Here is a 282,000-nt window from a genome sequence, read left to right as displayed (position 1 = left end):
TCAACCCTGGGAACCAGCCACATGCTTGCAGGAGAACTTCTGTTTTTCTGCCTGAGAGTTACAGTCTCACTCTGTCAGGTTCCTGATCTACAAATCGAGACAGATTTCTCTCACCTTGGAGGTGACTGGGGAGATGGGAGATGAGAGAGGAGAACGGAGGACCTCCATTTCAACCGGAGTGAGGGATGTGGCTCTCTTTGGGCTCCAGGGGGCGCCATCACATAGACTACACCAAGGTTGGGAGTTGTGAGACACAGTTCTATCGTGCCAGATACTTGGGGACAGAGTGTTTTAGAGATGTCTTTGAGATGGGGCAGCTGGTCTGAAATTGGTTTTTTATGATTCAGGTACAACGAACATTGAGGTGAGTGAACACATTGTAAACATACAGCTCGTAGCCAGCTTCCCTCTCCAGTGAAGATTGAGAATGCCTTGATCCTCCAAGAAGTTTCTCTCAGGGCTGGCGCTGTGGCTTAGAGGGTTAGAGCCACCGCCACAGTGCTGGAATCCCATATGGGTGCCAGTTCGAGTCCCGGATGCTCCACTTCTGATCCAGCTCTCTGCTATGGCCTGGGAAAACAGCAGAAGATGGCCAAGTGCTTGGGCCCCTGCACCCGCATGGGAGACCTGGAAGAAGCTCCTGGCTCCTGGCTTCGGATCGGCGCAGCCCTGGCCATTGTGGCCAGTTGGGGAGTGAACCATTGGATGGAAGACCTCTCTCTCTCTCTCTGCCTTCTTTCTCTGTGTAATTCTGACTTTCAAACAAATGTATAAATCTTTTTTTTTTTTTAAGAAAAAGAAAGTTCTTTGCTGTGGCTTCTCAGTCTGTACATGGCCTCATAACCATGATCTTGTCATCATAGACAGTTTCACCAGTCTTTAACTTGATAAGCATGGGACCATACTGCATGGACTCTGTCTTTGGTTTTCTCTCTTTTTCTCTTCCTTATGCATCCATATATACTTTTTGAAGATTTATTTATTTATTTGAAAGAATTACAGTACAGGGGGAAGAAATAGATCTTCCATCTGCCAGGACTGGGCCAGGCAGAAGCCAAGAGCCAGGTCTTCCATGTAGGTGGCAGGGGCCCAAATATTTGGTCCATCTTCTGCTACTTTTCCTAGGCCTTTAGCAGGGAGTTGGATTGGAAGAGGAGGAGCCAGGACTTGAACTGGTGCCTATATGGGTTGCCAGGGTTGCAGGTGGCAGCTTTACCCACTATGCCATAACACTGGCCCCTGTGCATCTATGTGGGTGCATTTAGCAGTAGTCCATTCTTTATATTTCTGCATAGCATTCCCTTGGAAAGACACTGATTTATTTATCCATTCCCTTGCTGATGGAGATTATAACTAAAGCAGCTATGAAAGTCCTTGCAAACATCTGTTGGTGCTTGTGATTACTCATATATCTAAGGAATAAAATCTGATTGTATTTTTAGATTCTAAAACTTCATTCCTAGATAAGATAGATTAGTTTTTTTTTTTTTAAATCTGAGTGTGTATACAGATATTCTTTAAAAAGAGATCTATTTGCAGCCCACAGAAAATGGATTATTAATTGTGACTGGCTCCAGTCTGGAGAAGGCACACTGTTTATTCCAAAGTCACGCCACGAGCAACATCAACATGTGTGCCACTTAGAGAACCCCTGAGACCGTGATGGGAGTTTGGGGTTACTTTGCTTCATCAGATTAGTTCGTATTTGTTGGTTACAAGAATAGTTGTGGGGGCCAGTGCTGTGGCATAGCAGGTTAAGCCAGCATCCTACATGGGTGCCAGTTTGAGTCCTGGTTGCTCCACTTCCAATCTAGCTCTCTGCTAATGTCCTGGGAAGGCTGTGGCGTATGGCCCATGTGCCTGGGCCCCTGCACCCACATGGAAGACCCTAAAGAAGCTCTTGGCTCTTGGCCTTGGACCGGGCCAACTCTGGCCATTGAGGCTATTTGGGGAGTGAACCAGCAGAAAGATCTCTCTCGCTCTCTCTTTCTCTCTCTCAATCTAACTCTGCCTTTCAAATAAATAAAAACATCCTTTTAAAAAAAGTGAACTTGAACTTTAAGCTTCTCCAAGAGGCATTGAGATTAAGAGGGGTTGGAAGTGAATGGCTCACTGAGAGTCTTGATGATTATAAGGTTTGTAACTATATAAATTATAAAGAGAATGAAACATCTCTTTATTTTGAAGAACAAAAGGAAGAGTAGCCAAGAATCCTCTGTTAAAGAAGAGTGATGGGAGAGGAAGAAACAAGAAATACTTTTTAAGAAATATTTATTTATTTATTCGAAAGTCAGAGTTACAGAGAGAGAGGGACTGACAGAGAGACAGAGAAGAGGGAGAGAGAGAGAGACAGAGAGACAGGGAGAGAAAGAGAGAGAGCTTCCATCTGCTGGTTCACTTCCCAGATGGCTGCAATGGCCAGGGCTAGGTCATGTGGAAGCCAGAAGCCAGGAGCTTCATCCAGTCTCCCAGACACCTGGGTCATCTTCTGTTGCTTTTCTCAGGCCATTAGCATGGAGCTGCATTGGAAGTGGAGTAGCTAGGACTTGAACTGGCACACAGCTTTGCAAGCAGTAGCTTTACCCACTCCATCACTATCCACCAGAAGGGGTCTGATTAATAACTTATGGTTCTTTTACAAAATGGAGAAGTATTCAACTGCAAACATATGTTTATAGATTACTATTACATTAATATTTCTGGGTTTTGGTGACAAATGAGAAAAGCAAGTGGAGGAGAATATATATAAATGGTACACTTAGGCATTTATGGGACACATTTGTATAATAAAGGAGAGAATTGAAGAAACACATTCACATATATTTATTTCTGTAAGCATTTCTAACTTGCTTTTTTTAATGGAAAGATAAACTATAAAGAGTAAAATAGGTTGCTTATGGGGAAAAAAGAGAATAGGGTTGACAAAAAAATTCTTTTTATTTAGTAAATACAAATTTCCAAAGTACAGTTTATGGATTACAATGGATTCCCCCCCATAATTTCCCTCCCACTCGCACCCCTCCTATCTCCCGCTCCCTCTCCCATTCTATTCACATCAAGATTCATTTTCAATTATCTTTATATACAGAAGATCAATTTAGTATATATTAAGTAAAGATTTCATCAGAATACAATCCCAGCAAGGTGGCATGTACCAATGCCATCTCACTAGTCCAAGTGATCAATTTCAGTTCACAATTGATCACACTGATAGGTCTAAGAGTCAAAGGGATCACACAAACAAGACTAATGTCTGCTAATATTAACTGATAGAATCAAAAAGGGAGAGAACGATCCAACATGGGAAACGGGATACACAGCAGACTCATAGAATGTCAGATGTCCTAAATAGCACTCTGGCCTCAGAATCAGCCCTTAAGGCATTAGGACATGGCTGAAGAGCCCATGAGAGTATTTTAGGCATGGAAAGCCAAGACACTCTGGAAAAAAAAAAAAAGAAGACCTAAATGAAAGATCTCTGAGAGTGAGATCCCAGTGGAAAGAACGGGGCCATCAAAGAAAGAGGTACCTTTCTCTGAAGGGAGGAGAGAACTTCCACTTTGACTATGACCCTGTTGGAATAAGATCGAAGTTGGCGAACTCAAAAGGCTTCCATAGCCTTGGCAACTCATGACTAGAGCCTAGGGAGATTACTGACGCCATAAACAAGAGTGTCAAATTGTTAAGTCAACAACAGGAGTCACTGTGTACTTACTTCTCATGTGGGATATCTGTTCTTAATGTGTTGTCCAATGTGAAGGGTGCAAAAAATCTTTTTTTTTAATTTATTTTATTTATTTGAAAGACAGAGTTACAGAGAGAGGTAGAGACAGAGAGAGAGGTCTTCCATCTGCTGGTTCACTCCCCAGTTGGCCACAAGTTGGAGCTGCTCCAATCCAAGGCCAGGAGCCTCCTCCCGCAAGGACCCAGGGACTTGGGCCTCCTTCTACTGCTTTCCCAGGCCATAGTAGAGAGCCGGATCGGAAGTAAAGCAGCCAGGACTTGAACCGGCACCCATATGGGATGCTGGCACTGCAGGCAGCTGCTTTACCCACAGTGCTGGCCCCTAAAATTATATTTTAAAAGGCAGCCCTTGTCCTGTGGCACAGTGGGTCAAACCACTACTTAGGATGCCCACATCCCACATAGGAAAGCTGGTTCGAGTCCCAGTTCCTCTGCTTTGAATACAGCTTCCTGCTCATGCACCTGGGAAGGCAGCAGAGGGTGACTCAAGTACTTGAATCCTTGCCACCCATGTGGGAGAGCCAGATGGAGTTCCTGGCTCCTGATTTCAGCCTGGTCCAGCCCTGGCTGGTTGTGGACATTTGGGAAATGAACCAGCAGAAGGAAAGTCTTTCTCTGTGTATGTGTCTCTTCCTGTCTTTCCATCATTCCGCCTTCCAAATAAATAAATAAATTTTTTAATTTAAAAAGGAAAAAAGCAATCCCTAAAAATGGCAAACAGTGAAACAAATGAATCCAACTGTGTGTTGAGTTGGTGGCATAACCCACAGAGGTGAGGCACTCCAAGGGCACTTAATTCAGTCATCTGAGCACCTATCCATGGCAAGATAGATCCTTTTTTTTTAAAGATTTATTTTATTTATTTGAAAGACAGAGTTACAGAAAGAGGTGGAGACACAGAGAGAGGTCTTCCATCCGCTGGTTCACTCCCCAGATGGCCGCAATGGCGGGAGCTGTGCCAATCTGAAGTCAGGAGTCAGAAGTTTCTTCTGGGTCTCCCACGTGGGTGCAGGGGCCCAAGGACCTACTGCTTTCCCAGGCCATAGCAAAGAGCTGGATGGGAAGAGGAGCAGCCAGGACTAGAACTTGCGCCCATATGGGATGCGGCGCTTCAGGCCAAGGCTTTAACCCGCTGCGCCACAGCGTTGGCCCCAAGAATTAGATCTTTAAGGACAAAAGAACTACTGTAAAGGGGATGGGGGGACCTATTTGCAGTACTCATGTTGTGGGTGACAGTGTTGATGCTATTATTCTCAGACAGTGGTACCTGAATTGTGAGATGAAGCCAAGTAATCACTCATGGTGACGTCATGGAGAACCAGGATTTGGGCATGGGAGAAAGAAGAACGCTTGGGTAAAGGCCATGTGGCCCTTAATCCAATTTTAATGCATTGATGAATAGGTTCATCGTGTATTTCATCTTTGAAAAATGTATTTCTGAATTCTATCCACTGAAAAGCCCTACAAACAATGACTGGAGTATTTATCTCCCAGAGCTCAGGGAGGAATTTAATCCCCAAGGTCTTGTGTTAATTAAGTATGAGGAGGGTGGATACTTTTTTTTTAACAGGCAGAGTGGACAGTGAGAGAGAGAGAGACAGAGAGAAAGGTCTTCCTTTTGCTGTTGGTTCACCCTCCAACGGCTGCCGTGGCCGGCGCGCTGCAGCCGGTGCACCACGCCTATCCGAAGGCAGGAGCCAGGTGCTTCTCCTGGTCTCCCATGGAGTGCAGGGCCCAAGCACTTGGGCCATCCTCCACTGCACTCCCTGGCCACAGCAGAGAGCTGGCCTGGAAGAGGGGCAACCGGGACTAGAACCCGGTGTGCCGGCGCCACTAGGCGGAGGATTAGCCTATTGAGCCTCGGCGCCGGCCCGAGGGTGGATACTTAATCCTACTGTGGTGTCTCGAGGTTGGGCCTCTGGCAGGTGTTTAGGTTAAAGTAGGTCATTGGGATGATGCCCCTGTGACTGTATCCTCATGGCCTTATAGGCAGGGGGAGGGAGACCTCGAACACAGAGACACACAGGTGTTCCACCATGGCCGATGCAGTTGCAGGCCCCTCACCAGAGCCCACACTGAGCTGTTCACAAAATACCAAAAAAAAAAAAAAAAAAAAAAAACACCTCTCTTCTGCATAAGCTACCTGCCTTAGGTATTACGTGTGGCAATGAAAAGCTGACCCTTCCCTAACATGGAGAGCACTCCCGGCAGCCAGATTGTGGCATTTAAATACCATTTCCTGCTAAAAAGAACAGGAGGAGAATTCACTACTCCAGCTTCCTAATCAAATTGTGCCTCACCATAACATCAGGAAGTTTCTTTTTAAAGAAGTAGCACAGCTAATAAATGAGGAAGGAATGATAGAATGTCATAATTTTGCATGGCTTAATTTATGGTTCTAAGCAATGACCACTAAGAAATGCTAACCAAGAGAGAGACACCCCAATGTTATGTTCCTCTTTGCCAAAAACTTCAAGCCTGAATCTGAACAAGCCCTGGATCTAGCCACCAACTTCCAGTAAGTACAGTGGACACAGCAGAGTGTGAACACCCCCTCCCCTCAAGGGTGTGAGTAGCGAAACAAGAATGTGCAAAACTCCAGGTTTCTACAAAAAAAACTGCAAGGAAAATCGATAGACTTTTGATTTTTCTTAAAATACATATTTTCCTTTTATTTAAAAGGCAAGAGACAGAGACAGAAAGCTCTTCTATTTGCTGGTTCACTCCCCAAATGCCTGTCACAACTCAGGCTGGGCCAGGTCTGAGCGAGGAGCCCAGAATTCAATCCAGGACTCCCACGTGGGTGGCAAGGACCCAAAAAATTCAGCCATCATCAGTTGCCTCCCAGAGTGTGTATTAGCAGGAAGTGGAATAAGAAGCAGAGCCAGACTTGAACCCAGGTACATCGGTACGGGATGAAGGCATCGAAAGCAGTTTCTTAACCTCTACGCCACAGGTCTGCCCCCAAGTTTTTCTTGATAGGAGATACACCAAACAATCACAATGTATGGGTCTTTATAGGCTTATGACTAAGACAAACTGTAAACCAATAAGGGACACTCAGGAGAATCTACACACTGGTTGGATATTTCATGATGCATTTTAGAGTGGTGGCAGTGACATGTAGGTGAAGCCGATGGCTTCCTGGCTGATGGCTGTGCGGAAGTCGAGTGATGAGCACACGAGAAACCGTTGTCTGTTTTTGCTTATGTTTGGAATTTTCCGTAATAAACTACTGTTATGGAGAGCCTGCTCCGGATACCAAAAGCTGAACATTATCCTCCTCCTCTTAGCATTCCTGCTCTGGCAACTCTAACCCTCCCGGAGGCTACGGGATGGCCGGAAACCAAACACGAGGGATTGCAATAGAGAAAAGCAGCTGACATCTTTCCAAAAATATTACTTCCATTTCAGGAGATTTATTTTTGATGGAAGATGATAAGTGCCATTTTCCAAGCACTGTATGTGAGCCTCCAAGCTCCAGTAGGAGTTGAAAAGGCAGGGCTTTGGACCAGAAGACACGCCAGGGCTGGTGCTGTGGAAATGGGTGACGTCACCAGTGGACAAGGAGGTAGGTGGGGAAGAAAAGGAGTGGACCTGGGGTAGAGCCTTTTACTTCTCTCCTTCATGTACTCATTCCAGAAAAAGGTGCTAGGGGCTGGCGCTGCGGCATAGCAGGTTAAGCCAAGCATCCCCTATGGGCACAGGTTCACGTCCCGGCTGCTCCACTTCCAATCCAGCTCCCTGCTAATCTTTCCACTTGGAAAGCAACAGAAGATAGGCCAAGTGCTTAGGTCATTGCTGAATGACTAACCAAGCCCTAAAGAGCTTTCCTCTGAACTTCAGGTCAAGTGACCAGCAAACGGCTCACTCTGAGACAATATGGAGTTGAGTCCTCTACTTGCAATGAAAAAGAACCTTCAAGCTGTGGAGTGCCTCTTGCTACCAAACCATGAATTACTGGGAGAAGCGAAATAGCAAAACATTCCAACAGACCTGGCCCGATGTTCAGGAGACCGCTATGCAGACAAAGGGAAATGGGGGTGGGCAGGAGTCTGGCTGTAATGGAGTTGAGCAGGTGGTGTCAGCTTCCAGGGTACTCCCTACCCCCGGCCACTGAGGAAGAGGTTCAAGCCGGGTCCAGCTCAAAGCCACACCCAGGGACTGAGAGGGAAAGATGGGGTGAGATGCACGCCCTGCCTTCTTCCCCGTCCTTTTTCTCCCCACCCACAATGCCTAGTGGCATCACAGTGATGATGGCTCTCCTGGTGCCAACAGGTGCTTCTCTCGCTGGGAAAGTGGAGCAAGCAGCAGGACCAGGGAGGGACTCCTTCTAGGATGGGAAGAGGGGAGCATGTCTGTGGGCTGTAGGAAGGGCAGGCTGACCACTGGGGACCACTGATGGAGCCAAGTTGAAGAGGCCAAAGAGCATCAAGAAAGGGAAGAATGGGGGGCTTTGTGTTGTGAAAGAAACAAAGATAAGAGAACGTAAAAGAGATGTCAAGAGAGAGGAAACACGGAGGATTCTCCCACCACCTGCCTCAGTGTTGCAAGCCTGGCCAGCTCTCCACCTGCTGGGGCCTCTTTTTCCCTGTTTTCAAAACGATGTGCAAAGTAGTACTTAGCGGGCTGTGGGTGGTGGTCAGACCTGATCACTCACTTCAGCCCAGTGCGCAAGGAAACATTCACAATTTTAATGCATTTATTCAAGAAAATTGTTGAACAGTGACCGTATTCCAAGGGCTGCACTGGATCCTTCGGTAAATAAAATGTCAATGGCACGCCTATCTTCATGAGGCTCTTATTCATGCTGCCAAGAGCATAATAAATGCAATGAATAAAAGGTCCCATGTGAGATGCTCCAGCGAGCCCAATCATGGAGGGGCTTAGGAAAAGCATGCTGATTGCACAAAGCCAGAATGACATCTTAAATTTGCATCAAGAAACATAACTTGATACGTGATGGATCAACGTAGACAGCTTTATAAAACAAGATCAGGGCCGGCGCCGCAGCTCACTAGGCTAATCCTCTGCCTGCGGCACCGGCACCCCCGGGTTCTAGTCCTAGTCAGGATGCCGGGTTCTTTCCCCAGTTGCCCCTCTTCCAGTCCAGCTCTCTGCTGTGGTCTGGGAGGGGAGTGGAGGATGGCCCAGGTGCTTGGGCCTGCACCCGCATGGGAGACCAGGAGAAGCACCTGGCTCCTGGCTTCGATCGGCACAGCACGCCGGCCATAGCAGCCACTTGGGGGGTGAACCAACAGAAAAGGAAGACCTTTTTCTCTGTTTCTCTCTCACTGTCTAAATCTGCCTGTCAAAAAAAAAAAAAAAAAAAAAAAAAAAAAAAAAAAAAAAAAAAAAAAGATCAGGGCACTGCTTAGTAATTGCGGCATGGGATACACAGTGTCCCCCAAATTCACATTCACTTCCCATCTCAAGATCCAATCTTAGTTGGCAACAGGGTCTTTGCAGATGCGATTAATTAAATCAAGATGAAGTCGGATTGGAGTAGGGTAAGTACCATAGCCAATGTGTGTGTCCTTATGAGTAGAGGAGAGGGTCTCACATTGGAATGATAGACACCAGGCATAAACAACCTGAAGCTGCTAAAAAATACAGAGGCAAAAGACCCCACCCCAGAGCCTGCACGGGGGACTCCCAGGTTGCCAGCTTGTAGCCCCCAGAACTCTGAGACCCGATTCCTGATGTTTTAAGTCTCCTAGCTTGGAGCAAAGTTACAGCAGCTGCAGGCACAGGGCAGGGAGAGTCTCTTTAGGGCCAATGGCACCACCCGCCACAGCCACTGCCCTGCTCCTGCCAGCCACACTCAGTAGCTCCCCTGCCTGGAGCTGGGCTCTCACTCCCCTTCTGTAGACTTCAGGCTGATGCTAATTTGCTGTCTTTTCCTTACAGAATTCAATGCAATCAATGTGTTTTCTTTCTTTTTGGGAGGCAGAGAAACATAAAGGCAGAGAAAAACAGAGCTTCCATCCAATGGTTCACTCTCCAAATGCCCACAATGGCCGGGGGTGGTGGGAGCCAAAGCTGGGAGTGGGGGGGCCATCCAGGTCTCCCATGTGGGTAGCAAGAACCCCACCTCTTGAGCCCTCACCAATGCTTCCCAGGGTCTGCATTAGAGGGAAGCTGGGGTCCGAAGCGGAGCTAGAACTTGAAGCCAGACCCTCCAGTGTGTCTTAACAGGCCAAACATCCACCCAGCGGGTTTCACCAACCGTCCAACCGTGCATGGCCCAGAGGACTGGTTCTGCAGTCCTTCCCAGGGAAACCTGAATGCTTGCACCTGGAATCTGCTCCATTTCCCAGAGAGCAGGGCTGTCCTGCTGGCATCCTCTGGCACTGCTCACATGTGGTTTAAGCATACACTGGACACTCTTTAAAAAAGGAAGGACTTTAGGTGAGCGAGCATGTGGGTGGGCGAAGTTGGGGATGACTGGACCCGGTGTTCTTGCCTCTGCTGGGTGCAGGCTACTCAGTAAACTCAGCCAAATTCGGGAAAGAAGACAATGACTCTACCGGTACCCCCCTCTTCCTTCTGACCCCTTGTGCCCCATTCTATGGCATTCAGATTTAAAAACAAGTTGCGTTCCCAACAGTGACCTTGCTGGCACTACACTGAGCCACTAGAAGGTTTTAGTTTCTTCTTGCTCATGAGCTTGCAAAAAGCCTGTTTATAAGAATCAGCAATTGACCTTCTATTTGTGAAACAACAGCAAGTGATAAAATAAACACCAACATAGCACGCTTGCAAATAGCAGGACAGAATAAATAGCTGCGAGAGGGAACAAGCCATCTCCTTCCCTGGCCTCAGTCCATCTCCGTCAGAGCACACACTTGCTCCCTTGAGTGACAGCCGAGGTCGGAGTTAATCACGCTTGTGCTGGTCTTCCTTCGGCGGCCTGCCAGCTCCCAGCAGGGGAGCTACATGGTATCAGTGTTTGCACTCGCAGCAAGCCCTCCGTGATGCCTGGGGTTGAGTCTGAGCTATTTCCATGGTACTTGCCTTTGGTATTTAGCTCTGAGCATATACAGTTACACGCAACCTTTGGTTAACTGCTGACACGTGCCATACGCCGAGAACAACTGGATTTTCTCTCCCATGGTCCTCTTAGACATATTCGTGGACAGGAGTCCTCCCTGCCAATTGACTTCTCTGTCCACTGCTGGCTATGACAGCCCAGCTGTCCCTGGAAACACTCAGAGAAGAGAACGTGCAATCTAAGGTATTGCTCCAAATACTTCAGCTCTCACTCAAAGCTAGATTCTGCTTCTAGTCCCACCCACAGGCAGCCTGCTTAGAGGGGAGGGTGGATGGTCCTGCACACAGGGGTTCTCCCTTCTGCGCAGCCCCCACTGGGGCCACAGGGAAGTCGCACGTGGTGCCTCACCCCATCATGCTCCAGGAAGGTGGCCCTCATGGGGCCACCATTCCAATCCCACTGTCACTGCCACCTTAGGTGTTACCCATCACCCATCTGGAGCTGCCAAATGCAAGAAGCTCGCATAAAGTGCTCCTGTTGAAAGACCCTGCCCAGAGCTGGGGGAAAGGAGAATCCAGCTAAGAGGCAGGCTCCAGCCAGGGCCCCAGGCCCCCACCCACCCCTCCTGCCTCCATTCTCCAATCCCTTCAGTATTCTCTACATGACTGAGGGCTTCAAGACTTACAGAACCCACTCTCAACAGTTCCTTCACAGAGTCTGGGCGTGGAGCGCTGCACCATGCTTACTTGGGTACCACTTACCTACTCTATCACCCAGCTAACCGCTGAGTTGCACGCGTGTGAACGTCTTGATCTTTGCAGCAAGCTGAGTTTCTGGGGGTCAAGGACCGGTTGGGTAGGATACGGCATCCACATGGTGCTGTGTGTTGGTGGTGTGGTTCCCGGGTGGCAGCATCGTGATGGTGCTACAGCTTTAAGAGGCAGTGCCTGCACGAAGTTCTCCTGTGAGCATTGTCGTGAGAAAGCAAGCCCCGCCCCTCCTTCTCGCTCTCTCTCTCTCTTTCTCTCTCTCTCTCTCTCTGCTTCCTGTGCCGAGAGCTGACCACTGGCTCCAACACACATCTCTGCCATTCCTCATCCACCCAAGGGCCCTCGCCAGAGCCTGTCTCTTAGCTGGATTCTCTGCCTCCAACTGAGAGCTCAATAAACCTCCTCTTTTCTTCATAAATGCTCTAAGTCAGGTACTTCTCTACAGTGACGAGTCACTGCTAATGCACCTGCCTTGACTTGGCACAGCATGGTGGATACAGTCAGGTGTACTGCAGGTGCCATGGTGACGCATCTGGGCCACCGTAACCCATCTCCACTTGCTGACTTGAGTGTCAGTGCCCTCTTGCCTCGTTATTTCTGAAAGTGAAAAAAAATGGGGCTGTGGCATAGTAGGCTAAGCCTCCACCTGTGATACTGGCATCCACCAGCACCTGTTCATGTCCTGGCTGCTCCTCTTCCAATCCAGCTCTCTGTTGTGGCTTGGGAAAGCAGTAGAAGATGGCCCAAGTGCTTGGGCCCCTATATCCACATGAGAGACCCAGAAGAAGCTCCTGGCTCCTGGCTTCAGATCAGCTCAGCTCCAGCCATTGCAGCTACTTGAGAAGTGAGGCTGCAGATGGAAGACCTCTCTCTGTCTCTTTTTCTCTCTGTCTGTAACTCTGCCTCTCAAATAAATAAACAAAATAAAAAAGAAAATGAAAAAATCAATGGAAGTACATTAATTAGTGTTGCTAGGCGTCAAGTGATTAGGTATCAAAAAAATTTTTTTGTTCTCAAATTCTCCAACAACTGTCCCTCCTGGCTGTTTTATGTTTGCTTGAATTTGCTGTCTTAGGCAGTTTAAGTCAGGAGCGGACAAGGATGATCTCGCCCCCAAGGATCCTCTCAGGAAACTCCCCTGCACCTAAGCACAGATCCGTCAGCTTTGGTTCCCACGCAAGGGTTTCTCACGACAGGCAGGACACGGTGCTTTCTGGGCCAAGCGGCAGAAACAAAACCAGACTGAACTCAAGCAAGGTGAGACCACCCACTCCCGGGATGGGAACACAGGCGTGGACACCGGGACAGGCCAGCGGCCACATGGCCCTTGCTGTCCCTGGGGCTGCTGGTTTCATTCCCTTGGGCTGCTGATGGGGGCGGCTTCCGGTGCCCCCAGAATTCTCTACGACGCCCCAGAGGCAAATGGCCCCCTTGCTCAGGGAACCTCGGGTTAAGGAGGATGCTGATGGCTTCCTTACATTGAGTGTGCAGCTGTGACGGGAGAAGCCAGGCTTGGAGTGACCACTCCAGCACCCACCGGTGTAGGGACTAGGGACTCCACCGTCAGCCGGAGCCGTCGCTGATGGCACCACCTCTTCCGTCCCTGGTTCTGTTCACCTCACCTTGTGAAGGTGAAGCTGGGACACAGACTCGCACAGGGCAGGACCACAGGGACCCAGGAGAAGCCAGCTCCTGGCAAGCCAAGGAGAGAGGTCCCCGCTCTGGAAGTCGGGACCCTTCTGCGGGTTTCTCCTATAGGGGGTCTTGCTTTGCTGTGTAGCCCCGAGGCGACCGCGGTGGACGCAGTGACGTCCTAGGAGAGAGAGAAGTGCAGTCTGCAGGAGCGGAATCAGAGGGTGAATCACGGTTCCTTTTGAGCTGCCACAGAGCCCGGGCGCAGACCTGCTCGGGAGGAGGCCGCGGGGCTGGAGGGAGCTGACTGCCGGGACCCATCTGGCCTCCGGGAGGAAGCGCTGTGCCGTGCAGCCAGTCACGAGGCCAAATCACAGCCCCAGAAGCAGAGCAGATGGCAGCAGAGCGGAGAGCCGGCACCTCATTTCCCCTTCCCCGCCTTCGGGTCGGGGGAGGGGGCAGGCCCTACAGGCTGCACTGGCTGCCGCTCCCGCCCTCCCCGCAGGGCCGGCCAGGACGAGGAGAGGACAAGGAGAGCAGGCATCGCCGAAGGGGTCAAGACAAACAATCCTGCCATGCAATATTTCAAAGGATCCAAATCTGTGCAAGAAACCCACCAGGAGTGAATGCTGCTGCTGCTGGTGCCTGGTGCCTTAGGCTTCCACACGCTGAGCTTCCACCGGTCCTGTCTGCGTTCAAAACGCTCACATTGTGTTCATCACAGGTGTTGTTTTGCAGTCATCTTGCTCTTTAGAATGATTGTAATACAGTATTGTTCCTCTTCAGCTGCATCCAGCTATTCACATACATGTGCACAGATGAGTGCAGGACTGTTTTCTCACCATCAAGCAATGTGGTTCACAAATGAGTTCCTGCTCAAGCCAATTACTGACAATTACAGACATGATTCTAACAGCATCCGAAAAACCTATACTCTTCAAGTAATATCTAAGGTTATCAGTTATTGGATGATGACGATTTTCAAAATATGTGAAATGAGCTTTTTTAAAATAAAGATGAACACAGACTTTCAAAGGGTCTTCTAGTTAACAGTAATGCACTGATGTCCGCTTCCTGGCTTTGAAACTACCATATAGTGTTGATAAGACGTCACTGGGACCAGCCCTGTGGCCCAGTGGATTAAGCCACTGTCTACAACCTGGCATCCTACATCAGCTCTCTGGTTCAAGTCCCTGCTGCTCCACTTACAATCCAGCTCCCTGCTAATGCACCCCAGAAAAGCAGCAGAAGATGGCCCAAGTGCTTGGGCCCCTACTACCCACAAGGGAGACCTAAATGAAGCTCCTGGCTCTGGGCTTCAGCCTAGCCCAGCCTTGGCTATTGCAGCTACCTGGGGAGTGAACCTCTCTCTCTGTTACTGTGTGTGTGTGACTCCGATTTTGAAATAAACAGATAAATATTTTTTAAAACATTTTTAAAAAGAAAAATGCCAGTTCATAAACAGCTTGCGCTCTGGGCTTGCTGAGTTGGAAACCCTGGGTGGGAATGGGCCTGGCGATCTGTGTTGGCGAGGCTCTCCACAGGATGCTGGCGCCTGTAAAGGGTTGAGAAGCAAGGATTCAGAGTGTTCAAAATCGGAGCGCATGGACCCCAGGCTGACTTCGCTGGTCAGAGCAGAGACCTGGAGTCGGGACCGTTTAAGTTCCTCGAGGTAGTAGGATGCTGCACTGTGTGTGGATCAGACCCGGCTCCGTCCCCGGCTGTCCACGTCTCCAGAGAGGCCTTCAGAGGGGCCACAGACTCTCCTTCCACACAGCCCTAGGAGATGGGAAGAAACAGTGTGCACGCAGCAAAATGCCCCCCACCCCGAGGGTCTGCGCCATCTTCTCTGTCCTCTGAGCTCCTGCAGGGTGAGAACCTCGCAGAGCATGCACGCTTCTGCTTGGAGTAACTCGCATGTGCGTCTGTTCCCCTTGACGAGGCGCGGAAGTCACTTTCCCGATGAATCCAGGGAGACGCAGACAGGTCCCGAGAAACAGCCTCCACGCAGGGGCTTTGGATCCGACACACTGACCTCTCTGTATCTGGCCTGACGCTGAGTTAGCGCTGAGACCCGGGAATGTGCCCTGCGCTGTGAGCCTTGACTGCCAGCACGTCTCTTACAGCAACATTATAATCGAGGTTTTCTCTGTGCTCATAATTTACCATCAGAGAAGTTCGTTTTTAAATTTTATTTTGTTTTGTTTTCTTTTGAGAGACACAGGCAGACAAATAGAGATCTCTCGTACCCACTGGTTCACTCCTCAGATGCCCACAACGGACAGGATTGCTCAGGCCAGAGAGGAGCCAAGAACTCAATGCAAGTCTCCCAGGTGGATGACAGGTACACAACACTACTGGTAAAAACAGAATTAGGACCAATTTAGGTGTAGATCTAATTGGCTTTTTTTTAATTTTTAATTTTTATTTTATTTTATTTTTTTTGACAGGCAGAGTGGACAGTGAGAGAGAGAGAGAGAGAAAGGTCTTCCTTTGCCGTTGGTTCACCCTCCAATGGCCGCCACGGCTGGCGCGCTGCAGCTGGCGCATCGCGCTGATCCGATGGCAGGAGCCAGGTGCTTCTCCTGGTCTCCCATGGGGTGCAGGGCCCAAGCACTTGGGCCATCCTCCACTGCACTCCCGGGCCACAGCAGAGAGCTGACCTGGAAGAGGGGCAACTGGGACAGAATCTGGCGCCCCGACCGGGACTAGAACTCAGTGTGCCGGCGCTGCAAGGCGGAGGATTAGTCTTGTGAGCAGCGGCGCTGGCCCCTAATTGGCTTTTATTCAGGATTTGTGAAATGGGCCAGGTCTGTCCTTACTTCCTTCCTTCCTACCTTCCTTCCTTCCTTAAAATTTATTTATTTATTTGAGAGGCAGAGACAGAGAGAGAAAGAGGTCTTCCATCTGCTGGTTCACTCCCCAGATGAGCGCAATGGCCAGAGCTGAGCTGAGCTGAAGCCAGGAGCCAGGAGCTTCTTCCAGGTCTCCCACGTGGGTGCAGGGGCCCCAGTACTTGGGCCATCTTCTACTGCTTTCCCAGGCTCATTAGCAGGGAACTGGCTCAAAAGTGGAGCAGCCAGGACTGGAACCTGTGCCCATATGGGATGTTGGCATCGCAGGTGGTGGCTCAACCCGCTGCTCTCCACAGTGCTGGCCCCTTCTTTTGGAATCAAATCCTACAGTTACGTCTGTGATGCCACGGATGGAGGACGCGTACATGTCCTTTGCATCTGGCTGCTTTCCCTCAGCAGTCACTGAGCTGCGTCTGTGGCCTGCGTGCACCAAAGCTCCATTTCTTCCTCCTGCTGAGTTGTGCTCCACTTGTGCTGCCGCGCCATTACGCGGGCACTGGGGCTGCCCCTGGCTTTTGCGTATTGCACTCCGCTGTCACGTGCTTTATATAATCAGGATTGCGTAGCATTTCTTTTTTTAAAAGATTTGTTTATTTATTTATTTGAAAGTCAGGGTTACCGCAGAAGGAGAAAGAGAGGCAGAGAGAGAGAGAGAGGGAGAGTCTTCCATCCACTGGTTCATTCTCCAATTGGCTGCAACGGCCAGGGCTGTGCCGATCTGAAGCCAGGAGCCAGGAGCTTCTTCCGGGTCTCCCACGTGGGTGCAGGGGCCCAAGGACCTGGGCCATCTTCCACAGCTTTCCCAGGTCATAGCAGAGAGCTGGATCAGAAGTGGAGCAGCCAGGTCTTGAACCGGCACCCATATGGGATGCTGGCACTGCAGGTGGCAGCTTAACCCACTATGCCACAGCGCTGGCCCCTGCAGAGCATTGCAGTTGAAGGAAAATCACCTGATTTCTCAAATGAAAAAGAAAAGAGGACGGAAAGAGAGAGAAAGGCTTTGTGGGGAGAATTCAGGTTCGCCCCGGGTTTGTGATGGGAAGATACTGCTGGAAGTTTCTAGACAAACGGGCTCATCAGACACAGGGCCTGGTGCATGAGAGTCGTGCGGCGGCAGATTGTTCTAGAAAAGGTGGCAGCCCTGTGCTGTGCATTCTAAGGACACCTGCCACCAGGGGCCACCCTGCGAGAGTCACAGGAAAGGGACTCCAGGCAAACCCAAGAGCTTGGAGAGGTCCTGTGCCACCCAAAGACTGCAGCCTGGCGAGAACTCCACCTCCAGGGCAGCACAAATCCCCTTGGGAGCTTGGCTGCTGCTTCTGCTGTGAAGGGGTCGGCCCGGTGCGTCCAGCTCTGACACCTGCATTTGCATGATCCTGATTAATCCGTACTCATTAGGGGCTGGGGACTTGGCTGACCTCCCCAGGCTCCCAGTGCAGTGCCTCTTACCAAAAAAGACACTGGCAGGGTTTGTGAAGCAACAGACAAGAGCTGGGCGGCTGGGAGTGGGGGCTGAGTGTGGTTAGCTCAGAGTCTGACCTGCTGTATTCCAGGTAAAGGTAAGGCATTGCCATCCAGGAGCCCTTCACAAAGTCTGTGGAACATGAATTCAAAGATAAGCTTATTTTGGGGCCGGTGCAGTGGTGCAGCGGGTTAAGCTGCCGCCTGCAGTGCCAGCATCCCATATGGGCATGAGTTCATGTCCCAGCTGCTCCAGCAATGCCAACGGCCCTTATGGGGCACAGCTCCGCTACTTCCGATCCAGCTCCCTGCTAATGTGCCTGGGAAGGCAGTGGAGGATACCCCAAGTACTTGATCCCCTGTACCTACGTGGGAGACCTGGATGGAATTCCAGGCTCTTGCTTCTACGTCCATTTGGGGAGTGAACTAGCGAATGGAAGATCAATCTTTCTCCCTCTCTGCCTTTCAAATAAATAAATAAATAAATCTTAAAACATTTTTTTGACAGGCAGAGCGGACAGTGAGAGAGACAGAGAGAAAGGTCTTCCTTTTCTGTTGGTTCACGCCCCCAAAGGCCCCTGCAGCCAGCAGTGCGCTGCGCCAATCTGAAGCCAGGTGCCAGGTGCTTCTCCTGGTCTCCCATGCGCGTGCAGGGCCCAAGGACTTGGGCCATCCTCTACTGCCTTCCTGGGCCGCAGCAGAGAGCTGGACTGGAAGAGGGGCAACCGGGACAGGATCCAGCACCCTGACCGGGACTAGAACTCAGGGTGCCAGCGCCACAGGCAGAGGATTAGCCTAGTGAGCCGCGGCACCAGCCAAAAATCTATGTCTATGGGAAAGTCTTCAAAATGCACAAGGGAAATGTGCATTATGAAAAAGTATGTGTGGATTTCAAAAATGTTTGCATCAGCATAAATGCACCTTGGCATTCCATTTTCCACGAGAGTTTTTGCTAACCCACGGGTGTTTTTTTGAATGTATCTGGAATCCAACTGGAGGCCCGATGGAGAAGCACAGCTGCAGAGGTGGAGTGCGGTTGGGGATCATGGGCGAAGCAGGTTCCATCCATGTCCATGAGCACTGAGGAGGGCACATATCCATCCTCCATCCGTGGCACCACAGACATTAACTTAGCATCTACTATGTATCAAGCACCACCTTTCGCACCTCGGCAACCCAGGAAGGGAAGGAGAAACAGGCTGGCTTTCAAGCTGCCTCATAGGAGGGTACAAGATGAACACCAACTAGGGTGAGGGAGGCATCAGGGCAGTCAAGGAAGAACAGGGTTTGCTGGGTTGAAATGGGCTGGAGAGGCTTTGCCTGGCAGGGTGGATTCTGTGCCTGCAGAGGGAGGCGTGGCCCCAGCAGTGAGGGTAGAAGCCAGGCGGGTTCAGCTCTACCAAGGGCAGCCGTGGGAATGGGGAGCCCCAGCACAGAGCGTTCAAGGCCGAACAGCTTCCTTGTTGCGGTGCGTTTTAGGAGGGCACCGCCACTGTTTGGGGCAGGTGTGCATGTGTGATGGCCTGAGCGCAGCTTTCCCAGTATTTACTGGGTGAGGTCAGAGCAGGGTAAGGCGGGGGGAGGGCAGAGCGCAGAGAATGAAGATTTGGCCTTCATCTTTTCTTTTCTTTTAAGATTTATTTATTTATTTGAAAGACAGAGTTACAGAGAGAGAGAGAGAGTCTTCCATCCACTGATTCACTCCCCAACTGGCTGCCATGGCTGGAGCTGGGCTGATCTGAAGCCAGGAACCAGGAGCTTCTTGTGGGTCTCCGGAAGAAGGGGTTTGGGCCATCTTCTGCTGTTTTCCCAGGCCACACCAGAGAGCTGGATAAGAGGTAGGGCAGCCGGGACTCGAACTGGCACCCACATGGGACGCCAGCACTGCAGGCGGTGCCTTCACTGGGTATGCCACAGCACCTGCCCCTGGCCTTGATCTTTAGAGAGCCTTGAAGGGACAGGACCACTGGGAAGGTGGAGTAGGTGGAAGCTGCTGATTCCAGGCCCCAAAGCTGCTTTGTGGTGCTCCGGAAGCTTCGAGCTTTGGAAGCCACAACCCCACACATCCTGTGGGGCTGGAAGAGGGCAGGACCACGGGGCAGTGGAAAGAGCTCTGGGTTCAGGGACCCAACTACTCCCCCAGACTCAGTCTTCCACCCTTAAAAATAGGGAGTTTAAGGAGGACGTGGGCGAGTTAACCGAATTCTCCCAGCTGGGTCAGAACAACAGGCTCCCCAGGCGCGTGCAGGCTGCCCCATGCCAAGGGAGGCTGTGTCTCCAGTGTGCTCAGGCCAGAGAAACACAGGGAGCACACCTTCCCTAGAATATGCTCAGGCAGCCACGGGCTTGGAGCTACTTGAAGGGCAAATTTCAGAGTGAAACCAGGGATGTGGGCCCTCCCATCTGTCCCAGTTTTTGAGTCCCCTCATTGAGATGACAGGTGCAAGTCCCCCTGTACCATCCCCCCCACACACACACCTGCACGCACACTAAGTGCTGAGCCAGAGGGAGGTGCAGGTCAGAGGAGCTGGTGTTTGCAAAGGCTTGGGGTGTCTTGCTGGAACACCCTGCACAAGCACAGGATCTTGTTCCCGAGCTGTTGCTTGAAGAAGGGAGAGCCAGGGCGGAGCAGTCCGCTCCCCTGTTCCGGGGCAGCAGCAGAAGGCAGGTCAGGGGGCCGGGAACTGGATCGAGCAGAGCAGTGAGGGGGCCAGGGCGTTGAGGCCGCGCTCAGGGAAGGAGGCTACCTGCCAGACTGTGGCGGAGGCAAGCAAAGCCTCCTTAGCGATGCGGGGACAGCGCTGAAAGTATTTTTTGCCAGTCCATGGTTGGGCTGGAAGGCTTGCAGGAGGTGAGCAGAGGTCTGGCAGGGGCAGTGGCTCCTGCTGGGACTTCCTGGTGACAGAGTCTGCAATCTCTCTCCACAGGCTCCTTAGGGAGATCCAGCACTGTCCCAGGCCGGCTTGGGCATGGAAAGTCCCAGTGCGGCTGGCAAGAACCTGGCTCTGCTGTCTGTGCTGTGCAAATCAAAAGGCAGGGGCCACCTCCCAGAACCCTGCCTCTGCCCTCTGTCCTTTTATCTTTCTTTTTTTTTAAGATTTATTTATTTGAAAGGCAGAGTTACAGAGAGGCAGAGAGAGAGAGGTCTTCCATCTGCTGGTTCATTTCCCAGATGGTCACAACAGCTGGAGTTGCGCCCATCTGAAGCCAGGAACCAGGAGCTTCTTCCAGGTCTCCCACACAAGTACAGGAGCCCAAGGACTTGGGCTATCTTCTACTGCTTCCCCAGGCCACAGCAGGGAGCTGGATCAGAAGTGGAGCAGCTGGGACTCGAACTGGTGCCCGCCCATATGGGATGCCAGCACTGCAGGTGGCGGCTTTACCTGCTATGCCCCAGTGCCAGCCCCGCCCTCTTCTTTCAACCCTTCATGGGGGCAGGGAGAAGCCCTTCGTTCCTCCTGGACCCACCTCGCCCCCTACATCACAGCCCTGGTTGACGCCATACCCTCCCCATCCTCGGTAGAAGTTAAAGGTTTTGCAAATTTAAGTAGAGATGGATCTGTTAGAGCCCGGGCAGTGCAGCCCTCCCTCATCCCATTCTTACAGGGGATACTTTTGAGAAAGTAGATACCTACTAGGCATCTATGCACGTAAAACACCACGCTAATCCCATGGGAAGATACAAAAATGAGGGTGACTTGGGGAGTGTTTACACCCCAGTAACAGAATCAGACACTCCATAGAGAACAAGCATCAGGCTGACAACCGTCAGAGGAGAAGAACGTGGTGGAGAAAAAGGGGTTCTTTTCTTGCTGGGAGGCTCAGCAGGTGGACACTGACTTGGCAGAAAGAACTTCAGCAAGGGACCGCAGCAGGGACACTGCTGGGGCCGGGATCAGAGGAGGGGACTATTGAGATCCAGCCCGAGTATCCCTTACCCCTTAGGTGGGGGTGTTGTAGAGGTGAGGTGGGACTAGCAGCTTTGGATAACAGGCCCAGGATTTTGGAAGCTTTCCTGCTGAAGGAGGGGACCATTCGACTTTTTTTTTTTTGCTCAGTGGGAGTCACAAGGGGCTGTTGTGGTGGTACAATGGCTTAAGCCGCCACTTGGGCCATCAGCATCTCACTCAGGAACACATGCTTGAGTCGCAGCTGCTCCACGCTCTGAGCCAGCTCCCAGCTAATGTGCCTGGGAAAGCAGCGGAAGATGGCCCACTCTGGGTTCCTGCCACCCTCATGGGAAACCCAGACGGAGCTGCTGGCCTCCTGGCCCCATCCCTGGCTGTTGCAGTCACTGGGGGAATGAACCAGTGGATGGAAGGCATCTTTCTCTCTCTCTCCCTCTCAATAAGTAAATAAATCAAAAACATTTGTCTTAAACAGGAGTAGTGACATGGAGATGGAATCAGCAGGGGCCGCGGGCCAGTTAGGAGGCTGGTACCCCAGCTCATGAGCAGGCAGGTGGGGACCCGAGCCGTGGGATCGAACCCCCGGGGTTCCAAGCACCCCTCCTTCCTCGGGCGACTCTTGGGCAGCCAAGGTGTTAAAGCAGAGACGTAGTAGTATCTCTGGGTGTACTGGGAGGATGCTGGGCCCAAGTGCGTGTGTGCTGACTGTGGCGTTTGTCGCAGATGCACCGACACCAGGTCTGTGCTGCAACCCGGGGCCTGCAGTTACGCTTTCCACGAGACAGGAGAGAGAAGGGTCAGGGACCGCAGCCAGACCAGAGGGAGGCGGGCGTGCCACCAACACGCCGCAAGCCAGCTAACTGGTCGTGTGGGCTGACCTTTCCTACCTAAGGAGGGTTTGATGAGCACCTGTTACATGCCACTCCCCCACTCCCACTCCTACCTGCCCGTGTGTGTGCCCAGAAAGCATCCCTGGGCTCCCCTGCACCCTCATCCCCAGCTGGCCTGCACCTGCCTCAGGGGTCACTGATCTTAGCCACACCCCACAAGGGCCCCCTCTGTCTCAGTGCCTCGTCCATCAGCTGCTGCGCCTTCTTGTCAGTGTGCTGGGACCCTCCACGTGTATCATTAGCCCTCATCACGGCCAGAGAGTGTGATTCGTATTGATAGCTAAGGGCCACGAGGCTCAAGAAGGTCAGGGACACAAGGCTCCATCCCCGCTGGTAGCCTATGGGTGACCCAGGATTGTGCACGGGTGAGCTCTCCCTCTGCCAAGGCACTCCTGAGGCCTCGTGTTGGGGTGGAGCTGTGCACACAGCCTGGGCAGCTTGGCCAGCAGGCAGGAGACAGCTTCTTGGGACCCAGAGCCACCCTCGCATGAGCGAAAAACAAACATCTGTGTCCGGCCGGCCGAGGGGCGAGCTCCTCTGCGACCTGTCCTAAGCCCCAGGCTTCTCTAAGGTCACTTCAGCAGCAAATGGCAGAACCAGGATGTAAGCAAGAGACAGGGCAGCTCCACATCCTGTGCTGCGGGGGAGGGATTAATTAGGAGGCGGAAGAGGAAAGCAAACAGCACCGAGAGGCAGAGCAAAGGCAGCTCCCGGAGCGCTTTCTGCTGCGGCCGCTGCCGAGCCCGCTCCCCCGCCCCGCCCCCGCCCCCGCCCCCGCCCCCGCCCCGGCCACAAGTGCAGAGGCACACGCTGTGGGTGCTTCAGGCGTGCCGAGGACTCCATCTGGAGTGAGCTCAGCTCACGTAAGTGTGCGACCAAGTGTATGACATCAAAGCCCCATTATTACCTGGTTCAAACTGCGGCCAGCGGTGACAGGGAAGGGTGTTGGGAAATGGCAAACATAAACACACACGCAAATACATGATACAACGCATATACACATATGTATGCATAACATGCACACACAGGCACACATACACACATGTACACACAGACACCCTTACACATATACATGCACACACATACACACTTACACATACACATGCATAAGCATACATATATACACATACCCATGCACACACATACACACATAAACACAAATACACACACATACACATATACACAAATAAGCATATGTACACATAGACATACCCATATACATGCACACACATGCTTACACATATACATGCATACGCATACACACATAACATACATGTATACACATACCTATGCAAACCACACACAAGCACATACACACACACACAAGCATGCGTACATACACATATATATGAGCACACACTCACATGCATGCACATATATACACATTCACAGTCACACATCTTCTGGGATTTACCTCATTAAATAAACAAACTTCTGCAAGTTGATTTGTGAAACTACTTAATGTGGAAATCAGCCCCCAGGATGTGAGTGTGTGCATGTAAATTTTTTTTTTTTGACAGGCAGAGTGGACAGTGAGAGAGAGACAGAGAGAAAGGTCTTCCTTTTTGCCGTTGGTTCACCCTCCAATGGCCGCCGCGGCTGGTGCGTTGCGACCAACACACCGCACTGATCCAAAGGCAGGAGCCAGGTGCTTTTCCTGGTCTCCCATGGGGTGCAGGGCCCAAGCACTTGGGCCATCCTCCACTGCACTCCCCGGCCACAGCAGAGAGCTGGCCTGGAAGAGGAGCAACCGGGACAGAATCCGGCGCCCCAACCTGGGCTAGAACCCGGGGTGCCGGCACCGCAGGCCGTAAGTAAATTTTAAGATAAGATCTATAGCTGGTACTGTGGCGTAGTGGGCTAAGCCTCTGCCTGCAGTGCCGGCATCCCATATGGGCACTGGTTTGAGTCCCAGCTGCTCCACTTCTGATCCAGCTCTCTGCTATGGCCTGGGAAAGCAGTAGAAGATGGCCCAACTGCTTGGGCCCCTGCACCCACATGGAAGACCTGGAAGAAACTCCTGGCTCCTGGCTTCAGATTGGCCCAGCTTTAGCTTCATGGAAGACCTCTCTCTATATATATATCTGTAACTGTGCCTCTCAAATAAATAAAAATTTAAAAAAAGATCTTTTGCTGAAAACAGAAGAGACAGGAAGAATTATGAAGCGGAAAATACCCAAAACTCTTACCCAGAATTCACCACAGAGAGCGAAGTAATGAAGACCATGGAAGAGGAGAAGACACATGTGATGAGGGTCAGAATGAGGCCGAAATTGCGGTGAACTGGGTTCCGTAAGAGAAAAAAAAGTTACCAGATACTAAGCTACAATAGACATTTCCCAGAGCTGATGGAAGACGGAAATCTTCAGCTCTGGGAATTCAACAGCTGCCCACTCAATAGCAAGACGTGAACCCGAATCATGCCAGTGTCAAGTGAGGTCATCGAAATAGAGTCTGACGGGGAGCCCAGGAGAGATGACCGCTCAGTGGATGCGCAGCGACAGACTTCCACAGACTTCTCTCATTGGCGATAAAGAGACGGAGGCAGAATATTTTTCAAATACGAGGACGGTAACTGTCCACCCAGATGACCTGTTATTCAAGAACGAGGACATCGTAACCTGTTTTCAGGGACAGCCATTTGGTGCAGCGGGTAAGATGTTGCTGAGGATGGCCATATCCCAAGTCACAGTGCGTGGGGTTCAAGTCCCGGCTCTGCTTCGACTCCAGCTTCCTGCTAGTATGCACCTCGGAGGCAGCAGGAGATGGCTCGAGTGCTGGAGTCCCTGCCCTCCTCCTGGGACCTTCCTGGATTCCGCCTGGCCCAGCCCCAGCTGTCTCAGGCATTTGAGGAGTGAATTAGCAGACCTCTGTCTGTGTCCATTTCTGTCTCTCTGCCTTTCCCATAAATAAAGATAAGCAAAAAAAAATTAAGATATTTTCAGTGAAAATACACAGACACGCACGCATATATATACCACAGGGACTTCAAAAAGTAAATGGAAGATGAAATCAAAAGATGTTTATTAAATCCTGTCTTTTGCAACAAAGTGGATGCAACTGGAAATAAGAATAATGACTCAGTGAAATAAGTCAGTCCCAAGAAGACAAATACCATATGTTCTCCCTGATCTCTGCTAACTAACAGAGTCCCTAAAATGTGTTGTACTAGAGTGAAACTGACATTTTAAGATGCATGATTGTTTACAGCACTTGTCTCTACTGTTGAGGAACAGTGTATTTTCTTCATACTGTTTGTTAAACTCTTAGTGTAGAGTTAACCTTATGAGCCTAAAGTAAACTGGAAATGGATCTTTGTAAAAATTAAGAATGGGAATAGGAGAGGGAGGAGGAAGAAGAGGGGGAAGTATCAGTATGTTCCTAAATCTGTATATATGAAATACATGAAATTTGTATACCTTAGATAAAATTTTTTTAAAAAATTTATTTATTTGAAAGGCAGAGTTACAGAGAGGCAGAGGCAGAGAGAGAGAGAGAGAGAGAGAGAGAGAGAGAGGTCTTCCATCCACTGGTTCACTCCCCAGATGGCTACAACAGCTGGAGCTGTGCCGATCTGAAGCCAGGAACCAGGAGCCTCTTCCAGGTCTCCCACACAGGTGCAGAGGCCCAAGGACTTGGGCCATCTTCTACTGCTTTCCCAGGCCATCGCAGAGAGCCTGATTGGAAGTGGAGCAGCTGGGACTCGAACTGGCATCCATATGGGATGCTGGCAATGCAGGCAGCGGCTCTACCCACTACGCCACAGTGCCAGCCCCACCTTAAATAAAATTTTAAAATTGGTGCAAATATTCTGAAACCCATGCATAGCTTTTTCCTAACCCTCAATTCCAAGAATGGTTTGGAGATCCCTCGCTGTGCACACACATACTCTTGCATATGCACAAGTCCATCCTAGCTCAAAGCGAAGGCAGTCCGAGGCATGGCAGTGTTGAGGGGCAGCCTACCGACAGCGCCCAGTCCCTGCTGTGTTGTCCTCCTCTCTGCCTTTCTGGTCAGCAGGTCCGCACCTTGCATTTTACCCAGGCACAGGGGCTGCATTTTCCAGTGCCAACTGGAGCAAGTGAAGGAGGGGCTGGGAGGGAAGGGAGCTGAGATGTGCAGAAGAAGTCGGGGACATGAAGTCCAGGGAGAGGTTTGCTTTCCTTAAAGACGAGAGGGGCAAGAGCGGGCATGTGTGTGTGTGCACATGCGTGTGCACTTCAGATCCACTGGTGAAAGCAATTGCCACAAAACAGCTGCAAAGCTGCCAGGATGAGTGAGGGTGGTGACAGGGCAAGAGGGGCCGAGGCCAGGCATGTGGACAGAGCGGGGATCACTCAGTTATGCGACCCAACAATGGTTTCCCGACACCAATCCCGGCTCAGGAGAGTTGAACAACTCATGTAAGTGTGCTGGGTGTTGAATTCTGTTCCCCAAAGGCAGCAGTGCTGCACTCGTTCTGTTTAGACACACGGACCTGTTGACGAGACTGAGGATTGCAGCCTGAAGGCACCAAGCAGATCCCGGGCAACAGGACAATGTTGAAGGACAGGGTTTCAAGACGGCACCCCAAAACTGTGTATCAAAGCATTTAGCAAACGTGTCCATCTTCACTGGGGTCATTTGTTTCTTCTAGATTTTTCTATCATCTGGAAAAGGGAGCGATCTCTGAACTCGAAAGAGTAAGTAGATAAGGAGGTCCAAAGACAGCTCAGTGCCTCCATGAGGATGTCCTCTGTGGGCCCCCTGGGGAGACTGGATATAGTGGACAATTCACAGGGCCGGAGTCCGCACACGAGGGCTTGCAGCTCACAGGTGAGGCAAGAGGGGCGTGCAGGCGGCCATTCCAGCGCCGTAGCTTAGCCCAGGAGTTCTGTGGGATTTCCAGCGGAGTGGAGTAGTTCCAGCCGAGGGGCAAGTTCATGGGAAAAAGCCAGGAGGAAGGCGAACGCGCCTCTGACGGGGAAACACACAGTCCGTGGGTGTTCATCAGAGTAAATTGCACGTACAGGGAACAGTTAGAAGAACTTCCTTTCCGCCCTTAATGATTAGGTACCACTGGAACCCATTGTACTGCTCTCGGAGTCTTGGTAAACAGTCAACAGCCTCTGATGCCTGTAATCTAGCGTTTCACTGCCTACACTGATGATTAAATGGAACGGCAACACACATTACCGTAATCCCCAGGAGCTGCATAGCATTTCCCACTGACACTCCGTTCCCCGCTCCTCAGCACAACGCAACGATCCCAGCCAGGCTGGCGGGCAGCGCCGTGGGGCAGCCCGGCTCGGGAAGAAGACCATGTTGCGGGGAGCCGGGAGGCTGGGCAAGCTGGAACCGGCAGCTGCAGCCCACCGAGAGGGGCACAAGGGGCGGGTGCAAAAGAGGCGGGTGAGTGTCGCCACTCTTTGCATCGCCACCCCCGGAACAGCAGCTGAGGGCCCCACGTCTCAGGCCCTGCAGGGACTCAAGGGGGGACAGGTCTGCAACTGGCCTGGCAGGGAGTGACAGTGGGCATTGCAGCCTAGCCTTGGCCATCTTGCGCTTCCTGCTGGGCACCTTTCTCATGTTGCCTTGTGACGATGGGCAAGAACACATCGATGTGCGGGGCTTTGTTTGCAACCTAAGAGCCAGGTGATTCTAAGTCGGCCAAGGGAGCCCCGCCATGTACCCCTGCTTCCTCTCCAGCAAGCCTGGGAGGCCAGGAGAGCAGGTGCAACCATCTGCTTTCGGAAAAGGAGGTGGAGAGGTAAAGGGTGAGTGGCAGAGCCAGGGACAGGCGCCACATCGCCCAAGTCTTCCTCGGGACTTGTTCTATCAAGAGTCAGAATTATAAGCATTGTAATTAGCACATGTGACTTAATGAAGACTTAAGGAAGGGTTCTGGCATTAATTGCTACCTTCTTCATCATGCTTTGGCAGGCTGGGATCCAAGAGTGACGGCTTCATGTAAGCAGTTATAGAAAACAGTCATTTCATGTCCACAGCTTGACGAGCTTAGACCTCAAACTCTATCCAGGTGGTTTTTACGAAAGCCTTTCCCATTGTTTGTGCACAGCCCTGGAAACAGGAGAGTGGTCCTGAACATGTCTTTTTTTAAAAGATTTATTTATTTGAAAGAGCTACAGAGAGGCAGAGAGAGAGAGAAGAGAAAGAGAAAGAGAGAGAGAGAGAGAGAGAGGTCTTCCATCTGCTGGTTCACTCCCCAGATGGCCACAACAGCCAGAGATGCACTGATCCGAAGCCAGGAGCCAGGAGCTTCTTCCGGGTCTCCCACGTGGGTGCAGGGGCCCAAGGACTTGGACCATCTTCTACTGCTTTCCCAGGCGCATGAACAAGGAGATGGATCGGAAGTGGAGCAGCCGGGACTCGAACCAGCACCCATATGGGATGCCAGTTCTGCAAGTGGTGGTTTTACCCAACATGCCACAATGTAGGCCCCAGACAAATTGTTAATGACTTTCTGCTACAGACTTGGGGGGGGGGCCTGAGGGGACACAGAAGCTCCAAGAAGAACTTGTGCAGTATGGACATGGCTGTGGTACAGGCAACTTTGCCAGGGGACAGCAACCCAGGCAGCGCCGTGCGAGGCTGTTCGACAGAAACCACGATAATGGTGACACTGAGGACAAAGGGAGCAGGGGCTCCCACTCCCAGGAGGGCATCGTGGAGACCTTGCCAAGGTGGGAAGGAAGAGCGCTCTGACAGGCTGCCTCTTGCAGGTGGCGATGAATTCCCCCCACGGGCAGGGACCAGGCAGCTGATGGACGGCTCCCGGAGAAGAAGTGGGATGCGATGACCTTGACCTCATTCCAGCCTCATCCCGAAGCAGTCTGGCCTGCCTCGCCCTCCGTTGGTTAGGACAGCGGAATGCAGCGGGCTGGACACAGTGCCCAGTTCACATCCCAAGCAGGCGTGTGCCCTGAACATTTTCCCTGAAGTGCTTTGGTTGAGTTCCCAAAGTCTCTGCTCACTAATGAGTGTGTGAGGGAGACAGAGAGCATTACAGAAGAAAGACAAGCCTGAAGTGACCGAGGCATTTGTGGGGTCTTCAAAAAGTGCGTGGAAAAGTATATATGGGTGGGGGCGGGGCTCTCTGCTACGACCTGGGAAAGCAGTAGAAGATGGCCCAAGTCCTTGGGCCCCTGCACCCACGTGGGAGACCTGGAAGAAGCTCCTGGCTCCTGGCTTCTGATCGGCACAACTCCGGCTGTTGAGGCCAACTGGGGAGTGAACCAGAGGATGGAAGATTTCTCTCTCTCTCTCTCTCTCTCTCTCTCTCTCTGCCTCTCCTTCTCTCTTTGTGTAACTCTTTCAAATAAATAAATAGATCTTAAAAAAAAAAAGTATATTGGGAGGAAACTGCATGGCTTTCAAAGTGTTTTTTTTGTTTGTTTGTTTGTTTGTTTGGCACCAAGGGGCTGGCATTTGACCTAGCAGTGAAGACACCTACATTCCATAACCAGAGGACCTGGGTTTGCATCTCAGCTCCTCTCCTGACTGCAATTTCTGGCTGATGCAGACCCTGGGAGGCAGTGGTGATGGCTCAAGTAGTTGGGTTCTGGCCACCCATGTGTAAGTGGCCAGAGTGGGTTGAGTTTCTGGTTCCTGGCTTCAGATATTGTGGGCATTTGAGGAGTAAATCAATAGATAGAGGATCTCTGTGTGTGTGTGTGTGTATGTTTAATTAATTAATTAAAAAAGCTTGAAGCCGGTGCAGCGGCTCACTAGGCTAATCCTCTGCCTTATGGTGCTGGCACACCGGGTTCTAGTCCCGGTCGGGGCGCCGGATTCTGTCCCGGTTGCCCCTCTTCCAGGCCAGCCCTCTGCTGTGGCCAGGGAGTGCAGTGGAGGATGGTCCAGGTGCTTGGGCCCTGCACCCCATGGGAGACCAGGAGAAGCACCTGGCTCCTGCCATCGGATCAGCGTGGTGCGCCGGCCGCAGCGCGCCGGACCCTGTGGCCATTGGAGGGTGAACCAACGGCAAAGGAAGACCTTTCTCTCTGTCTCTCTCTCTCACTGTCCACTCTGCCTGTCAAAAATAAATAAATAATAAAAAAAAGCTTGAACTCCATGCATAGCTTTTTATAGCAGGCATTTTCCGTGAACCCTCGGAAGCCCCCTCATATGCAGATCCACGTGGAAAGGGTACATTGGGAGCAGGCAGTTTGGTGGATACAACCATGGAATTGGGTGACATCACACGACAGCGTGTGATATGAGCAAGGTACAGAGTGGGCCAACACTTCTGGGGACCAGCGGCGTCTAAAGGGGCTCCTCTCCCCCACAGACCACCTTGCCGTTCTGCTAGGTGAGACCCTCCTTCAAGACTCTGAACCCTGGGCGGGATCGGCCCGTGCTGGTTTCCCTCGTGCTCCAAGGGGAGGAGGAACATGAACAGTAAGTGCAATTACCCAGCCGGCTTATAAACTTTGGTTTCCCAATTGCCCAGACAGCTTCAGAGTCTCGTTTCCCACCACCAGACTCTCCCAGAGGCACCAGATTGCTACTTGCCACCCCGGCCCAGGAGCCAGGAGCCTTTTCATGCGCTGTGAACCTAACATTTGTGGAAAATGTTGTGCAATGCCTAAGGTTTGTGGTCAAGTGGGTTCATCCACAACTTAGTCGTAAGTGCAGACTCTTAAGAACTAGATTACAGCTTACGGGAGCCGTTGACTGTTTATTGAGAACCAGAGGATGGGGTCTTCTTGCCGTGCGTTTGCAGTCCTGTAGGACTGCAGCAGGGGAACAGGGTTTTCTTTGAGTGGACTCTGTGTAATTTATCTGATGAATACCTACAGTGTCTGTGCTTCACATCAAACATGGTCAGACTTTCTTCTCTGGCTTTTTCCCATGAACTTGACCCTCTTGGTAGGACAGAGACAACAGCATTTGCTCAGACCCTTCCCAGATTCTTTTCAGTCCCGTAGATATTTCAGCCTTTTGACGGCAATCACGTGTCCCAGCTGTTGAGTTCTTTAACCCTGGAGTCAGATTACTGGCCCTCGGTGCTGATGGGGGAGATAGTTTAAGCGATGAGCTTTTCCTAAAACATTTTGCTGCATACTGCTATTTTCAAAGTACTTGTAGGTACTTTGTAGGTATGTGAAGGCTTGCTTTTTCTCTAAGCTTCATGTGACCATTAATCTCCTTTCAACTGAGGAGTAGTGCAGGTGTAGGGCTAGAGGTGGGACTTGGCGCTCAGAAGGTTGCATCAGGCCAGTCTAGGCACAGGTGTGACCCCAGGTCATGTCCCACCCCTGGCGTGCCCAGTGTCAAGGATTACTGATTGGAGGAGAGTTTAGTGGTAGCTGGAGTAGAAAGACAAAGAGGTGAGACCAGTGCAGTGTTGGCATCCCATATGGCTGCTGGTTCATGTCCCGGCTACTCCTCTTTCAATCCAGCTCCCTGCTAATGCACCTGGGAAAGCAGTAGAAGATGACCCACGTCCTTGGGCCCCTGTACCTGTGTGGGAGACCTGGAAGAAGCTCCTGGCTCCTGGCTTTGGATCAGCCCGGCTCCGACCATTGCGGCCATTTGGGGAGTGAACCAGCAGATGGAAGACCTCCCTCTCTGTCTCTCTCTCTCTCTCTCTGTCTGTAACTCTACTTCTCAAATAAATAAGTAAATATTTTTTTTAAAAGAAAGACAAAGAGGTTTTGTTTAAGACTGGAGCACCGCATGACAGCGTCAGGCTCGTCTCCTTCTCCGTCCATGCTGGCTCTGTTTATGGTGACTGGGATGTGTTTGGGAGACACAGGTAGGATCTTCTCAAAGAGCCCACACCTTACTCACACAGGTCTGTTGGGACATCGTCACCCCTGTGGTTGACTAGGGGGTTGCAAGCCCTGCAGCTCATCATTAGCGTGGTGGCCACAGCTTGGTCAACGGTCCTAATCCTGCTTCTCTAACCTCAGCGTCTCCACTAATTGGCCCTGTAATGTCCTCCTGAGTAGTTTCTGCTCTCTGGGACTCAATTTTCTTTCTTTATTTTTTTTAAATATTTATATGAAAGACAGAGTGACGAGAAAGTAGGGGGAGAGTCTTCCATCTGCTGAACAGGGTCTCCCACTTCAGCTTTTGCTACCCCCAAGGGTTTGTGTTAGCAGGAAGCTAGAGCCAGGAGCAGGAGTCAGGTATGAGACCCAGGGACCCTGATATGGGATGTGGGCATGTTAATTACTAGGTTAAACACCTGTCTCGATCTTTGTTTTGTCCTAATTTTCATGGGCTATCCAGAAAAGAGTTGAAGAAGTCTCAACCTGTAGTGATATCACACAACCCTTTACAAATGGAGGCAGCTCAGGACAAGGCCCAGGGAATTTGAGTTCTGTCTCTTTTGAATACATACACTCAGCAGTAAAGGCAGGTCAACTGCATGCAGAAACTTTTCTATAGAAGTCATTTCATATTCCTGTTACCAGGAGCAATTTAGTTGAAGCAAAACAACATCATTTGGCAAATTAAATTAATGTTATTAAATTAACGTTTATTGGTTTGGTGGTAATGTTTTGATTGAGTTTGTATATTTGTTTTATTACCGTTCGAGAGCTAGGAGCCTATGGAATCCGTATCTGGAACAATGTTGGTACGGACTTGAGTGGTGCTGTAATAAAAGTAAAGTGGGTGCTCCTGGGGAACAGTAAGCCAAGAACCCGAACATTGGATGGCAAGGGAGTGGATAGCAGTGGCCTTGTGACCTTGTTTTGGTGTACTGGGATTCTGCATAAGATTTTGCTTGGAAAAAGTTTGAAGAATCATTTTACGTTGAGCAGCTAAACTCCATCTGTTGTCGCTGACAACGGGAAGTGTTCAGAGAGCCTTCTGTGGCGCTCACATTGTGGCACAGCGCCACTCCAGCATCCCGCATGGGCACCGGTCAAGTCCTGGCTGCTCCGCTTCCCATCCAGCTCCTTCCTAAAGTGCCTGGGAATGCAGCAGAGGATGGCACAAGTGCTTGGGCCCCTGCCACCCACAGAAACCTGGATGGAACTCTTGGCTCTAGCCTGGCCCAGCCCTGTCCGTGGCAGCCATTTGAGGAGAGAACCAGCAAGGTGGAAGCTCTCTCTCTCTCTCTCTGTCTCTGTAACTGTCTTTCAAATACATGTTTAAAAATCTTCTGCATTCCTGGGCCACATTCTTTTAAAATCTTCTGCATTCCTGGGCCACATTGTTTTAACTTGAAACTGTCTTCAAGTACCCCAAGTAGTTTGGAATGGACTTCCGGTCTGAAGTCCAATGTCCCACATGCACTGTCCCGTACACAGCTCCCATATTCGTATCGCCAACAGGATCAAGTGACTGTGCCACGAGGTGTCCCTGCGAGAATCAAGGCCTCCCCTGTGTGCCGGTGATGAGAGCCTCGGGCATCCTGGCCCGATCCGTCAGTCAGCATCTTGCTCTGTCTGGTCCCTGTGGCGACATCGCGACTGTCTTTACCATCTTCCCCATCACCCTGTCGGCTCGGATGCATCTTTCTCTTTTCTAACCAAGACCTATTTCTAGTAGCAAAAATCTCTCCACCTGCATCACTGAGTTGTTAAGGAGGCTTTCCTTCCATCCCATGCAGCCGAGGCAGAGGGGACGGGCTCCTTCCCAGCCTGGCTGGGAGCGGCTTCTCCCTGCTGGTCGCTGGTGCTGCTCTGCTTCCTCCCCGTGGCTCTACAGGAGGCGGGCTGTCACTACCTCCCGTGGCTTCAGACAACTTTGATCAAAGTGCAGGGCTTGCCTTTGACCCGGTCAGAAGTTCAGCACTTGTTGCGCTGCTCTGCACTGTGTGCTAAATGCCTCTGCTTTAATCCGAGGTCGCTCCTGTATGTAGAGCCTGCACCTTTCTGTGCCGTCTCTCTGTAAAGCCCACCTCTATGTGGCTCTCCGCAGAGCACTTACCTTGCATATTCAATCCCTCAACACCTCCTTTTGCTTAAATACTTGCTTAGTGGGCCACTGTGCCTTGAGAGGCAGTGGATTATGGCTCAAGTACTTGGGTCCCTGTCTCCCATGTGGAAGACCTGGATGGAGTTCCAGGCTCCTGGCTTCAGGCTGACCCATCGCTGGCTGTTGGAGGCATTTGGAGACTTCACTAGTGGATGAAAGGTCTCTCCTCTCTGTCTTTCAAATAAATAAGTAAATATGTTTTTTTAAAAAAATTATGTGAGGAGTTGGCACTGTGGCATAGTGGGTAAAGCTGCCACCTGCTGAACCAATATCCATTATGGGTGCCGGGTCAAGTCCTGGCTGCTCCACTTCCAATACAGCTCCCTACGAATGCACTGGGAAAGCAGTAGAAGATGGGCCAAGTCCTTGGACCTCTGCATCTGCATGGGAGACCTGGAAGAAGCTCCTGGTTGCTGTCTTCATATTGGCGAAGCTCCAGCCATTACAGCCATTTGGGGAGTGAACCAGTGAATAGAAGACTTCTCTCTCTCTCTCTGCCTTTCTCTAACTCTGCCTTTCAAATAGAATAAATAAATCTTTAAAAAAACTTAAGCAAGAAATATATAAATAGCTTATGTGCTGGGCCAGTGCTGGGCATAGCAAGTTAAGCCGCCGTCTGTGGCACTGGCATCCCTTATTGGTGGCACTTTGAGTCCCAGTTTCTCCACTTCCAATTTGTCTCTCTACTAATGCAATTGGGAAAACAGCAAACATGGCCCGAGTCCTTGGGCCCCTGCGCTCAAGTGGGAGACCAAGAATAAGTTCTGGGCTCCTGGCTTTAGTCTGGCCCAACTCTGACCATTATGGCCATTTGGGGAGTGAACTAGTGGATGGAAGACCTCTCTCTCTGCTTCTGCCTCTGCCTCTCTATAACTCTGCCTTTTGGATAAATAAAGAAATCTTTAGCTGGCACCGCAGCTCACTAGGCTAATCCTCCGCCTTGTGGTGCCGGCACACCAGGTTCTAGTCCCGGTCGGGGTACCGGATTCTGTCCCGGTTGCCCCTCTTCCAGGCCAGCTCTCTGCTGTGGCCTGGGAGTGCAGTGGAGGATGGCCCAGGTGCTTGGGCCCTGCACCCCATGGGAGACCAGGAGAAGCACCTGGCTCCTGCCTTTGGATCAGTGCGGTGTGCCGGCCGCGGCGGCCATTGGAGGGTGAACCAACGGCAAAAGGAAGACCTTTCTCTCTGTCTCTCTCTCTCTCACTATCCACTCTGCCTGTCAAAAAAAAAAATCTTTAAAAAAAATTACATGCTATTCCCAAAAAAATAAAGTACTTGAGAGATAATACAGGTGTTAGCCAGTTTGATTGTAGTCATCATTTCACAAGATATATGTACATCATATCATCACGTTGTTCACTTTAAATAAATGCCATTTGATTTGTCAGTTATACTTCAGCAAAGTTGAACAACAGTAAAATACATACATATATATATATGTAAGTAAAATTCTACCACTGTGAATTTCACCATGATTAATAGGTGAAGTACAATGTCATGCTTAAACATCAAGGAAAAGGTACATAAATCAACCTCCTCAAGCGTCAACTGCTAATGGTTTGTCATGGGAGCATTGCAGTGGGCCTTTAGAAAAGCAACAGCAGTGTGAGTGAAGTGGAAGCCACTTTTTCCCTGCCACAGCCTGCTCTACCCAGCTGCACAGAGCTGACTTCCACGCAGGCTGCCGGCTGCGGGCTGCGGGCTGTGGGCTGGAGAGGCGGGTGGAGAGAGAGGAAGGAGAACGCTGATCTTCCCAGAGCCGAGCAGGGCGGTCCCAGAGCTGGGACTCCCACAGGCCTCCTGCTTAGAGGAGCATTTGGCTTTGCTTTGCTTCTATCCTTTTCCCTTGAATGTGGGGTGCAAATCATTTGGGGGGAACAAAAGGGAGATTTGGGGCCAGCCCGGGGACCACCAGGGAGCTCCTGAGCTGGCCAGGACCCTGGCACAAGCATAGCTCTACAGGAACGGTTTCCATGGGCATGAATAGGGCCCCATCAGAGTCCCAGGGCCCAAGGCCAGGACAACAAATAGACAGCGACCTCTGAGTGACTCCCACCAGAAGTCCCTCCTGGCTGGCTTCTTTCCACAAAGGCATGGGGCCTGCGGGGTCCCTGTTGAAGTGGCACAGAGCTGGGAGGTAACACGAGGCCACCGCGTTCACTCTCTGGGCACATCTTGTCTAGTTCTCTGCCTGTGGTGTGGGACAGAGCAGCCGGCCCCGGGCATCGGGGGTGGGAGGTCCGTGTGCAGCCTTGGAGGAGCTCCTGCCGTTAGGAAGACAGAAGTTCTTTCTCAGCTGGCTGCTGGTGTATTATTAATCCACTGGGAATCAGCATGGCCACGTTTCCTGCCACTGAACTTGAACCCAATCCGGTGTCATGGAAAAAGATATCTAAGCTATCAGCCTCTTGGAAGCTTAAGGAAAAAAACCCATGTTATCCCGCCAGGATCATAGGAGATTAATAAAAATCCCTAATGCCTATAGTGTTGCCAGTTCATTCCTTTCCATGTTGGTCTTTTCAAGTGACAAGCGGAGATGTCACATGCAGGGCTGCTGAAACGTCTGCTTCTCATGGGGGCAGCACTAAGGTTGCTTCTAGGACAAACAGTGGGTTTTGTGAGACTCTCTGGACAGCACAGAGCTGTTTTCAAGCTAGAGCTGCATAATCCCAAGGCTGGCGTGGCTCTGCAGCCCGGGCTGCCTGCTTGTCTCTCTGTCCCCATAGAAGCCGCCCCCGCAGCCACCGCGTTCACCTCAGGCTGCCGCGTGCTGCCCGGGACCCGGCCTGCAGTTGCTCTGGTTTCCAGGCATTGCATGGCTCCGAGGTCCCTCCACCCCCCTACAGGGTGTCAGATTGAAGCACACGCAATGGCCTCTTTTTTTGTAAGTAAAAAAAAAAAAAAAAAAGTTTACTGACTGGTGACTTCCTATGGGCTAACGTCCCATTGGGGTCGCATCTCAGAACCGAGTGCCTGAGTTCAAGTCCCAGCTCCTTTGCTTCCTGTTAACATACACCCTGAGAGGCAGCTGGTGATGGTGCAAGGACCTAGGTCCCTGCCACCCATGTGGGAGACCTGGATGGAGGGCTGGGCTCCTGGCTTCAGCTTGCCAGCCCCAGCTGTTGAAGGCATTTGGGGAGTGAACCTGAGGATGGAAGATCTCTCTCGCTGTCTCGTTCTCTCACTGTCTGCCTTTCAAATAAATTTTTTTTGACAGGCAGAGTGGACAGTGAGAGAGAGAGACAGAGAGAAAGGTCTTCCTTTACTGTTGGTTCACCCCGCAATGGCAGCTGCGGCTGGTGCGCTGTGGCCAGCGCACCGCGCTGATCCGAAGCCAGGAGCCAGGTGCTTCTCCTGGTCTCCCATGCGGGTGCAGGGCTCAAGGACTTGGCCATCCTCCACTGCACTTCCGGGCCACAGCAGAGAGCTGGCCTGGAAGAGGAGCAAACGGGACAGAATCCGGCGCCCCGACCGGGACTAGAACCCGGGGTGCCAGCGCCGCAGGTGGAGGGTTAGCCTATTGAGCCGCAGCGCCAGCCCAAATAAATTTTTTTAAAAATTAAAATGTGCTAAGCCATAGGAAATGTACCACTTACCTAACAGAAACTCTAGACACTGGGCAGTGGCAGGCTAGTTAATATCACAGAACAATAATAACATCAGGAGCCAAATGCTCTCCTGTACACTTGCTCACTGGGCCGGTTTTCCTCATGGGCACCAGGTGGCTGCAGCGGTTCCAGGCTTCATGGCTGACAAAAATATCCCAAAAGAAAGAGAGAGCCATGAAAACTCTCCCAGATTCCTCTGCTGACTTTTCACATTTCATTTGGTTAGGGATGTGTCTCATAACCATGATTATGCCAAGGATTTGGCAAAAAGAATGAGATCATCTAGCTTGGGCTAGCAAAATGAAGATTCCCCTCGGGGCTAGAGAGGGCCTTCGTCAGCTTTGAAGGTCAAGGGCATCGAAGAGAAGGAAACAAGACAGGTTCTGGTAGCAGAGGAGGCAGGGAATGGCCGCCAGAGGTGGGTTCTGACTGGGGCTGCAGAACATGAAGCCAACAGTTTGGAACTGGCCAGGGGTGAAGCCAGAGTGGAAACTGGTATAGATTAAACAAGCAAACGTGTAGGCAATTAAACAACCTCGGGTATTCACTACTTGATTTTATTGGCTAGGTAGGTATGGAACACATGGTGTGCCAGGGAATAGATTAGCACAATAGTTTTCAAATGTTTGGTGCGTATTTATTAATTGAAAATAGCAATTGTAGGGGCAGGTGTTGGCACAGCATCAGAGAGCCTGGTTTCACGTTCTAGCCACGCTCCCAACTCAGGCTGCCTGCTAATGTGGACCCCGGGAGGCAGCAGGTACATGGGTCCCTGCCAGCCACATGGAGACCTGGATTGAGTTCCTAGCTCATGGTTTTGCAGATATTTGGGGAGTTAAACTAGTGGAGTGCCTCTCTTTGTCTCTGTCTCTGCCCTACTGATAAATAAACAGAAATTTGCCTAGAACAGTTTTATGAGACTCTTTTTTTTTTTTTTTTTTTTTTTTTTGACAGGCAGAGTGGACAGTGAGAGAGAGAGACAGAGAGAAAGGTCTTCCTTTACCATTGGTTCACCCTCCAATGGCTGCCGCGGCCGGCGCGCTGCAGCCGGCACACCATGCTAATCCGATGGCAGGAGCCAGGTGCTTCTCCTGGTCTCCCATGGGGTGCAGGGCCCAAGCACTTGGGCCATCCTCCACTGCACTCCCTGGCCACAGCAGAGAGCTGGCCTGGAAGAGGGGCAACCGGGACAGAATCTGGCGCCGCTACCGGGACTAGAACCCGGTGTGCCGGCGCCGCAAGGCAGAGGATTAGCCTAGTGAGCCGCGGCGCCAGCTATGAGACTCTTTAAAAATACATAAATAACAATAATAGACCGACCACACACTAACACAGATGGCATCTTTTACATCATATTTAAACAGTATATTCCAAAGCTAAAAGACATCCAGTTAAAGGATAGTCTTGCTTTACATGTCTGTAACGTCTGAGCTGATAGAAGCTACTAGGAAACACCTCTCCCACCTACTCTGCGTTCCCCTGTGGGGTACTGTGTTGGGGCTGAGGAATATGAAGAGAATCCCACCCTACACAGACGGGCACCTGGGGAAGGAGCAGTATTTAACAGCCTTTCCGGAGAACTCTGGACATCCTTTAGTACTACACCAACCCTCGACAAGAGGCAGTAGCTAACGGCAGGTCGCCATGCAGAATCAGAAGCCATTATAATGAACTTTTCGCGCTGTCACATCCATTGGTCTGTTTTGACAGTGTGGAGATTCTGGAGTGTTTCTATAACATCACGCATCTTTCACTTGGAAAACAGTGGTTTGCTGCTGTAACGCAGATCTTCCAGACACCTTTCTATCTCACGCAAGGCCAGAACATATGTTAGCATCACACTTATCCCATAGCAATGTAGAGAGAAGTTGTTAACTCATGATGGTGGGTTTGCAGCTTTACAATATTCGAATTTTCAAGGCCGGCGCTGTGGTATAGCGGGAAAAGCTGCTGCCTGCAGTGCCGGCATCCCATATGGGCGCCAGTTCCAGGATCCAGCTCTCTTCTATGGTCTGGGAAAGCAGTAGAAGGTGGCTCAAGTCCTTGGGCCCCTGCACCTGCGTGGGAGACCTGGAAGAAGCTCCTGGCTCCTGGCTTCAGATCGGCACAGCTCCAGCCATTGCGGCCATCTGGGGAGCAAATCAGCAGATGGAAGACCTCTCTCTCTCTCTCTCTCTCTCTCTCTCTACCTTTGCCTCTCTGTAAATTGCCTTGCAAATAAATAAATAAATCTTTGGGAAAAAATACATACATACAATATTCAATACAAACAATATTTGAATTTTCCATGGAAAGTTCCACTCTTACCATTGGTAAGAAAGGCTATCCATTATTTTCATTAAATGTTCGCTTTGTTCATTTCAACATGTCTGCCAAATGCCCAAGTCTGAATAATCATAGTTCATTTGCTGTTTTTTCAAGCAAAAATGGTTCCAGGACAAAAGCAGCTGGCTTTGGCTTCTCCTGGGGCAAATGTCACACATTCAAATGCAGAAGAAGGGATCCGTGGCACTTTCCATTTGGTCATGCAGAGTGATTAAAAAGAAGTGTATTCAGGCAGTTAGCTCAGCCGTGAAGACACCCCCTCCTCGGAGTGCCTCCAGCTCCTGACTCCAGTTTGGCACTAATGCAGACCCTTGGGAAGCACCAGTTGACCCGTCACCTACATGGGAGGCCTGGATTGAGTTCCCTGCTTTTAGCTTTAGCCTGGGCCAGTCCTGGTTGTTGTAGGCATTTGGGGAGTGAACCAGCAGATGGGCGTTCTCACTCTGTCTTTCAAATTAAAAAAAAAAAGTACATTCAAGGAGTTGAGATTTAATCACATTAACAACTTTTACAGCTTTCATGAAGGGCGTTTCTAAGTGATTTTTTTTTAGCTGCAGCTATGTGGCAGGAAGAACACAATGATTGGTGGTACAACTTAATGCCAGTGCCTTGATTCATGCCGATGGTTCTACTCACCGTGGCTTTTGTGTCATCCATGCAAATGCCAGCAGACCCGTCCCCAGATGAACCAGGAGACACAAAATCAGCTTTTCAACACCTTGCATTTCTTGCAAAGCGATGAGTTCATTGTCAAAAAAAAATTCCAATTATTAGTGTTTATCTTCAAGTGATCCCCATAAAAGATCCACAGTGATTACTGCTCAGAGCTGATCCCAGATGGACACATGCCTAAAAGCAAGCCCAGACTTACCTATCGATTTGTTCCACTGGTGATCAACCATACAATTCTGCAGAAAAGGTACTAATTCAGTTATCCTATTTGTAGCCAAAACTTTAAATCCAAGTTACCATGTCCTTGGAAAGGGTCACTATCATGATTTCTCTTACTGGTTTTCCTTTTCTTTCTTTTTTTTTTAAAAGATTTATTTATTTATTTATTTGAAAGTCAGAGTTACACAGAGAAGGAGAGGCATAGAGAGAGGTCTTCCATCCCCTAGTTCACTCCCCAGTTGGTTGCAATAGCCAGAGCTGGGCCGATCTGAAGCCAGGAACCAGGAGCTTCTTCCAAGTCTCCCATGTGGGTGCAGGGGCCCAAGGACTCGGCCATCTTCCACTGCTTTCCCAGGCCATAGCAGAGAGCTGGACTGGAAATGGAGCAGCTGGGTCTGGAGCCTGTGACCATGTGGGATGCTAGCACTGCAGGTGGCAGCTTTGCCCACTACGCCACAGTGTCGGCCCCCTTACTGGTTTTTCATCCAGTAAACATTCAGCAACATCAACTGCAAAAGGTTTTGTCTTTCAATTACTGTGTATGTTTCTCCAGTCAATATAATAACTTCGTAAGGTGCTTTGGAGGTTGTCTCATTTCTAATAGGAAAAGCTGTGATGAGCAATTTTCAAAACATCAAATTCCTTTCTCTTTAAATTCAGAATGAGTGGTCTCCAAGGGATGCTGCAATTTAACTGGTGCCGCAGTCCTGTCTTTTTAAAATTGAAATCTCATGCTTTAGAGACGTTTTAGGCTCACAGCAATATTGGGAAAAAGTACTGAGAGTTCCCACGTATACCCAGTCCCCCTACAACATAAGCGCTCCCACCATCAACCTCCCTCACCAGCGAGGTGTGTTATCTCCATAATTTTGCCTTTCTCAAGTGTCACATTTGGAATCCTGCGTGCGCTGGCTTTCTCAGACCGGCTCCCTTCACTACTCATGGGCGTTCTGTTTCCTTCACGTCATCTCTTGGCTTAAGTAACTTCCCAGAGTTTGGATGCCACAGTTTAATTTTGCATCCACCTGCTAGAGGGCATCCTCTCTGCCCCCAAGTTTTCACTTATGAATAAAGCTGCTGCGAACATCCGCGCACAGGTGTTTGTGTGGCTGTAACTTTTCAGCTCCTTTGGGTAAATACCAAGGAGTGGCATGGCTGAATCACATGACAGAACATGTTGTTTTATAAGCACCAGCCAAAGTGTCTTCCAAAGCAGCTGAGCCATTTTGCATCTTTGCCAGCAGTAAATGAGAGCTTGTACAACTCCACATAGGATGCTGTCAGCAATCTGGACTTTGTCGCTGTCGTGGACATGCACTGCTATCTCACTGTTCAAATTTATGATTCGTTAATGGCATGATGTTCACCGACTTTTCATGTTGATTTGCCATTTTTGTGAATGTTTTTTGGTGAGGCATCTGTTCAGATCTCTTACCCATTTTTTTGAGTGTTTCATTTTCTCATTTTTGAGTTTTAAGGACTATTTGTTTACATGGATAATAATCCTTTATCAGATATGTGTTTTGCAAGTATTTCTGCATCTTGTCACATTCTCTTGAAATTGTCTTTTGCAGGGCAAAAGTTAACTTGAATGAAATTTCCCTTATTAGGCCTGCATTGTGGCATTGTAGGTAAAGCCGCCACCTGTAGTGCCAGCATCCCATATGGGTGCTGGTTCATGTCCTGGCCGCTCCACTTCCAATCCAGCTCCCTACTCATGGCCTGGGAAAGCAGAAGAAGATGGCCCAAGTGCTTGGACCCCTGTACCCACGTGGGAGACCTAGAAGAAGCTCCTGGCTCCCGGCTTCAGAGCTAGGCCATTGCAGCCATTTGGGAAGTGAATCAGTGGATGGAAGACCTCTCTCTTTCTCTTTCTCTGCCTCTTCCTCTCTGTAACTCTGCCTTTCAAATAAATAAATAAATCTTTTTTAAAAAGTCATCACAATTCCTGTGGCTTTCTAGATTTTCTCTTACGTTCTCTTTGAGGGGATTTATGATTTTGCATTTTGCATTTATATCTGTGATTCATTTTTAGTTATTTTGGGGAGGGTCTGAGGGGGTGCCAACTCTGCTTGTTTGGCATATGGACGTCTAGTTATTCCAGCACCATTTGTAGAAAGGATTATCATTGCTAAATCGCAATACCTCGGCTCTTTTGCCAAATGTGAATTGGCTATATTTGTGTGGTCTGTTTCTGGGCCATCCTGTGTCATTGATCTGTTTGTTACTTCATCGGTGCCACGTGGTTTTGACTACTGTGTTAGCGTTAATCTTGAAGAAAGAGTGTCAGTCTGACTTTGTTCTTCTTCGATGCTGTGTTGGTTACCCTGGGTCTTCCCTCTCCATCTTCACAACCCCTTTGTCAATAGCTACAGAATAACATGCTGGACTACTGACTTGGATGCATTGACTCTACGGATCACGTTGGAAGAACCTGCATCATGACCACATTTAGTCTTTCCATTCAGGAATATGGGATCTCTCACCATTTATATATTGATATCTTTCAACAGAGCTTTGTAGTTTTCTCATAAACATTTTGCACCTATTTGTGGGGAGCAACTGAGACTAGACTAAGTTACTGGAATTAAGATTTATTCTATGCATCTGCTCTCCCACAATATGGCGCTGAGACAGAGACCAAACAACCTCTACGCAGCTGCCTCATCAGTTTGATAAGCTGCAGGAGCTGATCCTGCTCCTGATTGGAGGAGAGCAGCGTGCTCGGCGTGTGGGCAGCAGAGTTGGGATTGGTGGAAGAGGACTATAAAGGAGGAGAGAGACAACATGCACCGGGAACATCTGAAGGAACACCTGAGCAGCCCCTGAGAGAGCCGGCCGGCGGTGTGCCGCTCCTCCGTGGAAGCGGAGAAAGTGGCACCTCCACGGAGGTGGAGGGGTCGGCAGCCAACCCAGGAAGGACCAGCAGCAAACCCGGGAAGGGCTGAGCAGACAAAAGAACAGCCCAGGGTCCTGTGTCGTTCCTCCGCGAATGGGGGAGCGACACCTATTATTATATTTATACCTAAGTATTTCATTGTAGTGGTATTAACATAAATGTACTGTGTTTACCATTTCAAATTTCAGTTGTTCATAGATGGTACATGGGAAAGCAATGGGCTTTTGTACACTTACCTTGTGCTCTGCAAATTTGCTATGATCATTGAATTCTGGGAATTTGTGGTTGATGATTTCAGATTTTCTACATGGGTGATCATGTTGTTGTGAACAAACACAGCCTCAGAACTTCCTCCTCAGAGGGACATTGAAAAGCCACGGGGAGAGGGGTCATCCTCACTTTGCTTCGATTAAGATCAGGAGTTTGTGTTTCTCATGGTTAAGGATGACGTCAGCTGTAGCTTTACTGTAGATACCAATCAAGCTGAGGAATTTCCCCTCTATGCCTGGTGTGCTGAGAGATTTTATCAAGCAGGGGTGCTGGATTTTGTCTTACGCTGCTTCTGCATCTATTGGTATGATCATGTGATTTCTCTAGGTTGATGGATATGAGAGATTACAGTCATTGATTTTTTTTTTTTTTTTGGACAGGCAGAGTGGACAGTGAGAGAGAGACAGAGAGAAAGGTCTTTCTTTTGCCGTTGGTTCACCCTCCAATGGCCGCCACGGCCAGCGCGCTGCGGCCGGCGCACTGTGCTGATCCAAAGGCAGGAGCCAGGTACTTCTCCTGGTCTCCCATGGGTGCAGGGCCCAAGCACTTGGGCCATCCTCCACTGCACTCCCTGGCCACAGCAGAGAGCTGGCCTGGAAGAGGGGCAACAGGGACAGAATCCGGCGCCCCGACCTGGACTAGAACCCGGTGTGCCAGTGCCGCTAGGTGGAGGATTAACCTAGTGAGCCGCAGCGCCGGCCCACAGTCATCGATTTTTAAAAAATGTTCAAGGTGAACAAATTTCATATATTTCATATATACAGATTTAGGGGCACAGTGATACTTCCCACCTGACCTTCCTTCCTACTTCCTCTCTTATTCCCTCTTTTAATTTTTATGATGATCTACTTTCAGTTTATTTTATACTCATAAGATTAACCCTGGGGCTGGTGCTGTGGCATAGTGGGTAAAGCTGCTGCCTGCAGTGCCAGCATCCCACATGTGTGCCAATTCAAGTCCCGGCTGCTCCACTTCCAATCCAGCTCTCTGCTATGGCCTGGGAAAGCAGAGATGACCCAAGTGCCTGCACCCATGTGGGAGACCTGGAAGAAGCTCCTGCTCCTGGCTTCGGATTAGCCCAGCTCCAGCCATTGTGACCATTTGGAGAGTGAACCAGCAGATAGAATCTCTCTCTCTCTCTCTCCCTCTCTCTCCCTCTCACCCTCTCTCTCCCTCTCTCTCCCTCTCTCTCCATCTCTCTTCTTCTCTCTCCCTCTCTCTCCCTCTGCTTCTTTGTAACTCTGTCTTTCAGATAAATAAATAAATCTTTTTTAAAAATTAACACTACACTAAGTAAAGAATTCAACAAATAGCATGAAGGAGAAAAACAGTGTTCCTCAGTAGTTGAGACAAGGGTTGTAAACAATCATTGAATAAGAAAATGTCAATTTAATTCATATACATTACATATTTTGGTATTCTATTAGTTACCACATATCTGGAAAAACAGATGGTATTTGTCTGTTGGGGACTGGCTTATTTCACTAAGTATAATGGTTTCCAGTTGCATCCATTTTGTTGCAAAAGACAGGATTTCATTCTTTTTTACAGCTAGTAGTATTCCATACTATACATATACCACAATTTCTTTATCCTGTCAAGTCACTGATTTTTGAATGCTAAATCAGGCTTGCATACCTGGGCTAAGTCACACTTGATCATGGTATGCAATTCTTTTTATACATTGCTAGATTTGACTTGCTAGTACTTTGTCGAGGATTTTCATATGTATGTTCACGAAAGGTAGTGATCTTGCCATTTTCTTTTCTTTGAATATCTTTATCTGCTTTTGGTATTAGGGCAATGTTGCCCTTATAGAGTAAGTTAGAATGGGGGTCCCTCTGGCTCTCTATTCTGGAAGGGGTTGTGCAGAATTTGTATGATTTCTTCCTAGAAAGCTTGGTAGAATTCACCAGTGAGTCAACCTGGGCCCACTGCGTCCAGTTCTGGAAGGACAGTAGCCATTGCTACTTGGTTTATTCTCTTCGGGCCTGTTCAAGCAATTAATCTCTTTTGTGTGAGTCTTTGGGGGGGGTTGTATGTTTCCAAGGATTAGCCTATTTCATCTAGGTTATCTAATTTATAAGCATAGAATTATTCATAATATTACCGTATGTCCTTTAAATGTCCATGAGATCATAGAAATGTCCCCTCTTCTATTTCTGGCATCAGTAATTTGCATTTCCTCTCTTTTTCCTTAATTAACTTGGCTATACACTTATTGATTTTACCAATCTTGTCAAATAATCGGTTTTCGGTTTTGTGGATTTTCAGGTTTCCTCTTTTCTAATATATGCATTGAGTGCTATAATGGCCTTCTCAGCCCTGTTTTTGCTGTACCCCAAAGCTTTGATAAATTGTATTACATTTTCATTTACTTCAAAATATTTTAAACTTTTTCTCGAGATTCTTTGTTTGACCCAGGCATTACCTAGAAGTGTGGTGTTTAATCCGCATGTGTTTTAGGATTGTCCAGTTTTATTTCTGTGACAAATTTTTCGTTTAAGTCCATTGAGTTATGAGAAAAGCTATTGTATGATTTCTGCTCTTTGAAGTTAGTTAAAATGTGTTTTATGGTGAACATTCCACATGCGCTGGAGACAAAAGTAGAATCTGCTGCTGTCAGATGAGACACTATAGCGGTCAATTCCATCCAGCTGATTGGCATCCCCACGGTCAGGGATGTCCCCCTGCTACTCGGCCTGCTGAATCCGTCCATTTCTGACCCAAAGGTGTTCAACTCTCCAAGCGTAATTCCCCTTCACCTATTTCCTCTTGTGGTTTGACCGGATTTTGCCTCGCGTATTTTCATGCTGCCTGGCATTGGCCCCTTTGTCATTGTGTAATGCCCATTTTTACCCGGATAACTTTCCTTGCTCTGAAGTCTTCTTTGTCCCAAATTAATATGGTTACTCCTGTTTTCTTTTGCTTACTGTTACTATAATATAGCTTTAGCCATCTCTTTACTTTTAATCTATATGTGTGCTTTGCTTGTTTTTTAGTTTGTGAAATTTATTTATTTGAGCAAAAAGAGGGAGAGGAAGAAAGAGAGAGACAGAGAGAAAGAGAGAGAAATCCCATCTGCTAGTTCACTTCCCAAAATGCATGTGTGCCACGGCCGGAGTGGTCTAAGGCTAAAGCTGAGGACCAGAAATGTTCTCCAGGTCTCTGGTGCCAGAGACAACAACCCCAGAAAGCCAGAAGCCGGGGCTGGAACTGAGAACTGAATCCAGGCTCTCACGTGGGACACTAGGCTGAACTCTCAGACCTCTCTTTACTTAAAGTGGATTTGTTGTAGACAACAGAAAATCAGGTCTTGTTTTTGATCCACTTGGACAATGTAAATTTAGACCCTTGTCCAAGTGGGCATCTGTGTAGCTGGGTTAATATCTACCATTCCTGGTCATGTTTTCTACTTGCTGCCCTGTCTTTTGTTTCTGTTTTTGTCCACCACTCTTTCTCTGCCTTTAAACAGAGCACTTGATATGGCTCCATTTTCTCTATGTATCAATCATACCCCCTTCTAAAACTGTTTTTGGAGTTTGTCGGACGTAATCCCAGAAGTTAGAGTTAGGTTCGGTAGTTCCCGCTGAGGAAGGAGAGGCCTGTAGCTCTCATAGATCCCACGAAGGTTCTTTTCCCCGCTTCCCGGCCAAAAGCAAGAGGAGAATTTGCTATTTTGCTATGAGAACTTGGTCAAGCTCCTGGAGGCAAATCACACAAAGCATGGAGGTTGCTAACCTTGGGTTCTGCTCAGCCGGCATGACTTGCTGTACCCTTCTGCCTGTCTCTCTAACTTGGGGGACAGTGGTTGGCTCTGGGACCTCACAACCTGATGGACCTACGAAGAGTCATGATTTTCTCGTTTGTTCAGGCCTTTCCTTATTATCAGGACAGAATGCCAACTGCTAAGCCACTTAGAAGTGAGAGGTTGTCTACCGGAATCCTTTCAGAGCTAACACACCAAGCTAGGTTGTTGACATGCGCACAGCCAGGGGAAAGGAAACGTTTGCCATATTTTTATCTCGTAGGCAAAATCTTACCTTGTTTCTTTGACAAAATGTCCTCCCTTCCGAATCAAAGAAGCATTTTTCCGTGTAGACAGTGAAGCCAGCAATTCACCCTTTTAAAATAAGAGAATTATATTATAAGGAATGTTGCTTTTATTTTACAATAAACCACTACTAAGTTTTAAAAATCAGAAGTTTGGGACAAAAAATTCAAATTTTAGACAAGTTTAACAACTTTATGCAGATTCAAACAACAAAGCGTGCCTACTTATGTTTCCATGTGAGCTCCAAGCAAACTTTCAGAGTTCGAAATAACTATTTATTGGACAACAATGGAGTTGAAAAGAATATAGCAAGCATAACTGAGGGTAGTAAGAGCTCAAAAGAGGAAATGGGGGCAAACTTGGTCGATCTCTGAAAATGGTGTCTTTATAGCCTAACCTTGCCTTCGTGGAGAATTTCAGAAGCCATTCCTTAGCAAGGGAGAGAATATTACTCCTAAAATCCAATTTTGACCTTGCAAATTTCCTGAAAGGGGCCTGTAGTCTCACAGGTAGTCCCTATCTTAGGAAAAATGTACAAGATAGACACAGAGGCCCAGCCCAACTGTGGGACCTGGCCCAGACATGGGCTCTTTCTGTGGTTGACCAGGTGTTTTCCCATTCTGTACTTACAATGGGAACTAACCACTGTTTGGGGAAATGGTCAGCCACTCTAAGTTCAAGGGCAAAGGAGAGTTTACATTAGAAGAGAGAACACTAGCGCTGGCATCGAAGTCTTCTGTTTCCATTCCTTCATCTTTGCCTAAAGGCTTCATGTCTCTCCAACATGGCCATGCTAGTCTTTTAGACCATATACATGATCCTGAAAGTCCCACTGTGTTCTAACCATTTCTAATGAATGTGATGAGAAAATAGTGGGTTCTTTTCTGGTCTCAGCACTGTGGAGTTGTATCAGCTCACAAGAGGGCTCTCAAGGGCTGGTGGTGCGGCACACTGGGTTAGCTGTCGTCTGTGACAACGGCATCACTTACTGGAACACTATTATGAGTCCCACCTGCTCCACTTCCCATCCCGCTCTCTGCTGTGGCCTGGGAAAGCAGCAGAAGGTGGCCCAAGTGCTTGGGCGCCTACACACGTGTGGGAGACCCAGATGGAGTTCCAGGCTCCTGGCTTTGGCCTAGCCCAGTTCTGGCTGTTGCAGTCATTTAGGAAATGAATCAGAGGATAGAAAATCTCTCTCTCTCAACCTCTCTCTCTCTCTCTCTTTCCTTCTCTCTCTGTCACCTTAACTTTCAAATAAATAAATATATAAATCCTTAAAAAAAAAAGAAGAAGAAGAAAATACAGCCATACCGATTTTAACCCTTAGAACAGACACCAACACTGATGGCTGGCATCCTGAGCACGCAGTTTGGAGGTCTGATGATTTCAAACTCCAATTTCAATGAAAAATATCTTTACTATTAGCCTGTAGGGGGAAAAAGCATCAACAAAAACCTTGATTCAACTAAATACCAGCAGAGAGGGACACCATCTGTGACCTTGCTAAGGAATTCTGGAGCTGAGTGGGTACAAGAGAAATTTGCAAAAGAGCTACAGTACTTAATTTACTGTTTGTAAGACTTCGTCAGAAACCTACAGAGGGAAAAAGAGCACCAGTAATGATAGGGTGCTGGGTGGCCAACAGTTCAGTTCAGATGCGTCCACTTACGGATCCAATGGAAAAAATGTGCATTAATCATAGCCAACTGGAAGATATCAAAGAAGAAAAAACCACACCCAGGGTCTCAGCAAAGATCAAATAACCAGAAATAAAACCAGAAATAAGCATGTAGGTTCTATAAAGAAAATTTTATAATTTACTCTTGGACATACAAGAGAAACTGACCAAGTGTAAAGAAATACCATGTTCTTAGCCTGGACAATTCAGTGTTATAAAGACATGGTCTCCTAAGTTGACCTAAAAATTTAATACAGTTCTGATAAAAAATTTGAGATGGGTTTTTAAATTAGAGAAGCAGAGCCTAAATTTTGTATGTGAAAATAAATCAGATTTGTTCATAAGAATAACTGGGCCAGACAGACATTTTCAAATATTAAAACTTTCAATAAATAAAATACTGTATTATACATCAATCAGTAGGAAGGACTAGGAAACCCAGGAAGAGCACCAAATACAGTTAAGAATTTATAAGATAAGATAATTAAGATGGCATTTTAAAATAATGCGGAAACTAAGTATTCAAAATAAGGATCATTAGAACTACTGGATAAACACATAGACAAATTCCACAGGAGCCACACATTTAAATATTTTTAAAAGCTGTAAAAGTATATGAGAAATCACAAAAGAATTTGTTTCATGAAAAGACTTCAAAAAGTTCATGGAAAATGGCATCAAAAGTGAAGTTTATTGGCTTGTGTTGTGGTGCAATGGGTTGAGCCACTGATTGCAATGCCAACATCCCGAATTAGAGTGCTGGTTTGAGTCCTGGCTGCTCCTCTTCCGATCCAGCTCCCAGCTGCTGCCTCTGGGGAGGCAGTGGAGGATACCCCCGCCACTCACCTGAGAGACCCGGATAGACTATTGGGTCCTATGTTCAGGCTGGACCAACCCTGACCATTGCAGTCATTTGGGAAGTCAACCAGTGGATGGATGGAAGATCTCTCTCTTTCTCACTCTCGCTCTCGCTCTCTCGCTCTGTCTCTCTCTGTGTCTCCCTCATTCTGTTACTCTGCGTTTCAAATACATAAATCCTTTGTTAAAAAAGGTAATTTTAGGGGCTGGCATTGTGGTACAGCAGGTTAAGCTGCCGTCTGCTATGCTGGCATCCCGTGTGAGCTCTGGTTTGGATGCCAGCTGCTGAACTTCCAATCCAGCTCCCTGCTAATGCACCTGGGAAAGCAGTGAAAGATGGCCCAAGTGCTCGGGCACCTGCACCCATATGGGAGACCAGGATGGAGCTCCAGGCTCCCGATTTCAGCCTGGCCCAGCCCCACCCATTGCAGCCATTTAGGAAGTGAACCCGAGGATGGAAGATCTCCCTCTTTCTGTCTCTCTCTCCCTCTCAGTAACTCTGCCTTTCAAAGAAAGAAGTGTGTTTTTTTAAAAAAAACATTTCTTTAAAAAATTTTTTTGCCAGACAGAGTTAGACAGTGTGTGAGAGAGAGACAGAGAGAGAGTTACAGACAGTGAGAGAGATACAGACAGAAAGAAAGGTCTTCCTTCCATTGGTTCACTCCCCTAATGGCCACCATGGCCGGCGATGTGCCAATCCGAAGCCAGGAGCCAGGTGCTTCCTCCCAGCCTCCCATGCGGGAGCAGGAACCCAAGCACTTGGGCCATCCTCCGCTGCCCTCCTGAGCCACAGCAGAGAGCTGGACTGGAAGAGGAGCAACCGGGACTAGAACCTGGCGCCCTGACCGGGACTAAAACCCGGGATGCCAGCACTGCAGGCAGAGGATTAGCCAAGTGAGCCACGGTGCCAGCCCAAAGTTGCCCCTCTTCCAGGCCAGCTTTCTGCTGTGGCCCGGAAGTGCAGTGGAGGATGGCCCAAGTGCTTGGGCCCTGCACCCCATGGGAGACCAGGAGAAGTACCTGGCTCCTGCCATCGGATCAGCGTGGTGCGCCGGCCGCAGCGGCCATTGGAGGGTGAACCAACGGCAAAGGAAGACCTTTCTCTCTGTCTGTCTGTCTCTCTCACTGTCCACTCTGCCTGTCAAAAAAAATTTTTTTTAAAAAAAAAGCTTATTTGTGTACCAAAAAACCTTGAAATCTACGTGTAGCTTTTTCACCATATGCATTTCCCGTGCATTTTTGGAAGACCCCTCATATGCATGGATTTCAGAATTTTTTGCATCAAAATAAAATAAACAACTCACCTTCTGATTCCATCTTCCCTGAACATTCTGGAATGAATCGCCCTCCCCCGAGGCTAACGGGCTACTGCTCAGCTGCTGGGCACTCCAGCGAGGGGGCCTGGCAGGTAAGCATCAGCTCTTGAGCTGTAAAAGCCCTGATCGCCTAAGGGTGCAAACCACAGGGCTCCTTCCTCACTTCTGCCCTCCAATCTGCTGTGACACAAAGGTCCCCTGGGGCTGTCCCGACAGGCAGCAGCCTTCAGGCTGATCAAGTTGGGCTTCCAAACTGTCTGCATGGGACAGCATGCAATGGAAGGGTTATTTCCACTGTGGCCTGGTGGTGAGACACTGGTTAGGATGCCTGTGTCCCACATGCAATGCCTTGGTTCCATACTCAGCTCTGGCGCCTGACTCCAGTTTCCTGCTAATGTGTACCTGGACTGAGCTCTCAGCTTCTGGTTGCAGCCTGGCCCAATCCTGGCTGTTGTGAGCATTTGGGGAGTGAACCAAGGAGTGGCTGACCTATTTTTGAAGCTAATTAACCTTCTGAGACAGCAGAAACCATTCAAGAAGTGCATACAAGATATCCTGCACCGCCTTTCTCGGTGCTGGGTGTTACCGGCTCACAGCATCCACGGGACTCGAAGCCGAGTCTTCAGAGGTTTCTCTTCATCCGTGTTCCTTCAAAACCCATGTGCCTCGAGCTCTAGGCACTTATTTTTTCTCACTCCTGGGGCATGCCGTCCACCGCGTAGGTCTGTCACCTGTGCGCTGAACTCGGCCAGAGTCTACCTCCAACCTGGCTACTGTGTGTGTGTGTGTGTGTGTGTGTCTTTCTTGAGTTCCTTCTCAGGGAGGTCCCCACAGCACCAACACATCCACACCAAGTCCCTTCCCCCAAGGCAGCCGCTGGAAGCCCCAGACCTTCCATTCATTCCAAACTCCCTATCTTAATGGAGTTTGCAGTCTGGAGTTTCAGTCTGGCACACAGTAGCCAGGCTGGAGGTAGACTCTGGCCGAGTTCAGCGCATGGGTGACAGACCTACGTGGTGGACGGCACGCCCCAGGAGTGAGAAAAAAAGTGCCTAGAGCTCGAGGCACATGGGTTTTGAAGGAACACGGATGAAGAGAAACCTCTGAAGACTCGGCTTCGAGTCCCGTGGATGCTGTGAGCCGGTAACACCCAGCACCGAGAAAGGCGGTGCAGGATATCTTGTATGCACTTCTTGAATGGTTTCTGCTGTCTCAGAAGGTTAATTCAGTGTTGCTAAAATGGAAGGGTTAATTTCTTTACAAGTACTTTTTTTTATTGTTGCTGGTTTGTTTTTTGCTTTTACTGGATGCTACTGCAAAATCAATAACATTTTGTCTATATTTCCTTCTCTCTCTTGGATGGTTTAATGGAACCTTTTATTTTGTTGAGTTATCTTGGTATGAGGTAGGCATCTGACCAACACCATTTATTGAAAAGAGAAAAATCCATCTTTTTTTCTATTTGCTTGAATACATTTTCTGCAATTTTTTGGTGGTGCATGTAACTCATGAAAATGTCACCCTCCTTCCCTATATTTACATCATTTATATGAAGGGACTTCTAAAATCTTATGGCAAAGTGGAATTCAAAGATACATTTATTTTGATGCAAAAAAAATTGTAATCCATGCATAGTTTTTCTCATCACACGCATTTTCCACAAACGTTCGAAGACCCCCTCACTGTAATCAGAACGTCCGGTTGCAAGCGACAGACATCCAGCTTCATCTGTCTTAAGCAAGCAACGAAAGTGGCGGAACAGACAGAGCAGCCTCAGAAAGGCTGGGTGTGAGGGTGCCCGTGGCTCTGTTTCTTGCTCTGTGGTTCTTACTTTCAGACAGGCAGCTTAGACACAGTGAAAGATGCTGAGTCAGCTGCGGAGCCTCACCTACCAGGCTTCCCCTTCCCGACAACCCGAGTCCTCAGCGCTGCCTGGCAATGTTATTTGGGATCATTTCCTTTGCCCCAAACCCAACACACAGATTACTATCTTGTCCCGCTGGGCCAGGCACCTCTGTACAAATGATGGTTCCAGAGGGTGCCACAGTGGCAAAAGGATGGGGCCTTGTTGTCGGGAAGTTTCTTGAGAGGACAAATGGGCCCAGATCTGCTTCCTTTCCCTCTAAAGCTTCTTGGTCTCAGATTAAGGATGGGGAAAATGGACAGGGCCCATTGCAAACGGGCTTTTCCTTCGCATAACCACCCGGATATGCTGTGCTTCAGCCCAACAGCCAAAGATGTTCCCAAACACCTGTTTAGCCATGTGCATGACCAAGAAGGCAGGGTGCCACACTGCCCCAGCACTGGGGGTTTCCAATAGTTGGGGTTCACATTGCAATTGTCAGACTCCAACTCTTACGGCTGAAACCTCAGCAATAGGGTTGGGAGCAAAGCAGAGAATTCAGTCGTTGTAATTTAGCGCGATTATGAAACCGGTTCTCAGATTTTCAAATATTTGGCTCCGTTTCCTCTGCCTGCAGCCAAGCCACCCTGGCCTGGAACCTGTCATTTTGCTGGTACATTCTACTCAGGGCTTTGATATCTGAGTTACAGACTCAACTCCAGGGAGCTGTGATCCAGTGTGGCTCCCCCCAGAGTCCCCAGGGCCTCCCTTGCTGACATAATGGGTAGCCGTGCCCCTTCCTGCAGCAGGGGGAGTCCTGAGTAGCCCCCAGTTCCACATCTGCCTTGGGACAACCTTTGGGTCTGAAAGCCCAGCAGAGGGTTTGTGCACGCTGTACCGCCTCCAACTTCCCCCAGGGCTGAGCTCTCTCCCCTACCCTCTCCATGAGAGGGTTCTTCGCCCCACTTCCTCACCAGGGGTCAAAGTCCCCTTTGGTTGTGCAGTTCTAGGAGGGAAGGGTAAGGAGGACTAGAGAGAATCTTTAGAAGCTTCCATGGCAAGGCCAGGCAGCAGCAGTGCAAACCTGTGGAAGGGGCCAAGTTTGACTCCCACTTGGCGGCTGGCCGGTGAGGACGTCCGGTTTGCCACGGACACCCCCACCCGACCCTACCCCACCCTGAAGGCAGGCGACTTGAAATTTGGTTGCCACATGGAGAATGGCAGACCATGGGACAAAGCCACAGTGAGATCAGACTGGGAGAGGAAATCTGTAGTGTTTAAACCCAAGATAGACTCCTACTGAGAAGTCACAGAGAAAGAAGAAAAGAAAAGAAAGACAGGAACTCCAACTAAAAGCAAAACAAAGGCAGGTGAACCTGATACAGCACATGTGCTGTTTTTTTTTAAAGATTTATTTATCTGAAAGGCAGAGTTACAGAGAGTCAGAGAGAGAGAGAGAGAATGAGAGAGAGAGCAAGAGAGAGAGGTCTTTCATCTGCTGGTTCACTCCTTAAGTGGGTGCAACGCTGGAGCTGCACCAATCCAAAGTCAGGAGCCAGGAGCTTCTTCCAAGTCTCCCACGTGGGTGCAGGGGCCCAAGGTCCTGGGCCATCTTCCGCTGCTTTCCCAGGCCATAGCAGAGAGCTGGATCGGAAGTGGAGCAGCTGGGTCTCAAATGGACCCCCCCCCCCCAATAGGGGATGCCGGCACTGTAGGCAGCTTTACCCGCTACACCACAGCGCCAGCCCCAGCACATGTGTTAATAGCACATCCACAATAATGATGATGGTTGTACAACACAGGGAAGACACAGAACCAGTGTCGCCGGCGCCACGGCTCAATAGGCTAATCCTCCGCCTTGCGGCGCTGGCACACCAGGTTCTCATCCCGGTCAGGGCACCGGATTCTGTCCCGGTTGCCCCTCTTCCAGGCCAGCTCTCTGCTGTGGCCAGGGAGTGCAGTGGAGGATGGCCCAAGTGCTTGGGCCCTGCACCCCATGGGAGACCAGGAGAAGCACCTGGCTCCTGCCTTCGGATCAGCGCGGTGCGCCGGCTGCAGCGCGCCATCCGTGGCGGCCATTGGAGGGTGAACCAACGGCAAAGGAAGACCTTTCTCTCTGTCTCCTTCTCTCTCACTGTCCACTCTGCCTGTCAAAAATAAAAAAAAAATAAAGAACCAGTGTCTTTTCCATGTTAAAATGTCAATTTATATGTTATGTCTCTCACAGAACACACACAGATAAAACAACAGCAGATGTTTTCCTAAGAACCTGTAAAAGGATACCTAACATCTCAAACACATTAGAATGGTTGCTGATGGAAGTTAGGCCAAAGGGGAGATAAACAGGAGCAAAGTGAATCAAAGGAGAAAGCTCTGAACAGGCCACCGAGAATGAATGGCCAGGGAGGCCCTCGATCCAACATGGCTCCCAGACTTCCTGTTGGAGTCTTTCCCTCACCACTCACCGGGCACTTCCTGGGGAAGGACCAGCCTTCAGAACCCATACTACTTCCCATCCTCCGCCAGCGTGAGGCTGAGTCCTGCTCCACACCAAAAAGCTTCCTTATCCTCTTTTCTTTTTTTATGATTTATTTATTTATTTGAAAGGAAGAGTTACAGAGAGGCAGAGGCAGTGAGAGAGAGAGAGAGAGAGAGAAAGAAAGAAAGTCTTCTATCCATTGGTTCATTCCATAAATGGCTACAATGGGCTGCAGCTGCACTGATCTGAAGCCAGGAGCCAGGAGCTTCTTCTGGGTCTTCCACATGGTGCAGGGGCCTAAGGACTTGGGCCATCTTCTACTGCTTTCCCAGGCCACAGCAGAGAGCTGGATCCGAAGTAGAGCTGCCAGGTCTTGAACTGGTGCCCATATGGGACTCCGGCACTGCAGGCAGCGGCTTTACCCACTACACCACAGCGCCAGCCCCCTCTTTTCTTTTTATAATAGCCCTTGATTCTAGACTAGGAAAAGCCCCAACCATCAAGAAAAAGTGGAGCCATTTGCACCATTCTCCTGGACAAAGAGGCTTTCAGAAACCACAATTCTCTCATCTCTGCTGCCCCGGAGCCAGGCAGGGCAAACGTCCATGCATTCCAGGGGAGCTCTCGCTCCCACAGAGTGGACAAGTCACTTCTAATGGAACGAAAATAAGCCGAGGTCAACTTTACGCCCCAGCAGATTGAACCCTCAAACTTCGCGTAACACAGGAAGGAATCTACTCCAACCACCTTAAGCCAAGGCAGGGCACTTAAAGGGTATCTCTCGGATCTTAAGGTTTGCAAGTACAAGTTAGCAGACCTGGGGAAGAGATTAAAAGCAGGAAGCTGGAAAGCAGCCAGGACCCAAGAAGTGAATCTCTCTCACTCTTCCTTCTCCTCTCCTCCTCCACCCCTCCCGCTCCCCCTCCTCTTCCTCCTCCTCTTCCTTCCCCCTCAAAACCTCAGTGAGAAGTCCTCTCACCCCAGGTAGAATGGCTAGAATCAGGGGCCAACGCTGTGGCACAGAGGGTTAAGCCTTTGCCTGGCAACCCATGTGGACACCGGTTCAAGTTTTGGCTGCTCCACTTACAATCCAGCTCTGTGCTAATGCGCTTGGAAAAGCAGTAGAAGAGGCCCAGGTCCTTGGGCCCCTGCACCCACGTGGCAGACTTGGAAGAAGCTCCTGGCTCCTGGCTTCAGCCTTTGGGAAATGAACCAGTGGTTGAATGATTCTCTCCCTCATCCTCTCCTTCTCTTTCTATATCTCTGCCTTTCAAATAAATAAATAATTTTATTTTTTATTTTTTTAAATTTTTTTTGACATGCAGAGTGGACAATGAGAGAGAGAGACAGAGAGAAAGGTCTTCCTTTTGCCATTGGTTCACCCTCCAATGGCCGGCGCGGCCGGCGCGCTATGGCCGGCGCACCGCGCTGATCCGATGGCAGGAGCCAGGAGCCAGGTGCTTTTCCTGGTCTCCCATGGGGTGCAGGGCCCAAGCACTTGGGTCATCCTCCACTGCACTCCCTGGCCACAGCAGAGAACTGGCCTGGAAGAGGGGCAACTGGGACAGAATCCGGTGCCCCGACTGGGACGAGAACCTGGTGTGCCGGCGCCGCAAGGAGGAGGATTAGCCTAGTGAGCCGCGGGGCCGGCCAAATAAATAATTTTAAATGGCTATTATCAACTTAAATGGCTACATTTGCATGTTTATTGCAGCAGTGCTGACAGTAGCCACGATGCAGAATCAACCATGTCTATCTATAGAGGATGGGTAAAGCAAATGTATTATGTATGTATTCACAGTGGGATATTATTCAGCCATCCAGAAGAATGGAATCCAGACATTTGTGGCAGTGTGCTTGGAGCCAGAGGACATGATGTTAAGTGAAGTAATTCAGGCGCAGAAAGACAAATGCTGCATGTTCTCTCTTAGATTTATGGATGCCAAACCATTGATGGCAAAGAAGAGGGCAGTGGAAGAGTGATTAGGAGAGCCTGGGGGTGGCGGGAGGGTGATTGACAGGAGAGTGGGAGTAGCTGGCATTGCATAGCACCTGCAGGATGACTGGCTGAAAACAGTGAACTGTCAGTAACTTAATATCAAAGGGAAACTTTATATTTTTAAATCTCTTTTTATTTAACCTTTTTTTTTAACCAAGAACACGTTTTTATACTGTGATCTTTTTTTTGTTGATTTTTGATTTACATTGAAATAATCCTTTAAAAATCTTTAAATTAAGACAACATTCTTAAAATAACATACTAAATTTTAACCTTGGATACTTTCGAGCAGTCTTGAATGATTTTTTATTTATGGATTCTTATGAAAACATTTTTGTTAGACACATTTATCTCATTCATCTTTACTCAATTTACATTTAGTAATTACACCTGGGTGATTTAAGATGTTGAGATTATATCATACTTTTACTGAATTAAGGTCAAAAGTACATTTTGAGACCTCCCTGTCTCTGCCTCTCCTCTTTCTGTGTAACTCTGATTTTCAAGCAAATAAATAAATCTTAAAAAAGAGATTGCAATTGATATTAGCTTCATATAGGCCTTAGGTCCGCTTGATCCTATTAACCATGTATTCCCCCTCCCCTTCTTACGGTTTTGCCTTTATAAACCTGTTGCTATGAGCCTCGGGGTGGAGAGTTCTTTAGGGCATGAGCCTGCTCTCCACCACTGGCAATAAAGGACTGTCAAAGCTTATCAATGTGTGGTGCTCCTCTAATTTACTCGAAAAACAAAATCTCACTCAAGAAAAAAAGAATATATAACCAGAATAGTCCCATTTCTGTTGAATAATTTTAATTTGTAGAAAAAAAAAAAACACTCCAAGCCAAATGACTTCACTGGAAAATTCTACCAAACATTTAAGGGAGAAATAATTAATAAGTCTATACAAGCTCTTCCAGAAAATAGAAGAGGACTGAATATTTCCTCATTCTGAAATCAAAATCAGGCAAAGGTATGTTATAAGAACGCTAAGACCGGGGGCCAGCGCTGTGGCATAGTGGATATAGCTGCCACCTGCAGTGCCGGCATCCCATGTGGGCACCGGTTTGAGTCCCGGCTGTTCCACTTCTGATCCAGCTCTCTGCTGTGGCCTGGGAAAGCAGTAGAAGATGGTCCAAGTCCTTGGGCCCCTGCACCCATGTGGGAGACCTGGAGGAAGCTCCTGGCTCCTGGCTTCAGATTGGCCGAGCTCCAGCTGGCCAATTGGGGAGTGAACCAGTGGATTGAAGACCTCTCTCTCTCTCTGTCTGCCTCTCCTTCTCTCTCTGTGTAACTCTGATTTTCAAATAAATAAATAAATCTCTTTTTTTCCAAAAAAAAAAAAGGAAAGCTAAGACCAATATCACTCACTGACACTGGTTACAAAAATTCTCAATAAAATATTAGATGATTCAATCCAGACGTTCATAAAACAGATAATACTTCAGAACCAAGTGGGATTGCATCATGGCCGTGGGTTGAAAGCTGGTTAGGTGTTTTCAGCTCACTTTCATTTGGTTTACAATTAGGAATGAGTCGTCTCAGACCCCTGTTTATTGTTGTCTATCCATCTTAGTATGAGCTTTTCTCTTTGTGGATGTTTTAGTGAAATCTTGAGAGAGACTGCATTTAAGAGGCACTTGGCGGCCATTGGAGGGTGAACCAACGGCAAAGGAAGACCTTTCTCTCTGTCTCTCTCTCTCACTGTCCACTCTGCCTGTCAAAAAAAATAAAAAATAAAAAATAAATAAAATAAAAGAGGCACTTGGCAACAGTTGTTTCAAAGCAGATTTGCACGAATAAAGTTGTGCTTTGAAGGAGTAATAAAAATGCACCTAATGTAAAATCCAAAAGGTGGGAAGGATATCTGTGAAAAATTGCAATCCTAGCTCAGCCCCCAGCTACCCAGCTTCCCTAGCCAGATCAGCTACTCTTGTGACTTTGCTGATTGCATCCAGAAGTGTTCTATACACAAATGGACGTGTGTACACACATGCATACACATGGTTCTCTGCCCCAGGTCTCCTCTGCACATGTGTGACCACGTCTTAAACACCCAAAAAAGATGATCAGACTCATTGTTAAAGCATTAGGACAAGAAAACTCTCAGGAAAATAATGGGGAAACAGGTGCAGGCGTTTAGCTTAGTGGGTAAAACACCCACATCCCATAGCAGAGTGCCTAGGTTCAAGGGCCAGATCCGCTCCTGACCCCAGCTTCCTGCTAAGTGTGCACCCCCGGAGGCAGCAGTGATGACCCGAGTGCTTGGATTTCTGCCCCCAACATGAGAAATGCAGATTGAGTTCCCAGCTGTCAGCTTTGGCTCCTAGCACTGGGCTGTTACGGGCAACTGTGTCTCTGGCTCTCAATCAATAAATTACAGATTAAGATGGAAGGAAGGAAGGAAGGAAGGAAGGAAGGAAGGAAGGAAGGAAGGAAGGAAGGAGTAAAGAAAGAAAGAAAGGAAAAAGGAAAGAGAGAGAGAGAGAGAGAGAGAGAAAGAAAGAAAGAAAGAAAGAAAGAGAGGGAGAAAGGAAGGAAGGAAGGAAGGAAGGAAGGAAGGAAGGAAGGAAGGAAGGAAGGAAGGAAGGAAGGAAGGAAGGAAACAAGAGGTTTGGGGCATCAAAGAAGAAAGCCTGTGAAGGGGGTGGTTCCACATCACTGTGGTCCACAGATTGGTTGATTGACAACTCTATAGCCAATTAAGTTGCTTTCTATGTTTCACTTCTGTTTTCTCATGAACGTTGTCCAATCATGTTGTTAGCTGAAGTACTCAGAACCTTCTCTGGTTCTGGTTCTGCCTGATTCATGAATCATTTTTGTTTTGCTTTGCTCCAATAAACTCTACTAAATTTCACTGATCTAAGGAATTTTCCTTTTAACACTCCTAACAACATTAAAGCTAAACAAATGGAAAAACAATAACTTTTTTTGATCCATGAGAAAAGTGAAGCCATAGGACTCCCAAAACTGGAGACAGATATGTGAATGCCGAGAATCCCAACGTATAGGAGCATAAACTAATGGCTGACAATGCTGTGGGGACCAGCGATGCGGGAGAAAACCCCAAACAGAAGAAAGACATGTCTGAGAGCCAGAAACTGCAGGGAGCCCAGCGCCTTGAGGCGCTGGAGCAGGTTCCCATGGTCAATGCCAGAGGGACGTTCCCTCCTCTCCCAGCAAAGGAGGATGAAAAGAACCCATGTTGAGCTAGACCACAGCACTCTGTTTCCCTTAGCAAAGTCTGCTCTCAGAACTGTTTAACCAGTGTAACCTGCTGGGCTGCTATCAGAGCAGAGCTGACCTGCAGGAAAGAAGAGGCCCAAGTCCAGCCCGCAGTCCTCCTGCCCTATTGCACGAGAGTGGTGACCGGGGAAACTCGAATTCGGGCCACAGCCCAGGGCCACAGCTCACTGGAAGAACAAGACCTAATCACAGGCCAGAAGGTGCGCCTTCATACTTCCACAGCGACTTCTACTCAGCACATCACGTCTGCCTACCAACAAAAAATCACAAGAGGCCAGCGTTGTGGCACAGCGGGTTCAGTCTCTGCCTGCGACGCCAGCATTTTATATCAGAACACTGGTTTCAGTCCTGGCTGCTCTGCTTCTGATCCAGCTCCCAGCTAGTGCACTTGGGAAAGCAGGAGATGATGGCCCAAGTGCTTGGAGACCTTGATGGAGTTCTTAGCTCTCGGCTTTGTTCTGATGCAGCCCTGGCTGTCACGGCCTTTTGGGGAGTGAACCAGCCAATGGAAGATCTCTCTTTCTATCTCTCCCTCTCTCCTTGACACTCTGCCTTTCAAATAAATGAGAAATTTTTTAAAGATTTATTTATTTATTTGAAAGTCAGAGTTATGCAGAGAGAGGAGAAGCAGAGAGAGAGAGAGAGAGAGAGAGAGAGGCCTTCCAGCTGCTGGTTCACTCCCCAGATGACCACAATGGCCAGAGCCACGCCGATCCGAAGCCAGGAGCCAGAAGCTTCTTCCAGGTCTCCCACACGGGTGCAGGGGCCCAAGGACTTGGGCTATCTTCTACTGCTTTCCCAGGCAGAGACCTGGATCAGAAGTGGGGCAGCTGGGACTCGAACTGGCACTCATATGGGATGCCAGCACTGCAGATGGAGACTTTACCTACTACGCCACAGTGCTGGCCTCATAAATAAGAAATTTTTAAAAATATTAACAAAGGAGGCCAGCGCCGTGGCTCAGTTGGCTAATCCTCCACCTGCGGCGCCAGCACCCTGGGTTCTAGTACCGGTTGGAGCACCAGGTACTAGTCCCGGTTGCTCCTCTTCCAGTCCAGCTCTCTGCTGTGGCCCGGGAGGGCAGCGGAGGATGGCCCAAGTCCTTGGGTCCCTGCTCCCGCATGGGAGACTGGGAGGAAGCACCCGGCTCCTGGTTTCAGATTGGCTCAGCACCAGCCGTGGTGGCCATTAGGGGAGTAAACCAACAGAAAGGAAGACCTTTCTCTCTGTCTCTCTCACTGTCTATAACTCTACCTGTCTAATAAAAATTTTAAAAAAATATTAACAAAAGGAAAAAATTACAAGGCATATTAAAAGGCAAAAAATAATTTGAAGAGACTGAGCAAGCATCAGAACCAGACAAAGCAGAGATATTAGAATTATCAAACCAGATATTTACTTATTTATTTAAGATTTATTTACTTCCTTAAGATTTATTTATTTGAAAGGCAGAGTTACAGAGAGAGGATGAGACAAAGAGAGATCCATCATTTGCTGGTCCACTCCCTAAATGTCCTCAATGGCCTGGGTAGGCCAGGCCAAATCCAGGAGCTAAGAACTCCATTGAGGTCTCTGACATGGGTGGCAGGGGCCCAAGTACTTGGACCATCATCTGCTGCTTTCCCTGACGCATTAGCAGGGAGTTAGATTGGAATGGAGCAGCTGGGCTTCAAATCGGCACCTGTGTGGGATGCTGGCACCACAGGCAGCGGCTTAACCTGCTACCCCACAGTGCAGGCCCCTCAGATCGGATATTTAAAGTAACTTAAAATCATGTGCTAAGGACTCTAATGGACCAAGTAGGTAGCATGCAAGAACAGATGAGCAATGTGAATGGAGCAATGGAAAACCTAAATAAAACAAAACAAAAGAACAAAAACAAAGTGAGGGGCTGGCATGGTAGGCTAAGCCTCTGCTTATGGTGCCAGCATCCCATGTGGGTGCCAGTACCCCATGTGGGTGCCAATTCATATCCTGGCTGCTCCACTTCCTATCCAGCTCTCTGCTTTGGCCTGGGAAAGCAGTAGGAGATGGCCCAAGTCCTTGGGCCCCTGCACCCACGTGGGAGACCCAGAAGAAGCTCCTGGCTCCTGAGAGTCAGCAAGTGATGGCTCAAGACATTGGAGCCCTGAAAACCAGATAGGAGACCCAAAGGAAGTTACAGGCTCCTGGCTTCAGCCTGGCCCAACCCTGGCTGCTGAAGGCATTTGGGGGCGTGAACCAGAGGACGCATCAAAGGCCTCTCTCTTTCCCCCTCTCCTTCCCTCTCTATTTTCTGTCTTTTAAGTAAAATGAATGGGCGGAAAATAAATTTCCCATGGACTTCTGTCTAACGTCACTTTTATTGGGCCATTATTCCAGCACAGTAACTGTGTTAGAGACATCGTCCTTCCTGCTTAACTCTCTGGGGGGCTTTTAGAATTGCCTTGATTTCTGGGGTTCTCGAATTTCGTGGTGAAATTTCTAGACACACTACCTCTGGATTTTTTTTTTTTTGCCGAGTTCATTCTGCATTTTCTTAGTTCTCTGTGGAATTCTTGTTAGTTGCTTGTGGAACCTTCTAGACAGTTTTTTGTGTCTTATTTTCTGGATCAGTATTCTGTCATTTTGGTTTACTTTCTGAGAGATTTCTTTGACTCTGTCTTTCCACCTTTGTGTTGAATTTGTAATGTTGGCTCGTTCTCTCTCTCTCTCTTCCTTTATTTCCAAGAGCTTTTCCTAGTTTTCTGGCTTTCTTTCCCAGGGCATTCTATCCTTGTTTTGTGCACATCCTGTTTCTCCCCGTGTCTGTGGCTGTACTAATGATGTGGTTTAGAATGGTACCTTTTACTTCATCCATTAGTTCTATCTCTTCTAGGATCAGTTATCTCTTTCTCTTTGTTATCTTCTTGTTTTTCTTTCAGGTGACAGATTGACCCAAATGTCCGACGAAATTTTGGGTGTTTGCGCTTGAACCTGAAGAGGTTCAGAGATTGACTGCGAGCTCTAGGAATTAGGGTGGGCACACTTTGCCACCCTCTGGGTGGCCAGGTAAGGAGAATACCAAAGAGGAGAGGCATACTTTGGAGCACCAATAGCACGCTGGCTACTCCAGCTCTCCCTGGAAAGTTCTTTAGATTTCTTTAAAAACAATGTTTTTCTCTGTTTAGGAGTTAAAACACCTTGCGGCAAGATGCTGCCTGGGGAAGTGATGAAAACCCTGGGGAGGGCTGATCGTGATGTACACATCTTCATCAAAGCCCCATTCTCAGCCCCACTTCGCCCGCCTGAGCTCTCTCTGCAGCTCCAGTCCCACTGCCAACCCTCAGTCCCATCTGTTAATAGCTTAGGTTTCCTGACAGTACCTCATCCATCACCCCACTTCTGTGCACTTGTCACTTTACAGAATTTGTCCAGTTCTCTTGTTTGATGATACGCTGTCCTGTTCTCTGTAAAGAGAGTTGGAGTTTTAAATCAATGCGGGAACTTCAAAAAAGGTTGTGGAAAATTAAATTGAAAGGCAAGTTTGTTTTATTTCAGAAATTTGAATCCAATCACATTTTCTGTGAACTTTACTTTTTTAATATTGATTTACCTATTAGAGAGAGAGAGAGAGAGAGAGAGAGAGAGAGGCAGAGATTGACAGATGGGCAGGTAGAGCTCCCGCTCTCCAGTTGCCCGCAATGGCAGGGACTGGGCCAAGGAAAGCAAGGAGCAGGAACTCAATCCAAGTCTCCCATGAGAATGTGAACCAGCAGGTAGCTGGAGTCTGGAGCTGAGCCAGGACTTGAACTCAGGCATTCCAGCACGGGATGCAAGCGTTTCAAGCAGTGGCCTAACCACCAGGTCCAATGTCCACTTCTTTATGAGCACTTTTTGAAGGGCTTTCAAATTTTTTTGCACCAAAACAAACTCTTCTTTTAACCCTGTTTTCGACAAACTTTTTTAACTAACCTGTATAATTGATTAATTAGCATTCTAATAGAGAGTTTATAAACTTAGGAGCTCAGTCTGACACCCGAATTTGAAATCTTCCCTTTACTAATCAAGAAATGGGGGTGACCGTTTGGCACATTAGTTAAGGCGTTGCCTGGGAGGCCCTCATTCCATATCAGAGTGCAGGAGTTTGAATCCCAGCTCTACTGTCCATTCCAGCTTCCTGCTGATACAGACCCTGGGAGGCAGCAAGTGATGGCTCACAGAATTGGATTCCTGCTACCCACATGGGAAACCTGAATTGAATTCCTTGTCTCTGACTTCTAGCTGGCCCAGCTCTAGATGTCATAAGCATTTGTGGAGTAAACCAGTAGATAGAAATAGAAGATCGATCGATCTATCTATCTATCTATCTATCTATCTATCTATCTATCTATCTGTCATCTATTACCTATCTACCTTTCAAATCCAGTGTTTGTAAGAAATAAATAATTTCAATGTTGTTGCTCTGAAGAAAAGGAACCCCTTTATCCCATCTTCCTGCTGATGTGCACGCTGGCAGGCAACAGGAATAGGCTCGAACACCGGAGTCTCTGCCACCCACGTGGGAGACCCGGATTGAGTTCCTGGTTCCAAGCTTGGCTTGGCCCAGTCCTGCTGTTGTGGGCATTTGGTGAGTTGACTGGTGGATGGAAGTGCACTCTCTTTCTCACTCTCATGCTCACTCTCTCTCTCTCTGACTTTAAAATATATTTAAAAATTAGCACAAGACAGGGGAAAATAATCTCAATTTGGCAATGACCGGATATGAGGAAACACATAGGTGACGAGAATGTTTTTCTTTTCTTGATCTTCTAAAATGTCCCTTTACTATTGGCTTTCCCCAAACCACTTCAGGGGCCACTTGTTGCTTTTCTTCCCACGTCTATCTCTGCAGGCCTGAATTTGGTGCTGATATTTCCTTTAATGAATGCTTATTACATGTGTGTATAACACACATCATTTTATTTCCTCCTGCTCACCCTACAAATTAGGTGTTATTTTCTCCGTTTTATAGTCAACTAAATGGAGATTCAGTTGTGTTAATGTTAGGTCTACACTCACATAACTAGTAAGTGGCAGGGGAAAGAATTTTAGCCAAGACAGTTTGCACTAAAGCTGGCACTTTCTCACATACATGGAAAAGTATGATAGAGCCCAGCTTGGTCTGGGGTCAGCATTGTGGCTGCTTGTGACGCCGGCATCCCATATGAGCACCGGTTTGAGTCCCAGCCACTCCACTTCTGATCCAGGTCCCTGCTAATGCACCTGAGAAAGCAGCAGCAGATGACACAGTGCTTGGGCCCCTGTCACCATAACAGATTTCCAAGCTCCTGGCTTCAGCCTGGCCCAACTCTGGCTCTTGTGGGGAATGAATCAGCAGAGGGAAGACCTCTGTCTTTCCCTCTCTCTGTAACTCTGCCTTTCAAAAAGGAATCTTTTTAAAGAAATCAAATCTTTCTCAAGCACAGCGTTGCTGGAGAAACACAGGAGGATGTGTACTAGAAGGTTCCATGGACAATCACCGTGGTGTAGTACTTTATAGTTTGCAGGTGCGATGGCACTGAAATAGTTCTAGTTCTACAGATGAAAACGGTAGCTGAGAGTATTTTGATAAACTCCAGCTCAGACTCTGCAGGACCAGAAAAGAAACCCAGCTCTCAACACTGCAAATCCCACCTTGTCCTGCTCCATCCTGTTGCCATCTTAATTATCCAATAATTAAGAATAGAATTCCTTCATGGAGTTTAGCCTTTTAAAATTCTGTCCTTTCTGTGTATGACAGGTGGGGATACTCACCGCTATACTAACGAGGATGTCCTTTCTATTTGTAACTTTGCAGGAGCTCGCCTGCATTAAGTAGAGTGCCGGGGTGTTAACGACTGCTCAGGTGCTACTTCGACACCTCAAACGGTATGCACAGAATGCATAAGGTGATGCTCTCCCCCAGCCCAGTGTCAACTTCTCCTCCTCCCAAATTGTGCTTTTTCAACTATCAAATTGAATCTTGATTTTTCCTTGATACACGATAATTGTACGTGTTTACGGAGTGCACGTGTGTACAATGGGCAGTGATCACACCGGGGTAACTGGTACACTCATTGCCCCGTTTATGATTTCTTCATTTTGGGAACATCCAGAGTCCTCTCTCCTGGCTCTTTTGAAGTAGACAGCAAGGTATTGTTATCTGCAGTCACCCTGCGGTGCTTTAGAACACAGAACTTATCCATCGTATCTACCTGGTTGGTGGTTTGCACCTGCTAACCCATCTCTCCCATCACTTCTACCCGCCTCTTGCTCCCAGCTTCAGCACCCACTGTCCTACTTTCAGCTTCTATGAGATCATCTTTTTTAGTGTGAAACAATTCTTTAAATGTGCTTAGCTTAACAGCACATAGAATCCCTGACAACTGAATTCCACTTCTATATAAAGAAATTTCATTTCTATATAAAGAACTACCCTGCATACTAAGTATTTATTTATTTGAGAGAGAGATTTCCCATCTGCTAGTTGGCTCCCCAAATATCTACAATGGCTGGGACTGGGCCATGCTGAAGCCAGGAGCCCAGAATTCAATCCAGATCTCCCACGTGGGTGGCAGGGACCCAAGTACTCAAGCCATCACCTGCTGCCTCCCATAATCTGCGTTGGCAAGGACCTGGGTCAGAAGCAGAGCTGGGAGTCGAACCCAGGCACTCTGATGTGAGATGCTGGTCTTGTAACAGCTGGACTAATCCCCTGCCCCAGTGTCTACTTTCTTCACATCCCAACTAGTAATACAGTGTCTCTGCAGGGTTCTTGGGCTTTAGTGCTTCATTGCCTGCTGAGCACAAATCCTCCAACCTAAGGTGCTTTACCAAGGGCAGCTGGGAAAGAGCACAGGGACCTGCTGCCCTGACAGCTGGCTGGCTGGACTGTGTCTAGGCCCTGCTCAGTCTAGAAAGGAGGGTCCATGGACAGTCACCGTGGCATAGTACATAGTGTGCGAGTGCGATGGTACTGTGAAATAGTTCCTGTTTGCAGATGAGGGTGTGAGCCTCAACCTTAGGACAAGGGTACGAAAGGGAAGGCACGAGAATGGGGCTCAGAGAGATAGGGAGAGAAGCAGGGGGAGACAGCAGAGTTAGAGAACTGGAGACAAGGAAGCCAAAGGACTTAGTGCAGTCTCAGTGTCGGCTTTGCCCTGAGTGGGGAGGTGCACAGGAAAGAGAATGGGATGTAATTAATATCCAGGTTTCGTAGAGGTCTGTAAGTCTTTGCACGCAGGAAACAGAAGCTACCAGGCACTAGCTGACTGCCCATAGCTCTGTCTGCTGCGCTGGACTGGCAAGCTTCATGGGCTTATAATGACAAGTACTGTGTGGGTGACATCAACACAGAGCATCTGACTTCCTGCGGGCGGGGGGTGGGGCACAGCTGCTCTGCCTCGGTTGGGGCAGCAGTGACGTCATCCACCAGCTGATCATCTGCTTGGCTTCACCAGGGGAACTGGGTTCAGCTTTCAGGTGCAAAGTTCCTTTACATGACTACCTAAGACAAATCCTCAGCTCATCTTAGTCAAAAATCAGAATGTGGTTGGAAAACAGTACATTGCTGGGGGGGCAGTAGCCTTGTTGTATAAGCCACAGAGAATGCAAAACGCATCTTGAAAAATCATCTGTAATTCCATAGTTATGGATACTTTAAGGGTAACCTAAAACTTTCAATTTTCATAATAGTCAAACCGAGAGTAACTCAGAAATCACCAAAGGCAAGACAGCTTCATGTCAGATGGGATCAAAGGATAATGGTTCGACTTTGAAGTGTCTACACACTTCTTCAAAAAAAACCATACTTAATATTAGTCTCCAGGATTCTAAACAGTATTTTGTGCAGTTAAAAAAAATCAAACAACCTGCTGCATAGTGACAAATGGCCCCTATGAATCGTCAATATAACACAAGATTCATGTCTGATCTTTTCAAATGAGCTGTAAAAAGGCTGTGGAAAATGGAATTAAAATAAGTTTATTTGGGAGTAAAATAATTTTGAAATTCATGAACTCTCTGCATCTCAAATAAATAGATAAATAAATAAAAATTTAAAAAGAAAGCAAAAGCAAAACCTTAGGAGGCAGCAGGTGATGGCTCAAGTGGTTGGGTCTCTGCCACCCGCATGGGAGACCCAGATTGAGTTTCTGGCTCCTGGCTTTAGCCAAGCTGGCCTTTCCACCTTGTTGTCCCTCGGGCATGGGGTGCGGTAGGCAGCACTCAACACTGGTGAGATGCCCTCGGGACGGAGTCTCACAGCCCCACCCCTGCTTGGCACAGGCCAACAGGCTGAGTGGCTGGTCTCAGTGGTACGGATCTATTGTGGCTGGGTTTACACACCTCCTCACATGCTAGATGCGTTTGCGTTTCTCCTCTGGTAGATACGGGTTCATAGTGGAGTCTTCACCAATTTTTTTTATTTAGATGTGAATCATCTAAATCTGAAATTAATTTTTTTTGTAATTTTTTTTGACAGGCAGAGTTAGACAATGAGAGAGAGAGACAGCGAGAAAGGTCTTCCTTCCATTGGTTCACCCCCAAATGGCCGCTACGGCCGCCGTGCTGTGCCAATCCGAAGCCAGGAGCCAGGTGCTTCTCCTGGTCTCCCATGGGGTGCAGGGCCCAAGCACTTGGGCCATCCTCCACTGCACTCCCAGGCCACAGCAGAGAGCTGGCCTGGAAGAGGGGCAACCAGGACAGAATCCGGCGCCCCGACCGGGACTAGAACCCGGGGTGCCGGCGCTGCAGGTGGAGGATTAGCCTAGTGAGCCGCAGCGCCTGCCTTCACCATTTTCTTACTGATTTCCATTAGATTCTTACAAGTCTTAGCTATGGTAAAAAGCTCTTGGATCTGTCACTTGTGTTAACTTTACCCATAATGTTTTTTATGGAAGAAGCATTCCTGTGTTGATGTAGTAAATTTTTCCTCCCCTACCCACCTTTTTATTTTATTTTATTTTATTTTATTTTATTTACCCTTATGAACTGGTTTTGTGAGTTTTAATTCTCATTCTTCCAGATTGCTCTGTGAAACCAGTCACCGCCTCCTCTGGGACCCTGAATGTCCGAGTAAAGTGCATCTTGCGCCATTCTGTCTGCTTCCTGCTGTCTGACTTCCTCCGGGGCTGGGCCTGCCTGTGACTCATCCTTGGTCCCCAGCACAGTCCGACTTGGGCTAGAGGAAAGCAGGCTCCCTTTTAGCAGTCATGTCACTGTCTATCCTGAATTCTTGTCAGGTCACTTCCTCTTCCGCCCACAAGGCCTTGGCCAAGGCTCTTCCACTCCCACGGTCTCTTGGGCCCACGGTCATTTGAGCATCAGTAGATACTTGACTCCCGCTGAGAGTGGATCAGAATCTCTCTCCTGAGAGTGGGAATCGGGCTCAGAGCCAGGCAGCTGCACCCGGCGCTGATGCTGAACGGCTGCAGCCTCGGCAGCCACACAGAGGCACCTGTGCTGAGGATCTGGGGTGGAGAAGGCGGCTGCAGAGAGAAGACAGCAAGAGCCCCTGGTGGCAGGGGGAGGGAGACCGGATCCTCCTTGGTTCCCAAAGGGTTTCCGCTTCCCAGTTCGGATTCCTCCAAAAACCTTGGACTCCATAATAAGACACCGCTGTGTTCCTTTAGCTGGAAAATTTTGAGAAGGTTCCTTTTCTTTGTAAGCAAAGTAGCCCTAAGACACTGGTTCCTATATGCCCTGTGTAGTTAGAGTAATTGCAACTTTCCCGTTTTTCACAGGGGATAATACTAACTTGTTCAACACGTACTTACTGCATGCAGCACAGGTGTCAGCTTAGCTTTTTTCGTAGCCACACAGAAGTGGACTGACACATTCAGCCTGTCGTCTACTGGCTTCTTTTTTGACTGTCTGCACCTTTTACACCTTGGTGGGCAGTACCATGGTTTAGGGCTACTTACATCATGAGGCCCCCTTACAGTTTGGTTCATCTTTCAAAATTAAATCTCTCATATCCTTTGCCTTGCGTGCTGCATTGCTTTCTACAGTGAAGTTAATTCTACTGTGTGTTGACCGTCATTGGCATCCAAAAATTTTTACATGAACGTGGAAAACTTAAGTTGACACTTAAGTGCATGGGTGGATGGACCTACAGGAAATTTTCATTTAAGATTTATCATGTTTATGTGCTATTTCTTTTTAAAAATTGTTTTACTTATTGGAAAGGCAGAGTTAGAGAGTGAGAGTGAGAGTGAGAGGGAGAGAGAGATTATCTTCCATCCATTGGTTCATTCCCCAAATGGCCGCAATAGTTGGGACTGGGCCAGATTGAAGCCAGGAGCCTGGTACTCCTTTCTGGTCTTCAATGTTTGTGGCAGGGCTCCAAGCTTTCTGACCATCTTCCTCTGCCTTCCCAGCTGGATTGGAAGAGGGGCAGCCACGACTCCAACAGGTGCCCGTATAGGATGCTGGAGTAGCAGGCGTCGGATTAACTCAATGCACCACAATGCCAGTCCCTATTCAAGTGCCATTTCTAGCTTATGTGTTTTTGAAGTATAATAAAAGCTCACTAAACCAGTCCTTCATGATTTTAACAGGGCTTAGTACTTTTTTTTTAATTGGAAAATAAAATGCAGACACCAAAAGCAACACAGAACAAATCAATGGCTTAATGAGTAAGTATGAGGCAGGCACCTTTGTAATTACCATCCAGGTCAAGAGATAGAGCTTTGCCACTCTAAGTGCCCAGCCAAATCTCAACCTCTCTGAGGCTGATTTTTAATTATATAGATGACACAAGGATTAGGTAAGCAATAATGCAAATAAATTTGCAAAGACAATGCTTCTATGTCTACATCAGACTAATTTGTATCAATGAAATTCATGTTAAGGGGGCGAGTGGGAATGGGGAGATACAGGTCAAGGGGTACAAAGTTGCATTTATCTCAAATAGGCAAGATCTGATGGACGCCATGAAGATCGTAGTTAGCAAGCAATGCAGTGTGTCTTGGAAGTGTGCAAAGGAGTAGAGTTTAGGCACTCAGAGGGAGAGGAAGAGAGAGAAAGAGAAGGCAGGAAAGAGAAGAAAGAGAAGGAAAGGAAAGAGAAAGAGAGAGAAGAGGGAAAGAAGGGAGGAGAGAGGGAGGAAGAAAGGAGGAAGGAAGGGCCTCTGTGAGATGAGGGCTTTGTTAACTTACTTAACTAGGGGACCAGCGCTGTGGTACAGCTCATTAAGGCCCCAGCCTGTAGTGCCAGCATCCCATGTGGGCACCGGTTCAGGTCCTGGCTGCTCCACTTCCCATCCAGCTCCCTGCTAATGTGCCTGGGAAAGCAGTAGAAGATGGCCCAAGTCCTAGGGCCCCTGCACCCATGTGGGAGACCTGGAAGGAGCTCCTGGCTCCTGGGTTCAGATTGGTGCAACTCCGGCCATTGTGGCCATCTGGGGAGTGAACCAGTGGATGGAAGACCTCTCTCTCTCTCTCTCTCTCTCCCTATCTCTGCAACTGTCTTTCAAATAAATAAAACAAATCTTTAAAAAAAATTACTTGACTGGAATAATTATTTCACTATATCCATACAAGCATACTTCAAAAAGTTTGTGGAAAAAAGGAATTAGAAGATAAGTTTATTTTGGTGCAAAAGAATCTTAACATTCATGTATAGTGTTTTCGTTATATGCAATTTCCACGAACTTTTTGAAAACGCTCCTCGTATGATTGGATTTCAAAATTGTTTGTACTGAAAATTTACCTTTTACCATATGGGCGCTGGTTCAAGTCTTGGCTGCTCCACTTCTGATCCAGCTCTCTGCTATGGCCTGGGAAAGCAGTGGAAGATGGCCCAAGTGCTTGGGCCCCTGCACCCAAGTGGGAGACCCAGGTGAAGCTCTTGGCTCCTGGCTTTGGCTTTGCCAAATCCTAGCTGTTGTAGCCATTTGGAGAGTGAACCAGTGGATAGAAGATCTCTCTCTCTCTCTCTCTCTGTAATTCTACCTTTCAAATAAATAAATCAATCTTTATTTTAAAAGAAGCCTATTCATAGACAAAAATGTATTAAAATACTAGAATGGTCGTCATTCAGTATGAGCAAACCTCAAATTCCATCCGTGCTCCTTTAGCTATGTCTCTTGGCTTTCTTCCCCCGATTTTTCATGTGGTAGGGTAGCGCTTTAGAGGAAAACGCGACTTCGTCCAAGCGTCAGTGGTGAGCCTGGGGGCCGCGGACTCCATGACTCACAGAAGGAACACACAGGAGAAAGAAAGGTGCTGCGGCTGCGGCCACACACACTCAGGCCTGCATGGGTGCCGCGGAACATCACAGCGTCACGGCACAGCGACAACGAAGGGACACCTTCTCCGCTTAGGTCGGAAGCTATTCTGAATTCAGGTTGTGCAGCAGTTCTTGTAAACCTGCCTGTCGCTGCCAAGGGCTTGTATTCTTTTGTTTCCAAAGTCATAATTTCAATGACAACCAAGCATGTGAAGTGGCTTTTGTGAACTCGATACAATCTTGGCATGCCCAGACTTGCCTGGTACAAAGTGTTCAAAACAGGCCTATGATTTATAAACTATGGGGTAATCAAAGGAACACAAAGAGGAAGAAAGGATCCCTTGTGTCTCAGTGTTTGGGAATGATACTGTAAAAACATCCTTAGGATAACTGAACAGCCGCCCTTTCCCGGGCTTTTATCTCGAAGGAGGACTTGAGTCAGGCCACTTTGCTGGTTCTGCTGCCACCTCACTCCCCAGAAAACCATCTCGCTGCTGGGAGCAGTCCTTGAAATGCCACTGCTTTGTTTCTGCGTGAGAAACACACGGCGGAAAAGATTCCCGGAGAGAACTTCAGTCTGGCTTTAAACCCGGGCCTCTCCCCTAACTTCTTTTTTTTTTTTTTTAAAGACTTATTTATTTATTTGAAAGGCAGAGCTACAGAGAGGCAAAGGCAGAGAGAGAGAGAGAGAGAGAGAGAGAGAGAGGTCTTCCGTCCGCTGGTTGCCTCCCCAGTTGGCCGCAATGGCCAGAGCTGGGCTGATCTGAAGCCAGGAACTGGGAGCCAGGAGCTTCTTCCGGTCTCCCACGCGGGTGCAGGGGCCCAAGGACCTGGGCCATCCTACTGCTTTCCCAGGCCATAGCAGAGAGCTGGATCAGAAGTGGAGCAGCAGAGACTCGGACCTTTGCCCTTATGGGACGCCAGCACTGCAGGCAGCGGCTTTACCCACTATGTCACAGCGCTGATCCCTCCCCTAACTTCTTTGTGCACCTGTGCCCTTCTGAAAAAAAAAATATATATATAGGAATATCATCACATCTTGAAGATGATACAGATGACCAAGCATTGTTCTTTTTTAATTAATGAATGAATGAATTTCAAAAGCAAGATGAGAGAGAGAGAGATCTTTCATCTACTGGATCACTCTCCAAATGCCCGGAACAGCCAGGTCTGGGCCAGGCGAAAACCAGAAGCCCAGAACTCATCCGGATCTTCCACATGGGTGGCAGGGACCCAAGTTTTCGGACATTATCTGGTGTTCTCAGGATGCCGTAGCAGGGAGCTGGAGCAGGAGCAGAGCAGCCGGTAATCAAACTGGTGCTCTGCTGCGAAGTGCTGGTGTTGCAAGCAGCGGCTTAACCTGCCAAGCCACAACACCGCGAGACCGCTAAGGGAGTGAGACCTCCTAGATGACGGTTTTGCTCAGATGGTTTGATTCGTGAGCTTTTAAAGTTTTCATGAGTCGGCCTTTTTCCTCGGGACCGCAGAGAGAGCTCCAGAATTCACGCTCTGGTGGAACCTGAGACTCCCTCTGTGCCTGATTTTGCTCTTTCGAACTCTTTCTGTCAGCAGGGGATATTCTAGGGTAACGGCCGTCTTATTCCCCTTTAACAGATAAGCAAATTGAGGCCCAATGAGGTTACCGATCTGCTGAAATTCAAACAGATCTGGCAAGGATTGAAATTCAGGTTTCTGGTTCCACGTTCTGTGAGCTAAACATTGACCAAGTTTCTTTCCCATCTCTACCGGTGCCTTCAGAACTGTCCTACCACATTCACAAACGCAGACTCCCTGTGACTTCCTGAAATTTTAATTTCCCAGGAGAAAAACGAGCTGGCTGCTCCGGCCAGTGGTGACAAGCCATGCACAGTGCAGCAGCAGGAGGAGTACTCAGACCTCAGGTGGCTTCCTTCGGCTCAGAGCTCCTTCAAGCTAAACGCACGCCCAGCAGCTCGAGTTAAAGCTGTCAGCTGGTGCTCCAGTGTCTGCGTTTGTCACATGTTGCTTAATAACCTCCATCTCAAATTGCCCCACAGCTATAACCAAGCACTAGTGCTTCTGAAAATTCATAATCTTTATGAAGCTTGGTCTATTTGCCAGGAAAATTTTTTCAGAAACAAAGAAAGAGTATATTTGACAAGCATTAAGGTAGAGAAGGTAGAATGGTTATTAATTCTGTTTCACCATGGCTACAGGACACAGGCCCTTAAGTAAGCCATCTGGGAAGGAGCCAGCAATGCTCAGAACCTTAAGTAAAGCTAGAATGCAACTGAATAAGCTCATTTTGAATAATTAAGTTCCCAGCCTCTTTTATGCAGTTATAAATTTTTAAAAAGATTTCCTTATTTCATTTGAAAGGCAGAGAGAGCAAAGAGAAAGAAATAGAGATATTTCTTCTGCAGGTTCGCTTCCCAAATGGCTGCAACAGGCTGGGTTGATCCAGGCTGAAGCCAGGAGCCAGGAACTCCATCTGTGTCTCCCACGTAGGTGCAGGGCCCCAGGTACTCAGGCCATCCTCTGCTGCCTCCCATGTGTGTTAGCAGGGAGCCGGATGGGAAATGGAGCAGCTGGGACTCGAACCAGCACTCTGAAATGGGATGCCAGCACTGCGGGTGGTGGCTTAACCCACTGTCCTACTACTCTGGCCCCAATTCCTTTATAATTTGTAAAGAAATGAAAATCTGTCCTCAGAATAAAATCCACTCTGCAGTCGCCTGTGGAAAACGCCACAGGTGTGGGAGACAAAAAGAGGGGCTAAGTTTGATGACTTTCAAGAAAGAGAAGGGGCAATTCCTTCCAGCTCAAAAAAAAAGGTGCAAGCAGCCGGGCCAGTGAGGCTGCAGTGCCTTGGGCTGTAGCAAGCTTCCAATCAATGATGGGGGGTTGGTTGATGTGCTCCTGATATCCAAAGCAGTAATGGCTTATTAGACTTGGCTGAAGCACGGTCAATTGTGGAGAATGGTGATTGGACAAGCTTCAGAATGTGCTGTTCTGGGGCTGGTGCTGTGGTGCAGCGGGTTAACACCCTGGCCTGAAGCGCTGGCATCCCACATGGGCGCCTGTTTGAGACCTGGCTGCTCCACTTCCGATCCAGCTCTCTGTGTGGCTGGAAAAGCAGTGGAAGATGGCCCAAGTCCTTGGGCCCTGTACCTGTGTGGGAGACCCGGAAGAAGCTCCTGGCTCCTGGCTTTGGATCAGCGCAGCTCCGGCCATTGCGGCCAACTGGAGAGTGAACCAGGGGATGGAAGTCCTCTCTCTCTCTCTCTCTCTCTCTGCCTCTCCTCTCTCTAACTCTGACTTTCAAATAAATAAATAAATCTTTAATAAAAAAGAAAGAATGTGCTTTTCTATGGCTTGGCCTCTCGTGGTAGTTTGCTCAATCTGAATATGAACCTTGGAGAGATTGATTTGTAGAAAGAATCACCTGCACCACGATTATTCTTCAGATATAATTGGTCTGCTCGAGAATACACAGGCCCGCTGGCAACTCCCTTATGGCTCCATCCCCGTGGAAGTCTAGCAGCCTTGGGTTTGCCATCTGTTGTCATTGGTTGTAAGAGCATGGAGACCGGAAACTAATTAAAATACGGGTTGTAGCACACCTACCGGAAAGGCAAACATATCACCTGGATTGTTTGCTCTTCTAGATTTTCCACACAGCCATGCTCATTAGTATAAAACAGATCAAGAGTTAATTGCTGGAGCCAGTGCTGTGGCATAATGGGTAGAGCCACCACCTGCAGTGCCGGCATCCCACATGGGTGCCAGTTCAAGTCCCGGCTGCTTCCAATCCAGCTCTCTGCTATGGCCTGGGAAAGCAGTGCAGGATGGCCCAAGTGCTTGGGCCCCTGCACCCACACAGGAGGCCCGAAGAAGCTCCTGGCTCCTGGCTTCAAATCAGCGCAGCTCCAGCCATTGTGGCCATCTCGGGAGTGAACCAGCAGATGGAAGACCTCTCTCTCTTCCTCTGCCTCTCTGTAACTCTGTCTTTCAAATAAAATAAATAAATCTTAAAAAAAGTTAATTGCTAGATGCTTTTGAAGAATAATCCTATATATTTTAAAAAAGTATACCTCCTTAAAAATCAATTACAATTACTGTGCTCTGAAAAATTTTGGGGGGGAAAATCTTCCCTCCCTTTTTTGTGTGTTCTGGAGGGTGTCATGTATGTGGTTGGGACAGAACTACTTTTACAAAGTGTACTGCTGTGCCACCAAAAAGCAGAAAGAATGATAGAATGCTGTTGCTCTTTTTTGTGTTGGAAAAAAATTAAAAATTATTAGAATGTGGTTAATTCATAGGGTGTGTTTTGCTGGATAGCAGTAACACTGGATTCAAACCAATTAAATTAAGTAAATATTTGTTAAGCCTCTACTATATGCAAGGTACTACAATGGGTCAAAAAAAAAAAAAAAAAAGAACTTGACACCAGAGGAAAGGGAGTCAATTTTTTAAATTACTATCTGTGTGAGGTTTTTATTTTTTATTTTATTTTTTAAAGCTTCATTTGTTTGAAAGGCAGAGTAAGAGAGAGAGATGGAGAAACAGAGAGAGACATCTTCCATCTGCTGGTTCACTCCCCAAATGGCCACAACAGCTGGGGCTGGGCCGGGCTGAAGCCAGGAGTGAGGAGCTCCACAGGGTCTCTCAAGTGGGTGCGGGGGCGCAGCACTTGCGTCATCTTCCACTGCTTTCCCAAGCTATCAGCAGGGAGCAGCCAGGACAGGAACCGGGGTCCGCAGGGGATCCCGGCATCAAGCGGCAGCTTCACCCGCTACACCTCAGCGCTGGCTCCAGCTTCTGCTCTTTCGCGTCCGACAGCTTCACATGCAGTTGAAGGTGTTCTCGGTTGAAATGTTCCAGACATCCATCATTCACGGCTTTGAGCTGGCGTGGTTCCGAGCCCCTTTTGGAAGATCCAGCTTTCTGCTAATGTGCCTGGGAAAGCAGTGGAGGATGGATGGCCTAGGTGTGTGGGTCCCTGCACCCACATGGGAGACCCGGAAGGAGCTCCTGGCTTCAGCCTGCCCAGCCCCGGTCATTTCAACCATTTGGGCAGTGAAACCAGTGGATAGAAGATTCTCTCCCTGTATCTCTCTCTCTCTCTCTCTCTCTCTCTCTCTCTCTCCCCTCCTTCAACTCTGTGTTTCAAATGAGTAAATAAATTCTTTAAAAAAACAGTTTTGCTGAAGTATGACACAAAAATAAGATCTGGTTTACTAAAAAATTGATTTATCAACATGCTTTCTATGACTGAAAAACAAAAATGCTCAAGCTTATAGAAAAGTTGCAATAATACAAAACAGCCCTGTATGCTTTTTATTCCCACTTGATAAAAGCGCCCGCTTGCTCTATCTGCCTCTCCCAACCTGTTCATTCATTAGACCCACAGTTTGCTTAAATCTGAGTTCCTGGGGATTGGCATTGTAGTACAACAGGTTAGGGCACTGCTTGGGACAGCAACATCACCGGCTGCTCTGCTTGTGATCCAGCTCCCTGCTAAGGTGCCTGGGAAGCAGTGGAAGATGTGTTTGGGCCCCTGTACCCACAAGGCAGACCTGGGAGTCCCTAGCTGTTGGAGCCATTCTGGGAGAGAACCAGCAGATGCGAGACAGGTGCTAAAGCTAGGGATTAACCCAGGCACTCCCACTTGGGATGCGAGTGTCTTAGCCGCTGAGCTGAACACCCACCTCCTACAAGCATTCTTAAAAACACGAAAATTAATCCGTCGATTCTATAAACGGTTACAAGTAAGTTACCAAGTATTTAATGAGCATTTACTTTGGGCTGGTTACTGTGCTGAAAGCAGGAGAGTTCTATTAAATTGCAGCCAGCTCACACAGGCCTGGATTTTTAAACCTCAAAATAAAACTGTTATTCAGAGACATTACCACCCTCTCTTTCCCTACCCTCACCCACAAAAGAATAAAGCATATACTTATTTGCTGTCTTGTAAATACCCGACATTTCTGTGGCACACTTTCTCAAGAATTTCGGATTTCTGTGGCCAGAACCGTTTGCACACGAGTGTAACCCCACCGAGCTGCTTGCAGTTCGAAATCCCCAACTTTCTTCAGCTAGTCTGCAGTCGGTCAAAACACATTTTTATAAAGATCCCAGCGATGAAACCACTCTTTCGTAACAATGAGACCTCTTCCATTTTTCTGAAACTGGAGCTACAAACATCAGGGCACAAAGCAATGCTCCTTTGGCATCAAATCTGGGGCTGAACAACCCCCTGCCCCTTCCCTGAATCTAGCCAGTCAATGGCCTCCCTTTGTCACATGGGCACATTTAGTTTCTCACTACAGCTAAGTTAAAAAAACAAAAAAACAAAAGTAGGGACTACTTTAGCCTAGAATCCAACACAAAATACCACTCCTTTATTTGGGGTTAGAGGTCACGTGTGCAACAGAAGGGCGGGGTCTGTTGGTCTCACTGCTGTAGTGCTAAGCACTGCCCTTGACTCCTCCTCCTGCACCTGTGCCTCCCACAGTCTTTAGAGGATGAACAGGAACAACACCAAGGAGAGGGAGGACACTGGCTTTGCCTTATAGCAGAGCGGCTGGGACTAGACCCTCCACTCCTGCAGGATGCCCGTGTCCAGCTGTCAGCTTCGCCTGCTGCGCCTCCACACAGGCCCCAACAACCTGTTTGTTGAATGAGTTGCTCGGGTCCCTTCTCTCTTTACTTAGGTTTTCTAGGTAAATCTATTCTTATATCATTTTAATACCTGAAACTACTTCTTATCACCACCACTACCTTCTCTCATCTCTGCTTCACACCCAGGCAACTTCTGATGTGACAGCAATCTCACCACGGTGCCTGCGTCTCATTTTCCAACGAATCACTTGGCCTGCCACAGCGTGCGGCCAAAAGCAAACACCTGGCTCCGTGCGGCTGGGGCCGGCATCCGCAAAAGCAGCGCAGTACTCCACACGCTCAAGTCTCAGGCATAGGAAAGGAGCCCACGAGTGTTCACCACCAGCTCATCAGCCACTCCACGTTGCCTCCTAAGGAAAACAGGGCTACTGACTCCACGGTGGCCAGCCTGCCTGTAGCAATTTGAGGGCTGGCTACAGGGCTTTCTTTTCCGGCTCGGCAGCTGAAGCCAGGGAGAGATGGGGGTCCCAGCCAGTGTAGGTGTGCGTGGTTCCCCTGGGTCAACTTTAGAGAAGAAGGCGTCGTGCCTCACTTGCTCACCAAATGCCTGCCAGCTTTTACTGAGGGCTGTCTCGTTCCAGTGGATGCAAATAAGACAATTAGTTTCACTGTGATGGGCGTTTATTGGCATGCACTGTTTTTAGAAACCGGCCTGTGTTTTCGCACCAGGTGCAGGGTGTGTGGCATGCCAGTGACAAGTGAACCACTCCGCTCCTGATTCACTTCTCTGCCCACACAGTATGCAGTGCTCCTCCTCCTGAGCAGAGCTGGAGAGCTGGAGAGACTGCCCCCTTGTAGCCCTGCAGCCTCCAGCCCACAATTACAGCAGTTTACCTCCCTGCAGTCAGTGTTTAACTCCAGGTGTAGGTGGTGCCTTCAAACTCATTTGTGTTAGCACACTTGGGCAGCAATGCACCTTGCGCAGTTAAGAGGAGGTTTCAGAAAGTTGGTGGGAATATGGAATTCAAAGCTAGGTTTTGGTGCCAGAAAATGTTGAAATGTACACACAGTTTTTTCCTAACACACATTTCCATGAACTTCTGGAAGCACTTATATATACTATACACATTTTTCAATTATATAAACTTCATTTTTTTTAATTTATCTGACTGAGTTAGGGAGAAACAGAGAGAGAATCTTCCATCAGCAGGTTCACTACCCAGATGACCATAATGACCAGGGCTAGGGCAAGCCAAAGCCAGGAGTCAGGAGCTTCATCTGGGTCTTCCCCATTTGGGTGGCAATGGCCCAAACACGTGGGCTATCCTCTGCTGCTTTCCCCAGGCCATTAGCAGGGAGCTAGATTGGAAGAGGACCAGCTGAGATACAAACCAGCTCCCATCTGGCATGCTAGATCACAGGCAGTGGCTTTATCCACTACACCACAATGCCAGCCCCAAATTATATACATTTTAAAAGTAAATTCAAATTCCTTGAATAATTTTATTTGGCCTAAACCTTAATTTTCATTTAAAATTTATATTCTTCGATTTCACAGTAATAAAGAGAAAAGCAAATAATACTTGAAATGATTAACTTTTAGAATTAAGAATAGTTTTACTTGAAAAACTGATTGACAGTTGAACTTCCTACAAGTATCTCTAGTCACTTTTATTTAAATTAAAAAAATCATTTTTTGTATAGCACAAAATGGGACAAGACCTGAAAATCTTCAGAAAAGCTTATCATGTTAAAGGCGTAGCAGTAACCAGATAGTAACATTAAACAATGATGATACATTGACCGAAAAGCAAGTTGCCAACACCAATACAGGAGTGTCCACTTCTGAAGAAGATCCATCTGGCAGAAATTAAACTAAGGGATTAAAAAACAAAACAGAAACTCCCAGGATCACATTTACAGAAGGAAAAAATCCAGTTACAGAGGGCTTCTAAAATGAGCAGAGGGGGTGCTCTGTGATGTAGGAAGACAGTGCGCGTGCGCGTTCTGAGGATCACGGATACAATCAGAGTCATCACCAGCAGCAGTGAGAACACAAATCAGTCTGCTACGGATACAGTTATCACAGAACAGAATCTCAGAAGTTATTCCGATGGCTGGACTTGCGTTTTTTTTTAATTTTATAAAATATATTCTAATCTAAGTGGCATAAGCTCCAGGATTCTTGCATCCAAAGATGCTTCTATTACGGATCGACTATGCTGTAGAGTCTGAGGGTGCTTCCGCCGCGGGCTCTGCGTGTGGCTGCTGCATCTTCCTGGCCATGTGTGGCTCCCAGTGTTCAGGCCCTCTGAGCCAGCTGTATTTGTCTAACAGATGGCTGGCAGATGCAAATCTGAAACAGTAAAACTGAGCACACACACACACACACACCCCCCAAACACATGGGCAGTCTCAAGTGAAATGATTTTACGCAGGCAGATGCAAGTTCTTACAATGCTGCTCATGGCTTAGTAGAGGGAGTTGAAGCTCCCTGCCATGCTGTTTAACAACTCCCCGTTGCTGCTCCAAGGCCTCATTCCAACACAAGCTGCACGCTGTCAGCCTGGCTCTGTGGCTGCTGATATTCATACTTCCTTGCTATCAAAAACACAACGGGGAGAAGAAGAGAGCACATTAGTAAAAGGCAAAAGCAATCACTAGCCAACACTACTGAAGCACCGTCAGGCCATGAGCCTTAGGACGGAAGTGGTTTAGAATTACTTTATTTCTATAGAGGGAATTTATGGCACTTTATGATCCTCTTATTTGTCCACACTGCTGATACCCATTTTCTATGTTTGCTTTATCATTATTATTTGTCTATCAGGATTATTCAGAGCTGTAAAATACACGGTAAACATTAATCAAGCTTTTAAAATGAATGCTTTGTGATGTTCTTCTTTCTACTCCCTTTTCTTACCTTGAGTGAGGAACAATGTACTTCTTTTTGTACTTCTAAAAAACGTTTATTGACAAAAAAAATCTTAACCTGAAACTAAAAAAGTAAAAAACAACACGGGTCTAAAAATCCTTGTGAATGTTACTGGCTGCTTTGCTTGAAAACTTCAGTTTCAACTTTTACATTTTCACTTGCCAAGAAAGGGATACTATTGTGGCTGCTGCTCAGGGTGGATCTGGGTCTTCGTGCCTTAAGCTTGGGAGTCCTCTTTAAGAAACAAGAATTCTGTTTGGAATTCTCTCTTCAACGGCCAGACTCTGCCAGACAGGACATGTCACAAGTACTAAGAAAGATCCACTATGCTGGGATTCATTAAATGTGTGGATCCATCACACCTGTTCCTAAGAATAATGGCCCCCCACTTGATGGCCACATGCCAATCCCCACAACCTGGGAACACCCTAGCTGACAAGGCAAAGGGACTTCGAAGATGTGATTAAGGTAAAGCCCTTGAGATGGGGAGATTACTCAGGATTACCTGGCTCAGCTGAATCACACGGGCCTTAGTCAGACAAGCTTTCCTCACTAGGTTCCCAGAGGCAGGGAGACAGTCAGAGAAGCGCAATGCAGCTGGCTCTGAAGACAGGGGAGGGGACCAGGAGCCGAGGAACACGGGGCCCTCTGGGAGCAGGAAGTGCACACGGGGCCCTCTGGGAGTGAGAAGGGCACACGGGGCCCTCTGGGAGCGGGAAGGGCAAAGCAGCTGTTCCTCCCCGGAGGCTCCAGAGAGAGGGAACTCGGGCACTGCGCCTTACCCTGGGGGCACTGCTCGGGATGTCCAACCCACACAACTGCAGGATGATGCTTTGTTACTTAACTTTTATTTATCAATTTTTATCTTATTTGAAAGGCAGAGAGAGAGAGAGAGAGAGAGAATGAGAGAGAGAGAGAGGTAGAGAGATCTTCCATCTGCTGGTTCACTTGCCAAATACCTACAACAGGTGTGGCTAAGCCAGACTGAACCCAGAAGCCCAGAATTCCACCCAGGTCTCCCGTGTGGGGGCAGAACCCAAGTACCTGAGTCACGCCTCTGAGAATGCATATTAGCAGGAAGCTGGATCAAAAGCACAGGAGCCAGGCCTTGGACCAGGCACTCTGATATGGGATGGGGGAGTCCCAAGCAGAGTTTTAAGTTTTAAGTTTGGGTTAAATTTAACCAAATGCTGGCCCTATAACTATTTTTGGTGACCTTTTGCTAAATGGAGTCAGTATCAGAATATTGATTGTAAACATGCTTGTGTATACAATTCAGCACATAATATACTTACAAATGGAATACATCTCTAGTTGTTGTCTTAAACGGATTTTGCTGATTGTGTCATAAAAGTTGGGCTCTGATGAAGCTTCTTCTGTAGGAGGCACGCTGAATATCCTCATTATTTTTCTTTTATTCCTAAAACACAAAATCAGTGCAGGAGAGATTTGTATCAATGTCTGTATGATTAGAATATTTTATGAACCACAATCAGGAGCTCCATGACAAGGCAAGGACTTAAATGACAATAAGACTCTTTTATTTTCTATTTTGTCTCTGTGAGATACTTCCTTGGCCCAAGTACTCCTTTCACTAAAATGTATGGGTTGGGGGATAGCACTGTGGTTTAGCAGCTTTGCTGCTTGCAGCGCTGGCATCCCAAATGGGTTTGAGTCCCGGCTGTTCCACTTCTAATCCGCTCTCTGCTTGGCCTGGGAAGGCAGTGGAAGATGGCCCAAGTCTTTGGGCCCCTGAGCCCAGGTGGGAGACCTGGTCCTGCCTCCTGGCTTCGGATCGGCTCAGCTCCAGCCATTGCGGCCATCTGGGGAGTGAATCAGACCTCTCTCTCCCTCTGCCTCTAAAACCGCCTTTCAAATAAATAAATAAATACTTTTTTATTTTTTTTTATTTTTGAAAGGCAGAGTAGACAGTGAGAGAGAGAGAGAGAAAGGTCTTCCTTTTTGCTGTTGGTTCACCCTCCAATGGCCGCCGCGGCTGGTGCGCTGCAGCTGGCGTATTGCGCTGATCCGAAGCCAGGAGCCAGGTGCTTTTCCTGGTCTCCCATGGGGTGCAGGGCCCAAGCACTTGGGCCATCCTCCACTGCACTCCCTGGCCACAGCAGAGAGCTGGCCTGGAAGAGGGGCAACCTCTTCCAGGCCAGCTGGTGCCCCGACCGGGACTAGAACCCGGTGTGCCGGCGCCGCAAGGCGGAGGATTAGCCTAGTGAGCCGCGGCGCTGGCGAATAAATAAATATTTTAAAAATAAAAAATAAAACATGAGGGGAATGCGTATTCAGTACAGCATTTAATTTGCCACTTTTGACATCCACATCCCAAACTGGAACACCTGGGTTGGCGTTCAGGCTCCGCTAATTTAAGTTTCTTGCAGGTGGTGGCTGAAGTACTTAGGTCCTTGCCACTCAAGTGGGAGACTCGGATCGAGTTGGGGACGACTGGCTTGGGCCTGGCCTGTCCCTGGCTGTTGCGGCCATTTGGAGGCGTGAACCAGCAGATGGGAGATCCCTTTCTGTATGTCTGTCTCTCTGCCTTTCTGATAAAGAGAAAAATACTTTAAAAACAATGCTGAGGCTCCATGTATACAGCCAAAGGGCCATAAGTGGCTGAACATATCCATTTCCCACAACAAAAGGAGGTGCGTCCACCCTGGCTTTCCCAAACCTCCTCATAGGCAGATACTGCGCAGCAAGACGTGCAACTGAGAGAACATCTCATGTCTCTTCCATCCCGTGTCATCTAAGGGAAGCTGAAGTACTAGGGTGCGAGAACAAACCGAGTGTGAGCAGCCCTTCACTTTTGAAAATAATGAATATATCTTAACTACAACAGACTGGCATTACAGGTGCACCCTGTTACGATTAAGGGAGCAGGTGTTTGCCCTGGTAGTTAGGGTGTGAGTTAAGACACCAGCACTCACAATGAGGTGTCTGGAATCGACTCCCAGCTCTATGCCTAACTGCAGCTTCCTGCTAACACAGACCCTAGGAGGCAGTGGCGATAGCGCAAGTGGCTGGGTTCCTTGCCACTTTTATGGGAGATCTGGATTGAGTTCTCGGCCCTGGTCCCTTGCAAGCATTTGGGGAATGAAAAACTAGTGGATGTGAGCGCTCTGTCTCTCAAGTAAATAAATAAAAATTCAAAAGAACAGCGTGCCTCTGCTTATAACAGACAAGAGGGGAGGAGGCAGCAGCTGTGCTGTGAAGAAAGCTGTTCTGTGCAAGTGGCTCGGTGATGATGTTCAGGGTTTCTCTCACCATCACCCTCCCGAGTCCCAGGGGCCAAGGGCCAGGAAAGACACCACCCCCAGGCCAAATCTAAATTCGGTCTGGATTACTCATTGTTTTGAACTACAGTGGACATCATAAAGTACATAGTTGTAAGCAGAAACAAGTCAGTCCAACTAATACTGCTTTTCTCTATAAAATACTCTTTATTAAAAAAATTATATGTATGAGAAGGGAGGCAGGGAGCACGGAAGAGAAAGTTGGGATGAATTATGCTACAATGTCTGGAAGGGCACAATTATTGAGGATTTATGCACATGGCACACCCAGGGCACAAAGGTGAAAGACAAGGTCCTTGTTCTGAAGTGCCAAGAGTTTCCGTGGGACAGACAGACAAGTGATCAGATAAGACTAATACGGTTTAATAAGCGCTGTGGTAACGTCCTGCGCGCGAAACAGGAAGAGCTTAAGCTGGGCAGAGAGATATGCTGGATACATAAGTTAGTATCTCTAATTTCTGCATCTCAGGGACTTGGGCCAAAAAAAAAAAAAAAATTGTGCTCATCATAGGGTGACAGTGAGAATGGGCCGGGAACTGGGCTACAGTAGAAATGAGATTCGGGAGTTTGGAGTAGCTGGCCCAGGTGCCAAGAGCTGTACTCACATCCTCCTCTCCTAATGCAATGGGATTTTTCTTCTTCTTTTTTTCCAAAGGTTGACTTACTTATATGAAAAGCAAAGTTACAGAGGAAAATCTTCCATTTGCCAGTTCACCCTCCAAATGGCCACAATGGTCTGGACTGGACCAAGCTGACACTGGGAGCCTAGAACTCCACCTGGTCCCCCACATGGGTGTAGGGGTTCAAGCACTTGGTTCATCTTCTACTGCCTTCCCAGGTGCTGCATCAGCAGGGAGCTGGATTGCAAGTGGAGCAGCTGGGACTCGAACTGGCACTCACAGGGGATGCCAGCATCACAGGTGGTAGCTTAACCTGCTGGATTGCAACGCCAACAATGGGGTTTTCAAAGGCCTACCTCAGCCACCTGGGCTTGAAGAGAGACTAGCAGAGACAGCGCAGACAGAGCACAACAAAAATTCTGATAAAGGAATTTTATGCATTCTGTTCAGATTCCAAAAAGTTTCCTACTGAATTTTTCAGGACTGAAAAACCTACCTCTTGGCATACATGAAGAGACCAAAGCTGACCAAGATCACTATCAAGTAGACGTTGGTGGCTTCGTTCCAGGCCTCATGTACCGTGTAATCAATAGAGCCGTCGTCACCCATCACTCCGAAACTGGCAGCCATGGGCTAAGAGAGAGACAGGGAGTCAGGGTGACAGTGTGACCATCTGAAGAGGGCTGGCAATTAGAGGACCTGCTGGCCAGATCCAGACACCACAGCTCGTCTCCAGTAATCCAGAGACAGTTTTACATTGGTCCACCTTCAATGGTTGTAACTACCTAATATATAGCCCCAAAGCATCAAATTGTTTTCAATCTGGCCCATAAAGATGCACATAACACATTCCCCCTCATTATTCACTGTGAAATGTCACAGGTCCCACATGAAGGTAGGAGAAGAAACCACAGTCTACCTAAGGGACACAGGTCAAAATGTAACATTGCTGTTTCCAAGTTAGAACTGTCACCCAGATAAAAGCCCCAGAATACTTTACAACGTGAACTGGAACAATTGGCTGTGATGCAGGGAGAGCAAGGTTGGCCGGGAGTGGCCCAGAGGAGCAAGGATGGGGCCACAATCCTCTTCCCCAGAACCCTCCACTGGCTGCTCTGAGGGCCTTATCTAGTGCAGTCTGCTCCAAGGAGGCCATGGGATAAAAAGCTACTTTTTGCTATTTACACAGCTGCGCTCTCTCTTAAAGGAAATGCATTCTTGGGACATTCCCACAGACAACTAAGAGTGGTAATATCAAATGCTGTCAAAGAACAGATAGGAGAGTAAGGATGTCTTATTTACGTTTCAGAAGTGAATGGAATTTTCCTTCATGAGAAAGTACAGGATATAGCAGATAAGTTGGACCTTAAAGGTAAGTCGAGGTAAAATGACCTAAGAGGCGAAAGAAATGCGTGAAATGTGGCTTTCATTCTATAAAAAGAAAAAAATCTGAACAAATGATAGGTGATAACTGTACTGTGTTATCTAAGAATGAGACAGTCATTTCCTAGTACCGAGGAAAAAAAAAGTCTCTGCAAAGTCCAAGAAGTTATTCTGCAAGCTTCTAGGCCATTCACAATAGTGAAGGCCCTGCAGATCAAGCGGTGCATCCAGTGAGACCCCAGGACTCTTGTGCACATAGCTTCGGCTGTGAGTCCAACTGGACGGTTGCGGAACTTGCTTTCTTCTGGCCTGAGAACAGCGACACTGCAGGAAAGGCCGGGGGCTAAGCCACGTGGTACGTTCTCTCTGTACTGGCAGCTGAGGTCCCACAGGTGCCCTGTGTTCATTTACAGAGAGTGCTGGCAAAAGTGTTTAACTTAAACTCCTGACACGGAGAGAAGGAGCGTTCTCTCTAAAACACCTACTGGTGTCTGATAGGAATACAAAGACAGGTCTCACGAAATTAGCAAGGGAACATAAACTTTTACAAGTTACAGATCCATGATCTACATATTTAAACACTACTCAAATCCTAGATTTTTGGACAAGCTATGGGTTTCTTAGCTTTTTTCAGAGCGGGAGGCACAGGGACATGAAGTCTAACCACAGTTTCAGTTCTTACTCCTGGTCCAACTGCATTCATCAGCCTACTTTAGAAGACGGCTACTTGTGGAAGGGCAGACCGTACATCCAGCTGCAAGTTACAGGATCTCCAACTCGGCAGGTGTCAAATGTACATGCAGGAACAATGGCCAGATTTGGCTTTAAAAAAATTGGTCTTCCAGTATCTGCTTTGAAATACTTCCGAAGGTCCAGGATCATTATGGGGCAGGGATGAGACTTTCAGCACAGCATTTGGGTGTAACAGTGGACAAGACAGCTCTGGTCTCAGACACTTCGCAGGTGCCACTCATCTGACAAATCACAGAAGTCTTCCCTATTCTCTAATGTCTGAATGGATAGGAACCGGGCTACTTTCTTGCTCATACGCCACTCAGTGAGTGGTATATGCTCATCCCCTGAGCTGCACTTCCTCCTGCCGCAAACACGCCAGTCTTTAATTCTATTTGGAAAAGGATGTCTAATTCCTGCTGATCCAGAACCGTGATGTTTTCACTTGAACTATACAACGCACTATTATACAACGTGACTGGTATGCGATGACACTACTTTTATTCCAGGGACATGCGCTAGAGTTATTTTTAGCAGCGTGGTTGTGAAAGATTTGCACCCAGGATAGGCCTCTCCTGCGCAGTCCACAACCATGCACGACTCCGGGGCATGACTGTTCCAAGGCTGCCAAGAATGAGGACCGGTTTAGTCCGGAGCCCTAGTCCAGACCTGTGGCCCACTTGCGGCCTGAACTTTGGTCCAGCATGTGCGCACACACACCTACGCCCGGTGACCACACCGCATACCACCAAGGCCCTCCTGTGGTGTCCCAGGCTTAGCCCAGGGGTGTCACCACGGTCACTCCTGTCAGGTTAATGTTTCAGCAGCAGGATCGCCAGCACAGCCGGTCACGCGCTGGGGAGTGTCACTTGCAGCTCTTTCGAGAAAACTGACCTTTTCCCACTTTTTAATTTTTTTTGGTTTCCTGTCAAGCCAGGAGATGCCAGGATGACCTGTGTTACGCCCCCGAGTAAACTGGACGCTCTGGGGAGATGTCAAAGCGTTGGCCACCGGGGCTGGGTTTCGGCCTGAGGGCCGCGCTTTTCGGGGGTGGGGGACCCCGGGGTTCCACCCTCAGCAGCTGGGGGCTCCTGGACCCGTTATCTGTGAGCAGCCTCCATTTGGTCTCCCATCGAGAACCTTCTTTTCTGACAGAAACTCGGGCTGGAGCCACCTGTGCCGTCTTTATATAAAACCCGCTCTGGAAAAACCCGGCAGTCCGTCCCTCTCCACCCCCGCCCTGAGGAGAACGCAGCCCGCCCGGCCCGGGCGCCCGGCATGGCGGCGCTGACGTCACTGGCGCGGGCACCCCCGGGCGCGCGCGCGCGCGCACGCACACCTGACGCCCACACCTGCCCTCCTCCGGCCGCGCGGCCCCGGCCCGGGGGACCCGCGCCTGCGGGGCGGGCGCGTATAAAGCGCGGCCCTCCGCCGCCGCCCGCGGCCCCGGCCGCGCAGCCTCGCTCCCGCCGCGGCCGGGCCCGGTGCCGGCGCCCGGGCCAGCCCCTCCCCCGCGGGTGCGGGCGGGCCGGGGCGGGGCCGCGGTGACGCCGCCGCCGGCACCGGGCGGCGCGGGGGCCGCGGCCACTCACGCTGCTCGCTCCGGACGCGGCCCGCGGCCCGCGCTGCTCCGCTCGGGCGCGCTTTTCCCCGCAGTCGCGGCCGAGCGCGCGGGGACCGGTTGCCGAGCGGACCCGGACGACCTCTGCCTTTCGTCATTTCCTGCCGGCCCGTCGGTTTCCGGATGAAACGAGGAGCCAGGTCTTTTTTTTTTTTTTTTTTCTCCTTTTCTTCTCCCCTCCCCTCCCCTCCCGCTTCCCCACCCTTTTCAGTTTTTAAACGCGAGCGACGCAGCGACGGCCCCGGTGCCGCCCCCGGGCGCGTGAGTGGAGCCGGGCTCCTTTCCCTCCCCCGCGGCGCCGCCCCGCCCCGGCCGACCCCCGCGTCCCGGGCCCGCGGGCGGGCGGGCGTCCCGGGGCGCCGGGGGTGCACGTGGATGCGGCCCGCGTGCGCGCGCGCGCGGCGCCTCCGCCGGGGCCGGGCGGGAAGTGGCGCGGCCTGGGCGGTCCCGGGAGGGGGCGCCTCGTCCCGCCCCCGCCGTGCGGCGGGGTCCCGCCGTGCGGGGGTTGCCCCGCGCTCGGGTTCGCCCGGAGTGGCTAGCTGTCCGTCCCGCGGGCGCACGGGTGCTGGGTTTGCGTGGTCGCTGTGGTGCACGCACGCTCTCCGTGTTTCCTCGTGAACGGTGCGTGGCCGAGGCCGTGGAAGCATTGTAGAGACCGGAGGTTGTGAGGGTGCTGTTGCGTTGTCAGTTTAAGTGACCTTGGCTCTTTTTTTTTTTTTTTTTTTAAGTTTGGTGTAGTGTCTTGGGGACAGAACAAACAAAAATTGTGCACCCCAGCGTCAGGCGGGTGAGGAGCTGGTGTGGGGTGTCAGCGTCAGTGCAGGCCAGTGGTCCACTCGCTCCGGTCGGTTCTGTCCGTTCCTGCAAGTTCTGCAGGACCCGCTGACCGTGTCTAGGTCGCCTGCTGGATTGCTAGGCGATGAGAGTGCACCCCTTGGCAGGTTTGCTCTGCCATGTGCCCCCTTGCTTGCTGCCCACTGGTGTGCATGTGTAACCCGTAATCACCTACAGAATCTTAATGCCATGGATTTGGACGCTACAGTTGGAAAATTAGGAACAGTGCCAGGACCTGTGCCACGTGGTCACTACTCCATATCTCATGTAACCTTCGGGGATAACTTTCCCTTAAAGCCCAGGTGCTCAAAAACTGTTTGAAATGCAGGAATTTGATTTGAATGCATCCACGTGTGGGGTCTGTCTGTGCAGTACCGGATTCCACTTTGGTAAAATCGGGTGTTGGCAGTACAAAATGACTCATAGGGAAAATCAGTATGTTTTTCAAGTTGAGAGGACGGCTTCGAAAATCCATAGAACTGCAATTAGTCCCTTGATTGAGGTATTCAGTAGTTTCCCAAATGCCCAGAGAACAAGTTGTGCCAGGACATTGGAAAAAAACGGTAAATGCTGGCAAAGCCTTCATGGCTGTTTTTTTAAAAACAGGTCCCTCTTTCCATATTTCGTTTCTAAGAGACATTCCTGACTAAAGGTAAACAAATGACACGATGGAATACAAAGACCAATTTTTCAGTGTTGATGAGTCCTGCCTGATATTATTGGGCATTAATGTCGTGAATGTCAGTGCCACATTATCTCCATGGTAGGCAGTTGTGAAAGATTTGTGTGCCTAGTTTGTTTCAGTTTGCCTTTAAATGTCTTAAACACATGTTTACTGTGGAGTCTAGTACTTTGAACATTAAGAAATTAAGTTCTGATCCGACTTAATCACGTAGTTTTGGCTTTCTTAATCGATTAAGGATTTGCATAGGCATAGCCATTGCAGTTAACATCGCTTCTGAGAATGATGGTGGCGTCAGCCAGTTTGCATCTTGAGAGAACAGAAGCCCTTGAGGGGACTGGGGAGAGTGAGGAAGGTGCCTGGAGCTGTGTCTGAGTGCTTGGAGCGGTGTCTGATTGTGGTTCAAGCATGTTGGAGTCTAACCTGTCAGCTGGTACGGGTGGCCCATCTTGGAAAGAGGAAGACTGAGAATTCTGCCTTGGTTCCTGTGGCTACAGACAGGGGAGGGGATGGGTTGAGTTGTCATCATAGGAAGGAATCAAAGAAGAGGAAGATGCGCACCTTCCCTTGGAGTTAGTTCGTCCTTCCTCTCGCTGATCCTAGTCACCACGGACATCCTCGGGCTCTTGTGCAGCTCTGGTGCTTGTGGGCAGTCACAGGTGGAGAGAGGGGAGGGGAGGGGCAGAGCAGAAGGGTGTTCAGACAGGGCATTGTTAGCCTTCCGCTTAGGAAGGATTGACTGTGTTTAAAAATCTCTTACATGTTACTTGTATCAAGAAATGGGGAGAATATCCCCGTATTGTGCTTTATAAACAGGGAAACCAATTTAGAATGTCGCGTATTACAGGACATGAAAAATGACTGCCACTATTTCTTTGTGTTTGGAAAGCCACAGTGACAGCACCGGCTCCTGTCCCGCCCCCGTCCCCCAATTCCTCACTTCAAAACTTGGCCCCTGTGGAGCCCTTGGGGCTGCCAGAATGCAGAGACTTGTGTCTCATTGCCCTTTCCCCAGGCCTGCCTGGAGCCTGGCACAGGGAAGTTTTCGGGGCACTCCGCAGATTGGACTCCTCTTGCCCCTCTGCTGTAGTGCAGAGCCCTGCGGTCTGCAGCCCACAGTGCGCTCTCTGAATGCAGACGGTTTCTACCACACTCTGGCGTTTGCTTCATTTTTTAGAGTAGTTTTTTTAAATTAATCCTTAAAAATCTATTTATTTATTTAGAAGGTAAGGAAATAGAGAGGCTGACAGAGCTACCTAAATGGGCCAGGCTGGGGGCCGGAAGCTCGCTCCGGGTCTCGCGTGGATGGCAGGAACCCAACGACTGTGACATCGGGGTGCACGTCAGCAGGAAGCTGGAAACATAAGCAGAGCTGGGTGGGAGACCCAGGAGTTCCGTTAGGGGGTGGTCCTAACCATGAGGCCCAACACCTGTCACCTCTTTGGCACTTAACCTTTTTATAACCTTACAGTGTTTCACAGGTTGTTTCCCACCCAAGATCCCAGCTCCTCAGGGCCAGGGAGCATACATTTCTCTTTTTGAGTGGGTCTTGGTATCCAGGATATTAATGCAGAGTAGGTTTGTTTGTACCTGTTGAGCAAACATGAGGTCCATGAGGGAACATCAGACGCCATTGAGGGTGGTGGGTGATATGTAGGACCAAGCTGTGGGGCCCATTTGAGAGTACAAGAATGTGGAGCTAAATAGAGTAATAATTGACGTTTGGACAGTTCTCGGATTGTGCCTGACACTGTAGCACGTGGATTTATTTGAATCTCACAAGGATCCTTTGAAGTGGATGGAGTTATTAACCGCTTTTCAAATGGACGCACAGCAGATTTAAGTTTCTTGCTCAAGGTTCATGATGCAGTAGTAATAGGCAGTCTGGCTGCAGAGTCAGGAGGTCTCCGTGGGGGACTTTTACCTGTCCTTTGAAGGGAGACCCAGAGTTGACACTTTTTTTTTTGCAGCTATAAAAGATGCTCTTTTTTAAAAAAAGGTCAAAGGCGTGTGAAAGATTGCAGGAACTCCAGGCTACAGGAGCGATGCTGACTTTTCAAGATAGAAGAAGCTTGATAATGAAATGGTCCAGAGGACACTGTCTATTGAAAGGACAAGCAAGAGGAGAGAGACTGGATTTTGAATCTCAAAGCTGAGTGTGAGGATTCTGATTCTTTGTACCTGTTGAATTCCAGGCCAGTGATTCACCAGGACACAGGGCACTGAAAGTTACGAATGTAGTGGCAGAAACCTAGTGACAAAGTGACACTGCGCCATGCTCTGTAGCATGCTGCCTTTCTTTTTTGCACACTTCCTAGAAGTAAAACCCTCATGGTAATAACTTGCCAGGCCCGGGCGTCACAGAAGGTGTCCTGCACACTTCTGTTTGCTTGCCCTTCTGTGGAATCCTGATCCACTTTTTCAGCTTGTGTTGAGCAGTAGAGCATACTGTTGCAGTCAGGAAGCCTCAGCAAACCAACTACCTTTTTTTTGGTGGAAAAGAAAAATGTAAAGCTGTGTTATGGATTTTGATGACAGATCTGGAATAAAGTCAGTTTGAAGCCATCTGGACTTAGACAAGGGCCTGCAAAGCAAATCCAGCAAGATGAAGAAAGCCGTGATTCCCTGAGAACCCAGTTATGTGTCCCTCTTGTCAGGAGCTGACCTTAGTGTTGTGGGGGCATCGGGCGTCCACAGAGTCACTGAATCTGAATGATGCCGCAGACAGGGGACTGTATACCTCGCCACTCGGCTGCTGTGCAGGAAGTCAGAGGAGGAAGTGCCCCTGAACGAAGCCTGGTCAGCAGCCAGGGAGGACACGCACTCTGCAGGTATGGCATTCTGTGTCTCAGACCCGTTCCCCCGGGAAGGAAGGCCTGCCTTTTTTGTCTTGGGGGTGGGGGTAGAAGCTTCACGTATTCTGGGCTGGCCTGCATAGAGGCAAGTTACAAAGTGTGAATGTTGCCCTGTAACTTGTGATCCACTCAGATATCTGGGAAGTGACTTGCAGAATTTGAATGGACACAATCTGTACTGCAGTGTGCATCCAGTTGTGTTTGTTAGCCTTCATCTTAGTTTCAAGCTCCTCCCCAAACAGGGAGCTTTTAGAGGCAAGAGAAAAGAGATGATGTGCTGATTGGTTCATTTTAAGCCTGTCAAGCTGGGATGCCTTAGTGAGATCTCTGCCACCCCAAGCAGGTATTGTGTGGCTGCAGAGCCGGATCCCGACAGGAGACAGTTCTTCAGCCAGGAGCCTACGCAGAACGACCCAGGGTTTTGTTAGAATAAAGTGCCATGTCTTCACCTAACCTCAGAGAGGTGGATTGCGTAGCCCTGGAGCAGGGCCTGGGCATCTGTGTTTTAAACCATGCTCAAGCCATTGTGCTGCCCCTTTGCCTCGTTAAGAATTCTGTAGATAAGAAAATCAGGCAGAGCGAACTGGCGCCCAGAACTGGTTCGGTGGCACCAAGTTTTTTATCACCAGGTGAAACACAGTTTCAGAATTCTGTGGCTGGGAGTTTTCCAACTGACCGAGCCAGGCACTGATTTTACAGCCATGCAGCTTCGTACTGTTTCCAAGCAAGATACAAATGCAAGTCTGTGTGCTATTCTGGCCATGGTAGAACATTGAAAAGCCAGTCGCCAGGTTCTCTGGATAATTTTAACAGGTGCTGTTTCTGAATTTCAGAAACTATTGATGACTTGCCATATTTTGATGTATAGTCTGTGAGGGATTTCTTTGTAGTTTTGGAAAGCATCTATTTAAAGCTAAAATGAAACATTAAAATTTCTCATTGAATTACTTTTCAGTCTTAGCTAAAAGATTGTGTGAGAATTTGTACTGCATTGTTAGAGCTGTTTTTTTTTTTTAAATCTGGTTGATTTTGACTTTTTTTGTTTTTTAAGGTGCCTTACCTTGAAACAGCCCGGCTGGCCTGCATCACTTGCCATCGAATGAGAGAGACGACGCCAGTATCTGCCTGTGCTCGCCGGAGAGCAGCAGCCCAGGCTTACTCATTCCAGAAGTCTAGAGAGCCTGCGAGGGCAGCCGTTGCAGATGTCCACGGGGCTGTCCGGGCCTGCCAGCGGACCGTGCGGCCAGATGACTCAGCAGGAAGTCCGTGGAAGGGTGGTGGAGACCGAGGAAAAGGCCCATCACAAGGAGGACCTGCGAGTGGATGAGACTGTAGCGCCTTTCTTTATGTGCTCCCTACGTGACCCTTGGGAACTGGCCCGCTTCTGTCTGTGTGGGGTGTTTTTGCAGTACTGCCCTGGCTGCTGACCTGCTCCGTGGAGAGAGAGGTGGTAGACAGAGGTGGAGGAGACGGTGGGGCCCCAGACTTGGACTTCCGATGAGTCCCTGCTTGGGGACGTGACGGCTGGGGAACGCGCTGGTGCCTGTTCACGTCCACTGCCTTGCCAGCGCTTGTTCTCCTTGGCCGCTCCCAACCTCCACATGGCTTTTGTCTTGAATGGCTTTTGTTGTTGTTTTTGTTTTCTTTTGGCACTGAAAGCTAATTACCCTATTTTTTTCCGTTGAAAAATAGAATTACAGGCAGGCGCTGTGGCTCACTAGGCTAATCCTCCGCCTGCGGCACCAGCACCCCGGGTTCTAGTCCTGGTTGGGGCGCCGGATTCTGTCCCGGTTGCCCCTCTTCCAGGCCAGCTCTCTGCTGTGGCCAGGGAGTGCAGTGGAGGATGGCCCAAGTGCTTGGGCCCTGCACCCCATGGGAGACCAGGAGAAGTATCTGGCTCCTGGCTTCGGATCAGCGCAGTGTGCCGGCCGTGGCAGCCATTTGGGGGTGAACCAACGGAAGGAAGACCTTTCTCTCTGTCTCTCTCTCTCATTGTCTAACTCTGCCTGTCAAAAAAAAAAAAAAAAAAAAAAGAATTATGTCTTCACAAACGGACCTGTGGTACAGTTGCTGTTCGGCCCTGGGTTATTTTCCAGGACCAAGAATGGGACAGTTTCCTTGCTTTCTGGCCTTGCTCCTCTCTGCTGTGCCTATGTTCTTGTTCAGTACTTGTTGCTGCTGCGTTTCCCTTTTGTTGTCGTTGCTCTCTTTTTGGGGCTCTTTTATTGTTTTGTTGTCAGTTACCTGGGGTAGCATGGGTAGACGAAAGGTATGGAAGACGCGCAGCATCTTTGAACTTCTGTGTTCGCAGTGTTGACGTGCACGCTGCCTTCTCCCCTTTCCCTTCTCGACAGGCAGTGAGAAGCAGGATCGCCCACGTGCTGGGCAGACAGACGTGGGTGAGGCTCGAAGTGCCGAGGTCCCCCGGGCGGGCCTGCACGTCTCCAGCGCTTGCTGGTTAGCGTGAGGGAACGTGTGACATAGGTGAATTCACTGTCCAGCTCGTTTTTTGTCTTACGTGTTCCGAGTCCGCTGACCTCACAGGTGACTTTTCTTGTGTAAATTGAGGCGTTTCCTCTTGTGAGTCGAGTTTTACTCAACAAGGAGAAACAACAGGGAAAGGTACAGATGTCCGTGAGCCGTTTGGATGCCTTCATGCTTCCCTCCCCACCAGGCCTGTTTTCCTCCGCTTCCTGCTCCCTCACCTTCCGCCCGCCCCAGACGTCTCCCTGTGACCTGGGCCCACGTTTACATCTTTTTCTCACCTGTCCAGAAGTTCTTGTTTGCTGTCTTTGTACTTTGCCAACTCCCTGCCTTTTCCGTGATTCACCCTCTTCTCTTTTTTAAGGTTGATTTATTGGGGGGGGGAGGGGCTGGGGATTGACCTTCCATCCATTGGTTCACTTCCCAGATGGCTGCAGCTGCACCGCTGGACCAGGAGCCAGGTTTCCCACATGAGTAGCAGGGGCCCAGGCACTTGAGCTGTCCTCTGCTGCTTTCCCAGGCGCATGTGCAGGGAGCTGGATTGGAAGCGGAGCAGCCGGGGCTTGAATGGGTGTTGAGAAGGGGGGGATGCCAGCAAGGCAGCAGCATGACCAGCTGTACCATAACACCACCCCAGCCTCCTGTGTTAAGTTCCTTGATCTCCACCTGCTGTGGGCTTGGGTGTGCCTCTGCCCGCTCAGTCCTTTGTTGTCCTTGTCGCTTCTACTCAGCACCTGGCCTCTCTGACCCGTCCTGTCCATCGTCATGGACAGCAGCAGCTGTCCACTGCCTCGCACCACCTGGCCTCCTCCTGTCTGTGTAGCTCTGACCTGTGGTTCCGTCCAGCCCCGTCCAGGTTCATGTTGGGTTCTTCCCACACTCTAGCCATTGTGCAGAGCTCCTTGAGCTCTCGCTGGTCTCCTTGTCCCCGGGTGATTAGGCGTTACCAGATGGATCTGCTGTAGAGCACAGAACCTTGCAGTGTATTTCCTGGGTAGCCAGGATGAATCGGTTATTATTAGCTCTTCTTGGAACATTGAACTTCCTGTGTTTTCTGCTTCTAAGAATCAGACTGGTATTCCAGAAGACCAGCCTCACTTTACATAGAATCCAGATAACCCTATGGTGCTGTCATCCTTTTTTTTTATTTGAAAGGCAGAGGCAGAGAGTTACAGAGAGAGAGAGAGAGAGGTCTTCCATGCACTGGCTCACTCCCCAAATGGCCACAATGGCTGGAGCTGTGCCAATCCGAAGCCAGGAGCCAGGAGGTTCTTCCCGGTCTCCCACGCGGGTGCAGGGGCCCAAGGACTTGGACCATCTTCTGCTTTCCCAGACCACAACAGAGAGCTAGATTGAAGTGGAGCAGCTGGGACTTAAACCCATGCCCATAAGGGATGCCGGCACCACAGGCGGCGACTTTACCCGCTACACCACAGCACTGGCCCCAGTGCTGTCATTCTGACTCTGCTCTGAAGAGCTGTGCCGTTCACACTCCCATGTCTTGGAAGATTAAGAAACATCCAAAGCAGGTTTGGGTGGAGGTGGGGGAGAAGGGCAGGAATAAAAAGGTGAGACCAGGAAAGGACCAAAACCGGACACTTTACTGTTCATAAGATAAACAGCCTCCCTAAAAGAATAAAAAGTGTAAGTCGTTCTGTGAACCTAGATCAACGTTGCATCATTTGTGTTTTTACATTTCCCTCTAAGCTCAGAGACCTTTAATGTTGAACAAAGCAGAGACTGGATCTTGTAAATATTCATTTTTTTTTGAGAGACTTGATGTCTCCTTAAATATTAACCTGTATCATTTTGTAATTATACTGCACCATTCTCAAAATTCTTGTGTGGGAAAGCACATCAGTTGTGTGGTCTTACCCCTCCGGACTCTGTAATTGTAATGGAAAGGCAGCTTTTGGCAAGACTTTATCTTGTGCTGCTGATTTACATTTTCTCTTAGGTTTTTTCCTTTATTCTTTTATGTGCGTGAAAGTGAAGCTATCCTGTAATTTAGTTTTATTAATGTTCCTAATGTGTATGAACTGCTGGAGCTAGGTAGACTGATGTGAGTGCAGTTCTGAAACTTAAAAGAGGAAAACCCACACACCACATATTGTGGCATTAAGACAGTCAGAATAGAGACCAGCATTGTGTTGTAGCAGGTTAAGCCACAGCCTGCAACACTGGCTTCCCATGGCGTCGCTGGTTTGTGTGCTCGCTGTGCCACTTCCAGTCCAGCTCCCTGCTAGGGGCCTGGGAAAAGCAGCAAAAGATGGCCCAGGTGCTTTTTGGGCCCCTGCCACCCACATGGGAGACCTGGAAGAAGCTGCTGGCTTACGGTAGGCTTAGCCCTGGCCGTTGTGGCCATCTGGGGAGTAAACCAGTGGATGAAAGATCTCTGTATCTCCCTTTCTCTGTTACTCTCTCTCTCTTTTTTTTTTTTTTAAATAAATAACCCTTCAAAACAAAACAAAAAAAGCTGTGTTCTTACAAACCATTACCATTTACAAAAAGGAAAGGGATAGTAAGAGCAGCCCTGCAAATGCGCTTCCTGTCTGATCTTCCCTTAGGTACAGTGCCATGTGGAAGCTGGGTATCTTGGAGCTGTAGGAACAGTGGTCCGGTCATGTTGCTGTGATATTCACCCACCAGTAGCTAGTGAAAAAAAAAAAAACAAATGGTCTCAAAGCCACAGCTTTAAGGCTACTTACGGGCAATTTAGCAGATGTGCTGTGCAGGCCTGACTTCTGGAACTATTGAGATAAACAAGGGAAGGCCACCCTGGAAGCTCCTGATCGAGCAGCTAATGTTGATAAAGTGGTTGATTGCAGTGCATGGTGGCAAATGCTACAATAGACACATGGAGCAGCTGTTATAGAAACAGACTAATAAGAAGCGCCAGCACAGTGAGAAACCTAAAAAGATCAGATATGTAATAATGTATAGATACATTAGGTGTGTGTGTGTGTGTGTGAATCCTGACATAAACCTGTCTGTCCCGTGTTACTTGTGTGAGTTGAGCAAGTGACCAAGTATTCAGCCTCAGTTTGTCCATCTGTGAACTGTTGACATTTAGTAGTGTTGATCTATGGGTAAGTGAGATAGCCGACGTGAGATGCCAGTGTGATCTCTTACTCAAGTGTTTAGAATTTGGAGAGCAAAGCAGCTGGTGGAAAACACAGGAAAAAATGCCTTCCGGGAGCTGTATTCGTTGCAGACGTGATATGGCTGCTCAGAATGTTTGGAATTCCCACATTAAATTTCCTTTTTATTTATTTATTTATTTTTAAAGATCTACTTATTTGAAAGGCAGAGTTACAGAGAGAGAGAGGGAAGACAAAGAGAGGACGAGAGAGAAAGGTCTTCTGCTGGTTCACTCCCCAAATGGCCGCAGCGGCCAGGGTTGGGCCAGGCCGAAGCCAGGAGCCAGGAGCTTCATCCAGGTCTCCCCATGGGTGGCAGACATCCAAGCACTTGGGCCACCCTCTGCTGCTTTTCCAGGCTCATTAGCAGGGAGCTGGATCAGAAGTGGAGCAGCCGGGACACAAATCAGTGCCCATATAGGATGCTGGTGTGGAAGGTGGCAGCTTTACCCCCTATGCCACAGCAACAGTCCCATTTTTATGGTTTTTAAGAAAACCACCCATATTATGCGATAGTTTCTCTCTCTTTCTTTTCAGTCAAAAGTTTATTTAGCTGAATCTGCTTACCAGATGTCTTTCTCAGTGAGTCTGTGTCTTCCCGTAAATCAGATCCATTCTCAAAGAACTTAAATGTTTGAAACAATTCAGCGTATTTGAGAAAAATGTACCACAGACTGTCAGTCTTTTCAGTAAGAAGAATGTCATCTCTCCTGACCACTTTCAGGAAAATTAGAGTAACTTTTGGATAATATTAGAAAATCTGTCAGTCTGAATGGTTGTCATCGCAAACTGAGTTATATATACTGACCTGAGGATATTTCCTGTATTATATGTATGTGAGACTTGAGCCAAGTTAGCTTTTTTGGTTGTTATTTTAAAAGATGCTGTTTAGATGAACCTCCCTTAACAGAATCAATCGGAATAATCTGCATTTTAAGAAATTTATTTGAGGGGGCCAGCACTATGGCGTAGTAGGCTAAGCCTCCTCCTGCAGTGCCGTCATCCCATATGGGTGCCGGTTCTAGTCCCGGCTGCTCTTCCAATCCAGCTCTCTGCTATGGCCTAGAATAGCAGTAGAAGATGGCCCAAGTGCTTGGGCCCCTGTACCTCTGTGGGAGACCTGGAAGAAGCTCCTGGCTCCAGGCTTTGTGTTGGCACAACCCTGACCATTGTAGCCATCTGGGGAATGAATCAGTGGATGGAAGACCTTTCTCTCTGTCTCTCCCTCTCTGTCTATAACAGAAATAGAGTGTTCATCTTCTGATCTAGTCCTCAGATGTCCACAACGGACTGGACCGCGGCCAAAACCAGGACCCAGGAATTCAGTTGTGTCTCCCATCACTGCCACCTCTGAGAGTCCCCATTAGCAAAACGCTGGGATCAGAAGCTGCAGCCTGGTATTGGACCCAGGTACTCCAGTGTAGTGAGCAGTGCGCCTCCCAGCAGTCTGCCCTTTTGGGGTGGAAATGGGCACAGCGATCCACTGTGACTTTGCCTCTGGTCGATTGCCTTCCTCTGTTCCCACAGCTTTGAAATACGGGCCTTAGACCTAGTCAGTGGGATAAAATCAAGTGGGATGAATTTTTCACTTGGAACAAACTCCTTCTGACCTGCATTGTTTGGCTTTGTGAGAAGTCACCAATTCCTCATGTGATCAGACTTGTCTGTTATATTGTGATTCTCTGTGGTAGAAGCATTGTAACTGGGTAATTCTAAAATCCTAGTATAATTGGCCCTCCGTATCAACCAGCCTCAGTCAAAAGTATTGAAAAATAAAATTGGGTCTGTACTAAATATCTACAGACTGTTTTTTCTTGTCATTACCTCCTAGACAATACAGTGCACCAACGATTTACCTTGTACGAGTAGCCTAGAGATTATCCAAAGTGGAAGTGTGTGTGTGTGCGCACGTGTGTGAGTGTGTGCTACACGAACCCTACCCCATCTGCATCTGAGAACTGCGGTACCCTCGGGCACCCTGGAACCCATCTCCTGTGGGTGCCAAGGGACAATACTGTTGAGCCAGAGCTTCCGGCCCAAGAGTTTGATAAAGTTCGGAATCTGTGTCTTGTCTTTTCAAAAAGGCATTGGTTTTTTGTTTGTTCGTTCGTTCGTTCGTTTTTTTTTTTTTTTTTTTTTTTGTAATCAAGAGATTTGAGTCAGTCGAGTGTGTTTTAGGGCCGGGGTAATTCTGCACTGACATTCATGATAGGGCAACTGTATTCCCGTAGAAAGGAAGTGCGAGGCATTCATATTCCGGGGCACAGTGTACACTGGTCATGGCTGGGGAAGTGGCTTCCTTTGGTGCTCTCCGCAGACTCTCGGTGTTCTGAGGCCTGTGAACAGCAGTGTGGGTGATCGCCACGGTGAGCGTCCCGTTGGCAGAAGTGTTCGGGAAACTGCCGTGTGAGTGTCGCCGAACGGGCAGAGGGGCAGGTCTTACGTCCTCCATTGCTCCATCGCGTTCCTTGAGAAGCTAAGGTTTTCCTGATTCCTTCTTTTCTGGGAATTCTGTTGATATTGTTAACAGAAGTGATTGTGACAGAATCTCAGTAGGTCCAAGTCTTGACATGACTAATTTTTTGTTAAGGGAAAGTACAAATTGTTTTATTTTAATATCATTCTTATTTATTTACTTAAAAGAGCAAAAGAGTGAGGGAGAGACGGACGTCATCTGTCCACTGATTCATTCCCCCAGTGGCTACACACAGCCAGGGATGGGCCACGTTGAAGTCAGAGGCCGGAGCTCCATCCGGGTCTCACGCACAATGGCGAAGGGCGGTCATCCGCCACCTTTCCAGGCGCCTTCCCAGGAAGCTGTAAAGGAAGCAGAGCAGCTGGGACAGAACTGGAGGTCTGCACAGGATGTTGGCTTCTCAGGGGGCGGCTTCACCTGCCACGCCACGGTGCGGGCCCCTAGTCGTCGTCGTAGTTCAGTGTGATGAAGCGTATCTTAGGTAATACGCATTCGTGCAATATGTGTTTTCACAGGTAAAAGTAGAAGAGTTCTGCAGATTAATAGGTTTGTTGTATTACATTTTTAGAATGAGATCGAGGGAGGTAGGCGGCTGCAAAGAGCCATGCAATAGTAAGCCGTGACACTAGGATTTTAGTTCAAGCCTGATTCAGTCCCATGCTTGCTGCAACTATTTTCAGTATTGCCTTTTAAAATATTTCCCACTAAAAAGGTAAAATTCTCCTGTTTTGTAAGTGCAGGGCATTTTCAACTAAGAAAAATATTATATCCATCCTATGCTGTACACTTATTTTCCCCCAAAATAAAATAACTTTGTTCCTGGTTATAGAATTAATGAGGCTCAGCGTCAACAGTAATCGATGCTTAGTGAGAAACAAAGTCAGATGATTTATAAAAGTATAAAGAAGAGAGGTAAAAATCACAAGTAATTCTACAACCTGGAAGATAACATTTTGGAAACTATGTTTTCCTGACTCTTTGGTTTATAAGAACATTTACATTTATTTTAATTTCAGCAATTTCACTGTATTTGAAAGGCAGACAGAAATCTCTCCTTCCCAGGTTCCCTCCCAAATGCCTGTCAAAGCTGGGTCTGGGCCAGGCGGAAGCCAGGAGCCCAGAACTCGGCCTAGGTCTTCCACGTTGGTGGCAGAGACCCACGTGCTGGCAGTCGTCTGATGTACAAGATGGCGTGTACATTAGCAGGAAAGTGGAAATGCAGCTGGGACTCGAACCCAGGCACTCCGATGTGGGATACAGGTGTCCCAAGTAGTATATTCACCATTGCAACCCAACACCCAGCCCACATTTAAAAAAAAATAAGCCTTTAGGTGAGTTTTGGATTTGCAGAAAAGTTGCAAAGACAGTATTGAGCTCCTGTATCAGTACATCCAGCACCCGCATTGTGAACGTTTCCCTTCAGTGGCCCACATGTGTTCAGCTGAATGCGCCGGCACTGAGGTGTCATAGAACCTGGACTTTGCTCTGGTCCCCTGAGTCTTTACCCACGTCCTCCTCTGTGCCGGAATGCCATCCGGGACAGCACCCTGTGGTGAGCCGCCGGGTCTCCTTCAGCCCCTGTTGGCTGTGATGGCTTCTTCCACGTCCCTTCGTTTTCTGTGGCCTTGCAGTTTTGAGGTGTACCAGTCAGGTCTTTTGTAGACTGTTCCTCGACTGAAACTTGGCTGTGTTTTCTCACGGTCAGCCTGTGGGGTTAGGAGCGTGGGGCAGCGAGATGGCAGCGGTGGCGCACCATCTCGCCGCGTTGTTTCAAAGGCACGCGCTGTCCCCATGATTTAGCACGGTTGACGGTGACCTTGGTCCCCTGGCCGGGTGGTGTCTGTCAGGCTTCCCGTGGCTGTGCACTTGTAGGGAGAGGGGACTTGCACTCCACCTCCTGGAAGGCAGTGTCTTGTTCATTCCTGGGAATTCAGCACAGGAGATTTGTCTGTCTGCCCCCCGAGTTATTCATCGGGTCATTTGTATCAGTGTGGACTAATGGATAGCTGTATTTGAGTTACAGTCCACTGCTGCTTTAATTAATGCTCAGTGTGCTCCAGCAATGGCCCTTGGGATTTCTCAGCTGCGGTGCTCCTATCCCTGTGGGTTTGTATCTCTGTTTTTTAAAACAGCTGCCTGGTGTTCCCCTATAAAAGTGTGCCATAATGGACTTAACCAAGCCCTCGCTGGTGGTAACTTTGGTACCAGATCTTTTTTTCTTGCTTTCTTGCTTTCTTGCTTTTCACTGCTGGAAACAGTACTGTGATAATCCATGCTCAGAAGATGTGTTTACTAAAATCTAGGACAGTTTTCTGCACAGAAAGTTCTGCTCGTGGTCCCTTTTATGTGACTGGTGACTGAAAGATCCTTAGCAGGTGAGTGAGCAGTGAGTGCTGTCACTTTCCCGTGGGACGTAAGGGTGTTTCCGTCCTCCCCCCGCCCCCCCAGGTGCTTCCCTTGCTGTTTCTCTACCCTGATCAGGGTGGTCTCCCCGCGAGCTGCTGAGATCACGGCTCACTGAGACACCTGTGCCAGCTCAGCGTAGGAAATGCACAAGAAGACGAATTTAAACTCGGTTCCAAAAAGACAAGACAGTGGATTTGGAATACAAGCGGCAGACCCGGAAGTGACTAGAAAAGTCGGGATGCCGTTGAGAAGTAGGAAGTGGCTGCTGCAGCTGGGGTGAACCTGCCGGCTGAGTGCCGGGAGCTTGGTGCCATGGGTGCGTTTCAGAGCCTGCACGAGGGTGTGACACACAGCTGTTTATGTGGGGAAACTTCAAACATGAGACTACTTCAGAAGTTTATTTGGGTGCAGGAAGATTTTGAGATCCCTGTATTTTCTTTTTTTTTTTTTTTTTTTTTTTTTTTTTTTTTTTTGACAGGCAGAGTGGACAGTGAGAGAGAGAGACAGAGAGAGAAAGGTCTTCCTTTGCCGTTGGTTCACCCTCCAATGGCCGCCGCTGCAGCCGGCGCACCGCGCTGATCCTGGCAGGAGCCAGGAGCCAGGTGCTTTTCCTGGTCTCCCATGGGGTGCAGGGCCCAAGCACCTGGGCCATCCTCCACTGCACTCCCTGGCCATAGCAGAGAGCTGGCCTGGAAGAGGGGCAACCGGGACAGAATCCGGCGCCCCAACCGGGACTAGAACCCGGTGTGCCGGCGCCGCAAGGTGGAGGATTAGCCTATTGAGCCACGGCGCCGGCTAGATCCCTGTATTTTCATAATACAGCTTTCATGAACTTGTTGAAGACTCCCCATATGCATAGATGTCAGAATTTTTTTGCACCAAAATAAAGTGACCTTTCAGTTCCATTTTCCCCAGACTTGCCGAAGTCCCCTCATTGCACGGAATTCGAATGAGCCCTTGTGTCCTTGTCACCCAGCTGTGTCTCAGCCTGTGACCAGTCTTACCTAACACTCCCACACCCTCCCCACCACGCTCCCCAGCCAGGATTGTGAAGCGAACCCCAGATTCACAGTCTCTCCACCGGAAACCATACCAGTGTATTCCAGAAGGAAAACATTTTTCAGAGCTTGACCACGTTACCGTTAGCATACCTCAAAAACACTTCTCTTCGAAGGATATCTAGTTATGGAAACTTCCCAAACTTGTATTCACCGTGGTTAGAATCTGGTTTTACTGAAGATAACAGTTCCTTGGGCAGAATCCTCCCAGGGTTAAAGAGTCTTTCCACCAGACAGAATGGCCCGGCTCACGGCTTCCATCAAAATTTGCTGTCTGAAGCTCTTAAATTATCCTCGTAAGCAAGCTCCTGAAAGGCAAGAGAGATTCACAAATAACGTATGATGGATGTCTCCTAGCTACTTATTTGCCCCCCCCCCCCCGCCCTTAACAGATCAAGGAAGAAGTCCCATGAACATACAGAGGGGAATCCTTGAAGATTTTACTGTACTGGCCAAAGCCAGGCACACGGTGGTGTGGTCCCTGCACCCCACGTCTTGGGTGCTGTTTCCGGAGCTGGGACCTCCTGGAGCTCCCGAGAGAACCAGCACTGAGTTTCCCTGCTATCGTGGTGTTCTTTGAAGGTTGGCTCTGGATGTTTTTCTAGCATACTTCTATTCAGTGTACACCCTTTGAAGAAGAATCAGTGTTAATTTTTTATCTCGTTTCTGAGCAAAAGTTGAACAGTTAGCCATGGTTTTAACTACATCTCTGGTCAAGCATGTGCAGTCATCCTCGGCTGATGCCTATGAGGGGGTCTTCAGAAAGTTCTGGTAGAGTGCCTGTTATGAAGACTGTGTACGTGTGGATTCCAAAATTGTTTGCACCAAGATCAGCTTGACCTTTGCACTCCATTTTCCCACCAGCTTCTGGACGTAGCCTTGTAGTACGGCTGTTAGATTTGTGAAGTGCTGTGAGTGTGGAATTTAGGTCTGCCTACCCTGCCTCTCTTAAGATGCTTTGAAAACCCCTTCTTGACACAATACGACTTTCTTAAAATCAAGATCTTTTCTGCTTTCAAGTCGTCTTGCTTTTCTTAAATGAATCTGACCTTCAGTCAGATTGAGAACAGTGGTTACAGATTCACAGGGAGCAGGACAGGTAGTTCAGAGCGCCCACGTCCCCTTCAGTGAGTCTCCCAGACGTGGCTGTAGTGGGAGATGGAAGCTAGAGGCCACAGAGTGTGTTTGGGTGTCCTGGGTGTGAGGTGCACTCGGTGGGGTAGCCTTTTGCACAGTTCTGTGCAGTTTGGTCGTGGTGTAGACCTGTGTGTGTCTGCCGCCACCGTCCAGAGGCAGGACTGGTCCTTGCAACCCCTTTCTCGCCGCTGCCGCCACCCTCTGACTGCCACCGGCGCGTGCTTCCTCTGTGACGTCATCTGCAGATGGAGTCATGCCAGGCCCAGCCTTTTGAGATGGGCGTTCTCAGCTCCGCGCAACGCCCTGTGGTCCGTTCAGGTTGTCAGGTGTCTTAGGAGTTTGTTCCCGCCGACCGCTGGGTAGCGTTCCTCGATGCCGGGTGTCCCACAGGCTGGCCGTGTGTCCACTGAAGGACATTTGGCTTGGCTCCGCTTTGGGGCTCTTACAAATGAAATCGCTGTAAACATTTGTGTTGCGGTTTCTGTGTTAGACCTAAGTTTTCATTTCTATGAGATAAACAAGAGCGTAATTCTAGATCAGAAATGAACCATTGTTAGGCCTCTTTGAAAAAATGTGCTTGTAATACAGCCAGTTAGCACTTGTGGATAAATAAAGGCAGCAATCTCTGAATGTCAACCATTATAAATAACAGACGGTGCCCTTGGTTTTGAAATATCTTACAGTATAATCTGCAGCGTGAATCCAAAGCGTAGAGTCCTGGCTTTTGTGCGCTGAACTGACGTATACTAAATAAACATTATTTCATTTTATTAATCCCTTTTCACATTTTGTTCACCTTTTTCTCAAATACTGAATTTAAGTGGGGGAAATAGTGCAAGTAATGGCTTCCCTTTTATCAGATTCTTGAGCAACGTGGTAGATGGTGAGTATTTTGAATGCTTGCAAAGATTAGTCCAAAGGATCAACAAGTCGCTGAATTTACTTACGTTCAGCAACATTTCCCCTGATAGGAAGATCAGCGTTGGCACTTTTGTTGGCCTACGTGATATTTGGGGTCCTGAGATGGTCTTTATATTTTTATTTATTTAAAGATTGGTTTATTTGAAAGGCACAGTTACAGAGACGCAGAGGCAGAGAGAGAGAGAAAGGTCTTCCATCCACTGGTTCACTCCCCAAGTGGTAGCAACGGCTGGAGCTGGGTCAGTCTGAAGCCAGGAGATTCTTCCTGGTCTCCCACTGGGTGCAGGGGCCCAAGGACTTGGGCCATCCTCCACTGCTTTCCCAGGCCACAGCAGAGAGCTGGATCGGAAGTAGATCAGCCAGGATTCGAACCGGTGCCCACATGGGATTCCAGCACTGCAGGCGGTGGCTGTACCAACTACACTGTGGTGCTAGCCATATCTTATAAAATCACTGTCTCCTGGGCTAATAATAAATGATAGATCATTATTACAGTGAGGCTACAGATTATGGGGGTTTTTCAGAAAGTTTATGGGAGGGGTTGGCGCTGTGGCATAGCTGGTTAAGCCTCTGCCCTCGGTGCCAGCATCCCACAGGGGTGGCTCTGGTTTGAGTCTCAGCTGCTCCACTTCCAATCCAGCTCCCTGCTAATGCACCTGGAAAAGCAGCGGAAGATGGCCCAAGTGCTTGGCCCCCACGCTCACATGGGAGACCCTGAGGGAACTCTGGGCTCCTGGCTTTGGATCAGCACAGCCCCGGCCATTGTTAGGGAGTGGACCAGCTGATGAAAGATCTCTCTTTGTCTCTCTCCCTTTCTCCCTCTCTCTCTCTAACTCTGCCTTTGCAGTAAATAAATAAATCTTAAAAAAATCTGTGGGAGAATGGACTTAAAAGAATTTTATTTTTGTGCAATACTAATTTGAAATCTGTCCATATCTTTTCACAATTTATATCTCCACAAACTTTTTTTTTTTTTTTTTTTTTTTTGACAGGCAGAGTGGACAGAGAGACAGAAGGGTCTTCCTTTGCCATTGGTTCACCCTCCAATGGCCGCTGCGGCCGGCGCACCGCGCTGATCCGATGGCAGGAGCCAGGTGCTTCTCCTAGTCTCCCATGAGGTGCAGGGCCCAAGCACTTGGGCCATCCTCCACTGCACTCCCGGGCCACAGCAGAGAGCTGGCCTGGAAGAGGGGCAACCAGGACAGAATCCGGCGCCCCGACCGGGACTAGAACCCGGTGTGCCGGCGCCACAAGGCGGAGGATTAGCCTAGTGAGCCGCGGTGCTGGCTACACAAACTTCTTAAAGGCCCCTCATGCTCTTTTTTAAAAAAAAAAATTTTTTTTATTTATTTATTTGAGAGGCAGAGGCAGAGAGAGAGAGGTCTTCCATCCAATGGTTCACTCCCCAGATGGCTGCAGCAGACAGAGCTGGGCCGATCCGAAGCCAGGAGCCAGGAATGGGTGCAAGGGCCCAAGGACTGGGACCATCCTCTGCTGCTTTCCCAGGCCACAGCAGAGAGCTGGATCAGAAGTGCAGCAGCTGGGACTCAAACCAGCGCCCAAATGGGATGCTGGCCCTGCAGGTGGCAGCTTTACCTGCTATGCCATAGCCTCAGCCCTCCCTCCTGCCCTTTTGACCTGTGAAGGAGTCCTAACCCTAAGAGCCAGAATTGTAAATAATTTTCTTTGTTTTGTTAATATGGGAGGCAGGTATCTTCCATTACACCCCAAATGTCCACAGCGGGCAGGGCCGGACCAGGTAACTGGCCAGCTGGTAGCAGGAGGAACTGCATCCAGGTCTCCCCTGTGGGTGGCCGGCACCCAGGTACTTGAGCCATCTCTGCTGCTGCCCAGAGTCGGGTCTGCATTAGTCAGAGGCTGGGGTCAGGATCTGGAGCCGGGATTGGAACCCCCGGCACTCTGACGTAGGACACGGCAGTCTTAGCCGCTTGGACTAACAAACACCTGCTCCCTGCTGGTGGTTTGGAGGCTGCGTCCGTCCTGCCAGCAGTGCCTTGTGCAGCGGCCTCCGTGCTCACCTCCCCGCCCTGGAGTCTGCGGCATGCTCCTGTCCCCGTGGATTGATTAGCCCGGGGCTCCACACAGCTTCTGTTTATGGCTCTGTGGAGACGAGGGCTTTCCAGAGGGAGAGGAGTCACGCCTGCAAGTGGTGGGCACATTTGAACTATGAAACCCTAGGCTGGGACATGTGACAGGAAGGGGCCCACGATCATGGGCACAGGCACCCACACAGCGCAAACTCAAAGCTGTGGAAAAGCCGAAACGGGAATTGGGCTCCAGCTAGGACATTCCAGGGTCGGGGGCTTTCTGTGAAGTGGAGCATTTAGAAAACCTACTTGGAATGTGGGAGTGAAAGACTGGGGTACTGACAGGGCCTGTTGTCAGCCTCATTGTGCTGTTCTTTTTTTTTTTTTAACTTTTTATTTTGCAAAGTGTCAATATTTACTCGTAACAAGTGAAAGCATGCACCTCCGAATAAAAAAATAAGAACTGCTCGCCCAGGTTCGTGCCTTTTCCTGCGCTTGTGAGCGTACTCCGCTGCTTACTGTGCCATCTGCTGTTCCTGCCATCACCATCTCCAGTGCAGCAGACGCAGATGCAGCTCCTGCTAGCCGTTGTGAATGATATTAGTGAGCTAGAACTCCTCCTCTTGCTGTGAGTCAACATGCGGGATGCCATCTATTTTTATTTTATTAGGCTTTTTGCCACTATAAACAATGATGTGGCACATTTTTGTAAGGATAACCTTAGGTACTTACGCTTTCGTTTCTTAAGTACTTCTTAGAATCCATGGTTTGGTTTTGGCCAGAATTTTTTTTTTTTTAACTTGACAGGTAGTTATAGACAGTGAGAGAGAGAGACAGAGAGAAAGGTCTTCCTTCTGTTGGTTCACTCCCCAAATGGCCGCCACAACCAGCACTGCACTGATCCAAAGCCAGGAGCCAGGTGCTTCTTCCTGGTCTCCCATGCAGGTGCAGGGCCCAAGCACTTGGGCCATCCTCCACTGCCTTCCTGGGCCACAGCAGAGAGCTGGACTGGAAGAGGAGCAACCGGGACTAGAACCTGGCACCCATATGGGATGCTGGTGCCGCAGGCAGAGGATTAACCAAGTGAGCCATGGTGCCGGCCCCTTGGCCAGATTTTTTAATTTCTAGGTGTTTTCCATCAGTGAGAATGAATGGCCATTGATGTCCAGTCAACTGAGTCCTTCTGAGTATCGGACTGGGCACGAGGAGAATCTCTGTGTTAGAACAAGTGGGGCACCGGGGAGTGTTTTTCTTAGGGCTCAGAATCCCTAGGGTCGGTCTCCCAGAAGAGGGCCTGGAGCTGCAGGACTGCGTGCCAGGTTGTGTGCAGAGGCACATTTTGTGGCTCAAGAGAAAGTCAAAGCCCAATAATGCGCGTACTAAACCCAGAGAACCTGCGAAACACTTCTCTGAGTTCCTGTTGATAGCGTGTTTTTCAGTCACGATGTCCTCCCTCTGTAGGGACTGGAGCTGGTTAAGTCCATCTAATGTCCATGTGTCACAAAGCCCCCAGATTCAGAATAACCGGAATAGGTTGTAATAATGTTCTAAAATTAGCGAGATGAAATGCACTAAGGATGAGCCATCTGCACGAACTGAAAAATAGCTACAGGTTTATTTGATCGCAGGCTTCTGTGAGCCATCTCTGTGCTGTGGTGCTAAAAACAGGAACGAGCTCGGGTTACGTCGGTGCGTGCCTAGATGGCGTGGAGTGTGTCTCCCTGATTTGTGGGCGAGTCGGACCCCATTCGACTCAACTGTGTGTGAGTCCACGGACTGCCTTGAAGGTGAGACGCTGGCAAAGGAGAGTGGGCGAGGGCAGGGATGGACTTGGACACGGAGCCGCATGAGGAATTGCTGGGAGGGGGACAGGGAAGAAGGAACCATGGGCACAGCCCCAGTACACGAGGAGCAGGGTGGGGCCAGAGGGTGGGTGGATGGAAACGGCCAGGTGTAGCCCTTGGCGGGGTTCCAGGTCTTCAGCAGTGGGGTGGGCCACCCTGGAAGTCAGGACTCCCAGGCAGTAGAGCCCTGGATGGCCGGCCGGGGGCTGGCGGGATGAGGCTGCAGGTGCAGCTGCTGCCCAGAGGGAGAGGTTGGGACACGGGACTCTGCATTGGGACTTTGTGTGTCTTCTCTCAAGCACATTAATCCCCGTACGGGAGAAAACTGTAGGGCGATACTGTCATCCTTTTTTTTTTTTTTTTTTTTTTTTTGACAGGCAGAGTAGACAGACAGAAAGGTCTTCCTTTGCCGTTGGTTCACCCACAATGGCCTCTGCGGCCGGCACACCACGCTAATCTGAAACCAAGAGCCAGGTGCTTCTCCTGGTCTCGCATGCGGGTGCAGGGCCCAAGCACCTGGACCATCCTCCACTGCACTCCCAGGCCACAGCAGAGAGCTGGCCTGGAAGAGGAGCAACCGGGACAGAATTCGGCGCCCCGACCGGGACTAGAACCCGGTGTGCCGGCACCGCAGGCAGAGTATTAGCCTATTGAGCCGCGGCACCAGCGATACTGTCATCCTTTATGGATGCAGTGCTTCCGACTCCGAGGCCACGTGATTGTCAGTACCTACATTTTGGAAGGGCTGAGAGGATTGCAGTGGAGCAGGTTCTCGGCCGAAAACCCAGTGCATGAGTAGCTTGGCTCTTGACCCTGAAGTCCCCAGTCTAGAGTCACAGAACGGTGTGGTTTGAAGACTTCCCTTTTGCTGTTTTTTTTTTTTTTTTTTTTTTTTTTTTTTTTTTTTTTTTTAGAGAAAAGTCACAGTCTTTTCAAGCTACAAAAATGGGCAAAAAAAAAAAAAAAGGAATTTTCACTATTTCCTGTCCTTGTTGTAGCTTCAGGAAAGCAGGCGCCCTGTCTCTGGTGTTCTGGATTCTGACCTGGATAATGACACTGTGGAATGCGGATCCCAGGTTACGTTTACATAGACTTGCACTCAGGTCTGCGTACTCATCGCGTAAATGGGTCTCTAATGTTTAAGTTGAGTGAGACTGAAATCTCCCTCTTATTATTCCTCATGTAAAGATACTTTAGGTTTTGGAAATGGGTAAAAAGTTTTCTTAAAGATTTATTCATTTAATTGAAAGGCAGAGATACGGGGCGGGGTGGGGGGACCTTCCATCTGCTCGGTCACTCCCTAATGTCCACAGCTGAGGCTAGGCCAGGCCCAAGCCAGGGGCCCAGAACTCCATCCGGCCATGCTTGGCTGCCTTCCCAGGTGCGTCCGCAGGGAGCTGGGTTGGAAGTAGAGGCATCCGGGACTGAAACAGTGGCTCAGATGAGGTGGTAGCTTGACCCGCTGTGCCACCGTGCCGACCTCGCCACTCCTTTTATGGTGCCAGGCGGGTCAGAGGCTTAGCGCTTTGGAAGACGGGCTCGGGTTCAGATTCTGGTGGAACCCCCATCTCCTGTGTCTGTTTTCTCGCTTGCAGTGGACGGATGGTGGTGGTCTTTGCCTCATGGTGAGAAAGCACAGGGAGGGGGGCTCAGTGCCTGTTCCACCATGTCTTGATCTCTTTTCAACTTTTTTTTTTCTGGTTTAATGGATACCATCCTCTGTTATGTATTGTACTATGTTGATCACTCCATGTCTAAAAGTACATTTTTTTAGATTTATTTTATGTGTTTAAAAGGGGCAGTTACAGAGAGGGAGGGAGAGACAAAGGGGAAGAGAGAGAGATCTTCCATCCACTTGTTCACTCCCCAAATGGTCAAAACAATTGGGGCTAGGCAGGCTGAAGCCAGGAGGAGGAGCTTCTTCTGGTCTCCCACGCAGGTGCAGGGGCCCAAGGACTTGGACCATCTTCTAGTGCTGTCCCATGCGCATTAGCAGGGAGGTGGATCGGAAGTGGAGCAGCTGGGACTCGAACTGGGGCCCATCCGGCAATGGCTTAACCCACTATGCCACAACGCCGGCCTAAAAGTACTTTTTTTTTTATATCTTCCACCTCAGCGTTGCTCATCCCAAACCCACTCCTGCTGCCTCCTCTCTCGGTGGTGCCGTTCATCAGAGGCAGTGTGGGCAGAGGTTAGCGCCAAGCTCTGGAGTCGCAGCCGGCGGGGATTGAGTTCCTCCGTGAGACGGGAATGAGCTCCAACAGCCCATTCTGCATTTCTCCACCTGTGACACAGATGGGACAGTCAGTGGGACGCAGCCTGTTAGCTCTGTGGGTGGGTCGTCTAATGCTCGGTGAGCGCCTAATCCATGTGTCCGATTTCTTGTTTTGTTTTGTTTTTTCAATATGTATTTATTTCTTTGAGAGGTATAGTTAGAGAGAGGCGGTGGCAGCTGCCTGTTTTGTCTGTGGCTCATCCCACTTTAGTTGCTGATATAAAGATACCCTTATATGGACGGCTCTGTAGGCATTCTATGTTTCTAATTTTGCCTTCGCGTTGTAGCGCTTGGCTGTTTTGAATACTGCTTTTCCTCCCTGTGTCTCAGAATTGTCACATGAAGGCGATTCTTCTTCCGGTGTTGTCAGTGGCCTGCCTGAAACTCTTGGGATAAGACACAGAGTGCTCAAAGCCAAGACTACCAAGTCTGATGTTATCGTCTGGGTATATGTAGTTTCGGAGGTGTTGCGTGCAAACACTCTGTTGTTGCTTCAGTAATCCCAAGGAAGAAGACCAAGACACTTTTAAAATTAAAATGTTGGTTGGAGTTGATGAACCTGCTACCTTTTAATGTTTCCATTCATCTTATTTAAAAAGAGCTTTTTTTTTAAGCCTTAAGGAAATCTGATAAGAGTTTTTCCTTTCACCATGGTTTACATGAAAGATTCTCAATTTGGGAAAATAAATGTGATAATTTTCCATCACTTAAATTACTAATTATTTACCTTGTCATTATTAATGAGTAATTATTTATTTACTTGTTTATTTGAGAGGCAGAGGGATAGATAAACAGAGTTTAGTTACCACTCCTCAGACTCCCACAGTGCCTGGTGCTGGGCCAGGACAAAGCTGAGACCCAGGAACTCAATCCAAGCCTCCCAGGTGGGTGGCGGGAACCCAACTACTTGACGCGTGACTGCTGCCTCCCAGGGTGTGCACGTACAGGAAGCTGGAGTCCGGAGCCAGAGGCAGGTATTGAACCCACGTATTCCCAAATGGGATGCAGGCGTCTTAACTGCTAGACCAAACACCTGCCTCTCATTTAAAAAAATAGCTTTAACACACACACACAAGCAAAGAAGGAAATGAACCCTCTGCTGGCATCTGGGGAGAAAAAAATGTCATGTCTCAGCCTGGCGCTGTGGCGTAGCAGGTTAAGCTGCCACCTGCAGCACCGGCATCCCATGTCGGCGCCGGTTTGAGTCCTGGCTGCTCCACTTCTGATCCCACTCTCTGCTAATGGGCTTGGGAAAGCAGCGGAGGATGGCTCAAATGCCTGGGCCCCTGCCACCCATGTGGGAGACCTGGAGGCAGCTGCTTGCTCCTGGCTTCAGACCAGCGTGGCTCCGGCTGTTGCAGCCCTTTGGGGAGTGAACCAGTGGATGGAAGATCGATCTCTCTCTGTCACTCTACCTTTCAAATAAATAAAACATAAATCTCAGAGGATGTAATGTCAAGAAAAAGAAGAAACCTTATAATGAAAGCACTGAAGTCTAAAAGGGGCGAGTGTTATTTTGCAGCCTGCAGTCCACCACAGCCAGCCGGCACTGTCTGGCCGCTCCTTTTTTTTTTTTTTTTTTTTTTTTTGACAGGCAGAGTGGACAGTGAGAGAGAGACAGAAAGGTCTTCCTTTTGCTGTTGGTTCACCCTCCAATGGCTGCCATGGCCGGCGCGCTGCGGCCGGCGCATCGCGCTGATCCGATGGCAGGAGCCAGGTGCTTCTCCTGGTCTCCCATGGGGTGCAGGGCCCAAGCACTTGGGCCATCCTCCACTGCACTCCCAGGCCACAGCAGAGAGCTGGCCTGGAAGAGGGGCAACCGGGACAGAATCCGGCGCCCCAACCGGGACTAGAACCCGGTGTCAAGGAGCAGCTCTGCGGGGCTTGTCCCATCATTGTAGTTATTTTGTTCCCAGTTTTATTTATTTTGCTTATAGCTGCTGCTCTGAAAAATGAGCAGTCACTGGAGAACTTCAGACTGTACTGTAGCTGTTCTCCCACTTACCATGCAGTCACCACCTGGGATACTGCTTCTCCTCTCCTCCGAAGCCCTGGGCCACACACACCCTGTCTGCCCGTGGAGTTTCCGGCGCAGCGCCCAACAGCAGCAAGGGCAGAGCTGCTGCCCCAGAGAAGGAAGAAGGCGGCCTCTGTTCCTTAACTGAGTGGAGGCCGGGGCTGGGGCACCTGAGAACCTGCCTTTCCCAACGTGCACTCCACACGAGAGAGGAAGAGGAAAATGCATCCTGCTGTTGGTGATAAGGCCATGTTTGTCTATGTACAGTCGTTTACATCTGTCTGTATCTGTCTGCCTTGCTGGGTGTGCATAAGCCTCTGAGTTTACTTAGCAACATGTCTGAGGCATGTGTAATTACCACCCCATTTTAAAGATGATGAGACCATGCATAGGGGGAGCAAGCAGTTGCCCATCACCAACAGCTGGGGAGCCATGAGCTGGGATCTGAATCAGGCAGCCCTGCTGCAGGCTCCGCCTCACCCCGGGACTTTGTCACCTGGAGTAGGAGGAGTTCAGTAACTGAGCAGTAGGTAAAACAGCTGTTAAATGATGGAGCTGGACTCCGAATCCCAGCTGTGCCCCAGATGACCTTGGAGCTCTCCTTTCTACTTCCTTGTGTCTTTGCTTCTGTGTAATGTTCTTCCCACCCCTCTTCCTGTTGAGAATCTATCAGAAGATTCAGTTCAAACGTCACTTCCTCCAATGCGCCTCTCTTGAGGGACTGTATGGGAAGCTTCGTCTTCTCTCTCCAGATTCCTGATGGAATCCTTTGCGCTGCTTATCAGTGTCTTATCAGATTCTAGGCCTCTGCAAAGTCATGGCCATCCCACCATCCTACAAATCTTGCAAAAGCCCAGGAGTTTCGTAACGGCTGGAATCCACTGTTTAACAAATGTGTGTTAGTGGATGAATGTTAGGAATGAAATTCCCAGTAGAATTCGAATGCACTCTTTTTTTTTTTTTTTTTTTTGACAGGCAGAGTGGACAGTGAGAGAGAGACAGACAGAGAGAAAGGTCTTCCTTTTGCCGTTGGTTCACCCTCCAATGGCCGCCGCAGCTGGCACACCGCGCTGATCCAATGGCAGGAACCAGGTGCTTCTCCTGGTCTCCCATGGGGTGCAGGGCCCAAGCACTTGGGCCATCCTCCACTGCACTCCCGGGCCACAGCAGAGAGCTGGCCTGGAAGGGGGGCAACCGGGACAGAATCCGGCACCCCGACCGGGACTAGAACCTGGTGTACTGGCGCCGCAAGGCGGAGATTAGCCTAGTTAGCCGCGGCGCCGGCTTCGAATGCGCTCTTAAAAGCAGCATGTCTGGTAGAAATAGTACTCAAGCAGCAGCAGGGGCCGGCGTTCGGAGCAGCTTGAGACGCCTGTGTTCTGCGTCGCAGTGCCTCAGTGTGGGCTCCAACTCCATTCCCTGTTCCAGCTTCCTGCCGATGTGCACCCTGCGAGACCTGGACTATATTTTGGGCTCTTGGCTTTGACCTAGCCAAGCCCTGGGCTGGTGAGGTCATTTGGGAAGTAAACTAGCAGATGGAAGATCTCTCTGTCTCTTTCTCTTTTTCTCTTTCACAATGTCTTTCAAGTAGATGAAAATAAATATTAAAAAACCCAGCAGCAGCAATAAAATAGCCTTTACTTTCAAAATCTTGATATAAATTATGCTGAATTGGCTAATTATGAAAGCTTTAAAAAGAGCCGTCTTGAGTTTGCTACTACACGGGTCTTCTCGTAGCTTACAGAAGGGAGTGCCTGGGACTGGTGTCGTGGCACAGCCTGCAATGCCAGCCCTCCGTATGAGTGCCAGTTTGAGTCCTAGCTGCTGGAGCTCCTGGGTCCTGCCTTGGGCCTGGCCCGGCCCCTGCCATTGCAGCCATTTGGGGACTGAACTGAATGAAGATGGAGGATCTCTCTCAGTAACTCTGCCTTTCAAATCAATCAGTTAATTGGTCCTTCTTTAGAAAAGTCGAATAAAACTCTAAACAAGAAAAAGGAAAGAAGGAATTTGCTGGGGGAAGCAGACTACGCTTTCTCGGGTCGGAGCTGGGTGGCGCCGTGGGTGTAAGCCCACCGGGTTGCGGGGTGCAGGGCTTAGGCCAAGTGGAGAGCTTGGGTGGGATGCGGGAGGCACATGTGCACTGGCTGGGCCTTGGGAAGCGCGTGTGGCCGCGTAATGAAAACCAACACAGAGCAGCTTCAGCACAGTGCCCCCGGGTGTGGCGGTCACAGTCCCAGGGATGCAGGTTGGGCCAGCCGGCGGGCCCTGGCAGTTAGCCTGTGGCCTGGGTAGGCCAGCAGGCCGCCGTGCGCTGCCTTCAGAGCCCGGCTTCTCTGAAGCACTTTCCAGTGGTCAGCAGCTCCTCTCAGCACCTCACACCTGTGAGAGCAGGCCTGCCCAGGCTTCAGCCCAAGCCGTGGATGGCACGGGACGAGCCCAGCCTCCCCAGTCCCCTAGGTCAGCAGTGCCTGCCCTGCATTCTGAAGCCAGGTCTTTCTGACTGCAGCTGCAATCCAGAGAGCTTCCTCCCTAAGGGAAGGAGGAAAATAAGCATTTTTTCAGCATTCATTCTTTGTTGAAAGCTTCGCGTATTTCCATGTCCCCCTTGGAACAACTGGGAACCATAAGGAAACCTGACTCCCTTCCCCCTTCCCCTGTGACCTGCTGTAGTTGACCCAAGCGAGTGATCTCATTGGAAGATGGTGGATAATGCAGATGCGGGCCCGGGTTTGGCGCACTGGGTTAAGTCCCAACATGCAGTGCCATGCTGATTGGAGTCTCAGCTGCTCCATTTCCAGTCCAGCTCCTGCTATGGCCTGGGAAAGCAGTGGAAGGTAGAACAAGTCCTTGGGCCCCTGCACCCACGTGGGATGTTCAGATGGAACTCCTGGCTCCTAGCTCCTGGCTCCAGCCTGGCTCAGCCCTGACTGTTGGAGCCATCTGGGGAGTGAACCAGTGGATGGGAAATTGATCTCTCCTTATCTCTCTCTTCTCTGTCTCCTCCCCTCTTTCTGTCACTCTGCCTTTCATATAAATATTTTTTAAAAAAAGAAGTTCAGAATGGAAACTGTACTGCTTTTTCCAGTTGTAATTTTTAGATATTTTGAAATATTCGACCTCTCCATGATTTTTTTAAAAAAGATTTATTTGTTTACTTATTTGAAAGGCAGAACTATAGAGTGAGGGAGAGACACAAAGAGGAAGAGAAATCTTCCCTCCCAAAATGGCTGTAAAAGCCAGGTCTGGGCTACGCTGAAACCAGGAGCCTAGAACTCCATCCAGGTCTCCCAGTTGGGTGGCAGGGGCCCCAGGACATGGGGGATCCGTGTCCTAGGTGAATTAGCAGGGAGCTGGGTCAGAAGCAGAGCAGCAGGGACTCAAAACAGGTACTCCACACTGCACCATGCCCTCTTCTCATCCATGATTCTTTTAAGATCTAAAAATAAAATTGAGAATCCTGAATTATCCCAGAACTTCCATGAGGGTGCTTCTGAAGTCCATGGAAAATGGAATTTAAAAAGGGCCGGCATTGTGGCATAGCTGGTTTAGCGCCACCTTCGACGCCAGCTTCCTATATCAGCTGCCGCTTGCAGTGCGGGCTGCTCCACTTCCATCCAGCTCCCTGCTAATCTGCCTGAGAAAGCAGCAGAAGATGGTCCAAGTATTTAGGCCCCCGCTATCCCATGGAAGACCTGGATGGAGCTTGAGACCTCTGGCTTTGGCCTGGCTCAGCTCCTGCTCTTGTGGCCACCTGGGAAGTGAACCAGCAAATGGGAGATCTCTCTCTGTCTCTGTCTCTGTCTCTCCCTCTCTGTGTAACTCTGCCTTTCAAGTAAATAAATTAATATAAAAATGGCATTGAAAGGTGAGCGAATGTTGGTACAGAAGAACTTTGACATCTGTGCACACGTGGAGTCTTCAAAAAGTTCACGGAGATGACATGTGTTGAAAAAACCATGTGTGCACTGAGACGTTTCTGCACCAAAATACACGTGTCTTCACATCCCACTTCCGACTGTTTTAATTAACGTGTGCATTGAATGAATGAGCCGGTGAAGGGCACTTCCAGGCATTCAGCCCGTTGTCCTTGTGCACCTGTTACGAGCCCCTCCTGCCCTCCTGCCCTCCTCCTGGGGAAGTTGTCCCTCACCGAGTCCTTCCTTGCCCAGCAGCCAGGTTCTAACTTCTCAGCCCAAGCGCCTGAGCACTGAGGAACACCCTCACTGACAGCTTTCACCCTCACGTTCCAGAACGCAGCCGGGAGATGAGTTTTGTGCTTTTCGGTGCTGTGCCACCCTGCTTAAAACAGGGAAGCTGCTTCTATTTTAGCGCAGCCCTCCTGTGTACTCACCACCCTATTAATATCCTCAGCGGCTCCTTCGGCACCATATGCCTTGCCACAGAAAACATCTTTCCCCCACTGAGATGCACGAGTGTTCTTCCGAAAGTTCACAGAAACGGAACGCAAAGCTAAGTTTATTTTTCCAAAGAAATTTTTTTTGAAATCCACACATAGGCAGGGTCTTCACGCAGTTCATGGAAAACGTGTGTTATGAACAAACTCGGCAAAGACCTCAGTGGTTTTGTTGTTGTTGTTGTGTTTTGCACCCAAATAAGCTTATCTCTTAAATCCGCTTTCCACAAACCTTCTGAAGTGTTCTGGTATTCAGCATGTCTATTTTTTTTTAAGATTTTATTTATTTATTTAAGAGGTAGAGTTACAGACAGTGAGAGGGAGAGACAGAGAGAGAGGTCTTCCATCCACAGGTTCACTCCCCAGATGGCCGCAACGGCCAGAGCTATGCCGATCCAAAGCCAGGAGCCAGCTGCTTCTTCCCAGCCTCCCACACAGGTGCAGGGACCCAAGGACTTGGGCCATCTTCTACTGCTTTCTCAGGCCATAGCAGAGAGCTGGATTTGAAGAGGGGCAGCCGGGCCTAGAACCAGCATCCATATGGGATGCCAGTGCTGCAGGTGGAGGATTAACCTACTGTGCCATGGCACCAGCCCCCTATTGTTTATTTTTTTAAAATATTTATTTATTTATTTGAAAGGCAGAGTTAGAGAAGGAGAGGCAGAGAGAGACACGCAGAGAGGCAGAGGTCTTCCATCCACTGGTTCACTCCCCAGTTGGCTGCAACAGCTGGAAATGTGCTGATCCAAAGCCAGGATCCAGGAGCTTCCTTCCAGTCTCCCACGCAGGTGCAGGGGCCCAAGGACTTGGGCCATCTTCTGCTATCCCAGGCCACAGCAGAGAGCTGGGTCAGAAGTGGAGCAGCCAGGAGCTGGCGCTTTGGCATAGCAGGCAAAGCTGCCGCTTGTAGTACTGGCATCCTATATGGGTGCCAGTTCAAGTCCTGGCTGCTCCACTTTTGATCCAGCTCTCTGCTATGGCCTGGGGAAAGCAGTGGAAGATGGCCCAAGCCCTTGGGCCCCTGCACCCCCATGAGAGATCTGGAAGAAACTCCTGGCTTCTGGCTTCGGATCAGCACAGCTCCAGCCGTTGCTGCCAATTGTGGAGTGAACCAGCAGATGGAAGACCAGCTCCCCCCGCCTTCTCTCTGTCTCTCTCTCTTTGTGCCTCTGCCTCTATGTAACTCTGCCTTTCAAATAAATAAATTAAAAAAAAAAAAAAAGAAGAAGAAGAAGAAGTGGAGTAGCCGGGACTCGAACCGGCACTGCAGGCAACAGCTTTACCCACTATGCCACAGCACCGGCCCCAGTATTCAGAATGTCATCAACCCACAGACCCTGCTGCCTGTCTCTCCTCCCTACCACCCAACATCCACGCGAACCAAGGGGAAGAAATGACCTCCCTTTGAGATGGTCCTCTGCTGTCTGGCACAGAAGTTTGCTTTGACTCAAGTAATGTTCGCTAGCGAGAAGGAAGCAGTAGAGTGACTCGTGACCTTCAGGGTACTCTGTTCTTTGGCATGTTCTGGAACACGTGTGGCCGCTGCTCGGAGCGGCAGCAGACCTGTGCTGCGCGTGTGTGACATAGGAGGAGTGGGAAAATCGCTCGGGTCCCCCGCCTTCCGGGTGCTGGATGTGGAACCCTTCACACGTCAGCTCCTGCTTCTCCAGTGCAGAATCCAGCGCCAACGTGGACCTCACATATCTACTTTCTGATCCTGTCTGGATTAGGACGGGAATAATGTTTTGGCTTACCCAACTTTTCAAAACCATGACATAACAGGATAAGAATAATTGTGCCAAAAATAGCCTCCCACTCTCCCCTTTTGGCATCGAGAATTCCAGAATGAGTTTGCTGTGGAGTGCTGGAAGTAATGCTGTAGTCAGATGTCAGCCATCTTGGGTTAGCACTAACGCCCGTCCTCTCGGCATGGGATGGAAAATGCCCTCGTCTAGCGCTTTGGGTCCGGGAGATGGTGCATGCCATCTTGGAGAGCTGGAGCAAGGGCTGGCCACGGCGCCCAAGGTCAGGCAGCAGGGGTGGACTCCCAGGCTAGCAGCCAGCTGTGTTTGGACAGAACAGGAGAGGGACTTTACTGGTAGTACCAGCTCATGACAGTGAAAATCAACCTGCTTGCTGCTTTAGGCTTGCATGAGCCAGCCGGACCATTGTGTTTAAAGACATGTGTGGCAGAATACCTTCTTAAAATAAGTTATTCATTTATTTATTTCAAAGGCAGAGTAATAGGGCCAGGGCAATGGGGGCGGGGGGAGGGAATCTTCTCTCCCCTGGTTCACTCCCCAAATGCCCCCATCAGCTGGGTCTAGGCCTGTCCGAAGCCAGGAGCCAGGAACTCCGTCCAGGTGTCCCACATGGGGCACGGGGTCCCAAGCGCCTGGGCTGTCTCCCACTGCCTCCTGGGTGCATTCGCAGGAAGCTGGAGCGGAAGCATGGAGTAGCCAGGGCTCCAGCCAGGCAGGCACTCAGCCTGCTGAGTCCCAGCGCCCTCCCTGGGGGCGCTGCTTAAGCCCCTGGAGCTCAGATTCCCTGGGATTTGGGGAGTTAAGTAGAGTCAATCTCCTGAGGTCTAAACTCTCGTTGCATGGTTGAGTCAGGAAAGCAAACGTCTCTGAAGAGACCTAAGAGTACAGCTGAGTGGTGAACACGGACGACGTGCTACAGAGGGCTTCGGAGGGGCCCGGAGTGACCTGGTGGTGACCAAGTTGTTGAGCAGCCCTGTGCCTGTTAACAGCGAGGGGGGGGTGGTTGGGGATCGACGTGTCCCAGCGATGCCTGGAGATTTGACTGACATTTGTCAACTGCTCTGATAGCATTCGTAAAGCAGCCTGTAAGAGCCAGATCCGTCATCAGCAGAGCTGTTGAAAGCAAACCCAGCTGCACCTTCGAGAGCGGACGCCACCGCTGCGCTTACAAAGCAGGTCCCGTGATCTGGGTCTCCCGGGCTTCAGGGTGCCGTGGCGGTGGCCAGCCGCCCGTGGAGGACAGTCCCCTCCAGATGCAGCCAGCCACGCGGCTCAGTGCACCTCCAGAGGCTCCTTGCCAGGGACAGTCGCCCTGTGCAAGCGCGTGAGCTGTTTGTTCTCAGTGATTTACGACTGAACCTGTGTCCTCACCGCAGCTCCTGGGGACTCAGGAAGGAAGGGGCCAGCATCAGTTCATGACTTTCAGGGTCCCCACCACCGACTGAGGTGCCTGTGTGCCCCAGGCCGTTTGAATGCCACATAGATCGCAGCTGATACGGCATGGCCCTGGACGGCCGGCTCTGCTTCCCCTTGTGAAAGGCACGCAGCACTGCCACCTTGTTGCCAAAGCTTTGTCCGTATTCGAATGCGCTCTGAAGAAATCAAGTGAAAGCTCTTACTCTTTTTGTCAGTACTTGCAAAAAAAAAAAAAAAAAACTTGAAAGAAGTTAGCATTATTGGACCGGGTTCAATAATTAGCATAACCACGATGCCCCGTATTGTTCGCCAGGGCCCGCCCCTTGGCCACATTTCCCATTAAGAGGACACCGATGTTGTCCTGGTGAATAAATCCCGGCACACATGATTCAAATCGGCGTGTTCCTGCCTGCTGCTCGGCTGCCGTTCGGTTTAGCCAGGGTTCGCTCTCTGAGTTGTAGAAGTGTTTACCCAAGTGGAAGTGAGTAGGCTGGCCCGTGCCTTCGCGGCCTCGTGCGATAGGGTATCTGTTTTAGACGTCCCGAGTGTTTGTGATCGGCAGAGCACTTCTGAAGCACCCTGGCTCGCATTCCCTCTGAGGCTGCTTGTAAGTAACCCCGGGGGGAGTTCTGAAGACCTGCCTTTGTTCTTTGCTCCGGAAATCTTCTGAATGTTCCTATCATAGTCTCTCTTTTTTTTTTTTTTTTTTTTTTTAAGCTCTTGGGAAAATTTGGAGTCTCTGGGGTTGGTACTTCAGAGAAATGTAGGAATGAGAGCCAAAGCTTTCCTCCTCAAACGTATGCTACTGCAAGAAACCTGTCTTACTCGGTTTTCTCAGGGAAAGACAGTGTCTGATTCTTAGTTTTATTTTTTGCAAAAGCCGCCTGCAGGTTGTTACTGATTTCACCTGTCAAAGTATTTGATTATTAGCATAGAGTCCTGTAAATACAGCTACGGTGCCTTGTCCCATTGAGCTTTCTTTTTCTATGGTAACCTGCCCTTGAGGGGAAATGTTCAAAGTGGACTCCCTCGCCACTGCGCGGCCCTTCAGGTTTATGCTGCAGAAGTAACGGGAGTGTCAGACGCAGTGGTGTTGCAGGTGTGGATGCACGGCGTTCAGTTCTTCAAGGACAAGTTTCTGCTTAAGAATCGACCCACATACTCCTGGAGAGAAGTGCTTGAATTGAGACGGGAGTTTTAGAGGGTGATTTAAAGCAGCCCCTGGAAAATCGAGTTACCACAATTAGCCACAGGCCCTGAAACTCCCTGATTTTAACTCTTCTTCACCCGACATCTGGGCCACAGAACATTGAACACAGTTACGTGTGAGTGTCCGAAGCGTGTTTTAACGACTGCGTGCAGACACCTTGCTTGTGACACAGAGCCAGGCAGGAGTTTCTCCAGCACTCAAGTGCCGACGAGCTGAGCCCTGGGACGCTGATCTTGGTGAGAGGGTCCTAGCAGGCAGGGTGGGCGCTGTCCCCAGACAGCCCCTCCCCCTAGGCACTGCGAGTGCCCTTCTCCTATTTGAACAGCTTTATTTAAAGACTTCTTTGTTGTTCGGTGTTGTCGGATTTTAACTGCACATGACATAAGATAGCAACAATGAAAGGAAACGTTTCAGTGGTGGGCTCAGTAGGAAAAGAATGTAAGAAAGGAAAACAGGATTGAGTTCTTCGGCTATTTTTAGAAAGAAGCTTTTCGTAGAACTTTTTTTTTTGTGGCGCAGAAATTTGCAGTCCAGATCAATTTAAAATCACGGCAGAAACAAGCCTCTGACACTGTCCTCAGCTGTGAAAGAGTTCTTGTTGCAGAGTGTGCTTCGTGACACATTCTTCTGCCCAAGACGCCGGCGTGCTTGCTGTTTTAATTGTTGAGAATCCCAGTGGAGTGCTTCTTGTAGGAGAAGTAGGTCATTGTACATTGGTTTTCCAGCGAATTCATCAATTGTCAATTTTTCAGTCTTGCAAATAAGAAGTGGATTAGCATTGATCCTGTTTTTTTGTTGTTTAATTTAAACAGGAGTTTGCGTAGGTTTTGCTGCTACTTGGAAGCATGCATTTTAAGGATGAGTTGCTAAAATGCTTGTAAACACGCCTAGAGTGTTGGTTTTACTGATTTATGTGCTGTGAGAGAGACAGATCCAAGGGAATGAAAGAGGAGCTAGCCCAACCACGTGGGCCCGGTCGGGATCCTGCGGGTGCTGGTGTGTGCCTGCCTCCCTCCCTCTGCGTCCCCTCCCGGGTGCCTGGTGAGGTGACACTGGCTGCAGCTCCCTCAGCGCACAGGCTCTCTGCCAACTGGCCGTGACCTTGGGTGAGACACATCACAGTGAGCGCAACCCCAGTGGTCACACAGTGGGGTCCAGGTGCCGAGAGACACGCGCAGCTTTGGGACCTGTGGAAAGAGCCCAGGAGCCTGTGCTGGGCACCTGCCCCCACCCCGCAGCCGCCGTGGCCTCCGATTCCTGCAGAGCGGCGCCCATTGGCCGCTGCCCTCTCGTCCTAGTCCCCCTGCTGCTGAAACACAAGCCAAGAGGTCCTGATGGAATGGCCACTGGTGGCAGAGGTTTATTTTACTGGCTTTCTGCTCAGAGAAGCAGAGAAATCTTTCCCCTGGTCCTTCTGTATCCACGCGAGGTTTTTCTGTTTGTTGTGTTCTCTTTGTTTATCTAACAGAGAGGTAGACCGAGCTCCCACCTGCCTGTCCGCTCCTCAACTGCCAGGAGCTGAGGTCAGGAGGCAGAAACGGGCGTCGACAGGCACTGGACCCACGTCCTAGGAGGCAGGCATTTTAACCAGCTCACAAGAGTTTGTTTTTGGTGGTGGTGGTGTTTTAATTTGGAAGGCAGAGAGAGGAGAGAGGAGAGAGAGAGAGAGAGATCACTAGTTCACTGCCCACATGTCTGCAGTAGCCAGAGCTGAGAGAGAGGAGAGAGAGAGAGAGAGAGCACTAGTTCACTGCCCACATGTCTGCAGTAGCCAGAGCTGGGCCAGGCCAAAGCCACGAAGCAGGGATCAGTTCAGGTCTCCAGTGTGAGTGGCAGCAACCGACTCACTTGAGCCTGCCAGGCTGGGCATTAGCAGGAAGCTGGCCTTGGGAGCAAGGCTGAAACCCAGGCATTCCGAAATGGGGTCGGGATCCCAAGCAGCAGCTTAGCCCCTGCAGTGTACCCACCCCCAACACTGGGCTTTCAATAGGAACTCCCTGATGCAACAGGTTACCTTTCTGATTTGGAGCCAAAATGCTCACTGATCACCTCCTAGGATGTTCTCTTTCAAGCGGGCGTTGCTTAGGAAGAGGCTCTGTGAATAAAATGCCGAGTTTCAACAGCTCTGCCTGCAAGGGAAGGAAGCGTGAACCCCATCAGCTTTGCCCGCCTGTGTGCGCGTGTGCGGTATTGGGATCTGACTCTGCAGGAACGCCGATTTCTCTGGAAAATACGGGGACTGCCGCGGCTGGTGAGCGTGTATTAATCACACCCGGAGCACACACAATGCACAAAGAGGGCACAGTTCCCATTCTGCACAAACCCACGTGCTCACACATTCGGCGGTTCACAGAAACTGGGCCGTGACACCCAGTGCATAAAGCAGCAGGAGAAAGAAGAGAGGAAGACGAGGGAGGGGGACAGGATGGAGGGGCTGGCTGAGGGTCTTCGGCGTGAGCTCCCTCGGGCCCTGGGGAGCTGATGGCTTCCCTTGCAGCAGCAGGGGAGGTGTGGGGAGAGGTGGGAAGGCTGACCCCCAAGCCCTCTGCTCCAGCCCGCTCGCCTCCGTCAGAAGACTCAGTGGCTGTGTCCTGTGGCGGTGGATGGACTTGATGCAAACCTGACCCCTGCGAAGAGCATCTCTCTCTCCCTCTCCGTGGAAAGGATCCTCGGGGAAATCTGAACCCGAGTCCCAGGTTCTCACTGCCCTCCTAAACTGATTTGCAGTTGACCTGGGGTGGGGTACTGAGTCAGCTGGTCAGTGTGCTTGGAGCAGAGCCTCAGGCTTCCAGGAGAGGCGTCCTGAAGCTCTCCTAAGCAGTGCGGCAGAACCTGACTCAGGAGTTGCTAATAAGGCAAGCCCGGCAGAACCTGACTCAGGAGTCGCTAATAAGGCAAGCCCGGGTGTTAGAGATCAATAAATGTGAGTCTGTTGTGTGAATCTGACTCGTGCTTCTCTTTGTAGTCAACCCCAGCCAGTCTCTGACTCAGGCTCTGGATCAAATTCATGGCTCCACAACCGAAAGAAACTTGGAGAAGCCGCAACAAAGAACCTCAAAACAAAAAAAAATAGTAATGATTAAAGGGTTGGACAGTGATACCCATAATAAGAGGTTAGGGAGCCTGGTTAGCTCAGAGGGAAGCTAATGACCAGGGACTCCAGTTGTCATTCAAGTGTGTGTGTGTGTGTGTGTGTGTGTGTGTGCGCGCCATCGCAGGCCCCCTCCCATTGAGAACAGAAGGACCAGGTTCGGGGAGCCTGGGCTGGAGCTGTGGTTCTCACGGTGTGCCCCAGGCCAGCCCCACGGGACTGAGTGAGTGGAGCTGCTGGTGCACACACTCACATGGGGAAGTTGGATGCTGAGTTGTGTTTTTTTCCGGAAGTCATCCCACACGGCTCTATGTGCTCGTGGTGTCTTTGACGTCACCTCTGAATCCAGAAGGCAAACAGCCCCTCCGAGTGCCCTCCAGCCCCGTTCTGCGCTGGGATTTCCCTTTGTCACCTGGAGGAGATGAATAGTAGCCAGGAGAATCCTGCCTCCATTCTCAGTCCTTCAGCCGGTGCCCGTTTCACAAGGGCCCTAAGCAGACACGGGGAGAGCGGTGGTGCTGTCTCCAGACCAGACCAGTGTACCCTACTCCGTTGCCAGTGTTAGCGGGGGCTCCCCTCCTCCTGGCTCCGGGGAGCTGTCTTCCTGAGGCCGTTTCAGAAGGGAGGAGGCTGTAGGGTGTCACTCTGCCCCCAACTGGGTAGGGAGGAGGGCTGGTGCCCACCCCAGGAGTGCCGTGGGGTTCCACCAAGCCCTAACCTTAGGAGGACCTGTGAGGACTGCAGGCACGGAGTGATGGCTCCTCAGCTTGCTGTGGCTCCACTGGGGCGGAGGACAGAGACCTGTCTGTCCTGATAACCCTACGGTACACATAGGAGGTGCCGAATACAAATACAGTCCTAAGTAGTAAGCCAAAGTGCCCAGGGCCACAGGCCACAGCAGCTCTGCCCCGTGCCGTGCTGTGCCGTGGTGAACCACCGGGGTCTGGAGGGTGGCTCTTCTCACCCTTGCCGGCTCCCTTCCCTGTCTGGCCTCTTGCCTCCCCCTTGCTCCCATCTCTTTTTGCACATCATACGAATGGGTCTTCATTTACTTAGGTCTTTGCCCTGCCATCTGTTGTGCCTCACGCTCTGGCTCGAGAGAATCCCTGGGTTGAGTGTGGGTCTGTCATACACTCTGGTGTGGCCTCCAGTACACTGCAGACTTGCTGTGCCCCGAATGAAGAGCCAGTTCTCTGAGCACATGTCTCATTAGGGACAAGGAACAGACCCTACCTCAGCCAGGGCGCCGTGACTCCTGGCTATTTTAGCTCTCCCCGGTGGGGTGGGGTGGGGTAGGGGCGGGTGGACTCCTCGGGCTCTATGGCTGTAATTAATAACTTGTTTGCAAGGCATTAGACGTTCCTTGAAGTGAGAAAAGACAAGCGAGGGCACTCTGGCTGAGCTCCAGCGGGCCGTGCTGTCACAGCACAGATGCCGCGGGCCCTGGGCCTGTTCCTCCCCACAGCCAGGTCCATCTTCAGAGTATGTGCAACTCAAGATAAAAATGTCCCAATGTCCAGAGGACAGAGAGAGCTGAATCTTAACACACACACACACACACACACACACACCCCAGGAATGAGTCTACAAATAGAGTTTCTTTAAAATTCATGGACTCTTACTATATAAGTAGTCTTCAAAACAGTCCATGGAAATTGTGTATTATAAAAAAACTGTACAGGAGTTTCAAAAATTTTTGCACCAAAAAAAACTTTTTCATCAATTTTCCTGTGAAACTTTTTTAGAAGTATTCTCATATATCCAATAGGAAGAATTCCAAGTCTCTGGTCTATTTGGTTCTTAATGCTGTCAGTCAAAAGGCCTTTTTTATTTCTTTACAAAGAAATTACTAAATAATCATTCTTTTGTGGCATTTCTTCTTTGGAATAATAATGTTATTTCTAAAATCAATCTGTCCATAAAGTTAGCTCACATATGTGGCAGTGAAAACAAGAGGGTTAAATGGTTTGGGATAAACTTTGTCCTGTTATATAGTTGTTTAGTCAAAAAAAATTTGAAGACAAAGGCAGGAAAAACCCCTTTTACTTATTACTCTGCAACAGTTACTGGCAGTAATTCAATAAAATATCCCGAGAAGCAGCCTCTTAAGGTACTGATTAAATGATTTATGGTGTTGCCATATATTGCAACACGATGCAGCATTGAACACACTGATGCTATGGGCGGGCACTGGGCACATGTCCACTTGGGACATGGGCGTCCCGTATTGGAGTCCCTGGGTTCTGTCTTGGCTCTTACTCCCATCCAGATGATGGCTCAACTGCTTGGGTCCCTGCCACCCAGGTGGGAGACCTGAATTGACCTCCTGGCTTTGGCCTGGCTCAGCCCCAGCTGTTCTAGGCATTCAGGGAGTAAGCTACCAGATGGAAGATCTCTGTCCTTGTCTCTCTGCCTTGCATATAAAGTAAATAAATGATACATAAATAAATGTTTAAATGATGTTATTTTGCAGCAATGGGTCAGCAGGATTTTTCTTTTATTATCTACTTTTCTGCAAATTTTTTATGAGTACATGTTATTTTGATAATGGGAAACTGACTTTTCTTAAAAGATTTATTTATTTGTGTTTGAAACAGTTGGAGAGAGGGAAAGACACACACACACACAGAGAGAGAGAGAGAGAGAGAGAGAGAGAGAGAGAGCGCTTCTATCTGCTGGTTCACCCTCCAAATAGCCTCAGTGGTTGGGACTGGTCCAGGCTGAAGCTAGGAACCTGGAACTCCGTCCAGGTCTCCTACATGGTTGAAGGGCCCCAAGCACTTGGGCCATTTTCCACTGCTTCCCCAGCCTGGAAGTGGAGCAGCCGGGACTTGAATCAGCACTCATGTGGAATGCCGGCTTATTTTTAAGGCAGGTACTTGGAATCTTGGCTCTTGGGAGCAGCCTCCCCACACTGCTGTGTAGGGTCAGTTAACAGATTAAGTCTTGATGAGGTTACCCAGTTATGTTGGGTGCGGGACCCTCGGCACAGCAGTCCTAAGGGACAGAGATGAGGGTGACAGGGAGGAGGAGTCACATGACCAGTGTTGGGGAAGGCAATGGTGCTTTAAGAGTCCTGGCTCCCTCGGTGATTGCTGCCAGGGTGTCCTCGTGGCCTTCATCGGAGGCTATTTCAGGTAACTCAGCACTGGTGACAGTTGCTTTAATAAAATCTTGAACAAAAACAGTAGGATACTTGCCCCGCCCCTAACAGCCCCCCTCTAAGCTTGTTTGTATGAAGACACATGGGAAGAAGTGCTTTTACTGTTTATTTAGGGTCTCTCTTTCTGAACTACACTCCTAAGCCTGCACCTTGAAGGCAGTGGGATCTGCCCCAGGTTTAATTGGGGCACAGGGGTTTAGATGGAGACCAAACTGAATGCACCTAAAGTCATTTAAAGGCAGTGTCTTAAGAAACTAGAAGGAAATTAGCATCAGGTGCTAGCATGGGTTGGCCCCGCCTCCGCCTGCCACTCCCAGCCTTACCTGGACTCCCTGGGACTCAGAGCCTGTTTTGCAGCTGGCTTCCTCCCTCTTTTTTTTTTTTTTTTTTTAATTTTTTTTTTTGACAGGCAGTCAGACAATGAGAGAGAGAGAGACAGAAAAGGTCTTCCTTCCGCTGGTTCACCCCCCAAATGGCCGCTGCACGGATCAGAAGCCAGGTGCTTCCTCCTGGTCTCCCATGGGGGTGCAGGGCCCAAGCACTTGGGCCGTCCTCCACTGCCTTCCCGGGCCACAGCAGAGAGCTGGACAGGAAGAGGAGCAACCGGGATGGAATCCGGCGCCCCAACCCGGGGTGCCGGTGCCGTAGGCGAAGGATTAGCCTAGTGAGCCACAGCGCCGGCCAAGCTTCTCCCCATTCTTGGCCCTAAGGAGGAGTGCTCTTCCCAACCCCACCTTTCTTTCCCTCCACTCTTGCCTCCTTCTGATCTCACCGCCGGATGGGGTGCTGTTCCCTGTGAGGACTGACGCAGGACACTGCGACGCGGGCCAGGCAGGTCCCCAGGTCACGCTGGGTCCCCAGCTCTCCCGCGTACCACACAAGCACAGGTGTGTGACACACCTTAACCAACACGGCGTAAACACATAGGGGTTAAACCTCGGTGAACAGAATCTCCTTGCAGATTGAGTGGCTCAAAGACAAGGCAGAAAACGTATCGAGGGAAAGCGGAGGCCTTTGAGAAGGGAGAGGAGAATGGACCTCAGTTTAGGAATTTGGACCGCGTTCCTTGTTCCTGTTTGTTTGTTTGTCCATTCATCTGTTTTCTTTGTGTTTGGCTTCTGTCCCAAAGACAAGCAAAAGCAGGAGAGAGCACGGAGGGGTCGCTGGGAATTATAAATGAGCCCATCTCTCCTAGAGGTTTCAGGCAAACCGTGATTGCTGTAGATCTGCGTGGAAATTAAAGTGGCAGCTGGAACAGGAAGAGAGAATGTCTGGAATGTTCTGTCCCTTTCTGCCCCTGCCCGCTGTGCAGACAGTTCAGTGTCCCCCGGGGACGCATGGGGCCAGCACCCGGCCACGCACCTCTTGCTGTCAGGCCTGATTCTCGCCATCTCCGCTTTTGTTTACATCTGCTTAGTTTTCCTCTGATCTTCAAGTCAAAGTGTCTTCAGGCTCTGTGAGACGTGTCAGTAATAATTAAGTAAGGCCGGACTCGGCGCTTGGAGAGAAAAGCGTCAGAAGCAGCTTCTCTTCCCCCGTTACAGAAGCCTGACCATCAGACTACTAAGTGCTGGAATGGCGCTTTGTTCAGGTTGCACGCTGTCCTGAGGAGAAAGGTCCTCGCGAGGCAGTTTGCCGAGAACGCTTCCATTTGTGTCTCTGCACTAGATAGGAGGTAGGGAGCGTGCAGCGGCTCCAGTGATCAGGGTGGACCCGGCTCTGCCAGAGCAGTAAGATCCTGGCCACCTTAACAGAAGCCATATATCTGGAAAAATCACTTTTCCTGGCACATGGGTCTGAGTTTCTCCACACACACACGATTCCTGAGGGTACCGCCACAGACAGGACACAGACTCCCAGAGCTGCAGAGGGGGCTTGCGCACGACCTCCGGCCAATAAGTGGCTCGTGCTATCCCCCAGCTGACCCTGTACAAGCTAGATTGAAATAGAAAAACAAGGGAAAAAACCCGGAGCAGGGCTATCAGCAGCTGCACACCGCGGGAGAAGTGGACTTGGCGGATCAGTTCAGCCAAATACACAACCCCTGTGGAGTAGGGGGTGAGGGAAAGAAATCAGTGTCCAACTCCGCTACAGCGACTTCTCTGAAAGACCCAGTTTTCAGGGAATCATGAGACAGAGAGAGAAGCTGGATATTGTGGTCCACACACAGGGGTGAAGGAGACAGGTAACAGAGACCGCTTTTGAGGGTGCCCAGTACTGAACTTAGCAATGACATTGTAAATGTTATAACAGCCCTGTAAATAGGACCAATGACGGAAGGAAATCACTGTGGTATTAAAAGAAGGTATGGTGGTAATCCATCAGAGAATATTTTTAAAGAGATAAAAGTTATTTTTAAAAAAATGGAGATAGGACACTCAAAGCACAGGTACCCAAAGTGAAAATTTGGTCTACAGCACAGTTAAAACTAGTGAGAGAAAATATTTGCAAGTCATGTTCCTGTGTCTGATAAGGGGTCAGTCTCCAAAATACATAAAGAATGCATATGACCCAACAGCAACAAACAAACACTAATTTGGTTTTCAAATGGGCAAAGTACTTGAATAGGTATTTCTCTGAAGAACATGTTCAAATGGCCAACAAGTACGTGACAAGATGCTCTGCATCACTGCTCAGCCGTGAAAATCAGGGGCAGGCGTTTCGCGCGGTGCTCAAGATTCCACATCCTGCATGGCAGAGCCTGGCTTCTCCACTTGACCCAGCTTCCTGCTGATGCGCACTGAGGGAGGCAGGCGGCAGGTGGTGATCTACATAACTGGGAGTCCCAGGCGGAGTTCCCGCCTCCTGGCTTTGGCCTGGCCCAGCCTTGGCTGTTGCAGGCATTTAGGGAGTGAGCCAGCAGATGGGAGATCTGCCTCTCTGCCTTTCAAAAAGTGAAGTTGTTTTTTTTTTTTTTTTTTTTAAGTATAGGGAAGGGAATGTCTGTCTCAAAAAAGAAGAAAGAAAAGATAGTCAAGTGACAGGGAGGTATCACCTCACACTTGTTGAAGGAGATCAACAGGAAATCCAAGTGCTGGCAAGGGAGTGGAGAGATGGAGATCCCGGACACCGTTTGTGGTGCTGTGGAACGGTTAGGCTGCTGTGGAAAACAGCACAGCGGTTTCTCAAAAAGCTAAAAACAGAGTCACCTTATGATGCAGCATTTCCACACCTGGGGATGGCGCCAAAGGAATCGAAAGCAGGGTCCAAAGGGCTATGTGCATGCGCATTGTAACAGCAGTGTCGTTCCTAACAGCCAGGAAGTGGGAGCAGCCCAGATGTTCACAGGTGGTAGACAAAATGCAGTCTGTCTGCGGTGGGATATCATTTAGCCTTGAAAAGGAAGGGAATTCTGACACCTGCTGGAACAGATGAGCCCAGAAGACATTATGCTAAGTGAAATAAGCCAGTGACAAGAGGGCAAATACTGCCGAATTCCACCTGTGGACAGAACACTGCCAGAGGCTGGGGTGGAGGAGGCAGTGAGGAGCTGTGGTTCCGTGCGTTCAGAGTTTCACTTGGAGAGTAGGCAGAGGTCCTGGAGAGGAGTGCCGGTGATGGCTGCACAGCCGCGTAAACCTGCGAAACACCGCTGAACTGGGCTCTTGGAAATGGTTGCCATGGCAAATTTTACGTTATCTGATTCTTGCTACAATTGGAAAAAAAATCTTTTTCAGAAAATTCTGGCGTTGAAAAGTACAATAACCAAAAATGAAAAACAATAGAGAGGCTTAACAATCAATTGAGTTGGCAGAAGATTTCCGTGAACTTGAAGATGGAAGAATAGAGATTGTGGGCCGGTGCCGTCGCTCACTTGGTTAATCCTCTGCCTGCGGCGCCGGCATCCCATATGGGCGCCAGGTCTAGTCCCGGTTGCTCCTCTTCCATCCAGCTCTCTGCTGTGGCCCAGGAAGGCAGTGGAGGATGGCCCAAGTGCTTGGGCGCCTGCACCCACGTGGGAGACCAGGAAGAAGCACCTGGCTCCTAGCTTTGGATCAGTGTAGCTCTGGCCATTGTGGCCATTTGGGGGGTGAGCCAGCGGAAGGAAGACCTTTCTCTCTCTCTCTCTCTATCTCTCTCACTGTCTATAACTCTACCTGTCAAATTGTGGGGAGCAACTGGGAGCAACTCGGACTAGACTAAGTTACTGGAATTAAGACTTATTCTATGCATCTGCTCTCTCACAATATGGCGCTGGGAGAGGAGGAAACAGCTTCTACACAGCTGCCTCCAATTCAACCAATAAACAGCAGGACTTGCTCCTGATTGGAGGAGAGCAGCATACTCGGCGTGTGGGTAGCAGAGTTGGGATTGGCGGAAGAGGACTATAAAGGAGGAGAGAGACAACATGCACCAGGAACATCTATCTGAAGGAACACCTGTGCAGCCCCCGAGAGAGCCGGCCGGCGGTGTGCCGCTTCCCTGCGGAAGTGGGGAAAGTGGCAGGGGGCCCGCCCCTCCACGGAGGTGGAGGGACGGTAGCCAACCCGGGGAGGGCTGAGCAGACAAAAGAACAGCGCAGGGTCCTGTGTCGTTCCTCCGCGAAGAGGGGGAGCGACAATAAAAAAAAAAAAAAAAGAGATTCCAGGCCAAAGATAGGAAAAAAGGATGATGAGAAGTGAACAGAGCCACAGAGAATTGTGAGACACCCTTATGTGTACTGGAGGGGTACCAGAAGTAGAGAGAAAGGGGCAGAAAAAATATTTAGGTATTTTCAACTAATTAACAATAGTTTTATATTTTTGAAAAATGTTCTAAGTTTCCAAATTTGATTGAAACAAACAAAAACCAGCATTCTACACATCCAAGAAGCTCAGCAAACTGCTGTTGGGATATCCATGCAGATGCATTACAGTCAGAAAGTGGAGACAGAAAATCCTGAAAGCAGCCAGAGGAGAGACTGCCACGTGCAGTGGAACTCTGCTAGAGTAGCAGCTGACTTAGCTGAAGGCTGCAGGACAGCAAAGCAGAGTGCTCCAAGGGCCTTCCAGAGTGGAGGCAGAGAGTCCGTTGCTAGTAGACCTGCCTTACAAGGCATACTAAAGGAGAGTCTGCAAGCTGAAAGATGCTAGACAGTGACTTAAACACACACACAAGTAGTTAAGGAGGCGATGGCAAAAGACAGCATAGCTGTGTGTTTCTTTGTCTTCATTTGCCTAATTGACTTAACATTTCATGACGCAGCCCCTAATGGGGCTGCCTTCTAGTTCTTTGTAAGGAAGCCCACTGGATTTGCATCCCAGCATCCTGCCTCATCCAGGTTGTCTGGAGGAAGAACTGGAGCGAGGCAGCTAATGACCTGCTCAAGATGGCTGTGCGCCTGCTTCAGGAGTGAAGTGCCAGAAGCAGCCAGCCGAAGGGAGGCAGGGCTTTCAAGAAATCCTAGAAACTCTCTTATGCCTCTCTCTCTTTAAAAAAGATTTATTTATTTATTTATTTATTTGAGAGGTAGGAGTTACAGAGAGAGGGAGACACAGAGAGAGAGGTCTTCCATCCACTGGTTCACTCCCCAGATGGCCAGAGCTGAGCTGATCTGAAACCAGGAGCCAGGTGCTTCTTCCTGGTCCCCCACGTGGGTGCAGGGCCCAAGCACTTGGGCATCTTCTACTGCCTTCCCAGGCCACGGCAGGGAGCTGGACTGGAAGAAGAGTGGCCAGGACCCAAACCAGCACCCTTCTGCGATGCTGGCACTGTAGGCAGGAGACTTGACCCACTTTGCCACAGCCCTGGGCCCAGCCCCCTGTTTTATGTTTTTAAAGGGCTATTTCCATGATTATGGTTTCCGATTTAGTAAACAGATCTCAGTGTTATGAACATAGGGCCGGCCTCTCCCCACCGCCCCGACCGCCCCTGGTGGCCAGTGCCAGAGCAAGCTGGGTCCTGCTCACCGCCTGATGTCTGTGTCCCTGACACGCTGGTGCTAAGGCAGGTTGACAGCAAGGCGGGGAGGATTTCCGTTTCAGCCATTCCCCCGTGGGAGACCTGCCAAATGCCTACCTGACTCCACTCCCGTAAACACTTCTGTGCTCTTGTTGCCTTGTGTGGCCCCTTTACACCACTGCTTTAGCAAATGATCGGTGGGATTGAACCAAGCGCCAGCCCTCTGATGAAGCACTCCAGAAACCTGAACACACACTGCTCTGCGGAGGGAGACGCACATCAGCCTTGTGATTACTCGTCTGTAATTATTTGCCTAGGAGCAGGTGTTCAGCCTAGAGAGGTCAAGACTCCAGAATCCCACTCCGACTCCTGACCCCAGCTTCCTGCTAAAACAGACTCTGGGAGGCACAGGGACGGCTCCAGTCTTTGGGTTCCTGCCGCCTGGACCACGTTCCAGCTCCTGACTCTGGCCTGGCACAGACCTGGCGCAGCCGCAGCCACTGCAGGCGCTGGGGGAGGGAAGCTGTGGATGAAAGCACCGTTTCGAGCGCTCTCCTACTGCCTCTTAAATAAACACAGTTTTGGTGTTTTCGTTTTTTAAATCTCCTGGAATGACTACAAGAAGTGTGGGGTTGTAAATTGAGCAGGGAAAATAGTTAAGATTCTAATCTTGACCTGTCAGCTCCGCTGTTTATATTGATACTGCATTAATAGAAGGAACAAATGGTAATAGCAAGGGTGGGGTTTACAGGTGCCACCCATATTTTCAGAGTCTCCAGTAGAATCAGACTAAAAATAGCAGATAGGTCTGTAAGGACCATGATATCTGTTGACATCCGAGCTCCATTTAAACTGGTGGAAAATATTTCCCTATTATCACTCCCGGAACCGAGCCAAACTGTGCCACCCTCGAGGGCACAGAACTGGAAGGAGTGATCCTAGGCTGCAGACATTCCCTGAGTGATCTACTCACAGAAATTAATCTATGTTTGGTGTCAGTGGGGAATAAAAACTTAAGACTTTCTGGGGGAATCCATGGGTAGTATATACAGAATGGGGAAATGTTTAGAAGACTTACCTATCTTACTTTTTTTTGAATATTTATTTACCAATCTTAGGGTAGGAATAAGCGTGTGAAATGCAGCTGTTCTGGTCCCGTGCTGTTCCTGAGACAAGCTAGCAAGATGGGGATTGACTGGAAATCTCTACTGCAATAATGCCACACTTCCAGCCAGAGCACATGTCAGCGAGCAGTAGCCCATTCAGTTAGAAATTTTTTCTTCCTCATTTTTTTTAAACAGCAGGGTTACAGATACAGAGGGAGAGACACAGAGAGCTTCCATCTGCTGGTTTGCTCCCCAAACCACTGCAACGGCTGGGGATGGACCACAATGCAGCCAGGAGCCGGGAACTCCATCTGGGTCTCCCACATGGTGGCAAGGGCCTAAATCCATGGGCCATCTTACGCTGCTCTCTGAGGCACATTAGCAGGGGTCTGGATGGGAAGTGGAGCAGCTAGGACTCAAACTGGTGCTCTGTGGGACACTGGTGTCTCAGGTGGTGGCTTAATCTGCTGTACCACAGCGCTGGCCCCAGTTACTGTCACGAGCGCAGGAACGGCGCCGAGGCTGTGCTGGTTCCTGTAAGGATTTTCTTGTGCTGTGGGGAAGTCACACAGCACGCTGGGCAAACAGACCTCTCCAGGTTCCTAGAGAACCTCCGGTGCTCCTCATGGTGCGTCGTTAGCCGCCGAGGGCAGAGTCGCACAGCATCCGCACAGGTGGTGCTTCTGAGCCGAAGAACGCAGGTCTCGAAGGGCGAGCAAGCTGCAGCGTCGGCGAGCTCAGAGCCTCGGCACTGGGCCAGCTCAGGGCTGGCTGGGAGAACTCTGTGGCCAGAGGTCAGCTCGGAGCTTTCGCTCTGCAGCTCTCAGGAGAGTCTGTTCAGAGACTCTCTCTGGGCCTCCTCAGTCTGCAGTTTATATACACTTTGGGGGTCAGTGTAGGGCTGATAAGGTCCCGAGGAGGGTGTGTGCGGGCCATGGCTGGTTCTTATCAAGTCCATACAGATCTGCGGTCAGCTTAGCACTTGCTTATTTCTTGTTAATATTATGGTGAAACTGTTTAATTTCTGCTTCTTACTTTTAATTTTTTTTATTTTTTTGACAGGCAGAGTGGACAGTGAGAGAGAGAGATAGAGAGAAAGGTCTTCCTTTGCCGTTGGTTCACCCTCCAATGGCCGCCGCGGCCGGTGCGCTGCTGCCAGCACAACATGCTGATCCAAAGCCAGGAGCCAGGTGCTTCTCCTGGTCTCCCATGGGGTGCAGGGCCCAAGCACCTGGGCCATCCTCCACTGCACTCCCGGGCCACAGCAGAGAGCTGGCCTGGAAGAGGGGCAATCGGGACAGAATCCGGCTCCCCGACCGGGACTAGAACCCTGTGTGCTGGTGCCGCAAGGCGGAGGATTAGCCTAGTGAGCCGCGGCGCCGGCCTCTGCTCCTTAAAATTATAAATTCTTCTCCTGTCCAAATGCTATGACATGGAAGACGTTCTTTGCGCTACATCCTCAAATTAAGTCAGAATAGATGGTACATGTCGTAGCTTTTTCATGGACTCATTGTACTGCTTATTTACTTACTTATTTATTTAATTTTGAAAGGCAGAGAGATGGACAAAGATCTCCTGTCTGCCGGTTCGCTCCCCAAATGCCTGCAACAGGCAGGGCTAGGTCAGGGTGAAGCCAGGAACCTGGAACTCAATCCGGGCCTCCCGTGTGGGTGGCAGGGACCCAGGTACTCGAGCCGTCACTGCTGCCTCGCAGTGTGTGTGAGCAGGAAGCTGGAATGCCGGGCGCAGCAGGGGCTCTGATGTAATGTGGGTATCCAGAGTGGAGCTTAGCTGTGGGGGAGGGCGATTTAATGTAAAACAGCAAGTGTGAATGAAAGCTTCCTTACAGTAACCTGAAGGCAGATTCAGAGTCACACCTCCTGAGGTGGTCTTGCAGTTTCCACAAGCTGTCCAGAGCTCCCTAATTCCTTGTCTTTTACCTCATTTTAGTTATTTTTGCTGTTTATTTCTTTATGCTTTAAAAATGTATTTAACTCAGCAGGTTTATATAACACCTTCCCAGAGAGCAAAAGGCTACAGAGAAAATATCGAAACAGCACAAAAGCTTTTACGAGCTGGAAGGAGACTTAGAAGTCAGAGTGGAGAAGCATGCAGGCAGGAGGGTGGGTGTGGCGGGAGTGAGGCCCCGGCGTGGAGTGGAGAAGGGCTTGGGAGGGCCCAGCCTTCGGGGTCCAACACGGAAACGTGAGACGGAGGCCAGGACCGAAATAAATCTGTGACGCGCGGGCTGCTGATTGCATGCTCAGGAAAGGGTCAGAAGTTTCCACCCTCTCGCCGCAGCACCGGCAGTGAGCTGCCTCTTCGCCATCCTGCGCTCTCTGCTTGATGCAGGATAACAGAGCTGGGCAAGGCTGCCCTTGAGCGTCCTTGAGGACAAAGGTGCTGCAGCATTCTCCCGCTCCCCATCCTCTTCCCGCCCCCAGCCCCAGCCAGGGCCGCCAGGGGTCGCACACCGTAACAAGGCCTGAGGGGCTGCCTTCCTGGTTTCTTCACTCTGCTCTGTTGAGTGCCTCCTCCTGGGCTGTGGACCAGCTACAACTGGAGCACGCACTTAGCTACTCATTACCTAAGCTCATTCTCAGTCATGACAATCACGCCTTTAACCAAAACCCAACCAGTCCTTTCCATGCATCTCGGATGCTGTGAACCAAAATAGTGATAATAGTAATTAGAGGTTGCTTCTTGTAAGCATTGACGTCAAATGCAAAGTACTTGGCACCATCAGGACATTTTTAAATTATTATTATTATTAGTTCAGTCCTGGTAGCCAAACCTTAAGAGAAGCAGAAGGAGGACTCTCATAGGACAAGGAGACAAGGAAGAATGTTCAGAATCCCACACACTGGGGCAGAACAGGCGACTGCAGAGCTGTGCCGAGGCCCCTCTGCCCAGTGCTCGGCTCCCAGAGCACGGGGGTGTCCTTGGAAGTGAAGACACAAGCAGGAGTAGGAGGTATCTTCATGTCTGTGCTGCAGGCAGTAAGCCCCAGGCGGAGAGCAGGGGTACCTTCATGGCGAACCCCTTTTCTTTTCAAAGACAAGCATATTTGGGTAGTGAATTTTTTTAAAGATTTTATTTATTTGAAAGGCAGATTTACAGAGAGGGAGAGGGAGGAAAGAGAGAGAGAGGTCTTCTATCCACTGGTTTATTCCCCAGGTGGCCGCAGTGGCCAGAGCTGGGCCAATCTGAAGCCAGGAGACAAGAGTTTCTTCTTGGTCTCTCACGCAGGTACAGAGGCCCAACAACTTGGTCATCTTCTGCTGTTTTCCCAGTTACATTAGCAGGGAGCTGGATTGGAAGAGGAGCAGCCGGGGTCTTGAACCATATGGGATGCCAGCACTGCAGGCAGTGGCTTTACCCACTATGCCACAGCGCCAGTCAAAGTTTTGTTGTTTATTTTTTGTTTTCTGTTTTTTTGTTTTGTTTTTTGTTTTGTTTTTTGTTTTTGCCAGGCAGAGTTAGACAGTCAGAGAGAGAGACAGAGAGAGAGTTATAGACAGTGAGAGAGACAGAGAGAAAGGTCTTCCTTTTTCCGTTGGTTCACTCCCCCTAATGGCTGCTATGGCCGGCACGCTGCACCAGTCCGAAGCCAGGAGCCGGGTACTTCCTTCCAGTCTCCAATGCGGGTGCAGGGACCCAAGCACTTGGGCCATCCTCCACTGCCTTCCCGGGCCACAGCAGAGAGCTGGACTGGAAGAGGAGCAACCGGGACTAGTACCCGGCACCTCAACCAGGACTAGAAACCGGGATGCCGGTGCCACAGGTGGAAGATTAGCCACGCAAGCCACGGCGCCGGCCCGTATTCTTTTTTAAAGTGTACTTTCCTCTGCAGTGTTTCAAAGGGTCTTCTTATGATTAAAAAAAAAATGGTAAATGCTCATGGTAGAACATTTTGGATGCTTTCAAAAAAGAGCAGTTGGCACGCGTCACTTTGTGCACTGATTTTTCACTTGGCATCACTGTGTCCCAGAGCCATGAGAAGCTCTGAATTTATGTGATTTTCAGTGACCACCTAGCAGTTCAACTTTGGAAGTTCTTCGTTCGTTGTTTTTTTAAAAAGATTTTATTTTTATTTATTTGAAACGCAGAGTTACAGAGGGGGAGAGAGTGAGATCTTCCATTTGCTGGTTCACGCTCCAAAAATGCCACATTGGCTGGGGCTGGGCCAGGCCAAAGCCAGGAGCCAGCAACTCCATCCGGTTCTCCAGCTTGGGTGGGAGGGGCCCAGGGTGGGAGAGGCCCAAGCACTTGGGCCATCTTCTGCTGCTTTCCCTGGCCATAGCAGGGAGCTGGATCAGAAGCGGAGCAGCCAGGACTTGAACTGGCGCCCATATGGGATGCCGGTGCTGCTGATGGAGGACTAACCTACTACGCCACTGTTTTAAACCTGCCGTGGCAGCCGTCCCCGAGCCTTGCTGGACTGGCTGGACTGCCCAGTGTCACTTCAGTGTCTCGTTCTTTCCCTTTTTTTTCAATTATATAGTTTAATTATGTCCTAGGGGCTGGGGGCGTGGCTCGCAGTAAAGGGAAGGAAGACCACCAGAAGTGAACATCAGCTTTTTTTTTTTTTTTTTTTTGACAGGCAGAGTGGACAGTGAGAGAGAGAGACAGAGAGAAAGGTCTTCCTTTGCCGTTGGTTCACCCTCCAATGGCCGCTGCGGCCAGCGCACTGCGGCCAGCGCACCGCGCTGATCCGAAGGCAGGAGCCAGGTGCTTCTCCTGGTCTCCCATGGGGTGCAGGGCCCAAGCACTTGGGGCATCCTCCACTGCACTCCCTGGCCACAGCAGAGAGCTGGCCTGGAAGAGGGACAACCGGGACAGAATCCGGTGCCCCGACCGGGACTAGAACCCGGTGTGCCGGCGCCGCAAGGCGGAGGATTAGCCTAGTGAGCCGCGGTGCCGGCCATGAACATCACCTTTTACGTGTGGTTTTTGGCTTCTGTCGGTCTTGCTGAGCCCCAGCCGTAAGCTCAGGTGTCAGTGCAGTCCTGTCAGCACTTCCATCCTGGAACCGCAGGACGGAGGCTTCCTGTGTAAAAGGGGGCAGGCGGGGGCCTGGCGGGGAGAGGGAGGAGCAGCCTGCTGGGAGGGTTCTGGGACCTCAGCCGCCTGTGGCTGTGGTGACAGCAGGGACTTGCACATCGCTTGAGGCCCACCACAGCTTCGTGAGCACTGGCACCTTTAGCTGTGGTCCTCACGGTAACTCCTGGAGGGGCGTGTGTCCTGAGGCTCACTTCTTACCGAAGGTGTCCCAGGGGTTACCCAAGGTCGCCTGCACGCTGGCTAGCAGCAGAAGTGGGATTGGGCTCAGGTTCCCCACCGCCCCCACGCAGGGACTCTGTTTATGCGTGGCCCGTGGTGATATACCTCTGCCATACACCTCCATGCGGTGGCGGTGCGGGTGAGTCAGCCAGGCGCCCAGGGCCTCTGACAGCAGGGCCCTTGTGCCTTCGCCTTCCTCGTGCTGGGCTGGAGGAGCAGGCAGCCGTGCCAGAGCCGCCCCTGCAGCCTGGGGCTTCCCTCTGCGCCCGCGCTCCCCTCGGATGCCCCGCGCCCTTTCTTGGGCTCAGCGCTCCTGCTCTTTGTTCCCCTTGAGGGAACTTCCGATTTCAGTGTCCCCCGAGCCCTAAGTCTGATCTGTCTTGCCTTTGCTCTGCCAATGGCCTCGCCTGCTCTCCCTCCCTCCGCCCCTCCTTCATCCCCTCTGCCCCTGCCACTCCTCCTCCTTCCCCGTGCCTCCTTCCTGTCCATCAAAGCGCCGTCAGCCTCTCCCCAGGCCCAGTAAGGTTCAGTAGATGTCACACATGCGAAAGTAGGAAACTCAATATTTTCTATGACAAATACGCTACTAGGTTTTCAATGATATTTAGAAATTTTCAAGCGGAAAGTGTATATGTATAAATGTATACGCATATATGCACATATTTACTTAATTTTTTCAAAGAGTTAGGGAGAGACAGATCTTCCATCCGCTGGTTCACTCCCCAGGTGGCCACAGCCCTTGAAATCTCCGGTTTAAAAACACCCCCATGGACCTTGCAATGGAAAGGAGTCTGGCTGTGGACGGTCCCTTGAAGCTGCCAGGGCCCCAGCCAGAAGTCGGGACTTAAGGCACAGCCAACAGCAGACCTCGTGTGGGGCTGGACAAGCCAGGTGCAAAAGTGATTGACCTGTGAGACTGAGACCAGAGCAGATTTCCCTCCACACGATCAGGCCTGGAAAGGCCAAGGCCACGCTGGATCATTTTATTTTTTAGTTTACTGGGGAGGCAGAGAGATGGAGACAGAGAGGGGAGAGGATCTTTCTTCCATTGGTTCATTCCCCTGAATGCCTGCAGTAACCATGGCTGGCCAGGCTGGAACTGGGAGCTGGGAGTCCAGTCTGGGTCCTCGCTCCGGGGTCTGTGTTAGCAGGAAGCTGGAGTCAGGAGCCAGTGCCAGGTGTCAAACCCAGCCACTCGGATGGGGGTCGCAGGCAGGGAGGATGCTGGGCCGAATGCCTGCTCCTGCTTTCTGCGTAGATGTAATAAGTGCCATTCAGTGTTATTTCCCAGGATTGAGCCGTGCACAGATCTGTCCAGAGATGGCTCTGAGAATGTCTGAGCCGGCGCTCAGAAAGGAGATGGGAAGAGAAGGTGACTGACCCATGAGAGAGAGAGGAGACCTGAGCACACGTGGACTCGGCGCAGGCAGGCCTGGAGAGGTGGCAGTCGTCCTGGGTGTCCCCTCCGATGGCATTCCAGAGCAGATCTTACCTTGGAAGTCCTGCCTGTGGCCTCACCGGGCCTGGTTCAGGGTTGAGGATCGGAGTGGTGGGAGGCAGAGCAGGAAGCTGCACATCTTGCTTAGAAGGCACTGAAGGAGCGGTGAGAAGCCGTGAGGGTCTCGCTAGTACGTTGCACGTGAGGGAGGAGGAACTTGCCCAGTGGCTCAGAACCTCTAAGTCTCCATTCCTCAAGTGCAGGGGGTGGGCAGCATTTGAAGACTGAGGAATATCTCGTAGCCTTCAGTCCTGCAAGTCCCAGCCACGCAGGGAGCTTTTGTAGTGGGGGAGGAGTTAAGAAGCTTGCTCCAACCCTCCTTCATGATTTTCTCAACTCTCTTTCCAAGACTGACTTTATTTATTTGAAAGGCAGAGTTGTGGAGAGAGAGGGAGAGACAGAGAAAGAGAGAAAGCTTCCATCTGCTGGTTCACTTCTCAGGTGGCCACAATGGCCAGGACTGGGACAGACTGAAGCCAGGAGCCTGGAGCTTCCTCTGGGTCTCCCATGTGGGTACAGGGACCCAAGCATTTGGGCCATCTTCTGCTTTTCCAGCACATCAGCAGGGAGCTGGATTGGAAGTGGAGCAGCCAGGACTCAAACTGGGGCCCATATGGGATAGTGGTGCTGCAGGCAGCAGCTTAACCCGCTACGCCACAGTGCTGCTCCCCTTCATGCTTTGATACGGTAGTATTAGCCTGTTTGAGAAAAACCCTTACAAGGAGCATTAGAAAAAACTGAGACGTTGGCTGGAAATTCTAAATAGCACTGAACGGTAGCGTTTCCACGTGCTGCCCGTGAGACCTCACTGTCTGCGTGGTTTTCACACTCATGAAGTCACATCTAGACTTCTCCAGTGGGTGTTTACCTGGTGCTTTCTCGTCTTCTTCACGTCTCCATTTCCTTACATTTAAATATTCTGGCGTGAGGTAGGGATCTGACTTCCCTATTTCTTCCGAAGTCAGCAAGTTATCCTGACCTTACAGCCCCCTAAGTCAGTGTTTCCCCACTTTGACATCCAGCTTTCAAACAGCCGGTGCCAGGTACCTTACCTGCCCAGACCTCCACCACTCAGCAGTTGGGCCTTCTGGATTCTTGGCAAGGCCACATCTGGGCCTTTGCCTGGTGGTCCCCTGGCCTGCCAGTGGCCTGGTTTGCACAGAAGATCTTGTAGCCATTTGAGCACTTTGTCTTACTGTGTCATGGCTGCTGAAAATTCATGGAAAAGGAGGAAAAGCAAGGCATTAGTGCTTGTAGTAAAACACAAGTGTAAATATAGCACAGTTGAGACAGGGAGCTTGTTCCGGTCTCCTAGAAGTGGCAAGCTTTTCTGCTTAGGGTGTGACTCTGCAGGAGAGAAACCCACACGCTGAGAGGGGCCTGGACAAAGTGCCCCTGTGGTCTCAGACCTCAGGTCTGCCTCTGCCACCCCTCCCCGGGACAAGATCCTGCCCAGATCTGTGCTGCCATGTCGCTGTGGCTCCTACCTGTGTGGCGCGATTACCAGGGACCATGGTCACATGTCTGGATGCCTGCTTCCTGCCGTGGGCTCTGAGCCCCACAGGTGGCCAGACCATACCCTTTTATCTCACAGTCGTGTGTCTAGGGACAGGCATAAAGGAAGCCGTCTGTAGATAACGGCTGATCTTTGTTCCTGTTTGCCCTGCCGGCAACCAAGGCTTCATCTATATTTGTTCATTGTTTAAGGCAGATAATATTGGCCCCAAATATGCTTTATCTTGGCTTCCATGTATAGACATAATGTGCCCAACATAGAAATAAGATACCCCTGGGGCCAGCGTCGTGGCATGCAGTGTTAAACTGCTGCCTGTGATGCCAACATCCCTTGTGGGCACCGGTTCAAGTCCCAGTTGCTCCACTTCCCCCGATCCAGCTCCCCGATAATGTCCTGTGGATGCAGAGGAGGGTGACCCAGGTGCTTGAGCCCCTGCACCCATATGTGTGGGAGACCTGGAGGAAGCAGGCCAGTAGGGCATCTTTTGGAGTTGGGGTCTACACGCCCCTTGTTCTTGGTTGGTTTAGAGCTGGAACCAGGGCCTTGGCTGAGTGCGTCCTGCGGCTGCCCTGGCTCAGGTCTGTCCATGCACACTTTCTGTGTCATTGTATGCGGACAGCAGTGCATACACATGCAAAGGTATCTGTTTGTTGATTTGTTTGTTATGTTTTGTTTTCATTTGAAAAACATATGAGGACACTTTAAAAAGTTTGTGGAGAAATAGAATTAAAGGTAAGTTTGGGGGCTGGCGCTGTGGTATAGTGGGTAAAACTCCGGCCTGCAGTGCTGGCATCCCATATGGGTGCCAGTTCAAGTCCCAGCTGCTCCTCTTCCGATCCAGCTCCCTGCTAATGGCCTGGGAAAGCAGCAGAGGATGGCCCAGGTACTTGTGTTCCTGTCAGCCACGTGGGAGACCTGAGTGGAGTTCCAGGCTCCTGGCTTCAGCCTGGCTCCTCCCTGGCTGTTAAGGCCATTTGGAGAGTGAACCAGTAAATGGAAGATCGATCTCTATCTTTCTGTCACTCTGTTTTTTGTATGAATGAATGATTTGATTAAGTCTTTTTAAAAGTTTATTTTGGTGCAAAAAAATCTTGAAATCCATGTACAGGGACTGGTGCTGTGGAGGTAGGCTAAGCCTCCTCCTGCGGTGCTGGCATCCCATGTGGGTGCCGGTTCGAGTCCTGGCTGCTCCTCTTCCAATCCAACTCTCTGCTATGGCCTGGGAAAGCAGTGGAAGATGGGCCAAGTGCTTGGGTCCCTGCACCCACATGGTCTTCCGGCCATTTAGGGAGTGAACCAGTGGATGGAAGACCTCTCTCTCTCTCTGCCTCTGCCTCTGTCTATCTATAACTCTGCATCTCAAGTAAATTTAAAAAAAAAAAATCCAATCCATGTGTAGTTTTTTTTTTTTTTAGATTTATTTTATTTATTTGAAAGAGTTACAGAGAGAGGAAGAGACAGAGAGAGAAATCTTCCATCCTCTGGTTCACTCCCCAGTTGGCCACAACTGCCAGAGCTGGGCTGATTTAAAGCCAGGAGCCAGGAGCCTCTTCCGGGTCTCCCACGTGGGTGCAGGGGCCCAAGGACTTGGGCCACCCTCTACTGCTTTCCCAGGCCAGAGCAGAGAGCTGGATTGGAAGTGGAGCAGCTGGGGCTAGAACTGGCACCTGTATGGGATGCCAGCGCTTCAGGCCAGGGCTTTAACCCGCTGCACCACAGTGCCGGCCCCCCTTTTTTTTTAATGTAATTTTTTCATAATACATGTTTTGCATGACCTTTTCTTTGCAAGATTCCTCTATGCAAGGATTTAAAAAAAAATTTGCACCAAAATAAACTTTGAATCCCATTTTCCATGAACTTTTTGAAGCACCATCCTGCAGTTTGGGAGGAAATGTGCAGTCCGTAGCCCTTCTGCTCCGTATCTGCCTCTGTTGTAATGTCAGGGTGTCATCTTGTGATTTGTGTATGTGCATTTTTTTAAGATTTATGTATTTATTTGAAAGTCAGGGCTAGAGAGAGTTCTTCGATCTGCTGGTTCACTCCCCAAATGGCCATAACAGCCAGAGCTGGGCCAATCTGAAGCCAGGAGCCTGGAACTGCATCCTAGTCTCCCACGTGGATGGCAGGGGTGCAAGCACCCGGGCTATCTTCCACTGCTTTCCCAGGCCACAGCAGAAAGCTGGGTCAGAAGTGGAGCAGCTGGGACGTGAACCAGTGCCCATATGGGATGCCGGCACTGTAGGCAGCAGCTTTACCCGTGTGGCTTAGCGCTGGACCCTGCATGTGCATTGCTGACATTGACTTTTGTGTCCTGCTTTGTTCCCCCTAGATAACCTTACTGTTGGTTGACTAAAATACTGTACATGGGTAGCGAGCCTGCTCTGTTCAGTTCAATTCAAGAAGCGTTTAGGAAGGAACACCAGGGCTGGGCAGGTGTGCCTCCTGACACCGTGCAGAGAGCACCGGGTCCGCAGTTGTGAAGCTCTTGGTGGAATCTGTGGCCTCTCTCCCCGTCTCAGCAAGAGGAGTCAGGAAGACTGTCCAGTTATTGACTAGCTTGCGGCTTCGTTTATGCAGCAAACCTGTAAAGGCGTCTACCTGCCACGCGCTGTTCCGTGTGCTGCTGGAGGTCCCTCTGCGGACCAGAATGAACGAATGCAGGGGCTGCTCTGGTGATGGGTGACGACGGCCCGGGCGAGGGGCCGCTCCTTGACAGGGTCAGTGACATTTGAGGCGTGAGCGGTGCAGCTGTCAGGGGAAAAGTTTTCCCTGGCAAAGGGATCCTCAGCTGCAGAAGCCCCAAGGCTAGAGTGTGCTTGGTGTTTTCAAGGAATAGCAAAGAGCCAATGCAACAGGAGGTGTGCAGGGTGAGGGCAGGGTGGGCAGGGGAGAGGACGTGGAGGGTCTCCCTGGTCACGCCGGGGTAGGAGTGAGGGCAGGGTGGGCAGGGGAGAGGACGTGGAGGGTCTCCCTGGTCACGCCAGGGTAGGAGTGAGGGCAGGGTGGGCAGGGGAGAGGACGTGGAGGGTCTCCCTGGTCACGCTGGGGTAGGGGTGAGGTGGAGGGGACGGCGTTCCCGGAGCAAGCTGGGCACCGAGGAGCAGCACTGAGGGTCTGACTTGGGCTTTGCTCCTGCCTCCTCTCCCTCCTCTGGTTCCCACCTTTGCCGCCCTCGGTGAGTGACAGAGAAGTGTCCCAGAGGCTGGAACGTCCCCCAGGCAGCACGTGTGCCGACGTGCTCACTCCCCGTGTGTGAATGTGGAGCCACAGAACCCGCAGCCGAGGAGCGGCCCACCAAGGACTTCCCTGTTCTTCCAGCTCGTTAGAGGCGGCTGCTCCTCTCTGAAAAGAATGACCAAATAGGTTTTCAAATTGCATGAAAAAAAAAAATACACTATCCACTGGCCGTGGCTAACCTAGTTCGAGTTACCCAGTCTGTTAACATTCAGCCTGCTTCAACTTCTGACAGCATAGAAGGCAGATTTTTGGGGGGCCGTTATGGTGGTAATGGTCTTTCGAGGCATGGCAGGGGATTGGGTTTGGGGAGGGGGGATAACCTAATTATAATCTTCCTTGAATTGCTTTAGGGTTAGATCTGTCACATGCTGAAGTTAGATCCCATTAGCAGGCTTAAAACATTCGTTTCTGAAAGAACAAACTGTTACAGGTTGCTGGGGCTAATTGATGTCTTTTGTTTCCTTTCTGTCGCAGGAGGAGACATCCCAGCTCTCCCAGATCGGGAGGGAAAATATGGAATGCATTTTCCCGCTGACTGAACACAACCCAATGAGCTGGACTGACAGCCGCTTGAAAACCAGCAGTTAGCAGTTTGTTTGGGCTCCAACGTGGCCCAGCACGTTCCAGAGCACACGCGCTGTTTACGGGGACTCTCGGCCTTAACCACGTTTGTCACCTGCAGCTTTGTGTAAAATAACTCCTGCAAGAGAGAAGGAGTGCCCGGAGCCCACTGTGTCAGCATGGCCATGGAGGAGTACCTGTGGATGGTGATCTTGGGTTTTATCATAGCTTTCATCCTGGCGTTCTCTGTTGGGGCGAATGACGTTGCCAATTCGTTCGGCACAGCCGTGGGATCCGGCGTGGTGACCTTGAGGCAGGCATGCATCTTGGCTTCGATCTTTGAAACCACCGGCTCCATGTTGTTGGGAGCCAAAGTGGGCGAGACCATCCGCAAAGGCATCATTGATGTGAACCTGTACAACGAGACCGTAGAGACGCTTATGGCCGGAGAAGTCAGCGCCATGGTTGGTGAGTAGCCGCCTCCTGGGCTCCCGGCGGGAGGCGTGCCCTGCCCCGGCCTTCCTCCACTACCTGTGCCTTATCCATCAGTGTGATCTCTGCTTTCCTGTTCATCAAGAGTGAGTTTGATGTTTCAGACTCGCCGTCTTATATAGTTGCATTCTGATTTTTATTTGATTTAAAAAAAAGTGTTCAAAAACCAAGCAAACATTTTATTTTCCCAGGTTGTTGGCAGACCCACCTACCAAGATGGATTTTGGCTAAGTGAACACTTTTCATAAAGTACAAAAAGAAGGGGTTGTTGGATAGCCTGCAGTTGCTCTAGACTTCTTTCAGAGTTATTCAGGAAATAATTTGTCTAAGTGATTGCGCTCTAAAGGCTTACGTGTGAATTGCCTTGAAGGTTGATTTCTATTTTTTTCCAGGATTTCTCTGAATTAGGATGCAGTGTTTTGAAAATTTGAGGTCAGAAAACAGTATTTACTAATTTAGTTTGTATTCTCGGTGTAAGTTGTACAGCTGTCACCAAATGAGACTTAATTAGATGCTTGTGTTTCAAGAAATTCTGGCCTTCAGCATCTGTAATCCCTTCCTTGGCTTTTGCTTTGATTTTTTTTAATCCCTGCCTCTGGGAGCTCCACTTGGTGTGTTTGTTTTATTTCCAGCCAAAAGGTAGTCTGTTGGTCACCTGTCTGTCTGGCCTGTGATTGGTAGTTGCAAGTTGTCTACATATTGAGGTGAGTGAACCATGCTGATAAGCAGATTGGTCAGCCAGGCTGATGTCTCCCTCACCAAGGGGACCCAGAGGACCGCCGATTGAAGCTCAGTGGAGGTGTTTCCCTTCCTGCCCTGGAGCGAGCTGCAGAGAAAAACTCCAGGCAGGGGCAGATAGTGGTAGAATGGGCACCTCTGTGGCATAGCGGGCTAAGCCACTGCCTGCAGTGCCGGCATCCCATGTGGGCGCTGGTTCGAGTCCCAGCTGCTCCTCTTCCGATCCAGCTCTCTGCTGGAAGATGACCCAAGTCCTTGGGCCCCTGTACCCGTGTGGGAGACCCAGAAGAAGCTCCTGGCTCCTGGCTTCAGCAAGGCCCAGTCCTGGCCATTGCAGCCATGTGGGGAGTGAACCAGCAGATGGAAGCTCTCTCCATCTGCTCTCTCTGTCTCTCTCTAATTCTTTCAAATAAATAAATCTTAAACAGAAATTCCAGGCAGGAAGACGGGAGTACAGCTGACGTCATGTCCATCAGGCAACCTTGTCAGCTCTCAGCAGGCTCCTCCCTTTGTAGGCAGAGTCCTGCCCCGCAGGTAAGATGCTGTGCCCCAGGGACGCAGCTGCGTGCCACAGGTCTCTGGGTGATTAGGCTGCCAGTGTCGAGACCGTGGGGCCCCTGGCGATCTTGGGCAGCACGTGAGTTTGAGGAGTTGAGGAGCAGGCCAGCGTCCGCGCGGCTGTGTGCTCCCACACGCGGCCGGCTGGCTGCTCCTGTTACCTGGCCGCGTGAAGATGTCAGGAGTGGGGCCGCCGTCTCGATCCCAGCAGCTGTTGAGATCGCTGAGTGTTTTCTGACCTCCTTGGAGGACGTGTTTCTCAGCACGGTCGGCAGCACTGAAATCACCCTTAGAAGACAGCTTCGTTTGTCACGCTCACCCTCGATGGTCGTGCTGGACACCTGCGATTCCAGCTGAAATTCACCTTGTTCCAGTAAAGATGGTGTAGGCAAGGTGTGTGCGGGAATTTCAGAGGTCCAGCCTTGACAGAAGTCCTTTCCATTGGGGGGTGGTGGCTGTACTCCGCAGAGTGATGGCGTAAGACACAGAACGCTTTGGGGTCAGAGTTCACGGGCGCTGCTGAGGTCCGATGAGGACAGCCAACGGCTCATCTGCTTTCCCCGTCCCGGCACCTGCGTGCCGGCTCTCTCCAAGAGACACAAAGACGCTGACCAGCTGGGGTTGGGGTTTAACCAAAGCAGTTTGGGGTTTTGCTCGAATAACTGTGGTGTTGTTTGCTTTGGTTTCTTTCTGGCGTGTGGCTAGGTGATTCCCAAAGCCCACCTTGTCCAGGATTTGTGTGCACTTCCCAGGTGTCCTTGCGAAGGGGAGCTGTGCAGGTTGAGGATGGTGGTGTCACAATGATTGGCCCAAGCCAGCACACGCTCTGTTCACGCACCCGACTCCTCCCGGTCTTTCTCTCGAAATCCAGCCTCCGAGTTCTCCTGCCCCTTGTCTCTCCCCACCCTTCTATCCTGTTCTGTTCTCTCCTTGCTCTTCTTCCTCCAGAAACCGCTCCCCGAGCCTGCGGGCCTCTGTGCCTCGCGATGCTGAGAGGTCAGACTGGGTCGGGTGGGAGACTGACCGTCCCCTGAACTGCCGCTCCGGCTCAGCTCCTGAGACGCACGCCTGGCCCGAGGCCAACAGGCGGTCCGCTCCGTGTGGAAGCAGAGCTCCCCTGAGAATTCACAGCCCACACCAGCACACACAGGCCGTCTTCTTGAGCCACTGTGCAAGGCGCACAGCCCTCCAAAGCACCCTCCGCCCCCGCGCATCCTCCACCTTCTCCGCACCTGCCTCTACCTCCCCGTCCCCGCTGCACCTGGCCCTGCCCGTGTCCACACTTCCCTAGCTTAAGTCTCACCCTCACCCCACACCTCATCCCTTTCTTCCATCAGGTGCGATGATCTGCGGTAATCTTTTTATTGTTGTTACAATTTTTATTTATTTGAGAGGCAGAGTTAGAGACAGAGACAGAGAGAGAGAGACAAAGAAGTCTTCCATCCGCTGATTCACGCCTGTAGTGGCCGCAATGGCCGGAGCTGGACCCATCTGAACTCAGGATCTCCCATGCGGGTGGCTGGGAAAGCACCACTGCTTTCCCAGGCCGTAGCAGAGAGCTGGGTCAGAGGCAGAGCAGCCGGTGCCCATGTGGGATGCCGGTGCCGCTGGCAGAGGCTTAACCACAGCGCCGGCCCCAGGGTGCCATGATCTTACATGGAAAACAGCGAGGGAGGCCTCGCTGTTCTTTGACAGTAATTCAGTGCAGAGGTTAAAGAGACGCCCACTGTAGGTCTCCGTGCCCCTCTCCCAGCGGCTGTCTCCCTCCCGCTGCGGCTGTCTCCCTCCTCGCTCTCGCAGGCGGTCCCCACGCCCCCACCTGTCCTCACAGACTCCCTGCTGCAGGACGCGTCCTCTGAAGTCAGCCACACAGAGCATGGAGGCTTTGAGGACGGAAGCAAGTTTATCCCACTCCCTTCCATCCCCAGGCTATTTTAATGTTTGTAAGAATATAAATCACAGAGTGTGGTGTTCAGCTGGCGGCTCGGGGCTCTATTTTTAAAACAGCCGTTCCCCCGGGGCCAGCCGGGCTCAGATGCCGAGCTGAAGGAATTCTCCCCGGGGACTCCTCGGTGCTGCCGCGGAACCTGTTCCCCGGCTGGCAGCACAGGACTGGTGACACCGCTCCACTTCTCCTCCCGGCATGCTTTGCAGCCAGACCCCAGGTCACAGCTGGCCTCAAAGGTCAGCATGCCCACCCCTCGCCCACGCAGCTGTCCCCATAGCCTCACGCACTGGGACCCTCACCACCAACAGTGATCCTTCCCCAACTCAGAAATCTTTGAAGGAAATGGGGGCCGGCTTGCATTTGCGTCCGCAGCCAAGCAACCAGGCTTCCAGAATTAACGTCCGGGATTGATCCACACTCCTGGCTTATCAGCCGGGCCCTTTATTCCCTGCAGTTCCGGGTGAGCCTTTCAACAACTCTCCCTGCAAGTGAGCCCTCCCAGCTGCCGCTCTTCCCACTCCCTGTGCGAGTCCCCGACGTGACCTGGAGCCGGGAGAAAGCCTAAGCCCAGCGGTGGAATTGAGGCGAAGAGACGCAAAGCCGGAACCGAGGGTGCCTCCCAGCAGGCAGAATGGAGCCTGCGAGCAGAGGGCAGGGGCCAGGCCGCAGGGCCAGTCGGGGTCATCGTCACAGTTACTTCTCGGACAAGAAGAAAATCAGGGAGCGGTGTGGTGTTGAACCCTGGCACACAGGCTGCAAGACGCAAGACCTCCTTCCAGGATACCTACTGCCTCCACTCCCTGTAGTCCCTGGAGCCTCCCCTCTCCTGCCTCATTTTGGCCAAACCTCACGACAGAGATTGATTGATTTGAAAAGCAGAGTTACAGAGAGAGAGATATCTTCCATCCACTGGTTCACGCCCCAGATGCTCACAATGGCTGGCACTGGGACTGGTGCAGGCTGAAGCCAGGAGCCTGGAACTCCACCCGGGTCTCCCACACGGGTGCAGGGGCCCAAGCACTTGGGCCATCTGCCGCTGCTGTCCCAGGCCATATCAGGGAGCTGGATTGGAAGTGGAGCAGCTGGGACTCGACCCAGTGCCTGTGTGAGATGCCAGTGTTGCAGGTGGCAGCTTCCGCTGCTGTGCCACAATGCCGGGCCCCTAATTTTGTGCTTTTTATTTATTTATTTTTTGGTCCAGACCTCAGTGCACAGAAAAGCAAATCCCCGGGCGATGCTGGAACGGAGAGCAGCCCCCGACTGCCATCCCCGGGGGCCGGTGTGAGGCTCTGGACTCTGGGGTAACTCTCGCTGCTCTTCCCGTCCGCAGGTTCGGCGGTGTGGCAGCTGATTGCGTCGTTCCTGAGGCTGCCCATCTCTGGCACCCACTGCATCGTAGGCGCCACCATAGGATTCTCGCTCGTCGCCATCGGCACGAAAGGCGTGCAGTGGATGGAGCTCGTCAAGATTGGTAATTGCCATTTTCTTTTACCTGTGAGGAGGAAAGTTTACGTGCTTTAGAGTAAGTTGTATCCAAAGTGATTTTTTCATCGGGTTTCCCCCACTTCAAATGCTAAGCTTTATTTATTTATTTTAATAAGGACATGATCCTGGGTTATAAGCCAGCATACCATATACTAGACTCAACATATTTTTTTTTTTAAGATTTGTTTATTGCCGGCGCCGCGGCTCACTGGGCTAATCCTCCACCTAGCGGCGCCGGCACACCGGGTTCTAGTCCCGGTCGGGGCGCCGGATTCTGTCCCGGTTGCCCCTCTTCCAGGCCAGCTCTCTGCTGTGGCCAGGGAGTGCAGTGGAGGATGCCCCAAGTGCTTGGGCCCTGCACCCCATGGGAGACCAGGAAAAGCACCTGGCTCCTGGCTCCTGCCATCGGATCAGCGCGGTGCGCTGGCCGCAGTGCACTGGCCGCAGCGGCCATTGGAGGGTGAACCAACGGCAAAAAGGAAGACCTTTCTCTCTGTATCTCTCTCTCACTGTCCACTCTGCCTGTCAAAAAAAAAAAAAAAAAAAAAGATTTGTTTATTTATTTGAAATGCAGAGTTATGGAGAGGCAGGGCGGGGGGAGGTGTCTTCCATCCGCTGGTTCACTGCCCAATTGGCCACAATGGCCGGAGCTGAGCTGATCTGAAGGCAGGATCCAGAAGCTTCTTCCAGGTCTCCCATGCGGGTGCAGGGCCTCAAGGACTTGGGCCCTCTTCTGCTGCTTTCCCAGGCCATAGCAGAGAGCTGGATCAGAAGTGAAGCAGTCGGGTCTCAAATTGGCGTCCATATGGGATGCCGGCACTGCAGGCGGTGGCTTTGTCCACTACACCACAGTGCTGGCCCCAGACCCAACTTTTTTTTTTTAAAGATTTATTTATTTATTTATTTGAAAGACAGAGATACAGAGAGAAAAGGGGGGCGGGGGAGAGAGAGAGAGAGAGAAAGATCTTCCACTCTCTGATTCACTCCCTAAATGGTCATAATGGCTGGGACTGGGACTGGGACTGGTCCATACCGAAGCCAAGAGCCTGGAACTCCTTCTGGGTCTCCCACATGGGTGCAGGGGCCCAAGGATTTGGGCCCTCTTCTAATGCTTTCCTGGGCCATTAGCAGGGAGCTGGATCAAAGTGGAACAGCTGGGACTTGAACTGGTGCACACATAGAATGCCGGCACTGCAGACAGCTTAGCCTTCTACGCCACAGTGTTGGCCCCTTCGGATGTTAAGCTTTAGAAGAGCTGGTATGGGGAGTGCATTTTCCCTTTGAAGTCCTGTTAGTGGAGATTGTGAGAGCTGTTATGTGCGGGCGTCTTTAACCTCTGCTCTCATCAGCTTTGAAAACCAGAATCTGTTTGTTCTTCCCAAGCATGAGAGCAGTGAGTTGGACTGAACCCAGTCTGGACGTCATAGAAAGACTGGGCCCCAGGAAGGTCTGAGAGCTCACAGTCAGGGAGGGAGCGTCAAAGGGAGCCAGCGGCACGTCTGCACCTCACTCTGCTCGTGAGGTCCCATCTGCCCCTAGCGGCAGGGAGGCCCCCAGGAAAGTGGCCAGGTCCCAGGCCTCTGGAGGAGTGGTTCTCAGCTCCAGCTGCACTTCCCAATCACCTGGGCACACAATGGAAAAACGCCAGTGTGCCGAGCTCCCTCCAAACCCTTGAGTAGCCCAGAACCCTGGGGGTGGTAAGAGCTTAGCTCCCCAGGGGCCCCCGTGTGCCCCCAGAGTAGGGAACACAGAGGCCGAAGGGAGAGGCAGGAGTGAGAGCACCAGCAGGCCTTGGAGGTGACCTGTGGGACACGCGCTGATGAGGAGGGCCTGCTCCGGGGCTGATCCGGGCGCAGCCGGGCGCTTGGCCGCTGCTCCCATCTGGAGTGCGGCCGCACCGCGTGACGTCAGCCAGGCATTAAGGCCAATGACTGTGGGCACATTCATTAGTGTGTGCTGATTGCTGGTTATCATCGTCTTATGTGAATCTGACCTTGATTACGTATGGATTTTGACATTCATTAGATTTTTCTTCAATTATTCAGTTGCTTCTTGGTTTATATCTCCACTCTTATCTGGTTTCATGTCTGGCGTGCTGTTCATACTGATCAGAATTTTCATCCTTAAAAAGGTAAGTGAGGCGATTTTTGTATTATCATTATTATTATTATTATTATTATTAAACTTTAGAGCTAACGCAGGTCCTACTCAGTAGGAATGAATGGTGGGGGGGTGGGAGGAATAATTGTATTTGTACATCATTGGTTTTGGTTTTTGTTTTGTTTTTTAGAAAGAACCTTTTTTTTTTAAAGATTTATTTATTTATTTGAAAGTCAGAGTTACACAGAGAGAGGAGAGGCAGAGAGAGAGAGAGGTCTTCCATCTGCTGGTTCACTCCCCAGTTGTCTGCAATAGTTGGAGCTGCGTCGATCCCAAGCCAGGATCCAGGAGCTTCTCCGGGTCCCCCATGTGGGTGCAGGGGCCCAAGGACTTGGGCCATCTTCTACTGCTTTCCCAGGCCACGGCAGATAGCTGGATTGGAAGTGGAGCAGCTGAGACTCGAACTGGTGCCCATATGGGATGCCGGCACTGCAGGCGGTGGCTTTACCCCTCTGCCACAGCACCGACCCCTTATTTGTGCATTGTTAAGGCAACAGCACCCTGGCGTGAGTTAGTAGCTAGAAGGTTACTCACCCAGGGACTACTCCAGAAAACAGAGTTACAGACAGTGTTGCTCAGCTTCAAGATTTCGTATTTTTTTCTTTAAGATTTACTATTTATTTGAAACTTACAAAGAGAAGGGGGAGAGGCAGAAAGAGAGAGAGATCTTCCATCTGCTGGTTCACTCTCCAAGTGGCTGCAGTGACCAGGGCAGAACCAGGCTGAAGCCAGGAGCCAGGAGCTTCTTCCGGGTCTCCCACGTGGGTGGCAGGATTGGCTCCAGGATTTAGTTCACCCATCAGCCTTCCCAGGAATGGTGCTGGCTTCAGGAAGGAAAGGTCGCTGTTTTCTGAATGTTAAACGGGTGGAAGGAGGTGGCGTGCAGACTTTGGAACTGACTGGGATTCCAACAACACGGGAGCAAACAGCGCTCTCCCGTCGTCTGAAGAAGGCAAGCTTGAAGCACTGGCTACTTTGAGGAGAGGATAAGAAGGAAGTAGGCTACTGGGCATACTCACCTGAGACGTAAAACAAGACTCAGCACCAGCGAGGCGAGCCCATTTGCCTCTCAGGCCCGTGGCAGAGACGCCTGCCTTAGACTGTCGCACCACACAGCAGCGCCCCTCGCCCGGGATTTGCTCGTCGTAGTTCCAGTTACCCAGTCAGCCACGGTCTGTACGTACTGAGTGGAGAATCCCAGAAGTTCAATGGCACAGCGTTCTGAGTAGCAGGGTGCAGTCTCCCCCATCCCGCTCGGGCCCCAGCCCTGCCAGGACACAAAGCCTCCCACTGACTCAGTGTTTGCGTGCCGTGTGTGCCACCCACCTGCAAGCCGCTCAGGCAGCCAGCCAGTTCTCAGGGTCGGTGTGCCAGTGCTTGTGTCCAGATAGGCCCTGCGTAAGAGCGCGTGCTGTGTCACGGTCACTCGCCTCGCTGGGGGATCTCCACCCCGTGGGGCTTGTCCCGTCGCGCCATCGCAGGGGGAAGGGTGAGTGCAGTGCACGGAGTTCACGTGGCTTCCAGTCCAGAGCGTTGCGAGCACTGGTCCGTAGCATTATTGCTGTGGTTAAGCCTTTGCTGCACCTGACTTCCAAATTAAACTCCACCCCTGGGACGTGTGTACATCTAGGGAAAAGCAGGCAAGCGCACATTTCCGACCTCAGCATGTTTGTACAAAGTGGAATCAAGAGGTAGGGAGTCTGTTTCCGAGCGGGTCCTTCGGAAGTCCACGGGAGCTGTTTTCATAACACGCGCCGCCCAGGGACTCTTGGGAGACCTTTCGAGAAGCAAGGGTTTCAAAACGCATTGCACCAAAACAAGCTTCGTCTTTTACTTCGGTTTTCCACAGACATTTCCAAGGACCCTGGCGTCTCGGGGTGGGGACTCTCTGAGGTTTGAGGCAGCCGGGGGGGGGGGGCCCTTGGGACGCATGCCCCAGGGAGGAGGGGACCGGCTCCGGCGTTCGCTTGCCCGCACTTCGGGGACACACGTGGACAGGCGGCTCCTCGGCCTTAGCCCTGCCCCGTGCCCCACCGAAGGCGTGTTCCCTTGGAGAAGCGCAAGCATGCCCCCGCCGAGTGCTGCCACCCCCTTCCCCTGGGCGCCAGCCACGCTGATATCTGCTTACGTCTTGGAAGCTGCCACCCCGTCTCGCCTGCCAGCCTCTTCATTTCCTCGATGTGGAATCCGTCCTCGCTGGCACACACACGCCTCCCCAGTCTTCAGGTGTGGCTCCCTGGGCCACCTCCTGGTCTCCTGTCCCCGGCGCTTCCTCCTCGTTGTTGGTGGCACCTTGTGGGCGTCTGTTTCTCCACTCGTTGCTGTTCTGTGACCACCTTGGTCACTTCCGTAGTCCGGTGGCCAGCACTGAGCTGGGCACTGGAAAAGACACTCATTAAATGTTTCAGAGAGAGTGATGGGTGCTGGCCTGGGTGGCAGAGGATGGATGCCTGGGAGGGAGGAGAGGGAGAGGAGGCAGCAGAAGGAGAAAGGAGACAGGGCTCCACCAGATGTTTGCTGTTTGAGGGTTTTTTTAAATTAATTTATTTATTTGAAAGAGTTACAAAGAGGCAGAGGCAGAGAGAGAGGTCTTCCATCCGCTGGTTCACTCTCCAAATAGCCACATTTGGAGCTGAGCCGATCTGAAGCCAGGAGCCAGGAGCTTTTTCCAGGTCTCCCACGCGGTACAGGGGCCCAAGCACTTGGGCCGTCTTCTACTGCTTTCCCAGGTCCTAGCAGAGAGCTGGATAGGAAGTAGAACAGCCAGGAATCAAACCAGTGTCCATATAGGATGCCGGCACTGCAGGCTATGGCTTTACCTGCTACACCACAGCACCAGCTCCTGTTTGAGTTTTGAGAATCTATTATTAAAAGACGTAAGGTGATTTTATTACAGGCACAGGCTCAGTACTGTGTACCTTCAGATGTTTACCTAAGTCTTTTATTAGCAATTCTTGCCCCCAAGAAAGCGATGTCTTGGAACCGGTGTCTGGCCTTGCGGCTGGGCCCTTTCCACGTGATGGAGCATGGGTCAGGCTGCTGGCCATGTCCCTCCAAGCCGTGCTGAGCCCAAGATTCGCTGCCCCTGGCCCTGCCTGGCCTGGTCTGGCCATGGCTCTCTCACACGCGCAGCTGGGCCACTGCTGCCCCTGCTCTCGTTGCCCTGATCTTCCGCTGCCATTCGGCTCAGGCCTCGTGACCAGGGCTGCTCAGGACGCCCCAGAATGCGTTCTCCGTGAGCCGTGCTGTCTGCGTACCTGTTCGCACTTGAGATGGCTCTGTGAGACGGACTCTGCTGACTCAGCCAAGCTTCTGTCGCCCACGTCAACTCTAAGAGCGAGTTTTCCTTTTAATTGTGGTAGGCAGCATGCCCATACAAACGTGTGAGGCTGGCTCGCACGGTTAGAAAATCTTGAGCTGTTTGAGTACCCTCTATGCGCTAGCACGGTGTCCAAGAGTTTGTAGCCCGCGTTTTTGCTTTCAACACCTCCGTAGATCTGCTGAGAGCTCTAACAGTTCCAGTAGTTTCTCAGACGTTATTTAACCTAACACGCACGTGGCACCATTCTCGTTACAGCATTTGGTTTAGGGAATGCCATAGAAGAAGCCTATGTTTGTAGATAAATAACATCGTCCCAGACAAAGAGCCCGCCACTCCTGAACTTTTCATAGTTGAAGATTTGGACACTCATAGCACCTGGAAATGCATTTGCTTTATGCATTTCAATATAGTTAAAATGTCTGTGTAATAAGAGTGATGTAGAGAATCCTCAGGGGTTTGAGTCTCAACATTTTTATTTATTTATTTGAAGATTTATTTATTTGCAAATCAGAGTTAGAGAGGGAGGCAGATCTTCCATCTGCTGGTTCAATCTCCAGATGGCTACAATGGCTGGGGCTGGACCAGGCGGGAGCCAGGAGCCAGGATCCTCATCTGGGTCTCCCACATGGGTGGCAGGGGCCCAAGCACTGGGGCCATCTCCCTCTGCTTTCCCATGTGCATTGGTAGGGAGCTGGATAGGAAGTGGGGCAGCCGGGACTTGAACCTGCACCCCTATGGGATGCCAGCCCTGCAGGTAGAGCTTTACCCACTATGCCAGAGCACTGGCCCTTAACGTAGTTGTTGAACGTGGACTTCCAGGGCCAAAGTTGAATCTCGCTAGAGGGCTTCGGCCCCCTGAGCTGACTCACCCTAGCGATTCTTCCTGTTCTAACTCTGACGTCAGCTTGTGGAGCCTGGCCCTGGCCCCTGGGTGCAAGGGGTGGGCCACACCCGTGCTGGAGACGACCTCTTGTGGCCATGTGCTGTGTTGCATGAGTCCTGACCTGCCACTCTGTCCCCTTGTTACACAGGAGGACCCCGTTCCCAACGGCCTCCGGGCGCTTCCCGTGTTCTATGCTGCGACCATAGCAATAAATGTGTTTTCCATCATGTACACAGGAGCACCAGGTAAGGCTCCCTCGGGAGCAGAGCTCGCACGTCCGCAGTAGCGACTCAGTCGGCATCGCTGACCAGCGGCAGGAAAGCGTTTCCTGTGGTCGTGACGGAGTAGCAGAGAGTAGTGAATGCATTTAGCGTGCTAAATGACCAGGAGATGCGGGAGGTGCAACGGGCATCAGAACTTTGGTTTCAAACGAAAGTCAAATCCCCGTTCTGCCGCCTGCCCCGCTGTGTTGCTTTAGAAGCTTAACACAACCTCTCTGCATCTCAGAATGGGAACTGATAGCACGCGCAGGCGGGCTCTGCTGGGCCCGGAGAGAGGTGTAGGTGGCAGGGAGGGTGCAGCAGCCAGGTCTGCCCCCTGCCTCCCCCAAGCCTCCACCCTCCCCCTGGTGAAGGGGGAGGGGGTCAGCGTCCAGAGCCCCTACCGGTCCTCAGAGCAGCCTGCATGCTGGCTTCCCACGTGGCTAAAAGCAAGGGGGCTCTGTTTTTAGCAGTGACTCCCAGGTCCCATTCTGGTTGCTTTGGCTTTTTTTTTTTTTTTTTTAAATAAGGGTCTAGAGTTGCTTTGGTGGCGAGGGGGTGTCAGCTAAAAATGAATTCTTTTCTCTTACATTCTGGCAAAACAAAAGCATGTATAGTATTCCTTTTTCTTTTTCTTTATTAAAAAATTAGTTACCTATTTGAAAGGCAGAGTTACAGAGAGAGGTCTTCCATCCTCTGGTTCACTCCCCCAGTGGCCACAGCAGCCATGCTGGTCCAAGCCAAAGCCAGGATCCTGGAACTCCATCCGGGTCTCCCACGTGGGTAGCAGAGGCCCAACACTTGGGCCATCCTCTTCTGCTTTCGCAGGTGCATTAGCAGAGAGCTGGGTCAGAAGCAGAGCAGCAGGGACTTGAACAGCGCTCCTGTGTGGGCTGCCCGTGTGAGCTCAGAACCACAAGGCCAGCACCTCCAGTGTTCTTAAATGCATACGTTTCAGGGTGGTGAGCTGGCAACTTTCTCTGAAATACTTGGGTGCCTGTCTCGGCAGGCAGGGCTTCTCTGTCTGTGACAGGTGCCTCCGAAACACACCCACCACCACGGACACAGGTGGGGGTCAGCAGATCTGTCTGTGTTGTGCGTCATCTCATTCATGTCCTTGATGGCCACATCGCACAGAGAAGTCTCCCTTCCTCTGACCAAAAGTTAAATCTCTGCTAAACGGCGCGTGATAGTAAAGTTGAAAAGGGTCACCTTCCAATATGAGGGGGTGCCCGGGGGGATCCTTGTGGATTTGCTCAGTGTAATCTTACTCAGATTTTATTTGATATACATAATTATATATTGTCTACATCAGCCATGAAAAATCAGTGTGATACGATGCCCACACAGCCTTTAACTTTGGCACCTGCCCTGAATACTTCTTATCGGGGTTCCTGGCTTCGAGTGATGTTGGGGGGAGGGGGTGCCGGCCTCGCAGCTGCTGTGAGTTACACGGAAGCACAGCCCAAGAGAGGTGGCGTCCCAGCCTCCCAGGACAGCTCCCGTGGTCCCTCTGGGTTCTGTAACTCGTGGGCTAGGAAGTGTGTTTGCTGCAGGCTTTTTTTTTTTTAACGTGTTCTGGGGTCAGTAAAAACACACAGGAGTCAGGAAGGAGGCAGTGCCTTGCCGTGGAGCTCCCTGCACCTCAGAGCGTGGGAGGGGCCTGGGGCGTGGGGCTGCAGGTGCAGGCAGCACAGAGCCGAGCTGTGGACGGCCCCCTACAGGCGAGGTCTCATCCCTCACCTAAGTCAGCTCTTGGATCTCAGGTTAGCCACACACAAAGCAGGGAAGGCCTCAGTACTGCGTATCCCCACCCCCACCCCGGGGTGGTGTCGGATGCCCTGAGCTAATGAGGGCTGTGGATGCCCCCCCCCCCGCCCCTGTGACAACTAAAGATGGTTTCCTGTTGCTTCTGCCTTTTGCTTTTGCCTGCTCTGTGTTCGTCTTGCTCCCTGGCTGGGTGTGTGTCTGCAAGGACTTGGCTTTGTCCGTCCCCGGCTGGGATTTTCCGCCTCTCGTTTTTCTTTTCGTCATCTTTTTGCAGCAGTTTTGTTGCACGTGTGCTAAGAGAATCATCTCCCTGGGAGAGTAGATAGTTGTCGGGGACATGAAACCAGATACGGATGGGGCAACCAAGGATGACACGGACGCTTCCCGGGGTGGCTGAGCTGAGCTTTTCACCAACTCATTCTTCGGGGCCCTGCCTCCCCGGGGACACTGGTACTTGGGCTCTGCCCGCAGTGCAGGTGGGAGACTGTGGGATGACAACACGGAGTCCCAGGGTCTTGGTCGTGACATTGCACTGACACGGGAGACCCCGCAGGTCGACCCCGTAGGTCGACCCCGCTCACATAGCACCTGCCACAGGATGCTAACGACAAAGCTTAACAACCTCCACACGTTCATCATCTCTCTTAACTCTTGTCAAAGGTCTCCCAGTATTCAAAGATACTGCAAAAAAAAAAAAAAGTTTGTGGGCTTGGAGTTAAAAGATAAGCTCATTCTGGTGCCCAGGAAGTGTTGAGACTGCCATACAAGAGGTCGTCACCAAGTGAATAGAATTTTGCAAGCACCATGCGTGGGTTAAAACAAACGGTTTTGTGCAACAATTAACTTAGCTTTTCAGCCCGTCTTTAGAATGTATCTGTTTATTTGAGAGGCAGGGAGATAGATGTATAGTGAGACAGAACTCCCATCTCTGCAAGGGCTGGGCCAGGCTGATGTTGGGAGCTGGGAACTGCATCCACGTCTCCCACGTGGCGGGAGCCCTCACCTGCTGTCTCCCAGGATGTGTACTAGCAGGAACCTGGAATGGGGAGTGAAGCCAGCGCCAGAACCCAGGCTCCAAGCCCCCACCCATGAACCCCATTTCCCCACAAACCTGTGGACGTACCGCCCTATTAGGGAAGCTGCCACGTGAACCGGCCAGCATGGGGGGGGGGGGTTCTTTCTCTTTAGTTAGGAATATTAGAAACCCCTGAACGGGAAGAGCAGCCCCCATCCTGGCGTGGGCACGAGGGGCGGTCGGGGTGTGCCGTGTCCTCGCACGGCCGCGTCTCGTCCTTTGTCATGAAGCACAGGCAGGGAACAGCGTCTCCACCATCAGTCCCCGTTAGCCTCATCCATTTGGTGCTAAGTTTCCAGGAAGTCCCGAATCGTCCCCTCTCTCTGTTTCTCCCCATACATGTTTGGGAGACGTTTGGGGGGTGGGGGGACCTGCCTGGAGCAGCAGCAAGGGGGAGGCAGTCATGACCCTGAAGGCCCCTGGTGCGTTCCTCCGGTCAGTCAGAAGAGGCTTCTGCTAACGCACTGGTTCCCCAGGGGTGTTGCTGGAACACCCGGGAGCTGAGTCCGAGGCCACGGAAGCATTGCAGGGGCTCTCTTGGCCTCACAGCAGACTTGAGTCACGCAGGATTTACTCGCTGGGGCCTCTGCACCTGCCAGCCTGTGCCACAGGGGGGCGCAGGTGGTCAGTGCAGCACCACTCGGTCCAGCCGCTCCTTTCAGCAGAGCTCTGCCTTTGTCGCTATCCTCTCTCCCCCTTGGGACGTTTTCTTTTCTTTTCTTTTCTTTATTTGACAGGCAGAGTTAGTGAGAGAGAGAGACAGAGAGAAAGATCTTCCTTCTGTTGGTTCACCCCCAAAATGGCCTCTACGGCCGGAGCTACACTGATCCAAAGCCAGGAGCCAGGTGCTTTTCCTGGTCTCCCATGGGGTGCAGGGCCCAAGCACTTGGGCCATCCTCCACTGCCCTCCCTGGCCACAGCAGAGAGCTGGACAGGAAGAGGGGCAACCGGGACAGAATCCGGGGCCCACATGGGATGCCGGCACTGCAGGCGGAGGATTAACCTAGTGAGCCACGGCTCTGGCCCTGGGACATTTTCATATAAAGGGCCTTGGTGATGAAAGGAGAAAGGGAAGTTCTCCAGCATCACTCTGCCCGAGTTCAGCTCCCAGAGACCCGGACAAACAGCATCTCTAGGCATGGAATGAACCGGAGAGGTGCTGGGTGTCGAGGTCCAGTGTCGTGTTTGCCTCCCACTCTGAATGGCTCTGAAGCTGTTTATGTCCTCAGCTCGATTTGCAACAGACATGACTTACCTCTCATGAGTCATTCCTGAACTTCAGAGACGGAGCTCGCACTCCGGAAGTCGTCTTTGCGTTTTCGTCCTTAAAAACGAACTTGCCAGACCCAGAATAACTCGGGCAGAAAGTGCTTACTTGGGTTGGATGCAAGCCGGAAGTTTATTTGTAATGCCAGGGTCTTCAGATGTGCAGGGCCAGGCTTTTGTGGAGTGCTTGGACAGCATGAGGTGCAGGCAGGCAGGGCTTGTCAGCCGCAGAGGCCTCTGGGAGGGACATCTGACTTCAGGTGAAGGGGAGCTCCTGGGCCAGTTGCGTCCCAGCTGCGCCAGCAGCAGCACTTGGCGGCTCATCAGTGCAGATTCTTGGGGCGTGCGTTGTGGCACAGTGGGTTAAGCTATGGCCTGCAACGTCGGCATCCCATATGAGCATCGGTTCCAGTCCCAGCTGCTCCACTTCCGATCCAGCTCCCCGCTAATGCACCTGGGAAAGCAGCAGAGAATGACCCAAGTATTCGAGTCCCTGCCACCCATGTGGGAAACTCAGATGGAGTTCCAGGTTTCTGGCTTCCACCTGGCCCAGCCCTGGCCATTGTGGGCATTGTGGGGAGTGAACCAGCAGATGGAAGATGTCTGCCTCTGTAATTACCTTTCAAATAAAGAGATCTATAAAAGGGAAAAAAGATGGCGGATTCTCTGGCCCAACCCTAAGCGCCGTAAATGGGAAATTCTCCAGCCCAGCGGCCTGTGCTCTCCCAGGGAGCTCTGTGGAGATTCTGGTGCACGCTCACCTCCTGTGCCGTCCGCACAGCTGCCTCACTGCAGGGCCTGGGTGTCGGGTGCTCTGAGCAAGTTTGAACAGCGGCCTTTGCTCCCTCTGCTGTCCCTGCAAACGCAGCCTCACATGTGCCCAGGCCTGGCGCTGAGGCACCACTGCCGCTGCTGCCCCTCCTCTTCTCCCCCCTCCCCCCCTTCCGCCCTTTTCTGCACTGAAGTGTTGGAGACCATGAAGCTTGGTTCTGTGTGTTTAGTGCAAGGCTAGGGCATCTGTTCCTCTGCCCAGGGCCGTGTGGAGGTCTATAGCATCATTGCCAGCTGACATGTCAGCCAGCTGTGTAGCTTTATTGGATTCTAAGTCCCGCCTGCGGTGGCCATGGGAGGGCCAGACCAGACGATTTAGCGGGCCTCGTGCAGCCCGTGGGCCAGGCATTCCCCACCCCTGATTTACCAGTGTGTGGAGCCATGCAACGTGACTGACCGAGCTGTCCCCCCCGGGAGCCTGCCACCAGGGCGGCGCCTCCTGCTCTTAAAGCCTGCGTTACTGGCACCTGTTCCTCTTCTCTCTCACAATCCCCGCCCCCAGTTCTCCTGGACTCCCGCCTCTGTTCCTCCACCTGACTGTCTTCCCTCCTGGCAGGTGGTGCAGAGGGCAGGGGATGGTGCGTCTGGCCAGCTAAGCAGGGGACAGAGGCCTGGCCACTGAGCTCAGGTCCTGACTGCCCCTCGCAGTCCTGCCTGGCCCTGGTTGGGGGCAGGGGAGTGTGGTGATCCCCTCTCCCTCTGTCTTGGGCTTTTCCAGCAGGCACAGAAAAAACGGGGCCTGTTAATGAAAACGCCCTTGCATCTTAGAGAGTGCACAGCCCAGAGGGTTCGCCTCGCCCCCGGGGGCAGCCCTCGCCTGTCTTGCTTCAGCAGAGGAATGGGGCAGACTGCGGCCCGCTGCTCCGAAGCGCTCCCCACTCAGGCTGGTGAGAAACACCTGGGGGCAGAACGCAGCGTGAGGACAGAAAGCTGCCGCCTGGGCCCGGGTGGGTCTGAGTGCTCCCGCAGCTCTGGGGCTGTCGCCTGGGCCCGGGTGGGTCTGAGTGCTCCCTGCAGCTCTGGGGCTGCCCCCTGCGCCCGGGTAGGTCTGAGTGCTCCCCCGCAGCTCTGGGGCTGCCGCCTGCGCCCCGGTGGGTCTGAGTGCTCCCCCACAGCTCTGGGGCTGCCCCCTGGGCCCCAATGGGTCTGAGTGCTCCCAGCAGCTCTGGGGCTGCCCCCTGGCACTGAGCCAGGCCATCCCGGGCCTTCTGTTTCTGGTTTGTATCTGCCTGAACTCTGACCTCCCACTTAGAGTAAGTCGCTGCCTCTTGTGTCACCTCTTGTGACCCTCAGTGGTTTCACAGCCCCCTGATGTTGCCACCGTGCACAGATGGGGATGTGTGCATTGGTAACAGTGTAACAAGGCCTGCATCATTAAACATTAGTGGAAGAGCAGGCCTTTTAAAGGGTTCACTGCGTTAAAATTCAGAAGAAATCTTTGGCCATTTACTAAAGTGGCATCTGTGTTGTGCTTTCTTAAAGTTACCAGTGAAAGTATGCATTGTAAGAAGCAAAAATCTCACTTGTTTCCCATCTTCCCCTAGAGGCAGCCATCGTCTTTCTAGAACTTTCCCTGTGTGCACATGTGGAAGGGGGTGGTTGTCTTTTTTAAACATAAATGCTCCCCCCCTCCCCAAGCACTGTGGCACAGCGGGTTAAGCCAGCACCTGAGACACCGTCATCCCATATGAGTGCCAGTCAGAGGCCTGGCTGCTCCACTTCCCATCCAGCTCCCTGCTACTGTGCCTGGGAAGACAGTGGAAGATGGCCCAAGTGCTTAGGCCACTGTCACCCATGGGAGAGACCTGGATGGAGTTCTAGGCTCTTGGCTTCAGCTTGGTCCAGCCCTAGCTACTGTGGCCATTTAGGGAGTGAACCAGCAGATGAGATCTCTCTCTCTCTCTCTCTCTCTCTATTGCTCCCTCTCTCTTTGTCTCTCTCTCTCTCTCTCTCTTACTCCATCTCTCTGAAACTTTGCCTTTCAAATAAATACATCTTAAAAAAAAAAAGGTAAATGGACAGGTGCCGCTGCGCTGTGTCCCGTGCAGACCCAGCTCACCTGTGTCTGGGGACCACAGCAATCCCCCATTCCCGTGACGCGTGTCTTGCTCTGCTGGTCTGCACTGTCGCAGCTGGCGCGGTGGTAGGTGTGCTAGCCTGCGCATTGCCGTGCGGTCACACAGGAGCAGGAGTGCCCACGCTGTGCACCCATGAACGCCTGTGTGGGTGTGCCATGCGGTCACACAGGAGCAGGAGTGCCCATGCCGTGCACCTGTGAACACGTGTGTGGGGCGTGCCTGTTGCAACCAACAGGTGGTGCCGAACATGGGACAGCACCCTGGATCTGATGCTTGCTAACAGAATTGCTACCCAGCGAGCACCACTTGTGCACTAACGAAAAACTCTTCTGTGTTGTAATTCTGCCAGCTGACGCTTGGGAGAGTTCTGTGTGAATGCCAGTGTCCTTTCAAGGACCTCTCATTTCTAAGCTGATTTAGCGAGGTTCGCCCGTGTGCTCAGGGCACTGTGCCCCCTTGTGGCGGGGCTGCTGACGGCTGCTGGGACAGGGAGAAGCCGCTCCCAGGGTGGTGTCTGGCTGTCCCTCAGCACAGAGCAGGGCGGACTCCCAGCTTAGCCAGCCACCTAGACACCCAGATAAGACCTAAGTCAGCGTGCCGTTGTCCCACCCTGGGAAGCCTAGATCCAAAGGCTGTGTTCACAAAGCGCTGAGTATACACACCTCACATACAGCATCGTGGCTTTTTGGCTGCGAGTTGTATGAAATGCAGAACCTGGGTCAATCTTGGACAGAGCTGGGGGAGGAAAAGGCGGTGAGGCAGGGCGTGCCCTTGGGAGAGCCCGCGTAACCCCGCCGCTGTCCCCTCTGCCTCCCCAGTGCTGGGCCTGGTCCTCCCGCTGTGGGCAATCGTCCTCATCTCCTCCGGCGTGGCGCTGCTCTTCGCCCTCTTCGTGTGGCTCTTCGTGTGTCCCTGGATGAGGAGGAAGATCGCAGGTAAGGGCTCCAATGTCCGTCTGACCCACAGAGACGCCCTGGGCCCCGGGCCCGCACCTGTGGTGCACAGGGGCCCTCCACCTTGTGGAGAGCTGCAATGGCACGTGGCCTGTCTCCCCTGTCCAGCAACCTTGTAAATGCTTTTTCTAAAAAAAAAAAAAAAAAAAGAGCTGACTGCTCTGTGGCAGTCAGGATAGCGTTGGAGCCAGGAGAGCAGCCAGGTCCGTGTCGCCGCTGGCACCTGGGAGGGGCCACGCAGTGGAGTTCACCAGTGAGAGTGGCTCCGGGGAGAGAGGCCTGCGCTGTGCTCAGAGCTTTCACGGCGACACGTCAAACGGTCGGAGCGCCTGGGAAATTCGGCCCCCGCAGTCTTCCCAGGGAGTTCCCAGACTGACCCAGGAACTTCACTCCTAGGGATTCGCCCGTGAGATGTGGAAGCAGGTGTTCACAAAGAGCCTCGCGTGAAAACACTCTAGCGATAGCTGACGAAAACTGGCAGCAACCCACAGCCCAGGTGTCCCTGAGCAGGTGACCAGGCGAGCCGGTGGTGGTTTGTCTGCCACCCCGGCCTCACAGGGAGCCGCGGGGCCAGCCGTGAGAGCACGCAGAGCGCGTGACTCCACGGTCCTGTTCAGATTGCATGGGGTTTTCCAGAAGACGAGAGCACACCAGTTACTCTATGGGGACAGAAATCCCTGGCTGCCTGAGCCAGCTGGGGTCTGGGGGACACAGCACAGGGGTGCAAGGGGACTTTTCAGGAGCACTGGGGATGGGGTGATCAGGATGGGGGTCCTCACTTGTCACAGATCATCCCCCCATGTGTACGTTCAACATGTATGGGTTTTATTGGCGTCAGTTTGACCTTATAAAGACACTGCATTAAAAAGGAGAAGGTGGTTTAGGACGTCAGCTGGAGATGTTTTCTTAGCACCAGCCTTCCAAGCCTCCAAGCTTTTGCAAGGCTCCCTCCACAGAGAAAAGACACGCCCACCTTGGGCTGTAGGGGGTGCCTACTGGTGTGTGACCACGTGCATCTGTCTGGATTTGAAAATCCTTGTTTGCGCTCGTGCACTACAAGGCCCAGTACAGCACCGACGTCGGTTCTTCTCAGTGTAAATGCAGATCCCAGCAGGGTGTTGTGTAGATTTCGACAAGCTGCTTTAAAAGTTTTGGAGGGGCGGTATGCTCATGGGTACATGTTGTTAGCCATTTGTCAAAACGCACCGAATGTATCAAGATGAACCCTAATCTAAACTCCGGACTTTGGATACTAATGATGCGTCAGTAATTACAGCGAATAGAGGAGTGTTAATGACTGGGCAGGTACAGGGGCAGAGGCTGTATGGCACTGTCTGTACCTTCCTATCAATTGTGTCATGAACAGAAAACTACACTAAAAATGAAATTTATTCCAAAAAAAATTTTTTTTAAAAATTGCGGGTACTTCAAAGTTCGTGGAAAATTGGATAAAAAGAGCAGTTTATTTTGGTGCAAAAAACATTGGAAATCCATCCATAATTTTTTCCGCATAAGCATTTTCTATGAACTTTTCGAAGAACCCTTATATGTGGAAATTCTAAAGACTAAAATAGCCAAGATAGTTTTGAAAATGGATTCACTTGAAGGGCTCACACCGTCTGATTTTAAGACTTGGAAGACTGATAGAAAGTTGCAGGGCTGTGACGGTGGTGAAAATGTGAATCTGTGCATTACAGCAGAAGAGTCCAGAGGTAGCCCCACACCTGTCAGGTACAAAGGCAGTTCAGTGGAGAAAGGGGTCTTTTCAACATGGTGTCAGATGGATTAGACATTCACGCACCCCCCAAAAAAAAGAAAAAAAAAAGGAAACTTAATCTAAGCCCTCCACCTTATAAAAAAACTAAGATGTGCCATGGATCAGAATGCAAAGTCAGAAAACAGGGAGACTTTCAGGGAGGGAAAAACAGAGGGAAAGCTTTGGGCTCAGAGTTCTCAGATCTAGCATCAAAAACCAATGCACAAAGAAGAGATGAATGAATTGTACTTGATCGAAATCAGGAACTGTTGCTCCATGGGGAACACGACGAAGAGATGGGAAAGACAGTGCACAGACAGGGAGAAAGCAGTTGCAAAGCCCCTGGCTTGCACTCAGAAGAGACAGATTCCAGGAAGCAGACAAGCCCGTTAGAAAGATGTCACCCAAGAAGACACGAGAAGGGCCAGTAAGCCCACCCAACAGGTGCTCAGCACCGAGCCATGCGGGAAACGCAGGCTGAATTCAGAGTGAGCCGTCCCTGCACACCGCCAGAGTGTGCTGGTTACAGGCACGCGCCACCAGCCAGGAGGCCGGGCAGCCGGAGCTCGTGCCCAGGTCAGGCAGCTCTTTAGCAGGGTGACCGTGCACGTTCCCTGAGCAGTGTCCGCGCCACTCTTGCCTATTTCCACATCCGCGCCAATATCTGTCCGAGAGTATCCATGGCACCTTCATTTGCAATCAGTGAAACTGGAACTAACCCCGGTGGTGCACAGAACAAGCTGCGGCACGTCGCCAGGCGGCGAGGAGGGGTGGGAACGGGCTCCGGCTGAGCTAAAGTGGCCTGCCACTGACTTCATCCACTCGACTTCCTGAAACAGGCCGAGTGCAGGTGTTACCGGAGAAATTGCAGGGTTCTTGTCTTCGCGCAAGAAATAATTCAGGCGTGAGACAGAGAGTAGTGGGAGGTAAAATAGCAAGGTTTCTTAGGGCAGGGACATCCGTAAGAACGGATGGGCACCTCTCCAGACAGGGCCTGAGAGACTTGGGGGGGGGGGGGGGTTACATGGTTGAGTGGAGAGATTACACCTGACCAGGCCAGCCGGGCAGCTCAGCAGAGAGGCAGAGGGCTGAGCGCGCAGTCCAGTTGAGGCCGGGGGCTTTTAAGGAGATGGGTCTTGCTTCCCCACCTCTGCTTCTCTTGGAACAAAGGGCTTTTTGGATGTAAATAGAAAAACTTCTATCTGAGTTTTCCCTTGAAGGTATCAGACAGGAGGAAGCCTAGCTGGCACCATCCTGGGTTCAGAGGAAGGGTGAGCAGGACCCCTAGAGAATGGGGATCGGGAGCAGGGTGTTTGAAATGCAGATACTGGGCTGCATCTGGGAGATTGTGGAAGATTTGTCAGGCAGAAGGGGCAGGGACCTCCACCTGGCAGGTTATCAGGTAGAAGAGGGCAGGGCAGGATGTGAATACCGGGCTGCCCCTGAAACATTGTCAGGATGACTGAGATGCAGATGCAGATGCTGGACATAGATGTCTTCTCTTTAGGCCTTTATGTCACACACACACAAGCTCATAACTGACTTCCTACCTAACACAGGGACCACAGCAGCCAGTTCCCTGGGGGTCAAGGCTGGGGCTGGGCAGGGCGGGCGGGTGATGGGCTGTTCTCGTGCCAGTGAGGGTGGCAATGACCCTGACACGAGTCTCGGGTCCCCGGGTCGTCAGTCTGCTGCGTGTTAACTTGACCAGCTAATAATTTGGAAAACCCCATTAACACATCCCCAGGCCTCCTAGGGAGGCCACAGTGCTGGTGGATTAAGAGCAGTTGACGGAGTCTACTTCCTGCTCTGTGCTGCGAATAAGCATGGTCTCTGCCCACGGCGAGCCCCCCACACCTGCCCCAGGCACCCACTGTCCGTCTGACTTACTCAAACAGGAAGGATAAAATGAGCCCCATGCTGCATCCTTAGGGCCTTTCCTTGATAGCTAACCAACCTTCATTTCACATGAGGGGACTTCAAAATGTTTGTGGAAAATGGAATTAAAAGATGAGCTTATTTGAGTGCAAGACAGTTTTGAAATCTATGCTTAGTTTTTGTTTTGTTTTCAAAATGCACATTTTCCGTGAGGCTTTTGAAGATCCTTAGGAGACCTTAAAATCTTTGCTCTCAGCTTTGGCTGTAATACCACAGCAGGAGACCTGCCTGTCCCCGACAGCTGGATTTTCTGGCCAGCATTCTCCAGAAAATTGACGGAATTCCGGATGTTGTTTCCGTGTCTGTAGTTTTGTTTGTTTGTTTCTTGCCCCCGGGTAAGTACCAGCAGATAAAGATGTGAGGGGCCATGGAGGTATTTGTGGAATTTGAAATGAAAAGCTGAGTTTATCTTAGGTACAGACACGAAAACTGAGCAAGCCTCCAAAGAGTTCACGGGAAAAACTGTGCTTGGAGCGTGCAGTCTTTTTGTTTTTTTTTTGGTGCCCAAATCAAGTTGCTTCCATTTTCCGTGACCTGTTCGAATCATCCTGTCCACATCCCTCTTCCGGTCACAGGAATCCCTTTGCAGGTTCTCATTTACGACTGTACCTCTTTAGACAAACTACAGAAAGAAAGCGCTTTGTCGCGAGCATCTGACGAAAGTCTCGGTCAAGTCCAGGAGGCCGAGTCCCCAGCATTCAAGGAGCTCCCGGGCGCCAAGGCCAGTGACGACAGCACCGTCCCTCTGACCGGACCCGCCGGGGAGCCAGCTGCCACTGCCGAGGGTGCCCCAGCCGGACACCACCCCCGGGCCGCCTATGGTAAGCCTGGGCAGCCTGCTGCCAGTGCTCGCAGGTGGAGTCCCATTGTGTAGTTGAGACAGGCCACAGGGGGCTGGGGGCGGGTGCTGGAAAGGGCCCAGAGACCACTCCCTGGGGGAGGCGAGCTGGCTCAGGTGCCTGCCACCCACAGAGCATACCCGCACCCTGCCCTGCAGCCCGTGAGGAGACAGCTCAGCGTGGAGGGGAGGAAGTGGTACCGTCACAGACTCAGAGACCTTAGGAACCCCCTGAACACCCAAGGTTGCCCGTTAGCTGCAGGAGCAGTGGACGGCGACCAGTGAGCTGCAGCCTCTATGCCCAGCACCCTCCAGGTCCTGGCGGGGAGGGGCCCTGGCACCTGCTTGCCACAGGTGCCATCTGGGACTGGCCCAGGAGAGCAGTGTGGCCTGTGACGCTGTAAGAAACGCCTGCAATGGCCGTCTTTACCTGAGCTGAGCTTTGACTCCGGAATGCAATTTCCTGAAATAAGTCCCTTCTAAAGACAGTCTCCGTCGGGCTGTGGCAGTTCCTAGAAGACTTAAGTCACATCATTTTTAAAGATGGTGTTACAGCTTTTACCCTCTTGCTGTAGGCTTCCAGTTGTTTTAATTTAATTCTAAAGCCACTGCGTGTCCTTCATAGTCAACTTAGAAAATGGAGTGGACAGAAAAAACTGCAGGGAGACCTGGATGGAGTTCCCAGCTCCTGGCTTCAGCCTGGTCCAGGCCCGGTCCCAGCCCTTGCAGGCGTTTGGGAAGTAAACCAGTGGGTGGAACTCCCTCTCTGTCCTTCTCTGTCTACCTCTCAAATAAGTAGTCAGTTATGAAAATTTATTTAAGCTTTATTTTATTTATTTGAAAGCAGGGTGACAGGGGCCGGCGCCGTGGCTCACTTGGTTAATCCTCCGCCTGCACCGCTGGCATCCCATGTGGGTGCCGGATTCTGTCCCGGTTGTCCCCTCTTCCAGGCCAGCTCTCTGCTGTGGCCTGGGAGTGCAGTGGAGGATGACCCAAGTGTGTGGGCCCTGCACCCCATGGGAGACCAGGAGGGGGCACCTGGCTCCTGGCTTCGCACCGGCCGTAGCGGCCATTTGGGGGTGAACCAATGGAAGGAAGACCTTTCTCTCTGTCTCTCTCTCTAACTCTGCCTGTCAAAAAAAAAAAAAAAAAAGAAAAAGAAAAAAGAAAAATGTCTTTCAGGAAGGGCCCTTTCCATGACTCACGGCTCTGCAAAGTCCCCCATCTCCAACGGCACGTTCGGCTTTGACGGGCACGCGAGGAGCGACGGGCACGTGTACCACACGGTGCACAAGGACTCAGGGCTGTACAAGGACCTGCTGCACAAGATCCACAGCGACAGGGGCCCGGAGGAGAAGCCCGCCCCGGAGAGCAGCTACCGCCTGCTGCGCCGCAACAACAGCTACACCTGCTACACGGCCGCCATCTGCGGGCTGCCCGTGCACGCCACGTTCAAGGCCGCCGACGCGCCCTCGGCCCCCGAGGACAGCGAGAAGCTGGTGGGCGACGCCGTGTCCTACTCCAAGAAGCGACTGCGCTACGACAGCTACTCGAGCTACTGCAACGCCGTGGCGGAGGCCGAGATCGAGGCCGAGGAGGGCGGCGTGGAGATGAAGCTGGCGTCCGAGCTGGCCGACGCCGCGCCGCCGCACGAGGACCCGGCCGAGGAGGAGAAGGAGGAGAAGGACACGGCTGAGGTCCACCTGCTCTTCCACTTCCTGCAGGTCCTCACCGCCTGCTTCGGATCCTTCGCCCACGGCGGCAACGACGTGAGGTGAGTCGGCGCGGGCAGCGCGCCACCTGCCGTCCCACTGGGAGGAGTGCAAGCAAGGGTCTGGCTCCGCACAGGCAGGCGGAGGTCTGGTGTGACAGTGAAAGAGCCGGGAGCCGCGAGGGACTCAGGCTCAGAGGCCTGGCCAGGAGGGTGCTGCTGGGGGGGTCACCGTGTGGGGCCAGCCCCCGCCATCTCTCGGGATTGGGCTCCTTGGTGAGATGCCGGGGGGCTGCATGCTGGGGACAGAGTCATGTAACTGAGCCTTTCCTCCAGTCCCCGCCAGGAGCGGGTCCAGGCCACCTGTGGGCTCGGCGGGTGTAGACCCGGGCGCCGGGTGTAGCAGTGCAGTAGGCATTCTTCCCCGCCTCACCTGGCGGGGCCCACACCGGGCCTGGCCCTGCAGGAAGCAGAGCCGCCTCCTGGAGTCCAGTGTGGGGAGCAATTCGGACTATACTGTTACTGGAATTAAGACTTATTCTATGCATCTGCTCTCCCACAATATGGCGCTGGGAGAGAAGTAAACAGCTTCTACCCAGCTGCCTCTCACCAACTTGACAAGCTGCAGGAGCTGCTCCTGATTGGAGGAGAGCGGCGTGCTCGGCGTGTGGGCAGCCGAGTTGGGATTGGCGGAGGAGGACTATATAGGAGGAGAGAGACGGCATGGTGGTGTGGGTTGGTTGGAGAGTGCGTTGGAGAGTTCGCGGGGAAGTTCGTTACTTCGTTCTTTCTCATTTCTCTCTACTCATTCTTGCTTTGGGAGTTCGCTGTTTACTTATTCTTACTTTACTATAGAAAGGACTTGTAAAAAAAGGGAACAACAAGCGCCCGGTCCGGTGCGGCTCCTCCGCGTGCGGAGGAGCAGCAAGTGGTGCCGTGACTCGGATATGAAGCCTAGGCAGGGTTTAGTGTCGTTCCTCCACGAAGAGGGGGAGCGACATAATGGTGCCGTGACTCGGATAGGAAACCTAGGACAGATAGGAAACCTAAGAGGGAAGAAACGGGAAGAACTAGGGAAAATATCGGAGAGAGAAACTAGCAAACAGCCTAGGGAAAAGCCGGACGAAAAAGGAGCCGGAAGAAGCTATTGAAAGCCTAGGCATAGACTCGGATACGGACTACGGGGGGAAGCTGGGAGAAATCTCTAAGGTCGAAAGCGAGGGTGAAAGCTAGAACAAACAGACTCGGACGCGGACTGTGGGGAGAGGCCAGGAGAAATGAGGGAGGAGTATTGTTGGAGGAAAGCTTGGGGAAACATACCGGGTAGAGAAAAATGTTAGGGAAATTGAAGCCGTGGGGGGCAGGCCAAGGCGGACACGAAAGCCACTTTGGGGTTCTCAAGTTAGCCCGGGAATAGGGGGCGAAAAGTTGAAACCAGAAGCTGAAACGGAAGCCAAACCGTGGGGCGGAGACGTATGCTGGGTTGAATTCGCCAGGCTAGCCCGGGGAACTTAGATTGAATGCTAGTGGCGGACACGTAAGCTACACGCTGTGTGACTCGCGGAGGCTGCCATGCGCAGAGAGAGCGTGCGGGGCACAAGTAGATAGGGAACGGGGCTGGCGTAGGCCGTGGTGCAGACGCGAAGGGCGTGGAGACCGCGGAGCGCGCGAAGCCAAGCCGCGCAAAGCCGGGAAGCTGCGCAGATGAAAGAGGCGCGGGCTGAAGCAGCTCAGCTGGTAAGCCGCCGAGAAGTAGCCTCGGGGCGGGCAGCGGGAAGCTGCGGGGATAAGAGAAACAGAAGTTTGGAAGTAGAGTGAGAGAAATGGGAATGTTGGCAGATAGAAGTAAAATGGGAGAAATAGGAATGCCCGGAGATAGAGAAATAGAGAAATAGAAAGGCCTCCCTACAACACTGCACTGTGAGAGCTTGGATTCGGTCTGCCTGATTAAGTGAGGCGATGAGCACGATGAGCACCTGCGGTGGCTAGCAGCTTATGCGCCGCAGGTCACCGAAGACAGGCACGAATTAACATCAGTAAGGCTTCCCCACAATACAATTAGGAGGCTTGGATTCGGTCTGCCTGATTTAAGGCGGTAAGCACCAGCAAGCAGCTCGACCAAAGCATGAGCTGCAGGTCACCGAAGATAGGCACAAACCAACACTAATAAGTCTCCCCCACAATACGGCAATGAGAAGGCTTGGATTCGGTTTGCCTGATAGGTTTTGTAAGCCCCTGCGGGCAGAGCAGAGCATGCGCTGCAGGGCACCGAACACAGGCACGCATCAGCGCCTAAAAACCTCCTCACAACATGGCGAAGAGAGGACCCGGATTCGGTTTGCCTGATTGATAGGACTTGTAAGAGCCTGTGGCAACTCTAGCAAGTAGAGCAGAGTGTGTGCTGCAGGGCACCGAAGACAGGCGCGTATCAACGCCAAAAATAAAAAGAAAGGGGGATCTGTGGGGAGCAATCCGGACTGGACTAAGTTACTGGAATTAAGACTTATTCTATGCATCTGCTCTCCCACAATATGGCGCTGGGAGAGAAGTAAACAGCTTCCACACAGCTGCCTCCAGTTCAACCAATAAACTGTAGGACTTGCTCCTGATTGGAGAGCAGCGTACTCGGCGTGTGGGCAGCCGAGTTGGGATTGGCAGAGGAGGACTATAAAGGAGGAGAGAGACGGCATTCACCAGGAACATCTATGGGGAACATCTAGCTGAAGGAACACCTGTGCAGCCCCCGAGAAGAGCCGGCCGGCGGTGTGCCGCTCCCCTGCGGAAGTGGGGAATGCGGCCAGGGGGAACTGCCCTTCCACGGAGGTGGAAGGGATAGTAGCCAACCCGGGAAGAACCAGCAGCAAACCCGGGGAGGGCCGAGCAGACAGAAAGAACAGCGCAGGGTCCTGTGTCGTTCCTCCACGAAGAGGGGGAGCGACATAATGGTGCCGTGACTTGGATATGAAGCCTAGGCAGGGCTTAGTGTCGTTCCTCCACGAAGAGGGGGAGCGACATAATGGTGCCGTGACTCGGATATGAAGCCTAGGCAGGGTTTAGTGTCGTTCCTCCACGAAGAGGGGGAGCGACAGTCCAGCAGCTCCACTTCCCACCTGGGGCCTGGGGCCCTGGAGAAGTCTCTGTCCCCAGATCTTGGTTTCCGTCTGTACCATGGGATTTCCGTGAGGACCCGAGCCAGGCTTTGTCGAACGTGGCTGGGACGGGGCCCCTCGGGTTGTCACTGTCCACATGCTTTCGCTGGTACTGTCAGGGTCTCCGTCACGCAGGACCGGTGTCTCTGCTGTGGTCTTGGTTATCGGGTCACATAGGTAACCATGGGTTTCCACCATCTGCCTGTGTGCACCCGCGTTTCTGTCCTCAGTGAGAGAAGCCTTGTCACCAGACAATCCCCTGGGTCTTAGGTTCTGTCCAGTGTCTTGTGGGCGTGTCCAGGATTTTTTTTTTTTTGAAGGTTTCTTTCTTTATTTATTTGAAAAGTAGAGTTATATAGAGAGAGGTCTCCCACCCGCTGGCTCACTCCCCATATGCCCTCAATGGCCAGGGCTGAAGCCAGGAGCCTGGGACACCATGCGGGTCTCCCATGTGCTTGGGCCATCTTCCACTGTTTTCCCCGGTACCTTTGCAGGCAGCTGGATTGGAAGTGGAGCAGCTGGGAATCAAACCAGCCCAGTGACATCACTAGCCTCTCCGGAGTATTTTATGTGGATGCCCTGTTCTGTCTCATCTTAGCAATGTGTCTCACCACCCTGCTCCAGCCAACCCCACTGGCCAGCCCGCTTCCTCCTCATCACTGATTCTTTTATTTTTAAGATTTATTTTATTTATATGAAAGAGTTGCAGAGAGAAGTAGATCCAGAGAGAGAGAGAGGTCTTCCATCCTCTGGTTCACTCCCCAGTTGGCTGCAACGGCAAGAACTGAGCCAATCCAAAGCCAGGAGCCAGGCGCTTCTTCTGGGTCCCCCACGTGGGTGCAGGGGCCCAAGGACTTGGGCCATCTTCCACTGCTTTCCCAGGCCATAGCAGAGAGCTGGATCGGAAGTGGAGCAGTTGGGACTCGAACTGGCGCCCATATGGGATGCCAGTGCTGCAGGGTGGGGCTTTAACCCGCTATGCCACAGCACTGGCCCCAGTCACCGATTCTTTACAGAGTGCTTGGTGGTGCCTCCCAGGGTGCACACGGGCAGGAAGCTGCACTCAGCACTGGAACTGGGAGTCAGCCCCAGGCGCTCCTAGGTGCATCCTGGCGTCCCAGCTGGTATCTTATCAGCTGCCGTAAACACACACCCCTCCCTGGTGTCGGGGCTCTTGAGCAGGGGTGTCGCCTGAGAGAAGCAAGGTTCTAGCAACAATAGTGTGCACTCAGACTGCGCGCCCACCTCACACCCGGGCCGCCTCTGGCTCACCACATGACCTTGACCTCGACCTCAGTTTCCTGGGCAGTAAAGTGGGGGTGGTGGTGAGCAGAAATGACCAGCAACCAACTGTGGCCCCAGACAGGACCAGTAGCTAATACTGTTAGCGACACTACAGGGTAGCAGTCAAAAGAAATTTGAGAGAAAAAAAGAACTTGCTTATTGTGTCCATTTCTTGTGATTTTTTTTTCCAGTACTTAAAAAAAACCTGAATGAGTCACACACTCATTACAACAGCTAGTATGAAAAAAAGAAACAGACAATAACAAGTGTTGGCAAAGCTATGGGGAAACTGGGACCCAATGCATTTTACCCCAGTAGAAGCAGGCGGTCAGTGTGTGGCCACCAGGTCGTGTGCGTGAGCCACCAGCTGTCCTCGGGCTGAGAAGTCACTGTGGATGGCGCCCCCACGCTTACCGGGGTGATTGACGGGCTCTGTTTTTGTTTTGTTTTGTCCCCCCCCCCCCAGCAACGCCATTGGGCCCCTTGTGGCTCTGTGGCTGATTTACAAACAAGGCGGGGTGATGCAGGAAGCCGCCACTCCCATCTGGCTGCTGTTTTACGGAGGAGTTGGCATCTGCATGGGCCTCTGGGTCTGGGGGAGAAGAGTGATCCAGACCATGGGGAAGGACCTCACTCCTATCACGCCATCCAGGTGAGCCCGTGGGCCGTCCCCTCGGCGTAGCCACCCTGTGGCCCAGTGTCACAGAGAAGACAGGGCCAACATCCGCGCCCTGTCTGGCCGCACTCCCCTGCCCCGTCTCAGCAGCATGGAGCAGGAGGGCCAGAAGGACCGGGGCGGGGGGGGGGGGGGGGCTTGAATCAGCGCAGAGAGCGAAAGAGGGGCCCAGCCTCCGCCCCCCACCAGGTCCCTCAGGTCCAGGGAGCAAGCGGACAGGAGGCTGCAGACTCAACCATGGCCCCAGCCTCGCCACCTGCCCCGACACTGCGCACCCGGCCCCGTGGGGGTGCACCTGCTGCCTGCTGCGTGGGGGTGGGGGGCGGGTACCGTGTGGCCCTGAGATGCTTTGGGACTATAGCCAAAACGTGGAGCTGCACGTCACAGGAGATGCTTCTCTTTTCTAAAAAGCAGCATCCGGAAAGGCGCTGCCTGCTAGCCTTTCAGCTTCCTGCCTCCCCTCCCCCAATCCCTTGAAATTCATTTCAATAAGAGTCTTTGTAAGAAGGCTGACGTGGAGAAGGATGAGTGAGGAGGACGCTCGGGCCGTCTTCCCGCACAGCGGGCGTTTATGACCCAGTTCCAGCCGCGTGGGCCCCCGGGGGCGGGAAACGGGACCGTGGCTCGTGCCAGGGCTGACAAAGGGCCTGTGCTGAGCCCTCTCTGCCCCCGCCCCCCGCAGCGGCTTCACCATCGAGCTGGCCTCGGCCTTCACCGTGGTGATCGCCTCCAACGTGGGACTTCCCGTCAGCACCACGCACTGCAAGGTAGGTGCCTGCCAGCCAGGCGGAGGCCGCCCCCTGGGCGCCCATCTGTGCCGGGCAGCGTCGTGGGGGCCCCTGGGTCCGCGGGCTGTGCTGGCTGGGTGTCTAGGCCGCCGCTAGGCGTGGCCCAGTGCGGCATGTGTGAATGTCAAGTTCTGTGGCCCAGTGCTGCATGTGTGAATGTCAAGTTCTGTGGCCCAGGGCTGCATGTGTGAATGTCAAGTTTTGTGGCCCAGTGCTGCATGTGTGAATGTCAAGTTCTGTGGCCCAGTGCTGCATGTGTGAATGTCAAGTTCTGTTTCGAGAGGACTGTCAGCCGGGGCGCTCTGCAGAGCATGAGGAATGGCCTTGTTGGGAAGAGCTTTTCTGGTTGTTTCTTTCTGCTACAATGTACGGGAGAACCTGCTTTCCCACAAATTTCCGACACATAGAGTGCCAGGCGTGGTGGTCAGTGCTTCGCACCTGCACTGGAAGTCGTTAACCCCCGTGAGAGCAGTGCTCCTCCCCAGTGAGCACAGGAGAAAGCCGAGCCCTGACACGGTCAGTGTGCAAGGGAACCGGGGTCAGACCTGCCCCCCCCCACCGCGGTGCACAGCTGCACCACGGAGCCACCCCAGCTGAACCACGGCACCACGAGCCCTCTGAGTGCCGTCCAGTGCCCTGTGAATGTGAGCTCTTCCCCAGAGCCTCTGCAGGTCTTACAGGTGAGGCAGCTCAGAGAGGTTAAGCCACGTGCCTGAGATCACACAGCGAGGAGAGGCAGAGCTGAGATGCCAGCGCAGGTGCCCAGCCTACTTCACGGGGCACCCCTGCCTTTCATCAAGTGCTAGTGTTCTCCTTCTGGTTGTTTATTTATTTTAAAGACTTGTTCATTTATTTGAAAGGCAGTGTTACAGAGAGAAGGAGAGAGAGATCTTCCATCCACTGGCCCACTCCCCAAATGGCCACACCAGCCAGAGCTGGGGTGATCTGAAGCCAGGAGCCAGGAGCTTCCTCCAGGTCTCCCATGTGAGTGCAGGGGCCCCAAGCCACCTTCCGCTGCTTTCCCAGGCGCATTAGCAGGGAGCTGGATTGGAAGTGGAGCAGCCTGGACTCGAACCAGCGCCCATATGGGATGCCAGTGTTGTGGGTGGCGGCTTTAGCCGCTATGCCCCAGTGCCGGCACCCTCTTCCAGTTATTTAAAAATGATCAAGAAGCCTATGCTCCCCGAAGCCACGGAAACAACCCAGAACCATCCAGAGCACAGCGCCGCCACCGCGCCCTCGCCAGCGGCTCACTGTGGTGGCGCACGGAGCACATGCACGTTAGGAAGACACGCGCTTTCCCGAGGAAGTCGGGTGCTAGCCGTGCTGCGGGCAGCTTGTAAACCAGCACCATGCCCGCCGTCTGTCTAGTGCTGAGCCCGGCACCGCAGCCCCCCAGAGAAGGCACCTGCCAGCCCGCCGGGGGAGAGAGAGGCTGCTCTCCACGTGGTCGGCGTGGGCTTGCCCAGCTGTTTCAGCAGCAGCGCGGCCCCTAACTCACCGACGATCCAGAGTTGGCCAGTGACACTGAATAACCCTAAACTCCAAGAGTACCACTTCTAGAAGCAGACGGGAAGCAGAAAATGCCTTCAAAAATGAACCGTGAACTCCTCGATTGGGTCTTACCATGTCACGCCCCCAGTGTTTCTGTTTCTGCTGCAATAAGGTTGGGGTGACTGAAGGACTTGTGTCCAGTTCGTAGGGGGCCTCAGGCACACGTCACTGTCACACGGTATCTGTGCAGATCCCACGGAGGTGCGTCAGCGCCATCGGTAAACGCGAGAAACAGAGACCAACCCAGGTCCCCACCTGCTTGTCCCATGGTGTTGTCCAGGAACCGCTAGGCCAAGCCCCGGGCAGGGTCCTGGCTCCCAAGACCTTGCGGGCCGGCAGAACAAGTGACACCCAGCAAAGTCCCAACCCTAGAGGTCCTGGGAAGAGCCCGCAGCCACAGCCAGCCGCCACACTTACTCCCTTGCAGCACGTGCGTCCCCGTGGGCAGACGTGGGCAGCAGAAGAGCAGGGCCCGTGGGAGGGAAGTGTGACCTGGGAACCTTCCCAGAGGGTCCACGTCCACTGGGTGCCATTCCTGAATGTACTGGTCCAGGAGCTGTTCTGTGCCTGGTCTTCGAGGTCCTTGCTCAGAGCCAGCCGTTGGACGGGGGTTGGGCACTTGGCAGGGGAAAAGATGCCAACTCTTGTCTTCAGGTGAGCTTTCGAATTCGTGCAGATCTCATCACACTTCCTCCTGTGTGGCCGTAGCTGGGTGCTCGGCTTTGCTGTGGCCGGTTTAAAGCAGTCAGTGATACACACGTTAGCTGAATGGATGATTTGGGAAAGAATAATTCAGAAATGATACTCTCCCATTTGACCCCTGGAGGCATATTTAGGACAGTCTGCGTTTGCTTGTAAATGTTGCTCCGTAGAAGTGTTTCCGTTTCCTGCGTGTCCGTGGTGTGGATTTTGCTCTAGGACTTGATTATTGGATACTTCGCTGGGCTCACGCCGCTGGCTAAGGTCGGAAGCCTTAGTCAAAGACACAGAACCTGGTCTGGAAAACGCAGCTTTCCCAGCCACATTTGACTGCAGCGTGCTAGTCAGTCTTCCCTGCTCTGACTGGGAGCCTGACACAGGACACACGAGTCCACTACCCCGGGCAGAGGTGGCTTGGGAGCCCTGTGGTAGGAAGGAGGGGTGACATTACTGGAAGCGGTAGAGTTCCCCGTGGGGTGGAGGGAGAGTGTGCCCTCGCGGGGACTGCCCATGATGTCAGCCTGCAGCGAGGAGCCGCACAGCCACCCACAGCCCAAGGTCTGGAACAGCAGCATATGGGAAACACTGCTTAAAGATGTTGAGTTGCAGTTTATTGTTTAATATCTAATTCTTGCTTTCTGGTTCCCTTCTCAGTAATTCTGTCAGTATCCAACGGTGGGCCTTACGTAACCTGGAACCATAATTTCTTAAAAGGGAAATTAGAACACAGCAGGGAATGCCAACTTTTATGCATTTTTAATTTTACTTAAAAGCAGAGAGGGGCCGGTGCTGTGGTGTAGCGAGGAAAGCTACTGCCCGCAGTGCTGGCATCCCATATGGGTGCTGGTTCAAGTCCCGGCTGCTCCTCTTCCGATCCAGCTCTCTGCTATGGCCTGGGAAAGCAGTAGAAGATGGCCCAAGTGATTGGGCCCCTGCACCCACATGGGAGACCCACAAGAAGCTCCTGGCTCCTGCTGCCAGCACCTGCTGCCTCCCATGGTGCACAGTAGCAGGAAGCTGGCATTAGGAACAGAGCAGGACTGGAACCCAGGCACTCATTACGGACGCAGGTGTCTCGAGCAGTCTCTTTGTTTTTTAAAGATTTATTTATTTATTTATTTATTTGAAAGTCAGAGTTACACAGAGAGAGGAGAGGCAGAAAGAGAGAGAGAGAGAGAGGTCTTCCATCCTCTGGTTCACTCCCTAATTGGCCGCAATGGCCAAAGCTGCACCCATCCAAAGCCAGAAGCCAGGAGCTTCTTCCAGGTCTCCCACGTGGGTGCAGGGGCCCAAGGACTTGGGCCATCTTCCACTGCTTTCCCAGGCCATCAGCAGGGAGCTGGATCGGTTGTAGAGCGGCCAGGTGTTGAACCAGTGCCCATATGGGATGCCAGCACTTCAGGGTGGGGGGGCTTTAACCCACTACGCCACAGCACCGGCCCCCCAAACAGTATCTTAACCACTGCACCAAATGTCCACCCCAGTGTTGTTACATATCAGCCGAAGATGACATCAACCATGAAAACATACTGTGTCTTTTCTGAGCCAAAGAACATGTAACTGCTGAACTGACAGAGCAAAGCTGTTAGAACTCAGAAATTACTGAAGTTGAGCCTAGGACAAATGAAGGAGGGGCATGCTAAGGAGCGAAAGGAGTGTGAAGCATGCATTGAGAAGAGACTGGTCGGTAAGCATGTACCAGGTGATGATCACACGCCGCCTTACATCACTTTAAAAATTAGTCATAAACGTAGATAGTAAGTGAATAGTTAAGCATTTTGAAGTAAACCGAGATTAAAGTCTCTCTAAAGTTTTTAAAACGGAATTGTGTTAACCAGCACTCTAATCACAAAGAAGTGAAACTGGAAATTGATGTGTTGAAACACAGTATGAAGCATCTTTTTTAAAGATTTATTTATTTACTTGAAAGTCAGAGTTACACAGAGAAAGGAGAGGTAGAGCGAGAGAGAGAGAGGTCTTCTATCCGCTGGTTCACTCCCCAGTTGGCCGCAATGGGCAGAGCTGCGCTGATCTGAAGCCAGGAGTCAGGAGCTTCTCCCTGGTCTCCCACGCGGGTGCAAGGGCCCAAGCACCTGGGCCATCTTCTATTGCTTTCCTAGGCCATAGAAGAGAGCTGGATCGGAAGTGGAGCAGCCAGGACTCGAACCAGCACCCATATGGGATGCCGGCATGGCAGGCAGTGACTTTACCTGCTGTGCCATAATGCCGGCCCCAGCCCTGGAGCATTTTCAATACTCTTTTAAGTGACAGTTGAATAAAGGAGTTTAACAAATATATATGACAGCTTTCTTGGGAAATACTAGGCACCAGCTGTATACACGTGACTGCACAGAGCACCGCCCCGGCAGCCAAGGGTCCTGTGGGATGACAGTCCCCATCTGCAAGTGGTTTAATTGATGCACAGGCAAATACCAAATTGGGATTTCATAAAAAGTCCAGAGCAGTAAAAATCCTGAGGAAATAGAGGATATGAGAAGTTCAAGAGCACAACAGGGGTGGGTGTTTGGTGCAGCGCTTAAGACCCCAGCTGGGACACCCACATCCCGTATCAGTCAGACTGTCTGCGATAGTCCCAGCTCCACATCCAGGCCCAGCTTCCTGTTAGCGCACACCCTGGCAGGAGCGGTGATGGCTCAGGTTGTGGGTTCCGGCTACCCACAGCGGGGACCTGGACCGAGTTCTGGGCTCCTGGCTTCAGCCTGGTCTCCCAGGTTGAGGAATAAACCAGCAGACGATGGACAGTATTTCTGTCTCTCTCACTCTGTTTCTGTGTGTTGTGTGTGTGCCTGTGTGTGCCTCACCGACTCTCTGCCTTTCAGAAAAAAATTAAGTTGACCGTTCAATGTTTAAAAACGTTTTTTAAATAAAAACACAATAAATTAAAAAACAGCGGTGAAGATGAAGAAGGCTAGTGGTTACACATAAAATAATAGCAAACCACATCATGGAAAAGGAGGAAGGGGAATTGAGTTAAAAAGGAGAAAGACGGCCGGCGCCGCGGCTCACTAGGCTAATCCTCCACCTTGCGGCGCCAGCACACCGGGTTCTAGTCCCGGTCGGGGCGCCGGATTCTGTCCCGGTTGCCCCTCTTCCAGGCCAGCTCTCTGCTGTGGCCAGGGAGTGCAGTGGAGGATGGCCCAAGTGCTTGGGCCCTGCACCCCATGGGAGACCAGGAGAAGCACCTGGCTCCTGGCTCCTGCCTTCAGATCAGCGCGGTGCGCCGGCAGCAGTGCGCCAGCCGCAGCGGCCATTGGAGGGTGAACCAACGGCAAAGGAAGACCTTTCTCTCTGTCTCTCTCTCTCACTGTCCACTCTGTCAAAAAAAAAAAAAAAAAAAGAGAAAGACATAATTATAATAACAGAATTGTTTTAATTATGGAAGAAACCACACGGATATATGCTAAGGGCTTGAAAACCTCTGAGAACAGCACAGAAATGTTGGCATATGGAGTAGGAAAACAAGTGTACAGCCCTGAGCAGCACTTTAGGACAAGATTAAGGGAGTCTTCCAAAAACAGTGATTCTCACCCAAAAAAGCAAAAGGGAAGGGGTCACCGCCGGCTGCCCTCGGGGTAGATGCATACATTTCCTCCACCAGAAAGATTAATTCTCACATTAGGGAAACTTTCCCCGCGAAGGAGGGACAATTGCAGACCTGGAAACTCGGGTTCCTTCTACACAGCATACGCCGATATTCCTGATGCCAGAGCCCAGTGTAACGCATCCCGAACTAGAGAAGCCGTAGCCACACTGACGATAAATGACATCAACAGTGTCATCAAGAACAGCGGGGCCACGTTGATAACTTTTTAAAGACATTTATTTATTTTGAAAGGCAGAGTTGGAGAGAGAGAGAGAGATCTTCCATCTGTTGGTTCACTCCCCAGAGGCCCACAAGGACCCAGGGCTTAGAACTCCATGTGGGTCTCCCACATGCGTACAGGGGCCCAAGCACTTGGGCCATCCTCTGCTGCTTTCCCAGGAGCATTGGCAGGGAGCTGGATGGGAAGTGGAACAGCCCGCATTGGAGCAACTTCTACGATTGTTCCAATGTGCTAAAACTCCCGAACTGTGGGTGGTCTCCAGTGACAGCCGCTTACCAGACTGGCAGTTTGTGTTTGTATGTGGACCCCGAAGCATGCTGGGAAAGCTTCCTCCTCAGAGCAGAACCCCTGGTGCTCAGTGGGAAGGGAGGTGCTGGTCACCATTTGCAGCCATCGTGATAAAGGTGGGAGCCGGGAGAGGGAAGTGTGATAAGAACAATATCTGCACGTTAGTAAACGCTTCTAATCGGATTAATGCAAAATGTTAAAAATTGGTGAATTTGAGTTAAAGGGTGATAGTTCTTGATCTTTTACGTTTCAAATGATTTTAAGGTAGACATTTGTTACTTTCAAGTTTGTTTTATCTTTATTTGGAAGGCAGAGGGAGAGGGAGAGGGAGAGAGAGACTGAGAGACTGAGACTCTATCCACTGGTTCAGTCCCTGAATGCCTGCAACAGCCAGGGCAAGGCCAGGCCTGAGACAGGAGCCAGGAACTCAGTACGAGTTTCCCGTGTAGGCAGCAGGGACCCAACTACTTGAGCCATCATCTGCTGCCCCCCCACCCACATGCAGGGAGCTGGATCGGAAGCACCAGGCCCAAGACTGATTGACTGGTAGATAGATTGATTTAGAACAGCAGCTCTTGACTTTACATGAGAGGCAGAGAGAGAGCGAGCGAGCTTCCATCCGCTGGCTCATCCCCCACATAGGCACAGTGGTCCCAGCTGGGGGAGGGGAACTCAGTGTGCGTCTCCCACATGTGTGTCAGGAGCCGCATCCCTTCAGCCATCACTGCCACCCCCCGTTAGCAGGAAGCCGGAGCCTGGCACCAGCCCCAGGCACTCGGGTAGAGGCTGCAGGCCTCTCACCTGGTGCCTGCTACCGCGAAGCTGAACACCTGCCACTCCGGATGCATTTTAAATGCTCCTCTTTAACTAACAGTCTGTTTCAGGAAACATTCGTTTTTTACATCTAAAAACAAATGCGTAAATATCAACATATTCATCATGAGGCTATTTATAATAGAGAGAAAAAGGAGAAGTGAATCGAAATGCTTTAGAATTTTCGAGTACACCCACCTAAAGGGTCAGAAGGGCTGAAGACGGCGCGCTGATGTAGTGCAGTTTCTTGTAAAGAAATGGGATGGAAGTGTACTCTAATATGTCCCAGGGAAGGCATGCTTGCAAAGAAGGTACTGGAAACAGGGGCCGGCGCAGAGTCATAGTGGGTAAAGCTGCCGCCTGCAGCACCGGCATCCCACAGGGGCATTGGTTCCAGTCCTGGCTGCTCCACTTCTGATCCAGCTCCCTGCTGTGGCCTGGGAAAGCAGCAGAAGATGGCCCAAGTCCTTGAGCCCCTTCACCCACATGGGAGACCCGGAAGAAGCTCCCGGCTCCTGGTTTCAGGTTGGCCCAGCCTGGCTGTTGCAACCATTTGGGGAGTGAACCAGCAAATAGAAGAGCATGCTTGTGTGTGTGTGTGTGTGTGTGTGTTTGCCTCTCCCTCTCTATAACTCTTTCAAATAAAATAAATAAGCCCTTTTTAAAGAAAATATTTGAAATACATACATGTAGTAGTGAGCTCCAAGTAACGCCCCACTCCTCCCATTACACAGGCTTGCAATTATACTAGGACTTCAAAAAAGATTCATTTACTTGAAAGGCAGAGTCACAGAGAGGCAGAGAGAGAGAGAGAGGTCTTCCATCCACTGGTTCACTCTCCAAATGCCCACAACAGCTAGCGCTGAACCGATCCAAAGCCAGGAGCTTCTTCCGGCTCCCCCACGTGGGTGCAGAGGCCCAATAACTTGGGCCATCTTCTACTGCTTTCCCAGGCCATGGCAGAGAGCTGGATCAGAAGCGGAGCAGCCAGGACTCAAACTGGCATCCATATGGGATGCCGGCACTGCAGCAGCAGCTTTACCTGCTACGCCACAGCGCCAGCCCCTAGGGCATTACTTTTATGCTTTAAGAAAAGAAAGCATTTAAAGGCAAACAGCTTGAAACGTGCACGCGCGCGCACACACACACACACACACACCCCTCCCCTGCGAGGGAGTCCAGAACAAGGGCAGGGCACTGAAAGGCAAGCCCTGGGAAGGCCCCGGGAGTGACGGGAAGAATCGATCTCGGGCAGTCGCGTTTCTGGATCCGACCATGCGCGGCCTTGTGGTCCAGCGGGCTCTAGGCACCGCTAAGCGGGAGCACCACTTTCTGACACCACACAGGGCCTGGCCCGAGACCTCAGAGCAGCCCGGGCTGACCCTTCCTCGGGCGGGGGCCCTTGTCCTCCCGGCGCTGCGGGCTGAGATGTTGGAGCGGCTGCCTCTCCGTGCGCTGCCGGGGTTCTGTGCTCCGGTTGGCCTTGGTGTAGGAGTTGGTGCTGGATTCCGCATTGCCCCAGCGCCGAGCTGTGTTTGCTGGGTGAACCCCATCGGCCCGCGGGCCAGCTCTTAAAGGACATGAGGGCACATTGCACAAGGATTCTCAAACTACCGTTGGCGTGGGGCACACTGGCCCTGGGGTCGCGTGCGAAGTGAGGTGCCACGGCTTGATTTATGAAATAAATGCGTTCCTAGTGGAACGCATGTTAACTGGGTTAACTTCACTCAGACCGAGCAGACCCGCCCGCTGAAATGAGCCGAGGACAACGACGCCTACAATCTGAGTCATCGTAAAAGCTTCTGACAGGCTCCGGGGACAGGGCGGGTGGATGCCTGGTTCATGCCTGGGACAGCCCGTTTGCTGCAGGTGTCACCGGTGAGGATGTAGGACCTCTGCTGTCAACGCTGAAACGTTTGTCCCCCGCAGGTGGGCTCCGTGGTGGCTGTGGGCTGGATCCGCTCCCGGAAGGCCGTGGACTGGCGCCTCTTCCGGAACATCTTCGTGGCCTGGTTTGTGACGGTCCCCGTGGCCGGGCTGTTCAGTGCTGCGATCATGGCTCTCCTCATGTACGGGATCCTCCCATACGTGTGACCCGTCTCGCTTCCACGGGACCGGGTGGTGTGGGAGTATGTGGCCGCCGCGTGTCCTCATGTCTCACACACACACACCCTGTCCGCCAGGCTGCAAATGCACCTCCCAGAGCTAACTTCACTACTGCACATAACACTACGCATTCAGCCGGTATCATGGTGACAGGATGTGGTGCGGTTCCTTATATATTAAACTGCATATTGTACACATAGAATAGGTAGCATTATTACAAACGTACTCAACTTGGGAGTGGAGATAATTGCCTAGAACTCAGTCCCCGGTCAATCCTGTACATAATGATTTCAATGGCAGATGGCAAGACAGTTCTCAAAGGAAAGCGTGGACTGGAAGGTGATCTCTCGTCCAGGCGACATCTTCCCCTTTGACTACTGTAAGAGAAGTGAGCAGCAGGATACGCACACGGCCGACTCGGGCGGGTGAGGCTGGCAAGGGGCCCACAAGTGCTTTTCACTGCAGACAGCTGTGTACCGGTTCTTGTACAGTAGACCCTCGTGGCTTTTGTAAATACTGAAAAACTGTAATTTTTGTAACGGTGTGTGTTTCCCTTTCACTTTTTCTGATCCGAGATTTTTGGAAAGTACCAAAGAAGCAGGGGTATAGTTTGCCAGTATTATATTTTCATATTGTGCGTCTCCCCTCGTCCTTAACCACTACCGCCCTCCTGGGAGGCGGCCACACCAGCCCGATGCCCACCCGCCCGGGGCACCGTGTGGCTGAGGCCCCAGTCACCCATCGCCAGCAGGTCACACTTTGGATCCCCCACCCACCAGCAGCCCCACCCTCCCCCCACACACACAGACCACTGCCACCATGACCCAGATCCCAGGCAGCCCTGCCGTGGCCGTCACCGTCATCAGCATAGCGCGTGCCAACGTGCCAATGTGTGTGTCCAGTGCAGACTCCCAGCCCTCTCCCTGCGGCCTGTGGAGCGGAGTTCCCACCTCCAGTGTGAAAGGCGTGCGGGCCTTCTCCCGTGCTTTGCCACTCTAGATCCCAGGGGCAGGAAGAGGGAACGTGAGCAAACGCACTGGCCGTGGGGCTCTCTCCGAGGCCTTGACCAAGCTGACCATGCCAATGCTCTACTGTAGCCCCAGCAGATTCTCTTCTTTTTTTGTTGACAGCGGGAGGAAGTGTGACTAATGTCAGAGCCTGAAACTATGGAAATGCTGCTAAAATTTTTATATTGACAAACATTTTCTCGGTACTTCATTGTGATTTTGCATTAATCAACCACATTAAATTTATAATAAAAAAAAGCCCCTCCAAAGTCGGCCTCCGAAGTCTCTCTTCTTCAGTGTTGACATCTGCTTTTCTCCCCAACTTCCCACACAAACAAAAGCTGTATCGTTCGTCCACTCGCGTTTTTCAGCTACCTTTCATTGTCTTTCCCCCTTCTTCTCCTGCTATTCTGTGTTTGTGCGGAAAACACAGAGGAGCAAGAACAGGCAAGAATGTTCTACACCCTGCACTCAGCAGTCCCCACTGTCGACACACAAGGCGCTTCAGCAAGGTCACAGACGGGCTGGCGCTGTGGCACGGCAGGTTAAACCTCCGCCTGAAGCGGGAGGGCTGGGCTGCTCGGAGGGGCCGCGCCTGGCCGCTGTCACACGGAGCTCCCGTTCCTGGACCAGGGTCCCGGGCTTCATTTCCTGCCTTCCCAGAGGGACTGAGCTCAGGCAAATACTAAACATGCTCACGTTCAGCGAGGGTCTTATTTTTTAATGCGTGCTTCCCACCCCACCCCCCACCGCCCCTTCTTAAACAGCCAACCTACTGAACAGAAGTTAAAAGTTTAGAAGATGACACGAACTTGGGACAGCCATGGTTTTTTTAAAAAAGGTTATTTATTTATTTATTTGAAGATCAGAGTTACGCAGAGAGAGAGAGAGAGAGAGGTCTTCCATCCACTGGTTCACTCCCCAATTGGCCGCAACAGCTGGAGCTGCGCCGATCTGAAGCCAGGAGCCAGGAGCTTCTTTCGGGTCTCCCACGCGGGTGCAGGGACCCAAGCCCTTGGGCCCTCTTCTACTGCTTTCCCAGGCCATAGCAGAGAGCCAGATCAGAAGTGGAGCAGCTGGGACCTGAACCGGTGCCCATATGGGATGCCTGTGCTTCAGGCAGCGGCTTTACCCGCTACGCCACAGCGCCGGCCTCTACAGCCATGATTTTAATTCCACAATAAAGCCAGGCCAGAAAAGACACCTTATGAGTTACAAGGCTGCACCCAGCTGCCACTCACCTGCGGGAGAGCAAACCTGCCCCCTCCCTAGCCCAGCAGCTGGAACCTAGCACAGGTAGGGTCACTCCCGGCTCCTGCTCAAGGGCCTGGGGTCACATCTTTGACCCTGTTAGCACCGGCCTCCTTGTCCACTCAGTATGCACCATGACCATCTCAGCCAGCCTGAGGAAGTCGGGGGCCAGCCCGGGGAGGGACTCTCCGTCCCTCGTGGATGAACCTCAGCTTGCTGCTCCGTGGTGCGTGCATGTTCCAAGTCTTGGGCGATGGAGGAGAAACCCCAGTTAGCTGAACAAGAGCCTACAGCCGGGGGCGGAGACGAGACCGGGTCATCCACCTGCTTGATGGAAGACGCGGGAAAGGCCTGCGCGCATGGTTAAGTGAGCGCCACACCAGCCCTTGCTCCTGGATTGTCCTTGGTGCAGGAGCAAAGGAAAGCCCCCCACCCCCTCACAGCCCTTCATTCCCGTGAAACACTGCGGTCCCCATATCTGGTCTCTGAAACACCAGAAGCTGGCCTGGCACTGGGAAACCTTGCACTGAGGCAGCAGCTGGCCTCCTGCCCCTACTCTTCCTATCTAGGGTTCATGGTTAATTCTCGTTCCTAGAAAGGAAGCATCCCGAGGAATTAAACATGATACACAAAATCTGTTTAAGCAACCAAGGGGTTTTGACCAGCGTAACCTGGGCAAAACAAAACCCTGAATTTAGAGATTCCAAACTCTGAGTCTGTAGGGCAAGGGGTCAAGGTCAAAAGGATGATGACTGAGCGACCCTGGCTGCGCTGTCATCGTTGGCAGGCAGCAGCAGCAGCAGCAGCAGCGACACCCAGTGGAGTTAGGATGAATTGCAACTATCTTCAGAGCCTTGAAGTTGCCTCGCTGGGATGTTGGGTGGATGGTGGGCAGGAAGTGATGGGTGCTTCCCTGAGGGCCCCAGGGAACCGCAGGCACTTGAAGGAGAGCCCCCCGCCACGTATGCAGAAATCCCCGCCTGGGAGGCCAAGGCGGGGCACCTGCCTGATGGCTTGGGTCCAGGTCTCCATTCATTCAGCAATTCCTACCTGTGCCTGTTAAGTGCCAAGCACCAGCCAGACCACTGGAGGCAAACAGGTGAGGCTGCCACATTGTGGCTCTCACCCTCGGGGAAGGGCTATAAGGGGCGCAGCGGGTCGGGGAAGTGTTCAGAGAAGAGAAGAATTTGGCAAAGCGGACGCTGGGGGCACAGGGCTACTCTGGATGCCCACCGGCTGTCCCAGGAGACCACAAAGAGGGGAGCTCTTGAGGTTGGGAGGCAGGCGGAAGGGTGGTGTTTGAAGGCAGAGCACGTGGGGACAAGCGAATCCCTTGGGAGGCTGTGTCCAAGCCCACATTCCATTCACCCCCAACACCTCAAGACTGGGACACATCCCTAGATGGACACACCAGCTCTCTGGGAGAAGGTGGGGCTGGCCGGTCGGTGGCTTAAAGGGACAGGATGAAGATGAAGAGGTGTCTTGTTCCCGTGGCTTCCTTCCAGGCAGCCGGACCACACTCAGTGTCTGCACAGGTACATCTGGGAAGGACGGACTAGACGTGATGGACATGGTTCTGGACACAGAGACTGGCCTCAGAGCACCAGAACCCGCTGTGGCCCGCGCTGTCCAGCAGGTGCACCCAGCCCTTTGTAGGGGTCAAGATGGCATCTGAGCACCGACTCCCCGTCCTGATTGACAGTTTGCCTAAAACCTGGCTCAGGAAGGATGGTGCTCCCCTCACATCGCCCTCTCGGAGAGGAGTCCCCGCAGGAAAGGCAGCTGGTCCTCACACCAACAGCGCACATGCACGCACGCTCAGGGCGGAGCGTTAGATCAGGCGGCAGGCAGTGCCTCCGTGCTGATGTCTACACGGACAGCAAGGAAGGGGCACGCAGGGAGCCCGAGGCTGCGGTGTGGCCCAGGACGCGGCCGTCTTCGCCCCGCTGAGCGCCTACACACACAGCACTGAGACAGGCGCAGACAGGCCTCCACGGCCGGACAGCAACCAAATGACACCCAGACACCAACCGTCCTCCTCCACCCCCCGGGGCCGAGATGTTCAGAGGTCAAGACCATGATGTGGTCCGGTCACCTGTTGTGATGTGCAAACCCTAAGCTCTCTTTAGCACAACATTTCCTAAGAATCTGACGCCTCATAGGAAGCGAGTAGGACCAGTGGTGTTTCCTGCCAGGGCCGATGCCAGCTCCCCGGCCGCTCTGTGCTGCCGCCGGCGCCTGCTGCCCTTCTCAATCCTCACTAGAAGGGTTTTTTTCCTCCCCAATTACAAAAATGATAAATATGTTTTTAGAAAACTTGAAAAATAAAGTGCAAAACCAGTGGCAGCTCCTTGAAGTTCCATGTTCCTGCACTAATGCGTGCAGACATGTTGGAGACTTGTCCTGCGTTTGCATGTACCTGTTCAAAAACAAAACTGAAACGTGGCTTTTCACTTGCTTTTAATATTTAATGTTATACTGTGACCACTTCCTGTCTTCTCCAGAAACACGGTTTTTAATGACTGGGTAATATTCTATTCAATGACTATCCCATCATTTATTTAACTACTGCCCTAGGTGACGCATCTGGAGGCTTACTGATTTTTCAGTATTATAAACTCTGCAGTAAGAAACCTAGAACGTAAGTCTCTGTGCGACTCTGATGATTGAGGCCCTTAGATACGTTTCCAGAAATGCAGGCCCTGAATCAGAGCACACACTAATGTTAGCTACACAGGTCCAGGAGCAACACTCATGGGCTGTGGTGAGGGCCAAGGGCAGGCTCGAGAAGACGAAGAACCCCAGCAGTGGCCATGAGTGGCCATGAGAATTCCAAGGAGAATCCAAGGCGAAGGAAGCAGCGAGGGGGAGCAGTGTGGAAGCAGCCGTGAGGAAGCGCCGTGCCCAGGGCGCTCCTGCTTGCCCGGAAGTCACTGGTATGAAACAGCCTGTTCTCTATGACGTGACCGTTATAGCTACCACGCTCCCCTTCCCAGCACAGCTCCCCGACTCCCTCCCTGACGACGTGCTCAGAACCACCAGCCAGCCCCAGGAGTCAGTAAGACGGCCCAAGTTCCTCTCTGGACCGGGGCATCGACACCCGAATCTGTCCTTTCCGCTCTGCAACAGCCGAGCACAGCGCCAGCAGGGACAGGGCGCAACCCCCTTCCCGACAGCATTTCCTCGCACTCTGAGCTGCCCCTGACCCTGAGCCGCCCTGAAGAGAAGCGAACAGGCCCCACAGACACCGCAGCGGCTGCCAACCCCTCCGGCCCACACTGCACAGCGGCCCTGGGCCCCTGCACCAGCCCCTCCACGCTCAGGCTGCAGCCAGCCGCGGTGTGAACCGGCCTCGGTTAACGAGACAGAACTAAGGCGTGGTTTCACCCCTCTCAGCACCTTCCCTTTCTGGGTTACTCTGCCTCTTGCAATGGAGGGTCAGCCTACAGAGAGCATCAGTGAAAACACTGCTGGCGTCATGGGTGGTTTCTAACGTACGTGATGTCCACTCACTGCCCAGTCGACCATATTCGAGTATCGGGTATTGGCAAGTGAAGATACTCTTTGGTGGTGGTAAGAGGAATATCTTGCACTGCAGTTTTTCACAAAGCCAAGGCGACTGCTGTTTGTAAGACAATACATTTGGATTTGCATAGGCAAGTCAGAATGAGACGATGGGGAAGCATCTGAACACTTCCATGTCACTGGCAATTATGGAAATGAAAACCAAAACAAGGCCGTTCCATTTTTCACTTAAAAAACTGGTATAAATGTGGAAGTCTGGTAACATTCAGTGTTACTGAAGATGAGACAGAAATATAAGTGGTGCAGAATTCTTGAAGGGCAAGTTTACACTAATCAAATGCAAAGCCCTACAACTCAGCAATCTCACATCTGGAAATCACTGAGAGCTGCACTGCCCAGTGCAACAGCCAACTGAACATCTGTTGCGTTTCACGAGCTCGAGAGCCCTACGTGGCTTGCACCCCTCCCGTGCACCAGCGCGCACAGAGACCATTTTCACCAGCACAGAAGTTCCCCCGTGCAGTGCTGCTAAGGAAGCATTCACAAAATGAACAGTGACACTGCACCATTTGTAAAGCTAAAACCGGGATATAGCACAAAAAGGGGGCAGGGGGACGTTCAGGGTAGCTAAATGTTTTACGTCCCACTTATACAGAATGTAAAATAAAAAATGCGGCAGACATGGACAGAAAGAGGACCCTGATATGTTAAATTTAAGAGTGTACTACAAAAAGAGATAAGCATTTTAACATTTTATATAATCTCTAAAGACACTAAAAATTGGGGCCAGCACTGTGGCGTGGTGGGTAAAGACACCGCCTATAGCACCCGAATCCCCATAGGGGCACCTGTTCGAGTCCCAGCTGCTCCTCTTCCAATCCAGTTCTCTGCTATGGCCTGGGAAAGCAGTAGAAGACGTCCAAGTCCTTGGACCCCTGCACCTGCATGGGAGATCCAGAAGAAGCTCCTGGCTCCTTATTGGCACAACTCGAGCCGTTGCAGTCAATTGGGGAGTGAACCAGTGGGTGGAAGACCTAGATCTCTGCCTCCCCTTCTATGTGTAACTCTTTCAAATAAATAAATACATCTTAAAAAAAAAAAAACACTAAAAATTATGTAGGGATATGCTTGAAGAAGGAATGGAAAGAAGAATGGGAATTTTTCAGTTTACTTTTTAAAGATGTATTTATTTATTTGAAAGGCAAAGTTAGAGAAGAGACCTTCATCTGCTGGCTCAATCTCCAAATAGCTGCAATGACCAGAGCTTGGCCCAGAGCCAGGAGCTTCTTCCGGGTCTCCCACATGGGTGCAGGAGCCCAAGCACTTGGGCCATCTTCTACTGCTTTCCAGGAGCATTAGCAGAGAGCTGGACCAGGAGTGGAGCAGCCGGGATTCGAACCGCTGCCCATATGGGATTGCTGGTGCTACAGGCTGGGCCTTAACCCACTGTGCCACAGCAGCGGCCTTCAGTTTACTTGTAAACCAGCACGTATTAGTTTTAGAGATTTCCAGGCCGGCGACGCGGCTCACTAGGCTAATCCTCCGCCTTGCAGCGCCGGCACACCGGATTCTGTCCTGGTTGCCCCTCTTCCTGGCCAGCTCTCTGCTATGGCCCGGGAAGGCAGTGGAGGATGGCCCAAGTGCTTGGGCCCTGCACCCCATGGGAGACCAGAAGTACCTGGCTCCTGCCATCGGATCAGCACGGTGCCCCGGCCGCAGCGTGCTGGCCGTGGCGGCCATTGGAGGGTGAACCAACGGCAAAAGGAAGACCTTTCTCTCTGTCTCTCACTGTCCACTCTGCCTGTTCCCCCCCCCCCAAAAAAAAAAAAGAGATTTCCAGGAGTCCCACCAGTGAGCCCTGAGCCCTCCTCTGCTGCTTTTCTGAAGCGGCACCTGCACTCCTGGGCCATCATCAGTTCCAGATCTAGTGATACAAAGCACTTCTCTCGAGCCGGGGAGCCCCGTGCGCGTCCCCTGCGTTGTGGCCCCACCCCATCCGTCTCCTCCCCACCACATTTCCACGGGCTGGCCTCATCCTTTGCTCTGTCTTGTCACCCACTCACACCCTCACTCGTTCTCAGCAGCTTTGCAAAGCGACCAGGATGACTGTGCCCTACCCCACTACCTAGCAGGCAGGTGACAACGTTTGCACATTTCCCCAGCATAACAAAACTCCCCATCTCACCTTCCACCTGACCCGGAGAGCACTCAGGGTGAGAGAGCCAAAGGTGGCTGGGACGAGCAAGAGCCCGGACTGAGACAACAGCACTGGAGACGCAAACCCCACCGAGCAGAGCATGTTTTCAAACCAAATCCCAGCAGATCTAAGAAAACGGACACTAGCCATCAGAAAAGCAGTAATGTTCCAAATGTGATGGGTTTATTTGAGTTTACTCTGATGCAGAACCAGAGATTCCGCTACAGCATGGAGAACAGTTGGGGGGGGGGGGGGCATGCAGGTTGCGATGTACAAACTGGAGGGCTGGGTTGTCTCCTGTAATGTGACAGCAGGCTGCTGCCGAGGGACACGTGAAAACCAACCCCACGGAACGGAACTGAAATGTGGCACAAACACAACTTCCGGGCACGCCTCCCAGAGCCTTCCTGAGCGCGCACCCGCAATCTCCAGACTTCGGTGTGGGGAGGATTACAATTCTTTGGAAGAATAAAAAGTTCACACGTTTGAAACTTCACAGAATTTTAAGGCCAAAACATAGTGGGTTCATTTCTCTTCGCTGCCAGGGACCAATGTGATGCATGACTCAAAGCCACATTAGGCTTCCAGCTCAAATCCCAGCCCAACCTTATGGCCTCCTGCGTTGAAGTTCTTCCCGTCGATTAAAGCGGACAGGGTCAATTTGACTCCTAGGGAGGAGAAAACACCGGTCACTTGTAGCAGGCTTTGCAATCTGAATTCACACACAGAGTGGACGGAGTCAGCGGCGGGATCCCAGCTGGGGACAGGAGTCACAGGCACGCAGACAGGTGTGCGACACGCACAGCAGACTCATGGCAAACTCTACTTGGGGTTCCGAGTTAAGAGCAATGAGAGTGATCAACCAAACTCGGGGGCCACAGTGACCAAATTATAGTTGGAAACACAGAAGCGTTTTCCGAGTGAAAGCACTTCATCTGTCTTACTCCTCAGGAACCAAGTGTCACAAATACGGGCTGCATCAACCCACAGTGCCTGCAGGCTCCCGTCTGATTACTGCCATTACTCCTCTATCTTCTACCCTGACCCCTCTGCTTACCTGGTCGAAGGGTCTGCGTATAACCCAGTCCAATCAGGCTGGCGTTATTTACTTTGGCCTAAGAGTCAGAGACAGGAAAGAAGCAAAAAACAAGTCAATGTCTTAAAGAATCCAACACAACCACTGCTTCAGGCATCAGGTTCCACAGCTAAAGCACCTGACGGCCAGTCTAGAATTAATGACATTAAACATCTCATACATAAAAAGAGAAATCCTTCGGGAAGCCAACAGGGCTGGCAGGGGTGGGGAGCGTTGAGAACGCACGCCCATGGGTCTCGGCAACTCTGCCCACACACGGAGGTGCCGGTGTACGACCTCTCTGGGCCCGGATCCTGGCACTAACACTTACCGCGTGGCCTGGGGTAAGTTACCTGGCCCAGGCCTCGGTCTCCTCATCTGTACAACACGGATGAGGATAACACTACTCGCCACGTAGACCAGGGGTTAGGATAAGAAGGTAAGAAAACTCATGCAAAATCTTGAGCACAGTCCCTGAAACTGGAGAGCTCAGTTAGTGCTACTATTAGTATCAACTGCTAACAGCCACAGGAACGGTAAGCCAGTTCCTGTGAAGCAGAAAAGCTAACATAAACTGAGAAAGTCACAGGGCATTCAAATACAAGAGGACGGGGCAAGCCCCACGCTCCGGTCTCCACATGGTCATCCTCTCACGTCACGAGGAGCCAGCTGTGGACGTGAGGTGCGGACTGCAAGCACACCCCAGTACTCATCTGCAACCGAAGTGAAAACCTAAGAGAAGATCCAGCCCACAGCACATTCTTACAGAGAGAGAAGTTCTACAATCCAGCTTGTATTTAGCTGCGATGCCAAAACGCGTGTTGTTACTGCCAGCCGTCCATGCGAGGTTTATTGACGTTTCAATCTTCTCGTTGACCTTCTGGTAGATGGAGCCTCCGAATTCAGTGCCATCGTTTCTGTTTGCATAGCACAAGCAAAAGTCATAAGTACGTAATCTGTACCACTGTTAGGACAGGAAATAAATTCTAAAGGTCTAAACACGGGTCCCATTTTGCAACTATGGATCTCAGCCAATTTCTAGCACAAATGACTATGAAACCGAACACGGAACTAGGTCCAGTGATACGCTCTATAATCACCTAATTAAGACGTAGTAACATGATTAATTTACTTGGTTCCTCCACATAATGTAAATTTCTTAGACTCAATTCAATTCTGCACCAAGGCAAGAGCCTCAGGGAAATGTAATTTATAGGTCCCTCTTTGATGGTCACTGAACTTAGAAACTTCAGAGCAGAGTGCACTCAAGAGTCTGCAGAGAACACAGAGGCAGAAGTGCAGGAATAAAGTCAGTCCTCGACTTCATTTAAAACAATCTGAAGAGTTAGAAAGCACTTTCCCCCACAATGTCAAGGGTGCACTGTTCCAGAGAAGGACCCAAACTATCACGTCAAAGCGTCCTAGTAATTATCTTTGAGGTGTCATGGTCTTCCTGATAATACCGTGTTACTGGTTTCAGCACCTCAGTCTGTGCCATTGCTTGATTTAAGTCTTAAGTGAACAGCAGACCGAGTGGGGAGCAATCCGCAATACTGCAAAAACCCACAGCTCGCCCGCCCTCTGTGCGTTCTGCCTGGTACAGTGCAGCACCACCCAGCAGGCTAAGACATAAAACACAATTAGAAGTTCACACTGATCAGCCAACAGAGTGCAGTCTAGAACTGCACAAAGGGCTCCGTTAACTTCTGAATGCAACACACTGACTACGTTCCGATCGAGGACGCCTGGAAACCTCCAGAACTACTGAGGATGCTTCAGGGTAGTCCAGTCGCTTTGTGGGCTGTTCCTTGGCGATCCAAACCTGCTACCAGGAGGCATACCAGAGGAAGCAGGAAACATTCCAAAATACCCCGTATGCCGGGAGGTACACCATGATGTGAGCTCTCTCCATCCATGCACTCTGGAGCTTCCTGGAGTTTGAGGAAAAGGCTGAAGCCAGTGACTACCAGCAGCAGCCCGGCACGGTGCGTGAGGTATACGAGTCTCCTGGCAACGTTTCACTCACTAGGAAAACAGTGCACCAACGCTGGTGTCCACTTAGGCCTCGTACCCCGAGGCACCACCACTTTAACTGTTGCAAGATGCTAACAGCAACCCTTTTTCAGCAACTGTGTAAGGAATAAATTATAAACACTCACACATGAGTGTGCAGCTGGAAGTCTGCAGCCTTGTAACCCAGGGCAAAATTATTCTGTGACAGTTTGGATTTGGCTGTGTCAAAACTCATCTGATAGCCAGCAAGCCAACCTTCAAAAGCCAACACAGCCCAGCCATAGATGGTTGGTCCAGAAAAATCTATATCAACATTACTTCCAAGACTAAAACAATCCCGTTTATAGGAGGCCTTCAATTTCCCACTCTTCTTTCTGTAAAGAACAAACAAAAACAATACAATGAAAACACAATGAGTTTCTACTGCTAGGTCGGAACCTTTAGAGTTAAGATCCTGTCTCTCCCTCAGTGGAAGACTTATTTTGGTAGGGGGCATATACCCATAGTAAAAGTGTTTCAAGGGACTTAGTTCTACAAATAGGATGCTGTTAGGATCAGCAATCTACACACTGTTATCTATTCCTCAATATAAGTTCAATTAATGGGATATGTTGTGATTAACTTCACAAAGGGAGGAGTAAGTGCCAAGTTCACAATCTGAAGACACATGTACACAAATCTCTTTAAATGTTTCCAAATGCCAAATGCCACAAGAATACAAAATGCCCAACACACACCAGAACCCTTTCATGGAGAAAAGTGTAGTTTTTTTCAAAGACAATACTGAAAACAGGAAGTTATTTCTTAATAGTCCTTGTCCTATTCCAATTGAGCCTCTTATGGGGATATTAAAGATAACTAAAGCAGGTGGCACAGAGGCCATACCTGCAGAAACACCACTTTGCATTCTCTCTGTCATTCAGGTAACACAGACCCACATCAGGCAGAGGGGAAAATGACACAATTCCCACCTTTTACATAAGAAATTGAGGCCAAGAAGCTGGGGGACTTCCAGAGAGTAACAGACCCAGCAGGCAGCCTAACTGCTCGTTCTGTTGTTCTAGAAGACCAGATACACCTTTTTTTTAAATTTTTTACTATTAATTGGACATATTTATGGAATAGTATGATACATATCTTCAATGTGTGATGATCAAACCAAGTTAATATTTCTACCTCCTACAATTTTCAAAAAAGTAATAATTGTACACACTTATGGGATACAGTGTGGTATTTCAATAAACACATACAACGTGTGCTGATCACATCAGGGTAGTTGACATTTCCCTCTCCTGGTCATTACTTTATGCTTGGAGCCTGAGTCCCTCTCTTCTGTTCATTCATAAACTGTATAATAGGTTACTGTGAACTGCAGCCAGCGCACTGTACTCAGAACACTACAACTTAACTCCTGCTATCTGTGTTGTGCACCCGTTATCAGCCTCCCTCCTGCCCCAACACCCACATTTCTAGATTACAATCTTAAGAAACCGCCTTCTCAGCAGCACACCCACCGATCTTAGAGTAGCTGAAGCTGTATCTGGTCTCAGACCATTCCAGCCCATAAGCCTGTTCTGTGCCATGCTGGTTTGAATTAGATTTATAAAGTTGTGTTCATCAGTTCAATGTTAAAATGGAAATTTTATCCTGCCTCAGGGTGCTTCCTCTACCCTTGCCTCTAGTATTCCAGACAACAACCCCTAAGCTCGTCCTCTACCCTAAACTTCTCATTGCAAATCCCTAATTCTAATGGTCTCCATCCCTTCAGGCTTCAAAAACATTCCAGAAAATAAGATTTAGATAATTACCCTGTGTTTGGTACAAATATGGTGTCAAGAGTCAGTTTCAATCCTTCAGCCAACTGAAAAACAAAGATTTTAAATTAACAATAATTTTCAATTCTTTGAAAAACAATATATATTAGTTTACTTGAAAGGCAGAATGAGAGAGAGAGAGAGAAATAGATCTTCCATCCGCTGGTTCACTTCCCAAATGGCCACGACATCCAGGGCTGGACCAGGCCAAGCCAGGAGACAGAAACTCTATCCAGGTCTCCCACATGAGTGGCAGGGGCCCAAGCACTTGCGCCATCATCCACTGCCTTCCCAGGTGCATTAGCAGAGAGCTGGATTGGGAGTGGGGTAACCGGGATTTGAAATGGCACTGCAACATGGGATGCTAACATCACAAGCAGAGGCTTAACCAGCAGAGCCACAGCACTGGCCCCAATTTCCAATTCTTTATTCAACTCAAGAAAACAATTTTAAAGTTTCCACTAACTTCCCCTTTAACAAAAAAAAGGAAGTCATTAAAGAGAATCGAATATTAAATTATATAGAAATTATATCTCCCCATATTTCTCACCCTTCACCCCATTTTCATTATGGTTCTTTCACCAAAATATGGGTAAAAAATAAATAGACCAAATCCTATGACAGCAAGTAATATAAATTACGATACAAAAATAACAGAACTACAATACAACCAAATAATCTTGATATTCTCTTTGCAATAAAATAATCAGACATTTAAAAAACCAATCTATAAATCTATATGTTTATCTATATATGATAATGAACATATACATGTATCACAAAAAATAGTGCCCTGTACAGTAGCTACTTGAAAACACACAAAATTTTAGAGGCACTTTTCTGTGGCATAAATTTTGCAATGATTAGAAAACCAAATCACCACAAATGGTTTGTCCTACACAGTAGAGATTCAGCTGAATAACAGAATAAAAAAACAGATCAGAACAAAGAGATGACATTCTAAGAGTACACACAAGGCCTTATTTCCCAAAAACCTAAGAAATGGCCAAAAAGGCCACATGCAGAGAAGAATTACAGCTATCAGAAAGGTAACAGGAGCTAGTTCAGACTGTACTTGGGCTTGTTTACTATACAATCCATAAGAGAAATTAAACCTGCTTAAATTGAGTAACTTCTAATGCCTTCCCTTACCTTATTCTCCAGAGAGATTTCTGTCCCCAGAGTGTTGTCTGTGTTCCATTTCTGGGTGAAGGTGAGTCCATAGTTACAGACCTTATATTTGGTCTCTAGGTTGCCTGACGCTTTTCCTGTATCAGTGTAAGCATGACCAGAAGTAGAAAATTCCTGGTAAGCAAGAAAAAAATAATTACTTTAAAATTAGCTCATCGATTAGGAAATATTCACTTCAGAAAGTGTATTCAACGCATCAGAAACCGGAACAATTGACTTGTTACCACAGCCCTGCTCTACACAGCTCACCTCCTGCCTCCTGCCTCTCTGCTCTGAGCATCTGCACCAGTTTCTGGTCTTTGCTCCCCTTCTCTGACACACGTTTCTCGTTCCACAGACTCTGACTCAAAGGAAATCTTAAATTCTCTCCTTTAAAGAGAAATCTCTTCATGGAAAATAAATGCCATTTTTATTTATAGACAAAATATGTGATCTTAAACCTTCTGCTTGTATGGCCTAAAAAAAAAGGTGATCCTTTCTCTGTAATGCCTTTCACGTGATTAGTTAATCTAGAGGTCCTTATCCTCCTTTTAACAGGGTCAACATTTCATTACTTAAATTTATTTTTTATTACTAAGGTAAAATACATTTAACTAATATTTACCATGTTAACAACTTTCAAGTGTATGGTGATATGGTATCAAGTACATTTACCTCATGTAAACCACTGCTTTTCCACAAAACTACATGCAAAACGTTCAGCATAAACAATTTTAATATGTGAACATATCTGACTATTGTTCACAGTAATAGAATGTTCTTTCCCCCTTCTCCACCCTGTGTACCTTTAAGTACCTACTATCAAATGGTTATTATGAATACCTCAACATATACCCTCCTCCCAAGCCAAGCGTCCTTTCAATCACATGACAATAAGCAACTGGAAACAAATCTCCTTCTGGGGGAAGCCATCAGCACCTGTCACTGACAATCATGAGCTGGAAAGGGAGCAGGAGGGGGAGGAAGCATTCTGATTGGCCCTGTTTAAGGAACATTTCTGAAATGCTGCCACCCGCACCGGCTCCACCCCACTGCCTGCAACAGGAATCCTTCGACAACAGCCTGCTCCCAAGCTCTAGCACAGGCAATAAAACCACCAGGAAACTCCGACGTGTTTATCTACACCTCACAGGAAGTTTTCAGAGTGAGTATCATACTGCACATGTAGGGCAAGTCCGTACTAAAAACTGATTAAGTAAGTGTTGGTCATGTTTAACAGTTCACATTAATTCTTCAATGTGACACTCATTTTCTTTCAACAGATCCAACTAACCAGGGTTTCGTTTTTCACATTTATGCTTCACAAACTTGACAAGTGCAACCAATGCAAATCTTAATTTTGGCATCAGAGGGACACTTTATGCACAAAATTAAGGTAAAGGAGTGGTCTGCCTTTCTTCCTCGTTACCATCATCGTTCCTTAGTGCAAACACCAGGTACAGATATCAAAGAGAAGACGAGACTTGTTCTGAGCTCCAGGATCACGATAGCTTCAGCTTTTGTCTAATTTCACACTTAGGTCAAACAGTGCAAAATACATTTATAACATGCACACCACATCTGCTACTCACATTAAAAGCTAGTAAGCAACAAAACAAATAGAAACACTGTGGTTAAACAGATGGTACATGATGCAAACGCCAAGATACAATCTAAAAAATGTGGAACGGTGGATGATATTTTTCCTAAATCAATACTGGAGACCAAAAGCAGCCATAGAAAGCAGGCACAGAAATGAGCTTTTTGTCCTTACCATCTGAATGATCACCACAGCAGCATGAAAGGGAGAAAAAATCTTTGTTGATGATTTTTACAACACAAACGTAACTTGCACAAACTCAGACACCTACTCAAAATGAGCACAATTTTTCTACCCTTACCAGAACCACTTAGACACAATGTGCTCCTCTTAGTTAGGGGGAAGGGGTGCATAAGTATTTATTCACACTAGAGGAGCCCAGGGAAGGAGGGACAACAGCACACCTGGATTTACAAAGTGCAATACAAAGCCTCACAGGGGTGCCACAGGCCTTCTGTCCTTCTAATTAAACATATCCAGGAATACAACCTGCAGGAGTATGAACAGGTAAACTCCAACCAAAGATGAGGCCAGTGAGCACAAATCAGAAAATGAAGCGAATAAAAAGTTCATCTATGTTTACATTTTGCCTCAACTAATCATGAAGACACAGGAGAAAGCTGCTTTTTTTTTTTTTTTAAAAGGCAATAAAACATGAACTCATTATACTGGAAATAAAGTTTTTAGTGCTCATATACATATTCATGTAAGTATACAGATATGGCATGAGCAAAAATATGCATATTTTATATCTTCTGAGAGTAAGATGCAGAACACATTTATTATGGCAAACACTAAGGGTCACCCCCAGAATGCAGCCTGACTGTCTATGTGGGTTTAACTGGCAGAATTAGAAAGCTACCTGAAATCTGAGAGTAGGACAAAGCTGCAGGGAAGAACACACTGCCAAAAGCATGCTGGATCACGTGACTACATAATAATTTTTAAATAGTATCTGCTAAGTTAATTATATTACGTTTGTTAAAATATATTGAGTACTCACCACTCCACTACAAGACTTGGTTCTCAGGTCTATTTTGACCATGCCAAACCCTAGATACACAGGAAAAAATATAGTAATGTATAAAATGTGATATTCACTCTAGTTTTTTCAACTCAGAAATTATTAAATTTCTATATAGAAAATACACAGTATACTTATTAGAGAAGAATTCCACAAGAAAATGAATTATAATAAGTCTAATTTTTTTAAGTTCCTCAAAATAAACAGACAAGTTTTTAAAATATAAATTAAAAAAAATGAATGAAAAAAATATGCACTACTCTAAAAACCAGAATTACTAGATAATAGTATGCTGGTATATACACAAGTCTAAAACATACAATTAACATCATTAGCTAACTAAAAAAAATCCAGTGTGAATAGCAGCAAAAATTTCAAACTTAAAGATTACACTTTAAAACCTAAAAATAGGGGCCAACATTATGGCACAGCAGGTTAAGCCACTGCTTGCAACACCAGCACCAATTTGAGTCCCAGCTGCTCCACTTCTCAAAAGAAGGAAATCTGATAGCTTGTTAATAATTATCAAATTAAAGCTTGTGAATTAGATCAATGTACACGTACTCTTATTTTATGAGCACAGTATCTTGCACAGAGCCAAGTCCACACTAATCCTGACCCAACACTGGAAATCTGTGACGGCACACTTACCGTATCCTTTGTTGAAGACATCCTTGGCAGCCTTTCCTAGGTCACAGTAAGTCGGTGTGTTACACATATCTTATAAAGAAACATGAGGACAAAGGAATAAAAATAACCATTTAGTAATTATTCACCCATCGTTCTTCCAGTGTTTCATCCTGCAAGAAGAGATGTGTGCAGTCCTCCTTTGCACCATTAAGTTCATTACTAATGCAATCAAGATTAAGAGAAAGCACTCTGCTCCTGAGAAAAGTGCCCTACAGAACACTGCCGAGTTCTCCCCTGAGATTCAATGACGTCAATTTTCTGACTGCATTTCAAAGAAAGTTCTCACTTGCTTTGGAGGAAATGCTTTATTAAACTGGAATGCTTAAAAATATATGCAAAATGTATCTTACAAAAACCTTTCTCAAGGCTGTTACACAATGCAATAAGGTAAATTTTAAAAGGAATTCCAAGAATACATATCAAAATCCTCAGGGTTGATATTTTGCTACTTTTAAGTTGTTTTAAAGACAAGAATTATCACACTAATTGAAATGTATTCACATACAATATGCCTTCTCAAAGCTCTTCCGAAAATAGAGTGCTATAATTTTAGCAATTAACCAGAAATAGTATAGAATCAACTGCTTAGCAAAACTGGTGTCAGCTCTCAAGTTAAAGCCTTCAAAAACCCAAGGTGCCTTGACCTCTCACCTTGCCTACTTAGTATTCACCAGCTTTTCTACTGGCAGTGGGACTCGCCCATCAAATCCTGAGAAGCTAGCAACACTGCTGAGCATAGTACTCCTTTGCCCACTCTGTATAATGGTAAATGTCTCCCTGCAGCAGGTTCTGTTGTGTCCCTAGCACCGACTGAGAAGCCATGTCTAACAAAGATACAACCACCTCAAGCAATTTCATTAGCCCAGTTTCTACCAGGAAAAATTCAGTTACCAACTAGCTCTTGCAACTGTTATGCCTGAACTATCTACACAAATATCTATATTTAGCCCAGCTTTTAATCTGGACTTCTGCTAAATTTTTGCCTACATCATCATACCTGAACATATATGTATGATGCAGTTAATCAGGAAGTCATTTAAAATGTGTTCCTTAACCTATCAAATATGACAGACACCAACATATAAAGTTATGAAGAAAGAGTATAGTATAAAAACGAAACAGAAAGAGTGCTATAATTGTACTGCCTTATAACAGAAATTGAAGCTACAGGGTCTCATAGTTCACTTCCAAAGCAGTTATTTTACAATTCAATACTTATATGATTGAGTCCAGACTTCTGACATATTCCCAACTCCTACTTGATTATTAAACAGCTACTGATATTTGTTCAAATACTGCCAGGAGCCTGTAACTTGGGGGGCACCTTCAGAACTCCAGTCTGATTTTTCACAGTAACAAGAGAAGACACAATTAAATGTTCAGAAACACCCAGGATACTTCAAACGGCTCATGAAAAGAGGATTTCATAAGTTTCTTTTGGTGCAGGCCCACACAGTGGCACAGGTTAAGCTGCCACCTGCAGTACCGGGTCATCCCATGTGGATTCAAGTCCCGGGTGCTCCACTTCCAATCCAGCTCCCTGCTAATGCACCTGAGAAAGCAATGGAAGATGTCTCAAGCACTTGGGCCCCTGGATCCATGTAGGAGACCATAAGGAAGCTCCTGGCTTTGGCCTGGCCCAGCCCCAGTCTTTGCAGCCATCTGGGGAGTGAACCAGCGGATGGAAGACCTCTCTCTCTCTCCTCTCTCTCTCTGCCTCTCCCTCTTTGTAACTCTGCCTTTCAAATAAATAAAAAAGTTTCTTTTGGTGCAAAAAAATCCATGCACACAAGAGGTGCATTCGAGGGGTCTTCAAAACATTCATGGAAATGCATATTATGAAAAAACTACACAAGGATTTCAAAAAACAATTTGCATCCAAACTTATCTTTTCACTCCATTTCCCCACAAACTGTTTGAAGTACCTTCCTATATACTTGGCGGGACCAAATAAAATCTTAGCATTCTGCTTGGTTTTTTAGTGCAAAACCAGTACCAGATACTTGTCAACAGTCAGGCAGCGGGCCTGGTTCACGAACGGGTCTCAATTCTGCCTGGCTCCGGCTGACTTTTCCAGGGCCATGACGCCGATGGCAAGTGCACTGCTGGTATGATCCAGCAAAAATCGGGAGAGGCTTCGTGCTTCTCACTTCCATCAGCGCTACAAAATGCACTTGTTCGTGGATGGGTCCGAGGTGCCGCGGTTGCATCAGACGCAGAAGGAAAAAGCGGGGTTTTCACACAATCCCCAACTTGACAGCCTTTTGTTCCTCGTTTCTCCGTCCATTGCACGGACGGCATCCGCCCTCCGGCCACAAGGCGCGAGCCTCGCCCCACGCGGACAGCAGGCAAGGGCAAGGGGGTGGGTCTGGGGCTCAGGGATCCAACTTCCCTAAAAACCGACTTCCTGTCTCGCCTGACCCTGAACATCAAGGCACCTCCCGCGGCGGGCGGCTCGCTGCCCCGCTGCCCCGCACTCGCGGCGCCACCTGCCCTGCCGCGCGGCGGCTCCATCCCCCGAGGCGGCCGGGGCAGCAGGTCCGGGCCGGAGCCGGCGGCCCGCTCGGTCCGCGCCCCGTCAGACTGCGCTCCCCCTCGCCCTCCGTGAGGGCCGCCCCCGTCAGCCCGCGGCCCGCCGCCGCCCGGCCCCTCCGCGGGCCTCCGCGCCGGCGGCCGCCGCTGCCCTCACCTTCGAGCCGAGGGCCGTCCCCGCTCCGCCAGGGCAACGCTGAAGGTCTTCTCCTAACCAACGCCGTCCGCGCCTGCGCGGCCGCACTGCCCCCGCGGCGCCTGCGCGCCCCGCCCCGCACGCGCACGCGCACGCGCACGCGTCTGCGCCGTAGGGGCGCGCCGCGGCCGCGCGGCCGAGTGCGCGCAGGGGGCGGGGCCGAACGCGCACCGCCAACTGCCCGGCGCCGCGGGCGCGCGGGCGCTCGACGGCCCCGCCGCAGGTCGGGCGGCGGGGGTTGGCGGGCGCTCGGGGACCGCACTCTGTCCCTGCGAGGGGCTCGTTCTCGCGAGACGTCCTTGGGTGGCTGGGGGCTGTTCGCGCGGGAGGTGTCGGGGGCGGGCGCGTGGCGGCGGTGCGCGGCTCCCGAGCTGGGGGGAGCCCGGCCTGGCGGGTAGCGCCCGACCGCGTCGTCCTGCGGGGCAGGCCTTGCAGGTGTGAGCGGGGTTTTCCTGTCAGACGGACTGACGGTCGGGAATGTGGTTCTTGGGTTACCGCATCCTGAGGGTGAGAAAACATAGGCCCCTGAAGGGACATTTCGAGGCGAATGCCGCCGAATAAATGAAGAAAGTGCGGAAGTGGGGAGTCAGCGCTTTGGACCTGCCGGGATAATGAGGGCTTTGGGTGCCAGTTCCGCACGGGCGGCGGAGGTAGCCGCAGGGTTTCCAGTCACCGCCTGCGCGACTTCCAGAAGAGATGTCTTCACTTCACAGGCGTCGCCCTGTGACACACAGCCAACGTCGTGTGCCCCGGATGCCATGCACGGGGACGCCCAGGTCATACTCTTGCCGAAAGCATGTGGTTTAGCTTACCCGTGAGGAAACAGAGAAACTTGCCTTCTGCAAGTCCTCAAAAACACCAGTCTCTTGAAAAATTAAGGAAAGACTAAAGGAGACAAGCAAGATAACACTAAAAGCAATGTGTGATCCTAAATGACCAATGAAGGCCATCGTTGAGAAAATTTCTATGTAAACCACGTTCGTGTTGTGAAAAAGTGAATTTCTCAATTTCTTGAGGGCAATGGCATATGCAGAACTGGCCTTGTTTTTAAGAGAAATGTGTTTGGAAGTGAAATATCTTATGTCTGCAACTAACTCTGAAATGATCCAGAAAAAAAGTGACAAAATGTTAACAGCTGGTCATTCTAGCTGAAAGACACATGTGTTCATTGCACTGTTCTTGAACCTTTATGGTAAGTGTTAAATTTTTCAAAGTAAAAATGGAGGAAATCCCACCAAGTCTGCGTTGCTCAACGTACAATGTCAGGCTGTTGCTTGAATCAGTAGATGAGTACCATATGGGCTTGCTGTGTGTAAGTAAAAAAAAATAAGATCAATACCCCAACCTACTTAAAATGTAAGACAAATACCTGAGGAATAAGCAGAATGTGATCAATGTCATAAGCGAAGCAGAATGTAACAATCTGAACAGAGCTGGATTTGTGTCTCAGCTCTGCCAACTCTGCGGTGTTATGCAAGCAACTTAACCTCTCTGTGCCTCAGTTTCCACATCTGTGAAACAACTAAATAATGTCTACCTCAGGGGATTGTAGTGAATATTAAATTGATAATTCCTAGCATATAGTCTACCTGGCATATGGAAAATGTTCATTAGTTAATAACATAGATGAAAATTAGTATACTTCGGATTTGTGGTGGCAGGGTAGATATTTATTCATAACCATATGAATATTTTTTTTGACAGGCAGAATGGACAGTGAGAGAGAGAGAGAGAAAGAAAGGTCTTCCTTTGCCATTGGTTCACCCTCCAATGGCCTCTGCGGCCGGCGCGCTGTGGCCGGCGCGCTGTGGCTGGCACACCGTGCTGATCCAAAGCCAGAAGCCAGGTGCTTCTCCTGGTCTCCCATGTGGGTGCAGGGCCCAAGCACTTGGGCCATCCTCCACTGCCTTCCCGGGCCACAGCAGAGAGCTGGACTGGAAGAGGAGCAACCAGGACAGAATCTGGCGCCCCGACCGGGACTAGAACCCGGTGTGCCGGCACCACAGGCGGAGGATTAGCCTAGTGAGCCGCGGCACCGGACCCATATCCGTATGAATATTAAAACCACAACTGCTGCCTAAACTTTGGCTCAGACCTGGCATTGGTCAGCTGTAGCCGACGATTAAAGGTTGTAAGTAGCCCTTTGGGAATGTGGCAACATTCTTCCTCTGTCTTCTGCTCTCCAAAGTCTTTCTCCTAGAAAGCCTTGACAACACCAAACCTAGGTCATCCAAAGGGACTTTGCTCTCTCTCCCAATACCTAAAACAGCAAGGTGATGAGAGAAACTGCTAAGGAAAACACCTGCTGAGAAGGAATCCCTCCTTTCTTCCCTGTGCCTCCAGCCCTCTCAAGTTAGCTGGATCATGTCCTTAGGAACTGAGCTTTCACCAGCTCAGAATTACAGGCAGTTCTCATTCTTCCACTCACTGAGATCCAAACTGGGGAACTGTACAAAGGATTTTCTCAGTCCAAATTCTGCCAACGTGGCATTCTCTGCTATAAAACCAAGAGAATCACGGAATTTTAGAGCAGGAAAGGAACTTTAAACTCCTCCCTTTGAAAGACATTTACTATGCTTACTAATAGGGAACCACTCTCAGAAACCCAAAAGTGTCAGAGCTGAGTGAGTCCAGAGGCCCATGGAGATGATGTATGGACTAGATTTCCAGGACAGGTCACCTGCTCGTTCAAGTCAAGATAACCTGCTGATCTGCCCATGTTGCCTTTATAAGAGGAAAATCTCAGAGGGTTAGTAGGGTTTTAGTCTCATAAATAAAAAAAAAAAAAAAGAAGAAGAAGAAGACAGAAGCTCCACTGTAAAAATTTGGTAGCTCAGTTACCTTAGATGTAAGAATATTATTAGATTCTGGAGCCAACACTGTGATTTAAGGCCATTTCTTTAAATGACCCACTTATTTTCAAGGACTCCAAAATTGTGCTGAGGCCTGGGGATCCCCTGCTTTGAAGAGGAGGAAGCATAAGCAAATCCCTGGTCCACTCCCAGGAGCAGCAGAGCAGAGACAACAGTGGTGAAAGCATTGAGTTGGACCTGCATGGGGTTTGGAGGCTTCTTGGAAATGATCTTTGGAAAAGTTCAGCTGGACCCACAGGGAATGACTTCCAGAGCAAAGAGGCTTTTGGTGCAGCAGTTGAATTGCCACTTTATGACACCTTCATCCCTCATCCTATGTTGGAGTGCCTGGCTTCCAGCCCCAGCTCTGCCTCTGATTCCAGCTTCCTTCTAATGCACACCCTGGGAGGCAGCAAGATGGCTTAAGTAATTAGGTCCTTGCCACCCATGTGGGAGACCTGGGTTGAGTTCCAGTTTTCTGGCTTTGACATGCCCCAACTCTGGCTGTTATGGGCATTTGAGGAATGAGCCTGCAGATGTGACAGCTTGCTTGCTCTCTTTGGCTGTCTCACATAGAATAAAAAAAATGTTTAAAGAGATCTTTGGAGTAACCTGGACAAATATACTAATTTAAAAAAAAAGAGATGGATTTCATACCCCACAGTTTCATATTTATAGATTTATAGTTTTTATAGATGTATAGTTTTCATAATTATAGATTTCTATTTAATAGCTCGAACAATTTATAATAGCAAAAAATGGAAAGCTACATAAATGGCCAGTATTTAGAGATCATTAAGAGACACACCCTGTTCTGAGTTCTAATACAGCTATGTGTTCTCATAGGTGATGGGAAACAAGAGTCTGTGTAGTGTAGTTCCATGCATGTGTGTGTGCTGTAATGGTACTCTGAGGAGAAGTGAGGGGAGGATAAACATGACATCAGGGTGTGACCTCTGAGGCTGTATTGGACAGAGGAGGTGCACATGTGTACACACTGGCATTAGTAATAGCTCCTTCTGGAGCTGGTGACAGGTTAATTATATTGCGTATTAAATAAGTGCTGCATGCATGTGTGTTTATGTTCCCTCATAGAAAGAAAGCAACAACACTTTAAAAAAAAGTCAACAGTGACTATTTCTGCTGGAACAGTATACAAATGTGACTTCTATTTTCTTCACACGTCCTATATTTTCCATAATTTCTAAAATTTGGAAACACGTATTTCTTTCATAATAGAAAAACCAGGCTCACTTTCATAAGGCAGGGAAGTACCTAGGTTTGTAAGAGAGTGCTGTTTTGTGGGGAGTTTCCAGCAGAAATTGGGAAATATTTCTGGAACCTTGTTACCTGGAATCTACGGCGTGCCTTGTGAGTGCTAACTCATTTCTGACCACAAGGGGAAGCAAGAAGATCGGGTAAAATGAAGCGAAGTCTGGTGGTGGGCCCCAGGTGTTCCCCTCTGAGTCAGGGTGATGATTCTGCCCTCAAGTTCCACACAGCCTCATCCAAGACCTGCATATGGTTACAAACAAAGTCATTAATTAGAATTAGACAGTGTATCAAAATCTAATTTGTTCCAAGGGCAGCAGATGCTTACAAAATGTTTTCATGGGAGGATCAGTTTTCCTAATGTGCCATGTGAAGATTAGGGTATGGCCTGGCTGAGACTACTTTCTTTCTTTCTTTTTTTTTTTTTTTAAGAGTTATTTATTTGGCCGGCGCCGTGGCTCAATAGGCTAATCCTCTGCCTTGCGGCGCCAGCACACTGGGTTCTAGTCCCGGTCGGGGCGCCAGATTCTGTCCCGGTTGCCCCTCTTCCAGGCCAGCTCTCTGCTATGGCCTGGGAGTGCAGTGGAGGATGGCCCAAGTGCTTGGGTCCTGCACCCACATGGGAGACCAGGAGAAGCACCTGGCTTCTGGCTTTGGATCAGCACTATGCGCCGGCCACAGCGCGCCAGCTGCGGCAGCCATTGGAGGGTGAACCAACGGCAAAAAAAAAAAAAAAAAGGAAGATCTTTCTCTCTCTCTCTCTCTCTCTCTCTCTCTCTCACTGTCCACTCTGCCTGTCAAAAAAAAAAAAAAGAGTTATTTATTTATTTGAAAGGCAAAATTACAGAGAGGAAGAGAGAGAGAGAGGTCTTCGATCCACTGGTTCATTCCCAGATGGCTGCAACAGCCGGGACTGCGCTGGTCCAAAGGCCGGAGCCAGGAACCTTCTCTGGGTCTCCCATGTGGATGTAGGGGCCCAAGGACTTGGGCCATCTTCTACTGCTTTCCCACGCCACAGCAGAGAGCTGGATCGGAAGTGGAGCAGCCAGGACTTGAACCGGCGCCCATATGGGATGCTGGCACTGCAGGCAGAGGCCTTATCCTCTATGCCACAGTGCTGGCCCCTACTTTCATGTTAACAGTGAAGCACAGCAACCCCATTTATACAAAGGACTCCTAGGGGGAAGGGTGACATACTGCTAGGGTTTCTTGTAATGCCAAAACAGCCACGTCCCCTGTGACTCTCTTCTTCAGTGAGTATATTAGGGTTTCCAGCAACTTGACAGGTTTGGGGGTGGGCTTCAGTGAGTAAGCAGTACAGTTGGTATAAAGAAAGAACAAACTTTGGTCCCAGAAAACTTACTGGCCTAGTGACTTTGGGCAAATTACTTGACCTCTCTGAGTCTCACTGTCTTCATCTTTAAAATGAAACTTCCCTGGGAGCCAGCATTGTGTAGTAGGTAAAGCCATCGCCTGGGACACCCGCATTCCGTATGTGTGTCAGTTTGTGTCACAGCTGCTCTTCTTCTTCTTCTTTTTTTTGACAGGCAGAGTGGACAGTGAGAGAGACAGAGAGCAAGATCTTCCTTTTCCGTTGGTTCACCCCCTAAATGGCCGCTGCGGCCAGCATACTGCGGCCAGTGCACCCCGCTGATCCAAAGCCAGGAGCCAGGTGCTTCTCCTGGTCTGCCATGCGGGTGCAGGGCCTGCTAATGCTCCTGGGAAAGCAGCAGAGAGTGGCCCAAGTACTTGGGCTCCTGTCACCCACATGGGAAACCCAGACAAAGCTCCTGGCTCACTGCTTTTCCTGGCCCAACCCTGGCCGTTGTGCCCATCTGGGGAATGAACCAGCAGATGGAAGCGTGCTCTCTCATTCTCCCTAACTCTGACTTTCAAATACATAAACAAATCTTTTAAAATGGAATTTCTCAGAGGACAACTCCTGGCTAAATAGGGCCCAGTGTGCCGGCCGCAGCGCGCCGGCCACGGCGGCCATTGGAGGGTGAACCAACGGCAAAGGAAGACCTTTCTCTCTGTCTCTCTCTCTCTCTCACTGTCCACTCTGCCTGTCAAAAAAAAAAAAAGAAAGAAAAGAAAAAGATCTCTCTCCTCTCGCTCTCTCACCTGCCTTATCTCCCCCACCACACCTCTCATCTGTTACCTGTTCTTCTTCCCATTATAAGCCCTCTCTGTATGGCCCTCTGCTTTAGCACCTCTGACAGTCACCTGGGTTCTTACCTCTAACTCTGGCTGTTCTGCCATCTCTCTCTCTCTCTCTCTTTCTCTCTCTCTCTCTCTCTCTCTAAAAAAAATAATAAAATAAAATAAATAAATAGGGCCCAGAGAGAGAGGCTTGGACTATAGCCCACTTTCTTTAGCCAAAGTCTTGGGGTGGCTTGACCCACACCTGGGACAGGAGCTTAGAACAAGGTACCAAAGACCCACCCCATGTGTCAGATGCACCACCACACCTGCCCAAGGAAGTAGAGTAACCCGAGGAGGCTCACCCTGGGGCTGTGATAACCAGGTCCCCAGAAAAGTTCCCCAGGAAATTCCTCACCCACGGTCCCCTTCCTCCAATAGGGGCCTCCAGAGCTCACAAGGCAGCCAAGGGTTTTTTGTATTTATTTTATTTTTATTGTATTTTATTTTATTATTATTTTTCATCTACTTGAAAGGCAGAAAGAGAAGGAGAGATTATCCACTCGCTGGTTCACTCCCTAAATGCCCACAACAACTAGGACTGAGCCAGTCCAAAGCCAAGAGCCTGGAACTCCATCCCAGTCTCCCACAAGGTTGGCAGGGGTCCAAGCACTTGGGCCATCATCTGCCGCCTTCCCAGGTGCATCAGTAGGAAGCTGGATTGGAAATGGAGCAGCTGGGCCTTGGACTGGTGCTTTGTTACAGGATGCCCATGTCACAAGCAGTGGCTTAACCTGCTGCATCACAACACCAGCCCCCTGGTTAGTTTTTTAAATTTCATTCTTCTGCCCTGGGAAGCCATGCAGATTTGCGGTTTTCTAATGTGATAGGACTCACCCTTTATATCTTTGGAAAACAAATCAGACCTAGTGTGGTCTGAGTCTTGGGTCCAGACCACAAAGATGGCAACATCTGTTTTGTTGCTGGGCAACAGGCTGCAGGCCTGGAGGGCTCCTCTCTGCTTACTCCTTCCCTGAGACAGGCTCCCTGGAGGATGTGGGTCACCCAGTAGTGTCGGCCCTCTGTCCCCAGAGTCATACACATACCCTGCCCTCCCTCCACAGCCTTCCAGCCTCCCACTCAGCAGAGATCTCAGATCACATGGATGCATGGGGAGGTGACTGCCCCAGAGATGGCTTCCCAGGGCGGCAGGCTGGCCAGACTGTCAGGCTCCTGAAGTGTCAGAACACCGTCACCTTTGAGAGAACATTTGGGTCAACAGGAAAAAGAATAAGTGGGGTTAGTTATGGGGGTGCTGAGGGAGGCAAAAATAAATTACGGAAATGAGGAGAAATGAACCAAAGAGGAAGGCAAATGGTGGGAAACAGTGAATTTAAGGGAAAAGGACGGGCACGGGCTCCATGCTGCTCGCTGTACAGGAGTCCATCAGCCTTCTAATGCCCTCCACGTGCCTGCATGTTGTTACACCAAAGTCCCAGTCAGCCGAGAGAGAAAGGAAACGAGGTGAGCTCTGTGAGCATGCCTGGCTTTCCAGGTTACTTCACAGGAAGGCCTCCTGTAAACCACAAGGTGAAAAGGCCTCTGGACGTTAGTCCTGAACCACTCTAGAAACATAATTCAGATTTTAAAAAAAGCAGAGGCTGGCATTGTGGCATAACGGGTCAGGCCGCTGGCCAACCATATGGGTGCCAGTTCAAGTCCTGGCTGCTCCACTTCTAATCCAGCTCCCTGCTAATGCGCCTGGGGAAAGCAGCAGAAGATGGCCCAAGTGCGTAGGCCCCTGCACCTACACACGAGACCTGGAAGAAAACTCTGGGCTTTTGGCTTTGGCCTGGCCCAATCCTGGCCATTGCGGCCATTTCGGGAGTGATCCAATGGATGGAAGATTCTCTCTCTCTCTCTCTCTCTCTCTCTCTCTCTCTCTCTCTCTCTCTCTTCCTCTTTCTGTGTCTCTGTAACTCTAAGTAAAACAAATCTTTCAAAAACAAAAGGCAGTTTGTGTTTGTCGGCATGGCTGTGGAACACTGCTGGGACACAGTGGCCGTGATGAGAGGACACATCCTGCTCAGGGGCTGTTTCCCGGCCTGCACCATGGGCAGTGTTTCCTGAGCCGCTGCCTGCTGTGTTTTCTCTTTTCTTGCCTTTTTTTTTTTTCTTGACAGAGTGGACAGTGAGAGAGAGAGACAGAGAGAAAGGTCTTCCTTTTGCCGTTGGTTCACCCTCCAATGGCCGCTGCAGCCGGCGCACCGTGCTGATCCGATGGCAGGAGCCAGGTGCTTCTCCTGGTCTCCCATGGGGTGCAGGGCCCAAGCACTTGGGCCATCCTCCACTGCACTCCCTGGCCACAGCAGAGAGCTGACCTGGAAGAGGGGCAACCGGGACAGAATCTGGCGCCCCGACTGGGACTAGAACACGGTGTGCCATCGCCACAAGGCGGAGGATTAGCCTAGTGAGCCGCGGCGCCGGCCTTTTCTTGCCTATCTTTAGCAGTATTGGTTGTAACACACACGTACACGTATACACACACCCCGGCATTTTGTGTAACACGCAGCCATAGCATGTCACAGTGGAAAATGGGGGACAGTGGGAGGGAGGCACGGCCCACTCCTCAGCCCTCCTCAGGGTTTGCTTTAGCTTCCCACCGCAGGTAGCTGGGCTGCGACGCTGGCCTGTAGCCTTTGTCTGCTCCCAGCGACGGGCCGCGTCTCGTCTCCCGTTTTATTGAACAGTTCCTGTGAGATTCTGCCAAGGCCCTGCTCTTTTCAGTGACTTTGATTCCCTTTTAAGAAAGGGAAAATTTATGGAAATCAAAGTGGTGCTGACACAGGCGCCGGAACGAAATTTCCATGCCCTCAGTGACTATAAATCATCCGTCTGACACCCTGCCTTTGACTGGAGCTGCGGCAGCTGTCGCTGGGGCACAGGTGTCGGCTCGCAAACACAGCCCCCGCAAGCCTCCCGCGGGTCCCAGATCACCCAGGAGTGCAGTCGGCGGCGACCTCGCAGAGCGCGCTCCTCCGGGAGCTTCCGCTCCCTGTGATCTCAGGCGGGATGGCTCCGGCTCAGAACACCGCTGGCCAGGTGTTCACTGCAAAACCAGGAGACTCAGGAACCCATAATCCTTGCCACGGGGGAGGGGCGGGGGGGATCACAATGTCAACGTGTCGGCCAAAAGCGCGCGTGAGGGCGGCCTTTGTTCCGGGCGGGCGGAAGGAGCACCCTGCCGGCGGCCCTTTTTCAAAGAACCGCAGTTCAAGGTGCAGCTTAAGGGGCCCTGGCGGGTGGCTCCTGCAAGCCCGGCTGTTGACATCTGGGTCGCCAGCTTCAGAGGCCTGGCCTGCGAGCAGAGGAACTGATCACCCGCAGACACGTTAAAGCCGAGACTCATTCATTTAAATTATTTATTTTCATCTGATTTCTAAGGCACAAAGAGACCATCTTTATTTTTTAAAAATCATCTATATATTGGAAGTCAGAGTTACAGAGAGAGGAGAGAGAATCTTCCACCAACTGGTTCAACTCCCTAGATGTCCGCTAAGGTCAGGGCTGGGCCAGGCCGAAGCCAGGAGCCAGGAGCTTCTTCTGGGTCTCCCGTGTCAGTGTCAGGGGCTCAAACACTTGGGCCATCTTCTGCCGCTTTTCCCAGGTGCATTAGCAGGGAGCTGGATCAGAACCAGCACCTATAGGCACGCGGCGGCTTTATACACTGCGCCATGATGATGTTGGCCCCAAGAGATTATCTTTCACCCGCTGGTTCACTTCCCAAATTCCTGCAACAGCCAAGGGCTGGGCCCAGCGTGCAACCAGGAGCCCAGATTAAATCCAGGTCTCCCATGTGAGTGGCAGGGACGACCCAAATACCTGCGACATTGCCTGCTGCCTCCCGGGGCATGCATTAGCAGGAAGCAGGAATTGGAAGTGGAGGTGCTGGGACTTCAATCACTAAGTGACAATCTCTGGACCACACAGACACCCCCATGCATATATTGTTATTACTATTGCTTGCTCTCCTGTGCCAGTTCACTCCTCAACAACTTGGTCTGGGCTGGGCTGAAGTCAGGTCCGGACCTTGCCCCAGGTCCCCAACGTGGCAGGAGAGGCGCCGTCTGCTGCCTTCCCAGGGTACGCGTTAGTGGGGAGCTGGAGTCAGGTGCTGGAGCAGGGGTCACGCCCACGTGGGCAGCGGGCTTCTTTACTGCCAGGGCTAGATGCCTGCTCTCTCTCTCTCCCTACTTCTCCTGTCATCGCCTTCCAGCCGAACCCCCCAAGTAAGCGGGAGCCTGCTGGGGGGCATGGTGGCCGAGGAGCACTGCAGCTGTGACCCAGCAAGCATCTCCGCGGATCCCGGGGCGTTTTCGGGGCCTGCTTCCCTCCACGCCACTCGGCCTTTAGAGAGCTAGAGACACTTACGTCTCACTGCACACGAGTGAGAGGGTGAGAGGGGGCTTCCTCAGACGGATTAGCCAGAACAGACATCTGTGGTGAGCCTGCTGTGGCAGGGCTGTCCAAGGTGCCACGCACTGGGGAGCTCCGGCTGCGAAACCAACAAGAGACTTTTTTTGCAGAGTGTTATGGGTGCTGGGTACTGCAGCAGCGCCCCCCCGTGTGTTCCCGATGTCACCGTGGGTCAGCCCCCCCCCGTGTGTTCCCGATGTCACCGTGGGCCAGCCCCCCCGTGTGTTCCCGATGTCACCGTGGGTCAGCCCCCCTGTGTGTTCCCGATGTCACCGTGGGTCAGCCCCCCCGGTGTGTTCCTGATGTCACCGTGGGTCAGCCCCCCCCCATGTGTTCCCGATGTCACCATGGGTCAGCACCCCCCCGTGTGTTCCCGATGTCACTGTGGGTCAGCAGCCCCCCCGTGTGTTCCTGATGTCACCGTGGGTCAGCACCCCCCGTGTGTTCCTGATGTCACTGTGGGTCAGCCCCCCCGTGTGTTCCTGATGTCACCGTGTGTCACCCCTGCCGTGTGTTCCTGATGTCACCGTGTGTCACCCCTGCCGTGTGTTCCTGATGTCACCGTGGGTCAGCCCCCCCGTGTGTTCCCAATGTCACCAGCGCCAGTGGCACAGCCGAGGAGACTGCAGCCTGGGCAGGTGAACCGACTTTGCCCAGGTCACAGTGTTTCTAGAAACCCGTGTTTACCTGTGTGTTCGCCCGTCGGACAGAAGGTTCTGGAGTCTTTCCTACATGCCAAGCATGCGGATATGCAAATGCATCTGCCACAGTCCTGCCCTCTCAGAGGGACAAATACAGTCACAGGTGCCATGACAGGCAGATGGATGGGGGCGGGGCAAGGAACGGGAGACCAGCCTGGGGGTCACATCAGCCTGGCCTGACCCCAAAGTCCACACTCTTCTAATGCTGAGAAGGACAGACAGACGGACAGGGCTGTGCACGCCCTGCCTGTGACCACCTGGTGTCCAGCCTCTGCTTCCTGTCTCCTGCGAGCAAAGCGAGAGTGTGGCACGTGTCGGGCATGGCCGCTGAGCCTGCATCCGTGTCACACAGCCGGCAGATACTTGAGGATCAGGAAAGCCTTGCTCCGCCTCCTCCAGCTCACGTCCCAGCGCCATCAGCCTGCGCGGCCGTGCCGGATTAGAAACGGCAGAATCACCCCGGCTTCCCTCCATCCCTCACACCCCCACAGACGCTGCAGGGGCTGCTGCGGGTCCCCCCCATGCGGGGTTCTCTATCACTGTGTCACCGCCTGTCCCATCGTCACGGAGCAATTACAGCTGGGTTCTAAGTGACACCCCGGCCCCGCTTCACACTGCCAGCAGCGCCTTCTTCCTAACGGCCGATCACACCTGCCCTTGCCAAGCCCCAGCGTCTCCTGTGACTTTGGGTTGCACCAAGAATGAAATCCAGATGTCTCAGTGGTAGTGTGTCAGGTCCTTCACAGTCTAGCCTCACCCTTTCTCCCACTGCCTGAGTCAGCCACACAGAACCTCTCACTAGAGGCTGGATGCACCTCCCGGCCCTTGCACACACTTCAACCCCTGAGCCTGCGGTGGGACCATCCCTAGGAAACTCCTACTCATCCCACAAAGTCCCACTCAGAAAGTCCCTCCTTTGAAAACACCTTTCTTTCATTCCTCCAAGAAGTCTAAATCATGCCTTCCTCTGTATTTGTACCTTTGTGACTTTTTCCAGTCTTGCATCCATGCTTTTATTTTTGCATATTCAAACCATCTCTTTGCGTGTGTGTCTTGTCTCTGGACCCCGGATTCTCAGTTTTCTATTTTATTCCTGACATCTGCATGCAGGGTCTGGGCTGCTACAGGACTTCCCGGGAGTCTGTTTTCCTGTGCATAGCACCCCAGGCTTTTGGTACCAAACTCTTCTCTGTGGTTAGGCAACAGGAAGCAGCAGAAACCACCAGAGCCGGGACCCTGGGGCTGTCTCCTTTATCCTTGGTCCTAATCATCCAACTTCAAAATAAATTCTGTAACACCTCTAGTCACCAGTCTTGTCAGACTATCAAAGCGTGTTTGATGTTGTCAGCTTAAGTGATAAAAAAAAAAAAAAAAAAAGGCTCTTGAGCCGGGGGAGGGGGGGCAGTGGAGGGAGCCTCAGATCACCTGCTGGAAGCTCGCAAATGGCAGCGGGCCTCCCTCAGAACTGAGGGCGCTCTGGGGCCATGGCAATGGAGGAGCATCTGGAGGCCAGGAGCACGGAAGTGCCTCGGATGGCATAAAAAAGGCACGTCTGTAGCTTTACCATTTTAACACGTATTTTTATTTTTTTGAAAGGCAGAGAGAGAGAGAAAAGGCAGAGAGAGGGAGAGAGGAAGGAAAGAGAGAGAGGGAGAGGGGGAGAGAGAGAGAGAAGGAGAGAAGGAGGGAGAGAGAGGGAGAGAGAGGAGGGGGGAGAGAGAGAGGGAGAGAGAGGAGGGAGAGAGAGGAGGGGGGAGAGAGAGAGGGAGAGAGAGGAGGAGAGGGAGAGAGGGGGAGAGAGGGGGAGAAGGGGGGGAGAAATCTTTCAAGCACTGGTTCACTCCTCAAATACCCACAACAGCCAGGACTGGGCCAGGCTGAAGCCAGGAGCCTGGAACTCAATGATCTCCCTCGTGGGAGTGCCAGGGACCCAAGGTTTTGGGCCATCACCTCCGGCCTCCCAGGGTGCATGTTAACAGGAAGCTGGGTGGGAAGAGGGGTAGCTGGAGTTGGAACCAGGCACTCTGCTGTGGGAGGCAGGCACCCCAGGCAGCGACTTAAGCACTGGGCCACACACCAGCCCGTGCACAGTTTTAGATTGTAAACAACTGCTTACCCCTGAGGGTACCCGGGCCCACACTGAGAACAAGGGAAACAACGGAGAGAGTTCTAGATTGTCCTGCAGCACAAGCATACATTAATCGCCTTCTCTAAAGAATCTGGCTGGGGGGAATAAAAAAATTAGACCAAAAAAGAAAGGATAAACCAGAAGATTTTACAAATTCAAACTGGGAACCCTGGAAAGGCGTGGAATCGCACGAGAAATCAGCTGGCGAGTCCGCTGCACCCCAAATGACACCTGCTGCTCCGGACCCTGCGTTAAGTCCCCACGCAAATCTGCACTTCCTCATCCCTTAAAAGAGAACTTTCGGGGGCCAGCGTTGTGGCGTCGTAGGTAAAGCCGCAGCCTGCAGTGCCGGCATCCCATATGGGCACCAGTTTGAGTCCTGGCTGCTCCACTTCCGGTCCAGCTCTCTGCTGTGGCCTGGGAAAGCAGTGGAGGATGGCCCAAGTCTTTGGGCCCCTGCACCCATGTGGGAGACCTGGAGGAAGCTCCTGGCTCCTGGCTTCGGAGTGGCTCAGCTCTGGCTGTTGTGGTCATTTGGGGAATGAACCAGTGGATGGACGATATCTCCTCCGCCCCACTCCTCACCTCTCTGTAAATCTACCTTTAAAATAAATAGATAAATAAATAAATCTTTAAAAATAAACAAATGGGTGCCGGCGCCATGGCTCACTTGGTTAATCCTCTGCCTGAGGCGCCGACATCCCATGTGGGCGCCGGGTACTAGTCCCGGTTGCCCCTCTTCCAGGCCAGCTCTCTGCTGTGGCCCGGGAAGGCAGTGGAGGATGGCCCAGGCCCTTGGGCCGTGCACCCCATGGGAGACCAGGAAGAAGCACCTGGCTCCTGGCTTCAGATCAGCACAGCGCCGGCCGTGGCGGCCACTTAGGGGTGTGAACCAACGGAAGGAAGACTTTTCTCTCTGTCTCTCTCTCTCACTGTCTATAGCTCTACCTGTCAAATAATAAAAATAAATAAATAAATAAACAAACAAAGGAGAATTTTTGCGAAATCCCATGGAACAGCCCTGACTCTTTTGAAGGAGAGCGACTTCCGGCCGGAGGTGGGGCGGGAACAGGTGCGCGTTTGCGGGGCGGGGCGGGGAGGGGGTCCCCACCTGCGCGCCAAGCTGCCCCCGCCGGGGCGCGGCGCTCGGGCGCTCGGGGTCAGCCCTGGCCAGTCGCAAGCCCGGCCTCCGCGGCCCCTCGCCCGTTTCTGGCACCTTTCCTGGCGGGTGGGCTCGGAGCGGCCTGGGGGTGGGGTGGGGTGGGGGGTGCGCGACGCCTTTGATACCGACTCGCGCTCCCGGGCGAGCCCTTTGAACCGCCTTTGATTCGCCGTCGCGAGCGGCGGTTCCACCCCCGAGGACAAAGCCGCGGCCGCGCCGCCACCGAGGCCCGGTTTTGAACTATCGATCAAACAGATTTGGCGGGATCTGTCGAAGCCTGTGGGAGATGGGCAGGAAGCAGGCGGGGGTGCGGTGGGGAGAAGCGAGGAGGGGGGCGCTCCTGGCTATAAACGGTGCGGGCCGGCGCCTGCCGCCAGACCCCGCGCGCCGCGCCGCCCGCTCTGGAGCCCCGGGGCAGGTGCTGCGGGCTGCGGGCTCGGGCTCGGGGTCATGGCCGCGGCCGTGCTGCTGGGGCTCGGCTGGCTCTGCGCGCCGCTGGCAGCGCTGGTGCTGGACTTCAACGACATCCGCAGCTCGGCCGACGGGCAGGGGGCGCGCCAGGTAACGCGGCCGCGGGAGGCTGGGGCGAGGGGCGGGCGAGGAGACCCCCGCGTGACTTCCCCGAGGCTGCACAGCCCACTCGCGGTGGTGGTGGTGGGGGAATCATACTGACTGCAAATGGAGAGGGAGCTTCAGAAATCTCCTGGGAGGCGGAGGCCAAAGAGAAGCTGATGGTGGTGCAAAAGATGTTGGCATCCGTCTCTAGGAGAGGGTCTGGGGAAAGTTCATGCAGAATGCGTAGTCGTTTTTTCTAAGATTTATTTTATTTTATTTATATGAAAGACAGAGTTACAGAGAGAGAGAGAGAGAGAGAGAGAGAGAGGTCTTCCATCCGCTGGCTCACTACCCAGATGGCCACAACAGAGCTGAGCCGATCTGAAGCCAGGAGCCAGGAGCTTCCTCCAGGTCTCCCTCACAGGTGCAGGGGCCCAAGCACCTGGGCCATCCTCCACTGCTTTCCCAGGCCACAGCAGAGATCTGAATCGGAAGAGGAGCAGCTGGGACTCGAACTGGCACCCATATGGGATGCTGGCGCTGCAGGCAGTGGCTTTACCCACTACACCACAGCGCCGGCCCCTGCATAGTATTTTTTTTCAAGCATGGATTTCAGGATCTTTTGGACCACGTTGAACATCTCTCTTTCTCCATATGTATGTGTGTGTGTGTATATATATATATATACAATATATATTTTAATTATTTATCTGAAATGCACCCTGCTGGACCGAGAGGGAGAGACAGAGAAGAGGGAGGGATCTCACCTCTGCTTGTTCACTCCACAAAGCCCCCCAACAGCTGCTGCAGCTGAAGCCAGGAGCCAGGACCTCACGTGGGTCTCGGGAACCCTAGGACTGGGATCTCCACCGACTGCCTGGCCAGGCATAGAAGCAGGAAGCTGGCTGGGAAGCAGAGTAGCTGAGAATCAAGTTAGGCTCTCTACTGAAGATCCAAGTGGCAACTTAACCCGCTGTGCCCCAACACCTGCCCCAAGCGCATCTTTTAACTTCATTATTATCATAGCTATGCTACAAGTGGTCCACAGAATATAACATTGCATGTATTACATACAAAGAAAGCACCACCAGGAGACAGTTGATCTTGTCCTCTGCATCACTAAAAATCAGAAGACAAGAGATTTGGGTAGGGCTCGACTGATGGTGTGATGTACAGGACTCAAAATCGAATGGGAAAGCTACAAGCCCCAGTGTCCTATTTAATTAAACGGTAACAGGGCAGCTGATTTAGCAGATGCACACTGAACAGCCCACCACCCTCTGTAAGACACAGGAGGAGGGTTCCTCCCCTCCCACACAGCAGGGAGGAAAACAAAACTCCGGGTTTGAACAATCAGAAGCCTCTTCAAACACACCCTCTGCAAGTGCCTAGCTCGTTCCACAGGGGATTTCATATCCCCTCCGTGGGGTGATACCAGTGGCCCCGTTTGGTCACGTCCCAAGTGGGTGGCCCGGCCTTGCGACAGCACCTTCCCTCCGCAGGGGCCACAGTGCCTGTCCGACAGAGACTGCAGTCCCAGGAGGTTCTGCCTGCAGCCCCGCGATGAGAAGCCGTTCTGCGCCACGTGCCGAGGGCTCCGGCGGCGGTGCCAGCGCGCCAGCATGTGCTGCCCAGGGGCGCTGTGCCTGAACGGTAAGACCACACGCTGCTCCCTCCAGCCAGCGGTCTTCGGATCCCACCCACCAGAGAGGTCTCTGTGCTGGGCTCCTGGATTCACACGTGGAGCTCGGGAACGCAAGCTGCCTTTTCTTGGGGAAACTGAGGCATTGACTTCCGGGCAGTGGTGCTTTGCCAGTGACTTGGAGATAATGGTCTGCAGGAAAAGATTCGAGTTGGAATCATTTGGGATCACTGAAACACTGCCTTTTGCATTTGGGTTCCGTTAATTCCCCAGCTACCTTCTTGGTGCGTAAATATTGGCACGAGTCCCAGGAATCATGCCAGGTATTTATAAAGGGAAGGCAGGGCTGCCGGCAACCCAGGCGGTGGGCCTGACCCTGAAGTTTTTAACTGTCGCCCGTGGTTGTCCCTTAGATGTCTGTACGTCAGCGGACGAAGTGACCACGCGACTGGAAAGACAAAGCGAGGACCAGGATGCCACAGAATCAAGAGGGTCAACTGAGCACTCGATCGATGAAAACCAACCCCAAAGGAAGCCAAACCCTAAGAGACCACAAGGCGGCAAGGGTGAGTGAGGCATTGTGGGTGTGCTTTATGCCAAAAAACATTTAGAGGCCAGAACAGACTTTATTCCTCTCCAACCCAGAAACACAGGGGATGTGTCCTGTTGGTCATCTCTTTCCTAAGAGCATCATGCAGGGAGCCAGCAGGCCACGAGGACAGAAAGAGCCACCGCACTGGCCTGGTTAGCCGGTAATTCACCATGTAACTCAGCGCTGCACACCTGCTGCAAGCGCGCGCACACACACACACACACACACAGTCAAGACCGCAGTTTAACAAATGGCAGTTTATATAGTACTAGGCCCTGGACATAATAGAGTGGAGACAGACGCAGTGACTCCTCAGCCTTGTATAAAATACAAGCTCACTAGGGCGCAGCTGTTTACCAAAGTGCAATGTCAAATTCCAGCATCTGACGTAACCTCTGACGTAACCTAGCCAGAGTGTCTGAAAGTGGTGAACCGGCCCCTTAATGCAACACTCTCTACGTACTGGAATAAATCCCACTTAGTAAGACATTCGTTTCTCAAGGCTGGGAATCCCCCGTCTGATGACGCTTTAACCGTATAAAACAAGCAGTGCGCTCTCAGGTCGGGCTGGAACTTCCACTTCATCACGGCTTTCAGCGCCAGCGCCCAGCTGAGACCTGCGCACTCCTCCTGTTCCTTGGTGGCGGCCTCGGCCCCGGATCCCGCGCCGCCCCAGCCCCTGCCCACGCCTCGCCCACTCAAGCCCATGTCTCTTGTTCCAGGACAAGAAGGGGAGAGCTGTCTGAGGACTCTGGACTGTGGCCCTGGGCTTTGCTGTGCGCGTCATTTTTGGACGAAGATCTGTAAGCCGGTCCTGCTGGAGGGGCAGGTGTGTTCCAGGAAGGGGCACAAAGACCCCGCTCAGGGTCCGGAGATCTTCCAGCGTTGTGACTGCGGCCCCGGGCTGTCGTGTCGAAGTCAGGCGACCGGCAACCGACAACACGCACGGTTGAGAGTCTGCCAGAAGCACAGATAAAAACCTGCAGACTCCCGAGTGAAGAGGGATGCTCGCGGGGCTCAAGTGGAATCCCGGCCGTTCACTGCCAGACCTCCGCCCGGTATCTCCTGCAGGCCAATCTCCAGGCAACACAGACTGACCCTACTGCCCTTCGAGGAACGGGCGGTGGCTTCTGCCTTTTGGCTGTCTCTCCGGAAGACTGGCGCGGTTCTGCAGCAATTTTGATTCTGATCTAGTGACTCGGTTGGTTCAAATCAATTTTTTGAAAAATTGGAATTGTATATATTTAAGGTACACAGTGTGATACCGTCATACACATGTAGTGAACTGATTACTGGAGTTAAGCTGATTAACATCCGTCTCCAAATAAACCTTTAAAAATTTTCTGGGTAAGGCTGGTACTTGATAGCGTCTTGGGGGGAAATAAATTGATGGTATCTGAAGTACAAGGAAACAGTTTCTTGTATCTTACCAAGGAAAATGATATAGTAAGTACTATGTTTATGCTTAAACACTCTATTATTTCCCCTCATTTCTTGAAAAGATATTTCACTACAAAACAATCTGGTTATTAAAGAAATAAGATTCAAATATAATATCTTAATTTGTATTGTCCATAACAATTACAATGCATTTTCACATATCTTGTTTTCAAAAACTTTATTTACCATCTGATAACTTCTTGAGACATATTTATTTATTTAAAAGACACAGAGAGAGGAGACAGAGAGAGAGATCCTCCCCAGGTGGCCGCAATGGCCAAGGCTGGGCCAAGCCAAAGCCAGGAGCCAGGAACTCCATACTGGTCTCTTATACCCTGGGTGACTGGGCTCCAAGTACTTGGTCCACCATCCACTGCCTTCCCAACCTTCCCAAGTGCATTAGTAGGAAGCTGGATCAGAAGTGGATCAATCAAGACTAAACAAACACTCCAACATGTGACGCCAGCATTGCAAGTAGTGGTCTAACCCACTGAGCCACAATGCCATCCCCCTTGGTAACTGTTTTGGCTTTTTTTTTTTTTAGATTTACTTATTTATTAGGAAGTCAGAGTTTCAGAGAGCGAGAGAGAGCGACTAAGAGAGCAAGCAATATTCCATCCGCTGGCTCACTCCCCAAGTGACCCCGACAGCAGGGGTAGGCCAGGCAGAAGCCAGGAACCTGGAACTCCATCCGGTCTACCATGTGCTGGCAGGGGTCCACTCAGGCCATCATCTGCCGCTTTCCAGGGTACATTGGCAGAGCGGACTCAGAAGTGGAGCAGTCGGGACTCTAACCAGTGCTCACAGGGATGCTGGCATTGCAGGCAGCAACTTAACCCACCACACCACAATGCTGGCGTACATTTTTATATTTGGAAGCTAGGGCTTTTTTCAAGGAGTGTTTCTTTCTACTTTTTTTTTTTAAACAATGTGTACTGAAACATTGCCTTAGAGGGAAACTCAGACAAAAAAATTGCAATTTTTTGGGGGGGCCCAGCACTGTGGTGCAGCAGGTAAAGCTGCCATCCCATATGGGCGCCAGTTCAAGTCTCGGCTGTTCCACTTCTTTTTTTTTGTCTTATTTATTTTTTAATTTTTTTGACAGGCAGAGTGGACAGTGAGAGAGAGAGACAGAGAGAGAGAAAGGTCTTCCTTTTGCCGTTGGTTCACCCTCCAATGGCCACCGCGGCCAGTGCGCTGCAGCCGGTGCACCGCGCTGATCTGAAGGCAGGAGCCAGGTGCTTTTCCTGGTCTCCCATGGGGTGCAGGGCCCAAGCATTTGGGCCATCCTCCACTGCACTCCCAGGCCACAGCAGAGAGCTGGCCTGGAAGAGGGGCAACCGGGACAGAATCCAGCGCCCTGACTGGGACTAGAACCCGGTGTGCTGGCGCCGCTAGGTGGAGGATTAGCCTGTTGAGCCGCGGCGCCGGCCGGCTGTTCCACTTCTGATCCAGCTCTCTGCTGTGGTCTGGGAAAGCAGTAGAAGATGGTCCAAGTGCTTGGGCCCCTGCACCCACGTGGGAGACACTCCTGGATTCGGATTAGCACAGCTCCTGCCATTGTGGCCATCTGGGGAGTGGACCAGTGGATAGAAGACATGTCTCTCTCTCTCTCTCTCTGTAACTCTGCCTTTCAAATAAATAAATAAATCTTTAAAAAGATTGCAATTTTTGTTTGAAATTTAAGAGGCTTGAATTGTGCATATTAGAAGTGGTTTTGCTTAGGGAAGCTCTGTGTAATGGATCACAGCCAAGTGCTACAGATTTCATTTAGGAGATAAACTCTACCCTGTTCTTTAAGTTATGAGTATGGATTACAAGACTATGGGCCAAAGAAAAAATTACATTCACGAAGGTTCCTAGTTTCTAAAACATCTTGAATGATCTTCTAGAAGAGGCCAGACTCTGGTGTGCCTTAACTGGGTGATGTGATTTATACACAGGGCAGAAAATGAGAAAAGAGAAACACCCACTAAAGACTCGCTATGATCTCATCTCATCTTTCTGTCTGCTAAACCCACAGTACATATGTACTGAAGACAGTACATAAACGTAAACCAAATGTACTTGCGGAGAAGATAAAACAACATCCAATGATAGTCAAGACATTTTATTGACTCTAATGCAAGCTAGGCATGAAGAAGAAACAGTCACTTAAAAACACCAAAGACCCTTACATAGCAAAGGTTACGGAATAAATTAAGACGCCTGGCGCTGTGTCCGGCAGAAGGACATGCCTCATTCGCTCCGATCCTTGGGTTCCCGGTACTTCCACTGGATGTAGTCAAAGATGTCTTTCTCGCTATCCACTGGCAGGGGTTCTCCAGCCACTCCTGCAAGTAGAGACAAAAAGAAACGGACCTGAAGAGCCGGTCTTGGAGCTTAGTTATAGAGGGAACAGGATTGAGAGTTCTGTGCAATTTGCTTCCAGAAGAACATGGTAACGAAGCCCCTAGCAAAAAGGTACTGGCTGCCTCCCTCCGCTCGTGTGAGCTTTGTCACATACGTGGCCAGCACTCCCGAAGGCACTGAGGATCCCAAGGACAGCCATGGAAGTGGCCCTCGTTCATAATGTCCCTGTGTGCTGCGTCTCCAGTGTAGCCATCGTGCACGACAAGGTCCCCAAGTGTCCGGTGTGCCTTTGAAATTCAGGATGCGCCACCCCAGTCTACCCAGAGGAAAGCTCTATTTCATACTTTGGGGCACAATGGCAAAAACATCCTTTCCTAGCGGGGAACAGAAAACCACAATGAAATGCTAACAGCCCTAGCACAGAGTCAGCCATCCTTATTCTCTTAACTTGAAACAGCCCAGCGCCAAACTACCCAGTTCTGGGAAGCACTAAAAGCAGTGACACTGAGTTCTTCAGAAGTCTTGGAGATGTATTCTAGTTTTAATTGACAGCTGCAGGTAGAAACCACTGACTCCACCCCAACAGAGCTGCAAAGCATTCTTGCCCTGATGGCCTGCAGTTGAGAACCGTCGGGATCACAGCCCTGTTGGTTCCTGAGGGACTAGCAACACAAAACTACAATTACCTGGCAAAGTCCTACAAGGTTTTTAAAGAAACTAAATTTGCTAAGCCAGAATATCTATAACCTCCTCTTTGTTTTTTTTTTTCCTTTTTTTAAAAAAAAAAGATTTTATTTTTACTTTGTTTGAGAGGTAGAGTTACAGACAGAGGTGCAGAGGCAGAGAGAAAGGTCTCCTATCCCCTGGTTTTCTCCCTAGATGGCCACAATGGCTGGAGCTGAGCTGATCTGAAGTCAGGAGCCGGGAGCTTCCTCTGGGTCTCCCACTCAGGTGCAGGAGCCCAAGCACTTAGGCCATCATCTGCTGCTTTCCCAGGTGCATTAGCAGGGAGCTGAATTGGAAAAGGAGCAGCCAGGACTCGAACCAGGGCCCATATATGCTGGTGCTGCAGGCAGCTTAGTCCACTGCGCCACAGAACCGCCCCACAACCTCCTGCAGGCCCCCGATGCTCACCAGTGACTCCCAGGGGACGAATGGTGTACTCGTTGATTGTGAAGCCCTTTTCCAGGGCGTGGGCTCTCATATTCTTATTGAAAATATCACTCCCAGTGAAATAGAGAACACCACAGTAGTACTGATCTTTGGGTATCAACCTAAAAAACCAACCGTAAATAAACTGTTTAGTTACCCATTCAAATCTGGCAAAAGCACAACTCCTCAAGTTAATCAGGGACAGACAGCTCTCAGTCTATAGGTTCACCTGAAAAGGAGACAGACCCTGCAGATTAGCCCAATTCTGCGGTTTGTTTAGGGTTCAGTGAACTGTCCTGTGTGCGGGAGGCACGCAGGAGTGAGAGCATGAGCACTCTTACAGCTGACTTCGGCAGGAAACACGTCTGAGCCTGGAAGCCACGGTGGGGAGGTACAACATCTAGAGGCGGGGAACAGAGCCGAGGACGGGCGTTTGCTTCCTAGCTCTTCAGACTAACCCTGACGTCTGGGAGCAGCAATCAGCCCTTCAGGATAAAAAGGAGTTCGAGACGTGGATGTGAACTCCAAGGTACTCAGAGGAGGAGGGGGGAGAGGCAGAGGGGGCAGTCAGTGGTGAGCACGAAGTCCCAATACCTGATATCGATTCTTCTGTGTGGGTATTCCTTTTCATCATTCTCAATGGGAAGCTGGCAGACACCCTAAAGTGGACATGTTAAAGAATATTTAAAGATCTTTTAAGCTTGAGGCTTAAACTAGCATTTAAGGCTACTGTGGCTTTTGGTAGACGGCAGTTTGAACTCTGAGCACCTCTAACTTCTCGGTAGCTTCTCTCAACTGTGTATTACCCGCTCCTTCCTATTTCACTTCATGACAGACAAGTACACAGAACAGGAAACAAGGGTTGAAGTGAGCTGGACCCAGCCGGTGTTGGTGTCTACACAAGCAACTAACTTGGGAGAGCACCGACATCAAAGACGGGCCAAACACAGGAAGCAACTTGAAAGGAAACCATGATTATGCAGGCCAGGAACAAGGCTGCTGGTAATGTACCAGCCAACAGGACAATCCATCAGGAGACACGGCAGAATACGCCAGAAAAAGAACCGCCAGGGGCAAGGTTTAATGCAAAATAAAAAGTAGTATAGCAAGGTAGAAGGGCTTGACATTGAGGAAATCTCTCAGAAATCAGGAGAGAGAGAGAGAGAGAAATTAGGACAATTTAAAAGACCAGAACACGAGAGGATTTTTTCTTTCTTTTCCGCAGTGAGTCTTCACATACTTCAGTTTTCAAACAAAAATGATCAAAGTCTGTTTTCTTTTCTCTTTCCAGGCAAATGAGCAAAAATTCTGAATGGGCATCAACTCACACATACGACGAGTGTGTACGCAGAGCTGTCTGTGTCTGCACAGTTCAAAGTGAAGGTGTCCAGCACTGCATCCCAAGGAAAACACACAGCTCACTTCTCAGCAGTCAAGTCAGCTACCCAGGCCACCACCAGCCCTACCTCTCGTCAGCAACACTGAAAACTACAACTTACACTGCCTATTCCTATGGCTCAAAGAGTGATCAAATGTGCGGACCTTCAAAATAGGAAACCTAGCTTCGACGGGCTTGAACCAGTTCCAACTGAACCACCCTGCACCGGCTCGGCAGGGGCTGCCCCGGAAGTACCGTGGGTGCTACCTCGCAGATACGCGTGTCTGGATCCACAGGAAGGATCTCCCTGTTTGTCACATTAGTCACAGGATTTCGTCTCCTGGCTCTGTTCCCTTCCTCAAGGCTAATCTTATTTCCTGCATTTTCTGAAGTGCAAGTTCAAGAACTTCTCCTGCATTGCTGTGAGAATTCTGTGTCAGTGAGCGCATTAGTTATTGTTTTGGCATTTCAGCCCAGCGGCTGCACGGTGAGTGTTTGAAATAACGCCTCTTTCATTTCCGTATCTTCTAGCGTCCCTCGAGTCCTCACTGTGGGCATTTCACAGAAAATCACGCAAGGTCACACCTGCCCAAAAAGACTAAAATTCGGCGCTCATCAGACGCTTTCGTTCGGGAAGAACAGCTCACTGCTCTGGCAGGGGTGGGGAACGTGTCTGCTCTGCAGAGGGCCATTTGTAGATATGCAGCATCATGTGTGGGCTGCACGAGCATTCAGTTTAAGTTAGCCTGCCAGACCTGCTGCATTTTGAGTTCTGCCTTGAGGTTGCTTGGCAGGGCCAGACCCAAGGATTTTCACAGGCCTTTTAGGGCATGCAGGCCAGCTGCTCCCCACCGCTGAGATGGCCTGGAATCACCCTGGCTTTCCTTAGAGTTAGCTACTCTCAGCTTAAGAGTTCCTGTCTGGAGACAACAAACATGCAGAGACAAACCTTTACAACCAGCCAGGGGCAGCCAGAGGTTTTCGACCAAATGCGTACGAAATGAGAATGGTTTCCTCTACTGTGGAAGCTGCCTTCATTCTGTAGCCAATCTCCATCCAGAAGCCTGGAGACTGTATTTTCTTTGGATCCCACTGCTAGCGTTGACTCATGGAGGGTCGCTGCTCTGACTCCTGCCGTCTCTTCCCCCAGGCACCTGCATGGCTACCGCCCTCGCCTCAAGTCTTTCCCTAAGCCTCATTTTCTCCACCGCCCAGTTCAATCCTGCGCCTGCAGTCCCAGCTTTCCCCAAACTCTGACCCCTCCCTTTAATAGCACTTACCATCTTAACCTACCACGCTAGCTAATTAGCTACGCATCTGTTCACGTTAGCCATCAGTCCTTTCCCATAGCACCCACATACAGCGTCTACTTAAGTTCACTGATCCGTCCGAAGCTTCTAGAACAGGGCCTGGGATATGGAAGACACTTGATACCCTTTGTTGAACTGACTGAACACACCGTGTTCTATTAGGACTCTTCTTCCCAGCTGGTTCTCCTTCCAGGGCGCACGCCGTGCCCTCACTGTCTAAGCCTGCTTTTGCTCCGCCTTTCTCTACCGATCTATTTCCACACAGGTGCTATCTTACACTTGTGCAGCAGTCCAGCCCTGGCAAGATTCAGAATCTTCAGGGCTGTACAAGTAAGAAATTGTACAATCAATCAAATATTTGAACAAACCCTTCAAACTCTCCACATGTATTTCTTAACTTGAGCTGTATAACTGTTCTCTGACACAGGACAAATATTGTCATTTTATAGGTGAGAAAGTTTGGGCACAAGAAGTAACTCAAATCACCCAGTGGCACACAATGCACCATAATGGAGGCAGAATAAGATCCTCTATGGCTTCTCCACAACAGGCCGCGTGGTGTGGAACCAGCTGGGGAGACTTCTGAAAGCCACCACCAGCACCAAGGGTGCCCTGAGTGGACTCCGCATCTAACTTCCGGAGCAGCAGTGGAGGGAACACCCAGCCTCCTTAGGGAGAAGAGAACCATGTTCTTCCTTTGTAAAAATGAGTTCGGCACATCACAAGTCTTGCGCCAAGAACTCACCTGCTTCCTCTGCCGGAGCTCCCTAACCGCCCAGTCACCGCAGGCTGTGGGCACAGCTTCTGTAAGCCCCGCCTCTACTGCTCCTGGCAAGAAGCCCAAAGCCCTGCCCAGTGCCCCGTGTGCAGGGAACCAGCACATCAAAGACTTCAGGACCTACAGTTCTGTGAAGATGGCCTCCCTCGCAGAAAGGCCAGTCCCCAGCAGTTCCTGAGCTCTGAGGGGCACAAGCGTGTGGCCCACAAGAAGGCAAAGACATTTGCAGAGAGCCCAAGACCTGATCTGTGTTCTCTGCTGGCTCTCAGGAGTACCAGGCTCACAGACCTGCCCTGTGAAGTGGCTGCTGAGGACCAGAGGAGATGCTGTTAAGGCAAGTAAGGGCTTTACGGGAAAAGATCCAAGACAGCCAGAGGAATCTAAACCATGCGAGGACAACCATCGGTCTGCGGGTGAGCTATGTCCATCAACAGAAAGAGAAACTCAGCGCTGAGTATCTGAGGCTGCGTCCAATTCGCCTTCAGGAACAACAACTTGTAGAGAAACTGGAAAAGGAGTCAGGAGACTTTACAGAAATTGAAGGAAAGTGCAGTCAAAATATTGCAGAAATGTAAAGAATTAACAGACATGTGTGAGGACCTGGTGGAAATGCGCCCTACACCAGACAACGAGTCCTAATAACAAGTGAACCTGCGCAGCTGCAAATGCCCAGCCTGTGAATCTTCAGCTCAAATGAGAGCGGTTCAGCTTCTCCTAAGAGTGTGGATTCTCTTCAATAACGGAGTCCGCAAGCACAACAGCAGGCCATTCTGTGGTATGAGACATTCGAGGAGGTTACAGGGCCTTCAGGACACATTTCTGAATTCGGACACAACTACCTTTTGCTGCCTGGGAAGCTCAGGCCGACGTCTATGGAAAATGTTTCTGGAAGCTGAATGTGCTTGGCTGCTGGTCCTAAGGATTTTTGGATTGGGAAGAAGGTACACTGAGGCTGAGGACGTATTTCTTGCGTGTAAGAAGCGTGTTGGCTCCAGTTTTTACTTTTTATTAATTAATTAATTTATTTGACAAAGTTAGACCGTGAGAGAGAGAAAGGTCTTCCTTCCGTTGGTTCACTCCCCAACTGGCCGCTACGGCCAGCGCTGCACTGATCCGAAGCCAGGAGTCAGGTGCTTCTCCTGGTCTCCCATGGGGTGCAGGGCCCAAGTACTTGGGCCATCCTCCACTGCACTCCCGGGCCACAGCAGAGAGCTGGACAAGAAGAGGAGCAACTGGGACTAGAACCTGGTGCCCATATGGGATGCCGGCACCACAGGCGGAGGATTAACCAAGTGAGCCACGGCCCCTCAGGCTTTTACTTGAAGTGAACACTTGTGGTCATTACCTATAATGTATGTTATGGCCGTTCATCTACTTTGTGATGTGCCAACGTAACCAGAATGTGGGGCTGCGTGATTTCATCTGAAGAGACGACGCAGGGTAATGCCGGCTGCACAGACCTGGTACCCCACCACGCCCGTGTCAGTCTGCAATCCCCCTTTCCTTCCTCTTGATCACCTACTCACTCTGCGGGGAAGAAATCCTCATAAGGATCCTCAGGGATAGGTGGAGCTTTTGTTTATTGGAGCTTAAAGTAGCTGGCTTTTTGTTTTTGTTTGAAAATAAAAAGCTATGAGAACTTAAAAAAAACCCTTCCATCTTGTGTATCCAAATCTATTCCTGACCAATGTAACATAACCATGAAGATGCTCCTTTCCCTGCAACAAGGCACACGTCCCTCCTATTGTCTCCAAAATAAAATGCAGAATGCTTCTCTGCTAACACATAAATAATGCCTAAGAAGGCCAGACCAGCAGGGAACACGGCACTCTTCAAGCTGCAGAGACTGTAAAGCACATATATTGTATCCCAATAGAATAAACCCACTACAATGGATCCCTTGGTTTGAATGAAGGCCTTAGTTGCTTGCTGTTATCATCGGAGTCTTCTATACTTTCAAAACAAACTGCTTTCTTATTTTTTAGCTTCCAGAGATTCTCTTCCTGGCAATACCTGCTGACTTGCCGCCAGGTATACCACTCAAACGTGAAGGCAAGAGAGCGTTTCCTGGCACCCGCTTTCTCTAGTCTTTCACGGACCACGTGAGCAGCAAAGGCCTGCACTGGCCTAACCTCCAGCGGCCGCTGCCACTAGGAGGTGGCTGCTCTCACCCCTGCCAGGCAGTGTCTCCTTCCTCCATGGAGCAGCTACTGGGATGACCCAAGCCCACCCTCGTCAACAACTCTGTGTCACACATGCTTGGCTACCCAACCTTCCACTCAGGTTCCTCCCAGGCCTTGGTGTGGCCTCTCTTGTACTCTTGCTAGCTTCAGTCTTACCGCCTCTGCCGCTCTGTCCCCAGGTCTCCCCCTTTAGCACAGCAGAATGCTATTAAGACTAGGAAGAACACTTCTGCTATCATGATGTGTAGGCACCTGGCCGTCACTAACCCTGAAAACCGCTGGTGCCTTTCACAGAGAGGACTATTAGAGGAAGAGCTTCAGGCCTCAAGGCTCTGCACCTGTCTATTTTGCAAAAATCTAATCATTTCTAGGATTTTATCTGAGTGTTCCTTCAAGGTAAGATTATGCACATTTACTCACAGTGAATTAAATCAATCTACATTTTAAAAGGACGTCTGCGGGGCCATATATAAACCCTATTTTCAAGATCATCTCTAGTGTGTCTACTTTGGGGCACATGCTCATGGATTGGAAGAATCAATATCATCAAAATGTCCATTCTCCCAAAAGCAATTTACAGATTCAATGCAATACCAATCAAGATACCGAAGACCTTCTTCTCAGATCTGGAAAAAATGGTGCTGAAATTTATATGGAGGCACAAGAGACCTCGAATAGCTAAAGCAATCTTGTACAACAAAAACAAAGCCGGAGGCATCACAATACCAGATTTCAGGACATACTACAGGGTAGTTGTAATCAAAACAGCATGGTATTGGTACAGAAACAGATGGATAGACCAATGGAATAGAACTGAAACACCAGAAATCAACCCAAACATCTACAGCCAACTTATATTTGATCAAGGATCTAAAACTAATTCCTGGAGCAAGGACAGTCTATTCAATAAATGGTGCTGGGAAAATTGGATTTCCACGTGCAGAATCATGAAGCAAGACCCCTACCTTACACCTTACACAAAAATCCACTCAACATGGATTAAAGACCTAAATCTACGACCTGACACCATCAAGTTACTGGAGAACATTGGAGAAACCCTTCAAGATATTGGCACAGGCAAAGAGTTTCTGGAAAAGACCCGGGAGGCACAGGCAGTCAAAGCCAAAATCAACTATTGGGATTGCATCAAATTGAGAAGTTTCTGTACTGCAAAAGAAACAGTCAGGAGAGTGAAGAGACAACCGACAGAATGGGAAAAAATATTTGCAAACTATGCAACAGATAAAGGGTTAATAACCAGAATCTACAAAGAGATCAAGAAACTCCACAAAAACAAAACCAACAACCCACTTAAGAGATGGGCCAAGGACCTCAATAGACATTTTTCAAAAGAGGAAACCCAAATGGCCAACAGGCACATGAAAAAATGTTCAAGGTCATTAGCAATCAGGGAAATGCAAATCAAAACCACAATGAAGTTTCACCTCACCCCGGTTAGAATGGCTCACATGCAGAAATCTACCAACAACAGATGCTGGCGAGGATGTGGGGAAAAAGGGACACTAACCCACTGTTGGTGGGAATGCAAACTGGTCAAGCCACTATGGAAATCAGTCTGGAGATTCCTCAGAAACCTGAAGATAACCCTACCGTTCGACCCAGCCATCCCACTCCTTGGAATTTACCCAAAGGAATTTAAATTGGCAAACAAAAAAGAGGTCTGCACCCTAATGTTTATTGCAGCTCAATTCACAATAGCTAAGACCTGGAACCAACCTAAATGCCCATCAACGATAGACTGGATAAAGAAATTATGGGATATGTACTCTTTAGAATACTATACCGCAGTAAGAAACAACGAAATCCAGTCATTTGCAACAAAATGGAGGAATCTGGAACACATCATGCTGAGTAAAATAAGCCAGTCCCAAAGGGACAAATACCATATGTTCTCCCTGATCGGTGACAACTGACTGAACACCAAAAAGGAAACCTCCTGAAGTGAAATGGACACTATGGGAAACGGTGGCTTGATCAGCATAGCCCTGACTGTTAATGAACAACTTAATACATTATCCCTCTTAGTAGTTTTTTTGTCTGTTCTACTTAATATGACTGGTTTAGTTCTGTAATTGATGCACAGTTATTCTTAAGTGTTGAAAATTAACTGAAATGTGATCCCTGTTGAACATGGGAGTGGGAATGGGAGAGGGAAGAGATGTATAATTTGGGACATGCTCAGGCCGACTTGCCCCAAGTAGTGGAGTTGGAAGCATACCAGGGGATTCCAATTCAATCCCATCGAGGTGGCATGTACCAATGCCATCTCACTGTTCCAGGTGATCAGTTTCAGTTCACAGTTGGTCATGGTGGAGGGACTGGGAGTCAAAGGGAGCACATAGACAAGTCTAGTACCTGCTAACGCTAACCAATGGAGTAAATAAAGGGGAGAGTGATCCAACATGGGAAGTGAGATACTCAGCAGACTCATAGAATGGCAGATGTCCTAAATAGCACTCTGGCCTCAGAATCAGCCCTAAAGGCATTCGGATCTGGCTGAAAAACTCATGAGAGTATTTCAGGCATGGAAAGCCAAGACACTCTGGCAAAAGATCTCTGCGAGTGAGATCCCAGTGGAAAGAACAGGTCATCAAAGAAGGAGGTACCTTTCTCTGAAGGGAGGAGAGAACCTCCACTTTGACTATGACCTTGTCTAAACAAGATAAGAGTCGGAGAAATCAGAGGGCTTCCATAGCCTTGGAAACTCATGACTGGAGCATAGGGAGATTACTGATGCCATAGACAGGAGTGTCAATTGGTAAAGTCAACAACAGGAGTCACTGTGCACTTACTCCTCATGTAGGATCTCTATCCTTATTGCGCTGTACATTGAGATTTAATGCTATAACGAGTACTCAAACAATATATTTCACTTTGTGTTTCTATGGGGGTACAAACTGTTGAAATCCTTACTTAATGCATACTAAACTAATCTTCTGTAAAAAAAAAAAAAAAAGAAATTATCAATTTCCAACTTGACTCTCACTGGGATTAAACATGACAATAGGTCTGCTCTGATTTCATCATCATTTAAAAAAATCATCTATTATTTTTCACTTTATGTTTCTATGTGGGAGCAAACTGTTGAAATCCATACTTGATGTATACTAAGCTGATCTTCTGTATATTAAGATAATCGAAAATGAATCTTGATGTGAATGGAAGGGGAGAGGGAGTGGGAAAGGGGAGGGTTGTGGGTGGGAAGGACGGTATGGGGGGGAAGCCATTGTAATGCATAAGTCGTACTTTGGAAATTTATATTCATTAAATAAAAGTTTAAAAAAAAAAAAACACAAAACCCGTCAGATTCAAGAGAATAAATCTTGATTTAATTCCCAAAGACTTTTTTTTAACGTTGGGGAAAAAATAGTTCTTTGGAAAACACTGTTGGAGTGCAACCAACTTAGATAGTACACTTGCACAGTCCATTATGTCACCATGCTGAATTTTTAATATGATTGGGTATGCGCGTGTGTACAGCTAGATGTACAGCACATAAAACATCGGAACCATTTTCAAGTATACAGTTCTGTGGCACTGTGCAACCATCACCATCACCCACACCATTCATCTCGAGGACACTGTCACCTTCCCCACCTTAAACTCCTCACCCATTAGACAGGAACTTCCCAATATCCCTCTTCCCAGGCCCTGGCGGCCACCATTCTACTTTCTGAATGACACGATGCTTTAATTATCTTTCTCAAGCATCTTCTCCTTCTGGCTAACACTCCTGTCAAGTCTATGCACTGACTGTTACTAATTCTGGCTCGCTCACTCTCAAAAGCACAGTTTTCTCCTTTTGGCCATACAAATTGAAAAAAGTGGGACACTGAGGAATAAAGACCCAAATGATGTGTTTTAGTGACCAAGAAAATAGAGGTAAGAAAGAAAAGTTTTTTTGTTTTGTTTTGTTTTGACAGGCAGAGTTAGACAGTGAGAGAGAGAGAGAGAGAGAGAAAGGTCTTCCTTCCATTGGTTCACCCCCAAAATGGCTGCTATGGCTGGCGCACTGCGCCGATCTGAAGGCAGGAGCCAGGAGCTTCTCCTGGTCTCCCATGCAGGTGCAGGGCCCAAGCACCTGGGCCATCCTCCACTGCACTCCTGGGCCACAGCAGAAAGCTTGACTGGAAGAGGAGCAACTGGGACAGAATCTGGCACCCCAACCGGGCCTAGAACCTGGGGTGCCGGTGCCGCAGGCAGAGGATTAGCCAAGTGAGCTGTGGCGCCGGCCAGTTTTTTTTTTTTCCTAAGATTTATTTACTTATTTATTTGAATGGCAATGTGTGTGTGTGTGACAGAGAGAGAGAGAGAGAGAGAGAGAGAAATCTTCCCTCAGTAGCTCACACCCCAAATGGCCACAAACACCAGGGCTGGGTCAGGCTCAAGCCAGGGGCCTGGCTCTCCATCTAGGTCTCCCTCACGATGGCGGGGACCCAAGTACTTGGGCAATCTTCCATTGCCTTCCCAGGAACATTAGCAGGGAGCTGGATTGGAAGCGAAGCAGCTGAGACTCCAATGTCCCTCTGATATGGGACGCTAGCATTGCAGGCAGTGGCTCAAACCCACGATGCCAGCCCAGAAAGAAGAATCTTGATCCTAGATTCTATTTGCTTCCCTGTTGGTTTTTATACAGGCTGTTAATACTTGGTTTTTACTTCATGTGCCTTTGTCTTGAATCTTTACATGTGAGCTCCCTAGGAAGCCTACAGGATTGGCAGGGCTCACCATCACTGAGAAAAAATCGCTCCCCTCACACACTTCACTCCACCCGCCCTCCCCTCCCCTCACACACTTCACTCCACCCGCCCTCCCCTCCCCTCACACACTTCACTCCACCCGCCCTCCCCTCCCCTCACACACTTCACTCCGCCCGCCCTCCCCTCCCCTCACACCTTCACTCCACCCGCCCTCCCCTCCCCTCACACACTTCACTCCACCCCCCCTCCCCTCCCCTCACACACTTCACTCCACCCGCCCTCCCCTCCCCTCACACACTTCACTCCACCCGCCTCACCCTCCCCTCACACACTTCACTCCACCCGCCCTCCCCTCCCCTCCCCTCACACCTTCACTCCACCCGCCCTCCCCTCCCCTCACACACTTCACTCCACCCGCCCTCCCCTCCCCTCACACACTTCACTCCACCCGCCTTACCCTCCCCTCACACACTTCACTCCACCCCCCCTCCCCTCCCCTCACACACTTCACTCCACCCGCCCTCCCCTCCCCTCACACACTTCACTCCACCCGCCTCACCCTCCCCTCACACCTTCACTCCACCCGCCCTCCCCTCCCCTCACACACTTCACTCCACCAGCCCTCCCCTCCCCTCACACACTTCACTCCACCCGCCCTCCCCTCCCCTCACACACTTCACTCCACCAGCCTCACCCTCCCCTCACACACTTCACTCCACCCGTCCTACCCTCCCCTCACACACTTCACTCCACCCACCCTCCCCTCCCCTCACACACTTCACTCCACCCGCCCTCCCCTCCCCTCACACACTTCACTCCACCCGCCCTCCCGTCCCCTCACACACTTCACTCCACCCGCCTTACCCTCCCCTCACACACTTCACTCCACCCGCCTCACCCTCCCAACTTCACTCCACCCGCCTTACCCTCCCCTCACAACTTCACTCCACCCGCCTTACCCTCCCCTCACACACTTCACTCCACCCGCCTTACCCTCCCAACTTCACTCCACCCGCCTTACCCTCCCCTCACACACGCTGCTTTCCTGTCTTGGCAGTGTCATCCATGCTTCGACAGTTCTAACCTCAACTACCACAGACTTCTGAGTCAGCAAAACAGGAGAACCATTTGCTATTTTAGGGAAAAACTTAAAATGTGTCAAGTCATTTTTAAAAAGTGAACTATGTCTAATTACCCATTCCAATGGCATGATTATTTATAAACAGGGAATTTAAAATAAAAGGACTTAACATTTTGAGAGTAGTTATGAGAATGAGACACCCTGCTAACTATTTTTATCTAAGGTCTCATAGATGTCCTATTTGTTGACTGTAATACAAAACTACAATGAAGTCACACACTCAGAATGGTTACTGAACAATTGCCAAGGGTTTTTCAGATGTGTGAACTCAAACAAGTACTTACCATGAACTTTGTTTCACCCTTTGACAGAGTGTCTGTAATAAAATGGACCTTTTGTAACTGCTCCACAACACGGTGTAACAGCTTTGGCTGCAGAATCATAACCAGGGAATAAGAAAAAGAGTAATTACTCTGCTACAGTAAGAAACATTTTTTCAATGTTTATTCATTTTTATTTATTTGAAAGGCAGCGCCACAGAGGGAGAGAAGTGGGGGTGAGGGCAAGAGGGACAAGGAGGGGGAGACAGAGAGAGCAAGAGAGAGGGAGGGAGAGAGAGAAGGAGAGAGATCAATCTCTCATCTGCTGGTTCTTTCCCCAAATGCCTACAACAGGTGGGGCTGGCCCAAGCTGAAGCCAGAAGCCAGGAACTCCATCTGGGTCTCCCACATGGGTGGTAGGTCCCAAGCTCCTGAGCCATCACCCGCTGCTTCCCAGAGTGCATTCCAGGAAGCCGGAATGGAAACCAGTCGGGACTCCAACCCAGGCATGTCAATATGAAAAGCAGGTAGCCCAAGTGTCATCTTAACCACTGTGCCAAAGCCCACTCCACATTCAGCACTTCTGAAATACCTATGACAGACAGTAAAGAATTCTGGAAATATTTTATTAAATTTTACCTCTTTCAAATGTTAGATTTTCTTCCCAAATCCTTAAGGGGAAAACGTGGGAATCTTTCCACAACTTAATTTGTTTTCACAGAATTCAATCAATAGAAAACACTTTAGCTGAATTTTCAGAAAGCATAAAACAAAACTTACACTGAAAATATCTAACTGTCATTTAGAAAGTGACATCTGCTGCTGTGTAAGAATTCTGAGGTACCTGCTTGGCTGATTCCGAGGTAAAGCTTGGATGGGTCAGCAGGACATCCATGTCACCACTGGATTCTGCCCCTGTGAAAACAAAGAACACGTATGGAATGCTCCATGTGAATGCATCAACTAGGCAAATAAAGGCCAAGGTGACAACAGAAGAGTCTTGTCTTACAGCCTGTCTATTTCACTGTTAAAGATTTCAATTTTCTGGGGCCAGCGCCGTGGCGTAGTGGGTAAGGCCGCTCCTTGCAGTGGCGCCAGTTATGGGCACCAGTTCAAGTCCCGGCTGCTCTACTTCTGATTCAGCTGTCTGCTATGGCCTGGGAAAGCAGTGGAAGATGGCCCAAGTCCTTAGGCCCCTGCACCTGCGTGGGAGACCTAGAGGAAGCTCCTGGCTCCTGGCTTTGGATCTGCACAGCTCCAGCCATTGCAGCCAATTAGGGAGTGAACCAGTGGATGGAAGGCCCCTCTCTCCCTCTTTTTCTCCCTCTCTCTCTCTGCCTCTCTTTCTCTCTTTGTATAACTCTTGGCTTTCAAAATAAATAAATAAATCCTAAAAAAATAAAAAAGATTTCCATTTTCAGTGGCCAGCGCTGTGGTGCTATGAGTTAAACCGTGGCCTGCAGCACCAGCATCCCATATGGGCGCTGGTTTGAGTTCCAGCTGCTCCACTTCTGATCCAGCTCCCTGCTAAAGTGCCTGGGAAAGCAGGAGAAGATGGCCCAGTGTTTGGGCCCCTGTCACCCATATGGGAGACCCAGATGAAGCTCCTGGCTCCTAGCTTTGGCCTCACCCAGCCCTAGCTGTTGTAGCCATCTGGGAAATAAACCAGCAGATAGAAGACCTCTCTCTCTGCAACTCTGACTTTCAAATAAATAACTAAATCCTTTTTTTTTTTTCTTAAGAAAAAAAGTAGCTTTAAGGTACATCTACGAACAAACGATATATCATAATCTTCATTTAAACATGCTCTAATTCTGTCAAGGTTAATCAGAAAACTCACTTCAATCCTTATGATTTTACTCATTTAATGAATATTGGTAAAAATGACTATTACATTATCATAGATAAGAACATAAGAGTTTATAATGAGGGGTGGGCGCTGTGGCTCAGCGGGTTAACGTCCTGGCCTGAAGCGCCAGCATCCCATATGGGTACCGGTTCGAGACCCGGCTGCTCCTCTTCCGATCTAGCTCTCTGCTATGGCCTGGAAAAGCAGTGGAAGATGGCCCAAGTTCTTGGGCCGCTGTACCTACATGGGAGACCCAGAAGACGCTCCTGGCTCCTGGCTTTGGATCTGCACAGCTCCAGCCGTTGCAGCAATTGGGGAGTGAACCATCTGATGGAAGACCTCTCTCTCGCTCTCTCTGCGTCTCTTTCTCTCTGTGTAACTTTGTAACTTTGACTTTCAAATAAATAAATAAATAAATCTTTTAAAAAAAGAGTTTATAATGACTTAGATAATCTACAACAACACAACTTCAAGCAAGTAGTATGCAGCTGTTTTAATCTTTCTTTTACTGTATACTGTGGAATTATATCCCCATTTGGATTTTTTTCACTTTGTCTTTATTTTTCAGCATCATAAATGAGGACTCTCCATTCCTCTAGATCTGTTCCCTGATTTGTAAACTGCAAAAGCTATTTCACAGGTTACTGTGCAGCTGAACGAGAACATATGTAAAAGTATTCAGAAAAGTGGTACACAGTTTGTCTAAATAAATAATTTCCCTTTTTTTTCCTCTTGTTAGGAATTACAGGTTCAAAACATACTTTTGGTGATTGAAGATCTTATAGTATTTTTGGATCACCATCCTATATATAAATAATCTTTTTTAACATATTTATTTATTGATTTAAAAGGCAGAAGTAGAAAGACAGAGGGTGAAACAAGAGACATCTTTCACCTGCTGGTTCACTCCCCAGATAGCTACAATGGCCAAGGCCAGGCCAGGTTGAAGCCAGGAGCTTCATCTAGGTCTCCCACTGGGGGTCAGGGGCCCAAGCACCTGGGCCATCTACCACTGCTTTCCCAGGTTCTGATCCAGCAGGGAGCTGGATCAGAAGTGGAGTATCCAGCTGCTGTACTGATAATCTTTAAGCAGATACAACAATCTCTTATTCGCACAGGATATGTTCCAAGACCCCCAGCTGATGCCTGAAACCATGCGCAGTACTGAACTCTATAATTTAATACTTTTTGCATCTTAACTAGGCCCTCACCATACACTATGGTCATAACTTTTGCAATCAGAGCTGTGGCAGTAAAACTAACACAAATTTCTCTTTGTTCACAATTCCATGGATAGATTTTTCTTACTACAGATCTTAGCAAGCCCACCATATGATCTTTTCTCTCTCTCCTTAAATTGAGAATTTTCACCTTTTCACTTAAAAGAAGCACTTGTTGGCTTCTCTTTGGCATATACAAATTGCCAGCATCACCACTGGACTTCAGGGCCATTATTAAGTAAAATAAGGTGACCAGAACACAAGCATTGTGATACTGCCACCAAGACAGTGGATCTGAGACCTGACGCCAACATAGCTACTAAGTGACTGACAGGCAGGGAGCACATACAGTGTGGCTATGCTGGGTGCTCTGAGATTTCATCACACTAACAATGGTGCATAATTTAAAACTCATGAACTGTTTCTGGAACTTTCCATTCAATATTTTCAGACTACGGTTGACTGATGGTAACTGAAACAGCGGAAAGCAAAACCAAGGATGGCTGGGGGTAGGAGGGAGCTACTGTATTTAAATATAAAGAAGATGAGACTGCATGTGTGTTGATCTGAGAACATCCATGAAAGCTGCTTTAAAAAAAAAAGTTAGAAAAAAAAAGAAAGAAAATTCAATTGTCTTCTCTTTTTTTCCCCTACAGGTTACCTACCTATGACTGAAAGACTACCAGCACCTACCTATCACTGAAAATGTTTTACTCTATTTATAAAACAAAACAACTCCAAGCTCTGTTGTTGACAAGGGACTGGGGAAACACAGTATGGCACCCATACAGGCAAGTGCTATGCAATACAGGAAGAATCAAGATGCTCTCTCTATGCTGATACGGACTGGCCTCGCAGGTGTATTTTAAGTGAATAAAGCAGGGTATAGTATTATGTATATATTTTACTACCTTGTGAAGGAAAGGTGCCTGGGGAGGGGGGGAGAAAATCAAGAACATATACTCATATTTGGTTGTATTTTCATGCAGACATGTTGAGAGAGTACACAAGAAAGTGGTTATCAATAGGACTGTGGAGAGAGGAAATGAACAGGGTGAACAGAGCAGAAGTGAGCCTTCTTAGTGTCTTTTTTCTATTAAAGCATGTAACCACACAACATTCTCAAAATAGGAAAACTAAAAATAAGATGGAAAGACATAAACCCAGGAAAGTAGTCACAGTTGGTGGAACGTGAGCCTGGCTTGCCCTGCATCACAACCTACATTTTCAAAATACAGAATCCACGTTCCAGCCTAAGGAGATTCTTACTTAGTGGCCACGTGGCAGAGTTCGACAACTTCCTGCGTGTTCTGACTGACACAGGCGTTCTGGAACTGCTGTGACCTGCAGCCCTCTCCTTTTGCAAATGTGGAAACTAGAATCAGGAGAGACAAAGGTACCTAAACTGTGTCTCATGGGCAGATCTGGCTGCAGGAGCTGGGTCTGCAACCCCAATCCACTCTTCCTTCTACTTGTCAGTAATTATGGGTGTCCTCCTCCTCCCAGCTCCACGTTCTAATCACAGCTGCCTGGAGTACTTCTGACAACCCATCACCTACTTTCTAGGCAAAATCCCATAAGAGGCCAGAGAGTCTGTGTAGGTACATACTTAAAACGTTTCCAAGTTTTCCATCCTAATTTTTATAAGTTAATATTTTAAAATGTAAGTAATCCTTCCCCAATGTTAAGCCAGCAAGAGACCCGGACTGTGTGATTCTCACATGGCTCGCATTCACACGCAGTGGGAGACCTTCTCAAGAACTTGGTTATTGGGAGAACTGGTTTTTGAACTGGTGCCCCTGAGATATTATTCTTAGACCTACCAAAGCTTGGAAAATAAAAAAGTAAACAAAACTATCCATCGCTTCATTGGCATTTAGCCAAAGACAACCATTCTTAGCATTTTATTATACCTAAAGCCATCTTACAAATTTTGTTAAAACTGTCATTAAAATACTATCCTAGGGGTGTATGTTTGTACAGCAGTTAAGCTGCTACTTGGGATGCCTGCATCCCATATTTAGGATGCCTGGGTTCAAGTCCCAGCTCTGCTCCCAGTTCTGGCTTCTTGCTAATGGGTACCCCCTAGAAGGCAGCAGGTAATGGCTCAAGTACTTGGGTCCCTGTCACCCATGTGAGAGACCCAGACTGAGTTTGGGGCTTCTGGCTTCAGCCTGGCCCATTCCCTACTGTTATGACATTTGGGAGTGAACCAGTAGATGGAAGGTCTATCTACTCTCTGCTTCTCAAATAAATAATATAAATAAAAACTTTAAAAAATCATCCTATAATAAAACCAGGATGAATTTCTCTCAGTTATTAATATATATTCCCATCTATAAACAAAAAAATTTAGCTAATACTACAGGATCCTAAAAAATCTATGACGTAACAAAAATTACATCTTTCTAATCCAAGCTTTTCCCATACACGAGGCAATTCTGACATCAAGGCATGAAAACCCAAGATTAGGAAGTGTATTACCTCTCCTGAAACTGCCACAGACAGTAGCAATGTACTCAGAATCCACTTTTTTAACTTCATTTAGTACAATATCCTAATAGAAGAAAAATTTGGTCAGTATTCCAAAAATAGTTTTCCACCAAGTGACATTCTCAGTGCTCATCAAACAATACAATTCAGCACGCTCTTACTTGCATTTGTAGCATCTCTTCCCGAGGAATTCTTTTCTCAAAGTCCTCAAAATATCTATAAAGACAGAGTAAATAGCATTATAAAATTTAAATCTCCTTAAAAATTAAGTCACCTACCGTAACAAATACCCTTATACAAGCATATCACTGTAATCCTCACAAAGCAAAACTGAAATTCATTGAGAAGACTGCAGCAAAATCGGGGGGAGAGAGTGGGAAGCCTTTTTTCCCTTAACTGGATAAAAATCCTTAAGTGTCATGCTTTGAAATATTCTATCCCATCTACAAATATCTGCAAATAAGCTTCGCAGTCACATGACAGGACAGAAATACATTTAATTCAGTATATGCTTTCAAAGCAGACTGCTCTCTACTGGTAAGTCAAGGGGTTACAGTTCACTGCTCTTAAATCCTGCCCAATTATCTGATTTTAAAACAATATGTTAAGTGAAAGGAGCCACTCACAAGACTACGTATTCTATGTGCTCACTCATGTAAGAAATGTCCAGAATAGGAAAATCTGTAAAGAGAAAAATTAATAGGCCTGGGGCAGGGCACCGACAAGACATGGGGAATGACTCCCAAAGAGTATGGGGTTCTTTCTGGGAAATCAAGAATTGAAGTGATTGTAGTAATGGCTGCACCACTCCACGTGTATAATAAAAGTGGGTGAGTTATACGAGATATGTGTTATACCTCCAAGAGGCTGTTAGGAAGACACGGTGTCAGTGCGAAGCAGTGCCTAAGCCCAAGACCAACAAAGATGATGCTCCTGCTCAAAACCAGTTCTCACCACAGCCAGCTTCTTCAAATCTCCATTCTCCACACAAATGCAAGGAAGCGGGACTCAAACGACCCTGGCCTCTTACTGGCTCCAAGTTTTAAAATGATAGTGCAAATTTAAAAATATTATAGTAAGGTGTCAACAGGCAAGTTCAGAAGGTTGTTAGAACTCAATCACCACCAGACTATACAATACAAGAGGAGACACACATGGTGCGTATGGACTGTAACTGTAGACATCAATACCTGCTCCAAAAATAACTATTAATGGTGACATAGAAACATGTCTTGTGGTCACTCTTACACTGTTATTTACATGTTTGGGGCTTTCATCTTTTTTTTTTTTTTTGCTAATTTGGCTTTCCATGTTCATGTAAATTCACATTGACACACTTCATGCTCTTCTCAGGTAGACTATAAACTCCTTAAGAGCTACCCTAAACTTCATTATATTCTTACCCCAGACCTAGTATGGTGCTTAGTACAATGCAGGCATGAAAGAAACATGCACTGTGATGCACTCAATTCTAGGTATTTTAAGAGCAAGTCCCCTGCTAAGGTCAAGAGAATGAGGGAAATCCTCAAAACAAGTAAACAAACTGGAAAGGAGTAACAAAATGTGTGAACATACTCTAAGGCAGTCTGTAACAAATCCAAGCAGTGAGCTAAAAAGTGGTTTTCTTCAGCTAAGTTCAAGGAGTTGTCACGGTATATAAAAGAATGTCTATAAAAATTTTACTTTCATAATCCAAGTATCAAAAAAATTCGCTATCTTACTTTAATCCAATTCGCTGGTGATGGTTCAATTTATCTTCATTTTTCCTGAGATCTGCAAAGATAAATAAAGTGGAGGTGTTAATTTAAACACTTTTTGGAAAAAAAGATACTAAATTCAATGACCTTTTTAAATAAAGAATTCCTGGGGGGAAAATACATTGAAATGACTTTGAAAACACCGTGAGAAAAAAAATTTCTGATATTAGGAACTAAAACTCTAATCAATGTAATAAATCCTAACAGTTGATTTAATGATCCTTTTTACTTACTGTTGAAATTTCCATTAGTTACAAGAGAGATAGACAGATGCACCAGGACCTTACCTGTACTTCACTGGCTATCTTATAAGAACCAACATGGCTTAATTTACTGTTCATAGCAGCAACAGTAACCACAGCTTCTGAATGTCTTATGGCTAACTAGGGTCACTGATGCTGTTCATTTGTTCATTCACACCTTTACACAACTACCATTGAGTATCAGCTTGTGCAGACAACATAGTAAGAACTCTATTGAGAAGAAAAGTATTATCTACATTTTTTCATTTAAAAAAGCTGTCACAATATAGCATCTTGGGTCTAAGTGACTTAGTTTCACTGGGTGTTCTTTTTACTGGGCCTGAGTATAGTAATGAGCCTTGCTAAAGAAACAGCAATATAAGTATACTTCAAAAGTGATTCCCATAATTGCTTTTACATTCTAATATATGTTTCCTTTGGAGGTATAAAATGGAGAAAAGTAAGTATGACAAATGGAGTATATTTCCTATGGTTGTATGCACACAGAAAACACTGAAATATCTGAAAGTTGAGTAGAGATCAAGTTATATTACATGTCTACATATTGTGTAAAACAATACAAAAACCAGAACGGTGGCTCCTTGACAATACCAAGAGATGCAGTTGATTATATTTGAGAAACATATACATTCTTGCCACCCTTAGCCCATCCTTTCCCTCAGATATCAGAGACACTGAGTATGCCACAAACAGAAAAGTACAACCCTCTAGGAGGCACATGGACAGTTCATTTTCCAGCCATGGAACTCACAGGAATCCTTAATGCACTAATATCTCTAACTAATCATGCCTCCTAAAAAAATCAAGTACTGTTTTAAGTATTTACTGTGTGCACCAAGCATCCTGCTAAGTGCTTTGCAAATATTATGTTAAATCACTTGAGACAGAAATATCCATTTTGTAGCAGGAAGCTGAAGCACCATGCTCACTCATTCTGATAAGTGGGGGGAGGAGGGCTCAAGCCCAAGTCAAAAAAACCTCACCACTTAACCATTTGGGTTGCTTATGACAGTTGCACTAAATCCCAAATTCTAGATTCACTGCAGTGAATCCATACATATGGCATATATCTTTGAAAAAGATAAAGGACTCAATTATATTTAAAAGATTGCTATACTAGGCGTAAGGAAAATATTTCTTCAATAAGCATTGGAAATCTTATATAGAATCTTTCTTAAGTATACATGACTTAGCCTTTAGTCTGATGTATAAGATTTAGTTTTCTAAAATTTTACTGAACACAAGAAAATCTAAATCTTTTAAAAATCTGCCAATGATTACTATTTCATTATCTTTAAACCAGGAAGCCTCTTCTTGAATTTTTCCAGAGTTACGAACCTAAATTATTTTTTAATTAATTTACCTATTTGAAAGGCAGAGTGACAGAAAGAGGGGAGAGAGGGAGATAGCGATCTTTCATTCACTGGTTCATTCCCTAAATGGCCACAACAGCCTGGGCTGGGCCAGGCTGAAGCCAAGAAGCCCTGAACTCTGTCCAAGTCTGCCATGTGGGTGGAGAAACCCAAGAACCTGGGCTATCACCCACTGCTTTGGTGCACTGGAAGGAAGCTGGGTCAGAAGTGGAGAAGCCAGGACCTAAACCGCTGCTGTCCAAAGCAGTGGCTTAATCTATTGTGTTACAAACACCCACCCCTCTAAAAATGTTTAAGGTGGTAATATAAATTATACCCTAAACCTACTCTCTACTGAAGTGTAACAAAGAACATATTATTATTTGTGTCCAGGGATTTTAAAGTTTGAGTGTGGCAGATCATTAACAGTTTTTCAGGGCCTCATTTACCCTGGAATTAGTGACCTAATGTTTTACTCACCTTCTAATGTTTTAATTCCTTCATCTACAAACTTCCTTGCAGCAGATGGACTACAACAAAAGAAAAGCACTGTCTTAGTATAAGGTAAAACTCAGGATCCTTGATTCAAATAACCAACTGTATATTCCACTATCAAGCATAAACCGTGGGTACTAAGCTAAACACACAGGCTGAAAAATGTTGCATGATTCCTTGGTACTTTTCAATTTTATCCAAGGCAGGAATTTCTGAAACTCCAATTATTAAGAAAATAACTGCAAAGTAGGACATGAAACACCTAGCTGGCACAGACACACAGACCCTTGGAAACCACTCATTCATTCAACTAAGATTTACTAAGGCCTGTTATGTACCATATATACTTGTAGGTGCTGAAAACATAGCAGGAATAAGACAAGTAAGAGCAATGGTCTTTACACACTTACACTGTAGTGAGCAACAATACATACATATACACAAGAAAACTCGGGTAGATGAATTCAAACTAACATGAGAGGCTGAGTCTGCTTTAGACTGGGTGGTAAGGGAAAGCCTCTGAGATGATGGTTAAGCTGAGATTTTAATGACAAACAGCCAGCTATTTCAGGGATCAGAGGAAAGTGTCTTAGGCAAAGGATACAATTAGTCAAAGGCCCTAAGGCTGCCATGAGCATACCTTGTTCAAGAAAAGAGAAAAACTAGTTTGGCTAGAATGATGTAAGAGACAGTAACAAACAGAACTGAGTGTAGGCAGAGTTCACACTCATACTTTTGAAGTCATGGTGGCTAAGTTTGGGTTTTATTCTGAGTATACTGGGAGGCTATTAGCAGGTACTGGGCAAGGTAGTGACAAACTTTGGTTTAGGCTTATAAAGCTCACTGTGATTGCTGTGTTCATATAAATCAATCAGGACATCAGAATCGACTGAAGATGTTCCTATAAAATAGGAGAGGCTGCAGAAACTTAGGAGAGCGGCCCAGTCTTCTCATTTTATAGGGAACATTGAAGGCTAGAAAGATGAAGTCATTTGCAAAGGTTACAAATCTCGTTGGTGGCAGCACTGGGACCAGTACTCAGACTGCCTGACTCTCTACTGCACAAATGTATCGTATAATAAAGTGGGAACAGGGAACAGAAAGAAATACATGCACATGTGTGCACACACACATACACACACGTGTGCATACACACAGGCACACACACATAGGCGTGCACACACATACACTATGCACGCACACACACAAAAACACAATAGTCTGGGGCCACACAGAGTGTTTTGGGATGAATAAAGCCATATAATCAACAGCAGGTCCAAACATCACACTACAGTGTGGTACAGAAGCCAATACTGATGTTAGGAAGGCACCACGGTAAAGAAGAACCAGCTGAATCTGCAGTCAGGCGACAGGAGTTCTAATCCTGTCACTATTAACCCCCTTTCTCTCTGCAACTTTCAGTTTTCTTTTTTTTTTTTTTTTTTTTTTTTTTTTGACAGGCAGAGTGGACAGTGAGAGAGAGAGACAGAGAGAAAGGTCTTCCTTTGCCATTGGTTCACCCTCCAATGGCCGCCGCGGCCGGCACGCTGCGGCTGGCGCACCATGCTGATCCGATGGCAGGAGCCAGGTACTTCTCCTGGTCTCCCACGGGGTGCAGGGCCCAAGCACTTGGGCCATCCTCCACTGCACTCCCTGGCCACAGCAGAGAGCTGGCCTGGAAGAGGGGCAACGGGGACAGAATCCGGCACCCCGACCGGACTAGAACCCGGTGTGCCGGTGCCGCAAGGCGGAGGATTAGCCTAGTGAGCCATGGCGCCGGCCAACTTTCAGTTTTATTGCCTGGAAAAAGAAGATAATTTGACAAATGTTTTCTAAAACACTTTTTCATGAAAACTTCATAATGGCCTTGTGTTCCCAAGGAATCAAGCTTATTTTCAGCATGCTAGGATTAAAAATTTAATATATTTTAGAATAACTTTTCTTGAAAATGCTGACAGCATTTCAGGGGCAGCAGGGATGGGTATCATGGCCCAGTGGTTAAGTTGCTGCTTGGGTTGCCCACGTCCCATACTGGAGTGCTCAGGTTCGAGTCCTGCCTCCATTTCTGATCCAACTTCCTGTCAGTGTGCATTCTGGGAGGCAGTACTTAATGGCTCAAGTGCTTGGGTCCCTGCCACCCTCACTGAACACCCAAATGGAGTTTGGGGCTCCTAGCTTCAACCTGAGCCCAACCCTGGCTGATGAAGGCCTTTGGGGTATGAATCAATGAATGGAAGATCTTTCTCCTTCTCTCTGTAGTTCTGCCTTTCCAATAAATGAAACAAATAAATAGACCATAATCATGTATCTAAAGGAATGTCTTATACTGTAAAGATGAGAGATAAGTAAAGCATTAGAGCCTTAATTTTCCAATGTCAATGCTTACTTTGTCTAGAGTCAAAAATGACCCCTTTTGCACTAGCTCAAATTCTCTTAAAATTTTTTTGACTATTTATTTTTATTTATTTGAGACAGAGACTATGTGAGTGAGTGATCTCATCCACTGGTTTACTACTCCCCAAATGCCTGCAACAGCCAGGCCTAGGGTCAGGTAGAAGCCAGGTGCTCAGAATCCAATCCGCATCTCCCATGTGGGTGGAAGGGACCCATGTACCTGAGCCATAACCTGTTGCCTCATAGGGAGTACGTCAGCAGAAAGCTAAATTGGAAGTGGAGCCAGGATCTGAACCCCGGAACTCCACATGGGACATGGGTGCCACATTCACTAAACCAAACATCCACCCCTCAAATGTTAAGATGAAGATTCCTTCATTTAAAAAATGCTTGAGTGTTCCAAATTCATAAGGGACTATGGGAAAACGTAAATGCTTAAGATAAAATGCTCAGAGAAGCAAAAAGGCACAATCTGGAGCAGGCAACAAGATATACACAGGGCAAGTGCTGGGGTACGGAGGAAGGACAGATTATTTCTGGCCAGAAAATCAAACTGGGTTCATGAAGGTCAAGGTGACATCTGCCATGGATGGGGCTTAAAAAGTAGTTCTTACCCAATGCCACTAACTCGAGTCAGGAAATTAATAGATGAACTCGTATCATCCTGACGAATCTTTAAGAAAAGAAAAGCCCAACAATGATTGACAAATGCTTTGAGGACTCAAATGATCTTATAGGAAATACACCAATATGCTAAGAAATGTGACGAGACATTTACATTTGCCTGCACAGCACAATTATTTACATTTAACCAAGGCTGTTACAAGTGAATAATGGAGCAGCTGAAAATATCTTATCTCTAATTTATTCAATATTTTAAAAAATTTGGCTGACAGATATAATTATATTTGTTTATCATGTACAATGTAACGTTTAAGTATACACACACTGTGGAATAGTTAAGTCTAGCTAATTAGCAAATGCATTATCTCACAGTCATTTTTGTGGCAAAAACTGGACATCCATTGTCTGCATTTTTCAATTTTCCAACACTTTTAAAAGGGTGAAATAAAACCACAAAAATGCTTGGGAGAATTCACACACAGAAATTCTAAAATGTAACAATCTTTTAGTCAAAGTTTATAATCTCTTCTGAATGTTAGTAAACATGAGAAGGAAACTATTAGAGTTGCTAACAATCTCTCAAATGCCACATAAAACACAGGAACACTTTATAGGAACAACATTTACATTTTTAAAAACAGAATACTCATCTCTTCCTTCTGAGTCTCCCAAGTGTGTCTTCAATCACCCTGCAAGGTTGCTACATGAGAGTTGCCAAAAAGACAGACACTACAGCTAGAAACATACACAAGTAGGTTACAATGTTTACCTTTTCCAGTTTACGCAACTTTCCAGTCGCTAAAAACTCATCAATCTTTTCAGCAATTTTTGTTCCTACTCCAGGCTACAAGGAAATTAAAAATAGAGAAGTTATATAAATACAATGCTTGCTGAGTCATCGAAAGTGAGAAGTGAGAAGTTTTGAAATGAAGTGCACAGAAAAGTGACCCCCGAGGTGTTTGCCTCGTGGCTAACCCATGAGTTAGGATTTCTGCAACCCGTATCAGAGTACCTGTGTTTGTCCTTATTCCATCTTCCTGCTAATGTGCACTCCAGGAGGCAGCAGGTGATGTTGAAGTAGTTGGGCTCCTGCCACCCATATAGGACACCTGGACTGAGTTTCTGGCTCCCAGCTTTGGCCTGGCCCAACCCTGGCTGCTGTGGGCATTTAGGGAGTGAAAAAACAGGTGGGGGTGTGCTCTGTGTGTGTGTGTCTCAAACAAATTTTTTAAAAGACTATTAAAATCACTTGTCAGGGCAGCAGAGGATGGCCCAAGTCCTTGGGCCCTGCACCCATGAGAAGACCCAGAAGAAGCTCGAGGCTCCTGACTTTGGAATGGCTCATCTTTGGCTGTTGCGGCCATTCGGTGAGTGAACCAGCAGATGGAAGACCCCTCTCTTTCAAATAATAAAAACAATCTTTTTAAAAAAACCCTTGCCAATTTCCCTGCCCTGAAACTTAAAATCAACTGTAACCTCATGCCCTAACCATTAGCTGTTCCTGCTTATAAGTAGAATTAGAATTATGTTTATACACAATTTTTCTTAATACATAATGAGCACATTTCCATATCATCAAAGAAATAAAACTGTAGCATCTTTAATGGCTGCATAATATATCATTGTATGAATGCATAATAATTTACTTAGCAAGTACCCTTCAGGTAACAATTATTTGACGTCGTAACAAGGCTGTCAGGTTCCTTCAGAGTCAAGGTTCTCACGCTTTTGCGTTCCTCACTCCCACCCCCAACTTGTTAAAACACAGAATGCCAAGGCCCACCTTCGAGTTTCTGATTTGCTGTATTGGGTGGAGCCAACACGCTGCGTTTCTAAAGTTCCAAGGTAGTAACAGCTACTGCTGCCTGAGGCACCACATTTTGAGAACTAAGGCTCTAAAGCTGCACAGTCCAACATGTACATTAGCCACGTGGGACAACTTAAGTTTAAATGAATTACAACTTAAAACTTAATTCTTCATTTACACTGGCCACATTTCAAGATCTCAGCAGCCAAACAGGGTTTATGCTTGCTGTCCTGGAAGCATTGCTCTAGGACACAAGCCCCCAGACACAGCTTCTCCCTGACGCCTGGCATACTGGTGCTCAAAAATGACCAAGTAATGACTCCCTCACATACATATCTTTGGTTGCCTTAGGACAAATTCCCCAAAGTGAAACTGTTGGGTCAGAGAGATTTTGCCAGCATTCTGCCAAATCATCCTTGCTTCTGAAGTGAAGACAGTAAATGAGTGTCCTTTTATCTCACATCTATGTCCACATTGCATAGTATATTTGATAAATGGAGAGGCACTACAGAGTGTCTTGCTTTAATTTGCAACTTTAATTATTGAAGTTGAACTTTTTTTCACATTCATTGGTGCTTTTTAAACATTCAACAGATGTGCTAATTACTTCCTAATGCCTATCAGCCCTAAGTTATCCTCCTATATTTTTTATTTATTTAATGTTTAATAAATGTCCTCATATTACTAATGCATACTAAAATTCTGAAAATAAATGGATCTCTCTGTCTCTCTCTCTGTAACCTTGCCTTTCAAATAAATTTAAAAAATAATATTTAGGGAGCAAAATATATTAGAAAAGGGAAATGATTTCTTAGTCCTGGTTTCTTATTACCTATAACAGAAGATAAAAAGTAACTATTTTTCCCTCTACAGAGAGTGTTAAGTTTTATTTAGAACTGAAATTTCTATATAAATTTCCCTGATACAGATACCTGAAATCTTTCTCTTATAAATGGGCAGACTATTGGTAAGAAGCAAAAAAGGAAGTTTATGGTGATAAAGGATGGAAAGAGTGGTGCATGAGGTTTACACTGGGTCCATTCACCAAGACAGGAACTGAGAGGATTCAGTCTGCTGTATTTACAATTTTCTTGGCTAGTTTATTTGGAGATGATAGACTAAGAATTGTCTGTGGCACAAAGAACTTAAAACCTATATCTCAAAACATTATTTGTATCTTTAATCACAAATTCAAGATTTAGAGGTGGCATATGATTATTGTGGGTAATTCATCACTCAATAATAAGATGTACAAGATTTATGGTAATGTAACTTTGAAGGATGAAAATATAACAACAGTGTGGTCCACACTTTTAAAGCTTTCATGAGAATTAAAGACAATCAAAGATTAATAGGAGAGTGTTTCAAAAAGCTCATGGAAAATGGAATTAAATTATAAGTTTATTTTGGCGAAAAAAATTTTTGAAATCCATACAAAGCTTTTTTTATTTTATTTTTATTTATTTATTTATTTATTTTTTATTTATTTATTTTTTTTTTGACAGGCAGAGTGGACAGTGAGAGAGAGAGACAGAGAGAAAGGTCTTCCTTTGCCGTTGGTTCACCCTCCAATGGCCGCCGCGGCCGGCGCACCACGCTGATCCGGTGGCAGGAGCCAGGAGCCAGGTGCTTTTCCTGGTCTCCCATGGGGTACAGGGCCCAAGCACCTGGGCCATCCTCCACTGCACTCCCTGGCCACAGCAGAGAGCTGGCCTGGAAGAGGGGCAACTGGGACAGAATCCGGCGCCCCAACCGGGACTAGAACCCGGTGTGCCGGCGCCACTAGGCAGAGGATTAGCCTAGTGAGCTGCGGCGCCGGCCATACAAAGCTTTTTAAAGACTCCTTGCTACATATGGATTTCAAAATCTTTTGTACCAAAATAAATTTATCTTTTAATTCCATAATTTTTCCATTCCTGAGGACTTTGGTGAAACAAAAAACAGATCAAGAACAACAGAAGGAGGTGATAACTATTAGGACTTGGTCTATTCAACAGCTTTGTCAGTTTGGCATCTTGTTCAAGATGCCAACATCTTTAGGTTCGAGGAGCTATGAATCATTTAGTGAGATGCAGGTGAACAATACCCTGAGTGGTATTACTACCAATGACCATGAGATGTGACCTAGGAACTGAGACTACCAGCGTGCAGGGCTTCATGGAAATTCCTTACAGAGAACAGGCTGCACACCGCAATGTGGGAGGGGCTAGTCATGTGTTTATTAGTAGGGAGGGAACTAACACCAACTCATGTGTTTATTAGTAGGGAGGGAACTAACACCAACTCATGTAAGTCCCTACACCTGGACAACAGGGAGACAGCTAGGGGCCAGATTTAGCACCACTCCATTACCATACTCTTCCTAAGAACTAATACTCAGGCTTAAATCCAGAGTGTGAGGATGTACATATAGAAAACTGTTAAGTGTGTATGTGTGTGTGTGTGTGTGTATATATCTAAAAATTTGAATCTATCCTCCCCCAAATCCAGTTTGAGCTTAAAGAGTTTGCTTGAGACAACATATTATTCCAAGAAATCAGGAACAGTGATATCTGCTTGTGTGGGTCAAGGCAGCCTCAGAGGGGTGAGTTTTGTTTTGTGAAAAGCCATCAAAATTGTACATGAGTGAATTCTTCAATCCATTTGTCCACAAAACTTACCAATTTCTTAGCTTCCGCCCCACTCTTGATTTTGTGTGGATACTTGGCTATAACAGATGCTGCTTTTCTATAAGGAAGAAAATAGTAAACCAATTAGAAATTCAGCAAAGCAATATACAAAAAACTGCAATATACAAAAAAGCAAATATCCAGCTCATATTTCTCACCAAGATAGCTAATTTTTCAGTTCTATATAAATCTTAACACTTAGATGAACTAATAGACCACCTACCACATTGCTAACTTTTTAAAGTATCTTGAAAATTCTCACATTTGAGGATAACTTTATTCAGGAGACCAGCATTCTTTCCTTTTTTGGTGGGAACAAGGAGAAAATACCATTGGAACCCTTTTCCCCCTAAATACCTGGTTTTTAGGAATTGTTTGGGGTGGCTCTGTGGCATAGCAGGTAAAGCCTGCAGTACCGGCATCCCATATGGGTGCCAGTTCAAGCCCCGGCTGCTCCACTTCCAATCCAGCTCTCTGCTATGGCTTGGGAAAGCAGTAGAAGGTGGCCCAAGTCCTTGGGCTCCTGCACCCGCATGGGAGACCTGGAAGAAGCTCCTAGCTCCTGGCTTCGGAATGGCACAGCTCCAATTGGGGAATGAACCAGTGGATGGAAGATCTCTCTTTCTCTCTCTCTCTGCCTCTGCCTCTCGAATAAATAAATCTTTAAAAAAAAAAAAAAAAAGGAACTGCTCAACACTGTTTCATAAAAACATGTGTTTGAATTATTAAGATTCCAAATCTCCTCATGGATGATTACTTGAGAATTCATGGTTTTAAACTGTATTCACTGATGTCCTTATACCAGTTCTGTAAAAAAAAAAAAAAAAAAAAAATTTGCTCCCGTTTCAGTTCAGCATAAAAGCAGTGACCTGTTATTTTGCCCACCTCCACACATATCCAACTATCCAACTCAGCAATCTGGTGATGGAGTATACCTCAGGAGCTCACTGACGGCATCCTGTCCATAATTTCAACGGGAAATACGGTTTTGTGTCAATGTTGACAGAAAGGTAAGTCAAGAGCATAAATATTGGGACAGTCTTTGGAACTTTGCATTTTCCTTCTGTTCTAGCACACACAGACCTTTAGGTTTGGAATTCAACTTCTTTATGAACATATAACGATGACGACAGTGGAAAGGACATATTTAAAGGTTAAGGAGTCGTCGGCCAAGGGCAGTGTATGGAGGGGATTACTTCAGAAGAGGCAAGTAGTGCCAGGTACCTGGCATTGTGAGGAAAAGCCTGAAAGGGAGTAAGAACGAGAACATGAAAGGCCTTTTGTGTGCTATGACGTATTTGGATTGTATCAAGGACAAAAGAACATGTCTACATATTTGCAAAATGGGGCAGTGGGGCATCACCTGTTTTACAGAGTTACCTCCCACTCAGACCACACCCCATAAGCAAACTGAATTACTGATGTGATCAGCATATGCCTTGGCACACTTTGCTTCCTTTGCCTAAATTGTTCTTCCTCTCACTTGTCCCCTGATGAACTCCTTCAAGGCTAAACACCTCCACTCTGAAGACTGCTGTGACCCACCCAGAATACAGGGCTGAATACCTCTGATTTCTGTATCATCAAGTGTGTGGACGACAGCACAGTTACATCACATCGGACGTCACAGGAAGTAGTAAGGAAAGCAATGAGCATGATCAGTTTTGAATTATGATAGGAATAGGAAGGGGAGAGCTGAGATAAAAGGACTATGGGACTAAAATCCTGGAGAAAAGCCCAATGAGACACATACGTGGAGTCACTGATGTAAGTTGTATTCAAAGCCAACAACAGAAGGATTGCCAGGGAAAGCGTGAGAGTGAAGAAAGAGGGCTCAGGGGCAGATCTCTGGGAACTATCAGCAATCAAGGCTGAGAGAGAAGAGATGAAGAGACTGTCCTCCTGGAAGCCACGGAAAAGACTTTCATGAACGAGCCAGCGGGGAATGCCGCTGAGAGCCCAACAAGGTGTTGGTGAGAGCATGTCCAGAGAACGGCAGGATGGCGACTACACTCTAACGGGATACGAAATGACTAAGGACTGTGAAGTCCAGAGACCGAATACTGATTATTCAACAAGACTGACGTTAACGCAAGCAAAGAGATAAGGCACTAGCTAGAAGGAAGTTAAGATTGTTTCAGTATTGCTTTTAAGAGCTGAGGGAAGGGCCGGAGCTGTGGCACAGCGGGTTAAAGCCCCGGCCTGCAGTGCCAGCATCCCATATGGGCGCCAAGCTCTAGTCCCGGCTGCTCCTCTTCCGATCCAGCTCTCTGCTATGGCCTGGGAAAGCAGTGGAAGATGGCCCAAGTCCTTGGGCCCCTGCACCCATGTGGGAGACCCGGAAGAAGCTCCTGACTTCTGGCATTGGATCAACACAGCTCCGGCCGTTGTGGCCATCTGGGGAGTGAACCAGTGGATGGAAGACCTCTCTCTCTGTCTCTGCCTCTCTCTGTAACTCTGTCTTTCAAAAAAATAAATCTTAAAAGAAAAAATAAAAGGAGCTGAGGGATGGGATGGGTATTGTGTCACAGCAGGATAAACATATGCTTGGGATGCCCACATCCTGTACTGGATCACTGGTTAGAGTCCTGGATGCTCCATTTCTGATCCAGCTTCCTGTTAATACACCCAGGAAGCAGTAGATGACAGCCAAAGTATTTGAGTCCCCACGACCCACACTGGAGACCAAGATGGAGTTTCTGGCTCCTGGCTTCAGCCTGGCCCTGACCTGTCATTTGTGTACCAGCAGATGCTAGACCTCTTTCTCTCTGTGGTAGGCTGCCTTCCAAATAAATAGAACTTAAAAAGGCAGAGAGCGGAGGGAGTTGGACATGTTTACAGGCTAAGGAGTGGAAGCAGGTGGATGAGGTGACAATGGCTGGGTCCATGTCGAGAGGGACGGGGAGAGAAGCCATGAAGGTAACAGGATCAGTCACGGACCAACCCGATGGAAAGATGTGCCTCTTTGAGCACATCCATTTCACAGCGGAGACCTGTCTCTCGTTACGGCTTACAAACACATCGCATTTCCAGTAATTCCCGTCTGATGACGGGACCAACAACAGGCTCCACTGGTTTTCACTCAGAACTGGGAACTTATCCGAAGGGAGCCCACGGAGCTCTGCCCAAATTCTTCCAGAAGTATTGTGTAAGGAACCACCCTCGCCTTGCCCGCCCCCGCCCCGCCAGCCCCTCGGCCCAGCGTACCGCCGCACTAAACAGGGGCGTCCCCGAGCGCATGCCGTCCCACCTGTAAGCATTGTACTTGTGGACAGCCTGGTTCACGTTCTTCTCAAAGTTAGCGAGTTCTGCAAAGGCAACAAGCAGCCCCGGTGAACGCGAGCGCCGAGCAATCGAGACCCGCGGGGGCTGCGCAGCCTCGACGGACGGCGAGCACCTGCAGCAGCCCCGCGCCTGACGACGCGCTGCAGGGGCCGCCCCCACCGCCCCCACCAGGCTGCCGGGCAGGAGCCGAGGGAGGGAAGGCACCGGGGCGGCAGGAGAGAAGGAAGCCGGCGGGCCCGGCCCGGTACGAACCCGTGAGCATGTCGGTGATTCCGCCGTTCAGGGTCTCCTGCGGCGCCTTCCGTTTGCTCATGGTGACCTGCACCCAAGGGCTCCAGGGTGCGCACAACCGGGGACCGGGCCCCTCTCCCCGCTGGAAGGACAGCCCGCGTCTCGCAAGGTGGACAGGAGGGACCCGGCCCCAGCGAGGCCGGCGCCAGCCGCCGAACAATGGCTGCCTCTGACAGGAGGCGCGGCGCGCGGCGCGCGGCGCGCGTGTGACGTCACGGCGGGCGGGGCCTCTCCGCCGCGGCTGAGGAGACGCTGAGGAGAGCTGGGGGCGCCCGGGGAGGCCGTGGGAAGACGGGCGCCTCAGAGCCCCATCCCGACGGCGTGCTTTCAGGAAGGCCGGCGGAGTTTTGGTTTTGCTTTTAAAGACGTATTTGTTTCTCCGAGAGGCAGAGTTACAGAGAGAGTGCAGAGAGAGCTTCCATCGCGGGTTCATCTCCCCAAATGGCCGTAAGGACCAGGCCGGAGCCAGGAGCCAGGAGCTTCATGTGGGGCCCCCACGTGGGTGCAGGGGCCCAGGGAGTTGGGTTATCCCAGCAGGCGCAGTAGCAGGCAGCTGGATCGGAAGTGCAACAGTCGGGACTCGAACCCTCGGCCACATGGGATGCTGGCAGCGCAAACAGCAGCTTTACCCGCTATGCGACAGTTCTGGCCTCTGTTCCGAACATTTCTTTGGAATTCTTTCCATCGAAGGGGAAAAGCAGAACTTTGGGTCTGACGTATATAAAACAGTGGCGGAAGATGGAGGACCAAGGACTCCCTACTCACGTATAGGAGGGGACTGGGGGCGTCAAAACCTTCATGGAGAAATGGAATGAAAAGATAGTGCCAGTTTTTGACGAACTTTTTGAAGCATCTGCCCATGTGCGCGACAGCAGTCACCAAATAGGCCACGTGGTGTGTATGTGAGGCAACTTAATGCCAGCGCTGTCTGTGGCAACAGTGTGTTCAGCACTGCAAGGCAGCCTTGTGCGGCACAGGGGTCTGGAAAGAAAGCGCGCCACTCTAGGAAGCTTTCCTTGCAAACATCAGGATATTTTATTTCTAATTCCCCTCTCTCTGTGGGAACAAAGTGATGGCAAGACTCTAAGAAAGGGAGGCAAGCCTTGATATAACCATGATGATCCACATCTGGGAAATACACAGTCCGCTTAAGAAATGGGAGTATGACATCAATATTTTATTTCACACACATCATGCCAGGCGATCGCTTTGCACAAAAATAAGATTAAAATCTTCACCCGAAATCACTCCTAGTTGCTGTCAAAAAATCTGAAAAAATGTGGAAAAGGAGAAAAAATATTAAAATCAGTGATACCTCATTGACATGGGGCGGCTGGGTCCAGAATTCGGGGACAAGAGGTAGGTAATGGTCAGCAGAGAAACAAGATTTATTTGCAAGCAAAGTGAAAGTTCACACCCAGCAGGTGCGGGTGTACTCCAGCCAGAGCCGGACCGGAGGAGGTTCAGTCCAGCGGCACAGGAAGTGGTGCCTAGGGAGGTGTCTAATCATGTGGTCATAAGGGGCAGAGTTGGGTGTGGAGCTCTGTACTGCCCATTTCCTTGCACTTTTTTGAAAATCTTGGGAGTGCCATGGTGTCCGATGCATGACGGCAGTAGGAGTGTCAGCCGTGATAATTTCATTATAATCCCAGTATAAGGAACTAAAGATCATTGCAGGGACACACCGGGCAGCCATCTTGGACGTTTTCGGTTGGTGCCAGCTCTGGTAGTTTTGCAGAAGCTGTGGTTTTCTACTGCACAGGAAAGGGGATGTATGGGGGTGCCAGGAAGGGCTCCTTCTTGCTAGCTAACTCCTTCCCTACATCATCACCATCCAGCGTAAAACCACGATTAATATTTTGGGTCATACCTATCTACACTTCAAATCTAGTCCTTTAAAAATTCATTTTCAATAATGGGATAATGTTTTAGATAGTTTCTCTAATTAGCAAGGTTGTGGTTGATTGTGTTTTCTTTTTATTTTCATTTGAAAGAGTTACACAGAGAGAGGAGAGGCAGAGAGAGAGAGAGAGGTCTTCGATGGTTCATCCCCCAACTGGCCACAATAGCCAGAACTGTGCCGATCTGAAGCCAGGAGCCAGGAGCTTCTTCTGGGTCTCCCATGCAGGTGCAGGGGCCCAAGGACTGGCACCATCTACTGCTTTCCCAGGCCATAGCAGAGAGCTGGATTGGAAGAGGAGCAGCCGGGACTCGAACCAGCACCCATATGGGATGCCAGCGCTTCACGCCAGGGTTTTAATCCACTGTGCCATAGCGCCGGCCCCCGATGGTGTTTTCTTTTGCAATATCAGTGCACATCTTAAGTGGTGCTTAATGAACATTTGTATTTCTCTTTAAATTTCCCATTTGTATCCTTTGCTCATTTTTCTAATGGGAGTAGTTTTCTTCTCTTTGTTAGATTTTTAAATATGAATGCTCACTCTTTTTGTATTTTTTCTTCCTTGTCTTTTAACTTTATTCCTGTAGCTTAATTTCCACCTTTTTAAAATAAATAATTTGGGGGGCCGGTGCCGTGGCTCACTTGGTTAACCCTCCGCCTGTGGCACCAGCATCCCATATGGGCGCTGGGTTCTAGTCCCAGTTGCTCCTCTTCCAGCCCAGCTTTCTGCTGTGGCCTGGGAGGGCAGTGGAGGATGGCCCAGGTGTTTTGGCCCCTTTACCCCCACAGGAGACCAGGAAGAAGCACCTGGCTCCTGGCTTCAGATCTGCGCAGCGCTGGCCGTAGCAGCCATTTGGGGAGTGAACCAATGGAAGGAAGACCTTTCTCTCTGTCTCTCTCTCTCATTATCTATAATTCTGTCAAATAAATAAATAAAAATAAATGATTTGCCCTAGTCTTTTTCCTCCATTCATATTTTTCCTATCCAATCTCTAGATATGCTATATTCATATTATTTTGTTCTGAAGAGAGGTTATCTAACTAACATATTTTAGGCACTTCTGAATTTTCAGAAGTACTGATGTAGGTAGCTGCGGATGTATTTATTTGTTTGAAAGGCAGAGTGGCAGAGAGAGAGGGCTACCCACTGCTTCCAAGATGCATTAGCAGGAAGCTGAATCAGATGCGCAGAGGAGCTGTTATCAAACCAGGGCTCCAGCGTGGGATCCCAAGCAATGAGTTAACCTACTGCAACACAGTGCCCTCCCTGGGGCTTTGTTTTATATCAATATTATGACAATTTTTTTTCAAAATCAGTGCCAGGAGCCCAAAGAAAACCATCAATTCTCTCTCTCTTTTTTTTTTTCTTGAAACAACCTTCATTTCATCCACTTAATCACTCTCAAAATAATTTGTTTTCAGTCGGCTTGTATAGTATCAGCCTCTGCGTTTTCCCTCTTTACATTCTGCAGGGCTGTGTGTGTGTGTGTCTGTGTGTGCGTGTGTGTGCTGGACACTCCAACCCTTCTGGGAAATTGCCTCAGGCTTTGATCTCTAACCAGCTTTTCTGCCTTTTCCAGTTTTCCCTTTCAAAATGCAATGCCATGTCTAGCTTGAAGTTGTCTACATTTGTATTTGTAGCCCTGATCTCTCTTAAACTCCTATCTCATACATCAGACCACTATAGGGTAGCCCTAGTTGTCTGTAGTAGGCATCTTGAAGATAAATGTACAAAAGAATTCTTGATTCTTTTTTAAGAAATTTTGAGATAACATATTTTGAGTTTACATTACAAAGACTTACTGCTCCACTAAATAGAAATTTCCACGAATAAAAAGTTAAAAGACCATAGTTCATCAGGAATATAGGCAAGGGCTATCAACAATAATCTGATAAAAAACATGTCAATTTTACTCAAATACAGTAAATTTTAAGTTGATTCTTGCCTCTTTTCCCCATCTGTTAGTGGAATTCATACTAATTCCACTTTTCTATATACTTAATTTTTTCCATTTATTTATTTGAGAGGCACAGAGACAGAGTTCCCATTTGTGGGTTTATTTCCCTATGGCCCATAGGAGCAGGGGTAGGGGCTGGGGCTGGGGCTGGGCTGAGTTGAGGCCAGGAGCCAAAACTCAGTTCGAGTCTCCTATGTGGGCGGCAAGGACCTAATTATTTGAGCCATCACTGCTGCATCCGGGGTCTGCAACAGCCAGAAGTTGCGCTCAGGAGCTGGATCTGGGTATCAAACCCAGGCACTCCAATATGGGACTCCTTACTGCTAGGTAGATGCCTGCACCTGCTTCTCACAGCCCCACACCAATTCCATTATTATGTCTGACTTTCTCTGTAGCACTTAAAACCATTTGAAGCTTTCACATGTGTTACTTGTCTGTTATCCACTGCTTACTTGCCCCTTCTCCCACCAGTACGGAATGGTAAGTTCCATGAGAGCAGGAGTTCATTTTTGTTTACTATGTAAATAAGTAGTATTGAATGAATATCTTCAACTACAGTTTAGTGTCAACATTTCAAATTACAGAGACTATTAACACATGACGATGTAAGCTGACTGATCATCCTGGTGTGGCAAGGACTGAGAGCTTTCTTAGGATACAGACCTTTTAGTGCTAAAACTGAAAAAGTCAGGATGTATTAGTCACCCTAAGATGTGCTGTCACTTTAACAGATCATGGGGTGCTAACAAAACCTAATATAAGAACTAAAGCACTGGGTAGGTGTTGGCACAGCTGGTTAAGCTGCTGCTCAGGATGCCCCAGGACCTGGCTACTCTGCTTCTGATCCAGCTCCCTGCTAATGTACCTGGGAAGGGAGCAGATGACGGCTCAAGCACTTGAGCTCCCACCATACATAATGGTGGAATTCCTGGTTCTTGGCTTTGGCTTGGCCCAACCCCAGCTGTTGCAAACATTTGGGGAGTGAATCAGCAGATGGAAGGTCCCTGCCCTCTGCTGCTGCCACCTTTCAAATAAATAAATAAACCTTTAAAAGAAAAAAAAATGAAATAGGGCCACTTTGTGGTACAGTCAGTTAAGCCACTGCTTGCAATCCTGGCATCCCATATCAGAGTGCTGGTTGGAGTCTTGGCTACTTTGCTTTCCACCGAGCTCCCTGCAAATACACCTGGGAAAGCAACAGAAGATAGTCCAAGTACTTGGGTCCCTAATACCCACATGGGAGATGGATGGAGTTCCTGGCTTCTGGCTTCAGCTAGCCTGACCCAGCCCTGGCTCTCGCAGCCATTTGGAGAGTGAACCAGTGATAAAAGATCTCTCTCTCTCTCTGGCTCTCCTTCTCTCTGTCACTTAAACTGTCAAATAAATAAATAAAATCTTTTTTAAAAAATAAAGAGCTAGAACAATTTAAAAACTTACTGAATGTCTATCACTTTGAGGACAGCAGTGTTAGAGGAGGGAGATAAGTGAAAGCTCCATTGCTTGTTGGAAGAGCTATAAAAAGCCACACACTGCACAGGGGGAAGCCAGTGCTAGCTGGAATGAATCTTGCTTCAAGGTTCCACACAGGAATAGCGCACGGGCTCTTGCAAAAATAAGCGGTCCAGATTTTGGAACCCACAGCCTGTAGACTCTCTTGGGGAAATGAGAATTGGAATTGCCATGGGAGATAATAATTTTGAAAGGTAAACTGTGAATCTTCTCCTCTGCCAATCAATCCAAGCAGGTAATTTTATTGGTTTTGTCTCCTCGGGAGAAAAAAATGGCAGAGCTGACAGTCCCCTGGTCTCTTGTGCCAAGATTCCAAAGAGAAAGTTCCTTTAAAGAGATAGTGCAGGTGTTCTTGAGACAAATGTGATAGAGGACAGTTCTCAAGTTAAAAAAAAAAATCTAGAGCAGTAGAGGAGAGGATGCAGGAGGAAATTATTCAGTCAACAAACCCTTCTCCAATTCCCAGCAAGTGCTGGGCACTGCTCTGTGCTGGGATGCCACAATGAACAACCCCAGTGCAGCTCTGTGGGGATTTCTCAATGCCAGGTGGTGTAAGGGCAGGACAACAAGCCAAAAGAATGGACTTCAAAGGCAGTCTCTGGGAAGTGGGTGGGGTTGGGTCCCAGCACAGAGCAGGTGGCCAGGAAGGGCCCCTCTGATAATGAAGGCTACAGAGGAATAAGAGAAGAGAAAGGGGGCCATAGGCATTTCTTGGGGGGCAATAATCCGGGTAGAAGGAACAGCAAGGGTGGATTCCAAGGTGCGAACTGGAAAATTCTGTACAAAGTAAGACAAACTGTGTCACCACTTTAACAAAGGGTTGTACCAAAGGATCCTAACTTGGATTGAACACCTTTGGATCAAGAATCAGCTGGGGATGGTGTGGGTGGTATAGGGTGAGCAAGCTGAGACTGGCAGACCTCGAGGACCGAGAACAACCAGGGCAGTGGCAGCGGAGAGGAGAAGGTGACGCCAGAGGAGTGCAGGGCCCCAGTTGTGGAGGGCCTTGTAGGCCTCTGTAGCATCACTGGATTTTACTCTAAGTCAGGTGGGAACTTACAGGTTCTGAGCAGAGACGTGACTTGATGTGACCTCATTCTTAAAATAATTATTCTGGCTGATGCAGGGGGCAGGGAACAGCACAAGCAGGAGGTGATGGCTTGGGCCAGGGTGATTCTGAGAAGCTAGTGAGAAGAGTCCAGATTCCGGATGTAGCTTCAAGCTTGAATCAGCAGGATTCACCGACAATCCGGATGAGGGGCTGGAGAAACGAGAGAAGTCGGAGGTGACCCCGTGGTGATGTGACCGCGGAATTGAAGAATGAAGCTGCCTCGTAGGGAAGTGGGGAGACTGAGGAGCAGGCTTTGGTGGGGAAGCCGGAGCTGACTTTGGAATGTGAAACACCTGCTGTGCAATGGCTCTTTCAAAGAGGTCATGGGAAACCTGCATTATGAAAAAAATTATATGTGGATTTCAAAACGTTTTGTACCCAAATATGCTTGTCCTTTAATTCCATTTTCCATGAGCTTCTTAAAGTCCACTTGTACATGGCCGGCGCCGCGGCTCACTAAGCTAATCCTCCACCTTGCAGCACCGGCACACCAGGTTCTAGTCCCGGTCGGGGCGCCCCTCTTCCAGGCCAGCTCTCTGCTGTGGCCCGGAAGTGCAGTGGAGGATGGCCCAAGTACTTGGGCCCTGCACCCCACGGGAGACTAGGAGAAGCACCTGGCTCCTGCCATCGGATCAGCGCAGTGTGCCGGCCCCAGCGTGCTGGCCACGGCGGCCATTGGAGGGTGAACCGACGGCAAAGGAAGACCTTTTTCTCTGTCTCTCTCACTGTCCACTCTGCCTGTCAAAAAAAAAAAAAAAAAAAAATCCATTCAGCCGATTTATATCTCTCAACAGGGGAATTTAACCCATTTACCCTCAAGATTAATACTGGTAGATAAGAAATGACTCCTGTCATTTTGTTAACTAATTACTGATTGTTTCATGTATTCTGTTTCTTCCTGTTTACATTTTGTTAGCTACCTATCATGATAAGGATGGCATCTCCTTTCTTTCTTTTTGGTGTATCTGTTCTGCTACTATATTTACACTGTCTTGAGTTTTCATGATGCTTACTTCTAATTTAGGACTCCTTTTAGGATTTCTTGTAGGGCAGGTCCAGTGGTGATGAATTCTTTCCATTTTTGCTCATCTGGGAAATGCTTCCTTTCTCCTTAACTTTAAAGGATGATTTGCAGATATATTATTCTTGGGAGTCTTCTTCCTTCAAGACCTTGAATATATCATTCCACTCTCTTCTTACCAGTGGGATCTCGGCTGAGAAGTCTGCTCCTATTCTAACAGGCATTCCTTGATATGTAACTTGACCTTTTTCTCTGTCTTTAGGATTCTCTTCTTGTCCCTAACTTTTGACAATTTAATTATAACATGACTTGGAGAATGTTTTTTTAATCTGGTCAGGGTCAGAGCTTCCTATATCTGGATGTCCATATCTCCTTCAAGACTTGGGAAGTTTTCAACTATTACTTCATTCAGTGCGTTCTTGAAGCCGTTTCCTTCTTTTCTCCTTCAGTTATCCTTGCAATATTTCTTCACTTAATGGTATCCCATATGTCTCATGTGCTTCCTTCATTCTTTAGAATTCTTTTCATTTTATTTTTGTCTGGGTTATTTCAAAAGTCTCATCTGCAGGATCAGAAATTCTTTGTTCTGCTTTGTCTATTCTGTTGTTGAAACTCAATTCTATTTGGTTTTGTTTGAAGTTGTCAGCTCCAAACTTTCTTTTTTAAAAAAAATTTATTTATTTTGAAAGTTAGAGTTACATAGCCCAAAGGAAAGACAGAGAGGGATCTACGATCTGCTGGTTCACTCCCCACGTGGTTGCAATAGCCAGGGCTGGGCCAGACCTAATCCAGGAGCCAAGAGCTTCATCTGGGTCTTCCAAGTAGGTGGCAGGGGCCAAACACTTGGGATATCATCTGCTGCTTTCCCAGGCCATAGCAGGGATATGAATCAAAAGTGGAGCAGCTGGGGCCACTGCATTGAAGGCAGTGGCTTTACCCGCCAGGCAACACCAGCCCTCTCCAAAATTTGATTGGTTCTTCCTTAATAATGTCCATCTCCTCAAGGAACTTCTCATTCATGTCATCTATGCTTTCCCTCATTTCTTTAAACTGCGTATTTGTAGTCTCTTGCGTCTCATTGGGTTTCCTTAGGATATTAGTGTGAACTCCTTTCAGGCATTTCACAGATGCCCCTCAAAGCAGGATCTATTTCTGGAGAACTATTTTGTTCTTCCCAAGAGGCCATGCTTCCTTGCTTAGTGTTTCCTGTGTCCCTACATTGGCATCTATGTATCTGGTGTAAAAGTTTCTTCTCTGTTGTAGGCTTTGTTAAAAAACACTTTTAGATGAAACAAAGTGGTGTCAGTGGATAGTTGCTTTGGCTTTGGTTCTAGGTAACCTGGAAGTGTAACCTCTGGTTTCTTCAGCTACAATCAGTGTCAGCAGTGTCTGATTATCACAGCTGTCCAGTTTTCAGCCGCTCTTGGAGGCAGTAGTATGATTTTGGAGTGGACATGGGATTTCAAAGGGGCGTGTCTTCAGTACCCATAGTTGGGTGCCAACCACACTAGCATTTATGATGGCTATAGCCACCTTCTTTGTGCTGTGGGACACAGAGGGGCTGTCCTCTGTCCTCCTGCCCCATTAGGTAAGCCTGAGTGACCCTGGGACATGCAGCACCAACAGCAGTGGCCCTGGAACTGTGCAGTGTGGATGGGCTCCTTCCCAGGTCCTGCTGGGTGAGAATGGCTCGTAGCAAATAGAGCCCGAGTCCCAGGAATGTGAGTGGGGATCTTGCCCCATTCCTACAAGGTGAATTCAGATTTTGCTGGCTATTGTGCCTGGCAGGCTTGGGCTATACAGGTAGGATTTTCCCCAGGCCCCAGAGCATAGGTTTTAGTGACTCTTAGGAATACAGTACTCAGTTACAGTCCCAGAGCTGCAGGGCCAGAAGGCTGCCTTGTCCAGGTCCCACAGGAAAAGTGTAGGCTATGCTGGAGATTGTGCAATGGCAACCACGGGCCTGCAACAGTGCAATGGAGATGGAGCCTTCGCCATGGCCCACAGGGCAAGTGCAGGTGTTCCTGGGACTTAGAGAAAACAGTCAGTCCCAGAGCTGGGGGATCCAGTGGAGACCTTACCAATGGTTATGTTTCACATATTGGATATGCTGGGGATTGTGCCCTGGCAGGTATGGGTCTGGAGCATTGGAATGCAGATAGGGCCCTCCCCCTGCCCCAAGGGAAGAACTCAGGTGACGCCAACAATCCCAGTTTCAGAGTTGCAGGCCTTGGAGGGCACCTTACCAGTGTACCACAAGTTGATCACAGGGTACACTGGGGGTTGTCCACTGGTCTGTGCAAGCCTGGAATCACGGGATGCAGACAGGGCTCTCCCCAAGCCTCATGGCATGCAGAGACCCAGAGCTGCAGCATGCAATGTGGTCTCTCAGGGTGAACACCGGTGACTCTATACAGCCCCAGTCACCACTTTCTCAGAGCTGCAGGACTCAGAGGGTAACTCTCCCAGGTCCCATATGGTAATTTCCTGTTGCGCTGGGGATTGTGCACCAGCAGATGCAACTCTGGAGCAGAAGAGTGCGGATGCAGCCTCCTCAGACCCCGTGGGCCACTGACGTGACTCTGAAACTCACCAAGTCACAGTCCTAGAGGGGCAAGGTGCATAAGGACCTTACCCAGGCCTCGTAGGACAACTGCCAGTTATTCCGGGGATTCTGGACTTGTAGCTGCCAGTCCAAAATAGAGGAACGCAGATGGGGCCCCCAACCCCTCAGGTGAGTGTGTCACTCCAAGACACAGACCCAGAATTACAGGACAGAGGGAACTGTCTCCGGTGACGCTGGGCCTGTGTCCTGACTACCCAGCACCGGGTGCTGAGAGATGCAGAGGGGAACTTCCTCGGGTCTGGGCCTCCGGGCTGGTGTGTGGCCCCAGGAAGCAGAGGGGAACTTCCCTACTTTGCACTGTGTGAGCAGGCATGGCTCTGGGGCTTGTGCCCAGAAATCCCACAGCTGCAGGATGCACAGGCCGGTGATCTGCCCTGCAACGTGCCCTGGCTCTGGGCACTTCTGGTAGTGACGGGGCTGCGTGTGTCCCTCAGGCAGAATGGCATTAAGGAAGGGCTGCACTGCAGGCAGTTCGAGTCCGGCACTTTGGGGGTGGAGAGAGGCAATGCGTGTTGGTTTTTTTTGGAGCAAAGTAGTTGTTTGGCCCCTAGTCAGCCTTCCAGGCTGAATCAACCGCCAGAGGGGACTGCGGAATTATCCTGTTAGGGTTGTGGTTGTGGTCTTTGGTGGTGGCAGATTGTGGCACTTTGCTTTACCTTCTCCTGGCAAAATGGCATCTCCTGAGTCACAGAGGGAGAAAGAGAAGGGGGGGGGGGAGTGGGGGAGGGGGAGAGAGAGGTCTTCCATCCAGTCCCATTTTTTGTTCTGACTGAAGTTTTCTGTCAGTCTCCTGGAAACACGTCCTTCCTTTGTTCTAATTCCCTGTGGCAGAGGTGAGTGCAGGTCCCCTCTGTTCAGCCATCTTGATCTATTGTTCTATTTTAAACTCACTGATCCATCCCCCTCCATTCCATCCACTGAGTTTAGTTATTGTATCTCCTAAAATTTCTTCTTGGTTCTTCTTTACATTTTCTATTTCTGTGCTGAGATTTATTTCTCACTTCAAGCAAGTTCTTAATTGCCATTCGAAACAATTTCATGATGGCCACTCTTTCTTTTCAGGTGATTCTAACATCCGTGTCACGTCAGTGTTTGAGCCTGTTGGTTGTCTTTTCTCGTCCTAGTTGAAGGTTCCTGGTTCCTGGTGTAACTGATTTTAGAATGAAACCTGGACATTAGTTTTATGACTCTGGATCTTACTTAAATCTTTTTGAGCAGGTCTCCTCTGAGCAGTGTTGCAACCACAGTGTCATCTAATTTTCTACCAAGTGGGAGTGGAAGTCCATGTTCTCTGTTCTGCTTCCATGGACACCCGGGGAAGACGTGTCCGTCACTGTTGGATGGCTGTGGGAGTCGGTTCCCAGTGGGCCTCCACTGACTGCGTGGGGGAAGAAGCTCTTGTCTGTCAGAGAGACGTGGGAGCTTAAGGTCCTCCCTCCTCACTAATGCAAGTCTGGCTGGGTAGGAGTATTCAATGAGTCTTGGGATGGGAGTCCCAGCTCCACTCTTTGCTTTCTTTGGAACCATCCCAGTGGGGGGTATGGGAAAAATTATTACAATTTACTAAGTGTGGGAATCAAACTCCTCACTTAATTTTTGCTAGCAGGGTGGGGCTGCAGCTTTTGCTTTGCTGTTCGGCTAGAGCAGTAATTGTTTCAGTTTTCTGTCATTTTAAGCATTACCTTCCCTATCTGGCTAGTATCATGGACTATGTTCACATCTCAAGTCCCAAAACCTGTGAATATTACCTTATATGACAAAATGTGATTAAGGATTTGGGAACAGTTTATCTTGGATTATTCAGATATACCCCAAATCCAGTGGCAAATATCCTCCTAAGAAACACACAGCAGATATATGATAGGGAGCAGGCAGTGTGACTATGCAGACCGAACCGATAGAGACATCTAGTTTGTGGTAATGTATTGCAGCAAACCAGGAAGTAGGAAGGTAACAGACTTTGGTACTGGGAAGTGAGATGCTACTGAAAAACCACCTAAAAATTCATCCTGAATAAAATGTTGACAGAAACACAAATGTCAAAAATCCTTGTCAGCTGGACTCAGAAGAGAATGAGAAACATGTTATTGGGAATTAAGAAAAGGTTATCTTTGTTTTACAGCAGCAAAAATTTTGGCTACATTGTTTTACAGTTGTGTGAAAAGCAGAATTTGTAAGCAATGAACTGAGATTTTCAAGCAAAATACTGAGCGCACATCTTGGTTTCTCCTTGTTGGTTATTGTAAAATGTGAGAGGAGCAAAATAAACTGAGGAAGGAATGTTGAGGTAACAAGGAACAGCACTTGGTTTGCTTCTCAGCCTGTCCAGCTGGCAAAGAATGCTAAAATGAAGAATTTCACATCGTGCCATGAGACGGCCACGGGCGTGACTGCACAACCTTCTACTGAGGAGATCACGCATGGAACACGGCACTCAGACATTTCCGTGAATGCCAGGAGTGGAATGGTTTCTTCTGGAAAATCGATGGAGGACTCTCTTGTGTAATGGTGTGGAACACCATGACATACACAACATAAGGTCCACAAGGTTTCTGAAAACATTTTAGCATTCTCCGAAAGTTGTCCCTTTGCAAGCCAGCTTAGATTGAAAGGGACAGATACAGGATGGAAAAAGAAAAGATTGCTTTTCTGCAGGCACAAAATGGGTGTTAGAACTATTAAGCTGTAAACGTGCATTATCCTTCAAGAAAAAAGAACAGTGACTCCAAGGGCAAGTCCAAGCACAAGACAGAGCAGCACAGGCACAACGGGTACAAAGGCGCAGACTCCTGAAGTCACTGTGGGCACTCGGAGGCCTAAGGAATCACCAGGGATAGAGAGAGACCAGTGATGCCACTGTCAACAGACAGCAAGATTTGCAGGGTCATGTGGGCCCAGTGGGCAGAGCCTCAAGCCAGAGAGTGATTTATGCCTATTCCACTACTGTGTTCTGGAAGTGGACAGCTTGTCTTCTAGTTCTACAGATGGGTAAATTTTGTCCTAAGGTGGGTCGTGCCCAGAAGCTCCTGGCTCCTGGCTTCAGATCGGCACAGCTCCGGCCATTGCAGCCATCTGGGGAGTGAAGCAGCAGATGGAAGACCTCTCTCTCTCTCTTTCTCTCTCTCTCTCTCCTTGACTCTCCTTCTCTGTGTAACTCTTTCAAATAAATAATAAAAATCCTAAAAAAAAAAAAAAAGAGTTGGTGCTTTCAATGGATTGAGACTTTCACGGCTATTGGGATAGAATGGATATATTTTATATGAGGTACAAAAAAGATATGGAGGGTGAGGAGGGTGAGCTACACTGGGTTGACTGATGGTCCCCAAGATACATTGACATCTTAATCCTAAGAAACTATAACTACTACTTCTTATGGCAAAATATGTGACTCTGTTAAAAAACTTTGAGAAGCAATGCTTAGCTTAGATCTTCCAGATTGGTCCTAAATCCAGTAAGAAAAGACACACAAAGGAGACTGGGATGAAAGGAGGCTGTGGCAATACGACTCCAAGTCGGCTGCAAGTCAAGGATGGCCCCGAACCACCGGAAGCAGCAGGAAGCCAAGGACAGATCTCCCCTACACCCTTCAGAGGCGGTGTCCTGCCCACGTCTCAGTTTCAGATGTAGGGCCTCCAGAACTGTGAGGAAATAAGCTTCCATGTGTTATGCCAACCAGTCTGTGGTGGTGTGTCACAGCGGCCCCAGGGAAAGCACACCTCTGGGAGGGCAGGCTCTTCTTGGGCTTGTCTGTGTCCAGGTTTCCTGGCCCCTAACCTGGTAGGTACAGGAGACCAGGGCGAGTCCTCAGTCCCAAGGCCTCAGGACACTCTGCTTCCTTACCTCTTCCTTTCAGTCCTCTTATATTTGTTTTATAGAACGGCCAAGGACTTCAGCTATCCTTAGTGAGAAGTCTTCCGTTTTTTGGAAGAAGTCTCTCAGATTTTCTTGGGAACAGAAGTTCTAACTCCCAGGTTTTCACCTTCTCAATTACTTTGAACATTCCAGACATAAACTTTTTAAACCAATGCTTTCCTTGTGTTACCCGCTTGCTTAAAATTCTTCAGTGCCTCCCAGCTGGTTATAAAGTTAAGTCCATGGCCCTTAACCCAGCTTTCATTCCCTCTCCGATGGAACCCCACCCCAGTCCTTCTGACTTTACTTCCCTCTTACCAGGGATTTCAAAATCGAGCTTTATCAGACTCCAGTTCCTTAAGATGACAATAAATATTTTACACACACACACACAGGGGTCCTACAAAGGAGACTGGTAAACAGTGGGTTTATATAAAAGTTAAGCCAGTTTCTTTACTAAACAACCCTGATTTTTATCAACAAACACTGCAGATCTCCAAGAAACAACTGCGTATGAGGCGTTCCCCAGCCTGGCCAAACCACCTCGCTCT

General features: G+C 49.7%; 5 protein-coding genes and 5 long non-coding RNA genes across 33 annotated transcripts; 4 read left to right on the top strand and 6 right to left on the bottom strand.

Moving 5' to 3' along the window:
• Positions 1-7,178: 7,178 nt before the first annotated feature.
• Positions 7,179-12,452, top strand: LOC138848525 (uncharacterized). Its single transcript, XR_011386392.2, has 3 exons — positions 7,179-7,315; positions 10,871-10,981; positions 12,215-12,452. It is a non-coding gene; the product is annotated as an uncharacterized LOC138848525 (long non-coding RNA).
• A 69,664-nt stretch (positions 12,453-82,116) lies between these two features.
• On the bottom strand, positions 82,117-91,156 carry SMIM19 (small integral membrane protein 19). Of its 4 annotated transcripts, none has more exons than XM_070068624.2 (5): positions 91,035-91,156; positions 88,630-88,719; positions 87,824-87,960; positions 84,701-84,825; positions 82,117-83,071 (listed from the first exon to the last, which is right to left on the bottom strand). In XM_070068624.2, the coding sequence occupies exons 3-5, from the start codon at positions 87,955-87,957 to the stop codon at positions 83,007-83,009; spliced, it is 324 nt and encodes a 107-aa protein (XP_069924725.1). In that variant the 5' UTR covers positions 87,958-87,960; positions 88,630-88,719; positions 91,035-91,156; the 3' UTR covers positions 82,117-83,006. The 4 variants fall into 4 exon arrangements, with proteins under 4 accessions (XP_069924725.1, XP_069924724.1, XP_051688381.1 ...); XM_070068623.2 differs by lacking the exon at positions 91,035-91,156 and adding an exon at positions 88,842-90,782; XM_051832421.3 differs by lacking the exon at positions 88,630-88,719.
• On the top strand, positions 91,065-193,918 carry SLC20A2 (solute carrier family 20 member 2). 9 transcript variants are annotated; one of them, XM_089325936.1, is made up of 13 exons: positions 91,066-91,203; positions 112,733-112,891; positions 113,947-114,051; positions 151,292-151,846; positions 156,445-156,585; positions 158,645-158,730; positions 163,113-163,209; positions 171,063-171,179; positions 175,509-175,712; positions 176,912-177,503; positions 182,340-182,525; positions 183,232-183,316; positions 192,466-193,918. In XM_089325936.1, the coding sequence occupies exons 4-13, from the start codon at positions 151,558-151,560 to the stop codon at positions 192,628-192,630; spliced, it is 1,962 nt and encodes a 653-aa protein (XP_089182062.1). In that variant the 5' UTR covers positions 91,066-91,203; positions 112,733-112,891; positions 113,947-114,051; positions 151,292-151,557; the 3' UTR covers positions 192,631-193,918. The 9 variants fall into 9 exon arrangements, with proteins under 9 accessions (XP_051688374.2, XP_089182064.1, XP_089182062.1 ...); XM_051832414.3 differs by lacking the exons at positions 112,733-112,891; positions 113,947-114,051 and having other exon boundaries at positions 91,065-91,203; XM_070068621.2 differs by lacking the exons at positions 91,066-91,203; positions 112,733-112,891; positions 113,947-114,051 and adding an exon at positions 91,205-91,324.
• Positions 123,605-128,907, bottom strand: LOC149127911 (uncharacterized). Of its 5 annotated transcripts, none has more exons than XR_016229143.1 (3): positions 128,664-128,802; positions 128,058-128,172; positions 123,605-123,717 (listed from the first exon to the last, which is right to left on the bottom strand). It is a non-coding gene; the product is annotated as an uncharacterized LOC149127911 (long non-coding RNA). The 5 variants fall into 5 exon arrangements; XR_016229141.1 differs by lacking the exon at positions 123,605-123,717 and adding an exon at positions 125,420-126,796 and having other exon boundaries at positions 128,058-128,138; positions 128,664-128,803; XR_016229142.1 differs by lacking the exon at positions 123,605-123,717 and adding an exon at positions 126,000-126,054.
• Positions 135,778-138,437, bottom strand: LOC149127910 (uncharacterized). The gene is made up of 2 exons (XR_016229145.1): positions 138,295-138,437; positions 135,778-135,946 (listed from the first exon to the last, which is right to left on the bottom strand). It is a non-coding gene; the product is annotated as an uncharacterized LOC149127910 (long non-coding RNA).
• Positions 193,919-200,783: 6,865 nt separating the features above from the next.
• VDAC3 (voltage dependent anion channel 3) lies at positions 200,784-212,774 on the bottom strand. 2 transcript variants are annotated; one of them, XM_070067809.2, is made up of 9 exons: positions 212,698-212,774; positions 209,970-210,038; positions 209,298-209,347; positions 206,677-206,829; positions 205,519-205,571; positions 203,857-204,084; positions 202,464-202,614; positions 201,680-201,737; positions 200,784-201,290 (listed from the first exon to the last, which is right to left on the bottom strand). In XM_070067809.2, the coding sequence occupies exons 2-9, from the start codon at positions 210,034-210,036 to the stop codon at positions 201,199-201,201; spliced, it is 852 nt and encodes a 283-aa protein (XP_069923910.1). In that variant the 5' UTR covers positions 210,037-210,038; positions 212,698-212,774; the 3' UTR covers positions 200,784-201,198.
• A 544-nt stretch (positions 212,775-213,318) lies between these two features.
• LOC127487285 (uncharacterized) lies at positions 213,319-216,184 on the top strand. Its single transcript, XR_007913998.2, has 2 exons — positions 213,319-213,928; positions 215,661-216,184. It is a non-coding gene; the product is annotated as an uncharacterized LOC127487285 (long non-coding RNA).
• Positions 216,185-227,702: 11,518 nt separating this feature from the next.
• DKK4 (dickkopf Wnt signaling pathway inhibitor 4) lies at positions 227,703-231,602 on the top strand. Its single transcript, XM_002720793.6, has 4 exons — positions 227,703-228,030; positions 229,527-229,677; positions 230,080-230,232; positions 230,981-231,602. Exons 1-4 carry the CDS (start codon positions 227,920-227,922, stop codon positions 231,232-231,234), a joined length of 669 nt encoding a protein of 222 aa, XP_002720839.2. The 5' UTR covers positions 227,703-227,919; the 3' UTR covers positions 231,235-231,602.
• Positions 231,603-233,792: 2,190 nt separating this feature from the next.
• Positions 233,793-267,669, bottom strand: POLB (DNA polymerase beta). Of its 8 annotated transcripts, none has more exons than XM_008273915.2 (14): positions 267,434-267,669; positions 267,104-267,204; positions 263,888-263,954; positions 260,190-260,264; positions 259,411-259,469; positions 256,388-256,437; positions 254,257-254,308; positions 252,697-252,751; positions 252,527-252,599; positions 247,818-247,888; positions 246,998-247,084; positions 235,797-235,861; positions 235,185-235,324; positions 233,793-234,031 (listed from the first exon to the last, which is right to left on the bottom strand). In XM_008273915.2, the coding sequence occupies exons 2-14, from the start codon at positions 267,154-267,156 to the stop codon at positions 233,937-233,939; spliced, it is 942 nt and encodes a 313-aa protein (XP_008272137.1). In that variant the 5' UTR covers positions 267,157-267,204; positions 267,434-267,669; the 3' UTR covers positions 233,793-233,936. The 8 variants fall into 8 exon arrangements, 6 of the variants coding, with proteins under 6 accessions (XP_008272137.1, XP_002720811.1, XP_089182061.1 ...); XM_002720765.6 differs by having other exon boundaries at positions 267,147-267,204; XR_016229136.1 differs by lacking the exon at positions 252,527-252,599 and having other exon boundaries at positions 267,147-267,204.
• A 959-nt stretch (positions 267,670-268,628) lies between these two features.
• LOC138848523 (uncharacterized) lies at positions 268,629-274,036 on the bottom strand. Its single transcript, XR_011386390.1, has 2 exons — positions 273,900-274,036; positions 268,629-268,741 (listed from the first exon to the last, which is right to left on the bottom strand). It is a non-coding gene; the product is annotated as an uncharacterized LOC138848523 (long non-coding RNA).
• Between the last annotated feature and the right edge of the window lie 7,964 nt (positions 274,037-282,000).

The sequence above is a fragment of the Oryctolagus cuniculus genome, chromosome 2, assembly GCF_051225735.1.
Source record: "Oryctolagus cuniculus isolate XC-2025 breed Fujian yellow rabbit chromosome 2, ASM5122573v1, whole genome shotgun sequence".
Taxonomy (NCBI): domain Eukaryota; kingdom Metazoa; phylum Chordata; class Mammalia; order Lagomorpha; family Leporidae; genus Oryctolagus; species Oryctolagus cuniculus.
The sequence above is the reverse complement of the archived record's forward strand: the minus strand, read 5'-3'. Positions and strand labels throughout refer to the sequence as shown.

What these genes read in the sequence shown, in the direction of transcription:
- SMIM19 (XM_070068624.2), bottom strand. Translation starts at nt 87,957, where the DNA reads ATGGCTGCCAGTTTCGGAGTGATGGGTGACGACGGCTCTATTGATTAC. An exon ending in CTCTTCATGTATGCCAAGAG is followed by an intron (nt 84,826 to 87,823) that starts GTAGGTTTTTCA and finishes TTTGTGTTTTAG; the next exon opens with GAATAAAAGAAAAATAATGA. An exon ending in ACTAGAGATGTATTCCATTT is followed by an intron (nt 83,072 to 84,700) that starts GTAAGTATATTA and finishes TGTTTTTGATAG; the next exon opens with CAAGGAAGTATGAATATCAG.
- SLC20A2 (XM_051832414.3), top strand. Translation starts at nt 151,558, where the DNA reads ATGGCCATGGAGGAGTACCTGTGGATGGTGATCTTGGGTTTTATCATA. An exon ending in GAATTTTCATCCTTAAAAAG is followed by an intron (nt 158,731 to 163,112) that starts GTAAGTGAGGCG and finishes CTTGTTACACAG; the next exon opens with GAGGACCCCGTTCCCAACGG. An exon ending in TCAGCACCACGCACTGCAAG is followed by an intron (nt 183,317 to 192,465) that starts GTAGGTGCCTGC and finishes TGTCCCCCGCAG; the next exon opens with GTGGGCTCCGTGGTGGCTGT.
- VDAC3 (XM_070067809.2), bottom strand. Translation starts at nt 210,036, where the DNA reads ATGTGTAACACACCGACTTACTGTGACCTAGGAAAGGCTGCCAAGGAT. An exon ending in TGTCTTCAACAAAGGATACG is followed by an intron (nt 209,348 to 209,969) that starts GTAAGTGTGCCG and finishes CTGTGTATCTAG; the next exon opens with GGTTTGGCATGGTCAAAATA. An exon ending in CCAAGTCTTGTAGTGGAGTG is followed by an intron (nt 206,830 to 209,297) that starts GTGAGTACTCAA and finishes CTTGCTTACCAG; the next exon opens with GAATTTTCTACTTCTGGTCA.
- DKK4 (XM_002720793.6), top strand. Translation starts at nt 227,920, where the DNA reads ATGGCCGCGGCCGTGCTGCTGGGGCTCGGCTGGCTCTGCGCGCCGCTG. An exon ending in ACGGGCAGGGGGCGCGCCAG is followed by an intron (nt 228,031 to 229,526) that starts GTAACGCGGCCG and finishes TTCCCTCCGCAG; the next exon opens with GGGCCACAGTGCCTGTCCGA. An exon ending in AGGGGCGCTGTGCCTGAACG is followed by an intron (nt 229,678 to 230,079) that starts GTAAGACCACAC and finishes GTTGTCCCTTAG; the next exon opens with ATGTCTGTACGTCAGCGGAC.
- POLB (XM_002720765.6), bottom strand. Translation starts at nt 267,494, where the DNA reads ATGAGCAAACGGAAGGCGCCGCAGGAGACCCTGAACGGCGGAATCACC. An exon ending in ACTCGAGTTAGTGGCATTGG is followed by an intron (nt 256,438 to 259,410) that starts GTAAGAACTACT and finishes CTTTTGTTGTAG; the next exon opens with TCCATCTGCTGCAAGGAAGT. An exon ending in AGGAATTAAAACATTAGAAG is followed by an intron (nt 254,309 to 256,387) that starts GTGAGTAAAACA and finishes TTATCTTTGCAG; the next exon opens with ATCTCAGGAAAAATGAAGAT.